Here is a 288358-nt window from a genome sequence, read left to right on the forward strand (position 1 = left end):
AAGAAACTTTGGGAGCCCCAGAGCTCTGTGAAACATAGTTTGAAAAGAACACCAGATGATCTTTCATGTCTCTTTCAGGTTTAAAGGCTATGTGGTCAAGAATTCTTCCCGAAAGTGGCTTAGTCTGTACTACCCATTTAGAAGAGAAGGTATGTCTTTTTTTTTTTTTTGGACAGAGTTTTGCTCCTGTTGCCCAGGCTGTAGTGCAATGTTGCGACCTCAGCTCACTGCAACCTCCGCATCCCAGGTTCAGACGATACTCCTGCCTCAGCCCCCAAAGTAGCTGGGATTACAGGTGCCCACCACCACATCCAGCTAATTTTTGTATTTTTAGTAGAGACACGGTTTCATCATGTTGGCCAGGCTGGTCTCGAACTCCTGACCTCAGGTGATCCACCCACCTCCGCCTCCCACAGTGCTGGGATTACAGGCGTGAGCTACTGCACCCAGCCGAAAGTGTGTCCTTTGGGTCCTTCATCAAAAAAGCCATATTTAGCAACCAGACCTCAGCCAAATAGTGTTTTCCAAGCTTCTCTGGGTCCCTAGTGAGTCCCCTCCTGACTTGTCCTGAAGCACCCCAGGCCCCCGAATGCCCCCGCTGTCCTGAGCATCCCAGCAGGCCTTCCCAGACCTCTCTCCCCGGGTACTTCTTGGGATGTTTGTGGGTCTGCTCCTCCTCTCCCAGCTTGCAGTCACACTGGGTGGGGCCAGATTAACCTTGTATTAATAATCACCAACATGCTCCTTCACATCTTGTCCCATGTCCCTCAAATGTCACCCTCCCAGTGAGGCTCTACAGTTGAGCCTATTTAAAATGTCACCCTCTGATCCCACCTCTCGAGGAAGGGAGGAGCAAGAGGCAGGCTACATAGTGGTTGCTTCCTTGACATTCAAGGAGTTGGTAATGATCCTCTGTGCTTGCACGAATGTGAAAATGCCACCCAAACCCTCTAGCTTCAACATAAATGGGTTTAGAGCCTCTGTTTCAAAACCCACTTAACAGAAAAGAAACTGTTCCTGGGTTGCTCGGGGTGACTCTGAAGCCCACACACTGAGCTGTGGCAGCTGCTCGGGCTAAAGGTCCGGACTTTCAGTTCTCCATGTGGCCAGCTGCATATTTGCATCACCTGGGGACCTTTGAAAACTACTAATGTCTGAGAATAAGGTTGAGGTGTGGGGAAGCCTGGGCATCAGGATTTTAAAATCTCCCCCAGGTAATCAAATGTGCAGCCAAGATTGACAAGCACAGACCCAGAGAGATTAAAAAGTGCTCACATGACTTTGAAATGACCTATTCTTCTGAGATGGGCCCAGACATTCAGTTTTCAAAAACACCACCAGTGCTTCTCATGTGCGGCTAGGGTTGAGAGAATCATGGCTTTGACCAGTGGTTCTCTAAGTGGAGTTTCCAGGCCAGCAGGATCACCTGGGAACTTATTGGAAATGCACATTCCTGGACTCACCCCAGACTTCCTGAGTCAGACTTTGCTCTGTGGTTAACACAGGTTCAGCAGGGGAGATATACAAATAAATACGTATTTACAAACGGCCATGTTTTCTTATCTAGGCTTTTCTATATGTAGAAAAGCAGAGGGACTAGATCTTGATTCCCCCTTCCTCCTTTATTAAAGCAGTGCCCAGAGTTATTTATTTTTTGGTTTTCTAGAACTGTAGAACTGCCACAAGTAAAGACACAATTAATCATTAGTGACAGATGAAGGGATGTTTGGCAGAACACAGATGGGTTGCCAATCTATAGGCCATTAAGTGACGACGGGAAAAAAGGAGGGTTAGGGGAAAAAGCATAAATGCAGAGGCCTGTGGATTTTGAGTGGGTTTTGTTCTTGTACCATTTCCCAACTCTGGAATGTTTCATCTGCCAGGCCTGTCTAAACACTGGATTGTATCTGGCATTTTTAAGTTTTTAGTGTCAAATGAATTTTCTTGGCGTCCAGGCCGGAATCTTTTGGTAACTAGGTAACAATTCCAAACCATGGGTAACATGAGCTTCAAGCCAATGTATAAAATCCTCTTTTTGGTCTCTCTTTTGTGTTATAACCATTTTACTCTATAGTAAAACCCGGGGAAGGAAGATGAGGGAAGGAGGAGATACAGAGAGTGACCATGGAAGAAGTTCAGGTAACACCATAAATCTTGAAAGCCAAGTTGACCTTGAGCCCAAGTCTGGCAGAGCTGCATCTAAGGAGTGGGCCAGGGAGTGGGGGAGCCTGCAGCTCTGCACCCTGCCTTCCCTGCCTCTTCCTTCCTTCCTATGATACATTTTTGAGATGACAAATCACAAGAGTATCTGGGATGTAATGGACTAAGCTGCGTTAAGATGTACCCAAAATTTCCTCTTTCACAAAATTGCAATTAAAGCAAAAATGAGGATGACAACTCTTTAGGGATGCAAACGTCTTCCTTGACAACCTGCTCAAAAGACATTCTACACAGCAAAGCTTCTTAAAAGGGATTTTGACACCAGGAGCTTGTGTTTTCACACTGGAATGTGCCTGGAAAACAGGCCCATTCTTGGGCCCCTTTGATGCCTGGTGCTACCTACCCCACAGTGAGAAGGCTGTGAAGAGGAGGGCATGAAATAGAGCCCAAGTGCTCCTCACAGCGCAGCCCCTGCAGCCCCTGACGGTGGGGAAACATCAGTCACCTGAGAAATTAATGAAAATGCCCGTTAAAATGCTCCCACCTCAGAGATTCTGATTCAGTAGCTCTGGGGAAGGATCTGCACATCCACATTTAAAGAAATTTCTGACGCTGATGGTTTGGAGACCTCCCTTTGAGAAGCACTGCCATATGTTCTGATGGAAGAGAACCAACAGCATGGTGATGGACTAGGCTCAGAGGGAGGCCTCCACTGGGAACCTGACTTGGGTAGATTTGCCTCAGGACTTCAGGAAGGTGAGACCTGGTGCCCAGCTGCATTCCTTGTTGAGTGGTATCATTCCATTCTTATCAAAGCCTTTGGCAAAGCTTTGTGAACCTGCCCTGGGAAGCAGCTGGTATGGTGTGGAGGTAGTGGACTGGCAGGAGGTGTAGAGAGGACAAGCCAGGGCAGGATTTGGTGTAAGTGGTGAGAGGCACCCGCCATGCTGTGTGAGTAGACCCATCCCTGGGACTCTGGCACTATCTGGGAGCATACAGGACATCCTGCTGTCAGGGCACAGTGACTCATGGCCAGGGTGACAAAGGCCAAGAGGTAGGACAAGAGGACAAAGAGACACACGGTTACATCTGGGAGATGTAGGCATCAGAAACTGGTTCGTTTTCTGAATCACTCTCCTCATGAGCACTGGACCAAACCTGCCTTCCCTTCTCCCGCCTTAGGCATGGATCCTTTCCCAGATGGGGCCTCACCTTTCCTTCACTTTCCAAAAAGGCCTGGTCTCCTCTGAGTCCCAGTAATGAACCAGGGTGGTTGGTAAGAAGCTAGGATGATCACTATGTGTGTTTTTTTTTTAAGTATATGCCCATTTTCTTAAAAAATGGAGGCAGAATTCACATGAAATTAACCATTTTAAAATATGTAATTTGTTATGCTAGCATTTGGTACATTTGCAGTGTTATGCAACCATTAACACTACCTAGTTCTAAAACTTTTTCCTTTTAAATTGACTACTTTTAGAGTAGTTTCAGGTTGTCAGTAAAATTGAGCAGAAAGTACAAAGAATTCCCACGTACACCCTGCCTCCATCACACATCCCATCACCATGACACATTTGTTATAATCAATGAACTGACGTTGACATGTCATTATCACCCAGAGTCCAGCGTTCACATTAGGGTTCATTGTTGGTGTTATACACTCTATGGGTTTGCACAAGTGATGATGTGTATCTATTACAGTAGCATACAGAATAGTTTCACTGCCCTAAAAATCCTCCAGACCTCTGCCTATTCATCCCTTCTTCCTCCCTAACCTCTGGCAGCCACTGATCTTTTTACTGTCTCCATGGTTTTCACTTTTCCAGAATGTCATTTAGTTGGAAGCATGCATTATTTAGCCCTTTCAGATTAGCATCTTTCTCTGAGTAATATGCATTTAAGTTGCCTTCTTTTTTTATGGCTTGATAGGACATTTCTTTCTAGCACCGAATTATATACAATTGTTTGGATGTCACATCGTTTATTTGTTGAGAGACTGAATATGCAAATGGACAATGGCCAGATCATATATAAAACTAGAACTTTAACTCACAATCTGCAGCAATCTGCCTGGGAGACCAACCCCTTTATTTATAATGAACAACCCAGGAAGCCAGCCTGATATAAGTCCAACTTGCAGGAAGTGAGATTGTTATCTCTAGTGACAATTCAGGAAGCTAAATAATAACCTCTGTAACAATCAGCCCCAAATGGCCAGAACTTGATTAATAACTGACGGCTTCCCTAATTTTTGTCCCCTCTTCCAACTTCAACTAGAGAAAGCCAAATATTCACCCCTAATCAATCACATATGATGCTCTGCTTCTAGTTAGCTTACCTGTAGCTTCCTAACTCCAACAGCCTCCCATCAGGTCACATCCGAAGCCTTCTCTTTTCTCCACTATCAAGCTTCCCCACTCTTCTTCCTGCCTTTGAGTCTCTGCCAAAATGCAAGCGGCAGTGGTGGATTCCCTTGCTATGGCAAGTTCAGAATAAATAGCTATGATGGTTGATTGTATCTGTCAACTTGACTGGGCTAAGAGACAGCCAGATTGCTGGAAAAACACTGTTTCTGGGTAACCTGAGAGGGTGCTTCTGGAAGAAATGGGCATTTGAATTGGCCACTAAGTGAAGAAGATCATCCTCCCCAGTGCAGGTGGTCATCATCCAAACCGTTGAGGGCCTAACAGAACAAAAGGTGGAGGAAGGGTGAATTTGCTCTCTCTGATCTGGAACATCCATATTCTCTTCCGCTGGGGCATCAATGCTCCTGGTTCTCAGGCCTTCATACTTGGACCAAGACTTCTACCATGACCTCTGGGGTTCCCAGGCCTTAGGACTCAGATTGGGGCTTACGCCATTGGCTCCCCTGGTTCTCAGGCCTTCGAGTTTGGACTGAAACTACACCACTGACTTTCCTAAGCCTCCAGCTTGCACGTGGCAGATTGTGGGACTTCTCGGCCTCCACAATTGCATGAGCCAATCCTTCATAATAAATCTCTTTTTATGTATCTCTCTGTATATATATCCTATTGGTTCTGTTTCTCTGGAGAATTCCGACTAATACAATAGCCTGTGCTTTTCTCATTTGGTTGGTTTCCTATTTCCACATCATTCACATACTAAAGGACATCTTGGTTGCTTCCAAGTTTTAATGGTAATAAATAAATCTGCTGTAAACATCCTTGTACAGGTTTTTGTGTGGACATAAGTTTTTAGCTCACTTGGGTAAATAGGAAGGAGCACAATTGCTAGATTACCTGGTAAGAGGATGTTTCCTTTTGTAAGAAACTGTCAAACTAACTTCCAACATAGCTGTACCATTTTGCATTCTCACCAGCAATGAATGAGAGTTCCTGTTGTTCCATGTCCTTTTGGTGCTGTCAGTATTCTGGAATTTTGGCCATCCTAATAGTATAGTGGTATCTAATTGTTGCTTTAATTTGCACTTTCCTAATGACATATCATGTTGAGTATATTTTAATGTATCTTCTTTGATGAGGTATCTGTTCAGGTCTTTTGCCCATTTTTTAATGGGGTTGTTTGTTAATATTATTAAGTTTTAAGTGTTCTTTGTATATTTTATACACAGTCCCTTATCAGATATGTGTTTTGCAGATATTTTCTCTCAGTCTGTAGCTTGCCTCCTCATTCTCTTTATGGTGTCTTTCACAGAGAAGATAGTTTTCAACTTTAATACATTCCATCTTGTCCATTTTTTTCATGGATCATGCATTTGGTGTTGTATCTAAAAAGTCATCTCCATACCCAAGGTCATCTAGATTTTCTTCTATCTAAAACATTTTCACCATCCCCAAAGGGTTATATGTTCTATGGGATTTTGCATACAATTTTCATATGTCCCCATTTGAGGAATAACATTCAGATTTCCCCCCACCTCGCCCCCAGTGGGTTAAATTTTAGTTTCAGGGAGTAATGCACTTCTATGCTTTGTTTTACATGCTTTTTACAAACATGTGAAAGATCCTGCAAATTGCTTCTCAATTTCTGCCTAGGAAAATCTCAGCATGGATTGGGGAGTTTTACCAAATTTGAGTAGAGCAACTGTGTTCCAGGCCATAACCCAAATACATACGTACATGTATATATATATATATATATATAGCCATTTAGACCCCTTTACTACAGGATCCATGATAGTCAGAGTAGAGCATTATGAAAATGCTCTTTAAGGTTGAAATGTTTAAAATCCAAAGAAAAAGTAAAGTAGGCAAGAGAATCCCATCCAGTGTCATATCACGCTGGGAGTGTTTATTGTTTCATCAGTGGTAGAGAATGTGCCTGAAGCATTTTGTTTCTTTATGCGTCTGTTTTTGTTTTACCTATTTCTATTTTAGTCTGGATCTTGCTATTTCTGTGATATGTAGCATCCCTTAGAGGGAAGCAAATTAAAATTGAGTAAGAACCTCTGCTTTATGGCAGAGGTTCCTGTAGGAGGTCAAGGTGACATGGAGGTTGAGGCAGAACCTGTCTTCTCACATCTTTATAGAGAGGAGGCAACATCCATTCTACTCCCTGGAGGAAACAGTTCTGGAATAACATTTCTAGTCTCTCTCCCAACCTCTCAATCCCTTGTCCTATGGGGACAGTGATTTATCTGATTGCTGAGATGACAGTAGTTTGACATTTACTGGTCCCTGGATGCTCACGTTCTCTGTTGGGCAAGGATAATGAGTAAAATGCCCTTGGGTGCATGCGAGTTTCTCTCTTTCTTTTTTTTTTTTATTATTATTATACTTTAAGTTTTAGGGTACATGTGCACAATGTGCAGGTTTGTTACATATGTATACATGTGCCATGTTGGTGTGCTGCACCCGTTAACTCATCATTTAGCATTAGGTATATCTCCTAATGCTATCCCTCCCCCCTTCCCCCACCCCACAACAGTCCCCAGTGTGTGATGATCCCTTTCCTGTGTCCATGTGTTCTGATTGTTCAATTCCCACCTATGAGTGAGAACATGCAGTGTTTGGTTTTTGTCCTTGCGATAGTTCACTGAGAATGATAGTTTCCAGCTTCATCCATGTCCCTACAGAGGACATGAACTCATTATTTTTTATGGCTGCATAGTATTCCATGGTGTATATGTGCCACATTTTCTTAATCCAGTCTATCACTGTTGGACATTTAGGTTGGTTCCAAGTCTTTCCTATTGTGAATAGTGCCACAATAAACATACATGTGGGTGTGTCTTTATAGCAGCATGATTTATAATCCTTTGGGTATATACCCAGTGATGGGATGGCTGGGTCAAATGGTATTTCTAGTTCTAGATCCCTGAGGAATCGCCACACTGACTTCCACAATGGTTGAACTAGTTTACAGTCTCACCAACAGTGTAAAAGTGTTCCTATTTCTCCACATCCTCTCCAGCACCTGTTGTTTCCTGACTTTTTAATGATCGCCATTCTAACTGGTGTGAGATGGTATCTCATTGTGGTTTTGATTTGCATTTCTCTGATGGCCAGTGATGATGAGCATTTTTTCATGTGTTTTTTGGCTGCATAAATGTCTTCTTTTGAGAAGTGTCTGTTCGTATCCTTCGCCCACTTTTTGATGGGGGCGAGTTGCTCTCTTTCTGCCTCTACCTGTGTCTCAATCTCTTTTACTCACAAGTTGTGGGGCCAGGCCTGATTCCCCAGCCTGCTTCCCTTGCCCAGCCCCCTAATTTTAAGTTGGGGGAATTGGGGAAGACCACTATTTTGTCTGAGGTTCCAAATTATGCTCTCCAATTCAGCTTTGCTATCAAAAAAGTGGAAATTATTTCTCAATGGATAGAGAATATGGAGGCCAGAAGGGAGAGAACTGTGATTAATTCGTATCTCAGAAATCCCATAAGTGTCTGGGCATGGTGGCTTTTGCCTGTAATCCCAGCACTTTGGGAGGCCAAGGTAGGTGGATCACCTGAGGTCAGGAATCCGAGGCCAGCCTGGCCAACATGATGAAACCCCGTCTCTACCAAAAATACAAAAATTAGCCAGGTGTGGTGGCGAGCGCCTGTAATCCCAGCTACTGGGGAGGCTGAGGCAGGAGAACAGCTTGAACTTGGGAGGTGGATGTTGCAGTGAGCTGAGATCACGCCTCTGCACTCCAGCCCGGGCAACAGAGCAAGACTCTGTTTCAAAAAAAAAAAAAAAGAAGAGGAAGAAGGAAAGAAATCCCGCAAGCATCATTCAACAGGCCTGGAGGACCCTCTAGTCAGCCATCACCACCCTGAAGCCCTCTTCATGGTCAGGGTGATGGGAGCATCACCAACAGCGTATTTATGGGTAACTTAAATTTTCAGCAGGTCTTTCCTACCCCATCTCCCTTTACTTCTGACTTCTCTTTCCCTCTGCCCATCTGTACCGTGGGCAATTATAAGACTTCAGTGTGTTTTTCATCAGGAAATGTTTGGAGATTCCTGATTTGATATACATATTTATCATTGAAGTTGAAAGAACACCTCTTGGTACCTCACTTTCCTCATATGTAAGCCCCACCTAATGATGTTGTTATGAGGATTTAAATCAGATAATTCATGAAAACTGATTAGCACAATGCCTAGCACATTGCTAATATCAGGTGCTCAGTAAATAACCTCTGCTATTAATGGTGTCCTTATTATTCTGCCTCTTATCTGTCACTTCTCCCCATATGTGATAGCACTGAAAGATAAGGACCTGATCATTGCCTTTGGAAATTTGGGCTGCTGTATTTAGATACCATTTGGGATTAATTTCAGATTCTTTCTGACACCATATATGTGGTGTCTTTTCTACATCGATTCTCCATTTCTCAAACACCAACTGGATGCCCAACAATTCAATTCAATTCTGACGCTATCTCCTGAAGTTAGTGTCCGGCCCCACAGGTTAAGAGTTCAGTCCCACAAGACTGCCCTTTCTTGAGACACAGCCACAAAGGTGGTGCCCAAGCTACCCACCTTGCTGCCTGACTGACTACAAATTCAGGGTTTCCCACGACCCACCTTAGGGTAAATAATTTGCTAGAATGACTCATGGAACTCAAGAAAGCACTTTCCTTACTATTTATTATTAAGGATACAACTCAGGAACAGACAAATGGAGGTGATGCACAGGACAAGGCATGGGCCTGGGGGAGGAAGCTTTCTTGCCCTCTCCAGGAACCCTCCTTCCAGCACCTTCATGTGTTCACCAACCAGGAATCTCTCTAAACCCAGTGGTTTAGGAGTTTTAGTGAAGACTTCATTATGTAGACATGATTGATTCAATTATTGGCCATTGGTGACTGAACTCAATCTCCAGCCCTTCTGCCTTCCCAGGGGTCAGGAGATAGGACTGAACGTTCCAACCCTCTAGTTACAGGGCTGGTTACTCTGGTGACTAGCCCCCATATCTACAGGCTCACTGAGAGTCACTTCATTGGCATAAATTCAGGTTGAAAGGGGTTCAGTATAAACAACAAAAGATATTCCTATCACTCAAAAATCCCAAGGGTTACAGGAGCTCTGTAACAGGAACCAGGGATAAAGGCCAAATATATATTAATTATGCCACAGTTAGTTAAAGTAAAGGCATTCTTAATGACCTGTTTATCTGATTCATTAAACTCGACTGGCAGAATCTGCAGCATTTGTGTTTACCAATTATTAAGAAAGAGGTCTTCCTTTAACTTTTAAAAACTGGTTAACAGAAATTGGCAAACTCCAGCAGAATGTGTCCCCCAGAATTCTATAAACCTCTAAAGAAATTGGGGGCATTTAACCTCAAAATATTGAGAATATATTCCTCATATTTCTCCCCAAAAGGATATCAGGACATTTGAGCAACATGGAAAGATTTCTCATTTCCACCATTTTCCAAGAGTTAAAATTCTTTATTCTGGGCAAGTGCATTTGGGAACTAGAACCTATTTAGGAGTAAAAATTTTCAGTTGTTACTCATGGATTGTGGACAGTCCATCTACTGATTTAGATATTTGAAGCTCTAAAGGAAATTAATCAGGTTGACATCTTTCATGGAAAAGGAAATAGAGAAATTGAAGTAGAGAAGAAATGGTTGAATATAATGTAATCCCACACATGAGGTGGCATTTCTGTTTGTCAGACCAGGGATGCTTCAGGATGTTTAATAGTAGAACCACATGTTATTCTATGTGAAGTTCCTCAATCTGGAATTCAGAAGGCTGTTGAACTCTCTGAAATTATCTGTAAAGTTTTCCTGGGTACCTGCGTGTATTTTTAAATTTTTGTTTCTTGAAGAGAAAGACTTTCTTAGGTCAAATACCCTTGAAGCAGAGCCTAAAATGAGAATTTATGTGCAGTAGAGAGTGATCTCAGGAAAGGGGGATTCAGGAGACCAGGAGCAAGCAGGGGAATGGACCAAAAGAGGATGTGGTCTCAGCGGATGTCCGGTCTCAGTGGAGACCCAGCTCCAGCCTGAACCCATGGTGTTCTGCAGTAGGGATTGACTTGAGCACTGGCTTGGCTTTTATACTCCTGCATCAGTGGGGGGCTGTTGACCAACTTCTTGTAAAGTGGCTGTAAGAGAGACACTTTTTCTTCTCTTACACAGTCCACACACTTCACCTCTGGTCACCAAAATATGGGAGGGGATCTTCTTCCCCTAACGGCAGCCTCCCATTCATACAGAGAGATCAACCAATTCTCCAGCAGACATCAACTGGGTATCCTTTTAATTCATTTCAATTCTTCCAGTGTCTACCTGGAGATAGCATCAGATCCCACAGGGTGAGGGCTCAGTCCTACAAGTCCTAGAAGATGTCCCCAGTTTCAGATGCCTATCACAAGTCCCAGGCTGCAATCTGTGCTTCTGACTGACCAGCTGTGAATCAGGGTTCCCACAACCCCTTCCTTGGGTTCAATTATTTTGCTAGAGAAGCTCATAAAACAGGGGAACACTGAACTTATGTTTGCCCATTTATTATAAAGGATATTACAAAGGGCACAGATGACCAGCTGGATGAAGAGGTGCACAGGGCAGGGTATGGGGGAGGGGCGCTGAACTTCCATGCCCTCTCCCAGTGCACCGCCCTCCAGGAACCTCCACGTGTTCAGCCACCCAGAAGCTCCCCCTAGTCCATTTGTGTTTTTATGGAGGCTTCATTACATAGGCATGATTGATGAAATCACTGTCCATTGATGAACAGCTCAATCTTCACCCCCTTTCTCTTTCCCGGAAGTTCCAACCCCGTAATTGCACAGTTGGTTCTCCAGTAACCGGCCCCATGCTGGCACTATCCAGGAGCCCATCAACAGTCATCTAGTTAGAACAAAAGATGTACCATCACCCAGAAAATTCCAAGGGATTTAGGAGCTCTTGGTTAGATTCCTCTATCACTCAGGAAATTACAAAGGTCTTAGAAGCTCTATGTCAGAAACTGGGGTCAAAGACCAAATATTAGAACAAAAGATTCTCGTAGTGCCCCTATCATATATGAGGGTTTCAGGAGCTGTGTGCCAAGAATCAGGGACAGAAACCAAATATATATTTCCTATGATATCACACTATCACAGTGGTGCTCTGGAAGGGGACAGCTGTGAGTCATGGGCAGCCCACACTCACAGCAGCTGGGGGTTGTGTGCATTTGCCTGGTAAAGGGGATCTGGGAGGGCACCAACAGCATCTGCTATAGGGGCATCACTTCCACAGATTCTCAGAATGTCTATGACCCCCATCCCCAAAATACTAATGCTGATACACATCAAAAATGCTATCTCTACAGGTGGGAGATGTTATGGGTATAAAGTTACTTATTATAGCACGCTGTGATAACAAAAGTCTAGTAACAACCTAAATGTCCATCAATAGGAGATTCATTAAATCATGGTATACACATATGGCAGAACACTGTACAACTGTGCAACGAATAAGGAAGCTCTCATGTATTCATTTTATAATGATTATCAGGATACACTGTTAAATAATAAAAATCAAAACAATATACTTGGTATACTACTGTTTGTATAAAAAAGGGGGTCAAAGTTTTTTTGTTGGATTATGTACAGGATGTCTCTAAAAAGATTCATAGGAAATTGGTAACACTGCTTGCTTCTAGGAAGAGGACCTGGGTGGCTGGGGGACAGGAGTCCAAAGGAGGATAATAGCTTTCTCTTTTGCTGTCCTTTAAGGTGTTATTTCAATGTAATGCCTCAGTCATAGATTCTACAGCAATGCTGTATCGCTTCAATCTCAGTAATATCTGTTTTGCTGAGGGTAATGAAGACAAGATTATCTGTCTAAGAATTTGAGCCTCTTTCTTCCTTGCCTCTGGGACTTGACTTACCACCAACATCACAGAAAAGCAGCACAACAATACAACTCTGCCTGTTCTTGCAGCACATTTTTTTCCCTCAAGAGTTCTGTATTTAATCTCTTCTCAGCTATTTCAGTTAATTAATTCATTCCCTAAACCCATGTGAAGTGTTTGGTGTTTAGTTCTGACCTAATGCTTATGTTTCTTGTTGCCCGTAGGCAGTGATTCAGGGAGGCAGTTCTAAGGACTTGTCAGGGATATGTGATGTGCTTAGCGTGCTAACAGCAGGAAAACATCAGCCTACAGAGAAGAACTTGCTTCATAGACACATTGGTGGTATATGGTAGAATGCTCTCAAAGACATGGCTGAAATATACACAACAATAATAGCTAACACCTTCAGCATACTCAGTATGTGACAATGTGTTAAACAGTTTCCACGTGCATCTTGTTTAATCCTCACAACAGCTTTGAGGGTGGACTATTATTACTCTCATTTTGACCCAAAGAAATAGAAATAAAAAAGGTAAATTAACATATCCAAGGTTACATAGTAAGTGGCAGAGCCAAAATTCAAACCTGGTCTGCCTGACTCCTAAACCCAAATGCTTTACCAATCTGCACTTACTGGTCATCTGGGGGACTTTTGGGTGGATGACTGCCATGATTCTTCCTCCTGGCTGGTCTCCCCACCTACAGAATTCCCTCCAACTGCCCCTGCTCCCTACTCTGTTTGCGTCGTCTAAACTCTAGATCCAACCATGTTACCTCTGCTTAAAACCCCTTGGGTGCCCCAACCAATAGCCATACATTTGCAAAATGGCAACAAAGTCAAATTCCTTGGCTTGGCTTGACCTCCCCTGGTGGGTGGTTTGCTCCCAAGCCATCTTTCAAGCTTCTTCATCAAGTGCCGTCTTTTCCAAATGCTCTCCTTCTGCCAAACTGGATTTCTTACTGTTCTGCACACAAACCTTGCCTTTTCCCACCGTCACTACTCTGAGCTTGTTTCTCTGTCTGGGATATACTTCTCCATCTCCAATCCTTGCCTGCTGAAACTTTCTTCATCCCTCCTGGCCCAATGCAAATGCCAAATCCTGCCTCAAAGCTTCCCCAATTCCAACACAACTGGTTTCTGCCCCCTTTGTTTTCTCAGCTCTTGTGCCGCTCTTATTGGATGCATTTCATTCTATCTTCATTCAGTAACTGTTAGGTACGAACCGGGCACCGCGTTTCAATGATTTGTATTTCTGTCTGTACCAGTTGGGGTCCTGGCAGGAAGAAGATGGCACACATTAGTAGGATCATTTGAGGAGTTTAATAAAGGGACTCTTTACCCAGGAGTGGGTGAGGTGTAAGGGCAAACACAGGAATTAGTAGTGAAGGAAGCTGCCTGGATGGGGCGTCCAGGGAATAGATGCCCCGACCTCATCGCGCCCCTGTCTTAAGGTTACCAGGAATTGTTTAAATCATGGTAAGACAGGCAGACATGAAACAACTCTCATGAAGGAAGGAGTTTTGACATCCACAATTCCCTAGCAACAGGAAGCATGGCATGCCACAGGGGGGCCACCTATGGGGCCACCTGGGGAAGCACCTGGTTGGTCAGGAGGCAAAATTAGCAAGGAGAAAACGTGGGCAAGAGCCTTTATTTTGGTTTCCTCGGGAAGAAACGGGCAAGACAGGGTAAGCAGACTTAGGACTGGCTCATTTATAATTTCAGAGGGCTCTGGAGTGCAGGGCTATCCCTAGGTATCTGGCTTTGGGGTGATTAGGGCAGAGAGAAGTGACCCAGAGCATAAAACATAAGACACGGGCCCTGCCTCCCAGGATGGAAAGAAGACAGCATGGGGGTGGCTTCCCCCTGCCTCTCTGGATCCACTCCCCCATCTCCCCTGATGTGCTGCTGGAAGGTGGGCTTGTAGGAGCTGCGCCCAGCGGCTCCCTTGTGCTCTGGCTTCTGGGAGGGTCCGGCCAATGAGTAGCACTGAAGGCAGTTGGGAGGATGGACTCTGGATTGGTTGGTTTGCTTAAGAAAGGAACCCCAGCGTCCCAGATGGCAAAATATCAGAATACAGAACACAAAAAGACCTCTCCCATCTCCTGCCAGTGCTGCCCATTGGCCAGACCCTCCCAGAAGCCAGAGCACAAGGGAGCCGCTGGGCACAGCTCCTACAAGCCCACCTTCCAGCGGCACATCGCGGGAGATGGGGGAGTGGATCCAGATAGGCAGGTGGAAGCTAACAGCATGCTGTCTTCTTCCCATCCTGGGAGGCAGGGCCCGTGTCTTATGTCATATGCTCAGCAAATCTTCAATCAATATCCACTTATTGATTTAACACTGAGTGCCTGCACATGCCAGCCACTGCTCTAGGCACAGGGGTGGTGTAGCAGACAAGATCCGGGTGGTCCTTCCTCTCTAAGAGATTATATAGTAGTTGAGGAAGGCAATAAACAAAGAATCTACAAACAGAATGTTTTAGACAGTAGCAAGTGTTAAAGGAAGAAAACACGGTGACGATGGTGAGGAGTGAGCACACACCCCCCTCCTCTGTTCAGACCCTGTGGTGGCTCCTCGCAGCCTCGGCGTGGAGCTGGGTCCTTAGCTGGACTTGCAGAACCCTGTCGTGTGGAATAGGCTTGTCCACAGCCTCCTCCACTCTCCATCACACCTGCACCTGCCCCTCTGGGGAGCCATTTCCCCTGGCGTCTACTCTTTGGCCTTTGCTGCTCTGTCCCAGCAGTTCCTGCTCCCCTTGCACTTCCCCCCACTTCCCCTGCCGATCCTCCTTGACTTTCCGGGCTCAGGATGTTGGAGGAAATGTCCTCGGTGCCCTGTGATGTGCTTCCTGAACAGCCACCCCCTCTTCTTCAGATCATGGCATGCTTCACCAAGCACCGCATTCCCATCCTTACTTTCCTGTCTTGCTCAAAAAACTGGAGCTCACTCAACTCTGAACACCCTGGGCCTGGCACCAACTTGGCCCGAGTCAGCTCTCACAGCTCTGTTTGTGTCTTCCTTCACCTGTTATTTGGCTGCTGTGCAGGGTAATGAGATAATGCCCACCAAGTGCCTAGCAGGGTGTGCGACAGTAATTATGAGTCCCAAACCCTCCTTACGTTATGCCTTTTAATTCAAAAGGGAACATTATTTTAAAGATTTTTTTAAAAAATTCAGGCATTATTGGAATATATACAATAAAGGTTAAGTCTTCTTCTCACTTAGATTCTCTAGTTTCTTGCCCAGAGCTTCAACAGTAAGCCAATAAGCATTTAATACCACTTTTGTGCTGGGCACAGTGGCTCACGCCTGTAATCCCAGAACTTTGGGAGGCCAAGGCATGCCGATCACAAGGTCAAGAAATGGAGACCATCCTGACCAACATGGTGAAACTCCGTCTCTACTAAAAATACAAAAATTAGCTGGGCTTGGTGGCTCGCACCTTTAGTCCCAGCTACTCGGGAGGCTGAGGCAGGAGAACCGCTTGAACATGGGAGGTGAAGATTGCAGTGAGCCGAGATTATGCCATTACACTCCAGCCTGGCAACAGAGCGAGACTACGTCTCAAAACAACAACAACAACAACAGACCACTTTTGTTCGTGTGTGTATGTGGATGGATAGATAGTGTAAAATAAAAATAAAATAAAATTCTATAGCCCCTGCAACTGACTGAACGGACCCCCTCTTGGCCAAGGGAACCCCAGGGAGAAACGTTAGTTCCTGGTCATGATGGGAAGAGAGGTCGGATGAACCTCATCATGCCCCCTTCACTTTGGGGTTTAGACACAACTGACCAGCATTCATGTTAAAAGAGAGATCATAAGATTGACAAAACAGACTCTTGGGGCAATGAGATACCAAATTATAAACAAGACCTAGTACTATTCAAGGCAAGGGTTGAGTCAGGCCTGCAGGCCATCAATCTTGCTAAACATGTCATTTTATTGTGGCTGCCTCTGACACTGTGTCCTTATCTTAACTCAAGCATTCCTTTCGTTGACTCCAAGTTTTAGACAGAGCCTTACTCCTCCAACCAATTGCAAATTAAAAATCTCTGAATCCACCTATAAGCTACAAGCCCATGCTTTAAGACATCCCACCTTTTCAGGTCAAACCAGTGTATACCTTCCACATATTGCTTTCTGTCTTTGCCTGTAACTCCTGCCTCTCTGAACTGTATAACACTAAACTGTAATCCAACCTCCTACGGACCACTCACTCAGGGCTTCCTGAGTTTGTTTTCCTGGGCCATGAACATTGATTGGCTCAGAATAAACCTCTTTAAAATATTTTTGCAGAGTTTGGTTTTTCTGTCAACAATAGACAGATAGATAGATCCCCTCTTTTTTTTTTTTTTTTCTGGAGGCTCCATTGTCCAGGCTGGAGTGCAGTGGCATGATCTTGGCTCACTGCAACCTCTGCCTCCCAAGTTCGAGCTATTCTTCTGCCTCAGCCTCCCAAGTAGTTGGGATTACAAGTGTATGCCACCATGCCCGGCTAATTTTTGCATTTTCAGTAGAGACAAGGTTTCACCATGTTGGCCAGGCTGGTCTCAAACTCCTGGCCTCAAGTGATCTGCCCACCTCAGCCTCCCGAAGTGTTGGGATTACAGGCATGAGTCACCGCACCCAGCAATCCCCCTTTTTTATACTAATAGAAGCTATAAACACTGTTCTATATCTTCTTTTTCTCACAACATATCAACATAACTTAGAGATCATTTCACATTAGCACATGCTTTTTTTTTTTTTGAGACGGGTCTTGCTCTGTCACCCAGGCTGGAGTACAGTGGGGCGATCTTGGCTCACCGCAAACTCTGCCTCCCAGGTTCAAGCGGTTCTCCTGCCTCAGCCTCCCGAGTAGCTGGGATTACAGGTGCATGCAACATGCCTGTCTAATTTTTTGTATTTTTAGTAGAGACAGGGCTTCACTATGTTGGCCAGGCTGGTCTCGAACTCCTAACCTCAAGGGATCCACCCACCTCCACCTCCCAAAGTGTTGGGATTACAGGCATGAGCCACTGTGTCCAGCCGAACACATTCTTTTAAACAGCTGCGTGATATGCCATGTTATGGGGGTTCCACAATTCATTTAAGTGACCTGTTAGCAATGGACATTTAAATTTAAATTTTCTACAGACTTTTGTTACAAAAAACCATGCTGCAACATACATCATTGCACACTGTCTGGTGAAAGCACATCAGAATGGATCCTTGTCCTTGAGTGCCCAACACGGAACCTGGTTGGAAGGCAGAGCTCTGTGCCCGCCGTGCATTTGAAAGAGCAGCTGCCTCAGACCTCAGATTTAGTCTCCTTCATAGGAGGTGTTTCTCTACCCCAAGCTCTGCCCCCATCCCAGGAAAGGCAGCCAGAAGCTGAATGCCTAGACCCTGCGCTATACAAATATCAGTAAACAAATAGGGTGACTTTTTTCTTTAAATTCAGATGTGTTGGGACACCAATTTGGATCTCTTGCCAGATTTGAGAAGCCTGTTCTTTCTGAGCCTGAGAAATACTAAGATCTCCTCTATTGAGGTCAGACTTGAAGCTAAAGGGCCTCAGGGCATTTTATTTAGTCGCAGATGGCTGGACAGAGGTTTTCCTTGCTCGCCTTTAATGGCCATTGTTAAGGGACAGAAAGAAAGGCCCTGGGATGTCTTGAAGGTACTGAGCCAGAGGCAGAACTCACGGCTCACCTCAGAGGTGAGGGTGAGAGTGTGAAATGCTGTGGTGGTGAAAGTGAAAAGTCCTCGGTGTTCTCTGAGGCCAAGTTTCACAGCCCACCTTCTTCCCTCCCCACGCCCTGGTGGAATGCGGGCGTTAGGGTGGCACAAGCTCCACTTCCTGGCCCCGGGAGGAGGAATTCCCTGCAGGAGGTAATAGGCCCTTCAGAGCTGATCTGTCCTGTGAGAATTCCCAGATGTGCGTGTGGCTTGTCCTCCCCACTAGAACAGGAGCTCCCCGTTGGAAAGGATCATTCTGTACCTAGCTCAGGCCCACTCACGAAGCAGATGCTCAATACATGCTCATGAAACGAAGCCGGCCTTGTCCTGACTGCACTTCACTCAGCCTTGGTTTAAGAGGTACATGACATGGAAGTGTTGAGAAGAGTTTGATTCTTGACATTTTAAGTCAACTCAACAAATACTTATTTATTAAGCTACACATCGGGCATCTTCCTTGAGATTCTCAGGCCTCTTCCTCTCCAGGTATTATGTTCTGAGAATAGAGACAAAGTCAGCCTCAAGAAGAAGATATGAAAAATGATGAGTGCTATAATGAGAAGGGTGAAGGCAGATACAGAAACACAGAAGAGGAGCCTGGAGGTTTCCAATTAGAGTAGATCCAAGAAAATTTTCTGGAGAAGGTGACATCTAAGTTGCGTCCTGAAGAATAATATGTGATAGTTGGTTGAGGAATGGGTTTGGGTCAGGTAGCTGTGATATTCTGGGCAGTAACAGGCTCCAAGCCACATGTGAGGCATAGAGAGCAGCAAGGAATGGTTTCAGGGGATGGAATAGAAGGCTGTAGAGAGAAGGAAGAGAAGGCTGGACTGGAGGCGGGCCACGAGGACCTGTGAACTGCCCAAGGAGCACTAACTTTATTCTGAGAACCATAAGGACTTGACAGGGTTTAAGCAGGGACTGACCCCCCCACCACCTAACGGGGTGCTAGGAACATAACATGGGCCATCTCTACCTCCATGGAACTTGTTTTCTATTAGAGTGTGGGCAAGAAGAACAGGAAGGTGACTCCCAGGTTCTCTGCTCAGGTGTAGCTAGTGGTGCCATTTGTTGTGATGAAGAATAAAGAAGAAACAGGTTTTGACATGCGTGCTGTGAGTATAGTATTTCTGTAAATGCTATACGCTCTGTTTCCATTCTCTCCACCTTCTTTGGGGTCATCCTCCTCAGGTCCCCCAGCTCCTCACTGGCTGGCAAGTGCCTTCATGCTCCCAATGCTCCTTGCCCCACCTCCCTCCCCCACAACCTGTCAAAACATATCAATCATGTGTCTTTCATTCAATTACAAGGATCTTTCTTCCTCTCAACCTCCTGGGACAAGAATGACTCTTATTTATTTATTTATTTATTTTTGAGATGCAGTTTCATTCTGTCGCCTAAGCTGGAGTGCAGTGGCGTGATCGTGGCTCACTGCAACCTCTGCCTCTTGGGTTCAAGTGATTCTCCAGCCTCAGCCTTCCAAGTAGCTGGGATTACAGGTATGTGCCACCATGCACAGCTAATTTTTGTATTTTTAGTAGAGATGCAGTTTCACCATTTTGGCCAGGCTGGTCTTGAACTCTTGACCTCAAGTGATCTCCCTGCCTCGGCCTCCCAAAGTACTGGGATTATAGGCATGAGCCACCACACTGGGCCACGAATGACTCTTTAATCTGAAAGTACATAATGCCAATACCTAATTATAGCTTCACGCATTACTTGAAATTGGGATGGGGAATCATACAGATATGGATTTGGATTTAAGTTCTGCTACTTCCCAGGTACATGAGCAAGAGGCCCTTGTGGTCTTAGTCTCATTTGTAAAATGAGGATATTAGCAGCAACTTCATGGAGTTGTTATGAGAATAAAGTAAAATAATATATAGCATTTAGCATAGTTCCTGGAAGAGAGTGAGGGTCAGATCAATCATGATTGTTCCAGTTATGTGTTTTTTAACCCAGATTCAAGCCGACCAAGTGAAATGGTCATTGATACTGTATTTAAAGGCCTCTGGGGACAGGATTTCCACAGCCTTCCTTGGAGGGCTTATTTCATTGCCATTGCAGCACAAAAATACTTCCTGGTGTCTGCCAAGCCCTCTCTCCCTGCCTCTGAAGCCTCATGGAGGACATGTGGTCAGTCCTCCTTGAGATTCTCAGGCCTCTTCCTCTCCAAACCCTTTTGAGTTTCTTCTTATTACCTCGTAAAACCCATGATCTATTTCTGGGATAATTTAATAATTTTGTTACTCTTCTTAGGCATCAGAGTGAAGTTTTGAAGGCATTCATCTACAGTCCCAGGGACACTCAGTTTTTTTTGTTTGTTTGTTTTGTTTTGTTTTGTTTTTTTCCTGAGACGGAGTTTCGCTCTTGTCACCCAGACTGGAGTGCAATGACGTGATATCAGCTCTCTGCCTCCCGGGTTAAGGCAATTCTCCTGCCTCAGTCTCCGGAGTAGCTGGAATTGCAGGCACCCACCACCACGTCTGGCTACTTTTTGTATTTTTAGTAGAGATGGGTTTCATCAAGTTGGCCAGGCTGGTCTCGAACTCCTGACCTCAGGTGATCCACCTGCCTTGGCCTCCGAAAGTGTTGGGATTACAGGCATGAGCCACCGCACCCAGCCAGGGACACCCAATTTGTATAAGAAAGCAACATACTGCTTTATCATAAACTGGGATGGGGTCTGAAACTCTAGGCCAGTGGTTCTCAAAATGTGGCCCATGGACCAGGAGCAACAGCATCACCTGGGAACTCGTTAAAAATGCGGATTCTTAGGTCCCATCCTGACCTGTGGAATCAGACACTCTGGGTAGGGTGCCGTGGTCTGTGCCTTAACAAGCCCTTCTTGTGGTTTGCATGCTCATTAAATTTGGAGGACTGCTGCTGTGTGCAAAATGACAGTGAAGAGGACTGGGGCGAGTGGCTGAGGCCTGAGGCAAACAGGGGAGTCTTCAGAAGAGAAAGGAAGCTGGCACATCTGCCCCAAATCCATTCACTGCCACACGCAGAAGATGAGAGAGCCACTAACTCCTAGTACCCTTGCCCCCTGGTGAACAGGACCCCAAATTAATGTCCTAGAATCTGAGCAGCCAGGTCAGCAGCTCCTGTGGAGTAAGGAAGGACTAGAGTGAGAGGAAAGGCTCCTTCTGGGTAAGAAGAGGAGAAAAATGCCTATCCTGCCCCCCGCAGGGATTACAGCTCTCCCTTTCAACTTACTGTGGGAAATAAACTGCCTTTGTTGTTTTTTTATTAATTTGTTTTTATTTTTTCGGTGCGGTGAACTAAAGTGCCCAGATCGTGGGGGTTTTATGATGTGTGTTGGGAATTATTAAGCAATAGATGCAAAATTTCCCCAAATCCAAAGTTTGGGCCTATCTCCAGAAGCCGAACTTTCCACAGCAAAACATCATCTGTTTTTAAATTACTCTAGAGGTCAAAGACAATCAGAGTGGAAGACAGTTTGAAGGCACCAACTAGGGACCTACATCTATTCCACAGTGCAGGGCTGACCACTTCTGGGGCACTCAAGATTTCTAGGGGCTGGGGGCCAGTTCGTATCTGGGAGCAGCCAGGCAGGCAGGCTGTAATAAAAGGCACTAGTAAGAACACTCTATTAATGGTTTTTGTTTTGCTTTTCATGACTGTATGAAGGTCAAAGTTCTACTTTTGCTCTTTTCTCTGTTCCGTCACAAAGCGGTAATATTCAAAGTTGGAGGTATTTAATTCTAAATCGATGGGATTTCAGCAAAAAAATAAAAATAAAAATAAATATATATATGTATATTATATTAAGCACTTGGGGAGAAAAGTCATATGAAAACATTAATAAATTTTATTTTATTACTGTCCTGCCTTTAAACAAGATTTGTGTGTGTGTGCAAAATTATGCCTTTTTAAAATAAGTTCACAGTAGTCACGGGCTACCAAAGCAGGTCACTGGTTTGGTTTCCATGGTGCTATTGACTGAGGAGCTGCAGGGTAATTATTTCTCTAATTTTGTCACAAGAAGTACTTATTCCAACCTGACGTAAATGTTTCAAAATAGGTTAATTATGAGAGACCTTTACGTAAATCTGCTCTCTTCTAAATAGTGTCTGATCTTCCGGCCCGATTTTATGTCTGCTCATTCATGAAGACACTGGGAAGGAGGCTGAAACATAGAGGATGTGTAGGGGTTTCAATCCCATGTCCATTTTCTGCTTTTGAAAGTGATCTCAGGTCAGGCACGGTGGCTCACACCTGTAGTTTCATCTACTGGCAGGCTGAGGCAGGAGGTTCCCTTGCCAGGAGTTTGAGGTTGCAGTGAGCTATGATCATGCCATTGCACTCCAGCAGCCTCGGTGACACAGTGAGACCCGGTCTCTAAAAAGAAAAAAAGTTACCCCAAAGCACCAAACTGGCCTGCCACTGAGGTAGAACAAGCCTTATGTTATATTAGATACTGGGCAGCCTCACAAGTTAGAGTAGCCTGGGACAAAGGCCAGAGAGCAAGAACTTGCAGCTAACAGAACACCAGGTGCCTGAACCTTATTCTTAAGCAGTTGTGTGTGCAGAATATTACATCAGGCTCTGCAGGAAATACCCAAACAATGCTGTTCCACAGTGTTAATGATGTTTATGTTGTTGTGCAACAGATCTCTAGAACTTTTTCAGCTTGCGAAACCTGAAACTCTACACTCTTAGAAATGGTATTAGTAATGGGGGTAAAGAATGGCATTACATCTCATGGGAAAGAACCCACTAGGTAATATTTGTTGAATGAACAAATCACTTCTCAGGAAAACTTTTAAAAAATGTTAATTGGGAGTTTAAAATGTTAATTGGGAATTTTTGGTATTTGTTTTTGCTAAAAACTAAAAAATTATAATATTAAAAGTTAAAATTTGCACTCCGTACTCTGTACCAGAAAAAAAGTAAAATAACTTATAATCCCCATACCTAAACATAACCACTCTTAACTATTGGTGTTGCTGAGGTTGTACAATTTGACTTTTGCATTATTTATTTAACAATATACTATGAGCATTTCCAAGATAATTAAAATGCATCATGGACATTATTTTAATGTCTACATAATTATCCTGTGATCTATATAACACACCTTTGCTGTTATACGTTAGCTTCTTTCCAAAAATTTGCTATGGTAAATAGTGCCAGCATGGAAGATATTGGGGATGAAGTGTCGTGATGCCGACAACTTACCTTCAAATATAGCAGAATGTTATCAATAGTTGAATCTAGGTGGATGGTATATGAGAGTTCATTGTACTTTTCTTTCAACTTTTTTGTATGTTTGAAATTTTTCATAATAAAACATTGGAAATGATAGTGCAGTGATGGATGCTTTTGTATGTAATTTTAAAAATGTAATCTTTTTCCTGACATAGAACCATTGGGTGAAAAAGGTATGAATATCTTGAAGCTTCCTAATACACATACCCAAATTGCTCTCTTGAAGGTTTACATCAATGTGTGAGACTGTTCATCTCATTCCATCCATACCATCATTGAATGACACCGATTTCTATCCACATTTGCTAGTTTGACAGGAAAAATAGTATGTCATTGGATTGCTTTAGTTACTAATATATTTGACCACTTTTTTCTCATTTTCATTAGCTCTTTGTATTTCTTTCTTGCGATCATAATTTTGACCCATTTTTCTATGGAAATTTTAGTGTTTTCTCATGTCCTTGAATGAATTGTTTTCATTTGATGTTTATTTTTTCTGAGTAACACATGAATATGATTTAATATTCAAAGATTTGTAATGTAAAAAAGTAGCTCTTGTTTCGCCCCCCACATCACCAGAGATGACCTCTTTAAGGAAGTGTTTTTTCTAGTGTTTTCTTTAAACAATATGCTTTCTTTTTGCCCTTTTCAAATTTATTAAAGATATCACTTACATACAATAAATGTCTCATATTTTAACTGTACAGTTTAAGACATTTTTTAATTTGGTAAAAACACATGTAAAAATTACCCTCTTAACCATTTATAAGTGTACAGTTCAGCAGTGTTAACTGTATTTACATTGTTGTGCAATAGATCTCTAGAACTTTTTCAACTTGCAGAACTGAGACTCTATACCCATTAAACAACTCTCCATTTCCCCTTCCTCAACCCCTGGCAACCACAAATCAAGTAGTATTTCTCTTTTTGTGACTGGCTAATTTCACTTAGCATATGTGAACTTGTCCTCCAGTTTCATCCATGGCAGGATTTCCTTTTTTTTTTAGATGGAGTCTTGCTCTGTAGCCCAGGCTGGAGTGCAGTGGCGCGATCTTGGCTCACTACAAGCTCCGCCTCCCGGGTTCACACCATTCTCCTGCCTCAGCCTCCCTAGTAGCTGGGACTACAGGCACCCGCCACCACGCCCAGCTAGTTTCTTTTTTTTTTTTTGTATTTTTAGTAGAGACGGGGTTTCACCGTGTTAGCCAGGATGGTCTCAATCTCCTGACCTCGTGATCCGCCTGCCTCGGCCTCCAAAGTGCTGGGATTACAGGCGTGAGTCACAGCGCCTGGCCGATTGCCTTCTTTTTTAAGACTGCATTATGTACACACACACACACCACCACACACACACTCTCTACATATATGCATATGTATATTTACATACACACACCACACCGCACCACATACACACTGTCTCTCTATATATGTATATGTATATTTACACACACACACACCACATTTTCTTTATCCATTCACTCACTGATGGACATTTTGGTTGCTTTTTTTTTGAGACAGGATCTTGCTCTGTTACCCATGCTGGAATGCAGTGGCGCGATCTCGGTTCACTGCAACCTCTGCCTCCCAGGTTCAAGATCACCTTAGATCCTCCACCTCAGCCTCCTGAGTAACTGGGATTACAGGCATACACCCTCATGCCCAGCATATTTTTATTTTTTGGTAGAGATGGGGTTTTGCCATGTTGGCTAGGCTGGTCTTGAAATCCTGACCTCAAGTGATCCGCCTGCATTTGGGCCTCCCAAAGTGCTGGGATTACAGGCGTGAGCCACTACACCTGGCCACTTCTACCTTTTTGTTATTGTAGATAATGCTGCCATGAACATGTGTGTGAAAATATCTCTTCAAAATCCTACTTCTAATTTTTTTTTGGATATGTACCCAGAAGTAGAATTGCTTAATCATATGCTCATTCAATTTTTAATTTTTTTGAGAAACTTTGGTACAGTCTAAGTAATTTTTTTTTCAGATATTTCTTGCTCTCTTTTTTCTCAATTGTATAGACATTATCTATTAGCTTCACACTCTGGAAGATAACTTTTATTATACTTCTCTGCCATCTCAATTTCTCCTATCTATTGTCTTTCAATCATATTTATATCCCAAGTTTTGGTTAAATACTATTTTGTGCTTACATTTTTATGACTATACAATCATTATTTGTTTTATCTCCTTTCCTGTATAACTTTTTGTTTTTTCCTGGAGTTAATGATTGCACTATTTTTTATTCCCTTAGTTTTTTATGTACTTACCATTAATTTATAAGAGCTTCATTTAAAAAATTATAAAGTTCCCCATAATGTAGTCAAATACTTCAGGTAACCTGTTAGTTGCACTTTTTCCTTGAAGACATCCTCTGTCCTCTTGCTCCATATCCTCTGGTTTCTTTCTTGGTCTGCTGCAGAGCTATTGTCTTAGAACTTATTTCCATTATCCTGGTTATTTGGTTCATCTCTTTCCAGTGTTGGGTTCCCTGTTTTCTGGGTTCTATGCCTTTGCTTTCCTCAAGTCTGGTGATCCTTGGCTACCTGTTTATATTTAAGAATGGAAACTGTATGTTTACAAGGGGATTGAGAGTTGTCTTAGTCCATTTTCTGCTACTCCAGCAGAATACCACAGACAGAGTAATTTATAAGGAATAGAAATGGTTTGTTTGTTTGTTTGTTTGTTTGTTTGTTTTGAGACAGATTCTCACTCTGTTGCCCAGGCCGGAGTGCAGTGGCACAATCTCAGCTCATTGCAAACTCCACCTCCCAGGTTCAAGCGATTCTCCTGCCTCATCCTTCTGAGTAGCTGGGATTACAGATGCCTGCCACCACGCCTGGCTAATTTTTGTATTTTTAGTAGAGATGGAGTTTCACCATGTTGGCCAGGCTGGTCTTGAGCTCCTGACCTTAAGTGATCTGCCTGCCTTGGCCTCCCAAAGTGCTGGGATTACAGGCATGAGCCACCGTGCCTGCCTGGAATAGAAGTTTATTTGGCTCCCAGTTCTAGAGGGTGGAAAGCCCTAGAACATGGCACCAGCATCTGGTGAGGACTTTGCTCTGTGTTATCCTATGACAGAAGAGCAAACCATCTCATGGACAGAGAGAGGAAACTCATCCTTTTGTCAGAAACCCACTCCCAAGACATGGCATTAATCCATTTATGAGGGTAGAGCCCTCATGACCAAATCACTTTTAAAAGGCCCTACCTCTTAATACTGTTACAGTGGAGATTAAGTTTCAACATGAGTTTTGGAGGGGGCATTAAAACCATAGTAAGAGCAAAAAGACTGATTGCCTGTTATATTCCCAGGTACTAGAGAGTCTGTAGGGGTTGAACGGAGAAATAAGACTCAAAAGGAAACAAATACAAACATGCAACTATAAATACAGAACTATAGATGTGACTATAGTATGTATGCAAAACAGTGGTGGCACAGAAGAAGTAATCAGCTCTTTCTGGGAAGTCTTCCCTTCTAAAATACACTAATAATGATAATGGCAGTAACAGTGACTAACATTTGGTGTCTACTACGTACATGTGCTATTCAATCCCTGTTTAAGACCAAAGATTTCCTTTGGTTTAAAAATAATGACCTTTTCTGAAATAACAGAATTGTATTATCTTGGGAAAAATGAGTCATCTATCAATAATGTTAGAAGAATCAGCACAGGTTGACAAGTGGTATTTTGAATGTCTTTGTTTCTCCTTCAGTCTTGATTCATCTTTTAAAATGAGGCAAAGATACAGCTTTATTAAGAGTCATGTCCTTGTGCAGAGCAATGTGTATATCATTTGTGTACAAAGGGATGTATGATGCACATTTTTACGTAAGTTGCATATTTGGCAAAAGCTTTTCTTGAAGGACACACAATGTAGTGTGGGGACATTCCAGAGGGGGATGGGCTATACAATTATGTATGAGTTGGAGCCGAGCTAAAAAGCTCACCTGCAACCTGTAGCCGGCAGTGTCGCCAGATCAGAGCTGGATGGGTCCAACTCTGCCTCATCACTGTCACCTTTCTCTCCTTTCTTCTGGAGCAGTGGTCATACGCTGGACTAGACCCAGGGCTAGTAATCTCCAAGTTAGCTTTGGGGCTGTCAACAGAGTCCAGGATTGAAGAGAAAAATCAGACAGACATGAATCAATCTGACAGCAAAACCGGTTCGTCAAAACCAGGAAATCAGGAGCAATTAAAATCAAGGTCTCAACTACATCTGTGAAGGCAGAAATCCAAGCAAGTGTCAAAACCAAGGAGAAGCAGCAACATGAGTATCTCAGAAGATGTTTATGGAGTATCTTCCATAATAATGATAACTAGCATATATGGAACATCAGTTAAGGGCCAGGCACTGTGCTAAGGGATTTAGAATATGTGTTCATTCATTTAATCCTCCCAACAATTTTACGAAGTTGACACTATTCTAAGCCCCATTTTATAGAGGCTTAAAGAGATCTAATGATTTGCCCAATGCCATACTGCTGGTAGGTATTGGTGATAGGATGTAAATCCTAGTATTCTGGCTCTGGAGGTAGGGACTGTGCCAAGGACTGGGATAAAATGCTCATTACATGAACTGGTTACTACTAATAAACATGTAATTATGAGCTAAGAAGTCTGAAGAGAAGGAATACAGCTTGTAACTAAGATAACTGAGTTTTCTAGAGAAAAGACTGGGGGAAGAGGAGTCAGGGAAAGAAGAGTTCCAGGTAGAGAAACTAGCATGTGTCAATTTCCTGTGGCAAAAGAGAAAATGCTGAGTTTAATAAAAGCCACTCTAGCAAGTGCTGGCTGCTTTAGAGGACAGTGTGACCCAGTAACAGAACCTCTTGGAGGTTTGTGGAGATTGATTAATGCTTGGTAATTGCCATCCTTGCCATCCATCTAGGATTTGGGGTAAAGTGCCCTAGTGGGAAAGCCTCAGGCTTCTTGTGGGGATTGAGTGTGCTCAAGGGTATCAGCATGTAGCACTATGCTGTCCCATGGACTGGTACATATAAGTTGTGTTCTTCCTATTTCAGACCTTCATTCTTTCCTTCTGCTGCATTTCTGATTCTGTGGCACAGCTAGAAGTAAACAAATATGCCCAGGTTGCACAAAGAACTAAGATGTGAGGGCCCCAGTTCCCCAGTTCCTCTGCACTCTTTGTAAGGAGGCCTCTCTCCCTTCTCCCTCCTCCCTCAGTCTAGGATGACTCTCAAAAACAAAGAGGCAGACAGCCGAAGTGCATTTGGCCAAGGCCAATAGCACATTATGTTGCAGGCTTTATTGGCTTTCCCTACCCTGGGCATTCAAAAGCAATTCAAATAAGAGATGAACCAGGTGCCAGGATCCATTGATTGGTGCCTGTTTAGAACTGAGGTGGTTGTCAGATGTGTCCCCATTTGGCATTCCCAATCCACACTTCGCCAGAAAGGCAATGGAGGGTGCCTACAGTGAGTGTGATGGAGTGGGGCTGGCTAGCTGGTTGGCCAAAGCTTTGTTTGTCTGGGTCTCTGCACAGTGGTGTGGACTCCATCCACCATAGAATTGCCAAGCACAGATTGTCCAACTCTGGAGTTGTAACTTTTTCATTTCTGTGAGTAAAAGATTATTCATTTAATAATCAGAAGACAATTGGTTATTCAAGAACATCTTGTACACATTACAGGGATTAGTCCTTGACCCTCAGAAAGAAAAGTAACAGACATTCAGAGAATATTGAAGACTTAAATCAGGAACTGCAGTGAAAAGGAGGAGGATGATGTTAGCAACATTTCTGGAAGTGCTTCCAAAACTTCCTCTAAACTAGACTGGCTTTGTAGAGCTTAGGGTTGCTACAGCAGTGCTGTTTCTTTATCTATATCAAATCCTAAACACTTACAAATCACCTGACATGGCCCAGCTCTGTGGGTCCTGGGATCCCAGAAGAAAAGAATGCCATTGGGGTTCCCAATGGAGTAGGGACAGATGTTGACCATTAGTCACCTTGGTGGGACCTCCAAACATCCTAACTGAGGCTTGTGCAAGGCATGATGGGAACAGAGCAAAAGCTAGCCACATTTGTCTGGGGGATGGGAGAAAGCCTCAAAAGGCTATCTACTCTTTATAGCCCTCTTCAACATGGCCTTGCTTAAGTCCCCCTCTTGAAAGATAATTTGTTTACAATGCTTTATTGTTTAATTTATTGTTTACCTTTCTCCGCCTCTACAGCTGTCATCACTACTATGTGTCCTCACCAGAGAGAGGCTTCTGATTGGGCTCCTGGCTTAGGAGAAATGGTTAACATTATTGAGTTCTTCCCAGGAGCCAGCCACTGCCCTAAGTAAGCGCTTTCTCATTCAATCTTAGAACAACTCCACAAGGAAACCAGTATTCCTTCCCCACTTTATAGATGTGAAATCTGAGGCTTGAAGGGATTCAGTGGATTTCCCAAAGTCCCACAGTGACAGACAGAACCAGAGTGGTAAATGGGCAGTCTGATGGTAGAGAGGTTGCTGTAAACAGGAGGCAGCCAACTATGGCCCATGGGCAAATCTGGCCCACTGCTTGTTTTTGTAAATAAAGTTTTATTGAAACATAACCATGCCCATTTTTCTACTATCATCTATGGCTGCTCTTAAGCTAAAAAAGCAGACTTAGGTAGTTGTGACAGAGACCACATGGCCCACAAATCCAAAAGTGTTTGCTATCTGATTCTGCAAAAAAAAAGTTTACCAAACCCTGCTCTCAATCACTACTCTAAAAAAATAAAAAATAAAAAATAAAAAATAAACCTCTTTCAGTTAAATCAGAGTCCCCCAGAGGACACAGACTGCCTAATTTATTCCTGCCATCCTCTCAGCCTCTAACCTAGGAGATTCCATTATTGATGGTTACACTTCAACAAACTTTAAAATGCTTACTCAATTAACTAGATTTAAACTGTATTTAAACAATCCTGAACCTTCTTCTAAAAATGTAAAAATCCAGGCAAAAATAATATTTGCTGCAACCATCATTAAGCAAGACAAATCCCAGAGGTCAAGACCAATGGCTCCAACAGTGTGACAAGGACAACTCTAAATTAAAGTGCATGCTACATCTGTAGCAACCTCTTTTTTGAAAATGTGTTGTTTCTGTGAGTAGCTCTGCAGTGAGCTGCCCGGAATTTAAAAAAAAGACAATATATCTTTCAGCACTTTGGAAACTAAAAAGTACACATAAGCAAAACCTCAAAGAGACAAGAATAAATAAGAAAAGCCTACACTAAATCCCTGGCATCATGCAGGCAGCACAGGAAAAAGAAGCAAAGGGTGAGGGATGCAGTGGACACCTCTTTTCAGCAGTGGGAAGGGGATGTGGCTGTTGGGCTCTCAGTCAGACTGGCAAATGGTTGCCATTTTTGAGTGGGGCCTCAGAGCCAGGTGAGACCACATTCCAACCCCACCCAGTGTTTTCCATGGAGTTTGCCCAGTTTGGGGTCATGAGGGCTGCAGTGGTATAGGAAGGATACTGGACTAATATAGGAGATCTGGGGTCACTTCCCAGCTGTTTGATCCCCTGGTGACTTCCTGGCTGTGTCACCTGGCTATCTGGCCTAGAACCTCACACAGCAAGTGAATGAATGAGTGTCAGTGAGTATGGGATGGACCACTAGTACTAAAGCCAGATAGACCTGTATTTAAATCCCAGCTCAGCCTTTACTAGTGCCAGTGTCTTGTACAAGTAATTTATAAGTTAAGTTAAACATTATTTAAAGGCAGGGACTGCAGCTTATTCATCATTGTATTCCCCTACCTAGGAAACAATAGGAGCTCAATGTTGAATGAATGAACCTGTTTCAACCTTGGGTGTTACTGTGATCATTAAATGAGAAAATGAGTATCAAGCCCAAGCATTTAGTAGGTGCTCAGTAAGTGTAAATGATGATGACGGTGGGACTCTAATGTTAGTGATGTAAAATCAGCTTTTTTGTGCCTCAATTTCCTTCACTATAAAATGGAATAATAATTGCTTTATAGGATCATATGTTTGTAAGAAATTAGGATAAAATGAATACAAAGCATTTTTTCCTCCCATCGAAGTTTTTACCTACCTCTATTTTAGCTCTTGTTATACTGCATGACAATTACCTTTCAATTGTTCTCCCACTCAGCACAGTTGCTGGAAAATAGCAGGTGCTCAATAAATGTATGCCACCTTAATTGCCTTTGTAATACATACAGAGTAGCATAATCATGAAAAATGACACTATACAAAGGTAACTGTCAATTTTGAAGGCAGTGAACATTCTAGTAATGCCATAAAGAATCTTTCTGAACAGAAAGCAAGTTTACAAACTGTGCATTTAATGCCAATGCATAAATGTATTAATATTCTCCTGTCCTTGCCAATTTCTGGGGGATTTCCCATCTATAGAGTCAGCATTTCAGATCAGTGTGCCTTATAGATTGCGGTTCACATCTTTCCTGAAGTGGAAAATCATTCTTGGCTTTTGTCCAAGATTCTTACTTCTTTAGTTTTATTTAAATGGTTTCTAATTTGGTTTATTTCATAAATTACAACAGTATACTGATCTTCCAGGTCATAAGTAAAGGTATTTCCCTCACAAAAGCCTACTAAGAACTTCAAAGCAGTTCAGACATTTCCATCCATCACCCATCACCTTCTCTCACTTCCAGCTGGTCATCCAGTCCCATGACATCTTTTTAGCTGAGCCAGATATGAGCAAACATTTCAAGAATCTTTATGAAACTTAAAATGGAGCTAATTTACTGCATTTGTAAATTTTGCTAAAAAATGAAATAATTAAGGCCCTCTCAGCTACAGTAAAATGTGGACATTGTGAAGGAATCAGACTTATACTCAGCCTAGTAGAAAATGACAAACATGCTCAGGTATTGATTAGCACAAAGCTAGGGAGTAGCAAGGCAATGCTTTTTGACTCATTGTTGGCAGACATGGTAATCAATCAAACCGTACCAAAGTTCTGAATCTTTTTCTATGTGATGTGAAACAAATGACTCCTATGCAGCAACATGCAAGTCCTGTTGCCTTCTCTGCAGCTCTGTTCTTCTTACCCACTCCTGAAAGCACTTCCAAATACAAGGGAGCTAGATAGCCATTCAACTGGGAGAACCTGGAGACCACCCTAATTTTTAAGTTAGTTATTGGCAATACTAGCACACACTAGTAACAAGCTGATAGTAATTAGTTATAATTACTATAGACCATCTTTCCATCTTGCAACTAATTGCAACACATTAATGTGTTATAACTGCGTAAGAATCGTCCAGAAATATTAAGATAATTGAACAGAATAGATAGGCACTACTATGGTCTGAATATTTGTGTCCCTTCCAAATTTATATGTTGGAATCCTAACACCCAAGGTGATAGTAACTAGGAGGTGGGGCCTTTTGAGAGGTAATCAGGCCACCACGGCAGAGCCCATGTGAATGGGATTGGTGCCCTTATAACAGGCCCCAGAGTGCTCTTTCACTCTCCCACCATGTGAGGACACGGTGAGAAGGTGCCAACTATGAATCGGGATGTGAGCTCCTACCAGACGCTGAGTCTACTGGAGCCTTCATCTTGGACCTCCCAGCCTTCGGAACTGTGAGAAAAAAATTTCTGTTGTTTATAAGCTACCTGTTTATGGCATTTTGTTATAGCAGCCTAAATGGACTAAGCCACCCGGAGTGCTCAGCCTGCTATCAGGCTGTTTTGTCTGGAGGGTAGATATTTATTTTCCCTGGTAAGCTTGACTGTTTTAGCCCAGAGTGCAGCTTAATGATTTAAAAAATCCATCTGCCCTGCATTTTGCTAGGCAATCCAACTCCCCTAGTCGATTTAATTTGCACGCTTTTAGTTGGGTTATTAGAATCATAACAAATGGAATGGAGTCACAAATTTAGCTTGCTCTATAACCTGACTTTACAGGAAAAAAGCATAATTTTAAAATCCTATCAGTTAGCTCCTGCTGTGTAATAGCCTACCCCAAAATTTAGTGGATTCAAGCAGTTTTATTATTTCTCAAATATTTATTACTGGTTGAGTGGTTCTTTGGGCTGGGCTGGCTGGCTGGTTTGGAACTGGAAGGTCTAAGATCACTTCCCCTAGGTCTCTGGGCACTCAGCTAGGAATTGATTTCTGGGACATCTGGGGCCTGCCAAAGACAAACAGAGCTGGACATCAGTTAAAGGCAGTAACAAGATATTTTATTTAAAATCTACTGCAGTGGGGGAAGAGCTGAGCTCCATTCAGATTTGCAGAGGGGTGACTGGGTGTTTTAAAGGGAGAATGAGGGAGTAAGGAGAAGGAGCAAGTGGGGGCTCAGCACAGTGAGGAGGTGAAAAATTTACCAAAAAAAACAACAAAAAACAAAAACAAAAACAAAAAAAACAAAAACGGGTAGAGAGTTGGTCAACATAAACGCAATCAGGCCAGCTGTGTCTGCTAATGGGCTTATCAAAGTCAGACTTCTACCCTCCCACCAAGACTGGGAGGCAGGGGTCCTGGACTTTCCGATGATTATATTTCAAAGGAAGGGCCTGCAAGTCCCTGAGAAAGACACTCTTGGGTTGTAGAGATACATATCCATCTCACAGGGACAGAGGAGGCATTCACAATTGTAAGCTTTTTTTTTTTTTAAATAAATGCTCTAAGAAGTGAGGTCTAGGGCTTGTCTCCAGGTGTTGGCTGGGACAAACTAAGTTATTTGGCAGCCTTGCCCCTTTTCAGACAGGAACTCAAGAGGGTGGTGGGGGCTATTAAAAGCAATGCTAGAGTTTAGTCGAGTCCCTTAGTGCAGGGGTTTGGGCTGAATTGCTTCTGCACTTCTCAGGCAGGCTTCTCTGCACGTGGTCATCATCCCAGATGAGAGAGAAAGCAAGGCCCAGCCACAAGTACATTGTAAGCCTCTGCTTGCTGCATGTTTACTAATATTTCCTGGGCCAGAGAAAGCCAGATGGCCAAGCCCAGATTCAAGGGATGGAGAAACAGATTCCCTCTCTGGCTGGGAGGAGCAGCATAGCTCTCTTGCAGAGGGGTGTGCAGAGGGGCGGGAGGAATCATTGCAGTCATCTTCACCAACAATCTACCAAAAATTCTAGTCCAGCGCCAACCTGGCCTTTCTCCAGAGCCCCTATTTTCCAAGTGGAAAAAAATACAAAATTTTAGTCGTATGTCTATCTCTGCTTAAAGCTTAGTGCATTCTGGTCATTTAAATAGCCTGTTTAGGTAGATTGAATCTGTGGAATAAAAATGCTCTTAGCCTCTGCTCTTCCTAATTTTCTCATGGTGTCTAGGGGGAGGGATGTGGCAGAGAAGCATTTGGTCTAGCTGCTGTTGGTCTGTTTGGGTCTTGAACATGCCACAGTGTGATTGAGATGCCAAGCCATGACCTAGCTGGAGCTGCATCAACCTGGAGAAAGGGGCACCTAACTGGCCAGCCCAGGGGGGTGCCTTTTGCCTTCCCTCTGCCCAAAAAAGTACCTTATTCTAATGTGCACAAAGACATCATCTATTATGGCAGAGGCCCAGGGCAACATTCTCTACTTCTCTAGTCTTCTGGAGGCTGTTCCTTAGTTGGCTGGGTACATCCTGCCCTCCTGGCCCTTGCAGTAGAAGCCTGTGGCTGGGGAACTCCCCTAGTCACGATCTGACCTCCCCCAGCTTGCTGGGATCCAGTGGCACTTGCTGGCTGGATTGGCCTCCCCCAGCTCTTTATTTTTTTATTAATTTTTATGGGTACATAGTAGGTGTATCTATGGGATACATGGGATATTTTGATATAGGCATGCAATGCATAGTGATCACATCATGGTAAATAAGGTATCCATCACCTCAAGCATTTATCCTTTCTTTGTGTTACAAATATTCCAGTTAGACTTTTAGCACTCTCTGCTAAGTGTTTCAAGTCTGATTTTTATTTTTATGTGCTAAAAGAAGGGGTCAATTTCCAGATACGGAAAATTGTTTCTCAAAAAAATATCCTGGCTTGTAAGACTATCTTATTGCACAATTGTACCTTATACATCAGAAGCTATTAAGTTCCCGTTTGTGGGGTTTTTTTTTCTTTTTTTACATAAATGCTAATCTCCACGATCTTTTCCTGGGAGATGCTGGCAGACAGGAGGAGTGCTACTCTGAGTGAGGTCCAGGGACCTCAGCACCAGCACCACACAGGAGCTTGTGAGAAATGCAGATCCTCAGGGTCTAGCCCGGACCTGATAAAGCAGAATCTTTAAAAACAGGGCCTAGGAATCTGGATATAAAAAATTCCTCCAGGAGATGTTGGTGCCCACTAAAGTTTGAAAAGCATTGAACTAGGGTATGGGGTTTGTACTACACTAAAAAATGCAGATGAGGGGTTTTCATTTTTATTTGGCCCTTCAAAGTTTCCCATGCTCTTTTCATGGAAGACTCTGGATCATTTGAGATGAAATCACTACAGTAGTTAGTGAACTGTCCACTCAGTATATGTGCCATTTCTCAATAATTGGTCCCAAATGGCAAATGCAATAAACAAGGGCTCTTTCTCTCCCTTCTGTGTTATGTACGGTCTCCGTCGGGACCAAAGCTGAGATAGGAAAAGGAGGGTTATTCATTTGCACTCCAGCTCTTTTATTTCACACACTCAGAAGCAGATACGGAAAAGAGGCAAGTGGTTGTGGAGTGAGCCTTAGGAGCCACCTATGCAGGAAGGCTCCCAAGACCCCGCGATGCTGCCACCAGGCTGGTGTGGTGATTTTAAACAAGCCTAGTGGGAAGCAGCTGAGCCAGTATAGGGACTGGCTCCTTGGCAGCATTTAAAGCCAGTTAACTCTGCATCCAGGTGCTGCGGTATGGTTTGTGACACTAGAGGGCAGCAGAGGGTCAGGTGTCTCTGCAGGTGGCTGGGGAGGTGGAGGACACCACCCAGGGAGGGGCTTGCAGCCTAGGGTGGCAGTGACAAAGAAGAGCCAAGGACACAGTCAAAACACAAGCCTCAGGGGCCAGTTGTGGAAATATCACTCCCCCTCAAGGGAAATGATAGAATCCGAAACAAGAGCCCCTGAGCCAAGAGAAGCCAGAATGGTGGTGGGACGCAGAGGATGAGAGCTGGAGTGAGGACCAGGCTGGAGGTACTGGGGTAACTCCCACCCTTGGGGACACACACGGTGACCTGGGGGCTGGTCTCTGCGGGAAACGTGGCTCTAAAGGCATGCCAGCATGCCCAGCCCCTTGCACCACAACAGTCTAAATTTACCTATGTCTTGGTTTTCTCTCGGACAGTACGCTCTGCTCCCACTGCTGACTCATCTATTTCATGACAAGAAGTCTAAGGACTTAGTGACACAGCTCTTAGCAGATCTGAAATGGAGAGCAGCCTCAGAATGGCTGTGCTGCCCAAGGCCGCACCTCTGTGACAGACCCTGTGGAGCCCATCAGCCTCGAGTGAAGCAATCCATCAGCACGGGGGAGATGTTGTGTGTACTCCTCCTGCCACTCACCGGCGGGCCCTGGCTCTCATCTCCCTGCTTTCCCAAGGCTGCACATTTCTGCAGAGCACCTTGGAAATGGAGCCGCGGTTTCCCCTAATCTTGACCCCAAAGAAAAGATGATCTTGGCCTACATTGGAACCCACCCCTCTGCCTGCCACTGGCCGGGGGCAGCCCATGCCGGTGCAGCCTCGGAAGGGCAGGGAGATGAGAGCCAGAAGGCCTGCCAGTGAGTGACAGGTGGAGGGCACATGCCACCTGTCCGGTGCTAATGTATTGCTGCGCTGTAGTGTGATGGGTTCCACAGTTACAGAGATGTGGCCTTGGGCAGCACAGACATTCTGAGTCTGGTGAAAGGGAAGATGATAATTATTGTGCTGGCCCTAAGGTGCCCAGAGCTCTAGCAAACACTCTTTCCTGTTTTCTCTTCCACTCCCCTCGACAGCTGCATAATATTGTGATAAGCAAGGGACCATCACCTGCATACTGAAAAATAAGAAAGAAATCCAAGAAAGACACCACCTCTAAATATTACTGCCAGGAAGCCTCCTTACAAATGACAACCATTTCAGTGACAAGATAAAGTCTGTTGGAGGAAACAGTGCCTCCATAACAGCAGGCTGGATGTGCTCCTCTACCCCCTACGTCTAATGGCATCACATGGTGGATGGGATGGTAAATACGGCCAAGGGAGAGTGAAGCAGACAGCTCTGACTCTCATCTCTTGGCAGGAAAACCTACATCAGATGTTTAGCTAATGTTTCTGTTTAGCTTTTCAGGGACATCTAGGCTCTATACACAGAACCTCAGAGGTACTGGACAGTTAAGTTAATGCAATAAGAAAATAAAAGTCGTCACTCTCAGAAGAAAAGTAACCAAAGCAATTCTGTGATATACCATTAAGGAAACAACCATTTTTACATTTTTAAGAATTCTTCCAACCGGTTGTTTAGATACCAGCTTTAGCAAGAAGTTATCAGAATATATAGCATCTACCAAATTCATCTTGTTTTACTTAAATATAAAAGTAGCTGTGTCCACACTATATTATTTTAGAGTTACAGCGATATATTTATGGACTTGGAAAAACTTTCACTTGAATATTATTAAATTAAAAAGTCAAACCACTAAATAGTTTGCATTGTATGAATCCTCTTTGGGGAGAGACAAAAGGACGTGAACTAGTGTATTAGGCAGACAAGATTATCAGTGCTTCTAGTTTTCTTTTACTTGTTGAGGTCTTATTTTTGCAAAATAAGCAATATCTTTTTGTAAAGTTAAAAAAAAAAATCAGCGTTCAATAGCCATAGACAGAGTCAGGGAAAGGGTCTCTGCAGTAGAATTTTCCAGAGTCATGACATGGTCCAGGATTGCTTTGCGAACCCAAGTCCCAACAATTAGTGGGCATTTAGATATGCAAAACTTATTTCTCAAATAGCAGGAATACTTCTTATAACCATCCGGAAGCTCCAGGATCCCTGAGCTTCATTTGAGTAGCATTTGAGAGAGAGAGATGCTGTGTTTTGAGAGAAGCATTTGAGAGAGAGAGATGCTATGTTTTGAGAGAACTTGGACGTGAAGTATTCACTCTGAGAAAAATGTCAACAAGATGGCACAGGAGGACACCTGGCAGCCACCAGCCGGCCTGTTTCCTGTCACTCTCTGGAGCCAACAGCTACTGGGCTCCTGGGACTTGCCCTGGGAGAGTGTGTTCATCTTTTGGTCTGTTTCTGCTTCACAGTGGCAGCTCCCTGTCATTGTTCTAATGAACTTTTTACAAGGCTGGCACACACAGAGATAGGAGTGCCCACAGAATGGGCGAGGAGACAACAAAAGGGCACTAAGTGGATGGAGGCCCCTCTGGGCCCTGGGTCAGGCCTGGGCGATGCTTCTCTCCTTGTATGGGCTATTGGGTTTCATCCTTCTTGGATCCGTGTGCAGCGGGTGGCTTCTGTTTCCCATTCTAGGCTCATGGAGACAGAGGTTTAAAAATTGTTTATTAACTTAAAAAGGAAACTTGTAAACTGTTGAGTGGAGAAGCCTAGTACTGTCTTAAATACGGCATGAGTACCCACCTTAGCGTGATGTTGAGAGGATTAAACATTTCATATAAAGCATTTAGCATAGTGCCTATCATGCCATGTTATAATAAATGGTAGCTGCTAATAATTTGGTTCTCATTTTTAAACATAAACCTGTTTATATTCCAAAGCTTGTTTGTTTGGAATAGTTTATAAGTTAGTTTGATGAATTCCTGTCCTATGGAGACCTGAGAGAAAGTTCTTAACTATCAAATAATGCTTAATTTGATACCCCCAGCATAAATTCCTTTGTGTTTTTAAACTAACCACCCTACTTCGTTTCATTCAGTTTCAGAAGTTTGGGTATTCCTTGCAATGCCATCTCATCCTGCCCATCTTAATATGGGTCTTTTTTTGTAGTTAGAGACCAATGAGGTTCCATCTTAATGCTTTTTTTCTTGAAATTTCCATTAGTGTCTTTATTCCTTTTTAGATTGTGTAGCTGTATCCTGATGAGTTTTAGATGGAGTCAGCCCAGGGAAGTTTGCTATAGAAAAGGACTGGTGCTGATGACAGACTGTTTTCTTCTTACTGTTTAATGCTATAAAAATGAAACTCCTAGAGACAGCCAGGGAGGCTATTAAAAAAAAAAAAAAGTGCTGAGCAATGGCCAGCAGTGGCAATTCATTCTGAAGATGACTCCAAGTGACAGCTTAGGTGAGTGACGGATATGTTTTTGTGTCTGCCAAGGTCTGGGGAAAAACAATCCGCCCCATTCTCAATCCTCGTGGTTTAGCCATGTGATCTGGGCTTGTCCAGAGCTCTGTACCACCCAGGTCACAGCCAGTGGTGCTAAAACAGGGTAAATCAGTACCTTACACTGGACTTTTTCTATTAAGAAGCACTTATTTTCTTCTTTTTCTTCTTTTCTCCTTCTTTTCTTTTCTCCTCCTTCTCTCTTCTTCCTCCTCTTCTTTCTCTTTTCTTTCCTTCCCTTCTTTCCTTTTTTCTTTTCTTTCCTTTCTTTTCTTGCTTTGTCTTTCTTTCTTTCCTCTCTCTTTCCTCTTTCTTTAAATTAGTATGTTAACTGTAAGGATTACATAAATCTAGAGCTGCTGGTCATTGCCTTTGCCTTTACAAGGAGTGGTGGGAAAAATCTTCCCAAGAATGGCACTGAGAAATGGCAAGAAAATTCTCTGAGAGTATCTTGTGAGCCTCTGGGTCTGACCCTGCCAGAAACAAGCTGTGTCCTGGTCTTCACAGTTCTGAGCTGACAAAAGTAGGTCCCAGTTGATTTCTGTCACTTGACAACTGAGATACCTGTGTATTACAAAGTTTACTGAGCAATAAGGTAGCAATATTTGCTACCTCCTTCTTTGTGTGGGGCACTGTGCTGTGCTCTACCTTGAGATATTTTCATTCTACTTTGAGGCAAATGAAACAGTCTTCAACAGTAGTGAATTGGTTCCTGAGAGCCCACGGAACCTAATCCTTGGATATGCAGCAAGTCTTAAAAAATCAAAGATGGTCTTTTCATCAGCACCATCAGATTATTTAGTTTAACTACAAAAACATATCTCATCTGAAGCATTGCTGTTTGCACTGTGAAGCTTCTACATCAGTGCACCAGGTGCTACTTTTTTTTAATTTATTGTTTTTTAAAAACATTTCACATTAAATTCTGTGATAACATGCAGAACGTGCACGTTTGTTTCGTAGGTTTACATGTGCCATGGTGGTTGGCTGCACCCATCAACCCGTCATCTAGGTTTTAAGCCCCACATGCATTAGGTATTTGTCCTTATGCTGTCCCTCCCCTCATCCCCCACCTCCCGACAGACCCTGGTGAGTGATGTTCCCCCCGCTTGTCCATGTGTTCTCACTATTCAACTCCCACTTATGAGTGAGAACATGTGGTGTTTGGTTTTCTGTTCCTGTGTTAGTTTGCTGAGAATGATGTCTTCCAGCTTCATCCATGTCTCTGCAGGACTTGAATTCATTACTTTTTATGGCTGCATAGTATTCCATGGGGTATATGTGCCACATTTTCTTTATCCAGTGTATCATTGATGGGCATTTGGGTTGGTTCCTAGTCTTTGCTATTGTAAACAGTGCTGCAGTTAACATACATGTGCATGTGTCTTTATAGCAGAAAGATTTATAATCCTTTGGGTTTATAACCAGTAATGGGATTGCTGGGTTAAATGGTATTTCTGGCTCTAGATCCTTGAGGAATCGCCACACTGTCTTCCACAATGGTTGAATTAATTTACATTCCCACCAACAGTATAAAAGCGTTCCTATTTCTCCACAGCCTCTCCAGCATCTGTTATTTCTTGATTTTTTAATGATCACCATTCTAACTGGCATGAGATGGTATCTCATTGTGGTTTTGATTTGCATTTCTGTAATGAGCAGTATGTTGAGCTTTTTTTCATGTTTGTTGGCTGCGTAAATGTCTTCTTTTGAGAAGTGTCTGTTCATATCCTTTGCCCACTTTTTGATGGGATTGTTTGTTTTTTCTTGTAAATTTAAGTTCCTTGTAGATTCTGGATAGTAGACATTTGTCAGATGGATAGATTGCAGAAATTTTCTCCCATTCTGTTGGTTGCCTGTTCAGTCTGATAACAGTTTCTTTTGCTGTGCCAAAGCTCTTTAGTTTGATTAGATCCCATTTGTCAAGTTTGGCTTTTGTTGCCATTGCTTTTGGTGTTTTAGTCATGAAGTCTTTGCCTGTGCCTAGGTCCTGAATGGTATTGCCCAGGTTTTCTTCTAGGGTTATTGTGGTTTTGGGTTTTACATTTAAGTCTTTAATCCGTATTGAGTTACTTTTTGTATAAGGTATAAGGAAGAGGTCCAGTCTCTGTTTTCTGCATATGGCTAGCCAGTTTTTCCAGCACCATTTATTAAATAGAGAATCCTTTCCCCATTGCTTATTTTTGTCAGGTTTGTTGAAGATCAGATGGTTGTAGATATGTGGCATTATTTCTGAGGTCTCTGTTCTGTTCCATTGGCCTATAGATCTGTTTTGGTAGCAGTACCATGCTGTTTTGGTTACTGTAGCCTTGTATAGTTTGTAGCATGATGCCTCTAGCTTTGTTCTTTTTGATTAGGATTGTCTTGGCTCTATGGGCTCATTTTTTATTGTCTATTTTATTCTTCTCTCTTTTCTTCTTTATTAGTCTGGCTAGTGGTCTATGTATTTTGTTAATCTTTTCAAAAAACCAGCTCCTGGATTCATTGATTTTTTTTTGAAGGGTTTTTCGTGTCTCTATCTTCTTCAGTTCTGCTCTGTTCTTGGTTATTTCTTTTTTCTGCTAGCTTTTGAATTTGTTTGCTCTTGCTTCTCTAGTTCTTTTAATTGTGATGTTAGGGTGTCAATTTTAGGTCTTTCTAACTTTCTCATGTGGGCATTTAGTGCTGTAAATTTCCCTCCCAACACTGCTTTAGCTGTGTCCCAGAGATTCTGGTATGTTGTCTCTTTATTCTCATTGGTTTCAAAGAACATCTTTATTTCTGCCTTAATTTTGTTATTTACTCAGTAGTCATTCAGAAGCAGGTTGTTCAATTTCCAGGTAGTTGTGTGGTTTTGAATGAGTTTCTTAATCCTGAGTTCTAATTTGATTGCACTGTGGTTTGAGAGACTGTTTATTATGATTTCCATTCTTTTGCATTTGCTGAGGAGTGTTTTACTTCCAATTATGTGGTCGATTTTAGAATAAGTGTGATGTGGCACTGAGAAGAATGTATATTTTGTTGATTTGGGGTGGAGAGTTCTGTAGATGTCTATTAAGTCTGCTTGGTCTGGAGCTGAGTTCAAGTCCTGAATATCCTTGTTAACTTTCTGTCTCATTGATTTAATATTGACAGTGGGGTGTTAAAGTCTCCCACTATTATTGTGTGGGAGTCTAAGTCTCTTCATAGGTCTCTAAGAACTTGTTTTATGAATCTGGGGCTCCTGTACTGGGTGCGTATATATTTAGGATAGTTAGCTCTTCTCATTGCATTGATCCCTTTACCATTATGTAATGCCTTTTTCTTTTTTGATCTTTGTTGGTTTAAAGTCTGTTTTATCAGAGACTAGGATTGCAACCCCTGCTTTTTGTTGCTTTCCATTTGCTTGGTAAGTATTCCTCCATCCCTTTATTTTGAGCCTATTTGTGTCTTTGCATGTGAGATGGGTCTCCTGAATACAGCAAACTGATAGATCTAGACTCTATCCAGTTTGCCAGTCTGTGTCTTTTAATTGGGGCATTTAGCCCCAATTAAAACTAACATTGTTATGTGTTAATTTGATCCTGTCACCATGATGCTAGCTGGTTATTTTACACATTAGTTGATGCAGTTTCTTCATAGTGTCATTGGTCTTTATATTTTAGTGTGTTTTTGCAGTGGCTGGTACTAGTTTTTTCTTTCCGTATTTAGTGCTTCCTTCAGGAGCTCTTGTAAGGCAGGCCTGGTAGTGACAAAATTTCTCAGCATTTGCTTGTCTGGAAAGGATTTTATTTCTCCTTCACTTATGAAGCTTAGTTTGGCTGGATATGAAATTCTGGATTGAAAATTCTTTTCTTTAAGAATGTTGAATATTGGCCCCACTGTCTTCTGGCTTGCAGGGTTTCTGCAGAGAGATCCACTGTTAGTCTGATGGGCTTCCCTTTGTAGGTAACCTGACCTTTCTCTCTGGCTGTCCTTAACATTTTTTCCTTTGTTTCAACCTTGGAGAAACTGACAATTATGTGTCTTGGGGTTGCTCTTCTTGAGGAGTATCTTTGTGGTGTTCTCTGTGTTTCCTGAATTTGAATGTTGGCCTGTCTTGCTAGGTTGGGGGAGTTCTCCTGGGTAATATCCTGAGTATGTTTTCCAACTTGGTTCCATTGTCCCCGTCACTTTCAGGTATACCAATCAATCATAGGTTTGGTCTTTTCACATCGTCCCATGTTTCTTGGAGGCTTTGTTTGTTCCTTTTATTTCTTTTTTCTGTAATCTTGTCTTCTTGCCTTATTTCAGTAAGTTGATCTTCAGTCTCTGATATCCTTTCTTCCACTTGATCGATTCGGCTATTGATACTTGTGTGTGCTTCACAAAGTTCTCGTGCTGTGTTTTTCAGCTCCATCAGGTCATTTATGTTCCTTTCTAAACTGGTTATTCTAGTTAGCAGTTCCTGTAACCTTTTATCAAGGTTCTTAGCATCCTTGTATTTGGTTAGAATATGCTCCTTTAGGTCAGAGAAGTTTGTTATTACCCACCTTCTGAAGCCTACTTTTGTCAATTCGTCAATCTCATTCTCTGTCCAGTTTTGTGTCTTGCTGGAGAGGAGTTGCGATCATTTGGAGGAGACCAGGCATTCTGGTTTTGGGAATTTTCAGCGTTTTTGCACTGCTTTTTTCCTTATCTTCGTGGATTTATCTACCTTTCATCTTTGAGGCTAATGACCTTTGGATGGGGTTTTTGGGTGGGGGTCCTTTATGTTGATGTTATTGCTTTCTGTTTTAGTTTTTCTTCTAACAATCAGGCCTCTCTTTTGAGGGTCTGCTGCAGTCTGCTGGAGGTCCACTCCAGACCCTGTTTGCCTGGGTATCACCAGTGGAGGCTTCATCCCAGAGGGGCACCGGCCTGATGCCACCTGGAGCTCTCCTATATGATGTGTCTGTCGACCCCTGTTGGGAGTTCTCTCCCAGTCAGTAGGCACTGGGGTCAGGGACCCACTTGAGGAGGTAGTGTCCCTTAGCAGAGCCGGTGCCCCGTGCTGGGAGAATCCCTCTTGTCAGGATCAGCTGCTGTCTTCAGAGCCAGAAAGCAGGAACGATTAAATCAGCTGAAGCTGCACCCACACTACCCCTTCCCCCAGGTGCTCTGTCCTAGGGAGATGGGGGTTTTGTCTGTAAGCCCCTGACTGGGGCTGCTACATTTCCTTCAGAGATGTCTTACCCAGTGAGGAGGAATCTAGAGAAGCAGTCTGGCCACAGCAGCTTTGCTGCGCCCAGTCCAGACCTCCCAGCCTCCTTAACCACGTGCTACTTGAAGAATTCTTAGCTAACCCTGTGCTGTTTCCTTGAATGTGTCATTCTCCATAAAGCCATCTCTTAGTTTCCTAGTGACCTAAGACACCAGAAATGTAATCTGTCTCAGTTCTGGAGGCCAGAAGTCTGAAATCAAGGTGTTGGCAGGGTCATATTCTGAAGTTTCTAGGACAGACACTTTCTTTGCCTCTTCTTAGCTTCTGGTGTCTCCCAAAAATCCCTGGAGTTCCTTGGCTCGTAGCTGCCCTGCTCCAGTCTCTGCCTCCATCTTCACATGGCCTCGTCTCCCCTGGGTCTTTGTTTCTTTACATGGGTACCTTATAAGGACACCCATCATTGGATTTAGGGCCCACCCTAATCCAGTGTGACCTCATCTTAACTTAGCTAATTATATCTGCAAATACTCTATTTCCAAATAAGTCACATTCTGAAGCTCCAGGTAGACATTAATTTTGGGGTGGATAGTACTCAACACAGTGTATCATCTAACAGAAGATCTCTGTGAAACCAAACTGTCAAATACAATGGCCCAAGGAAATTGTTTCTCTACATGTCAGGGAAATTAAAGGTAAAACTTTTAATAGAAATGCTTTGCTTTTATTTTACTTATTTTTTCTGAGACAGGGTCTCACCCTATTGCCCAGGCTGGATAGCAGTGGCAAGATCATAGCTCACTGCAGCCTCAAACTCCTGGGCTCCAGTGATCCTCTTGCCTCAGCCTCCCAAGTACTTGGAACTACAGGTGCACATCGCTATGCCCAGCTAATGTTTTAATTTTTTTGTAGAGATAGGGTCTCCTTCTGTCAACCAGATTGGTCTCAATCTCCTGGGCTCAAGCAATCCTCCCCCCTCAGCCTCCCAAAGTGCTGGGATTACAGGCGTGAGCCACTGTGCACAGTATGCTTTTCTTTTAGAGTAAACAAACAGCTCTTAAAAACTAAACCAGCAGAACATAGGAAACAGACTTTACCATACCTGCCTTTATATTTTACCATGCTGACTTCTCCGTCAACAAATAGTTCTGCTTACAGATTGTGGGAGAAAAAGGATTGTCCTGAGAGATTTTCATTTACATAAATTACTCTTAAGGGAAATACAAATAGAAACTCCTGTGAGATACCACAACAGGCTGAATGGAATGGCTAAAACCACAGAGATGGACAACGCCAAGTGCTGATGAGAATGTGGAGCAGTTAGAACTCTTGATCATAGCTGAAGGAAGTGTATAAGGGTACAACTTTCTTGGAAAAATCTACTTAGCACTATACACTAAAGTTAAATATATGTCTACCCTATGACTCAGCAATTCACCTTAGGTATATACCCAAAGAAATGAAGGTGTGTATCGTAGACTTCTGTAAGGCTGTTCATAACAGGTTTCTTGATGATGGTTAAAAGTATTAGTGACTCAAATGTTTATCAGCAAGAGAAGGGTAAACACATTGTGGTGTATTCATGTAATAGGATACTAGCAATCAGTAGGAAAAAACGTTAGAGACATAGAAAAAACGAACCTCAAAAACATTTATGTTGAGTAAAAAAGTCAAGTACAAAAGAATATACACACTGTTTCTATTTACGTGAAGTTCAAGAACAGGAAAAATTATAGTGATACAAGTCAGAATAGTGGTTACCTCTGGAATGGGGAATATTGACTGGAAAGTGACATGAAAGGACTTTCTGGAGTAGTAGAAATGGTCTCCATCTTAACCTAGGTGATGCATACATGGGTGCCTACATAGAAATTCATTGCCCTGTATACTTAAGATTACTTTTATGTGGGTAAACAATATCTCAAAAAATAATAATGTGATTCCTGTTCTCTTGGAGCTTCCTGGTGGGTAAAGAGATGAATATAACAAATAAGGACTCAACCACATCGTTAGAATTCTTCTAAATGCACTGACAGAATAGCATGCTTTGACAAAGGATAACAGGGATATAATTTGGATGGGGCGAATTATTTTCTATATATACTTTCCAGAAGTAAAGTCTTTCTGAACTTCTCCTATCCTTCTGTCTCCTGCCCGTCTTCCCCACCCCAATGCCACTCCTCTCAAAGCAAAGTAAGTCATAGAAACCAGAATTCCTCTTTCCCAAGATGGGCTATAGTTAACAATAATTTATTACATATTTCAAAATAACAAAAAGAATGGAATCAGAATGTTCCTAACAAAGAAATGATAAATGGTTGAGGTGATAGATAACCCAATTACCCCGATTTGATTATTACACATTGTATGCTTTTATCAAAATATCACGTGTACCCCATATTATGTGTCCATAATGATTAAAAATAAATTTAAAAAATAAAAAGGGTGCCCCCTTATAAAAGATGTACAAAAAAAGAAACTAAACATGCTAAAACTTGAGAAGGACTATTCCTACAAAGGGTTGGGCCAAAGGAAAAATAGACTTAAAATACCTCAGAAAGTCCCAGCATATGAGCAAAGATTTGGAAAATCCTGTAGGCGTGACAGATGAAGTCTCTCTAACAGAAGGAACCCAATCCAAAAATGCTAGTCTGGTTACTAACGTCTGGAATAGAAGCACTATCAAACCTCAGTCACAAGTCAATTATCTGAGAACTTCGGTATCTCATAATTATAGGGGAAAAATGCAATGTTTTTCTTCGCTTATCACAAGGGTCACAGCTGACATTCCTATAACAGACAGATTAACGGAGAAAAGCATAACAAATGTATTCAAAGTTTTAGGTGACACAGAAGCCTTCAGAAATAAAGACCAAAAGACCCAGGGAAACCTGTCTATTTTTGTGGTTAGTGATATGGTTTGGCTGTGTCCCCACCCAAATCTCATCTTGAATTGTATCTCCCATAATTCCCATGCATAGTGGGAGGGACCCAATGGGAGGTAATTGAATCATGGGGGAGCGTCTTTCCTGTGCTGTTCTCATGATAGTGACTAAGTCTCACAGGATCTGATGGTTTTATAAATGGGAGTTCCCCTACACAAACCCTCTTTGCCTGTAGCCATGTAGGATATCCCTTTGCTCTTCCTTCATCTTCCAACATGATTGTGGGGCCTCCTCAGCCATGTGGAACTGCGGGTGCATTAAACCTTTTTCCTTTGTAAATTACCTAGTCTCAGGTATGTCTTTATCAGCAGCGTGAAAACAGACTAATAGAGTTAGTTTCCGTGAAGTATGGACAGCGCTGCAGAAATGTGATTGGACAAAAGCATAGGTTTAATGGTGGTAGACTGAGAGGAGGGCAGGTGAAACCCAGCAAATTTGTTGAGATTCTTCTTGGCATCTCTCTGTAGCATTCCCCTCCTCCTGTAGGAGCAGGGTCCCTCTGGAATGAGGGTCTTGAAGGGAGAGAGTGACTTTTCTAGGTTTGGGGGCTTGCTTTCCGAGAGGGGAGTTCCAGTTTCTACAGCCCACCTTGGGAAAGAGGAATTCTGGTTTCTATGACTTACTTTGCTTTGAGAAGGGTGGCATTGGGGTGGGGAAGAGGGGCGGGAGACAGAAGGATAGGAGAAAGTCAGAAAGACTTTACTTCTGGAGTTTTTCTATTTTTCTTCAGTTCAAAGAACTTAGCACACCAAAACACCACACTTTAGGGTATCGTGTTCTGAGCCCCAATGTGATCAAGACCAGCTGTTCTAGGATGGCCTTCTGCCCCTTTGAATTTGGTGACTAAATTCTATGAATTTCTCAAAATAATGTAATAATGTCTTTAGTGTTAGCTTTTGAAATGGGTAATGTCTTAATTTTTGTGGAATCTTTGCATAGTTTTGAAAATATTGAAAAGATCAAGAGAACTGGATGCTTGGGAGACATATAGTATAGATGATTTATTGAGTGATAAATTGTTCATTAACTTTGCCTAAATAGGTACCCCAAGAGGAAACTAATATGTGACAAGAACTAAAATGTATTCTCAGTGCTGCATTGCCTACAATATGCTGCTTTTTCCCCTACAGGCATGAGGTTTTGCTCTTAGACTAAGAGAGAGGATTCTTGCCTTTATGCCCAGTGCTACTTGGCCAGGGTTATACCAGTTCAGAATACTGATGAGAGATGTGCTATCACCATGTTGATCAACTCTAAGGGTCAGAGTGACTTGCCCACAGAACCATTAGAAGCAATGTATCTTGATGGAATTTTTGTTTGTTGGCTGATTGCGTTAAAAGATAAACTTAGGCACATTAAAATTTTAATGAGTTATTTGAATTCAGTGATTCATGAATTGGGCAGTGCCAGATCACAAGTAGCTCAGTGCTCCACCAAAGGGGGCACAAGAGGACATTTTATTAGGTGTTTGTAAAAGCCAGATGATGAAACTATTTGATTGGCTAAAGTGGAGAGTCCCTAGTTAGAGGTTACTTGGTAGCTTCTAATTAGTAAAGCCTCTGGTTAGAGGTTAGTTGGTGGTTTCTGATTGGTTAACCTTAAGTTTTGTTTTACTGTTTACATTAAGTTGGGGTTTGGTTTGCTTATATAAGAACCCAAGGTGCTGGAGACACCTCAGCCTAATTGTCTCCCAGTTAATTATTCTAACAACTGGTATGTTTTGCTATATTTCAAAAGGAAGCAATTAATTTTTGGCCACCTCTGTCTCAGTCACTTTATTTATCTACCTAATAGGGTAACATCCATTTAATTAGAATGAAATGTCCAATTAATAAGGTTGGATTGTACCTATATTGTTTTCTATTTTATCACATGTACAATTACTCTTGTCCTAGCTGTAGATGCATATAGCAGAACCAGACAACTATAAAATGAACATCTTTCAAACTTCTTCCTAAATCTGAAGCGGTATATAAAATGACTCTGTACAATCAAAAGCTATTCAATAGGCTGGGGGCGGTGCCTCATGCCTGTAATCCTAGCACTTTGGGAGGCAGAGGCAGGCAAATCATAAGGTCAGGAGTTCGAGACCAGCCTGCCCAAAATGGTGAAACCCCATCTCTACTAGAAATACAAAAAATTAGCTGGGCATGGTGGCAGGCGCCTGTAATCCCAGCTACTCAGGAGGCTGAGGCAGGAGAATTGCTTGAACCCAGGAGGCAGAGGTTGCGGTGAGCCGAGATTGCACCACTGCACTCTAGCCCTGGCAACAGTGCAAGACTCTGTCTCAAAAAAAAAAAAAAAAAAAAAATTCAAAAGGCTTCTTGAAGATGAATTTTGAGCTGGGTCTTGAAAGAAGGATAAAACAAAATACAGGCAAAGAGAAAGTAAAGATAGGCAGAAGAATAGTACAGCAAAAGCAATGAGACCAGAGAAGACAGTGAAGGAATCTAGTATGGGTAGAGAAGAGGACCCTCAGCAGGGCACTTATTCTGTGACGCTGTTTTCTTTTACTAGGAAACTAGGAAACATGAAGGATGTGTCTTCTTAAGCATCGGCATTTTAGCCAGATGGCTTGCTTTAAAAATAAATAAATAACACATTCTATACTTTGAAATGTTCTAATGTGGAAACCAATATTCAAGAATGGGCTATGGAAAAACAGTATTTTTGCTATTTTTAGAAGCAACCACCCTCTCTTTCTGAGTAATAAGCTTAAGGCTCCAACTTCTAATTCACAGACTAAAGACAAACAAATTATATCAGATTAATATTTTCAAAATATTCCAGTTGCACTCACAATTTTTCATGGGATAACTCTGCCAAAGAGGATATTGAGGTCAATAAGCATATGGCTTCCTGTGCTGAAGAGAGTTAACTGATAAAAAGGAGCAAGGGCCCTAGGGGTGGTGATGAAGACAGAGCGAGCTGGCTGATGGGCCACATTCTCCCAGCTACAGTATAACGTCTGAGAATGTGTGTCAGGCCCACTCCTCTGCAGACACAGCAACTGTAGCAGGAGGCCGATGGGGCTGCTGTGAGGACATCCAGGACCAATGATGGTCCTAAGGAGAGTTCTGTATGGCTATGATTTGAAGGTATTTTGTTTTTGTTTTTAGTCCCCTCTGCTCTTTGTCTTGTCCCCTCAGTTCTTTCTGATACTAAGAACTGCCACATGGTTGGAATATCCTCATGATCACACATCTGGGTCTTGAGGCAGCAGGAGGCAGGATAGAATTTGATGGGAAAATGAAAAAAGAGAATACTAATAGGTGCCATTTAGCAAGCACTCACTACCTCATTTCCTTGAACTGTCACACCACCCTGATGGATCACTGGCAGAGGAAACTCTTGGTTGCCCACTCAGCATCCATTTTGCCCTTTCTTCTGTTAAAAGAAAATCTTCAGACAAATTTAAGAGCTTGAGGAAAGAATGATTCATGAATAAGGCAGCACTCAAAACCAAAGGTGATTCAGAGAGCTCTACCTAGCCATGTGAACAGGGAGCTTTTATGGACCCAATGCAGAAGCAAAGTAGAGAAGTTACCTGATAGGCTACAGCTAAGTATTTGCCTTATTTGAGCATGGTCTGATCAGGTGGCTGTCTGTTAATGGCCGAAGTTCAGCTGTTTGCTGTAAAATATGCTCCGAAATGAGGTTTCTGTTTCTTTAAATTAGGTTGCAGTTTGTTACCCAGGAACCCAGAGTATGGAGACTGCATCATGGTCATAGCCTCCTGCTTATGTAATTTAACACTTCTAATAAAATCCATTTCATTCTTCCCCAGTGTGGCCTTGGGAAAACCAAATGCACCCCTGCTCCAGCAATTGGCTTGATTCATCTCAGGTTAAACCTGTCTCCTTCCCAGTGATTGGTTCAGGGATGGGCACAGGTACCTCTCATCTGGAAAGTTAGATGAGAGAACAACATTCCTGGGGAAGATCTTAGAAGTTTCCTTAATCTTTGATGCCTGGGATGGCTGCAGCCATAGATTAGGCAGACCCAGCATGAGAATGGCAGAGCCAGGAGAGGGAGACCAGCTTACTCAGTGGCACAGTTGAGCCACTGAATCAAACAGTCCTGAAAACTGAATTATTCTAGACACCTTGTTATGTAAGATAATTGATATCCCTACTGATTAAGCCAGTTTGAGTTTGTTTTGCTACTTGCAACCTAAAGTATTCTAATTAATACTTTGTTATTATTTTCCCCACTTGGAAATTAAGAGTCAGACAGATAAATAACTCAAAGTCTCCAGCAAGTGAGTGAGAAAGCCAGGTCTCTCCAACTCTAATGTCAACTTCTAACCTGCTAACTAATCTGGAAATGGTCTGTTCATGTCAGGGAGGAGAGCCATGGAGCCAATGGCCCAGATACTCATGGGGCTGGGACATCAGAAGGGAGCAATCTAATTCCTCTCTGAGTGTTGCTCATCAGGTGGGGGTGAACAAACATCTGAGGCAGGGCCCCCTAAGCAGCCAGGATGGGTGGTACTGCATGGGAGAGGCCCCTGTAGTTCCCTTTAGAAGCACTAAAGTCTTTAAAGGGAGCTTGACCAAGTTTACAATATTGAAAACATTTTCAAAGCTTTTCCATGTACAAGATTCTTTTCTGATACATGACTTTAGTTCTGATTTTTTTTAATCCTATTGAGGCCTGAAGTAGCCTCCACTTTACAGATGAGAAAACTGAGACTCTGCAAGGCTACAGGACTTGCCCCAAATCTCCCATTTAAGTGGTGAAACTGACACTTGATCCAAAGGCTGCCTCAGTCCCATGCTTTTCCCATGTCACACTGTCAGTGTGACTCTTGTCCCTGCGGGTGACATGTTCAAGGCCACATAGTTATTTTTATCAGTACCTTGGGAAAGGTGGCTTGCATGGTCAATACTATGACTCTAAGTGATTTAGAGAGAGGTCTAGATTCTCGCCCTTCTGGAGGGAAAGAAAGGAGTTGACTGCCTTGAGTTAGTTCCCACACTATGTGTCTGCAGCACTTGAGCCAAGAATTCTTATTGTCTGGAACAGGGAGAAGTCCTTTAGGGTGGGCTGGAGAACCTCATGCAATGAGCCTCTTGGCCAAACCTCCTGCAGGATTGGAATTCCACAGCACAGAGAAACCTTTAATTGAACCGCTCTTTGCTTCCCCCCAGTTCCCTTAGGCCATGAGGGAAGAGGATTCCCAGTACCTATCTCTCTTGGTACCTGGCAAAAAGGCCATGCTGAGAAAAAGTCTTATCACAAAAAGGTGGAGAAATTCAGACTATTGGTTTCCTAAGGTTACTAGCTGAGTTCTCTCCTTGGTCATTTGTACAGATAATTGCCTCAAGCAAGTACACACCCACCTGGAACTATTCTGTTGTCCTCAACAACAGCTGTATGCACTGCCCAGAGAGACTGAAATTCTGCATGTGGCCTCTCCCTGACATTGCCATGGGATGGTCTAATTTTTTTAAACCACTTATTGAATGCCAACTGAGTACCAGGCACTAAACATACCCTTAATCTTCACAACGCTATAGTGGCAGGTATTATTATTCCCCCTGAATTGATAAAGAAACTTAGGTCCAGGCTAACTTGCTCAGACACACACAGCAAGTAAATGGCAGAGAAGGCATCAATTCTGCGAGGGTCAGCTTTCATTGCAGGTACATGTGCTACCCACTGTGACCAGCCCATAGTGACAGAGTAGCAAGAACGAGACATCATGGCAGTTCTGGTTTATGGTCTGTCAACTACGTGTACAATTATGCTAGTGCTTGGTGGAATCAGGGTTGACTAAAGCCCTGGTTTTCAATGAACTTCTAGTCTAGTGGAGACAGATGCTCTGGAAGAAACTTATATTTGAAATCTAATATATTTATTCTCCTGTTCTTCTAAAGTAATAGAATTTTTAACTGGGTGCATGATTACCAAGCCAAACACTATCTTCCAGCCTCTCTTGCAGCTAGAGGTGGTCCTATAACAACGTTCTGGATTGTGGGATGTAAGTGATCTGTATAACATATAGTTGTGCCTTAAAAAGAAATGATATCCCCATGCTTTCCCCTTCTTTTCCTTCCTGTTACTTGGAAACAGATATGATGGCAGGAGCTGGAGATGCCCTGAAGAACCATGAGGTAGAAGCCACATTTTGAGGATGGCAGAGCAGCAAGATAGAGGGAACCTGGGCTCTGATGATTATAAAGCAACCATAGCAAGCATGGACCATGTCCCTGGACTTCTGCCTGAGAGAGAAGGCAACTTTTAATATAAATGACTTTAACTTAGGTCTCTTTGTTAAAGAAGCCAACTTTATATCCCAATGAATACAGATGTGAACACAAATACCTGTAAATCAATGTCTAATGACATGGTAGCTTCCATCTGTCTAGTGGTGGGACCTAAGCAGAGAGCCCCAGTTTACTCCTGGGAGCCCCCCACGGTGCTTCACAAATGCTTCCAACCAGCTTGCTACCGTGCACATTTGCTCTGTCCTTCCTCTTCTGCTCCCTGCCATCCACACTGCCTTCAGCACGGCAAGTCTCCTCACAGTGACAGCTCATCACAAGAAGCCCACCACCCAGGCCAAGCGTGCCATCTCCCCTCATCCAAACCCTCCAGGCCTTTGAGCGGAGGGAGGTGCAGACATTCTTTGCAAAGGCCAGAAAGGACTCTCTTGGGCCTCTGGCTGCTCTGTGTCTTCTGGGCCATCAGAGCAGTGCTACTCAAAGCTCCTCTGGATACTGGTGTCAGCTTTGTGTCTTCTCTCTTCAATACAGGCCACACTCAATGCATAGGGCCATCCCTAAGAGAATAGACACAAAATCATTGCTGCTGTCTTTCTAAATCACTGCTGCTTTTCCTCTTCTTCTTCTCCATGTCCCTATCTAGGTTCTTCCTCCTCCACTGCTCACCACCCAAACACTCTCAGACCTATGAATAAAGGCAAACAACCCCAATGTACATTGAGTGTTATGTAGGGGTAACACTGGCAGCAGGCAGCCATAGTCAAGCCATATATACAGCAGGAGCTGATGTGTATACGTGCACATGCATGTGCATGCCTGTTGAGCAGGGGGGGATCCTGTATTACCTGTACACCCTGCTGTAGGGGCATAAAAGAAGGAGAGGTTTTCCAAGAGGAGCAGCCATGGAAAGCTTCCCTGAGGAAGCATTCTATCCAGGTCCAGCCCAGTGACAGGGAGCTCAGAGATGACAGTCAACTTCCCATTCCTTCTGAACTCTTGACAGGTAGCTAGAGGACAGAGCTGGCAGGAACACTGATAACTGAACCAATGAGTGCATCCTGCCTTTACCCTTTGCACAGGTTCATTTTTCAAGTGTTCACAAGACTAAAGTGCCTAGACGGGCCATGAAGGAAATGTCCATGAGTGAAACAGAAAACAGGACAGGAGTCTTACCCAAGGGGACAGCAGATGCTCAGATCCTGCCTTCTGTGGCCATGCAGGAATAGGGACCCAGATGAGATTAAATCAGATTCGTCAAAGAAAACAACCAAGAAATCTGAATTTTTCATGTAAAATACCACAGTTTTTAAATGCTGATAACTAACTCAGATATTTAAAAATCACTAGGCAGTCCTAATGAAAGTCATCTTTGGGCCACGTTCAGCTGCATCCTGACATTCTGAGACCAAGTTTATTTCTGTACTGGTACCATATTTGCTGAATCCTTGCTGTGAACTTGGCACTGTGTTAGCTCCAGGCTGTGTATGCGTGGTGGGGGAGAGGCATAAAACTAGGCTCCTGCCCTCAAGGAGGTTATAATCTATGAGGAGAGGTACAACATAGACACACGCATTTGCAGGGAGGAGGGGGTCACATCTCATTTCGGGAAATCAAGGATCGCTGCCTGGAGGAAGCACCTCTTCCAGGAGGAGGAGAAGAATTTCAGGAAGGATGAGGTAGCTCAATGGCACCAAATGCTACTCAGATCAAGGAGGATGAAACCAGGGAAAGGTTATGACTTTGACAAATACGAGGTCCTAGGTCACCCTAGAGAGGAGATTCTTAGAGGGCAATAGGACTAAGGTCTTGACAAAGCTAAAACTCCAAATGAGGGCACTATTGGAGAGAATTGACCACTGTAGGAAATAAAATGGTAGGAAGCTGGAGGGACTAGCAAGAGAAGAGACAGAGTCTGCAGGGTTGTGGGAAAAGATGACCTAGAAGATGGGAAGATGGATGATGCAGGAAAAGAATAGGAAGAGCAGAATCAAGGGGGAAGAAAGAGACAGTGGAGCTAAGACACAGGTAAACTTGGTGCTGGGGCGGGGGGTCGGGGGGGGCTCTGGGAAAGAAAGGAGTCATTCTCCAAGGACGCTACAAATCACAAGACAGTCCCAAATGATCCCATTTCTAAAAACATCACAAAGCTATGCTGGAGAGTTGTTGAAAAGAAAGCCTTTAAAACTATTTCCATGGACGTTTATTTAAAGAATAAATCTTTTTCATTGCAGGAAACATCTTTAAGAAAATGAGAACAGTGAAAGGTTTTAAACAGGGTTGGAGGCAATACAAATAAAGACACATAAAATTCAGCTTGGCTGAAGATGAAATCAAGAACAGGATTAGCATTAAGTATATCTTGGGGAATGGAAAAAATGTTCTAAGAGTCCATATTAATAGAGTGGGGTTATCTGTGGGGCAGAGAGATAGCCAATGACTCTCAAGCTATGGCAAAGAAAAACAAAAGGATTAGACCACTGTAGATTATTTTAGGGAGGGTTGGGAAAGTGTCTGTTACAGGGCTATCCCCTTTACATTAATTTATAACTCCCCCTATCCGGGTGAGAACTCAGCATTTTTTCCTCCCCTGAGCTTAACTTTAGCTCTCCATTTACACTGGGTCTGTATCTGCCTTGTGCTGGCTGTTTTTCCTCAATGGGTTCTTAAGAAACACCTAGAACTGCTTTACCCAGCATGTCACTACCCCACTAACAATTTTCAATGGAAAGCTTCAGTACTTTAATCTGTGCCACTTTCCCCACTCATAACCCTCAATAGATTTTCTGTAGCTGTTTCTAAGGTGACATCACAAGCAGAAGGTAACCGAGAGACAATAACTAGCATGTATCATGACACATACCTACTATGTGCCAGGAAGAGTTTTACCTGCATTTTCTTTTTCAATCCTGACAGCGACCCTCTATCCAATCTTTGTCACATACCAGTTGTGTAGCCTCAGGAACAGTTCTTACTCTTCTTCCAATTTCTTCAATTTAAAATGCAATAAAAATAATGATAGAGAATATGTCAGAATTGTGAAGACTAAATGAGTTTAATACATTTAAAATACTTAAAACAGTGTTCTGTATTCAGTAAGCTCTCAATAAATGTTTATTTCTAATAGGAAGAGGTCACAGTCATCATTATCTGTATTTTACATATGAGGAGGTTGCATGTTTAAACTACCTCCCTAAAGTCATCATAGCCAGCTAGTACGTGGCAGAGCTGGGTGATGCTAGGTCCTTTCTTCTTACACAAGACATCAGTTTGAATGGTGAGCTAACAGGGCTCCATGCTTCAAGAAAGAAAGGTAAGATGCCATGGTTGTGTGGATTCAATCTCATTGCCACTCCTTTTCAGCTGGAAGTGGTAAGTGACTGTATCTTGCTCCATTTATTTGCATGCCCGGCTGGTTTGCATGGTTTTGCTGGGGCATTAGCTGTCCTGTGAAATTCTGTGAGCTCCCATTTCTTTCTAACTGGATAGAGTGTGAGCCATTTATGGGCAAAAATCTTCTCGGAACCTTGACCACAAATATCTGCTGAACAGGGAGTTCTTCTGCAGAACCCTGGTGTTTTATCGTGTGAAAAGAAACATGGGTCATAGGATTTGCAAAATGAATCACAGAGGCAAATATTCCTCCATATGAAATATCGTCATGGGCGTCTGTTGGAAAAACATTGAACGTGCTTAATTTACTTTTCGTGATCCTCTTGGGAGTTGGCTATCAGTGTATGTGCCTCCAAAACATTTCAAGACTCTTCATACTCATGCTAAAACTGCTGCTTACTGATGTTTTATTATGCTACAAGGAGAATCACAGCCTAGATTTCAACATTCTGATATGTAAGGACTTCCCGTATTGCCATACTCTCTGTCTTTCCAGTGGCTGAAAGAGATTCTGAAGGCTCTGGTTTGTTCTGTCCCTCAGCATCATCTTCACTATATAGTTATTATGATTATGATTATTATCTATTGATGACAAAACTCATGTGCATTGATGCTAAGAGATGGTTTCTAAGATTTGTATAGTCTAGGGAAGAACTAAACTGATGTTTCCCTTTTTGCCTTAGCTGTGGGAATATAAATATGTCATAGTCTTCTATTAAGACTGTGTATGATTGCAAGTAAATAAAAACCCAACTTAAAAGCATTTAAAGAAATGGGAATTTTTCTCATATAACAATAAAAAAAATCAAGAGGGAGGCCATTATTTTCACTACTGATTCAGCAGCTCAGTGATGTCAGGATTGTCTCAGTTTCTCATTTGCAGGATGGTTGCTGAACATTTGTCCCCTTTTATCAAGATATGTTCCCCCACCCTTAGCAAACATCTGCTTATATTCATTTGCCAGAATGGTGGCATATGGCCACTCTTATCTGGCTGCAAAGGAGGCTCGGAAAGTAAGCAAGGAAGAAGGGAATTGGGAATGGGTGTTGGGAAAGCCCACTCACAGTGCCTTCACATCTGAATCTTAAAGGTTATGTTTATACAACTCCTAAATAACTGACTTAAAATTTTCAGTCAAGTCAGTGAACAAATATTCAGAGATTTACTTGGTGATGTAGCCATCAACTGTAATTGTATATTTTATTGTTCAGTAGGTTGTTAGGCTCTATTTGGACAGTCTAATCCCACTCAGATCTTCTATGCTTTTGGTTCACTGATACGCTTAGATAAAATCTGAACCAAACCAATGGTTTTCAGTGGCATTCTGTGAATCAGTGCTAGATTAGCTTCATAAGAGTCACCTATGTATTCTCGAGTCAGTTTTGGTAATTTGAGTCTTTCAAAGAATTTTTCCATTTTGTCTAAGTTTTCAAATTTGTTGGCATAAATTTGTCCATAATATTCTCTTATTTAATGTTTGTAGGATCTAGTGATAGCTCTTCTTTTGTTCCTGATATTGGTAATTTGTGTCCTCTCTCTCCTCTCCCACCTCCGTTAGTCTCACTTAAGGTTTATTGAGCCCTTCAAAGAGCCAGCTTTTCCATAATTTTTTGAAATTGTTTTTTCATTTTCTAATTTATTACTTACTGCACCTATTTCCTTTCTCCAACTTACTTTAGGTTTAATTTACTCCTTTTTCTGGTTTCTTAAGATGAAAGCTTAGATCATTGATTTTAGGCCCTCCTCTTTTTAAGATATAAGCATGTAGAGTTATACAATTCCCTTTAACAACTTCTTTAGCTGCATCACACACATTTTAATGTTGTGTTTAATGTGTGTTTTTAATGTTGTGTTTTTCATTTAGTTCAAAACACTTTCTAATTTTCTCATTACCTTTTTTTGAGAACATTGTATAGTTAAGTATGTGGTTTGACTTAGCGATTTCCCATATATCTTTCTGTTACTGATTTCTAGCTTAATTTCCCTACAGTCAAAGAACATACTCTGCATTATTTTGATTCTTTTAAAAATGTTGAGTCTTGTTTGACAGCTCAGCATGTGTTCTAGCTTGGTGAATGCTTCACGCACCCTTGAAAATAATGTGTATTCTACTGTTGAGTACAGCATTCTATAAGTGTCAACTAGGTCAAGTTGGTTGCTAAAGATGATCAAATCTTTTATTTCTTTACTGTTTTTTGGTCTACTTCTATAAATTACTGAGAGAGGAATGTTTATCTCCAAATATAATTAACATTTTTTCTATTTTTGTGTTCTTCTTTTACATATTTTGAAGCTTTTAGGTGTATACACACTTAAGATTGTTATTTCTATATGATAAATTGACTCTTATTATAATTAAGTGTCCCTCTTTCTCTGGTAATGTTTCTTGTTCTGAATTCTACTTTGTTTGATATTAATATATCTACTTCAGTTTTCTGAAATTTAGTGTTTGCATGATATATGGTTTTTAATTCTTTTACTTTTTACCATTTAAAAAAATTTTTTGTAGACAGCATATATTTGTGTCTTACATTTTAATCCAGCCTGATAATATTTTAATTGTGCTTTAATAAGATAACTTATTTTATCAATGTAGTTGAATTTAAATATACCATTTTACTAAATGTCTTCTATTTGTTTCATCTATACTTTATTACCCTTTTCCTCTTTTCTTGGCTTTCTGGGATTATTTTTTGCATTCTATTCTATCTCTACTATACATTCTATAGATCTCTTTGTTGCATTTAAAAGTTTAAGGTTTATAATATGTATTTTCAACTTATAGCCTGTCTTCAAATAATATACCATTTTGTGCGGAATATAAAATCCTCTAACAGTATATTTCCATTTTCTGTATATCTTCCTTTGTATTATTTTGTCACACATTTTATTGCTACATGTTATAAACTTCAAAATACATTATTTTCACTTTAAACAGTCAACTATGTTTCAAATAAAAATGTAAAAGTGTCTAATATTTACTCATATATTTACCATTTCCAGTGTCTTTATTCTTTTGTTATGTTAGGGTTCTCCAGAGAGTCAGAACAAATAAGATATACACAGACACACACACACACACACACATACACACACACACATATATATATTTACATATATATAGATTTGTAGAAAGAGATTTACTATAAGACTTTGGCTTACACAGTTATGGAGGCTGAGAAGTCCTGTGATCTGCCATCTGCAAGCTGGAGGCCCCGGAAAGCTGGTGGTGTAGTTCTAGTTCAAAAAAGTCCAGGGAACCAAGGGAGCCGATGGTGTTAGTCCCAGTCCAAGTCCAAAGGCCCAAGAACCAGGAACACTGATATCTGGGGGCAAGAGAAGATGGATTGTTTCAGCTCAAGCAGAATGAGCAAATTTGCCTTTTTTCTGCCTGTTTTATTCAGGCCCTCAGTGGGTTGGATGATGTCCCTGTACATTGGTGAGGGCAATTTACTCAGTCTGATTGAAATGCTAATTTCTTCCAGAATACTGTCAGAGACATACCCAGAAACAATGTTTTACGGAATTTCTGAACATCCCTTAGCCCAGTCAACTTAACACAAAAACATTCATTTACATACATTCAAATTTCCATCTTGTATCATTTTTTTCTTGCCCAAAGAATTCTCTTTTAACATTTCTTGTAGATCATATTTGCGGATGACAAATTTCCTTGGCTTTTGTTTGTGTGCAAGTTTTATTTTATCTGTATTTTTGAAAATATTTTCAAAATATTTTCTGTATTTTATCTGTATTTTTGCTGGATGTAGAATTCTAGATTCATAGGTTTTATTTCAGCATTCTTAAAAAGTCATGTCATTGTTTTCTAGCCAGTATGGTTGCTACTGTCAAGTCTGCAGTGGCTCTTATCTTTGTTTCTCTGTACTTGGTGTGCCTTTTTTCTCTGGCTGCTCATAAGATTTAGGTTCATTACTGGTTTTCAGGAATCTGATTATAATGTACCTTGGTGTATTTTGGGCAGAGGGAAGGGTTGGGGGAGTTTATAGTATTTATCAATTTCAGAAAATTCACAGCCATTATTCAAATATTTTTTCTCCCTCACCCCTTTTTCTAGGACTCCAATTACACAAATATTAGAGTGCTTGGTATTGTATCATGGGTCATTGAGGCTCTGTTATTTTTAAAAAGGACTTTTCAGAGCAGTTTTAAGCAGTTTTAAGTTCACAGCAAAACTGAGCAGAAAAGTACAGTTACCATGTACCTCCTGCCTGACACAAGCATAGCCTCCCCAGCTATCAACATAATGCTCCATAATGATACAATTGTTACAACTGGTGAACCTACTTTGAGTCATCTCCCTTCCCCCACTGCCAAATCCATAGTTTACATTACAGTTCACTCTGGGTATTGTACATTCTAAGAATTTTGACAAATGTATAATGACATGTATCTACCATTATAGTATCATCCAGAATAGTTTCGCTGCCTTAAAAATCCTTGGTGCTCTGCCTATTCATCCCTCCCTCCCTCCCCCTTAACCCCAGCAACCACTGATGTTTTTACTCTCTCCATAGTTTTGCCTTCTCTAAGATGCCATACAGTTGGGATCACACAGAATGTAACCTTTTCAGATTGGCATCTTTCACTTATTAATATGCATTTAAGGTTCCTCCATGTCTTCTCATGGCTTTAGAGCTCATTTCTTTTTAGCACCAAACACTATTTCATTCTCTCAATGTACTGCAGTTTGTTTATTCATTCACCTATTGAGGGACATCTTGGTTGCTTTGAAGTTTCGGCAATTATGAATAAAGATGTTATAAACATCTGTTTGCAGGGTTTTTTGTGGATATAAGTTTTCAACCCATTTGTGTAAATATCAAAGAGTGTGATTGCTCAATTGTATGGTACAAGCATGTTTAGTTCTATAAGAAATTGCCAAACCATCTTCCAAAATGGCTGTACCAGTTTTCATTCTCACCAGCAATGAATGAGAGTTCCTGTTGCTCCACATCCTCACCAGCATTTGGTGTTGTCAGTGGTTGGATTTTGGCCATTCTGATAGGTGTGTGTGTAGTGATATCTCGTTTTAATTTGCAATAACCTAATGGCATACTATGCTAAGCATCTTTTCATACGCTTATTTGCCATCTTCTTTGGTAAGGTATCTGTTCAGGTCTTTTGTCCATTTTTAAAATCAACTTGTTTTCTTATTAACAGTTCTTCATATATTTTGGATTACAGCGCTTTGTCAGCAGTGTCTTTTGCAAATATTTTCTCCCAGACTGTGGCTTGTCATCTCATTCACTTGAACTGTTGAATTTTAAAATTCTTTTTTCTCAGTGCTTCAGTCTGGATATATTCTATCACTGTCTTCAAGTTCATTAATCTTCTGTGGTGGCTAATTGTCTATTAATACTTCCAGTGAATTTTTTATTTCAGATCTTTTTTTACATTTTGTAATTCCTGTTTGAGTTCTTATTTACATCTTCTTTTGCTCTCCTTACTATATTTTTTCTCTACTTAAATATCATAATATCTGTTTTAACATCTTTGTCCACAAGTTTCTTTATATCTGTCATTTCCAGGATGGTTTCTATCAACTTCTATTTATGTGTCACATTTTTCTCTACCTTGCCATGCGTAGTGATTTTTGATTAGATGTTGGAAATTGTGAATGTTACCTTGTTGAGTGGCTGGATTTTATTGAATTCCTTTAAGGAGTGTTGCGTTTTATTTTGCAACCAATTATTTGCTTATCTGTTTTATCTTTTCGAAGCCAGTGGGTCTAGAGTATTCTTTACCCCAAGAATGGTGCAGCCATTCATCAGATAATCTTCTCTGATCATCATAGAAGGTCATTCACATCTTCTGTGATGTGACACCTCTAGGTTCTCCACTGAATGATGTGGGTGATCAGGATGGACTCATCAGTATGACTGATCAGAGCTGAAACTTCTCTCCTCCCTGTGTGAGCACTGGGAATTGTTCAATTGACAACTGTGGTCGTTCTGTTCCCAGATTTTTGGAATTTCTCATTTTATGCACATGCAGCACTGTACTCAGCAAAGACTCAAGGGAAGCCCTATCCAAATTTTTGTAGTTCTTTTTCTTGTGTTTCTTCCTCTTTCTGGAGCTCTGTCTCACGGTTTCAGCCACCTCAGTCTCCTCAATACTTCTGTCCATCTCTTCAACTCAACAAGTGATATGGTTTGGCTATGTCCCCACCCAAATCTCATCTTGAATTTCCACGTGTTATGGGAGGGACCGGGGGGAGGTAATTGAATCATGGGGGCAGGTCTTTCCCATGCTGTTCTCATAATAGTGAGTAAGTCTCCCAAGATCTGATGGTTTTGAAAAACGGGAGTCTCCCTGAACAAGGTCTCTCTTAGCCTGCTGCCCATCCATGTAAGACATGACTTCCTCCTCCTTGCCTTCTGCCATGATTGTGAGGCTTCCCCAGCCACATGGAACTGTAAGTCCAATTAAACCTCTTTCTTTTGAAAATTGCCCAGTTTCAGATATGTCTTTTATCAGCTACATGAGAACAGACTAATACAAGTCTGCCACACTCTGTTTGGGTTCCTTCTCCCTGTGTCAGTGCTCCATAAATTTCCTCTGGGCAGCAAGCTGGGGCATTCACAAGGCTCACCTTGTCTGTTTATCTTCCTTCAAGAATCAGTCATGTGGTGTGTATAGTCCAATGTCTGAAAACAATTGTTCATATTTTGTATAGTTTTCTAGTGATTTATAGTAGAAAATTAAGTCTAAACCTCCTTGCTCCATGAGAGAACGGTGAAGTTTTTCCACGTAATTTTCGATATGCAATCATGTTTGAGGACCACTGATATTAACAACATTGACATTAGTTTGATCTATATTTTATCAACAGCATGATGTTATTAATGAAATCATCTTCCCAAGTCCAATTTAAATAAACATTTCCAATTTAAATAAACAGACTGAGTCTCACTCTGTCACCCAGGCTAGAGTGCAGCAGTGTGATCTCAGCTCACTGCAGCCTCTGCCTCCTGGGTTCAAGTGATTCTCCTGCCTCAGCCTCCCGAGTAGCTGAGATTACAGGAACGCACAACCACACCCAGCTAATTTTTGTATTTTTAGTAGAGAAGGGCTTTCACCATGTTGGTCAGGCTGGTCCCAAACTCCTGACCTCAAGTGATCTGCCCGCCTCAGCCTCCCAAAGTGCTGGGATTACAGGCGTGAGCCACTGTGCCTGGCTAAATACTAACATACTAATAGTTTATAATATATGGTACAGGCAGTCTACTAAGGACTTCATTTATAGCATTTCATTTAATCTACACAAATACTATTATTAGATCCATTTTATAAAAGGAAAACCCAAGGTTTAAAGATATTAGATAGTTTGCCCTGTGTCATGCTGCTAGTAGATGGCATGCTAACACCAGATCTTGTGCTTTAACTTCAATAACACATTCTAGGGGCCTACTGAATGGCACATAGATTACACAACTGCAGTCCACCAACATTCAAAGCTGTAAAACCACATTTGTATGGAGTTAAGTTAGTAGATACTGCTCATGTTGAGTAAAAATCCCAAAAGACTAAAGATATTAGCACATGTGCCTCTAAGTACTTGACATTTTGAAATGGCCCTGTTGATAATCAGATTATCTTAATGTGCAAAAAAATTTACCCCACTGGAATTTTACATTTTAAAAATCACTCTGTAATCCTACAAAGTTAACATCTTTACTCCATTTCTAAATTTCACCCCATGACAACTTCTACCTGGAAGTTAAGGTCAGAGTGTTCTAGGCTGGGGGAGGATCAGGAATAGAGAGATCCAGAAATCTGTTGGCTATGTCACTTCGCAATTTAAAAAAAGCAGTAATTTTTCATTTTGATGAAGCATCAAAACACTGAGGTTAAAGCAGTTACATCAAAATATTCCCTAAATCAAAATAGTTACATCCAAACATTTGCGTTAAGTCAATCCTGTTGAAATGTTTTTCTTCAGATCTCTCCTTTTTTAAAAAAGAAAGTGACAAATCCCATTTTAAAAGATGGCAATTAGGGGAATATTTTGTTTTGGTGATCATTAGTCGCCTACTTTGTCTCTTCAGTCAAATTGGGTTGGAATTTTCTAAGCAGACGTTAAAGCTCTGAATGAGCAGGCCAAAGAGTAAACTGAGTCTGAGAAGACATCTGTCTTCTCAGCTTAGTCATTTAGGCAAAGATGTCTTCTGTGTTCATTCTTAAGTCCACAGAGCCGCAGCTCATTGCTATTAGGTGAGATAATGGCTACAATGTGCTTTTTAGCAATAACATAGCAATACTTCTTGAGATAAAGGAATCCATGTCTATTAATACAGATTCCTAACACAGTAAATGATTGCAGGAATGTACTTGGATACACGTGGCTGTTGGCAGGCCTCAGGTCCTCACTGGCTATTAACCAAAAACATCAGGGCTTTTTTTTTTTTTTTTTTTTTTTTTTTTTTTTTTTTTTAATGTGAGCTTCTCTTAGCGTAGCTCACAACATAGCAGCTGGCCTCCCCGAGAACAAGCAAGTGAGAGACAATCTTTGTTTCCTAATATCAAAAGCGACATCCCATTACTTCTGCCAGATTCTATTCACTAGGATTATGTCACTAAATGCAGTCCATACTCAGGGTACGAGATTGCAGAACTGCATGAATGCCAGGAGTTGGGGGCAATCTTAGAGGCTGCCTACTGAATTAATCATGTATGTAAATCGCCGCCCAGATTACCACTTTGTTGTGAAATCCACTTGATGCCCATTGGTCCTGATTTTGAGGTCTCTTACTGCATTGCACCTTGTCAACCACTTGTTCCTTCTTATAATTTTCTTCTCTGATTTTTTGTCAGCACTTCAGTCTGCAAGTTTTGGTCTTAGTTTTTTTGACCGCTGTTTTTATTCTGTTTCATGGGGCCATCATACTCTGACAAAATTTAAGAGTAGAACTTTCAAAGTACTTTATTCTTCACCTTTATTCTGCTTATTAGATGTTGTTTATTCATGTATTTAGTATGAATTAAATGAACATTTACTGAGCATCTAATATGAATTAGTTGCCCTGACATTAAGTACTCTTATTGGCAGAACTATTTAAAGATTAATTTCCTTTGAATCAGTGGTCCAAGGTTTATATACATTCACATTATTCGCTCTTGGGACAGACACGCTGAAAACTTCTTTTGACTCTACTTTGCATCTACTAAATTTGAAATCACCTGCAAAGGCAAGTGGGGAAAGAACACACCATTCAGCTTTGTTTCCCATTTTGCTTTTAGAACACAGGATGTAGTTTAAAAAGTCGGTAATGTTTGTCCTGAATTTGCTCATCTGAAAGTGATTTAAGTTGAGCAATTTAATGATGGGAACATTTTGGAGCTTTTTCCAGGACACCAAAACTCTTAGCATGGTTTAGGAATTCTGCAGCACTCTGACTGTTCCCAGCTGCTTGGGAGTCTTTGCTGAGTCCTTCTGTAACTCCACAGATCTGGCCTCACAGAGAGAGATTTTCATGCATTTTGTTTCCTTTAAATATTTTCCCATTGATATTAGGATCAGGCTCTGATTGTGGGAAAATACCAGAGACAAAAATGGCTGAAGGTAGGCAAACATTACTGTAAGCATTTCTTTACTAATCATTTGGTGGAAGAGTCCTTGAGCCTGGAGTCTAGGAACATCGAAAATTCCTTCTGAAGACCTGATAGTGTTATAGGGTTCTGGTTTTTTTTGTTTGTCTTTTGAGACAGAGTCTCACTTTGTCACCCATGGTAGAGGGCAATGGTGCAATCTCAGCTGCAACCTCCACCTCCCGGGTTTAAGCAATTCTTCTGCCTCAGCCTCCCCAGTAGTTGGGACTACAGGCACCTGCCACCACATCCAGCTAATTTTTGTATTTTTAGTAGAGACGGAAGTTTCATCATGTTGGCCAGGCTGGTCTCAAATTCCTGACCTCAAGTGATCCACCCACCTCAGCCTCCCAAAATTCTGGGAATACAGGCGTCAGCCGCCACACCTAGCCAAGACTTGATACGGTTCTGTTGAGCAAGAAAATTAATGGGTAGGAAACTACAAGAACAAAGACTGTAGTGACTGCTGCTATTACTTTCTGTCTGCCTTTTAGGAATTAAAAAAGTAATAAGTAGAAAGTTATAATAAGTGAATAGTGCCTGAATCTGAAGATGATGATGCTTAGCTAAATTCAGAGAACACTAATTCAGGGAGCAAGTATCATGCCAAGCATTGAGATGACTCTTTGGACAAGGCTCTGATTGACAGAGCAAGCTTCACATTCACTACCATGGTGAATGCTCACTTGCCCTCAATGAATGCTTTCTTCCTTTCTTTTCTCTCTCCTTTCCTTCACCCTGAGCATTTTTCCATGCTTCCTTTATATTTCAAACGTGGTTTTATAAATAAAGTTATAAGCATTACTAATGTTAAGCTGTGTGAAAGAGCTGGACATATGTCAAGGAGAAAGCCATTTAGGGCAGGATTCCAGAAAACACGTACCCAGATGACTTCATTTCTTCCTCCATCACATGATGTTGTCCTTGGCTGAAATGTGGTGATTAATATTCTCTTCAAACTCTGAAATAGCTAGAAGTTTCCTAAAAGATTTGGGTTTGCAGCAAAGGATTTTGTTTAAATTTTTAAATTGTGGTTTCACTATATAGCAAAAAGTTATTTTTAGTTTGTTCTTACTCTTATTCAGTCATGTATAATTTGGGGTAAGGAGAGACTTTCCAAATTAAGTCACAGATCAGTTAAAGCTAAAATGAGATTCCTGCTTTTTAATAGTTTCTAACACATAGGATACAGAATGTGATCTATATGGTTAACAGGCAACAACTTTCGGCTCAGATGAATTGAGACAACTTGCTCTACTAACATGAGCAGAGAAATGAACTTCTAGAAGGTCTTGGAACACTTCAGTTTAATTCAATATTTACCAAGCAGCTGTTTTATTGAAGATTCTTTGCAGACATTGGAGTTCAATATTAAGGCATGATCTCCTGCCTCAATGAGCTCAGAGTGTGTTCTTGCAGGAGGTGGGGTAGGGGGAGGAAAACTCATGAATACAGAACAAAAATAAGACTTGATACTCTGTAAACAGATGTGTCTCTAGACAAGATTTTTTAAAATGCCTATTGAACATCAATCAGGACATGTATAAAATGGTAACAAGTCTTGACCTTTGGTTACTTTCAAAATGTATGGAAATCCATGAGTTGAGAGCAATACAAGTACGTAATTCAGTGATTAAATGTTGTGTTCTATTATCTCCCTATGTGAGAAACAAAACAGGAATAGCTGATAGAACACACTGTAATTGGTGAGGTCTAGCTGTACTTCTTACAATTTGCATAAATTTATGAGGTACAAGTGTAATCTTGTTACATGGATATATTGTGTAGTGGTGAAGTTGGGGCTTTTAGGTTATCCATCACCTAAATAACACACATTGTACCCATCTCGCTCCACTTCTAAAAACCTTGAAGGGATTCTAAAATACAGCCATCTGAGAGCCTTTCTGGTTACTGGGGGTCATTCTGTCCATGATCTAAAAATGAAGACAGCATTCATCGTGATTTTTCCCCAAATAGCCTCATTCCTAGACTGAGGAGCCTTACGAGAGTTCAGTCTCAATGTCATGTTGGGTCTCCCGAGGGAGCCCACCAAAACACACTGAGGAGAAGCTGGACAAATGTTCCTGGTGGTCTCAGCCTCATGTTTCAATAAGTAGGAGGAGGGACCCAGGAGGGAAGAAAGCTGAGGTCATTCCAGACACTGAACAATGAAGGTGCTTCAAACCTGCAGCCAATAGAAAACTTTTTGTCCCCACACAGACTACTTTTTCTCCCCCAGCTGTTTTTTTTACTCTCTGGCCACCCCTAACTGTGATTTCCACCTGCCCTGTTCAACTCTTACATCTGTTTGACAGTTTCAGCACACATCAACCTCTCCATTCTTTCAGCAGTTCAGTAGTTGATTATTTTCTGCGTCAGATGTGCATCTTGACTCATTAATTCTAAGCAAAGCTGTTTGTTCATTCAAATTGAAGCACCTATGACATGGCAGGCAGCATGCTCACTGCTGGGATGTAGCAATCCCACTGTCAGGGTGCATCTTCAAAGTCCCTGCCCTGAAGATGCAAACCAATAAAACACATAACTACACATTATGAAAAGTTCTAGGGAGGAAATGAACGTGGTGCTATGATGGAAAATAACAGGCAGAACTTCTCAGAGGAGGCAACAGTTACACTGAGACCCAAAGCAAGAGAAGAAGCCAGCCATGAAAAAGGAGCTGAGGGTAGGAGAACATTCCAAGCAGAGGCACAGGTAAAGGAACAGAAGTGGAAGGAGGTTGACCTTCTCAAGGAAGCAGCAGATGGCCAGGCCAAGAGCTTGTCAGGGGAGGAGGCAGGAGATGAGGCCCAGCAGGAAGAGAGGGGGCCAGATCCATCAGGCCTGCCAGTGTTATACTTCATTCAGCACTTTGTGCCTAGTGCACAACTTCCATCAATAGCCCCCTTGGTGCCCAGCATGGACCTTCGCTCAGAGTGAATTTTCAGCAAATACTTGGCAGGTGAAATGACTCAGAGGCCCCAGTCTTGCACCAACACTTCCAGAACCTCCCTGCCCATCAGTCCTCCCCAATCTGACTTCAGCATGAGTTGGGACTCCCAAAGCTCTCTCTCAATCCTTGTGTTTGGCCATATATACCCTCTCTCAGCCTTCTCCCAGAAAACAAAGTGCTCAGTGGACAAGAATGACTTTGGAGAGCATGACTTGTCCCCAACCTCCCTTCTGAGAGGTGGCCCAGCCACATGGTTGACAACTGAGACTGGAGAGCCATGCCACTGGAGATTCTCATCCTGGCTCCATTATCCACCAGCTGTGTGCTGGGGTAAATCAGCTAATCTTCTGAGCCTCAAGCCTCTCTCCTGTAAAATGGATCTCATGTGGGGGTCTTCTCAGGGTTTCTATGAGGATTAAATGGGCTGATACACAAAAAGCCCCTTAACACAGTGCCCAGCATGTGGTTAACACTCAATAAGTTGTTAGCTACTGTTATATTATTAACATTAGCATAATCAACCAAGGCCCCTAAGATACTCAAAATGTCCCGATTCCACCCCTCCCTTCTCTCTTTGGAGGAACTGTAAGGCTCAGCTGGGTGCCACTTCCTCCTTGAGGGTTCCCAGGTAACCTCAGGCAGCAGTGATTTGCTCCTCTCTCTGCCCCTGCAGCAATTTGTACACTTCTCTTGGGAGACACTTGATGCTTACCACATAACATGGCAATGCAATAGGCCTGTCTCTCCTACTCAGCTGCCAAGTCTTTGAGAACAGGCATGGTACATTTTTGTAATAACTATCAATTCACTTTTTTTTTTTTTTTTTTTTACATTTTAGTCTCTCTGAAATTGAGGATGGTCTTACCAATAATGGCATGTTGAAGTTAATTGACAGTGTTCTTTTTTGTCCTGGTATCGCATAAAGTAACGATACATCTTACAATAGATGACACCTTAGGTTAGGTGAAATGCCATTAACTTTGGGCATGGGCTTTGGAGTCAGATTTCTGGGGTCACTTATTTGGCATGTGGCCTTGAGCAAGTTACATAACCTTTCTCTGTGGCAGCTTCTCATGTGAACAATAGACACAACAATTGTCTCATAGTTGTTGCAAGGATTTGGTGACAAAATACATTGTAAAGCATTTAGAATAGTGCCTGGTGCATTGTTAATGCTGCATATTATCTATTATTATTGATAATAGATAATATTATCAATAAAGAAATCCTTGCCCCCCTCCTCGTAGGCCCCAGGAAGGCTGCCTGAGATCCCACTGAGAGAGGCCTCAGTGGGAAACCCTCAGCTGGGGCCTTTCCCCCCATGCCCCACAGCTGACCTTTCCATGTCAAGACCCTTTCCCTAGTTTTGTGTATTCCATGATCCAAGGCCATGACTGACTTTGGTCGTGACTGAACAGAGCCCTGGGAAATTCTGCCTTTGGGATTTTTCCTTGGCCAGGAGCCAGAGAGAGGTCCAATTTGTCTTCTGCTACCAAAAATATATTCTATTTCCTTTCAGTCCTGTGTTTAATTCAAAAGAGGAACTAGAATTGCTGGATAAACACATGCTATTTTTATTCCCACCTCCCACGTGCACACCCTCCTCCTCTTCCTAATGTAGCCTTCAAATCCCAGACTTGCACATCTGCCCAAATGTTGCAATGGAAAAAATGGATGTGCTTTCCCTCAGTCAGATGAACTTTTGCTTCTGTAACCCACTCCTCCTTTCTTCAACCTTCCTGCCTCCCTGCCCAGGATGAGGAACGTGTGAAAAAAGATGCTTTGATTTCTGTCCAAAGAAACCAAGGACGATTTGGAGACCACACATGGAAGCCTCAAGCATGACTTTGCTTTTGCTGTCAATATAATTATCCCTGGATTCCAGGGCAGCCCCTTGCCCTTTAGAATTGCCTACCATCTCAGTAGCCCACCATCTCAGTAGCCCATCCTCCTTGTTTTATGGGCCCAGATGGCTTGTAAATGATTCATACATAGAAGATACAGGAAATCATTTTGAGATGTTGAATGGAGCTTGCATCATGCTGGTAAGTAAACATACAAACATGGAAAGTCAGTAAAATGGTTGACATTCAAGGCAGACCAAAAAAAAAGAAAAAAGTCAATAAAATTAGAGTTAATTGTATTATAAAAATATTGTTTTTTCATTGTCAATGTTATCTAAATCATCTTTCCAAGCACATACTCAAAAGAATCACTTGACACATGTGTATTTTTGAGAGCTACATCTGTGGTGAAAGTGAAGCATTGCTGCTCATTGCTCAGCTCTGGTCTGCAAAGGAAGGCAGCTCTCCTGCAGGCAAGAACCAGCTTCTTCATGCTTCAGAGTTGGGGTTCGCAAGGTTCTGCCATGGTGACAGAGTGACCCAGGCTTCTCTTAGTTGAAGGATCTCTATGGGCTGAGGAATCTTCCCTGAGTTCCAGGTCACAGTCCGCATGGGCATCAGAAAGGCCTGGGCAGGACTGGTTAGGGTTAAAAGTGCCCAAGAGGTTGAAGGCATTGGGAAGCCGATGTTGTTCTGAAGGAGGATCCTGATTCAGATTCTGTATCAGTCAGCTCAGGCCACCATAACAAAATACCATAGACTGGGCGGCTTAAACAAGATGTTTAATTATCTGAATTCTAAGGCTAGAAGTCCTAGATCAAGGTCCATCAGGCCTTGATCTGAAAAGGCCTTTCTGGAAGGCCTCTCTTCCTGGCTTGCAGATGGTTTCTTCACTGTGTACCTGTGTGGCTGCTGCTCTGTGCGTGTGTGGAAGGAGAGCGAGTAAGCTCTCATGTCGATCTACTTTTTTTTTGAGGCAGGGTCTAACTCTGTTGCCCAGGCTGGAGTGCAGTGGCGAGATCACAGCTCACTGCAGCCTCAACTTCCTAGGCTCAGGTGATCCTCCCACCTCAGCCTCCCAAGTAGCTGGGACCACAGGCATGCACCCCCATCCCAGCTAATTTTTGTATTTTTTTGTAGAGATGGGGTTTTGCCATGTCGCCCAGCCTGGTCTCGAACTAACCAATCTGCCTACCTTAGCCTCCCAAAATGCTAGGATTAGAGGTGTGAACCACTGCACCTGGCCTGTCTCTACTTCTAAGGACACAAGTCCTCTCAGATTAGGGCCCCACTCTGAAGACCTCATTTAACCTTACCTCCTAAAGCCCTATTTCCAAATATAGTCACGTTGGAGGTTAGGGTTTCAACATATGAATTTTGCAGGGGACATAATTCAGTCCTTAGACACTAAAAAGAATCATATTCCACACCAGCCTGGTACTAACTTGGTCCTCCAAGAACTGTCTGGAACAAGGGTTCTCAGCCATGGTTGCATAGTGCAACTACCAGGGGAGTTTTAAGAAATACTAAGGCTAAGGCCCCATGCCTGGAGATGTTGATTTGAGGGTGCAGCCCTGGAATGCATATTTTTTAAAAGCTCCTTCAGGAGATTCTAACATACATTCATCAAGAACCCCTGTACTAGACAACTGGTCACCCAACAGCTGACTGCTCCTTGGGGCTCAGCCAGAACAAGACAGACTTCTGTAAGGAGAAACCTGGGAGCACTGAGTGTGTGTGTGGTGTTTGGGGAGGACAAGTGTATTGTGTCTATATTATGTGGATATATCTTCACAGGTACAAAATGTGCATTTATGTGTATATAATATGTCTGACACATATGAATGCATAAAAAAATAAAAAATAGCATTAATCTTGAGACAGTCTCATGAGGCAACTTTTTCTAGGTTTGAATGCTACTTTCTCTTTCTCTCTTGATTACTATTTTAAAACTTGTTTTCAAATGTTGCCATTGTGGACAAATATTCCATTTATGTGAGATACTTAGAATAGTCAAATTTATAGAGACAGAAAGTTACAATAGTGTTACTGGGTGGAGTTATTGTTTAATGGGTACAGAGTTTTATTTGGAAGGATGAAGAAGTTCTGGAGCCGGATAGTGGTGATGGTTGCATAACACTGTGAATGTACTTAATGCCACTCAACTGTACACTTGAAATGGTTACAGTGGTTTTTAAAGTGATACTGTAAGCTATTGTATTTTTTCTATGTTTACCAAGCTCTCATGATGAATATGGCATTGTAGAGAATCCTGGAAGTGAATCAGTCCCTGTGTGCCTGAGATACTTGAGGTAATCTCTGCTTTCTGCTTGTGAATTAGCTATACCATGGATCAATACTTTGATATCTCCACTCTTAAATTTACTGCTCCATAGAAGCCCCCAAACTTTCTACATAACTGCTCACAAGACGCTCCAACTTTATCCCCACCTACCCCTGAGACCCTCTCGGTCTCACAGTCATTGCTTAACCATCTAGAAATTATCAAGAGCTTTGTCATTCACAGGCCTCATTCACTGCTACGGCCTCCTCTAAGGATATTTGAGTGGAGCATCAGGGTTTGCAGGTAGAGAAAAGGAGTGTGGTGAGGTGGAGGATGAAGGGGTCTTTGAGCATACTGTAGGTGAACACAAAGGATGACAGTTGTTTTCTTTAGTTCAGACTTTGTCAAATGGGTGGCACTTAAGCTGTTGTCATTTAAGTGGCCAAAGCGCATCAGCTATTTCATTTATTCCTTCTTCAAAAAATTATGAAGCACTATGAGCCAGGACTTGGGCTCACACAGTGGCATTGAGAGAGATTCTAAGAAGTCCCAGCCTATGTGGGGAAAGCAAACAGGCACTAATGGTAGACTATGAGAAGGGCCATATGCAAAGTGTAAATCTCCACCTTTTTGGTTGCAAGGGGCAAAAAAATTGTGTTTAAAAAAAAAAATAGGAATGTTTTGCTCATGAGTTGGAAACGTCTAGGGCAAGGCCGTGCTTTAGACACAGATGGATCCAGGTATTCAACAGCTTCAAGATTTTCTCCTTTCTTGATTTTCTGTAGTCCTCATTCTGGGGAAGACTCACCTCTTATGGTAACTGGAATATTTTAATCTTCTAAGAGTTCCAACTAAAATTCTCTAAGTGAATCTTGCTGAGATAAAGTTCCCAACTCTAGAGCTGAGGGGATTGAGAAAAATGGGGAGTTGGCTCTATTCAAATGATATAGACTGGATGGGAACTGGGGGAGCCATTTCCCATTGTGAGATCCAACTATTCTTACTAGAAGAGGGAATAGAGCCAGGCCAGGGAAACCACTGGCCTCACTACAATGTGGAAGTTTAGATGTGGCCTGGTGTCCTGTAAGAAGTCAGAAGGCTTCCCAGAGGGACCAGTATTTAAACTGGTCTTTAAGAATGGGTAGCAGCTGGTCATGGAAGGATGAGAGGGTTGAGGAAAAGGACCCACCCAGGAAAGAAATAGCACAAGCAATATGAATACTAATCAATGATTTGATGAAAAAGTTCTGTGTGATCAGTCTATTATTGCATGACACCAGTTGGTCCAGAGAATAATATGGTGTTGAAGCGGGAGAGTAATGGTATCTTTTAGTAATGATATGATTTCCTGAAAATAAGCAGGGCAAGCAATAATGCAATTTTAAGTGACCTGAACATCACATCATTCATCAGCTAAAAACTTACAAGTAAAATACCTACAGAGCTGCTTAAAAAGTTGTACTATTCCTCAGTGCTTGGAGTATAATTTGTGAAGTGAATTTGCTTTTGGTGCTCTTGTGTTTTTTGTTTTGTTTTGGTTTGGTTTTGTCTTTTGAGGTCAGGAGAGAACCTTACCCATTTCCAGGTGGAAAGAGGTCAAATCGTTTGAGACACAGTATAATATTGACGGCGGTGGCGGCCCTTCTGGAGCAGCCGCTGCAGGGAGGCCAGCTGCAGTTGGGGAGGCACAGCCAGGGCTGCACAGGCGGGAGTCCCTGTGCAGGGAGTTGGCTGGGTGGGAACCCTTAGCTCCTGGGCACAGCTGCTGTGGTCCCTGCACGTTCCTGGGGGCCCAAAAAGCCCTCTGCCTCCACAGGCTTGAAAGTGCCTGCTCCTGCTCCCTGACCTCTCTCCATTCCCAATGCCTGCCCCAGGGTGGAGAAAAGTTGTGGCCAAGCCTGGGCACTGTTGCAACCCAGCCGGGTGTGCATGCGCTCAGGGGAGTGCTGACATACCAGCCCCGTGCTGCCTTGGCCCCCTCCGGACTTGGGGAACCAACAAGCGCCAGAAGGAGGCTGCCGAATGGGGAGGGTGCTGAGGACGCCTTGGCACAGGCCAGCAGGCGCCTCTCAGTGCAGACAGCTTAGGCGAATGGACATGTTAAAGGCAGAGGGGTTCCTAGGCAAGGTAGGGCAGGTCCTCAGTGAAGCCCCTACCTTCAGGTAGGGGACAGCCTGAAGCCTGGGGGGGCGGGCTGTCAGTTCCAGGTGAAGTCCACCGCCTGGAGTGAGAGCTTCATTGATGACGATTCGACCAATCGGATGGTGCTTTTTCCAGGCCCGCCCATGGCTACCCATGGACCAATCAGCATGCACTTCTTCCATTCTGCGTACATGAAAATCCCCACACTCAGTCAGACTCACACCCTCACCGGGAAGACCTGCTGCAGAAGGTAGCTACGCACTTCAGGTCTCCTGAGAGCTGTTCTGTCACTCAGTGAAGCTCCTCTCTTGCCTTGCTCAGCCTCTAGTTGTCTGCATACCTCATTCTTCCTGGTTGCAGGACAAGAACTTGGGACCTACCAAATGGCAGGACTGAAAAAGCTGTAACACAAACAGGGCTGAAACACGCCCCCTGTTGGCCACTTTGTGGGTGACGACGAGGAGAGAAGAGCTGCGGCCCTTCTGGGAGGCCAGACTTCCGGGCTGAGCCAGGGCTGTGGCGCACAGTAACACCCTCTTTGGGGCTCTGCAGTTCCTGGCATCTCCAAGCTTTCAGGCAAGATCACATTCCCCTTGTCCAGACGCTGATGTCCACAGCAGAAGCCACTTGTGGTACATCTGGTCCAGCTGCAGCCTTGCATAGAGCTGATGTCTATGCCGGTGTGCCTGGCCGGGCACAGTGACCAGACCCCACGATCGCTCACTCACACACCCCTCGCCTCTCTCTGCCTGGCTCGTTCTTGGCAGGTGTGGGATCTGGGCCCATAGCACAAGCCAAGCGCAGCCTGCTGGGCCGAGTGGGTGGAACAAGCCCAAAGGTGCAAGTAAAACCCAAGCAGAGGTGCCGCCAGCCACAGAGGTTTCCGGCTGGTGAAGCGACACCCTAAGGATCCTGTGATCTTATACAAGAAAGCAATACTGAGGTCTTAAAAACAGTTTGGGTATTTTGTCTTTTTGCTTTTAAAAAATACAATAGATGATCACAAAGATTATGTATGAAAAACCCAACCCCATGGCCTGCTTCAACAGACATTCTATGAGCAACCTTCCACAGTTGAGTTCTTCCTGGTTAAAATTTGAGAGGTCATGTGATGTTGAATGCTCCCAAGGCTCAAATCAGGAGCCAGACAACAGTTCCATGCCTAGAAATGCTTTCAAATCACCAAGCTTCTTATTTAAAATTTAAAAATTCCTGATATACCTACCTGAAACAGTTCAATCCATGATCATGTGAGGGGTGAATTTATTTTTTCATAGACTCCTTCTCTTGGGCTAATTCTCCATGGGAGGCAATTTTTAAATTAATTTTTTTATTTTACTTTAAGATCTGGGATACACATGCAGAAAGTACAGGTTTGTTACATAGGCATACATGTGCCATCGTGGTTGGCTGCACCCATCAACCCGTTATCTAGGTTTTAAACCCCACATGCATTAGGTATTGGTCCTAATGCTTTCCCTCCCCTTGCCTCCCACCCCAACAGTCCCCAGTGTGTGATGTTCCCCCTGCTTGTCCATGTGTTCTCATTGTTCAGCTCCCACTTATGAGAACATGCAGTGTTTGGTTTCCTGTTCCTGTGCTAGTTTGCTGAGAATGATGTCTTCCAGCTTCATCTATGTCCCTGCAAAGGACGTGAACTCATTCTTTTTTATGGCTGCATAGTATTCCATGGTGTGTATGTGCCACATTTTCTTTATCCAGTCTATCATTGATGGGCATTTGGGTTGCTTCCAAGTATTTGCTATTGTAAATAGTGCTGCAATAAATATACGTGTGTACGTGTCTTTGTAGTAGAATGATTTATAATCCTTTGGGTATATACCCAGTAATGGGATGGCTGGGTCAAATGGTATTTCTGGTTCTAGATCCTTGAGGAATCGCCACACAGTCTTCCATAATGGTTGAACTAATTTACATTCCCACCAACAGTATAAAAGTGTTCCTATTTCTCCACATCCTCTCCAGCATCTGTTGTTTCCTGACTTTTTAATGATTGCCATTCTAACTGCTGTTAGATGGTATCTCGTTGTGGTTTTGATTTGCATTTCTCTAATGACCAGTAATGTTGAGCTTTTTTTCATATGTTTGTTGGCTGCATAAATGTCTTCTTTTGAGAAGTGTCTGTTCATATCCTTTGCCCACTTTTTGATGGAGTTGGTTTTTTCTTGTAAATGTAAGTTCCTTGTAGATTCTGGATATTAGACCTTTGTCAGATGGGTAGCTTGCAAAAATTTTCTCCCATTCTGTAGATTGCCTGCTTACTCTGACAGTTTTCGTTGTTGTTTTTGTTGGGTTTTTTTGTTTTTGTTTTTTCTGTGCAGAAGCTCTTTAGTTTAATTAGATCCCATTTGTCAATTTTGGCTTTTGTTGCAATTGCTTTTGGTGTTTTAGTCATGAGGTCTTTGCCCATGCCTATGTCCTAAATGGTATTGCGTAAGTTTTCTTCTAGAGATTTTATGGTTTTAGGTTATACATTTAAGTCTCTAATCCACCTTGAGTTAATTTTTGTATAAGGTGTAAGGAAGCGGTCCAGTTTCTGTTTTCTGCATATGGCTAGTTTTCCCAGCACCATTTATTAAATAGGGAATCCTTTCCCCATGGCTTGTTTTTGTCAGGTTTGTCAAAGATCAGATGGTTATAGATGTGTGGTGTTATTTCTGAGGGCTCTGTTCTGTTCCATTGGTCTATATATCTGTTTTGGTATCAGTACCATGCTGTTTTGGCTACTGTAGCCTTGTAGTACAGTTTGAAGTCAGATAGCATGAGGCCTCCAGCTTTGTTCTTTTTGGTTAGGATTGTCTTGGCTATACGGGCTCTTTTTTGGTTCCATATGAAATTTAAAATAGTTTTTTCTAATTCTGTGAAGAAAGTCAATGGTAGCTTGATGGGAATAGCATTGAATCTGTAAATTACCTTGGGCAGTATGGCCATTTTCACGATATTGATTCTTCCTATCCGTGAGCATGGAATATTTTTCCATTTGTTTGTGTCCTCTTATTTCCTTGAGCAGTGGTTTGTAGTTCTCCTTGAAGCGGTCCTTCATGTCCCTTGTAAGTTGTATGCCTAGGTATTTTATTCTTTGTAGCAATTGTGAATGCGACTTCACTCATGTTTTGGCTCTCTGCTTGTCTATAATTGGTGTATAGGAATGCTTGTGATTTTTGCCCACTGATGTTGTATCCTGAGACTTTGCTGAAGTTGCTTATCAGCTTAAGGAGTTTTTGGGCTGAGACGATGGGTTTTCTAAATACACGATCATATCATATGTAAACAGAGACAATTTGACTTCCTGTCTTCCTATTTGAATGCCCTTTATTTCTTTCTCTCGCCTGATTGCCCTGGCCAGAGAACTTCCAATACTATGTTGAATTGGAGTGGTGAGAGAGGGCAGCCTTGTCTTGTGCCAGTTTTCAAAGGGAATGCTTTCAGTTTTTGCCTATTCAGTATAATATTGGCTATGGGTTTATCAATAAATAGTTCTTATTATTTTGAGATGTTTCACCAATCCCTAGTTTATTGAGAGTTTTTAGCATGAAGGGATGTTGAATTTTATCGAAGGCCTTTTCTGCGTCTATTGAGATAATCATGTGGTTTTTGTCATTGGTTTTGCTTATGTGATGGATTATGTTTATTGATTTATGTATGTTGAATCAGACTTGCATTCCACGGATGAAGCCGACTTGATTGTGATGGATAAGCTCTTTGATGTGCTGCTGGATTTGGTTTGCCAGTATTTTATTGAGGATTTTCACATCAAAGTTCATCAGGGATATTGGCCTGAAATTTTCTTTTGTTGTGTCTCTGCCAGGTTTTGGTAGCAGCATGATGCTTGCCTCATAAAATGAGTTAGGGAGGATTCCGTCCTTTTCTGTTGTTTGGAATAGTTTCAGAAGGAATGGTACCAGCTCCTCTTTGTACCTCTGGTAGAATTCGGCTGTGAATCAGTCTGATCCTGGGCTTTTTTTGGTTGGTAGGCTATTAACTACCGCCTCAATTTCAGAACTTGTTATTGGTCTATTCAGGGATTCAACTTCTTCCTGGTTTAGTCATGGGAGGTGTTATGTGTCCAGGAATTTATCCATTTCTTCTAGATTTTCTAGTTTATTTGTGTAGAGGTGTTTATAGTATTCTCTGATGGTAGTTTGTATATCTGTGGGATCAGTGGTGATATCCCCTTTATCATTTTTTATTGTGTCTATTTGATTCTTCTTTTCTTCTTTATTAGTCTGCTAGCAGTCTATTTTGTTAATCCTTTCAAAAAACCAGCTCCTGGATTCATTGATTTTTTTTTTTTTTTTGAAGGGTTTTTCATGTCTCTGTCTCCTTCAGTTCTGCTCTGATCTTAGTTATTTCTTGTCTTCTCCTAGCTTTTGAATTTGTTTGCTCTTGCTTCTCTAGTTCTTTTAATCGTGATGTTAGGGTGTCAGTTTTAGATCTTTCCTGCTTTCTCATGCAGGCATTTAGTGCTATAAATTTCCCTCTACACACTGCTTTAAATGTGTCCCAGAGATTCTGGTACGTTTTGTCTTTGTTCTCATTGGTTTCAAAGAACATCTTTATTTCTGCCTTCATTTCGTTGTTTACCCAGTAGTCAGTCATTCAGGAGCAGATTGTTCAGTTTCCATGTAGTTGTGACGTTTTGAGTGAGTTTCTTAATCCTGAGTTCTAATTTGATTGCATCGTGGTCTCAGAGACAGTTTGTTGTGATTTCCATTCTTTTGCCTTTGCTGAGGAGTGTTTTACTTCCAATTTTGTGGTCAATTTTAGAATAAGTGCTATGTGGTGCTGAGAAGAATGTGTATTCTGTTGATTTGGGGTGGAGAGTTCTGTAGTTGTGGAGAGTTCTGTAGTTGTCTCTTATGTCTGCTTGTTCCAGAACTGAGTTCAAGTCTTGAATATCCTTGTTAATTTTCTGTCTCGTTGATCTGTCTAATATTGATGTGGGGTTAAGTTAAAGTTGATTTGAGGTGGAGAGTTCCGTAGATGTCTATTAGGTCCTCCTAGTCCAGAGCTGAGTTCAAGTCTTGAATATCCTTGTTAATTTTCTGTCTCATTGATCTAATATTGACAGTGAGGTGTTAAAGTCTCCCACTGTCTCTTTGTAGGTCTCTAAGAACTTGTTTTATGAATCTGGTGCTCCTGTATTGGGTGTATATATATTTAGGATAGTTAGCTCTTCTCATTGCATTAATCCCTTTACCATTAATGCCCTTCTTTGTCTTTTTTGATCTTTGTTAAAGTCTGTTTTAGCAGAGACTAGGATTGCAACCCCTGCTTTTTTTTTTCTTTCCATTTGCTTGGTAAATATTCCTCTATCCCTTTTTTTTTTTTTTTTTTTTTTTTTTGAGCCTATTCGTGTCTTTGCATGTGAGATGGGTCTCCTGAATACAGTAAACTGATAAGTCTTGACTCTATCCAATTTGCCAGCCTGTGTCTTTTAATGGAGCATTTAGCCCATTTACATTTAAGCTTAATGTTGTTATGTGTGAATTTGATCCTGTCACCATGATGCTAGCTGGTTATTTTGCACATTAGTTGATGCAGTTTCTTCATAGTGTCATTGGTCTTTATATTTTTGGTGTGTTTTTGCAGTGGCTGGTGTCAGTTTTTCCTTCCCATATTTAGTGCTTCTTTCAGGAGCTCTTGTAAGGCAAGCCTGGTGGTAACAAAATCCCTAAGCATTTGCTTGTCTGTAAAGGATTTTATTTTTCCTTCGCTTATGAAGCTTGGTTTGGCTGGATATGAAATTCTGGATTGAAAATTCTTTAAGAATGTTGACTATTGGTCCCACTTTCTTCTAGCTTGTAGGGTTTCTGCAGAGAGATCCACTGTTAGTCTGATGGGCTTCCCTTTGTAGGTAACCTGACCTTTCTCCCTGGCTGCCCTTAACATTTTTTCCTTTGTTTCAACCTTGGAGAATCTGACGATTATGTGTCTTGAGATTGCTCTTCTTGAGTAGTATCTTAGTAGTGTTACCTGTATTTCCTGAATTTGAATGTTGTCTTTCAGATAGGTCTTGCTAGGTTGGGGAAGTTCTCGTGATAATATCCTGAAGTGTGTTTTCTAACTTGGTTCAATTCTCCCTGTCACTTTCAGGTACACCAATCAATCATAGGTTTAGTCTTTTCACATTGTCCCATATGTCTTGGAGGCTTTGTTCCTTTTCATTCATTTTTCTGTAATCTTGTCTTCTCACCTTATTTTCAGTAAGTTGATCTTCAATCTCTGATACCCTTTCTTCCACTTGATTGATTCGGCTATTGATACTTGTGTATGCTTCACAAAGTTTTTGTGCTGTGTTTTTCAGCTGCATCAGGTCATTTATGTTCTTCTCTAAACTGGTTATTCTAGTTAGCAGTTTCCGTAACCTTTTATTAAGGTTCTTAGCTTCTCTGCATTGGGTTAGAACATGTTCCTTTAGGTCACAGGAGTTATTACCCACCTTCTGAAGCTGACTTCTGTCAATTTGTGAAACTCATTCTCCATCCAGTTTTGTTCCCTTGCTGAAGAGGAGTTGTGATCATTTGGAGGAGAAGAGGCATTCTGGTTTTTGGAATTTTCAGCATTTTTGTGCTGGCTTTTCCTCATCTTCATAGATTTATCTACCTTTGGTCTTTGAGGCTGATGACCTTTGGATGGTGTTTTTATGTGGGGGTCCTTTTTGTTGATGTTATTGCTTTCTATTTTTTAGTTTTTCTTCTAACAGTCAGGCCTATCTTTTGCAGGTCTGCTGGACTTTGCTGGAGGTCCACTCCAGACCCTGTTTGCCTGGGTACCACCAGCAGAGGCTGCAGAACAGCAGAGATTGCTGCAGCTCCTTTCTCTGGAAGCTTTGTCCCAGCAGGGCACTGGCCTGATGCCAGCCGGAGCTCTCCTGTATGAGGCATCTCCCAGGCTGGAGGCGCTGGGGTCAGGGACCTACTTGAGTAGGCAATCTGTCCCTTAGCAGAGCTCGAGTGCTGTGCTGGGAGAATCCTCCTTGTCAGGATTAGCTGCTCTCTTCGGAGCCAGCAAGCAGGAACATTTAAGTCTGCTGAAGCTGCGCCCACAGCCGCCCCTTCCCCCAAGTGCTCTGTCCAGGGAGACGGGAGTTTTATCTATAAGCCCCTGACTGGGGCTGCTGGGGAGGCAGTTTTTATACATGAAAAATAACTATTGTTATTCTGTCCTTCCCCTCCACAAATAAAAAGAAAACAGAGGCAGAGCGGATCAACAAACAAAACTAACCACAACCAGTGTTTATTCTTGATTTGTCACCACTCTTTTCATGTCTTGTTTTCTTCCACATGTTAAATATCTAATAACCAAAACTTTACTAACATACAAATAAAACATGCGCAGCATGTATGCATGGCAGGTAGTGAGGAAATCTGGCCAGCTGACTGGTTCCTGCACCAAGGTTTGCAGAGTAGGTTGTGTTTGAACACCTTCTGTGGGTCTGTGTCATTTCCAAGTTGAAGAATTTCAGCCAAAGAGCAACATGTCACATTGGTTAAAGATGGTTAATGACACAGAAGCATTTCTGTTAATACTAAGGGAAAAGGCTGTTCTTTTATTTATTTATTTATCCTGAGTCCTCACTTTTTTCTTCTCTGACAAATGTTTGAAATTCAGTGAAATACCAAAGGAGTCAAGGATGAAGGGGACACAGGATGGAATAAAAAAAACTAAATGGAATCCAGGCAGTTCTATGAGAGACAACTGATATATCTCCTTGATAAAGAAAAAACGCACAGAATATTTAATGAGTCTGTCTTGCCCCAAAAGGGAAAAACACAAATAGCTAAGCCATTTGCAGAGAGGAAAAATGTCATGGGAAAATGAAAAATACCTCTAATGTCTATAGCACATGAAATATCTAAGTAGGCGGGTGCAGTGGTTCATGCCTGTATTGGGAGACCAAGGCAGGCAGCTCACTCGAGGTCAGAAGTTCAAGACCAGCCTGGCCAAATGGTGAAACCCCATCTCTACTAAAAATACAAAAATTAGCTAGGCATGGTGGTGGGTGCCTGTAAGCCCAGCTACTTAGGAAGCTGAGGCAGGAGAATCACCTGAACCCAGGAGGCGGAGGTTGCAGTGAGCTGGGATTGCACCACTGTACTCCAGCCTGGGCGACAAAGCAAGACTCCATCTCAAAAAAGAAATATTTAGCAAATATTAAAGGACAAGAGGGAATATCTGTTTAAAAAATTATAATGCACATGTTAGATGAAAAGTAATAGGATGAGATGGTTGTTGCTGGAATAGCACTTGCTGTATAAATTCAAACATTCCTTTTCAAATTCAGCTTCTCAGAGGTTTGACTTCAGATGCTTGAGCACTTTCAACATTATCTTTGCCTTTATCCTTCTTTATGCGGATAAACACAACTGCTAAAATTATACCTAAAAGAAAAAACCCAGGGTCAAATAAATGGGATCTTTTAAAATGTGCTGTCACATTCAGTTATAAAGTAGTATTGTGGTAGGAAAAAAATGACTCAACTTCATTTTTGTACGTGGTTCAACAAAGTTTCACTGTCCTAGTGAATAAGGGACTCTAGTCATTGGCCTTCTTGGAGAAATGAGCTTATCATTTATCCTGTTGTATGTATGTATCAAGTCCCAAATCATAGCTGACTTGGTGGCTCTCACTGGATCTCGCCGTAAGAATATAGGACCTAATGTCCCACACTATGGAGTGTATATGTCCCACACTATGGAGTGTATAAGCACCTGACAAAGTTCCTGAACTTTATATATACTTAATATTGATTATATTCTTCCCCTTTCCTAGAGAAAACAATCCAATTAGCACAACCAGAAAGCTGTTCTCTGACCTGCTCACCTCCCTGAAGCTGATTTTCATCGTGTCCATACCAACTATCGCATTTCCTTGGGTGCCTTCCTCTTGGATCCTGCCTACGTTGTTGTGGGACCCTGGGTAGACTACTTAACCTTCTTGGTTTCTCCCACCTGATACATCAAAATTACACTGTGCAGCTCAGCACTGATTGTGTACTGTCAGAGTCCACTATGAAGAAGGGAGTTGTTTTAAGGAAATTAACCTGCTAGTAAGTTTATAGGAGGAATCATGGCAGAAAAGACTGGATGCTCAGAAACTTATAATTCCAACCCTATCTTGAAAATAAGGTCATGAAACTATAAAATCCTATTACTTATATTTCTGGATGTTCCCAAACTCAAGCAGTCTTTAACTTGTGGTAAGATTATGGAATTAAATTGATATGTTAAGAAAATTGCTATCTGATTTGTAAATTCAAAAATCCTTTCAAGGTGGGAGGGCAAATAGAATAAGAAAAGGCACAGAGGCAGAAGGGACCTATGTAAGTGAGTGGGACCTCAAAAAGACAGCTCAATTACCATGAAAAGTGTGCAGTAGATAGTGGTTCTCAGGGAGGAATGATGATCACCATGCACACTTTAGGATGGGCAGTGGCCATGACATGAAGGCCCTCCCATTCCATAGGGAGTCTGGACTGAAGGGTATAAAGAAGTGAGACCCCCCTTTAGATGCATGAATCAGAGTCCAGTGTGACACACGATCATGGGAGAAAAGATCAGATGCTGAGGGAACAATCAGTAATACTTAGAATAATCCTAGTCCTTCTTTTAAAGAAAAAGGATATGAAACCATAAACCCCTTCACTCAGGTACACATGAAATAATGAAGTATCTATTTCTAATGTTTAACTTGTGGTGGGGACAACAGTCGAAAGAAGGCAATTACTATATAGGTTGAGTATCCCTAATCTGAAAATCTCAAATCTGAAACTTTTGGGGTACCAACTTGATGCCACAAGCAGAAAATTCTACACCTGACCTCATGTGACAGGTTGCAGGCAAAAGTTTGTTTCATACACAATATTATTTAAAATATTGTATGAAATACCTTCAGACTATGTGTATAAAATGTTTATGAATCATGTGAATTTTGTGTTGAGACTTGGGTCTCATCCCCAAGATATCTTATCGTGTATTTGCAAATGTTCAAAAATCTGGAAAAAATCCAAAATCTGAAACACTTCTGCTCTCAAGCATTTTGGGTAAGGAAGCACTTGGAATAGGCACTGAGTTGTTTGCAAAAAAAGAAAAAGACAGATAGCTAGATCAGGGGACTGTACTCTCTAGCCAAGCCAGGGGCTATGGCAGAGGCTGTGGTCATGATGCAATGGCTTATTCTGGGTAATAAAGAATCAGGGTTCTATGCATAGGGAAGTTCTGCGCTATACATTTCAGGTATCTCAGCATCGCCACTGGAAGGCTAACTTCTGCCTGTAACAACAATGGCAAGTGAGACCATAAACTCTGGTCTAGGATCTGTGTTTATCGCTGTTTCCCCCACATCAAGCACAGTGCCTGACACACGGCACAGCTACTGCATTTCTTCCCTCTTTATCACAAAAGCTTTGTAACTAGGCATAATATATAACAATTGATGACCACAAAGCCCCTTATATTTCTAAACTAATAAGGCAATAGAGACAGAGGGTGGTACTACAGCTGTAACTCCAACCAAGAAAGTCTGATGTAATTTGCTGGTGATCTACCTTCTGGGCTATTGCCTGGGTTGCCATTTAAGCAGCCACCAGACCAGTCCAGGAAGACAGGCCCTGAGATGAGCTCACATTTCTGAGGCCCAGGATAAGACTCTTTGAATTAAGAAATTACACTCACCAATCACAAGAAGGGTGGTCAGCAGTATACCAACTGCCATGCCCACAGTGGGTATCCCAGTCTGGTGACCTGCTGGCCGGAAACAACTTCCTTCCACACAACTGCAGAACGTAACTGAAAAAGCAGGAAAGTATTTGGTAGGATAAATTCTCAAGTGAATAGTTGCAGAATCCCATATCAAGGACAAGAATCTCCTCAAACAGCCCATGGTGACAGATACTAGCCTGAGTTGCCTATAGCAGAATATCTACCTGGTAAAGAAACAATGCCTTCCAAGGGTGGCCGACCCCCATCATTGATGTGGATCAAGACGACATACTCCCTCTCCTCAAAGTCTGTGTGCCTGGTAGACAGTCGGGCATGAGTACCTGCCAGGACAGGAAAAAAAAAAAAATGAAAATACAACTTCAGACCCTGGATTAGCAGGAATAAAGCTCATTTTGTATCACATACTAAGGTTAACTGGAACATGGCTGGATATGAGTTAAACTGCCCAAAGTATCATCCACATCATTCCAAATGTATCTTCCCATAAGGTAAGAAAGGGCTAAAGCATCCTTTAAGTTCTTAATTCATTATTTCTCTATAGAAATTTATACTAAATACAGTCAATTATCATTTGTAGCACTTATGCTCTATAAAGTTGCCCCAAACACTGAATTAATGAATGCTGAACCATTGCTCCTAGAGGAAAGACAGGGTTAGGTTTCTGTGAGCTTCTAGTCATATTTTCCCTAACTGATCAATACATAACCTTGCTTTTTGTGTGTTGCTGTTTAAAGATATCTTATTTAACATGTATTGTTCATTCTAACATTTAACTCACATCTAACAGCACTAGAACTTCCTTAACAAAGCTTATCAAACACACATATTTAGGTTGGTGGAAAATTATTGCAGTTTTGGACATTACTTTTAATTTGTGTCCCAAACCACAATTTTTCTCTGTAAGGCACACATCACAGCCTTCTTGTGCTTATGAACTCTAGATAGCACCTCAGCACTATAGTTCAAAGCCATTTTTTTTTTTATCATGGGTCATCTTTTAGGTTTGACCCTGTGTGGTTTTTTTTTAATACTTTGTGCACATGTACCCTAGAACTTAATGTGCAGGTTTGATACACAGGTATACATGTGTCATGTTGTTTTGCTGTACTCATCAACTCATTTACATTAGGTATTTCTCCTAATGCTATCCTCCCCCAGCCCCCCACCCTCTGACAGGCTCTGGTGTGTGATGTTCCCCACCCTGCGACCAAGTGTTCTCATTGTTCAATTCCCACCTATGAGTGAGAACATGCAGTGTTTGGTTTTCTGTCCTTGTGATAGTTTGCTGAGAATGATGGTTTCCTGCTTCATCCATGTCCCTGCAAAGGACATGGACTCATCCTTTTTTATGGCTGCATAATATTCCATGGTGTATATGTGCCACATTTTCTTAATCCAGTCTATCATTGATGGACATTTTGGTTGGTTCCAAGTCTTTGCTATTGTGAATAGTGCCACAATAAACAGACGTGTGCATGTGTCTTTATAGTAACATGGTTTATAATCCTTCGGGTATATACCCAGTAATGGAATTGCTGGGTCAAATGGTCTTTCAGGTTCTGTATCCTTGAGGAATCACCACACTGTCTTCCACAATGGTTGAACTAATTTACACTCCCACCAACAGTGTAAAATTGTTCCTATTTCTCCACATCCTCTCCTGCAACTGTTGTTTCCTGACTTTTTAATGATCACCATTCTAACTGGTGTGAGATAGTATCTCATTGTGGTTTTGATTTGCATTTCTCTGATGACCATCTTGCATTTCTCTGATGACCAGTGATGATCATGTTGATGTGTCTGTTGGCTGCATAAATGTCTTTTGAGAAGTGTCTGTTCATATCTTTTGCCCACTTTTTGATGGGGTTGTTTTTTTCTTGTAAATTTGTTTGAGTTCTTTGTAGATTCTGGATATTAGCCCTTTGTCAGATGGGTAGATTTCAGAAATGTTCTTCCATTCTGTGTGTTGCCTGTCCTTTGCTGTGCAGAAGCTCTTTAGTTTAATTAGATCCCATTTGTCAAGTTTGGCTTTTGTTGCCATTGCTTTTGGTGTTTTAATCATGAAGTCCTTGTCCATGCCTATGTTCTGAATGGTATTGCCTAGGTTTTCCTCTAGGGATTTTATGGTTTTAGGTCTAACATTTAAGTCTTTAATCCATCTTGAATTAATTTTTGTATAAGGTGTAAGGAAGGGATCCAGTTTCAGCTTTCTACATATGCCTAGCCAGTTTTCCCAGCATCATTTATTGAGTAGAGAATCCTTTCCCATTGCTTGTTTTTGTCAGGTTTGTCAAAGATCAGATGATTGTAGATGTGTGGTGTTATTTCTGAGGCCTCTGTTCTGTTCCATTGGTCTATATATCTGTTTTGGTACCAGTACCATGCTGTTTTGGTTACTGTAGACTTGTATTATAGTTTGAAGTCAGGTAGTGTGACACCTCCAGCATTGTTCTTTTTGCTTAGGATTGTCTTGGCAATGCAGGCTCTTTTTTGGTTCCATATGAACTTTACAGTTTTTCTAATTCTGTGAAGAAAGTCATTGGTAACTTGAAGGGGATGGCATTGAATCTATGAATTACCTTGGGCAGTATGGCCATTTTCATGATATTGATTCTTCCTGTCCATGAGCATGGAATGTTCTTCCATTTATTTGTGTCCTCCTTTATTTTGTTGAGCAGTGGTTTGTACTTCTCCTTGAAGAGGTCCTTCACATCCCTTGTAAGTTGGATTCCTAGGTGTTTTATTCTCTTTGTAGCAATTGTGAATGGGACTTCACTCATGTTTTGGCTCTCTTTCTGTTTTGGTGTATAGGAATGCTTGTAATTTTTGCACATTGATTTTGTATCCTGAGACTTTGCTGAAGTTGCTTATCAGCTTAAGGAGATTTGGGGCTGAGACAATGGGGTTTTCTAAATATACAATCATGTCATGTACAAACAGGGACAATTTGACTTCCTCTCTTCATATTCGAATACCCTTTATTTCTTTCTCTTGCCTGATTGCCCTGGCCAGAACTTCCAATACTATGTTGAATAGGAGTGGTGAGAGAGGGCATCCTTGTCTTCTGCTGGTTTTCAAAGAGAATACTTCCAGTTTTTGCCCATTCAGTATGATATTGGCTGTGGGTTTATCATAAATAGCTCTTATTATTTTGAGATATGTTCCATCAACACCTAGTTTATTGAGAGTTTTTAGCATGAAGGGCTGAATTTTGTCAAAGGCCTTTTCTGCATCTATTGAGATAATCATGTGATTTTTGTCATTGGTTTTGTTTATGTGATGGATTACATTTATTGATTTGCGTATGTTGAACCAGCCTTGCATCCCAGGGATGAAGCCAACTTGATTGTGTTGGATAAGCTTTTTGATGTGCTGCTGGATTCAGTTTGCCAGTATTTTATTGAGGATTTTCACATCAATGTTCATCAAGGATATTGGTCTAAAATTCTCTGTTTTTGTTGTGTCTCTGCCAGACTTTGGTATCAGGATGATGCTGGCCTCATAAAATCAGGGAGGATTCCCCCTTTTTCTATTGATTGAAATAGTTTCAGAAGGAATGATACCAGCTCTTCTTGTACCTCTGGTAGAATTCAGCTGTGAATCCATCTGATCCTGGACTTTTTTTGGTTGGTAGGCTATTAATTATTGCCTCAATTTCAGAGCCTGTTCTTGGTCTATTCAGAGATTCAACTTCTTCCTGGTTCAGTCTTGGGAGGGTGTACGTGTCCAGGAATTTATCCATTTCTTCTAGATTTTCTAGTTTATCTGTGTAGAGGTGTTTATAGTATTCTCCGATGGTAGTTTGTATTTCTGTGGGATCAGTGGTGATATTCCCTTTATCATTTTTTATTGTGTCTATTTGATTCTGCTCTCTTTTCTTCTTTATTAGTCTTGCTAGTGGTCTATCAATTTTGTTGATCTTTTCAAAGAACCAGCTCCTGGATTCATTGTTTTTTTGAAGGGTTTTTTTTGTGTCTCTATCTCCTTCAGTTAGTTTTCCTTCTAACAGGTCCCTCAGCTGCAGGTCTGTTGGAGTTTGCTGGAAGTCCACTGCAGACCCTGTTTGCCTGGGTATCACCAGTGGAGGCTGCAGAACAGCAAATATTGCAGAAGAGCAAATATTGCTGCCTGATCCTTCCTCTGGGAGCTTTGTCCCAGAGTGGTACCCACCTATATGAAGTATCAGTTGACCCCTACTGGGAGGTGTCTCCCAGTTAGGCTACATGGGGGTTTGGGACCCACTTGAGGAGGCAGTCTGTCTGTTCTCAGAGCTGAAATGCCATGCTGGGAGAACCACTGCTGTCTTCAGAGCTGTCAGACAGGGATGTTTAAGTCTGCAGAAGTTATCTGCTACCTTTTGTTCAGCTATGCCCTGTCCATAGAAATGGAGTCTATAGAGGCAGTAGGCCTTGTTGAGTTGCGGTGGCCTCCACCCCATTTGAGCTTCCCAGCCACTTTACCTACTGAAGCCTCAGCAGTGGTGGACGCCCCTCTCCTAGCCAGGCTGCCACCTTGTTAATTTGATCTCAGACTGCTGCGCTAGCAGTGAACAAGGCTCTGTGGGCATGGCACCTGCCGAGCCAGGTACGGGAGAGAATCTCCTTCTCTGCCAGTTGCTAAGACCTTGGAAAAAGTGCAGTATTTGGGCGACAGTGTCCCGTTTTTCCAGGTACAGTCTGTCATGGCTTCCCTTGACTAAGAAAGGGAAATCCCCTCACCCTTGTGCTTCCTGGGTGAGGTGACACCCCACCCAGTTCAGAGACATTTTAAACAATGAAATCACCAATAGAAAGCACAGAGACGTGAAAAACAGGGCACTACATAAACTGCAAAAAGAAAAAAAAAAACCTAACTAACTTAACAGTATGAGAGCTGGGAATATGTGTGTCCAGTAACTCAAATTTTTCACCACTCTGCCAGTGTCCATGAAAGCAAAAGCGAAAGCTCCTGTGAGTACTGACTTTTGGGTTACAAATTTTATCACATAGATTATTTTATAAACAGAATCTGCAGATAATGGGGATTGACTGTATGTGTCAGAAGATTGGAGAGTACCTGGGACTGAGTATCTGTAGACCTGATTCTGGGTTTCAAATCTGCTGCTTGTTAGCTATGTAATTGGGTAAGTCATAACATTTACAGGCCTCAAAATCCCTCTGAGTCCAGAAATAAGGGTATGCATGCTATTATACCTGGTTTTCACGGTATTTACCACCTTTTTTAAAATAGAAAATTGAGAGTACAAAAACACTAAACTTCAAATTTCTAAAAAAAAAATTTGATTTTGCTACAATTCACACTTATGCCCTCCCCATTCATATCTGCCAAATATCTGCCAAGAAATTTTCCCAAATTTGGGAAGATTTAAATATGCATATTTAAAAATTATCATGGCCCACCTAGACAAGATATAGTAACAGGGACCAGATTTACCGTTCCACCAAAAACAAGTAAAAGAACAAAAAATATGTGAAACCATGGGTTTAAAGATTTATATATTAGACAATGGACAGTGATTTCTGAAAGAAGGACAGCAAATGAGATAAATTTTATAATTGCCTCACCTTACCACCCAAAGCAAATATCCAGGTATCAGTTGCAGGGAGCAGGAGCTCAGACAGAGCCCAGTGATGTCCCTGAGTTGAGGTGATGGAGCACAGGAGTAAGAGGAAGTCAAGGAAACTAGAATTTACAGAGCAGAGTCCCAGAGAGAGCTGCAAAGAGAATATGCACTAAAGAGATTTATAGAGGGGTCTCTTAAGGCTTTAGCTGAGTACTGATCAGTGTATGTATATGAAGGAACTACTCAAGGCTGGGGAAAGAACCACCTAAAAAGATTAGAGAACACAGAGCTCACAAAGAGCCAGGAATCATTCCTGGTTCCTAGAGCTAAAAATCTCATAGTTCATGTGCTACCGGGTAGAATACATAGAAGGCTTCACCTCACAAGTTTGAAAACATTAGCCCTAGAATAAATGCTGCCCTGGCCGTATCTAAGAAAACTTAAAAGCAACACATGAAAGCATCAAACTTTTTCCAAATAATCTAACTGTATTTCACAATAAAGTTCAAGAATATTTATGGGAATACAAAATATTCAGCATCTAAATGCTGGCATTTAATAAAAAATTTCCAGACATTCAATAAAAGAGAAAAATACGACCTATGAGAGAAAAGATCAATTGAAGCCTACCCAGAAATTATACATATTACATAAATAGTGGGAAAAGACATGAAAACAGTTATAATTATATTCTATATGTTCAAGAAGCTACAAGACTGAGAAGCGTAGATAGATACAGAACATTTTAAAAACCCAAGCTAATTTATAGAGGAAAACTACAAAGTTCGATATAAAAATAGACTAGGTTGGATTAATGGCTATAATATAGCCATTGAATATAGCAGAAAAAAACAGTAAACTTGAAGATATAGAAATAAAGCTATCCAAAAAGAAATAGAAAAAAAAGTAAGCTTTGAGACAACTTCAAGTGGCCTAATACATGTGTAATCGAATTCCTGAAAGCCAAGAAAGATAGTGGAGAGAAAAACATTTTTGATAAGACAATGGCTAATATTTTTTCCATGTTAGATGAAAACTCCAAATCCTCAGATCCAAGATGATCATCAAACTTCAGGGACAAGAAAAATGAATAAAACACCACCAAGGCAATATGAACATCAAATTACTTAAAAGTAATAAGAGAATATCTTAAAAGCACCCAGAGAAAAAAGAATACAAACATTCAATGGAACAAGGAAGACCCATAGTGGGCAGGGCACCCCCGGTGGCTCACGCCTATAATCCCAGCACTTTGGGAGGCCAAGGCAGGCGGATTACTTGAAGCCAGGAGTTTGAGACCAGTCTGGCCAACATGGAAAAACCCTGTCTCTACTAAAAATACAAAAAGTAGCTGGGCCATCATGGTGTGCACCTGTAATCCCAGCTACTAGGGAGACTGAGGCAAGAGAATCACTTGAACCTGGTAGGCTGAGATTGTGCCACTGCACTCCAGCCTGGGCGACAGAGTAAGACTGTCTCAAAAAAAAAAAAAAAAAAAAAAAGGTGGTGAAATGCCTTTGAAGTACTGAAAGAAAAAATGTCTAAATAAATTTAAAAATGTTCTAGTCATGTTTTCTGGTTATGATGTAATTAAATTAGAAGTTAGAAAGGTATAAGGTATAGGAAATATTCCCAGAATATTTGGAAACTAAATAACACACTTCTAAATAACACATAATCACAAAAGAAATCTAAAGGGAAAACACAATGTATCAAATTTTGTGGGCCTGGCATGGTGGTTCACACCTGTAATCCCAGCATTTTGGGAGGCTGAGGTGGGAAGTCTCACTTGAACCCAGGAGTTTAAGACAAGCCAGAGCAACATAGTGTGACCCCCATCTCTACGAAAAATTTAAAAATAAAAAATTAGCCAAGTGTGGTGGCTCATACTTGTAGTCCCAGCTACTTGGGAGGCTGAAGCAGGAGGATCGTCTGAGCCCAGGAATTCAAGGCTGTAGCGAGCCATGATAACACCACTGCACTGCAGCCTGGGTGACTGAGGCCCTGTCTATTAAAAAAAAAAAAAAAAAAATGCAGCTAATGTGACACCTAAGATAAATTTATAGCACTAAATGCCTGTTTAACAAAAAGATCTCAAATTAATGGCATCAGCTTCCACCTTAATGAAAACAGAACACGAACAAAAACAATGTAGGAAGAATAAAGGAAATAATAAAGATCTGGCCAGTGAAATATAAAACAAAAACAGAAAAAAAATCAATGAAACCAAAAGCTGGTTCTTTGAAAATATCAATAAAACTTCTAGCCAGATTATCAGGAAAAAAAGATAATTTGCCAATATCAGAATGAGGTGATATCACTACATATTCTATGGATATTAATAAAATATGAACTATACCACTACATTAATGAAATAGATGAGTTATTTGAAAGGTACAAGCTCAACCAAAAAGAAATATATAAATTGAATTTTTCTATATCTATAAAATTGAATTTGTATTTAAAACTTCTTTAAAAAAAAAAATATACCAGGCCCAGATAGCTTTACTGGCAAATTCTTTCAAACCTTAAGAAGAAATACTACCAATTTTATGCAAACTTGTCCAGATAATTGAAGATAAAGAGGTGGAATGCTTCCTCATTATACAAGGCAAAATATATAGAGAGACCAACATCCCTCATGAATATAGATGCAAAAATTAAGTTTTAGCAAATCCAACGATACATAAACATGGTAATATTTCATCACTAAGTAGGCTTTATCCCAGGAATAAGGTGATTTTTAGATTCAAAAGTTGATAATAACGCATCAATTAATAGGCCCCAAAAATCAAATCAGCCACATAGTCAATACATGGAGAAAAAGCACTTGAAAAATTTAATATCCATTTCCAATTTAGAAAAAAAAAAACCCTCACAAATAGGAATAAAAGTCAAAGTCCTAAATCTAATAAAGATCACCTACAAAAAAAAAACCTACAGCTAACATCATACTTAATGGTGAAAGGCTAAATGCTTTCTTCCTAAGATCATGAACAAGTCAAGTATTTCCACTCTTACTACCTCTATTTGACATTTCACTGAAGGTTTCAGCCAGTAATAAACAAAAGGCATACAGACTGAAAAGGAAGAAGTCATTATTCACAGACAACATGATTGTCTATGTAGAAAATCTATGAAATCTAAATAAGGTCAGCAAGCCTGTAGAATACAGATCAGCATACAGAAATCATTATATTCCTATATCTAGAAATATTTAGAAATTGAAATATTTAAAATATCAAAAATATGAAATGCTTAGGGAAAATTCTGTAAGAACTATACACTGAAAACTAAAACACATTGCTGAAAGAAATTAAAGAGCTAAATAAATGGAGACATATACCATGTTCATGAATTGGAAGACTTAATATATCAATTCTCCTCCAGATTCCCCAGTAGATTCAACACAATCTCAACAGGATTTTTTTGGTAGAAAGGAACAGGCTACATTCTAAAATTTATACAGAAATGAAAAAGACATAGAATGAAGGAATTTTGAAAAAGAACAAAGTCGGAAAAATTAATCTACCTGATTTCAAGCCTTATACAGCTACAGCAATCAAGACAATGTGTTATTGGTATAAAAATAGAAACAGATTGATGAAACAGAAAAATTCAGAAATAGATTTATGTATAGGTGGTCACTTGATTTTTGCCAAAGTTGTTAAGATAATTCAATGTAAAAAAGGATGTTTTAAACAAATGGTGTCAGAACAGTTAGATAGCTATATTAAAAACAATAAACTTTGGTCTTTACCGCACCCCCTATGCAAGCATATCTCAGCAATATGGGTTTGGTTCCAGACCACTGCAATAAAGCAAATAGCTCGGTGAAGCAAGTCACACAAATTTTTTGTTTTTCTACTGAAATAACAGCTTATACTATACTCTAGACTGTTAATAGCATTATACCTTAAAAAAAAAAAAAAAAAAAACCCTAAACGTCCATGCCTTCATTTAAAAGTACTTTGTTGCCAAAAAATGATAATGATTATCTGACCCTTCAATGAGTCATAATCTTTTTGCTGCGACTCATTTCCTGTCTCAGTGTTGGTGGTTGCTGAAGGCTGGGGTGGCTGTGGCAATTTCTGAAAATAAGACAACAATGAAGTTTGTTGCACTTATTGACTCTTCCTTTCATGAGAGAGTCCTCTGTATAGCATGTGATGCTGGTTGATGGCATTTTACCCACAAGACAACATCTCTCAAAAATTGGAGTCAATCTTCTCAAACACTGCCACTGTTTTATCAACTATGTTTATGGAATATTCTAAATCCTTGCTTGTTATTTCAACAATGTTCATGGCATCTTCACCAGAAGCAGATTCCATTGTTCAAAAACAAACAAACAAACAAAACACATTGTTCAGTTGTAAGAAACAACTCTCATTCATTCCAGTTTGATCACGAGATTGCAGCAATTCAGTTACATCATCAAGGCTCCACTTCTAATTCTAGCTCTATTGTTATTTTCACCACATTTTCAGTGATTCCTCCACTGAAGTCTTGAACCCCTCAAAGTCACCCATAAGGGTTGGAATCAATTTCTTCCAAACTCCTACTAATGTGTATATTTCAACCTCCTCCCATGAATCACAAATGTTCTTGATGACATCTAAACTGATGAATCTCTTCCAGAAGGTTTTCAATTTACTTTGCCCAGATCCATCAGAGGAATTACTATCTAATAGCAGCTATAACGTTTTGAAATGTATATCTTAAATAATTTGAAAGTCAGAATTACTCCTTGATCTGGGGCCTGCAGAATGGATGCTGTGTCAGCAGGCATGAAAACAACATTCATTTCCTTGTACATCTCCACCAGAGCTCTTGAGTAACCAGGTGCATTGTCAATGAGCAGTAATCTGTTGAGAGGAATCTTTTTTGGGGGACAGTAGGTCTCAACAGTGGGCTTAAAATATTCAGTAAACTATGCTGTAAACAGATGTGCTGTCATCTGGGCTTTGTTGTTCCACTGACAGAGCACAGACAAAGTAGATTTAGCATAATTCTTAAGGACCCTAGTATTTTAGGAATGCTAAATTAGGGTTGGCTTTAACTTAAAGTCGCCAGCTGCATTAGCCGTAAAAAGAGCCAGCCTGTCCTTTGAGGCTTTGAAGCCAGGCATTTACTTCTCTAGCTATGGATGTCTAAGATGGCATTGTCTTCCAAAAGAAGGCAGTTTCATCTACGTTGAAAAGCTCGTTTAGTGTAGCCACTTTCATTAAGGATCTCAGATCTTCTGGATTACTTGCTTCTGCGTCAATTTGCTGCATCACTTTGCGCTTTGTTATGGAAATAGCTTCTTTCCTTAAACATCATAAATCAACCTCTGCTAGCTTCAAACTTATTCTGCAGTTTCCTCACCTCTGTCAGCCTTTACAGAATTGGAGAGTTAAGGCCTTGCTCTAGGTTAGATTTTGGTTTAAAGGAATATTGTTGCTGTTTTAATATTCTATCCAGACCACTCAAACTTTCTCCCTTAATGGCAATAAGGCTATTTTGCTTTTTTATTATTTGTGTTCACTGTAGGTTCACTTTTAATTTCCCTCAATAACTTTTCTTTTGCCTTCACAACTTGGCTAAGCATTTCATGCACAAGGCCTAGTTTTTGGCCAGTCTTGGCTATCAACATAACTTCCTCACTAAGCTAAATCACGTCTAACTTTTGATTTAAAGTGAGAGATGTGTGACTCTTCCTTTCACCTGAACACTTACATGCCATTGTAAGGTTATTAATTGGCCTAATTTCAATATTGTGTCTCAGGCAATAGGGAGGCCCAAGGACAGGGAGAGACATAGGGAAACAGCCAGTCTGTGAAGCATCAGAACGTACGTCGATGTCGCATTGACAGATTAAGTTTGTCGTCTTATGTGAGTGTGGCTCCTGGTGTCCCAAAATAATTACAATAATAACATCAAAGATCACTGATCAGCATAACAGATATAATAATGAAAAACTTTAAGAATTACCTAAATGTGACAGAGATACAAAGTGAGCACATGCTGTTGGAAAAATGGCACCAAGAGACTTTGTTGCCACAAACCTTCATTTTATTAAAAAAATGGAAGATCCATTGGGCACAATAAAGCAAAGTGCAATAAGACGAGGTATGCCTATACAAAAATTACCTTAAAAAGGCATAGAGCTAAATGAAAAGCTAAAACTATAAAATTTGGGAAATGAAAAAAACAGAAAACTTTAGGGACCCTAAGTTTGGCAAAAATTTAAGCATCACAACATACAAATCATGAATAAAACATGAAAAAAATAGATACCAAAATTTTTAAATTTGCTCTTTAAAAGACTTGCAAAATGAAAAGACAAGCCATGGCCTGGGAGAAAATATTTACAAAAGATATATATCTAAAAAAACACATCATCTATGTATATTAAAAATGCTTGCAACTCAGCAATAGAATCCAAACAGCCTAATTTTTAAAAAATGAATACAATATCTAACAAGACACTTCACCAGTGAAGATGGATGGCAAATTGCATATGAAAAGATGCTCAACACCACTAGTCATTAGAGAAATATAAATAAAACCATTATGAGATACTACTCCACGCCCACTGGAATGGCTAAAATTAAAGAGGCTGAGCACAGCAAGTGCTGGGAGAATGCTGAGCAACTGGACCTCTCACAAACTGGTGGGAATGTAAAATGTTAAGAACAATTTGGAAAGCATTTCAACCTTTCCTTAACAACTTAATCATATACCTCCCATATGACCCAGCCATTCCACTCCTCAGTATTTAACCAAGAAAACTGCAAATGTATGTCCCTACAAAATATTTGTTCACAAATCCTCACAGCAGCTTTGTAATAGCAAAAGTTGGAGTTACAATCAACAGCTGAACAGGTATAGTCATTCAATGGAATACTACCCTTCAATAATCAGGAATGAAGTACTGATGCATGTAACAACACTGATACATCTCAAAATAATGAGATGAAAGAAGCCAGACCAAAAAAAGTATGCATACTATACTATTCTATTTAGATGAAATTATTGAAAATGAAAACTATAGTAATGGAAAGCACATCAATGGTTGCCTGGGGAGAGGGGATGTGTGGGAAGCAGAGATTATAATAGGGCATGAAATATCTTCTGGAGGTGGTGGAAATGTTCATTGTCTTGATTGTGCTGATGGCTTCAGTGGTATTTACATGTAATCAATTCTCATAAAATTGTATACTTTGAATATATATATCTCAAGGTTTTAAAAATTTTTATAAAATCTGCTTTCCATCTGTCATTGAAAATTTTGCAAATGATGCTTAGATCATCCAACTATTCATCTACACCAAGGGAATGGTGTGTGGTCATAATCTTTCCTCCCTTGAAAGCCTGGGGCTTTTTCCCCTCTGGAGTCCTTCCCTGTGCAAGCTTCCAAGGCATGAACTTCCCTCCTGGAGCGTGAGAGAAAGCTCTTTGCTGAGTACTGCAAACCCACCAAGTTAAATAAAACCTACTTTCATCATCCATCTGTGTTTTTTTCCATGTATTTCTGACAACTCACCATTGATTTTGGAAACTTCCCAGTCGTTTTGTAAGCTTCCATTGCCGAGGGAAAATGTAAAATGGGGACCCCGAAATAAGTGCTGATCATCATCAGTAGCCTCGAAAATGAGACTTCCCGGTGCACTGAGGGGATGGCAGAAGAACAAGCCCGTGTAGTCCTTGGCCAGCCTGGGAAGGTTGTCATTCACATCCGTAAGGATCAGGTGGAACTCTGATACAGAGCTCAAGGAAGACCCCCCTAAGGAATTGAATGATTGAAACATGGGATCAGTTCACTCATTTTCCTCTTAATAAGAAAGATTTCCCTTTCTTTAAAATTCGAGGAGTTAGGTACACTGAGATGCTAGAAAGATGAAAGGCTTTTAGAATCAAAGACCTAGTTTCATTACTGGTGAAAAAGTCTTACTGACCATCATAATAATAACTAAGATATATGTGCTAATATTTTACATATATTATTTCAAAATAATTGTGAAAACTGAGCTCAGAAGTTGTGTAACTTGCCCAAGGCAGAGAGGTTTTCAATCCAAGAGGTCTAACTCTAGCACTCACACCTTCACTTGCTCTTTAGCAGGCCTTAGGCACATTAGTAGAGTTTTCTAAGCTTATTTTCTTCAGCTGTGTGGCTTTGCGAGAATCCCACATATGAGTGAATGTTCTGGAAAATAGTAAAAGGATCCACAGACATTATTTACTATATGATAGGCATAAGAAACTTGGATCTGCAGCATAACCGGTTGGTAGCTATGTAATCTTGGGCAAGTTACTTAATTTCTCAGTGCTTTGGTTTCCTCGTTCATAGTATGTGGTCAATAATAGCACCTACCTTATAGTGTTGTATGAGGAGTAAGTTATTACACTAAGTGCTCAGTATGGGGCTGTCAGTGCAATGTAAACACTGACTGTTATCATGTCCTCCTCAACACCAGTCACAGACGTTGTTTCTACAACTTCTGACTCTGACCTTGTTTGATTCCAGTAATGTTTTCTTGCTCATTTCCAGTAACCCCTGTTTTCTTGCTTTTCTTCTCAACATCGTCTATGTCTATGGCTATACTTAACCAAAGAAGAAAAGGCCACTGTGTTCTTGAAGTTATTGTGTCTATTTATATCATGTCAGTGCCAAAAACTAAAAACAGAACAGGGTTTTGGACCCTGGTTTTGATTTCTGAAACTTCCAGAATGTGAGAAACTCTTGGGACACATCCAGAGTGAAGTTCTGATCCCCATGGTATGAGAAAGGGGTGTGCACAGCATAAAGGCTCAGCCAGAACCTGCCTGCTGCTTCACTAGGAGGTTTTAAATCAAGAGTTAAATGTATACAATGTGATAGCGGAATGTGCTTCACTCAAGCAAGAGACAGAAACAGAGGGCCTGTCCATTCACACACACCCTTCCCAAGCTGGCACACAGTTTTGCATTCTACCCTTTTTGGTTTGACTTGACTGAAGTAATTTTGTTTTTCTTAATCTTTCCACATGCAGGGGCCATTTTTATGATTCCTGTCTCTCTTCTCCATTTCAGCTCTCAACCCTGGGCCTCACATTTTGAAAGTTTTTTTTCTGGGCTGTGGTGGGGGTATCTAAAAACATATTTATTTAGTAATTTGTTTAATTCTCTTTTTTGGTAAACCTGCCAGATACATTTACTAGCTAATTAGAGACTGATCAACATTGGATCAACAGATTTCCTACTTGTATGTCTGAAAATTCCTTGAAAATGCAAAGAAACTCTTTGTTAGTTGCCAGGCTTATTATTGGGTAAATATACTATTTCTATGAGTTTATTTTTATTTAAAAAAAGTTCTCTGAAACTCCACACGTGGAGTCAGCAGGCAATATATATCACCACAACTGAAATAAGTAGGATACAAAGATTACACAGGAATGGCTCAAACATCCTGGGCTTTTCTGTCTTTCCTTTCAAAAGTTCACCTGATTTCGTCAAAACACAGATACCCTGGTTCACCCAAACCTATGGAATCAGAATCTCCAGGGGTGGACTCCTAGTGTCTATATTCAACAAGCTCCCCGGGGATTCTGACACACATCAAAGTAGAGAACATTTCATAAAACATTTTCTGCTTCAAAAAGGATGAGAGTTACAATTTAAGGCTGAAGGAGCAAGTGGTGGTCTACGTAAACAGGTAAGTGGTTTGATTCCACTCAGAGCTCCTGGGAGAAACCCACAACCACATTGGAAGAAGGGAGGTAGTTCAGCCAGGGACACAGAACTCTCTAGAAGAGGCCATAGCCCCTACAGGAAACCACAGAGTGAGCAGCAGCCCTGCTGGGGGCACAGGTGTTTTTCACCTTTAACAAAACCACAAAGGGGCTGGGCGTGGTGGCTCACGCCTGTAATCCCAGCACTTTGGGAGGCAGATCACCTGAGTTCGGAAGTTTGAGACCAGGCTGGCCAACATGGTGAAACCCTGTCTCTACTAAAAATATAAAAATTAGCCAGGCATGGTGGCAGGCGCCTATAATCCCAGCTACTCGGAAGACTGAGGCAGGAGAATTGCTTGAACCCAGGAGGTGGAGGTTGCAGTGAGTGGAGATCGCACCACTGCACTCCAGCTTGGGCAACAGAGCGAGACTCCATCTCAAAAAAAAAAAGGAAGATATGAGCACTCTCTTATATTTTGTACCCTTCTCACCCTTCCACTTTAAGGTTGTGATATTCTGGTGCTTTGGCCCTGTCAGTTTTCTTATCCTCCCTCCCATTTCAACTCATGTATCTTCTGATAATCTTTTTTTTTTTTTTTTTTTTTTTTTGCTTACCTACTTCTGTGGCCACCACTTGTACCCGATATGGACTTCCAGCTTCTCTGTCCAATGGAGCCACACTAAAGATCTCACCAGTTACGTGGTCAATTTTAAGCCAACCTCTTGTGTCTCCCCTCAGTGAATAGCTTCATCAAATGAAAAGAGCAAAAGAAAGCCTGCATTACTTTGCATGAAAATGTGAAGCTAGTTCGTTCATCAACTAAATATGTTTGTGCATCCTTTAAATATGTTGTAAATAATATACGAATGATAATGCTGAGATTATAATTATCAGCCTTATTTGTCATTATCAGCATTATTTGTATATTATTTAAAACATATTTAAAGGATCTATTATCTCCTATTATTAATGCTTTATTTGCATTTCATCTGTCTTCAGAAGGATTTGTTCATCCTTACAATGTGGTGTTTGTGCTTGTATTAGGAAGGGTATAGTTCACAACTTCTGGGGAAAGTAGTTAAACTTTTCTGGCAATCAAAGAATTCAAATTAAAGTAACCTGGAAGTATCTTTTAAAACCTCTTAGCAAACCACCCCATCTAGAAAATTTGAACACCCAGTGGTGGAAATGTTGGGCAAGATGGGTGGATACTCATAGACCCTGGTAACACAGTGAATTCCTCATCCAACAAACATCTATTGAGTGCTGAGGAAGATCAGGCAGTGGGCCAAGGGAGGAGGTCTCAAAAAGGTGCTCTTAGGCAAGTGAGATAGACAGATGAACAGTTGATTCCAGTAAAATGTGGTAAACACAACAGAGGGGGCCCTATGGAATCCAAGAGAAGTTTACAGGAATCAGCAAAGTCTTTCTGAAGTAGTAGATGTTAAAGGCAAGAAGAAGATGCTTCAAGCAGAAGGAAGAGTGTGAGATAAAGCACCAAGGTCCAAGGAACAGCATAGTGAGTGTGGGGTCAGGCATTTCAGCAGCGCTGGGGTATACATGGGAAGCAGAAGGTGGCAAAAGGTGAAGCCACAGAGATTTCAAGAGCCAGAACATAAGAAGCAATGAGCAGCCAGCCAACGATTTAAGAAAGAAGGTGACCTGGCCATATTTGTGTTTTCAACGGAGCTCATTGGTAGGTGTTTGGAAGATGAGGTTGAGACAGACAAGACTAGAACCAAAGGAAAACCAATGGTAGTCCTTTAAAAAGCAACACATCATAGTCATGAGGATGTTCATATCTTTAGACCAAATAATTCCACTCCTGGAAATGCTACCTAAAAAAACCCAATTTAACCAAAGTTTAAAAAGAATTACATGCATATATATCTATTTAAAACATTTTCTATAATAAAAAATACTGGAAGCAACCTACATATCAAAGGATAAGAGAATCATTAAAAAATTATGATGTGTTAATTTCCCACAATGATTTTTTTCGTATATTCCATATGCAAAACACTGTGTTAGGTTATATATATGGGTAACGAATATGAAACCCTTTATACTTGGGATTTCATCCTGAAAGAGACAGAATGCTTTGGAGGGTTTTGAAAGAGAAGTCAGATGATATGATTTACTTTTTTAAAAGGTCACTGACTGCAATTCAGTGAGTAGATTCACAGTGGGGTGGGGGATGGCAGGGGCAAGGACGAATCCAGAACAGACATGGTGGTGCCTTGGAGCAGGCTGGAAGCAGGGAGAAGCAGGTGGATTCTGAATATATTTCAATAAAAGAATCTATAATATTTGCTGGAGGATCGGATTCAAATCCACTGGGTGCTAATAGATTTTAAGTTTGTGGAGCTGGAGAATTAAATTACTCAGACCAACACTGGAGTCATCCTTAATTCTTAACAGACTTATTACTCATGTCTGAACTACTGATTATTCCTTACTCCTGAAACACTTTCTTCATTTGTCTTCTGGAATTGTACCTTACAGAACACCTCTTTCTCAGTCTGCCTTGCTAACCTCCTCTTCCTGACCTCAACTTAATGGTATATGTATCCTTTCCTTGTTTCATCACAGTAATTTTCTTACATGCCTTTATTTTTCCCACTGATAAACTTTTTATTCACGTCTTTGACCAATGATTTTTTATAGCATTTTCATGAAGGTAGGAACTTTTGTTAAATAAATGGTATAAAGATTAAAAACATTTTGTGTCTTCTCATAATTTTTGACTCAGTAGTATCTACACTAAACCATAGAGTATATCCCCTACTGTTCTTTCTTCTCTATAAAACTACAGAAGTAGTTAGAGTAAAACTGTAGGTGGTAACTTTGCTTCTCAATGATCAGATAAAGGTCTTAGAAGTGAATCCAAGTGCCTGAAAGACAACTCAATGGGAGGCAAGACTCCCTCCAGATATTTAGAGAAACTTAAGGAACTGTCTGTCATTCATAGCCACACACATGATTTAAGTCATGCTGAAATATTTCTTATGCCATAGACAGGAGGTGTAATGTGCAACAGCAGTGAAAGATCTGAGTTCAAGTCTTATTAACTACATGATCTTAAAGATTTTATAGATATTATACAGATATATACAAACATATTTCTTAAGCAAATTAATCATCATTGTACTTTTTAAGGCAAATCTGTGTGGGTCTTATTGAACTGAAAAAAAGGAATTGCTAAGATGGAAATATTTACACATTTTGTTTAGCCACCTCAGCCAGAGCCCCAGCTTCTCCAGGGGTGCCCTAGATCAGCTCTTTGGAGCCAAGGAACCTATGTATCTACATCCAGAAGATTCCCTCAGCCCTGTAAGTTGGCATGGTCTGTCCAATTGGGCTTTGTTCTCTGTCTAGAACTCCAATACACCTTTAAGGCTGGAACCCTTTCCTAAACCCCAGCCTAGATAACTGGCTTAGACACAGGGCCTGGTTCTTCTAGTGTCTCAGAGGTGAACCTCACCTCCTGAACCATCCAGCTCTCAGCTGGAACCTGAAGCTCATGGACTGGAATGGAACCTCACGCTGCTTCCACTTGTCTGAGCCTAGATGGTTAGTGATGAACCACCATCCCTTGGAATGCACCCAGGGTGTTGACACCTTCCTAAACCAAGGCCAAGTTCATCATTGCTGGGTATGCTGTGAGGGTCAGCCCTGGAGTCAGTGCAGGCCAGCTCCTCCTCCTCCTCCGCACTGGTTTTGGTGACCACGCAGCCAGGCCTGCCCAGCATTGTTGCCCTTTACCTTATGTCCAGACCTTCTGGATCCTTGGCAGTCACATTGCCCACTTTAGTGCCTATAGCTACATCCTCACTGACTTTCGCTTGGAATATGTGTTGGGAAAATTGAGGTGCTTCATTCACATCTGTCACAATAAGCATGAACTTGGCCGAAGAACTTGCATTGTATGTCACACCAGACACTAGAGGCTCAGGATTTTCTGCTTTGAACACAATGTTGGAAACAGCTGCTGTTTCAAAATCAAGAGGCTGTGTAGGAGAGAGAGGGAGAAAATTAATTTTGGGGTGATTAGCTCCCTTAAAAGATTCATTCCCTATGCTTCTTAAACTCTCATATATTCAATATATGATATTGGGAAAACTGGATATCCACATGTAGGAGAATGAAATTAGACTATCTCATACCATATATGAAAATCAGTTCAAAATAGATTACAGACAAAACATAAGACCTAAAACTACAACACCACTAGAAGAAAACATAGGAGAAAACTCTGATATTGGTCTTGGCAATGATCTTTTCCTATTATTTTTATTTTTGAGATGGAGCCTCATGCTCTGTCAGCCAGCCTTGAGCCTTGAGTGCAGTGGCGCGATCTTGGCTCGCTGCAAGCTCCCCCTCCCAGGTTTGTTCAAGTGATTCTCCTGCCTCAGTCTCCCAAGTGGCTGGGATTACAGGCACCCTCCACCACGCCCAGCTAATTTTTGTTCTTAATAGAGACAGGGTTTCACCATGTTGGCCAGGCTGGTCTCAAATTCCTTACCTCAAGTGATCTGCCTGCCTTGGCCTCCCAAAGGGCTGGGATTACAGGTATGAGCCACCATGCCTGGCTGGAATAGAAGTTTATCTGACTCTCAGTTCTAGAGGCTGGAAAGCCTAAGAACATGGCACCAGCATCTGTTGAGGACTTTGTGCTGTGTTATCCTATGACAGAAGGGCAAACCATCTCACGAGATAGAGAGAGGAAACTTACCCTTTTATTTTTAGTAGAATGGGGGTTTTGCCATGTTGTCCAGGCTGGTCTCAAATTCCTGACCTCAAGTGACCCGCCCACCTCAGCCTCCCAAAATGCTGAGATTATAGGCGTGAGCCACTATGCCCAGCCTAGCAATGATCTTTTAGGTGTGACCCCAAAAGCACAGACTACAAAAGTAAAAATAGACAAATGGGATTGCATCAAACTAAGAAGCTTCCACATAGCAAAGGAAACAGTGAAGCAGCAACTTACAGATCAGGAGAAAATATTTGCAAATACACATTAGAAAAAGGATTAATATAAAAAATTTGTAAGGAACTCAAACAACTCAGTAGCAAGAAAACAACCTGTTTAAAACATAGGCAAAGGACCTGAATAGTCATTTCTCAAAAGAAGACATACAAATAGCCAACAGGTATATGGAAAAAAATGCTCATTACTAATCATCAGAGAAATGCAAATTAAAACCCCAATGAGCTATCACCTCATACCTGTTAGAATGACTTATCAAAAAGACAAAAAACAAACATTGGTGAGGATGTGGAGAAAAGGGAACCCTGTACACTGTTGGTAAGAATGTAAATTACAATAGCCATTGTGGAAAACAGTAAGGAGGAAACTCGAACAATTAAAAATAGAACTACCATACAATCCAGAAATCCCACTACTGGGTATATAAAGTCAGTATGTCAAAGAGATATCTGCACTCCTATGTTCACTGCAGCATCATTCACAATAGCCAAGACATGGAATCAGCCTAAGTGTCAAACAACAAACAACTGGATAAACAAAATGTGGTATATATATATGTGTGTGTGTGTATATATATATGTATATATATGTATATATATGTATATATATGTGTATATATGTATATATGTATATATGTGTATATATGTATATATGTATATATATATGTGTATATATATATACACACACACACATATATACACACACACAATGAAATACTGTTCAGCTTTAAAAAGGAAGGAAGTTCCATCATTTGTGATAACATGGATGATCCTAGAAGATATTATGGTAAGTGAAATAAGCCAGGAATGAAAAGACAAATACCACATGTTCTCACTTGTATGTGGAATCTAAAGGTGTTGAACTTAGAGAGTAGAATGTTGGTTACCAGGAGCTGGGGCATGAGGAGATTGGGGAGGTGCTGGTAAAACATGCAAAATTTCGGTTAGGAGGAATGAGTTTAAAAGATCTATTGTACAACGTGGTATTATATTTAACAACAATATAGTGTATATTTTAAAATCACAGAGAGTAGATCTTAAGTGTTTTCATCACAAAAAATGATAAGTATGTGAGGTAATGCAGATGCTACTTAGCTCTAATTAGTCATTCTACAATGTATGCATATTTCAAAACATGTCCTCCTATACAATTTTTGTCAATTATAAACAAGACAAACTTTCATAGCAGTGGTTCTCAATCGAGTGTCAGCAAAAACCTTCTCAGAATGATTACAGAGCCATGAAAGAGTCTTTTCTGCAGGTCTTACCAGAGCTTGCACTACACTAATATGTCTTAGAAGAGGAACTGGAACATGGAACTCCTCAAATTTATTTAACTGTGGGACATTTCATTTATTCAACAGAAATGTATTGATTCTCCCAAGATATTCTCAGGTGACAGCTTTGGAAATGCTTACATAGAGATTTCCATTTTTTATGGGAAATGATTTTCCAAGGGCCTCAAAACTCAAGCCCCCAAATCAAAGATTTTAAACTCATGGAGGATGGGAGAGAGAAACAGAGATGACAGATGATCTGCTGAGGACATGCCAGATGGAACCAGGAATGAACATCAAGAAACCAATTGTGGTTTCACATGAGGCAGAATTTAACAGGGCTACTCAAGAGTACTCTCCCTCTTCAGGAATGGGCTTACTGCTGTCTTCTCCGTGTCAGCTTCCTGATCCCTACATTCCATCCTCAAACTGACAAGCTGCACATCCTCTGCAGTCTCATAGCAGCTAATAGATCTAAGTGTTGATGTATTTTAAATCTTCATTGACCCTAAGCTCCATGAGAGGAAGAACTGCATCATATTCATCTTTGCTTCTCATCTCTTCCCTGACACATAGTGCCCACAGTGGGCTGGTCAGGAACTACAAAGACCAGGAAGGCCTGGTCCTTGAGGGCCTCCATGGAAAGGAGATTCTGGAGAACATCCCCACCTTCCAGAACCCCCTTTCCCCCATGCATGCACCAACATACACCATCACGACTCACTCTCTAGTTCATAAGTGCTGTGGGACAATTTTTCACACAGAAGGGTGGGAACTGTGTGTGAAGACTCGGGGTTGAGATAGAAGAATCAACTGAAATTTGTTCAAATACATAAGAGATAAAATCATGTAAGCCAGCTACGTGTGAAAAAAAGAGGTTGTTCATAGTGATAAGCACCCACTGTCTGCAGGGCCTGGCCCTCGTCGACCTCGTGACGTGGTCCAATACACGTCACATGGTCCATGGTTCAATTAGGGCTTCTCCCCCTGAAGTAGAGGTGGGGAGAACAAGCCGGAGTTTCTGACTCACAGGACACACTCCCAGTCTCAGGGGATGACAGAACTGTCCAGTTGAGATAAAAGCATAGTAGACCAAGCAGGAAGGCAGCAGCCCCCAAAATGAGCCTGTGATGGGGACAAAGGACACAGCTCTCTGTTCCTATCCAGTCCAGCAAAGTCTGGGACCAGGCAGGCAGCACAGTTGTCCATACGCTCAGACAGAGCACGTGCATCCATCCTCACCACCAAGCAGGTCCTAAGCACCCTCCCTGGCTTTTCCTCATCCCATCACTGTGGCCCAAGAGGCAATGGTTTAAAGAAATGAGACACTGTGTGTGCAACTGAGAAGCAGCCTGTATTACCAGAAGAGAACATGCAAGGCTGACAGCGGAAAGAGAAGACTGTACGATGAGCTGAGGAGTTGGAACTTCATCCTTGACTAACAAGGTCAGACCTGTGTCTTAGAAAGATAACTCCAGGAGCAGCTGCCTGGGGGATGGATTCGAGGTGATCCACATTGGGGCAGGAAGACTAGCTAGAAGGCAGTGTCAGTGTACCCTAAACACTGGATGGAAGAACAATGAAAAGCAGCAGCCTGCCATTGAGGACTCTATCCACATAACTTCCACACCTGGAAAAACATCAAACCAAATCTTCTGGAGAAATCATTATAAATGGAAGATGCTAAATTAGCAAATGGTAATCAGCAGAGCTGAGCCAAGAACAAGCCTTGTCCAGCCATGTGCATTGTGTTTCATGACCTGGGGATATGACCGTAAGGCCAAGTCAAGAGACCCATCACTGCCTCTTGGAACGGCCTCAGTCCCATCTGGCAAGACATATTCAAGTTAACTGAAAAAACCTGCTCATACCACGATTCCTTTTGTGCACACAACTGCCTGAAAGGTCAAACCTAGTGATTTAGATTCACCCTGGAGGCAAAGAAAATGCTGAAGGAGAGGGATTGAGACTGGGATATTTACCATTTTCACTAGCGATCACTGATGATATCAAAGTGTGCACATTAGTTTTCCAGATGACATTTGGTCTGGTTAAAAATAGCTAGTGAACTGAGAATTCAAAAGGATCAGCCATAGTAGAGAAGTGACAAAATTTGCAAGTTAAAATAAGGCAGAACCCTGAATTTCAAGAAACAGGATCTCAGGAGAGTTATTGTTGAGCCAGGCAGGGCTCAAAGAAATAGCTTTCCTGCTCATGACACACGTTTGGCCCCAAAAGCATGATAACCAACCACACGAGAGGCTGGAGCTTGGGCAGCAGTAAATACAGAGCAGGGAGCATTTCTGATAGTTGTTTAATCTGAAGGATTGCTTTGGGCACTTGCCAAAATTACTCATTTCCAGGCTTTCCCCTTGAGAGGCTGAGGCCGCAGTCCTCAGTATGCACCATTTGACTCTTGAATTAGGCAAGTTTGGCCCCCTTAGGCAACAGGGGAAAGCATACCTGTCCACAGGTAGAATCCTAGCTCTAATTAATTAGAATCAAGTGATGCCACATGTTTAAGTTTGCAACCTGCTGGATGCTGTGTTAGGAACTATATACATACTTTTGCATTTAATTCTTCAACATCCTTACTAGAAAGGTGCTACCATTTTACCCATTTTTACAGATTGGAAAACTGGGGCCTGAGAGGTTACATCATTTGGTCAAGGCCACAAGCTAGTAAGAGACAACACCAGGACTCACAGAAATTATTTCCTGAGAGGAGCTGGAGGCCTGGAGTCAAGTTCTCGGCTCTGCCATCACCAGAAGGCCTGACTGTACCTTGCTGTGGGCCTGAATTTCTGCCTCCCTCAGAATCAGTGGGAGAAGCAAGAGAGTTTATGCAAACAAACTATAGTTGCCACATATGAGTCCCTCGGTGAATTTTACCTGTGATTAGCACATTTGTAATTCAGATGAACTGTTAATGATATAATTGTGATTAACAAACTTAAACTTTTAAAAATTATTAACACAGTGGTTCAAAACAGCGGTAGTCCCTTGATGGCTTAATAGGCAAGGACTTAGAAGACAAAGCCATACATAAAAAACTAAATTATATAGTCTATAAAACACTTCAATAACAAATAGTATGGCTACATACATTTGTTATATTTTTATTCTCTATCCTAGTGGGGAATTGGCTAACATTTGGTGTATCCTAATCAAGAATCCACAGCCCAGGGTTGGTTGTTGCTTAGCATCTGAAAGAACCTAATCCGAGATCTATATCCCAGAGGTAGCTATGATAGTCCTTCAGCCAACACTATCTCAATCAGAACTAGAAGGTTTGTTAATTAGCAAAGTGATCTTACAAATAAATTTTCTTGGTGATATGAGTGGTGTCCAAGATATGCACTTTGGGCCACGCACAGTGGCTCAAACACCGGTAATCCCAGCAATTTGGGAGGCTGAGTCAGGTGGATCACTTGAGCCCAGGAGTTCAAGACCAGCCTGGGCAACATAAGGAGAACCCCATCTCTACAAAAATAAAAAATTAGCTGGGTGTGGTGGCACACGCCTGTGGTCCCAGCTACTTAGGAGGCTGGGGTGGGAGGATTGCTCAAGCCCAGGAGGTTGAGGCTGCAATGAGCTATGACTGCGGCACTGCATCTGTCTCAAAAAAAAGATGTGCTGTTTGGTTACAAGTATAGTGTATCCCTTAGTCATTGTGAACAGGAGTATAGATATCTGGCCTGGCCAGCAGATTATACCCTGCAGAGTTCCAGGGCTCAGTTCTGTTCTGCCAGTTATCGCCTGCCTCTGGATGGTTGAACAAATCCACTTGCTCAAGGATAGTTATCACAGTGCCCAAGGGACAGAGAGCTGGGATGTCATAGGCCTAAAGCACAGGTTGGATGATCACTTATGTGTCTGCTTGTTCATAATTGTATATGGGACAGAATTCATTTATTCATTAAGTCAAGCAATATTTATTGAACCTCTAATATATGCCAGGAGACATAATAGACACTTGAAATAGAACCACATATAAAGTAAGGATGTGACAAAGAGTTTGGTCAGAGGCTTATTCTACTGTAGCATACCTCTCGTGTCAGGTTGTGAGGGAGGATACTTATAGCTCTCACCCACAGCTAATCATTGAGATAGGTGCCAATATCTCCCTAAAAGGGCCCATTAACCACAAATGGCCAAGTTAAACTGCTGTTCAAAAAAAGACGACATATGGGCCTTGTTCATACTGGGATGGATAGGCCTCTATCTTCCCTTAGATTTCTAGAGAGCTCTGGTCCTGCAAAAGGATAAAAGAAAGCTGCCCCCATCACCTGCAAAGGAACACACCAACCCACTGCAAGCTCTGAAAACTGCCCTTTCATTTATCCTTTCTTTCTGTGGTTTTCTCTCTCCATGTAGACTGCTGTGAGCACAAGGGGAGGTTGTCATGGTACCTTTTCCAAATGTCCGACTCACACACAAGGCTAAGGCTTTGAGCTGGTCCACAGCAACCTCTCTGCTGAAATGCAGCAGGGCCCTTGGTTCAAGCCGGAATGTTTGGTAACAATGGGATCAGAATTCCAAGGCTCTGTCCCAGGGCTTGCTTCAGCACTAGTGCTTTTTTTTCTGTGCTTCTGTCCATTTTCTGTGAAATTATTCTACTTTGTCTTCATTTTTAGCCTCTTTCAGTTTTCTTTTATTCTGGCTCAAAACTGTACTCCAGAGCTTTCTTTTGCAGCTGCCAGCACACTGCACTGCAAACCTTAAACAATTAGCCACCCTTGCAGATTCTCTCTGGCCCTTTTTAACAGGGAGGTTTCACTCTCTTTCCTAGGAAAGTATCTTAACTGTAAGTACATTGGATGGCATTGAGTGCTGCTTCCAATTGAGTCATCTGGTAAACCCATGACATGCTCTAAACACAGATGAGGCAGCCACAGAGAAAAGAGTCAAGATTCAGGTATACATGGCAGGGGACAGGAGTAGATTGAGGGAGGGTTGGGAGAATCCTGTACAAAGTGACAGGAACCAAGGTAATTAAGACTCTGACTCCAGATTATCCAGTCCTTACAGAGGGAGAGACAGAATGAGAGCCCGTGGGCTTAGCAAGACAGTAAAAGGTGAAAGTAAAGCAGCGGGGAGGGGGATTTAAAAGAAACTTGTCTATTAAACCTTGGAAGGAGACCCAGCAGTTTCATTATTCAAGAGGTATCTCTGCCTGGCACATTAGAATAAAGGCTTTACAGCCTAAAAGGCTCATGGGGTCATCCAACCCAACTCCTCACATTTGCAAAGGGGGAAGTGAAAGCGAGGCCCTGAGTGCCACTCTCGGACCCTAACAGCGTTGCTAGATTTAGCAAATAGCAAATAAAAACATAGAACACCAAGTTCGATTTGAGGTTCAGATAAATAACAAACAAGTTTTTAGTGTAAGTGAATCCCAAATATTGCATGGAACACACTTACACTAAAAAGTTGTTCATCCTGCATTTTTATATATTTTATGTGACATTACCTCCCTGCAAAAGTTACTTGGCTAGCTAGCGGCAGAGCCAGGTCTAGAATCCTGATTTTCCGTCCGTCAGGAAGACAGGAACGACTGAGAAGAATCCAGAAATCCAGGATCCCATCACCATGCCTGAGAGATGGCTGCTAATACATCACCTCTGCTTATAGATCCTCACACTGTCATTAGTAAATTAACCCACAAACAAAGACAAATTATATTAAATAAATGGGCTATTTACCTTTTTAATTATGACATATCCGGTGTTGGTGTGGGGATCTGTGTCAACCCCCAGGCGTCCCTCACTGTCTCCCTTTGTGACATGATACAGAATTTTAGAACTCCCAGTAAATGGCTCATCAGCATCAGTGGCCTGGATGGTTAAGATGGTGGACCCAACGTTTGTGTCTTCAGCAAGAGTCAGGTTTCCATACTAAGGAGAAAATGGAGAACGAAACAATGAGAAGGTCTGCTGTCATCAAAGCCAAAGGACAAACTTATCTCTCTGGTTTCAGAATAGACACAAGTCATAGTTTTCATCAATCTTCATGCAGCATGTTTTTTCCTATTGATGAATATATTGCAGTTGATTTTAACATCAGTCATACTCATGAGCTGATATCCATTGTACCAAAGAACGCAATATCTCAGAGAGCTACTGGTAGGATTCTAAAACAAATTCCCCCTCCCATATCCAATTTGTTTAATAACTTAATTATTGTAGTAGTAATGATACAAATAGCCACCATGTATTGAGTATCTATCAGATGGTAGGCACTTTATATACATTATTTAATTAATTCTTAAATCAACCAATGAATAGAGGTTGATTAAAAGCTTGAACTTTAGAGTTAAACAGACTGAATATGAATCGTAGGCTTGCTTCTTATTAGTTGAGTGGCTTGAAGCAAGTTACTTCACTTCTTTAAGTGTCAGTTTCATCATCTGTCCAATGGAGACAATAGTAATAGAACCTACTTCATGTTTGCTGTGGGCATTAAGGGAGACAATGCATGTAAAGCTCCTAAATTCTTGGCACATAGTAAGTGCTCAATAAAGCAACAAAACACCTTACGGAGTAGTTATGTTACCATCTCCACTTACGAGGAGCAAAGGCTTGGAGAAGTAAAACCCACCAAGGGTCACACAGCTAGTGGGTCAAAAGGATTGGGATTCAAAGCCATGTCTGTGCAACTCCAAAGCCTGTGCTCTTGAACACTGGCCTAGACCATCTCCCACTCCACTGAAAATCCCCCAGATTATCTCTCTTGGCATTAGGATCCTAAAGAAGGTTATAAGTAGGTCTCAGAAGAGAGGACCACAGCATTGAAAGAAGCAGGTTCACTCTCTGTAGCCAGAGAAGTATTTAAGCTCTGAGACCTCAAGTGCAGGATTCTTACCCTCAATCTAAAAAACACTGTCTCGGTAAAAGGCAAGGAGGTCACAAAGTTAGGGAAGGATCAAAAGCCCAAGAGAATGGAGGCTGAGAAGAAATAGGTTATTTGATGCCTGCCAAACCTCAGTGCCTGTTATACAAGACATATCCACTCACACCTCTTCCCACTCCTAGCCCCCTCATAAATCAATTCCCTTCTTTGTTACAGCCTTGTCCCTATTTTGATTTATGAACATCATCACAGGGCTCTGGGCTGCCTCATAACTGACTTCAAAAATAACAGTCTAGTCAAATAGGCTTCTTGCTCCTTCAAAATAAATAGAGACTTCCCTCCTTAGGGAAACAATGATAAAGTCATCACCAAGTCTGAACGCCCTATCAATGACAAGAAAATAGTAATTTGCATTTTTCTTGAGGTTCTAAATTGACTTTTTTCTTTCTGTCCAGTTCTAATTCTCTCAAATGTCTTGGGCACATTTTTCTTTGGCTTAAGTCAGAGATTTATTTTTTCTTCTCCCTTTCTCTTACCCAATTATTACAAATTAAATTGCCAATATTCCAAATATTAAATTTTTGGCTAAAAATGCTTGAGACCTAGCAGTAAATCTATTTATTGTCCTAACACAAAAAAATATGTATAATGACAAAGCCGCCATTCAACTTTTTTCAATTTGACAAAGATTGTGGTTGTTGTTTTTAAGCAGCCCTTGGAATAAATGAGCTATTGGCAGGAGTTTATAAATGAATGTTCCCAGACACCTATAATAGTAAATGTTACTGTTCCCCAAAGATTTCCACTGAAGATGGCATCTGGGTTATTGGTGCACTGACCAAGGTTACCTGTTAAGTCTGGCACTTTTCCTAGCTACTGTCTGTGTCTTTATCCCAGAAGAAAGGGTCAAGTAAAATGAACAAAGTAAAGAAAAAACAAATAATGACAACTACTCACATCTGATTTTTCAAAGATGGGGATCTGATCATTGATATCAATAACGTTGATTTGCACAAAACAAAAGGTCTTGAAATCTGAAAACCAAAGTCATATGTCATAGAAATTTTCACTGAAAACCATGCATTAATATCAGAAATCTGCAAGAAAATACTTGGAAGTGAAGTGACAGCCATAGCCACAATTTTGCAATTGACATGCAATTTGTGCAGAGAGTGGGTTCTCTACTTCCCACCTGTACCCAAGTGGTCACCAAGTGTGGGGCAAGGTGGCTAAAGACAGATCTAAGAGAGATTTTTCTAGGTTTTTCATTGCTGTCTACCTGCTGTCCTCCTAAGTAAAGTTAGGTAAGGTTTGTTCCTGAGCAGGATGGCTTCCTTTTGTGAAGCAGTGTTTTTCTGACTAGTGAAACTTATGTAATCTTCAAAGTCCAGAGCAAAACTATCCTTCCAGAAAGCCTTCTGTGAGCATCCCAGTGGCCGTCTCTCCTTCTCTGAACACATCCAAACTACATCTGCTCTGACTACTATGATGGGGAGGTTCAAGGGCCTGCTCTCTTCTCTCTAAATAAGGGAGGAACTGGCACCATTGGCCTGTTCACAAGAGTCTGGCTACCCAGCCTTCAGGAAGCAAGGTGGGGACAGAGGTAGCTCCTGGAACCCTGGAGAAATCACCCAGGCTTTCAGGGATGGGTTTCACAATTCCAAGACCTAGGCACACAGCAGCTTCAGCTAGATTCCAGATGTGTGTGGAGTGCAGGTGGGGACAGGATGCCTGGGGGAGAGAGAACAAGAAATAAAATGACAGGTTCTTTGTTGGGTTGCTGTTGTTCTAACCATGGTGCACTGCACTGTATAACGGTTAAGACTCTGGGCTTGGAATTCACTGTTTGGACTCTGGCTCTGCCACTTAGCATGTATGTGAGAGCTTGGGTGCCTCACTCAATTTATCTGTAAAATGTGAATAACAGAACAGATGTTTTCATCATAATACAATTGTTAGCGACCTCTATATACCAGCAACTGTATTGTTTACCCAAGTTACTCATTCGTCTTCATGATAACTTCATGATGTAGGTGCTACTGTCATTCCCACTTAATTAACAGATGAGGAAGCCAGGGAATAGAGAAGTTCAGGTAACCTGACCAGGGTCACACAACTAACTAGTGATGGAGCCAGGATTCAAACCAAGAGGCTCCCTTTGCTATCTGCAGCAACCATCCATTCCTCTGTCTGTGCTCTGCAGCCCAAGGGGCTGACCTTATGAACTGCATCAATGTACATCCTCACCCTGAGGGTAACAGTTGGGTTCTGCCACTGGGAGGCCTGGGAAGAGACTGGAGGGAGGACAGGAAGAGTGTAACTGGGGGTGTCACGCCCCCATTGCCAACAGCCCTCTTCTAGTGACAGGCTCAGCCTTGCTCCTTTGGGGGATGCTCCCCTCCCTGGCTCCTTCGGGTTTTAGGGCAGAAAATCCTGCTCACTGTGCTTCACACCTCCTGTTGGTTTCCCTTAACCCTGCCCACAACCTTTGCAAACAATCCCTTCTTTAAACTCTTTGAGGGGAGCCTCCACTTCCTGCTGGGATCCTGACTAATATTCCCAGGTAGTTTAACCCTAGAGCTGGTGCTCAATGCACTGGACATGATCCCAAGGACGGAATCTATTAACAATCCAATTACAACCAAGCGGATATTGATTGAAGTTAAGGCTGGTCCTCAGAACGTTTGTAGACAACAAGAATGGCTGAAGACTGGAGTGGTCCCAGACCCAGAACCCACTGGCTCACTGCTCTGCACATACCTCGTTTGGCCAGCACTGGGCCTTTCTGGGTAAAAGGCCTTCCCTGGTTTTATGTAAAACTGTGTTAATTATAGCCTAGTCTCTAGTTTTCTGTAGCGCACAGTTGAATTTTTAGTTATATCAACACACATGTGTATTTTAATATATTTTATAATCTGGTCCATATTTTCTATAGACGTACTCATGCAAATAAACAATTTGTAATCTGATTCCCACTTTAAACTCTATCTTCAAATTGCTCCAGGTCCTCATGTATTTCCACATGGATTCCCACTCTTCCATAAGCCCTACATGATTTTGTAACTTGTCATATTCATCCTTCACAGCCCAGTTCAGAAACACCTCTTCCAGAAAGCTGTACCTATTCTGTCCCTCCAGAGTCACTTATTTCCTTCATGGGCTACCTTGTGCGGTTCCTTGCAATTTACTGACTCACGTGTCCATCTCCTCTACCAGAATGAGTGCTCCCTGAGGGCAGAATCATCTATGTCTCCCCAGTACCTTGCATGGTGCCTCAAATAGGTAAATGCAGAATAACTGCTGAAAGAATGGACTGCTGATAGTGTGAAATTGTTAGCTCATCATGGATAGGGAAGACTTATTATACTTACATCTGTTCTGTCTCTTACAATAATGCTAGACAAATATTAGGGCCTTAATATTTGTCAAATTACTGGGTTTCAAACATTCCGCATTAGGGCCCTACTAAACCTGGCTTCTGCCTAGTATCTCAATATCCCTGTAAGGGACAGAAACATGAAGCACAGTGTGAAACGTTTCTTGTTTGTTCTCCATACCTGTGTCATCCGTGCCTGCCAGCAGAACAATTACTGAATTATATGGTAATCGAAGATTAGTACACATTAACTCAAAGGACCTTCTAGGAGGCTGAGTGCCCTTGAAATGAGTCTCTCTTTGAATCCAGGTATTTTGTGTGTCTGTGCACATTTGTTTAACAATATGTGCAGTTGATTGAGAATGCATAGTTTTTATCAGATTCTCAAAGTTTCCTGTGACCCAACAGAGATTAAGAACCACTTGCTCTGCAATTATATAGGGAAGAATGTCTCCTGATACTGTCAAATGGCCAACTAGAAGCTGTTAGGGTAAGACAGAACTTCCCGAAAGATGTGCTTCTCCTCCACTTTCCTACAGTAGAGTCCTTTCAGTCTGAAAGCAAGAATTGGGAAATACAATTCATTTTCCTGTTTGTGATTATGGTCTGCAGAATGTGCCTGGCAGACCTCCAACAACAGGGATGTTAATTGACGGCAGCCCCACTGCTGTGCTCTGGAATCTATTACCACATTCACACTGAGACCTCACCTCCCCTGGACTGTCCACAGCCAGTGACTGAGAAAAGCAGCAATTGCAAAGCTCATTTTCAAAGACAATGAATTCCTTTGACAGCCCCCTTTAGACTCCCCAACAGCTGTGCCAAGCTTTCCTCAGAATGTTCTAGTCTAGGACATTCCCACCAGCCTTCCTTCTCCATCTCCACTTCACTCAGCATCAGGCATCAGGCTTGTATTTCAGTCTGATGACTTTCCCAGCCTTCTTTGTGCCCTTCCATAACTTTTTCTCACAGTCTCCCCCCAATAAAATCCTTGTACATTTAATCTCCTTTTGGCATCTGCTTCTCGTAGGACCCAGACCAATACAACAATGGTGCCTGAGCTGCAGCTCAGGCCTTTACACTGTTCAACCAGCTATCTCTGTGTTAGGTGTGTTTCACAAAGGAAGCAAAGAATGTTTAAATGGCATCATTCTATAACATACCAGACATTAGAGCAGGAAAATAAGTCATAGCTAGAAGGAAAACAATGATTTGTACTCAAGACGGTGGATGGGATACTAACCTTTGTCAGACACCTCTATCGTTAAGTTGTACTGAGGAGTATCTTGCTTCTTCAAGGACTGTTTAGCTAACTGTAACATTCCAGCATAGGTTTGGATTAGGAAGAGTCCATCCATGGGAAGTTTGGGAGTTTGCTCCACAATGCTGTAGTTTAAAAAACTGTTGGCAGTATTTTCTTCATCCCTGTCATGTGCAGTAAGGGTCCCAATACTGTTACCTATGAGGAAGGAAAGAAGGAAAACCCACCATTACAGGCTCCACGTAATCTATTAAAATAGTCACTAAAATAATCACATTCCTAGAAAACACCATGAATAACTTTGGATAGCAGACAAACGTTCTTAGATTTATTTTGGTTCTTCTCATCCTATCATGTAATGGGTTGAATAGTGTATTTGTCAGCCAGGGCTGTCATTAAGTATCATGGATTAAACAACAGAGACTTAATTTTTTCACAGTTCTGGAGGTCAGAAGTCTGCGATCAAGGTGTTGCCGGGGTTGGTTTCTTCCGAGGCTTCTCCTGGGCTTGTGAGTGGCTGTCTTTTCCTTCTGGTGCCTTCACAGCACCTTCCTTCTAAACCTCCCTATGTCCACATTTCCTCTTATAAGGATACCAGTCATACTGGATTAGGGCCCACTGTAAGGACATTTTACTTTCATTACCTCTTTAAAAACCTTATCTCCAAATATAGTCACGTTCTGAGGTACTAGGGGTTAGAACTTCACCCTATGAATCTGGGGGAGGGGGAAGATGTAGCCTAGAACAGAGGGTTATGACCTCAACATATAATTTGGGGGGCACGGGGGACACATTCAGCCTGTAACACCTAGTGCTCCCTCCCAAAACTTCATGTCTACCAGAACCTGAGCATGGGACTCATTTGCAAATAGGACCTTCACAGATGTCACTAGTTAAGGCTCTGGAGATGAAATCATCCTGGATTTAGAGGCAGCCCTAAATTCAGTGACAGGTGCACCTATAAGAAGGGAAACACAGAGATGCACACAGAGGAGGAAATGATCTGGAGGAGGAAGGCAGAAGTTGGAGATAGGCTGCCACAAGTAGCCAGGGAACATCAGATGCCAACAGAAGCCGAAAGAGGCAAGGAAAGATTCTCCCCTTGAGACTCTGGAGGGAACACTGCCCTGCAAGCACCTTGATTTCAGACTTCCAGCCTCCAGGACTAGGAGAGAGCAGATTTCTGTTGTTTTAAGTCACCAAATTGGTGGTGATTTGTTGCTGTAGCCCTAGGACACTAATACACATGGCAAATGGTATCACTAAACAAAGAGAAGCCAACCCTATATTGCCTCTAAGCAACTTCATGGAACAATTGCAGAAACTGACTCTACTCCGAAGATAACACAGGGCAGGGACCAGGCAGGATCCTCTCCACCTTGCTGTACTTTGTGGTCCTAAATATGTTATTCCTGTGAGGGTTTCAGTCCAGGGAGTTCTACAAACCAGTGGCTATGACTCAGTTCTGCACCCGGCTCTGGGCAAGTTCTAACAGGTTCCAGACCATCCTACTCTGGGAGGTGGGAATTGTAGGTCTCTTTATATGTAGCAAGAATCCCACGTAGGAGCTCAAACTTGAATTCATCCCATTTGTGGAGTTACACCCCCTCCCCCATCCGCTGACACAGTTTGCATCCACTGACATATATGGAAATTTAGAGGTTTTTTGGCTTTGGGTTGGGGGAGGAAAAAGAAAGTACCTGTGTTATGTCTACAGTAGAGCTGGACACATGCAGATGTGTCTCATGGGCTGCATGCAGGGACCATCAGAAGGAATAGGGCAGAAGAGAATATGTTTCTAGTGCATATGGCATGCATATGCCCTTGCAAGAAAAGTATCTGTGTGCTGGGATGAAAGAGTGTCTTACTAAATTCTGTGGTCCTTTGGTGTCTCAGCAGCCCTCTATAGCCCTATCCCCTCAGCAAGTGAGCAAGAAACTGAGGACACTGTCCTCCTCTCACTCACAGGAAACCTCCATGCTGCCAGAGGCACCATGAGGACTGCTGGCATCAGAGGACACCCCTCGCTGGGAGCAGAGGACCTTGTGGATCAGTCAGAAGTGAAAGGAAAACCATGTCTCTGAGTGACTGAGGCCTGGAACAAGTGGAGCTCAAACTGATACAGGAGTATACGTAGCATCTCTTGGAAATATGCAGAAATACTTAGGGAGGTGGGGCTTTTATGAGAGTCTAAATTTTCTGTATGAATACATAAGACTTGGTGGCAAGTGGGATTCAAGAATAAATGTTAGTGTTGCTAAGACTTGGGGACACTAAGACTTGGGGACACGAGTCCCACAAGATACAAAACAGGAGAATGTAAATACACTGGGGAATTTTTTTTTTTTTTTTTTTTTTGAGATGAAGTCTCACTCTGTTGTCTGGGCTGGATGGAGCACAGTGTCATGATCTCGGCTCACTGCAATCTCTACCTCCCGGGTCCAAGCAATTCTGATGCCTAAGCCTCTCAAGTAGTTGGGATTACAGGCATGCACCACCACACCTGGGTAATTTTTGTAATTTTTTTTTTTTTTTTTTTTTTTTTCAGTAGAGACAGGGTTTCGCCATGTTGGCCAGGCTGGTCTCGAACTCCTGGCCTCAAGTGATCTGCTCATCTTGGCCTCCCAAAGTGCTGGGTGGGATTACAGGCATGAGCCACTGCACCTGGCCTAATTCAGTATTTTATCAAGGTTTTATTTGTGAATATTTCCACCTACTCATGTCCTATCAGCTGGGCTAGACAGTAAGTCCCCACAAGGCAGGAGCATTGTCTTGTACCCCTTTCAGTTTACATACATAGAATATGCTCAGCTGATTTATAAGAATTCTTGGTCCACTAAAGACTCTGAAATATTTTTACAAAATAAATTCTCACCTTTAGAGAGGCAAATAGCAAGCTGAGCCCCTTCAAAATTTATTCTACCAACAATGACTTCTTCGGTCTCAGAAAACCAGCACTACCCTCTTCCCAGAAGAGGTAGGCGCCTCTAAAAGGGCTCCCAGCAACCCCCATCTCCTGATATTTGCGCTTTTTCATAACCCCATCCTGTTGAGTGCAGGCTGGGCCTAGCAACTTGTTTCTCATGGCAAAAGTGATGGTATCACTTCCAAGATTAGGTCATAGAAAGACTGATGCCTGTCCTTTCCTGCTTTGCCGTATACTCTTTCCCTCTGTCTCAGAACTCTCTGAATTAGAGGTACCCAGCTGAACTTCACCCAGATTCCCGACTCACAGAAACTGTGACATAATACATGCTTGTTGTTTTAAGCTGCCAAGCTTTAGGGCAATCTGTTTTGCAGAAATAGGTAACAAATGGACTATATGTTTGGCCCAATGTAAAAGAGGCTTGAAGTGTCATGTCCAGGTCAAGAAAGTTGTCAAACATTTTCCACCTTTATTCAGTGTCACAGACCATCCCAGATTTCCCAAGAAGGTGATGGCACACGTGTTTGTTGGCTATTGTTACACAATTGTGACTGTGAGAAGATTCTTCCTTATAATGAACTGAAATCCTTCAAGCTGGCATTAACTCTTCCTGTTGTGGCAAGAGTTGAAAAAAATGAAACAGAGAGGACCTGCACAGAACACAGTGACACAGGACACACTGACAAAAGGCAGCCCACACGACACCTGATAGCAAGAAGAAAAATAATGAGCAGTGTGAGCAAGCCGCTCCAGCAGCACCCACCAAGCCTCCAGGAAGGCACCCACTCTGTCAGAGGTGTGTCTGGTGAGGAATGGAGGGACGAAAAAAAAAATGTGAGCCCATCCACAAAGCATAGGAGGATCTGTCCACAAGGGCAGCAAAGCTCTAGAAATGATAGTCATGAGGCTGCTACACTTGTAAGCCTCTGAAACGTACATAGCACAACAGAACAAAACAGTTCAAGAAATGCCAGTCTGCTCAGTCAAGGGGCTCACTGCCAAGGGGGAAATAGACAAGCATTGTCCCAAACCCAGAGAAGCCATAAAACTCCCAGAAATTATAATGTTCTTATAGTAGCTGTTCCTATACAAAAACTAAAAAGCTATCACAGGACACAGTAAAAGAAAACATAGTAAGACGAAGCAAAAATGATAAAAACAGATGGGATTTGACTTCATCTAGCAGCCTCTTGAATTATATTATCAGCTTCTTAGAGAGGGGGGCCCAAGGGTCAAAAGTCAACTTCCATTGGTATTGCTTACTTATTGCAGGGTGTCTGACTTTGGGTGTAAATGTTTAAATTCTTTGGCAAATGTGATGAGATTATCTCTTTAATGAGATTATGAGAGGTCAAATAACATATGGGGAAATCCTGCAAATGAGATATCCCTATATACATGTATATAAGATACTAGTGTAGGTGGCTGTGATACTAATGATAGTGGTAAGGGTGATAATAATAGTGATAATGATAGTAGCGGTAATGGTAGCTATAAAAGCCCCAGTTTAAGAATACTATCCAGATACTGTTTGATCCCAAATACGGTCCTTAAGTGACTCCCAAGGTACAGTCAACCTCTATACTGTGGAAGACATGGATTACTGACTCCCAGTACGGTCTCCTGCTCACCTTTTACCCAGCAGAGGAGAGAAATGGAGGGCAGTTACACAGCATTAGGCAGCTCTCATTTCTTACCCAGTCGTTCATTCTCCTGGACCTCAAATACGGTTACTGGTGATGGACATGTAGGTGGATTATCATTAATGTCTTTAACTTTTACATGAATTTCCAGCGGATATGAAAGTGGTTTTCCATACTCATCCTTTGCAACTGCATAAAAAACATACTACAACAGGAAAGTCAGAGTTAAGACAAGACTCACCCACCACCCTCTGCCAAAATCAGAGAAAACCGCTGTTTCATTTCTATGTCATTTACTCCCTTATTTTTAATTCACTTAGAATTGGAAAATTTTAAAAAAATGAGATGGGTCAGAATTATGTGAAAATTATCATGTCTTTGAAAACCAATAACATGCTGGAGTCTGAAATGTGTTTTTTCTTTAAAGTAAAATCCATTTTGCTCTCAACTGTAGATGGGCATAGGACTTTGTCTTGTTGCCTGTGAAACTCTTCTCTTTTACTCACTGCATCCTTTTCTTCTCGGTCCAAGGGCTGAGTCACGTAAATATTTCCTTCCTGGTCAATTGAAAATGGGAATCTTGGCAGCTTCTCTTTGTCAACTAAGGAATATTGTGCACCAGGATCATTCCACTGCACCTACAGGGCCCAAAGTCAGTTGTGAGGAAAGCTACATTTGGACTGAGAGAACTGGAAAGGAAATAATTTTCTAATTCTCAATTTGAAATCTCTGACAACCTTGTATGTTTTTGGTTTCTTGTAACAACTGAATTACGTTTTTCACTTTTAACCTAAAATAAGCCTGTTTCCCCCTACCAAGTTATATTGCTTGAAAAAAGCACACCAGGAAATGTTTCCTCTCTAAAGCAATTCCTCACAAACCCTCTACAGGGTTTCTGGGTTGCTTTCTTTTGGAAGTCTGACTGTGAAAGCTTTCTATTCACGAACCATCCATTTAAGAAACAAAATGTACTTTGTAGCTGGCAGTGTCTGAGGACTAAGCCACAATGTATGGTGAGCATCTAACACTCACTAATGAAGACGAACAGGGGCAATAGGAGCCACTCTGAAGTCTTCTCCATGCCATTAAGTAAGACAAATGATACAAAAATAACGACATTCCTTTCCTAAATATTTAGCCTCAGAGACTTCAGGGATGAGAATAACTGCCAACTCCTAGGGTTGTTTGTAAACAACCTGGCAAAAATAAAAAATAACACAAGTAAGACCAGTCTACTTGCTATATAGACAGAGCCTGGTCTGATATATTAATAATGTTTACTGAGTTTGCCACACGCCAGACAGAATTCTAAACATATTTATGTGTTATCTCATTTAATCTCCAAACAGTCCTCTGAAGTATAGACTACTGTTATCTCTATTTTATAATGAAGAAACTAGGGCACAAAAAATTTAAGCGATTTGCCCAAGGTCCTACTGCTAGTTGAAATTTCCACAATAAACTATTCTCAGAGCAGCCTGGGAAGGTATCACAGCAGCAACTTTGTCCCTTGCTAATTATTTAAGCATCACCCATTGTCCATGCAGACTACCTTCTTGGTTCTAAAGTGGGCTCTTCTTGTGTTCTAAAAATTCAGTCTGAGTTCGTCTTCCCGTCTTCCCATCTCCCCCTCCCCCCTCCCCCTCTCCTCCTCCTCCCTCCCCCTCTCCCCCTCTCTCTTTCTCCCTCCCTCCTTTCGGGTTTCAGAACACCCAGAGCATTTTTTCCAGGCCTGAAAATTGGGTAGGCACTCTAGAATTTTTCCTTGGCAGCCCCAAGGCAACTAAGCATGAGTTCTTTGCAGCATTTACAAATCCCTATGGGAGTAACCTCAATAATAGCTATGAAGAATTTAGTCTAGGCCCCCAATCAGAAATTCTGATGGTAATGAGTGCTGACATGCTTTCTTTCTAACTGGGAAATCAGAATTCTTCCTGCTGTTCTTCCTTTTTTTTCCCTCCTGAAGTTGAAGTTCATTAATTCAACATTCAATAAATAAATGTCCCTGGGCCCATCCCAATAAATATGATGGGATAGGCCACTCCAGGGCCCCTTAACAATAGTAGCATTAAAAAAAAATTAGGGGAACTACAGACTAGTACTTCTTCATAATATCTTTTAATATCTAATATTTTTATCTACTTTTACAGATACTGTCTCAGTTAATCTTCACAAAACACTGAAGTATTATCCCTATTTTATTGATGAGACATTGGGGCTCAGAATAGTTAAATGATTTGTTTATGATCAGTCATTCAAGTGATGGAACAGGAATATGATTTTGTTCATCTGCTTCCAAATCCAGGGATCTCCCACTAACCCACAGCTTTCATGTGGAGGAATTTCTGGGGCTTCCAGAAAATATCAAATCTGGGTGGAGTCCAGAGTGAATTTCTAGGAGCTAAGGTAGGAGGGGGCCCAGGGTAAGAGCACATGCCACGGAGGTGGGGAAGTAGGAGCATCTGAACGGAGGGGAGAGGCACACACAGGAGACAGAATGCCAGGGGTGAGGGAGTTTCCAAGTGGAAAGGTTCCCTACTATGATCCTTTTACCCCTAGCCAGTCCTATCTCTGTCCCTCAGCCTAAGATGGGGCAAGTCTATTGGGTCAAGATTTTTTCCACAATAAGAAGCAGCAGCCTTTCAAAACTATTTGCAACCCCCAAATCAAACCATGTCCATACATAGTGCACCATAAATGACCCAATGCAGGGCAGCCATATCCCACACTGCTAACACGGAACAACAAACATCACTGCTGTCTACTTTTAAGGTGAGGGTGAGTGAAGTTCTCTCTGAAAGCAAAAGTATATATCTGATGTAGTTTGGATGTTTGTCCCCTCCAAATCTCATGTTGAAATGTAATCCCCGGTATTGGAGGTGAGGCCCAGTGGGAGGTGGGATCATGGGGGCAGATCCCTCATGAATGGCTTAGCGCCATGCCCTTGGTGGTAAGTGAGTTCTCACTCTGAGTTCACATGAGACCTGGTGCTTAAACGTGTGTGGCACCTCCCACCTAACTCTTGCTCCCACTGTCGTCGTATGATGCTCCTGCTCCCCCTTTGCCTTCTGCCATGATCGTAATTTTCCCAAGGCCTTCAACAGAAGCAGATGCTGGAGCCATGCTTGAACAGCCTGCAAAACCATGCGCCAATTAAACTTTTCTTCACGAATTACCCACCTCAGGTATTTCTTTATAGCAATGCAAAAACAGCCTAACATAATATCTGCATCCAAGTTTCCTGCCCATGATGCATGGTCAAGTCCAGCGACTCGGGGCCAGAGGCTATATAATTTGCTTTATAATCATGCTATGCAAAAATGTATCTAATAAGTGTATCAGTGAAGACCGTGAGGGTGGGTCTCTACAAAGTGAAGCCATTTATCTAGTTGGCTTTCAGTGTTACTTGGGCTTGGGTACTACCTGAGTGATTTTGATGGGGTGAGGATCAGTTGAGTTTTCCACCATCTCCACAGGTTTTGGTGCTTTCCAAATATTCTCTGTCACTATAATATCCACAGATGTGGTATCACTGAAGGAATTCTCACTCCAGCCTCCCATGTCCTTCACTGAGATCACCAGATTATAGGAAGGATTCTTAGCAGGATTCAATTCCTGAGATCCTGTGAGAAGTAGGGGAGAAGGGAATAGGAAGCGTCTCTGGAAGAGACAGACCAAACTCCCTTTTTCTGACCGAGACAGTCCTACCAGGGCACCCCTGAACATACCTTCTCGGGTAAGAGAGATGGCTCCCGTTTTGTTGTTGATCTGAAAGTACATGACATTGTTGATCATGGGAAGCTGGATGACGATCTGGTAATAAAGCTGGCCATTGGGAGTGGCCGGATCATCCAGGTCTGTGGCGTTGACGTATAAGAAGGGCTTTCCTGTTTAACAAAACGTACCCAGAAAAAAAAAAATAAAAAAGATATTAATTGAAACCCAAACCAACCATAGCTACTTTTTCCATCTAAAAAGTGGAGATATAATAGGGAAAGGTATGACAATTCACACCAGTGGGGAAATAAATATTTATCCCACTCCCCCCCTTCCCTAAAATAAGGTTTCTCAAGGTCTGGTCCAAGAACCTCTAAGGGTCCCTGAAACTGTTCAAGTGGTCTGTAAAGCTAAAGGTCATGTATGTGTAAAAGACCCATTTAAAGTACAAGATAATTTAATGAATTTTAGTGTAAAAGAATGGAAAATATGGCATTAATATTGATTTCACTTTGCAACTAACCTTTAAGAAACCACAATTTATTGAGTTTGGGTATAGTACTAAAGAATGTCCAGTTATCTGAAAATACTATTAAAATATTCCTCTCTTGTCCAACTGCATATCTGTGTGAGGCTAATTTTCCTTCATATACTTCAACCAGACTAGCACATGGCAAGAAAATGAATGTAGAAACAGACATGAGAATCCAAGCGTTTTCTATTAATCCAGACATTAAAGAGATTTGCAAAGATTAACACAATGCCATTTTTCTTACTATTTTTGTCTTTAAAATCAATTATTTTTCATTAAAACATGTTGATTAGTGTTATTTTAAATGAATTAATAATTTTTAAAAATTTCTAATACAGTAAAATGTTGATAGATATAACCAGTGATGTACTAGAGACAGCTCATGAGACTCAGTTGTTGAATTTTCAGAAATTTTGGGTGTCAATTATTAATACCAATGGTCACTTGAAATAGGCCATGGTAGGAGTATTTGTAACATGAAAATTGGAAAATTCTACAAATCAGAGCTTTGTTCCCCTAGAAAAATAGCTGTTAAGCCTTTACCAGGACACCACTGGATATAACCCACGTGTCTAAAAGTACTCTGGAGTCCTCAGTAAATTTTAAGAGAATATACAAGTCCTGAAACCAAAAAGTTTGAGAGCCATTTCTCTAGCAGATTCTATTAGTGAAGAGAGAAAAGGTACGGCCTGCAGGCTACACATTTAGCAGAGTCTGTGTGAGTCTTTGGTATGCAGCTTCAGGGACAGGGGCATCACTCCGCATAATAAAGTGAAGTGAATTTTTTCCTGGAATTCTCGGAGGCAGGCACTGAAGAAAGAGAAGGAAGAAGCTTGATGGTGGGATGATGCAAATGGCCCCAAGTCTTGATTAGTATTATTTTAAATGAATATCTTTAAAATTTCTAATACAGTAAATGTTGATAGATATAACCATATTTCTGAGAATTCTGAAGTCTAATATTCATTTATGTTGTGTGCAACTTTTAGGAGGTGACGCTCCTTCCTAGGTGCCTGCTGGACACACTCATGCCTTAATGAAGGCCTTAATGAAGGGCTTTTGTGGAAGTGAAAGGTAGAAGGTCAATGCAGCATAGAGAAGGGCTGAGCCATAGATGGGATGTAAGAGAAGAAAAGAGCTGGAAACCACCAGCGACAATATCAATGGAGGTTCCTGAGAAGATACAGGGGAGTAAGCTCACCTTTCTAGAGTGTTCTAGAGCTTTGAGATATCTTCAAGATCACCCTAGAAAAGTGTTTTTCAACTGGGGGTAATTTTTGAGACAGAATCTCACTCTGTTGCCCAGACTGAGTGCAATAGTGTGATCATGACTTACTGCAGCCTCAATCTCCTGGGATCAAGTGATTGTACCACCTCAGCCTCCCAAGTAGCTAGGGCTACAGGCATGCACCACCATGCCTAGCAAACTTTATTATTTTTTGTAGAGACAGGATCTCACTTTGTTGCCCAGGCTGATCTCAAACTCCTGGCTCAAGTGATCCTCCCACCTCAGCCTCCCCAAGTGCTGGGATTTTGTGCCCTCCACCCACCAGAGGATATTTGGCAATGCCTGGAGATATTTTTATTGTCACAACTTGGCAGGGGGACACATAGTGGATAGAAGTCAGGGGGATGCTGCCAATCATCCTACAAGGCACAGAATAGCCTCTGACCAAAAAAAGAATTATCAGACCCAAGATGTCAATCTGTAGTGCTGCGTTGACAGACCATGCTCTGGAGCAATACAGATAGTGAAACAACTCCCAAATCAGTGTGAAGTGTAGGTAAGATAGTGCTTATTGAGTGACAGCTGCAGCTATTAGCCACACAAGTCTGCCCCTTCCACCTGACACCCTTCCATCTTTCCATAAATATCTCTGGCCCCTGCTTGTTACCTGGGCGAGAGTTCTGCCTTACTGAGCCTTCATACTTTGACTGGAGAAACATGGGTCGATTGTCGTTGATGTCCTTCACTTCTATGGTGATGGGGACTGGACCCTCCACTATAATTCCATTAGCATCCAGGGCTGCAACCTGATGTTGAGGAAAAGGAAACCACGTTGGTGAGACTGAACTTCATGTCACATGCCCAAAAATCACTTGAAGGAAATTAGAACTCAAAGAACCAATGGCCTGGTGACTGTAGGAGAGAAAGAACTCACAAAAGCCCAAATTGGGAAATGCTAAAATAGGGGTTATATCAGTTAAGCCTGGCTAATCATGATGGTGACTTTCTATCAGCAGGGTGTTCTGGACACTGAACATGCGTCTGTTCTGGATGGCTGGAGTCCATGAAACAAGAGCACTGTGACCCCTGAGAATGTGAAAGTGTTGTGTTCTCTTCCAGAGCCATTATGGCGGTCAGCCTGCAAGGCCTGCAGCAGAAGTACCAGACAGAAAACTTTTACCTCACTCTTTTTTCCATAGTAAGCTCTCTGCCTTTCCTAGGTATTCAGATACCAACGGTGAAAACTAAAGGAGAAAGAGAGGGAGAAGGGTCTTTTTAGTCAGCTTCTGGCTACTGGTTCCCTTTGCTTCTTCCAGCTCCCAAAGGAGCTCCATCCCAGCACTGATGCAGCCTTCTTCATGGGTCCCAAGCCAATGCAACAGCCACAGGCAGATACCATTGAAGTATCAGAGATGTGCTGACTTTTGATCCAAGTACCTAAGCATGGTCTTACTTGGATAAGTAATGCCATCAGAGGGTCCTGGCAATGTAAGTGGGGTTACTCTGGTTAAAAAGCCTAAGGAAAAGGATATGTTTGCCACACCCCTCTGTAGTTGGTAAGAAATGGACATATGAGGATTGCAAATCATGCCATTAATGTAAGGAAAGCTGTAACTGGATTCTATGCAAGGAAGGAAGGTGCCAGCCATACTTCCAGAACAAAGGGTGCTCAGAGAGGTTGGAGTTAGATCCCTTCACCTGGTATCAATTTACCTGGAGATTGTGAGTAGATCTTGTTTCCCTGTCCAAGGCTCTGGTGTGATACAGAAGTCCCTCCCGTCCTATCATAAATATGTTGTCTGTCTCCCCAGTTAGTTCAAAAGTCACAGCAGGAGGATTGGCCTTAAACTGGGGAAAAAGCAAAAAACAGATTAGGTTGTAAGGGAAAAAACAATGTTGTGGAATTTGTAGAAAGTCACCAATTTCAGGTAAAATTTTCATTCGTTCAATTACTAAATAAGAAATCCTCAACTTTTAAAGTGGTACCTTCTAAAAGTTTGTTTGCACAATAGCTGTGTAACATTTAACATACATTTTCCTCAAGAAACTGTATACTATTATTCAATACATCAACAAAAGTCATTGATGCTTTAAATTATAGCTGGGGTTACAAGAGACTTTTTGGTAATATCTGAAATCTATGATATTACTAGCTTCTAAGAAGCATTAAAAGGGTAGCTTTCTCGCTAGGATAAAATATGTCATTTAGCACTTCTAAAAATTGTGACAAAGATTAATAGACATGTTAATGTTAAGGAAAACAATTTATAAGTGGCTTTAACTTAATGCAAATGCTATATGATAATCTATTACTTTTTCAGAAGTGAAGAAAATACCGACCACCATATTCATCGATATGGCTATATCACTTTTAAGACCACAACAACAGAAAATTCACATAAAACTAAGAAAACATAAAAGTTGTTCAACCTTAAGTTTTAGTATACTTTTATATATTTTTATTAAATTAAAAGCAATATCAAAGTTAGGGTGGATATAAAGAAACATTGTTGACGGAAATATAAATTCCTATAATCCTTTTGGAAATAAATTGAGACATAAAATGTTTGTACCCTTTGATAGCAAACACTACTATACAGAATTTACCCTAAGGAAATATTTTTTCAAACAAGTACATGCTTGTAGTGAAAGTAACTTTATTTATAATACCAGTAAGGTTGAAAACTCCTAAATGGTCAAAAAAAGGGACAGTGAAATTATTATGGCACATGAACTTGACAGAATATTAATCATTAAAATGTTCATTCTACAAATTATGAAGAAACATAAGAAACAACGATGTAAAGTAACAGAAGTAAATTTGAGAGTAAATCTAGACTGTTACAGTACCAAAAGAATTCATGTCAGTAGGTAAGAAATGGAATTTAAAATATAAGAACAGTTGATGTGTTAAATGGGTAAGATTATAAGTTAAAAAGTTTTTGTGCATGTTTGCTTGTTGATATTATAGTGTTTATATAATAAATGAACATGTTGCTATTTTGTGTTTTAAGAAAAAGACCTGGACATCAGTGAGAAAGGTGGAGTAAGGGCCTGCAGAAAACTGCTCCTCCATAAAAGCAATGAGAACACTGGCAAAAATTGTAAATATCATCTTTTTCAGAATAGGGGAAATTAACCAGATGCTTGCAAAATCCAAGGAATGTTTATTAAAAAAAAAACAACATAACTAAGATTTGTGGTGTTTTAATGCACCCTAATCCCATGGTCCTTTCCCTAAGATCTGCAGTAGCCTTGAAAGCTACTTCACACCACAGTGTGTGAGGCACCAACAGCCTCACACCACAGTACCACGGAGAGGGTGAGAAGCGTTTGTAGCTTCCCAAAAGCTCCATCACCAGAGAACTATCGTTATCTATCCTGTTGGCATTTCCCTGGGAACATCTACTTACAACGCTTATCTTCATTTGACCTGACTCAGAATTCACACACTACACACAATTTTTCCCCTGGGGCATTTGTTGAAAACAACCATTAGCAATTGTTCAACATTGCAGCTGCCTGAGGCTGTGATAAGAGTTGAAGCAAAGAAGCAGCTGACCAAAACACTTAAAAGGGAAAGCTGGGAAATGAGATGTCCATAAGGGGCTTTGAAAATCTCTAATATATTCCTGGCAATCTACAAGGCCACTCTCATGAGCAGGGCTGTGTGCATGCCTGGGAAAGACCTGAGAAGGCCCTAATCCCTCACCTCTGGCTGACTTGGAGGCTCTGCATAAGCAGAAAGTGAAGGCAAAGGCAGAGTTGTAAACTGCCTGCCACATAGTTGAAGGTTGTGTCCCAACATGCACACAGAGTCCCTTGGTAAACACCAGGAGACTTACTGGCTTAAGGTATTTAAGGAAATCTCTATCTAGTCATTAGCTGACCACTAAGCTAACTGAGCAGAGACTTCAGTGGCCAGACATGACAAAGAACACAGACTTTACAGAATTCATTGCAGAAAGTCACTAAGCAAACAAACAATATCAACAACCAACTCCAGGAAAAGAAAGATATATGATTTCTAGAGTTGCCACATCACATTATTTAAAATGTTCGGTTTTCAACAAATTATGAAATGTACAAAAATATTAAAAAGTCAATAGAAACTGTCCCTGAGGAAGCCCAGATGTTGGATTTACTAAAGATTTTTAAAAATCTATTTTAGATAGATTCAAAAACTAAAGGAAATCATCTCTAAAGAATTATGTCTCATCAGATATAGAATATTGATTAAAAATAGAAATTTTTAAAATAGAAATTCTACAGTTGACAAGGACGATAACTGAAAGGAAAAATTCATAAGAAGGTGTTCAAAAGCAGATTTGAGCTAGCAGTAGAAAGAATTTGTGAACTTGAAAATAGATTAATAGAGATTACTGAAAGAAAAAAATGAACAAAAATGAATAGATTCCCAGAGACCAGTGAAACACCATCAAGCAGACAAACACATACATAATAAAAGTTCCAGAAGGAAAGGAAAAAGGGGGAAAAAAGATTATTTGAAGACAGAATGACCCAAAACTTCACAAATTTAAGAAAAACATGAATCTATATATCCAACAATCACTATGAACTCCAAATAGAATAAACTCAAAGAAATCCAAACCTAGTCACATCATAAACATTTGAAAGATAGAGAATCTTAAAAGTGCATAGACTCATCACATGTAAAGGATCCTCAATAAAATTAACAGCTGATTTTCCATGGAGATCAGAAGGCAGTGGAATGACACATTCAAAGTGCTAAAAGAGGCCGGGAGCAGTGGCTCACGCCTGTAAATCCCAGCACTTTGGGAGGCTGAGGTGGACAGTCACGAGGTCAGGAGATCGAGACCATCCTGGCTAACATGGTGAAACCCCATCTCTACTAAAAATACAAAAAATTAGCGGGGCGTGGTAGTGGGCATCTGTAGTCCCAGCTACTTGGGAGGCTGAGGCAGGAGAATAGCGTGAACCCAGGAGGCGGAGCTTGCAGTGAGCCGAGATTGTGCCACTGCACTCCAGCCTGGAGGACAGAGTGAGACTTCCAGAGTGAGACTCCGTCTCGAACAAAAGCAAGCAAACAAACAAACAAAAAAGTACTGAAAGAAAAAGAGTGGCCAAGTAAGAACTGTAAATCCAACAAAACTATCCTTCAAAACGAGGATAAAATTAACCTATACTACTAACAGACAAAACAGACTTTAAAACAAAATTTTCAGAGAAAAAAAGGGATATTCTATAATGAATAAGGGTCAATCCATCAAGAAACCATAGCAATTATAAACATATATGCACCTAACAATGGACCTCAAAACACATGAAAGAAAAGCTGACAGAATGGAAAGGAAATTAAATAATTCAACAGTAATAATTGAAGATTTCAAGACTTTACTTTAAATCATAGAATAGAAAATCAATAAGGAAACAGAAGACTTGAACAGTACCATAAACCAATTAGAAGCTAACAAACACCCAACACTCCATCCAACAAAAGCCAATCACATGGAACATTCTCCAGGAGAGGTTATATGTTAGACCATAAGCAAGTCTCAATAAATTTAAAGGGATTGAAGTTATACAAAGTATTTGACAATTGAATACAATTAAAAACAATATAAGGAAATTTGGGAAAATCACTAATATGTAAAATAACAGTATACTCTAAAAACCAAAGGTCAAAGAAGAAATCAAAAGGGAAGAGGGAGGAGCCAAGATGGCCGAATAGGAACAGCTCCGGTCTACAGCTCCCAGCGCGAGCGACGCAGAAGACGGGTGATTTCTGCATTTCCATCTGAGGTACTGTGTTCATCTCACTAGGGAGTGCCAGACAGTGGGCGCAGGTCAGTGGGTGAGTGCACCGTGCGCCAGCCGAAGCAGGGGCGAGGCATTGCCTCACTCGGGAAGCGCAAGGGGTCAGGGAGTTCCTTTTCCAGGGGTGACAGACGGCACCTGGAAAATCGGGCCACTCCCACCCGAATACTGTGCTTTTCCCATGGGCTTAGGAAACGGTGCCCCAGGAGAGTATAGCCCACACCTGGCTCAGAGGGTCCTACGCCCACGGAGTCTCACTGATTGCTAGCACAGCAGTCTGAGATCAAACAGCAAGTCGGCAGCTAGGCTGGGGGAGGGGCGCCCGCCATTGCCCAGGCTCGCTTAGGTAAACAAAGCAGCCTGGAAGCTTGAACTGGGTGGAGCCCACCACAGCTCAAGGAGGCCTGCCTGCCTCTGTAGGCTCCACCTCTGGGGGCAGGGCACAGACAAACAAAAAGACAGCAGTAACCTCTGCAGACTTAAATGTCCCTGTCTGACAGCTTTGAGGAGAGCAGTGGTTCTCCCAGCACGCAGCTGGAGATCTGAGAACGGGCTGACTGCCTCCTCAAGTGGGTCCCTGACCCCTGACCCCTGAGCAGCCTAACTGGGAGGCACCCCCCAGCAGGGGCAGACTGACACCTCACACGGCCGGCCAGGTACTCCAACAGACCTGCAGCTGAGGGTCCGGTCTGTTAGAAGGAAAACTAACAGAAAGGACATCCACACCAAAAAACCCATCTGCACATCACCATCATCAAAGACCAAAAGTAGATAAAACCACAAAGATGGGGAAAAAACAGAGCAGAAAAACTGGAAACTCTAAAAAGCAGAGTACCTCTCCTCCTCCGAAGGAATGCAGTTCCTCACCAGCAACGGAACAAAGCTGGACGGAGAATGACTTTGACGAGCTGAGAGAAGAAGGCTTCAGACGATCAAATTACTCCGAGCTACGAGAGGATATTCAAACCAAAGGCAAAGAAGTTGAAAACTTTGAAAAAAATTTAGAAGAATGTATAACTAGAATAACCAATACAGAGAACTGCTTAAAGGAGCTGATGGAGCAGAAAACCAAGGCTCGAGAACTACGTGAAGAATGCAGAAGCCTCAGGAGCCGATGCGGTCAAATGGAAGAAAGGGTATCAGCCCTGGAAGATGAAATGAATGAAATGAAGCGAGAAGGGAAGTTCAGAGAAAAAAGAATAAAAAGAAATGAGCAAAGCCTCCAAGAAATGTGGGACTATGTGAAAAGACCAAATCTACGTCTGATTGGTGTACCTGAAAGTGACGGGGAGAATGGAAACAAGTTGGAAAACACTCTGCAGGTTATTATCCAGGAGAACTTCCCCAATCTAGCAAGGCAGGCCAACATTCAGATTCAGGAAATACAGAGAACGCCACAAAGATACTCCTCGAGAAGAGCAACTCCAAGACACATAATTGTCAGATTCACCAAAGTTGAAATGAAGGAAGAAATGTTAAGGGCAGCCAGAGAGAAAGGTCGGGTTACCATCAAAGGGAAGCCCATCAGACTAACAGCGGATCTCTCGGCAGAAACCCTACAAGCCAGAAGAGAGTGGGGGCCAATATTCAACATTCTTAAAGAAAAGAATTTTCAACCCAGAATTTCATATCCTGCCAAACTAAGCTTCATAAGTGAAGGAGAAATAAAATACTTTACAGACAAGCAAATGCTGAGAGATTTTGTCACCACCAGGCCTGCCCTAAAAGAGCTCCTGAAGGAAGCGCTAAACATGGAAAGGCACAACAAGTACCAGCCACTGCAAAATCATACCGAAATGTAAAGACCATCGAGACTAGGAAGAGACTGCATCAACTAACGAGCAAAATAACCAGCTAACATCATAATGACAGGATCAGATTCACACATAATAATATTAACTTTAAATGTAAATGGACTAAATGCTCCAATTAAAAGACACAGACTGGCAAATTGGATAAAGACTCAAGACCTATCAGTGTGCTGTATTCAGGAAACCCATCTCACATGCAGAGACACACATAGGCTCAGAATAAAAGGATGGAGGAAGATCTACCAAGCGAATGGAAAACAAAAAAAGGCAGGGGTTGCAATCCTAGTCTCTGATAAAACAGACTTTAAACCAACAAAGATCAAAAGAGACAAAGAAGGCCATTACATAATGGTAAAGGGATTAATTCAACAAGAAGAGCTAACTATCCTAAATATATATGCACCCAATACAGGAGCACCCAGATTCATAAAGCAAGTCCTGAGTGACCTACAAAGAGACTTAGACTCCCACACATTAATAATGGGAGACTTTAACACCCCACTATCAACATTAGACAGATCAACGAGACAGAAAGTCAACAAGGATACCCAGGAATTGAACTCAGCTCTGCACCAAGTGGACCTAATAGACATCTACAGAACTCTCCACCCCAAATCAACAGAATATACATTTTTTTCAGCACCACACCACACCTATTCCAAAACTGACCATATACTTGGAAGTAAAGCTCTCCTCAATAAATGTAAAAGAACAGAAATTATAACAAACTATCTCTCAGATCACAGTGCAATCAAGCTAGAACTCAGGATTAAGAATCTCACTCAAAACTGCTCAACTACATGGAAACTGAACAACCTGCTCCTGAATGACTACTGGGTACATAACGAAATGAAGGCAGAAATAAAGATGTTCTTTGAAACCAACGAGAACCAAGACACAACATACCAGAATCTCTGGGATGCATTCAAAGCAGTGTGTAGAGGGAAATTTATAGCACTAAATGCCCACAAGAGAAAGCAGGAAAGATCTAAAATTGACACCCTAACATCACAATTAAAAGAACTAGAAAAGCAAGAGCAAACACATTCAAAAGCTAGCAGAAGGCAAGAAATAAGTAAAATCAGAGCAGAACTGAAGGAAATAGAGATACAAAAAAACCTTCAAAAAATAAATGAATCCAGGAGCTGGTTTTTTGAAAGGATCAACAAAATTGATAGACCACTAGCAAGATTAATAAAGAAAAAAAGAGAGAAGAATCAAATAGATGCAATAAAAAATGATAAAGGGGATATCACCACCGATCCCACAGAAATACAAACTACCATCAGAGAATATTACAAACACCTCTATGCAAATAAACTAGAAAATCTAGAAGAAATGGATAAATTCCTCAACACATACACCCTCCCAAGACTAAACCAGGAAGAAGGTGAATCTCCGAATAGACCAATAACAGGAGCTGAAATTGTGGCAATAATCAATAGCTTACCAACCAAAAAAAGTCCAGGACCAGATGGGTTCACAGCCGAATTCTACCAGAGGTACAAGGAGGAGCTGGTACCATTCCTTCTGAAACTATTCCAATCAATAGAAAAAGAGGGAATCCTCCCTAACTCATTTTATGAGGCCAGCATCATCCTGATACCAAAGCCTGGCAGAGACACAACAAAAAAAGAGAATTTTAGACCAATATCCTTGATGAACATTGATGCAAAAATCCTCAATAAAATACTGGCAAACAGAATCCAGCAGCACATCAAAAAGCTTATCCACCATGATCAAGTGGGCTTCATCCCTGGGATGCAAGGCTGGTTCAACATACGCAAATCAATAAATGTAATCCAGCATATAAACAGAACCAAAGACAAAAACCACATGATTATCTCAATAGATGCAGAAAAGGCCTTTGACAAAATTCAACAACCTTCATGCTAAAAACTCTCAATAAATTAGGTATTGATGGGACGTATCTCAAAATAATAAGAGCTATTTATGACAAACCCACAGCCAATATCATACTGAATGGGCAAAAACTGGAAGCATTCCCTTTGAAAACTGGCACAAGACAGGGATGCCCTCTCTCACCACTTCTATTCAGCATAGTGTTGGAAGTTCTGGCCAGGGCAATTAGGCAAGAGAAGGAAATCAAGGGTATTCAATTAGGAAAAGAGGAAGTCAAATTGTCCCTGTTTGCAGATGACATGATTGTATATCTAGAAAACCCCATTGTCTCAGCCCAAAATCTTAAGCTGATAAGCAACTTCAGCAAAGTCTCAGGATACAAAATCAATGTACAAAAATCACAAGCATTCTTATACATCAATAACAGACAAACAGAGAGCCAAATCATGAGTGAACTCCCATTCACAATTGCTTCAAAGAGAATAAAATACCTAGGAATCCAACTTACAAGGGATGTGAAGGACCTCTTCAAGGAGAACTACAAACCACTGCTCAAGGAAATAAAAGAGGATACAAACAAATGGAAGAACATTCCATGCTCATGGGTAGGAAGAATCAATATCATGAAAATGGCCATCCTTCCCAAGGTAATTTACAGATTCAATGCCATCCCCATCAAGTTACCAATGACTTTCTTCACAGAATTGGAAAAAACTACTTTAAAGTTCATATGGAACCAAAAAAGAGCCCGCATCGCCAAGTCAATCCTAAGCCAAAAGAACAAAGCTGGAGGCATCACACTACCTGACTTCAAACTATACTACAAGGCTACAGTAACCAAAACAGCATGGTACTGGTACCAAAACAGAGATATAGATCAATGGAACAGAACAGAGCCGTCAGAAATAATGCCACATATCTACAATTATCTGATCTTTGACAAACCTGAGAAAAACAAGAAATGGGGAAAGGATTCCCTATTTAATAAATGGTGCTGGGAAAACTGGCTAGCCATATGTAGAAAGCTGAAACTGGATCCCTTCCTTACACCTTATACAAAAATCAATTCAAGATGGATTAAAGACTTAAATGTTAGACCTAAAACCATAAAAACCCTAGAAGAAAACCTAGGCATTACCATTCAGGACATAGGCATGGGCAAGGACTTCATGTCTAAAACACCAAAAGCAATGGCAACAAAAGCCAAAATTGACAAATGGGATCTAATTAAACTAAAGAGCTTCTGCACAGCAAAGGAAACTACCATCAGAGTGAACAGGCAACCTACAAAATGGGAGAAAATTTTTGCAACCTACTCATCTGACAAAGGGCTGATATCCAGAATCTACAATGAACTACAACAAATTTACAAGAAAAAAAAAACAACCCCATCAAAAAGTGGGCAAAGGACATGAACAGACACTTCTCAAAAGAAGACATTTATGCAGCCAAAAAACACATGAAAAAATGCTCACCATCACTGGCCATCAGGGAAATGCAAATCAAAACCACAATGAGATACCATCTCACACCAGTTAGAATGGCAATCATTAAAAACTCAGGAAACAACAGGTGCTGGAGAGGATGTGGAGAAATAGGAACACTTTTACACTGTTGGTGGGACTGTAAACTAGTTCAACCCTTGTGGAAGTCAGTGTGGCAATTCCTCAGGGATCTAGAACTAGAAATTCCATTTGACCCAGCCATCCCATTACTGGGTATATACCCAAAGGACTATAAATCATGCTGCTATAAAGACACATGCACACGTATGTTTATTGCAGCATTATTCACAATAGCAAAGACTTGGAACCAACCCAAATGTCCAACAATGATAGACCGGATTAAGAAAATGTGGCACATATACACCATGGAATACTATGCAGCCATAAAAAATGATGAGTTCATCTCCTTTGTAGGGACATGGATGAAATTGGAAATCATCATTCTCAGTAAACTATCGCAAGAACAAAAAACCAAACACCACATATTCTCACTCATAGGTGGGAATTGAGCAATGAGAACACATGGACACAGGAAGGGGAACATCACACTTCGGGGACTGTTGTGGGGTAGGGGGAGGGGGGAGGGATAGCATTGGGAGATATACCTAATGTTAGATGACGAGTTGGTGGGTGCAGCGCACCAGCATGGCACATGTATACATATGTAACTTACCTGCACGTTGCGCACATGTACCATAGAGCCTAAAGTATAATAATAATAATAATAATAATAATAATAAAAAGAAACAAAAACAAACAAACAAACAAAAAATAAAAATGGAAATTAGAAAATACTTTGATGTAAATGAAAATGAAACACAGCATGCCAAATCTTATGGGATGCAGATAAAGCAGTACTTAGAGGAAAATCTGTCACTGTAAATGTTTATACTTTAAAAAGATGAAATATCCCAAATAAGCTAATCTTCTACTTAAAAAGAAAAAAAAAAAAGAAAAGAAAAACAAGAAAAAGAAGAATAGCAAAGCAAGCAGAAGAAAATAACGAAGATCAGAGTGGAAATTAATGAAATGGAGAATATAAGCGCACAGGAGAAAAGTCAACAAAACCAGATTTGATTATTTGAAAAGATCCACAAAAGTGACAAATTTTTGGCTGGACTGACCAAGAAAAATGAGATAAGATTCAAATAACTAGAATCAGGAATATAAGAGGACTAGTACCAACCTTACAGAAACGAAAAGTATTAAAGAGAATATTGTGAGCAATTGTTTTCCCACAAATTAGACAACCTAGATCAAATGGACAAATTTCTAGACAGACAAAAACTACTAAAACTGATTCAAGAACACATAGAAAATCTGAATAGAACTATAACAAGGGATTGTATTAGTAATCAAAAACTTTCCACACACAAAAAAGCCCAGAACCAGATGGCTTCACTAGTGAATTGTACCTAACATGTAAAGAAGAATTAACATCAAACCTTCAGAAATTCTTCCAAAACTAGAAGAGTAAGGAACACTTATTCAATTCATTCTATGAGGCCAATATCCTGATAGCCAAACCAGAAAGAAGTCAATGCAAGAAAACTTCAGACTAATGTCTCTTTTGAATATAGACACAAAATTTTTCAATGAAATACTAGCAAACTGAATCCAGCAACATATGAAAAATATTATATACCATTACCAAGTGGAAATTATCCCAGAATACAAAGCTGGTTCAATCTATGAAGGTCAATTAAGGTAGTACCCCATATTGATAGAATTAAGGACAAAAACCACATATTTCAATAGAGGCAGAAAATCATTTGACAAAATCCATTATCCTTTCATGATAAAAACATTCAACACACCAGGAATAGAAGGTGACTTCTCAGCCTAATAAGGACACCAAAGTAAGCCCCACAGCTAACATTGTACTTAATGGTGAAAGACTGAAAGCTTTCCCCATAAGATCAGAAACAAGACAAGGATACTCAATCTTGCCACTTCTATTTAACATTGTACTAGAGATTCTAGGAAGGGGAACTAGGCAAGAACAAGAAATAAAAGGCATAATTGGAAATAAAAAAGTAAAACTATCACTATTCACAGATGCCATGATTTTATATAGGGAAAATTCTAAGGAACCTAAAAAAACTATTACAGCTAATAAATATTATAAGGTTTCAGGATAAAAGATCAATACACAAAAATCAATCTTTCTAACCATTAGCAAATAGCAACCCAAAAATGATATTTTTAAAATTCAATTTACAACTACAACAAAAAGAATAACATATCTCAGAATAAACTTAAGCGAAGAAATGTGAAGCTTATAAAATGGAAACTGCAAAACACTGTTGAAAGAAATTACGTTCTAAATAAATGGAAAGACACCTCGTGTTTACAGATTTAAAAATCTAATGCTGTTAAGATGGCAATACTTCCCAAGTTTATCTACTGATTCAATACAATCCCTATCAAAACTACAGCTGCCTTGTTTGTAGAATTTACAGGCTGATCCTAAAATTCATATGGAAATACAGGGGACTCAGAATAGCCAACAACAAAGTAGGAAGACTAAATATTCTCTAATTTCAAAATTTACTGCAAAGGTGTAGTTCCAGATAATGCAGTACTGGCATAAACATATATAGATCAATGGAATCAAAGTGGGAGTCCAGAAACAATTCAATTGATTTCTGATGAGGATGCTAAATTCAGTGGGGGAAAGAATCGTGTTTTCAATAAATGGTGCTAGAACAACTGGACATCCACATGCAAAAGAATGAAGTTGGACCCTTACCCCATACCATACACAAAACTAACTCAAAATGGACAAAGACCTAAATAGAAAAACTAAAACTATAAAACACTGAGAAGAAAGCATAGACATAAATCTTTATGACCCTGAATGAGGAAATGGTTTCTTAGATATGACATCAAAAGTACAAATAACAATAACAATATAAATTGGACTTCATTGAAATTCAAAGCATTTGTGCTTCAAAGGACACTACCAAGAAAGTGAAAAGATAACTTATAGAATGTGAGAAAATACTTGCTGTAAATCATATCTGATAAGGGAGAGAACTTGGAATATGTAAATAATTCTTACAACAATAAAAAGACAAATAACCTGATTAAAAGTAGGTAAAGGATTTGAATAGACATTTCTCCCAAGAAGATATATGAATAGTCAATTGCCGCATGAAAAGATACTCAACATCAGTCATTAGGAAATATAAACCAAAACCACAAAGAAATACCACTTCACAACCACTAGGATAGCTATAATAAAAAAAAAAAAAAAGACAGATAATAACAAGTGCTAAGGATATGGAGAAATTGGAACTCATACATTATTGCTGGTGAAAATGTAAAATTGTTCAGCTGCTTTGGAGAACAGTTTGTGGTTTCTCAAAAGTCTAAACAGAATTAACTTTTACCCAGCAGTCCTGCTACTGAGTGTGTGTGTGTGTGTGTGTGTGTGTGTGTCCAAGAGAATCGAAAACATGTCCTCATAAAAAGTTGTACATGAATAGCCATAGCAGCATTATTCATTATAGCCATAAATGAAAAAAAAAATGTCCATCAATTGACACATGGATATCCAAAATGTGATATATCCAGATGATGGAATATCACTCAGTCATAAAAAGGAATGGAGTTCTGGTACATGTTACCAACATGGATGAATGTTTAAAACACTATGGTACATAGAAGAAGTCATACATAAAAGGCCACATGTTGTATGATTCCATTTACATGAAATGTCCAGAACAGACAAATCTATAGAGATCAAGAGTAGATTAGTGGTTGCCCAAGGCTGAGGGGAGTGGAGGCTGGAGAGTGACTATTAATAGGCATAGGATTTCTCTGGAGGCTGATGGAAATGTTAGATAGCAGTGATATTTGCATGTCTTTTTAGATACTAAAAACTACTGAATTTTAGAGGCATGAATTTTTAGGGCTACATCTCATTTAAAATGAGAAAAAAAAGACCTCTCTCAGATTTATATCACACTGTCTGATGATCTGGAAGCCCCTGGTGAGTACCGAGCTGGCACTAGTTGAAAATCCACAATGAAAGAAGTGTATGGTGGTTCAGTTCATTTTATTTTTGAGGATATATTAAAAACCCAAGAACCACCCTCATGGGGCAATGACTGTTCTTCATGCCTCCGTAGGTCCAGGTGCTGGATGAAAGGATCTGTACACCTACCTCCTCCCCACCACTGAAGCAAAGAGCTCCGAGCACATCTTACCAAGGCTGGGTTTGCTGCAATCCTTCCACATACAAAGACGGAGAGAGCAGAATGTGCTTGACTAGAAGTCAGGAGACCTGTGTTCCATTGTTGGCTCTGCCATTAACTTAAGCCTCAGTTTCCCCATTTTTAAAACAAGCGGTTGTACCAAAACTCCCCAGTGTCTTTTCTAGCATGAAGCTTCTGTGATTCTAAAAAGAAAATCCCCTTCATCTTCTTCTCACTACTCTGTCATCCCAACCCCACACCCTACCCCAACATATATACATACGTACATACATACATACATCCATACACATACACACACACACACACACACCCCTCTATAAAGAAGAAATATTCAATCATGATAACCAGGCTATCATTTCCTGCCAAGAAGGGATAACTTTGTAGCATGGCTAACAGAAAAACAAAAACAAAAACAAAAAAAACGTGGAGCAGCCCAAGGAATGACTTTTACTGGCTAGTATCCCCAGAGACTCTGGAATGATCCTACTGAACAGTTTCTAGGTCTGGATGTTTGTCAGTTGTAAAGCTTGTAAGTTGAAGATTGCATCTATGTACAATCCTGATTCTCTTCAATGGAGTGTGGACCTGTACTCACAGAACACCTGCTCTATTTTGACCTTGAGTCTTTTCATACAGAAATCTCAGAAGTAGCCACAAATTTTGTTTCACAAATATGTTTTGTTTAGCTTGTAATTAAAAAAAAAACTATGCCAATTTTTTTACATCAGGGAATTTTATATAAATATAACACTTTATGGCTTTTCTAGGAAAATTATAAAATCTAGTACAGTAGTACCCAAATTCTAACTCGTGAAAACTGTCTGGAGCTAAATTAAGCCTGTCCCCTTTTGACTTACTTTCAGTTTGCCACAGTCCCCACTACTCCCTCTTGTCCCAAATACTAAAGACAAGTATGAGAAAGCTTTTGATTTCATATCTGTGCAGTTGGGTTTTTTTCTCATATCTGTTTTTTGTTGTTGTTGTTTGGCTGTTTTTCTTTTTTCCTGACGGCTTCATATATCACTCAGCTAGCCCCCAAGGGCAGTTGAGATAACTCACCACAGACAGGTATCTATGTCACACCCAAGCACTCTATTGGCACCTATATAAGGAAGTCTCCCCAATCTGTATCTCCTGACCCATATTAACACTGTCTTAGACCTCTCCACCTGGCTGCCCCACAGATAACCTTAAAATCAATAAGCCTAAAACTCATTCACTTTTCTCTAAATCTTTTGCTATACTCCCTCTCTCTCTCTCACTCAGTGACACCACTAACTACCCAGTCAAGCAAGCCAGAGACCTAAGAGTTATCCTTCTTTCTGTTCCCTCACCCCCTGTGTTCATTCAGTAACTTATAAACAACAGAAGTTTATCGCTCATAGTTCTGAAGGCTGAGAAATCCAACCAGCAGATTCAGTGTCTGGTGAGGGCCCACTCCTCACAGATTGCACCTTCCACGTGTCCTTACATGGCAGAAGAGGCAAACAGGCACCCCCAAGCGTCTTTTATAAGGGCACTAATCCCATTCATAGAGGCAGAGCCCTCATGATCTAATCACCCACCAAAGACCCTAACTCTTGATATTATTACATTGGAGATTAGGCTTCAACATATGAACTTTGTGGGGACAGCAACATTCAGACCTCTATAGTTACTCAAACCAGGCCTCCCTCACTTCCTGTTGAACTATTGAAAATAGTTTTCTAAAATCCTTTTAACCTCTAGGCTCACTCCCTTTCAGCTCATGCTCTGCGTGATCACACAGTAAGCTTCTACAGCACAAATCTAGTTATGGTTTTCCTTGTTGAAATCCTCCAGCAGCACCCTGCAGCCTGCTATAGGACAAAGGGCCAGTCCAGCCCATGCTGACCTCTGCAGGCATGCAGACCTTTGGCTGCATCCTGTCTCCCACTCTAGACTCTGGCCCACATGCCAGCTGTCATTTTTTTGACAAGTGCACACCCCCATGCTTTTTCCCATCCTGTACTCAGTACCTGCTTCCTGACTGTGAGCACCTGCTCATTTTTGAGTACTCAGTTTAGGAGTCAATGAAACCTCTTCTGTCCACTCACTACCATCTTTATTTGAAATTGATCATTCTTCGATTTTAAGTGTTCTCACCACAAAAAAGAGGTAAGTGAGATAATGCATATGTTAATTAGCTTGATTTAGTCATTTCTCTCTATACTTCAAAACACATTGTACACAATATGTGCAATTTTGTAAATTAAAAAATAAACATAAACAAATACAAATCAGTCACTCTTTCTTAGCTTACCCTCTGCCCTCTCCACATCCCACCAGCCTCCCATGAGAACCTTCAGTGCATGTGTCTATTTCCTTGTTAGTTTTCTCTTACTAGCTGGTAAGCTCACCGGAGCAGGGATGGAGTCGGGGTCATCCCATATCCCCAGTACCCAGCAAAGCACCTGGTATATACAGTAGTCACTCCATACATGGTTGATAAAAGAAAGTCTGTGAGAGAAAGTAAGTAATTCAACTTGGTGTGAGCCCCTGCCAGAGTCTCCTAGCCAGTTCCCTGAATCCTCTCTTTCCTCCTCTAGTTTGTAGCCAGAGTGACCTTTTCTCAGTGGAGTCTTGATTCAGATCCATTGCTTTTGAGAAAAACTCAAGATCCTTAGGAGTCAGAGTCCTCCCTGTCTCTGTGGCCTCCTCTCCCACCTGTTCCTCCTGGCTCCATCCTCCCTACCTGCATGGCCTTCTGCTAGTCCTCGGTATGTCTCCTGCCCTCTCCTGGCAGAGGGCAGCCATCCCTGCCGGGCCTCTTCTAAGCTTTCTTCCCTCCCTTCCTCCCCAAGTTAATTCCCATCAACCTTCAGCTCTCAACACATTCACTGCTTCCTCAGGCCCTGACTTCCCTGACCGGAGAGGTCAAGGCCCCTTATAACACCCTACCTCACCGGGCTGCATAGACATACAAGCATGCCCCTGCCAGCTCTTACTCTGGGGCCCTTTGCCCTAAGCTGGTACCAATGAAAGAAAGGGGAAGAGAGACAGCTTTCGGCCTCTCCTCTGTGGAGGGGAACTGTCCAGCACAATACACTTGTCCCTTGGCATTGGTGGGGGCTCATTCCTGGACCCACGCAAATACCAAAATCCACAGATACTGAAAGTCCTTATATAAAGTGGTGTATTATGGTCATGGAACCTACTCACATTCTCCCATATACATTAAACCATCTCTAGATTATTTATAATACCTAATACAATGTAAATGCTATGTAAATGATCGTTATACTATATTTTTAAATTTGTATGATTTTTATTGTTTGTCCCAAATATATTTGATTCTCTGTTGGTTGAATTTGCTGATGCGTGAACCCACAGATACAGAGGGCCGTCTGTAAAGTTTTGGCAGTTAATGGAAGGCACTTGCCTTAGAAGGTAGCTCAGCAACCTCTGCCACTTCCCTGGTTCATGGGATGGGGAGGGGTCACAGGCACCCCCAAGAAGGCTCATCAGCATCCTCTAATCACTTCAGGGCCAAGTGACTTTCTCAGGGGATGTCTGGTAAATACAGTAGTGTTTTCCCCTTCTCCACTACATTTCCGGGATTATTTCTGTGTCTTTAATAGCACTTGAGATGGGACTTAGGTCCCTTCCCTTACTCCTACCTGCAGACTGCCCCTCCATCTGATACTGTTCATGGTTATCTAAATAAAACATCCACCTCCCAGTGCACCTTGACAATGGCCCAGGTGGGGGCTCAGAGAAGGTGGTAAGGAAAAGGCAGGCCTCTGGCCAGAAAGCTCATTCTAGCACTGACTCCAGAGAAGCCAAATCTTTCAGTACTTGAAGCAGCAAGCTCATTGATCAGACAGCCTCGAGGGTGGATGGTCATTCCCCTCTCCAGAGACAGGTTCCCTTTCTACTCTAGGGGAGAGGCAGAGCCTGCAGCCACCAAGTTCCCTGCAGAGGGCTGGAGAGATGATTGAGGAAGTCCAAATAGAGTGTCAGGTACAATTCTAATGATACTGAGGCCACTCATCTCTCTGTTTAACTTAGCTTCTGAAATCATTCTTGATAATTAGAATGCCATGCCTTTATTTTATTTCCTGCTGTACAATAGATAAGGGAGTAAAAGTCCACCAAGAGAGCATACAAAATCAAGAGGACAGTGATCAAGGGTAGCTTTTACCTGGAATATAATTTGACTCGATTCTTCGCCTTCATAAATAGGAAATGTCATGGGTTTCAGGGGTCCACTAAACTTCCCCTCTTGGCCATATCCAGTTGCCTGTTAAAAAAGAAAGAGAAAATTAGCATCTTGTATGAAGTGTCTATGTCACTCATTGATTTTATTAGGGCTTCCAGCACCAATATACGAAACAGGATTCTATCATGGCCGAAATCTGATCAAAACAGGAAAGAGTATAATAGCTGTTGAAGCTCTACCACGTCAAAGTATCTTGTTACAAACCTTTTCATTGCTTTTCTTAAACATCTGAGAAGAATGTGAGATGAGAAGAATGTGAGATGAGAAGAATCACTCTATGAGAAGAATGTTAACATCCCCATATTACAAATGAAGCTTAAAAAGGTTAACACAGCACACATGCTCAGGCCTAACTGAACTAAAGCCCATGGTCTTCCACAATCCCACACTGTCTTCTAAATTCTATATGTTTTTACTCCAGCTTCATAAAACACCTCCCTCCACTCTTTTTATTTTATAAAGACATTTACAGCAGATTGCTGGCACTCAAGAGTTTTGAATTTATAAAGGGGAGAAAGAAAATATAGATGTACTTAGTACAAAGTTTGCTTGGCACAGTTACACGGTAAGTTTTAGCCAAATTTGAATCTGAATTTGAACTATAACTTTAAGCAAAGCTTACTATTTTAACATTTGATTAGCTCTTTACATTCATTTAGAAAAAAACAATAAAAGCACAAAATGTTTACTTTAAGCAGTAGCCCCACAATGGTTCCAAAATCCAAAGACCCTAAACCTGAAAGCTAAGCAGGCTCTGCAGACACCCAAGTCAAGACTGGAGTAGTAGTGAATGTGGCTGGGATGGTAAGAAGAGTGGCTCACACTTGCTAAGTTAGTACATGTGGAGCTCTGTCCTAAGCACATTTAATCCTGACAACAACTCTGGGAGAAAGTTACTATTGTTACCCTTGTTCAACAGATGATGACACTAAGACCCAAAGAGGTTAAATTATTTGCCCAGGTAGTGCCTGGAAGCAAGATTTGGACCTGCAACTCTGGAACTGGCCCTCTCAGCCTCTATGCACCAGCACCCACCAGAGCAGGGGAAACAGCCAAGACAACCTGGAGGGAAAACTGGTGGGCTGCACTGAAGATATGCATGAGAGTGTGACTCCCACCATTCCCAGTCTCAGAACATGGGAGCATCACTGTAGCCCTCACCACAACAGCACCTCTGAAGGCAGATGGAGTGGGCACCCACAGGAAGGGACAGCCAGTCATGCAGCCACGTTGAGGCACCCTCTAGGACCAGGGATTTAGTGCCTCATCCCCACGTTGGCCTTCTCTCCTTCCTGGGCAGGCCTTTGGGTCTTCCATTTGTGGTGGAAATCAGGGGTGAAAGAGATTGAAATCAGCACGATGTGGCAAGACAATGGTTTTTGGAGCTAGACAATAAAAATAAAAGAGTAAAAAGTCTTCTCACTCCCTGAACTGTGTATGCAGGACAGATGTCCAGGTGCCACTAGGTTGGGGGAAAACCATTTATTTTCCAGTTATTTAGGGAGAGCAAGCACCCTCTTGCCATGGAAACTGCTCCCTGCTGGGAATACCCAAAAGCCATCAATATGCCAGTGATCAGAGAAAGGTCTTATGCTAGATCCCTCAGTTTGGGGAATCTTGACTAAGTTGGATGCTGGATATCTGGCAAAAAAGCAATAATGAATGAGAACACAGGGGCTTTGAAGTTTGGTCTTCTGTTCTCAGATTTCTGGTAGGGCCTTAGATTTGCTGCCCCTGGGCCACTGCCAAACCCTCTCCTTTGCTTCCTCCCACCACAGAGACTGGTAAACCAAGTTCCCTTTCCCAGGCTCACTTGCAGCTAGGAAGGTGGCCAAGTGGCCCAGTTCTGGTTCATGAAATGAGAGGGGAAGTCCACTGGCGGTGGTCAAGCTTCCATTTTCCTGATTTTAAAAAAAGGGTAGTTGTGGCTGCCATTGCCCTTTCCTGTGACTCTTGCTGAGACAATGTACCTTGTGTCTGCAGTTGGGGCAGTCGTGATGAACCTGAGAGGACAAACCAGCTCAAAAAATGGTGTAGCAAAGAAAAGTAGCCCAAGTCTCTGCAACATCATGGAATTGCTAAACCTGCCCTGGATTGCCTACTTCAGACTTCTTGTTATCTGAGGAAAATAAACCCCTATTTATTTAAAATGCTCTAAAGTCAAATAAGTCAAATTTCCTGTTACTTGCAAGAAAATGCTTTTTTTTTCTTTTTTTTTGAGACAGAGTTTCACTTTTGTTGCCCAGGCTGGAGTGCAGTGGCACGATCTTGGCTCCCTGCAACATCTGCCTCCCAGGTTCAAGTGATTCTTCTGCCTCAGCCTCCTGAGTAGCTGGCATTACAGGCACCCAACCACCACGCCCGGCTAATTTTTTATATTTTTAGTAGAGATGGGGTTTCACCATGTTGGCCAGGCTGGTCTCGAACTCCTGACCTCAGGTGATCCACCCTCCTCAGCCTCCCAAAGTGCTGGGATTACAGGCATGAGCTGCCACGCCCGGCCAAGAAAATGCATCCTTAACTCACAAAGTAATGTTGCCAGACTTCTAGCTCATCTCCTCCTTTCTAAGTTTATCTTCCTTTGGGAGCTCTTCATCCCTTTCACTCCTTTTCCACATCTTTTCCTGTTCCATCAACTCCTCTAGAAGGCAGGGCATAAGAACTGGGTGTGCAGGACAGATGTCCAGGTACCACCATGGTTGGTTAAGTGAGGTCAGTGCTTTCTGTGGAGCTGCTGCTTATCAGCTTTGCACTCATGTCAGCAAGCAGTCAGTCTTTCAGTTAGTCACACCAGTGAAAACTACATTAGCCACACACAAACAAGGCTGCACTTTTCCAACAAGGACAAGCTGGCTCACCCATCAGAAAATGAGAATCAAGTCTTGGTTCCAGGGTTCAAAGTTGCGTGCTCATATCGGGGCAACAAATCTCTCTTCCTGCCAATAAACATGACTACTGGGGCTATAAAGATTTCAAAGTGCATGTGCACACTGTGAATCATCAAGCCGCATTCCCCAGAAGTGGGAAAGATGGTATGGTGGAAACTTGTGAAAGGACAAGAGGGCGGATTTATGCAGGAGTTGGAGGGAATAGCATTTTCCATCTTGCACAAAGAGGCGAAAGGAAGAGAATGGAACTGCCATCTTAAAGTCATTTTTAGCGTCTTTTATGTGGCAGTAATGGGACTCGATCACCACATGACATCATTTCTTCTGACCAATGCTATCAGGAAAGTATCTCCAGAGAAGTCCCACAATAGAAGCAAAGCATTCAGAGACAGAGCTACCTCCAGACCAGACCCAGCGCCATTGGACCACCAAGCCCCAACTCTTAACCACATTGTTACTGCCTTCCAGGTCAAAGAACATGTGCAATTGCCAGGTTCACCTACCTGGTAGCTCCATCAAAAGCTCAGTGCAGTGATTATGTAGTGTTTGTACCAAACTCATCTTCCTTCTGGAAGGCCCAGGCATAACTCCAAAACAGATGGCTCTGCCTTGGTTTCCTCTGATTCCCTGTTCAGTACCATTTCCCAAACCCTGGATCACTTATTTACTCTCTTTTTGGTGCCGTTGAAGTACATCAATGCTGTATTTGTGTTTCTAACCTTCTGATAAATCTATCTCTTGGAAAAGAACAGAAGATCTACTCGCAGTCTGGAGTAAATTAGTGCCTCTGTTGAATAAAGCCCTATGCAGAAGGCAAGATTCTTCAAGCAAACTTCCAGTCTTCATAGAAGAGGCCTTGGGAGGAGGTAGGAGAGAGAAGTGGCTCCCTCCCAACACCCCTGAAATCCCACTCCCTGACTTCACCCAGAGACAGCTGTGCTTGTGGCTTTCACCTGGGCAAGGCACTGCTGCCAGCAGTGGTTGGGCAGTATTTTCACTCTAGATAGAAATCCCACTGGGGTGAGAGTAAAGAGAAGGAAACCTTATTTTCACCTTTCATCCAGGAATAAAAATGCATGTTCCCTTCTCAGACAAGAAGCAAATAAGGCCTAATAATTTGATATTATTATTAAACAATTTAGCAGTGTGCTCGGTGCTGAATCTGCAAAGATGATAAAAACACAGTCCATTTTTCATGGAGGTCAGGGTCCATGTGGACGTAGACACTGAACACTTAAAATTCTGTAGTAATTATAGTAGCTAATATTTATTGTGTGTTTAACCGCCAGTCACTGATCCAAGAGCTTTGTAAATGCAGTATCTCATTGAATTGCCACAAAATCCCATAAGACAAGTACTATTATTAGATCCATTTCACAGGGCAGAAAACTGAGGTTCAAAGCTTAGGTAACTCACCAAATTCTTATCACTGGTAGTGGAGGCACCGAGTTTGAATCCATGTCTGACTTTGTCACTACCCTGGGATAACATAGGTGACAAAGCGCATTTGACGGGGTAGCATGAGGAGACAGGTCAAGTGGGGATGTTTGATCCAGCCCTTCCACAATCCTGGGGACAGGCTTTGAGCCTGCAGGCTGTGAGGACTCAGGCCTCTCATAAAGTTTGAACGGCAGATTTCCCCCGGGGGGAAGGCTCTGATAGTTTTCAAGTTTCATTCAGTTTCACACTGTCATTATGTGAGCTCTAGCGTATTTTTGGGGACTTGAAATTTGATGTATTATTTATGGATCCCAGAAGAAAGGAAGTAAGATTTGAGGTATGAGGATCTAGAAGCTTCCTTCTTTAAAAAAAAAGAAAAAAAAAAAAGAGCAAATGCTTCCTCTAAATCTTATAATTTCATTTCATAATACAGCAATTTTGGGGGCAACCTTTATGAACCTCAGGAGTCACGTAGATTTAAAAAAAAAAAAGCCACCTATTGTTTACCCCAAAGTCAAGGGTGAGGACTCCCCAGTTTCTATCCAGCTCCAAGCTCTAGAAGCCTGTCAGTCAATAGGGTTAACCCAACAAATGGTTAAAGACAACCAGAAAATTCCAAACCATTGATGAGAAGAAAAGTATAGAACAGGGCAGAGCTGAAAATAGAGAAAATGCTTTTCTTGATGTTTTGGTGGTAAGTTTTCATGCGCAAAGTTTAAAAAAGAAAGTCAAGATTAAGGGACACAGACTAATTCATGTATCAGTGCCATGTCATTTCAGATTCCCTGAGCTATACATAGATTTGTTTTCAACATTACCCATAACTGGTGTTGGCTTTTAAGAGCTGGAAAGAAAATACATTCCCTAGTTCAGGGCAGACATGTGATCTGTAGCCATTTCATCGAAAATATCACAGTGGAACAAGCTATGTTTCCATTCTATACAACAACTTAATTTTGATAGGTCATCTTTTTTTAAGTAATAATAGCCATTCTTTCCCTGGTGTGGGGTAGAAAGATACCAGAAAATATTCTAGTAAACAAATAGAGAAGAACACCCTCTTCTCTTACCAAAAAAAGCATAAGAAGACACAGGGAGTGAAGATGGGCCTGAAGTATCATAGTTTTCTTTATTCAAATTCCTGTGAAGGAACCAGAGAAAAAAATGGTTAGTTACCAGTCTGTTAAAATCACGTCTTTCCAATCAGTAAGAATCAATGGATGATATCCAGCTATAAATCTAGTAAAATGGTATCCCGAAAGGCCAGCCTCTCCTCTATATGGAGCAGCCCAGTCTTCCAGAAGTTTCATGCACATCATCCATAGCAATATGCAAACCAACATCTCAAAACATGCTCACAGTAATTTCATTTATCTAACTGCTTTGCTTTGTTATGATCTTCTTCATTTCAGCATCTTAAATGATAAGCAATGAGTGTTTGTTTTGGGGTTTTTTGAAACGCAGTCTCACTTTGTCATCCAGGCTGTAGTGCAGTGGTGCAATCTCATCTCACTGCAACCTCCACCTCCTGGGTTCAAGCAGTTCTCCCACCTTAGCTTCCCAAGTAGCTGGGATTACAAATGCCCATCACCATGCCTGGCTAATTTTTTGTATTTTTAGTAGAGACAGGATTTCACCATGGTGACCAGGCTAGTTTCGAACTCCTGACTTCAGGTGATCTGCCTGCGTCGGCCTCCCAAAGTGCTGGGATTACAGGTGTGAGCTGGGATTACAGGTGCCCAGCCAGCAATGAGTATTCCTTTCACTCCTGTTATACAGATGGAGATGTATTTTGGCAAATTCCAGGATAACTAAACATTTTGATTCAAAGCCACAAACATATGAGATTCCGCAAGTGGAAAGAACTAAAGAATGCTCACAATTCTTCATTCAAAGATGTCACCAGCTGCCTCTTTGGTCTTCTAGATATTGTCATTACCTACACAATAAACCTAAGAAAAAATTTACTTCTTACTATTCCAAAAGAGATCAAACAAAAATCTGAACTCTGTCCTTATTTTCTCCTGTCCAATATTATTTTTCCCTTCCTCCTTAAGCCTTCCCATTTCACAGAGATTATGACTTTCACTATGAGACATGTCATGACTAACTGATTTTAAGATGTGAGATAAATTTTCCACATGGCCTGGAAAACAGTGTTGTTACCTGTCATAAATTTGGACTGCCCCCTCCCCAAAAGAAAGTCAAGGAAATTTTTTTTTTTTTTTTTTTTTTTTTGGAGACAGAGTCCCTCTCTGTCGCCCAGGCTGGAGTGCAATGGCACGATCTCAGCTTATTGCAAGCTCCGCCTCCTGGGTTCAAGCCATTCTCCTGCCTCAGCCTCCCAAGTAGCTGGGACTACAGGCACCCGCCACCACGCCCGGCTAATTTTTTGTATTTTTAGTTGAGACGGGGTTTCGCTGTGTTAGCCACGATGGTCTCAATCTCCTGACCTTGTGATCTGCCCGCCTTGGCCTCCCAAAGTGCTGGGATTACAGGCGTGAGCCACCACACCTGGCTGAGCCAAGAAAATTTTTTCAATGTATTTATTTCACTAAAATTCCAATCACTTTATTATCTCTAGAGATTAGGAATAATCTTGGTTTACTTCATCATCTTATTCTTTAAAGTTTTTCTACATTGAACACATATCACTAATATCACCAGCATGGAAAAAATTTCACTAACATTTTAACCACTCTAAAAATTTAGATCCTGAAAATTTTACATGCCCTACATTTGCATAACTTATATTTGAACTTTAAAGGGTAAAAATGCTATTTCATTTTAGCCTCACCAATGTTCTGGGAGATAAAGAAACAATCCTTTATTAAGCATCACCCAGGATGCAGATTTGCAGAGAGGTCTTTAAAAACAGTAACAGGCTGTTCACATCCTGAAGCCCAGCACTTTAAAAACAGTAACAGTGGTTCACATCCAGAAGCCCAGCACTTTGGGAGGCTGAGGCAGGTGGGTCGCTTGAGCTCAGGAGTTTGAGACCAACCTGGCCAACATGGTGAGACCCCCATCTCTACCAAAAACACAAAAATTAGCCAGGTGGGTGACTCATTGCCTGTAATCCCAGCTACTTGTGATACAGGAGCTGGAAAGAAATTATTTAGGCAGATAGTAAGGGTAAGAGAGTCCTCAGTAAGGTTTCCTTTTAACAAAAAGCAGCCCCAAAATCATTTCTAACAAAGAGCAGCCTGTAGAATCCAGCTGCAGACATAGATAAGCAAGCTGGAAGTTTGCACAGGTGAATGCCAGCAGCTCGGCCAATAGGAAAAGGCTATCTGGGGGCCAGGCATGTTAACACGGCGGCCCCATCTTCCCTTTTCTTTGTAACCACGTGTACAGTAAGGAACAGACTATATGGTGCTAGCCAGGTAGAGAACCCGTCTGCATAATAAAAGATTAGGCCAGCTTCTTCAAGCACTATGCAAACATCACACCTGGTCCAACCAATCTCTCTGGCCCTGTGTAAATCAGATACCGCCTCCTCAAGTTCACATATAAAACCCCATGCCATTTCACCACAAAACCGGAAGACCCACTCGGGCACCCCCCTCTCTCTGCAGGAGACAGAGCTAATCTCCTTTCTCTTTCTTTTGCCTATTAAACCTCTGCTCTTAAACTCACTTCTTGTTTGCCCAGGTTTTCTATTTCTCTGCCCTGAGTTGATGACCTTGGGTGTTTACCCCAGACAATGATGCCACTTCACTTGGGAGGCTGAGGTGGGAGGATCACTTGAGCCCAGGAGGCAGAGGTTGCAGCCAGCCATGATTGCGCCACTGCACTGCAGCCTGGGTGACAGAGCGAGACCCTGTCTCAAAAAATAAAAATAAATAATAAATAAAAATTAAAAATAAAAACAGTAACAGAGTGGTGTAGCAGGTAGGCTTGGAGTCAGAAAGCTGGCCTAGCAACACAGCACTGCTCTCTATAGCTATGTGGCTATGGATATACTACTTCATCTTTCGGTGCCTTAGTCTCCTCACATGGAAAACACAGAACCATTGCTCAATAATAAGTTTGTCCTCTTGGCCAGGCATGGTGGCTCAGGCCTGTAATCCCAGCACTTTGGGAGGCCGAGGCGGGCAGATCACGAGGTCAGCAGTTCGAGACAAGCCTGGCCAACATAATGAAACCCCGTCTCTACTAAAAATACAAAAATTAGCCAGACATGGTGATGCACGCCTGTAGTCCCAGCTACTTGGGAGGCTGAGGCAGGAGAATTGCTTGAACCTGGAAGGCAGAGGTTGCAGTGAGCTGAGAGTGGGCCATTGTACTCCAGCCTGGGTGACGGAACGAGACTCTGTCTTAAAAAAAAAAAAAAAAAAGTTTGTGCTCCTATGATTTTCTCAGATATAATGAGCTGGGAATTGTTCTTCTCATTTTGTAGGTGAGAAAATTGAGGTTAAAAGTCAAGCAATTTGCCTAAAGACATACAGCTAGGAAGTGACATTACCTTGCCTCCAACCAGATTATCAATTCCAGAGTTTAAACTCTGGAATTTCAGCTCTTGCTACTGTGCTTTATATAGTTTGATAGCTACCTAGATGTAGATGTATGACATAGAGCATGGACAGAGATAGAGCTGTAGAGATATACAAATATCATATATGTATATATATTTATACATGCTATATAAATTAAGCAACTTGCCCTGAAATTCCACAACTATTTTAAGGAAAAGCTAGGATTAAAACCCTTCAGGACTCTGAGATTCATAAATTCTTTGAATGTTTAAAAATTAGCTTTTGCAACATAATTAATTTGGTTGACATATCTAAACATCATTTTAAAATTAACTCATAGTTAAACAAGACATTACTGCTTTAGACTACTTATTTGGTTTGGAAACACGTAGAAACAAGTAACAACCTCAGGTTCTAGCATATTGCAAGATGATATTATCAATTATAAATGAATAAATTAAGTCTAACAAACTAGTTTTCTGTAATATTAGCAAAATGCACATGGTCAGCTATCAACCTGTATTTGCTTAATACAAGTAAAAATATAGGCAATAATGACACATTGGGAGATCTTTCTCCTTAAACTCCTCAGCATTCAAGATCTTTCAAATGCTGCTCCCAACTCTTCCAGCCTTATCTGCCACTCCCTTCCCACACCCAGTCATGCCTCCACGCAGATGGACTTTGTACCCTGAGCTCTCTGGCAGCCAAGCTCTCACCCCTGCTCCTCTCCCCGCCTGGCACAAGGCCTGGCCCAGAGAAAATGGACAATGGATATTTGCTTAATGAGGTTGGATGGAGATGTTTCCTCATTTCTGCTTCTCATATCTTACCATCTAAGTTCAACTTAATTATTTAAATAGCAATGAACTACACCACTTCTAGTATGTCCCAGATACCGTGCTAAGAACTGGGGTACCAAAAAAAGGGGTACAGGGTCTATCTTCATGGAGCTAGGACCTAAACCCTACTTCCTTCATGAAATCTTCCTTGATTTCCAGGCAGTCTCTTCCTCTCAGAGCCAGTTCTGAGAGATATATATATATTCTTTTTTTTAAATCATTTATCTGTTAGCATTACTGCCACTATTAAATAAAATTCTTAAGGGCAGAGGCCTTATTTTTAACTTCTCAGGGCTCTTCATACTATCCCTTGCATATATCAAGCCCTCATCAGATGTTGGGTAAATTCTAAAACATTTATGATTACCTAACATGGATATCTTATTAATTTGTTCTCACCTGTAAGAGCTTTCAATAAACATGATATATTAAAGGAAACTCATTCAACATTCAAATATTTATTGTGTAATACATTTTTATTGTTGATGAAAAGAGTTGTTTCTCCTTTGAATACACTAACAGATTTCTGCTCAGTAAATAACCCAGAACTGGTCGAACCAGATCATCTCTTCTTGAACTGATTTTTTCTTTTTTTTTTTTTTTTAACACTTTCAGTCTTCCAGAAAAACACAAGTTGAATGATAGAAAAGCAAATAAAAATAAAAGGAATGCCTTATTTTGGTCAGATGCTCAGAGAGATCACTGTCTGGGATGTTTCAATGGAACCTAGGAAGTACAAGGAGAAATGTACTTGTCGTTTATTTTGTCATTTACATTTAGGCCTGCCCCTCACCGAGGGTTTCCAGTGGGAAGTAGAAGTCACTGCTTTCCATTGCCACGCCATGATTTATTTGAAGACAAATCTACCACACCATGCGGTTGTTAGGAGCGTAGACCCAGGAGTTAGACTGGCTGGCTTGGGTCTTAACTCCTCCACCGGCTGACTCGTGGCCCTGTCTACTCATCTACAAAGCAGGGATAATAATAATAATACCTACCTTCGAGAGTTAAGAGATTCAGCGAGTTAATATTTGGAATACTGTTGGTCAAAAATTCATTTTGCCGCCCATGTTTGCTTAGTCAAAACTGTAAACATTGTCCAACAGGACATTTCTCTTCACAATTCCCAACTTTTGGTGGCCCACTAATGAAAATATTCTAAAAACAGCCTACACAGGAACATCCTCACGGCCAAATGAGGCAGCAAGGCAAAGCCTTTACCCGAATGATTCAAGGCAAACTACACTAATGCTAGGATTATGTCAAAAGAGGACTTTGGTTTCTCAAACAGGTCCCACCTACACTTATTCCTTCCATGGACAAAATACCATTCATGAATGGGGTATCCTGGGTCACAATGGTGCTGATGGGAAGCCATCCTTCATCACTGAAATTGCCCGAAACCACCAAGCCAGACACATAGGTTTCCTCACCAACACTACTTGGAAAAGAATTGAAATAGATTTCCAGAGGATTCTGTGGCATTTTATCTGTACTACCTGTAATAGTTGGTCCAACCGTCTGCGTGGAATTTTTGCCGTTTGTCAGGATTTCCCTCACATACAAGGACTAAATTCAGACAGTTTCTATGGCAATTATTTGAGAGACCAAGCACACCCTTTGCAACATAGATCAGAGGGTTATTATTATTATCCTTTTTTTTTTTTTTTTTTTTTTAACAATAAAAGGAGTTTTGAAAAGACGGCCTTGGTTCCCAAACTGCGGCTGCCCCTCACCCAGTGGGCAACACCATCACCACCACTTGCTCAACAGTAGACCAGGGCATCTGCTTGCAGGCAGGAACCAGGGCTGCTGGGCTTGCTCTGCAGGAACAGTGCCTCCTTTAATCCACCACACAATAGAAGACATGGGAATCCCGCCACAGCCTGAATCTGCATCCAGCCCAGATAAAGAAAAAGGCAGCAAACATTGACTGAAAACAGTTTGCTGCATGCACTGATAAGACTTGGTGGTGAATAATTATCTTGCTGATTTCTCAGAACAACTCTATGGAGCAGATGCTATTATAATCTACCCCTTAAAGATGAAAAACCAAATGGTGAAGACCACAGAAATTAAGAGACTTGCCCAAGGTCACAATGCCAGGCTAATTTTCACTCCCTCTGAAACACAAATATCCTGATGATGAGACACCAAGTAACATTTAATCCATTACAGATCTTTCCAAAATGTTGAAAAGGTTTTTTCCCCCTACTTTGTAGCTGCTCTTTTTTTCAGATGCTGACATGACCTGCCCCGACCTGCCTGGAGGAAAAGGCTGCCTTGGTCTGGGAAGTTTTGTTTCTACTGCAAATATATCTTTGTGTCTCACTATTTCTCCTCATTTCTGTGCTTCACCTTAGGAATCTTCCCTTTTTTAAATCAGTCCAAATGCTATGGGTAGAATTGTGTCTCCCTCCCCCTCAAAAAGCATATGTTGGAGTCCTAACTTCCAAGCACCTCAGAATGTGACTTTATTTGGAGTCTTTACAGAGGTAATGAAGTTAAAACGAGGTTGTTAGAGTGGGCTCTAATCCACAATGGCTGATGTCCTTCTAAGAAGAGATTTGGAGACAGGCTCATCCACAAAGAAAGAACACTGTGTGAATCTACAGACAGCCATCTACAAGCCAAGGAGAGAGGTGCGGAGAAGATCCTTCCTTCACAGCTCTCAGGAGGAACCAACCCTACTGCCATCTTGATTTTGGACTTCTGGTCACCAGAACTGAGACCATAAATATCTGCTGTTTAAGCCTCCCGTTCTGTGGTATTTTGTTAAGGCAGCCCTAGCAAATGAAGACCCATGCAACTTTCGTTTAGCCTGTGCTGCCATCCCAGGACAGAGGTGGCCTCACAGGGGGCTCTGCTCAGTCATTAGACACCCAGAGCCCCCTGCATCCCAGCAGCCCACCCAAGGCTTCATTGATTCTCCCACTGGGCTCCAAGTTCCCAAGAGGATTAATGGCATTCATTTATTTTTTTTTCAGTTACATAATTAGGTTCTTCTTAAGAAATTTAGAACACCAACTTGTGAGGATAAATTCCATTCATCAGGGCACACACAGATTTCAGGTAGCCCTGGAGCTGAGGAATAGCTTTGAGTTTTCGTAAAATTTGCCAGTCCATGGCTTTCTGATCAGCCTTGCGCTGCTTTGTAGTCTTACATTTCTCTTTTTCTGTGTCGAAGATCTCACCCTCCTACTGATTAGGCTTCCACAACTGCTTCTTAAAGTAGGCATCGGTAAGATGTTTTGGGTTTCTCACACTGCTGATATCAATTTTTTTTTTTTTTTTTTTTTGAGACAGTCTTGCTCTGACGCCCAGGCTGGAATGCAATGATGCCATCTCAGCTCACTGCAACCTCCACCTCCCAGGTTCAAGCGATTCTCATGCCTCAGCCTCTCAAGTAGCTGGGACTACAGGTGTGTGCCACCATACCCGGCTAATTTTTGTATTTTTAATGGAGACGGGGGTTTCACCATGTTGGCCAGGCTGGTCTCGAACTCCTGGCCTCAAGTGATCCACCCACCTTGGCCTCCCAAAGTGCTGGGATTATAGGTGTGAGCCACTGCACCCAGTCCTGATATCAATTTTTATGGAGGTGGTGATGACAAATTTCTGGTGTGTCCTTCACAGAGGAACTCCATGGAAGACCAGAGGTCCAGCCACAAGTAACCAGCTACTGCCCAGCTGCTCCAGGAAAACCACCCTCCTGCCTTGGTGGCACCCAGGGAGGATGAGCAGAATGGTCTCGAGGGCCGTGCTGGCTCGAAGTTTTCTCACATGCTGACTACAGAGTTTCTTGCCATGGCTGGACAGCTTTTGAGGCACATCTCTAGTAGGATAATATCAAGGCATTTTGTGAAGTTTAAACAGCCAGGCATCACCATTCTTGTCACCTCAACTGGGTTTATAACAGTTGCAAGTTTCTTCTTTTCAGTCTTGGGTTTAGCAGCTAGTACCTCCTCTCGTACATGGCCTTTCTGGAATACATAGCAGATCAGGAATATCTGCCAATTCCTCCGATGAGGACAGGATTTGGGCTGCAGCAAGGCTTCCCCTTCTTGGGCTTTTTAGCTCTGAGGTTCTCCCTTTTCACCTTGCCACCGGCAAAGCCTTGTTAGCTTCAGGTTTCTTCTCCTTAGTATCCAGCTTCTCAACTTTTTCACCCACCATCTTGCAAGATGGGAAAGTGATGTTTAGACACTCTTGTCATTTACCCATTTATTCGAGTAAGGACAGGGAGTTTCTACGTCCCAGATCTCCAAAGTTACAAGTCAACACATAAGCATTGATTTTTGTCCCCCGTGAAAAAAAGCTAAGTGATAGACAAATCTTAGAGTCAGTCATCTCTTATTTATTTTTTAAAAAGCATGAAGGGCTTTGAATTAAAATAATTCACCTAGCACTAAGGCTGAGCCATGAAGCTTCAAAGAACAAGAAGTTGCAGAAGGAGAGAGCTACAGAATTTGTTTTCAAATATCCTAAGGTAGTGTGGGCAAGAAGGGATGTGACTGGAATTCATAACACCACCAGGACCAAACAGTGCCAAATATACTGTGAGCCATTTATTTTTCCTCCTCACTGTATATTGCTAAGAGCGGCATAAATTATAAGGCAAGTCCAGATAGATATAAAGATCAGATGAAAATCTGGCTCAAACCATTATTCATCGATTAGTGTTCAGATCTGTCATGCCCATCTTTTTGGTCTGGCTCACAGATCTCTGGCACCAATTACATCACTCAAGGTTTAGAGAACCGCAGAAGCATCTGATCAATTTGCACTTTTGACAAATTAAGGACCCAATTAAAGTGGCCATTAATAAGCTCGAAACAAGCAGACAGGTATAAATCTGGGCTTCTGCCTCACACTTCAAACAGATTACTCCACATGGGGAGGGAATGGGCAGCTGGATGATTTATTTTTACAGCAGAGAGGAAGACAGGGAAGAAGGAAGGAAAGGAATGAGGGAGGGATGAACATACATACATAAACATAAGCCCAGCTTTCTGTCACTAAACTCTGTAATATAGATATGCCAATCTTTCAGTATATGACAATCTGGATTTACACACATGCAAAATTGGAGGAGATGATTTGTTCTACCAATAGGTTCCTGATAGGGAAGATGGGCTCACGAGAGGCTAAATGGTCCCCTGGAGAACTTAAAATGGTTTAGATTGACATAATCAATTATAATACACATTACTAGCATAATTATTCTTTTTTAAAAAAATGTTTGTCTCACTTTTTCTTTTTTTAAAAATTTTAAGTTCTGGGATACATGCGCAGAACATGCAGGTTTGTTCCATAGGTATACACATGCCATGGCAGTTTGCTGCACCCATCAACCTGTCATTTAGGTTTTAGCCCCACATGCATTAGGGATTTGTCCTAATACTCTCCCTCCCCTTGCCTCCCACCCCAGGACAGGCCCCGATGTGTGATGTTCCCCTGTGTCATGTGTTCTCATTGTTAACTCCCCCTTATGAGTGAGAACATGCAGTGTTTGGTTTTCTGTTCCTGTGTTAGTTTTCTGTTCCTGTGTTAGTTTGCTGAGAATGACAGTTCCCAGCTTCATCCATGTCCCTGAAAAGGACATGAAATCATTCTTTTTTATGGCTGCATAGTATTCCATGGTGATACGTGCCACATTTTCTTAATCCGGTCTATCATTGATGGGCATTTGGGTTGTCTCCAAGTCTTTGCTATTGTAAATAGTGCTGCAATAAACATATGTGTACATGTGTCTTTATAGTAGAATGATTTATAATCCTTTGGGTATATACCCAGTAATGGGATTACTAGCATAATTATTCTTATTAAAGAAAAGAATAACAAGTTCCAAGAAATATTTGAGAGAGGTGTCATGCTTGTTTTTTTCCCAGATTGGCTTTTGTTCCCCCAGTGCTCCCCAAGACAGAGCAAGGGAAGGGTCAGCTGGGGAGAAGAGGCCTCTCCTCCAAGTCTCCCAAAACGTCCCGGCATTGAATGGAAGGGGGGCCAGAGCAGTCACAGGAAAGGGAGCCACTGACCTAGGGACAACAGTGACTGTTCCACCAGGGCGCTTGCCTGATGTCGCAACCCATTTATGCCTGAGGTTGCAATTTTTTGAATTTTTGCAATCAGACCTTGACGATGACCTTGTGCAGTAGGATATAAATAACTCCCACATGCTTAGTGTTCCAGTAAGGAACACTAGGCATAAATGGGCTTTAAGCAGGTAGCCAGGAAGAATTTCAGCATTGACTTCCCTCACGTGTGCAGCTATATACCCGCAAAAACCCTAGAAGGTGGCAGGGGGAGACCCTTTCTCCCCCAGATCTAGCAGAACAATATCACAAGCATCTTCCCTGGACTAAAGAGGAGGACTGGAATCACTATTTCTCATAAAAGGTGGCTTGACTTTTTTTTTTGACAAAGTGTTTCTTTATGTATAACACAACATTTCTTTATGTAATATAAAGTTTATGGACGAGCATTTTGTCAAGATAATAAAGCAACACATCCTGGCCTTAGAAATTCAGTAGGAAGTAAATCTAAATTAGGTTCCATCCCATAGGATTTAGACACTGAAGGATCGAAAGAAAGAAAGAAAAGAAAAGAGAAGAGAAGAGAAAAGAAAGAAAAATACTCTAATACCAGTTCATTTGCAAAGTGACCCAAGGCAGGAATTTTAATGCCAAGAATGTGCAGTCATGCTTAAGTATGGCAGGTTCACTTTCTGATTTCTGTAATTAAATCATAACTGACAACTTGGATGGGTAGGAGAGGAAGGGAAAATAAATTTAATTCTGCTTAGTAAAAGGTGCCAGACCACGATGAAATCTCATTCATGAATTTTTTTTTTTTTTAAATCGTTGGAACTGTTTTAAAAAATAGCAAATGCTCAACAAATGCAAGCTAAGTTAAACACTTTGGACAACTTACTTGAACAACACAGTCATATAATGTGGGTCCTGTTGTTATCCCACAGAGCAGGAAACTGAGCTTAGAGCGCTTGAGGAAGTGGTGTGAATGCAGGGGCCGAGCACCAAGCCACTCTGCTAGATGGCCTCTTGGTGAGGAAGAGAGCTCATCTTTAGCTTAGATGTTAAGGGAACAAATCTACCATTTCCATTCTCTTTGTCCCTCACTTAAGAACAAGTCCTAATATTTTTAAGTAATAAGTATATGGTCAAAAATGAATAACTCAGAAATATCATGAATGAGAGAATTCCATGTCAGTCTTACAGGATATTTGAAGAGAAATTTTCTTTGTACCACATGCACAACAATCAAGTATAGCTTAGCTTATGTATTGCTTAAGTGAAAAAAAAAAAAAAATCAACTTTAGTGTAGTTAATACCTCAGCCACTAGGGGAATATCTGCTTTTATTAAGTTAATATTTCTTGTACCTAGAAGTAAACATTCCTTCTTCTTCCTGTCTGTTCTCACAAGTAACAAATAAGTAGATAGATATTCCCTTAAAATTCAGTGTGTCTTTCTTTGGATAATCAACGAGCAGTTACAGAACAACTAGCCCCATTCTAAATCTGACACCAGGGATTTCTGAATCAATGCAATTTTATGTCAAATCTATACATCTCTACCCATGTGAACCAGCTTCTGTTCAAGCACTGTTTGTCGGCCTCCAGAGCAAGAAGCATGACAATGCCCAGCTTTCCTCCTCAGAGTTGTTGCTGTTAATGTGAAAGAAAAATGAGGGACACATCCTTCTAGACATTTTTTTTTTGACAGTGGAACAAGAAGTAGAGTTTCTGCCAGGATATATTTTGCACGTCATCCAGCTTTTTTTTTTTTTTTTTTTTTTTTTTTGAGACAGGTTCTCACTCTGTCACCCAGGCTGGAGTGAAGTGGCGCAATCATGGCTCACTGCAGTCTCAAACTCCTGGGCTTAACGAATCCTCTCACCTCAGCCTCCCAAGTCGCTAGGACTACAGGTAAGTGCCATCATGCCTGGCTAATTTTTAATTTTCTTGTACAGGCAGGGTCTCCCTATGTTCAGACCTCCCAGGCTGGTCTTGAACTCCAGCACAAGCAGTTCTCCCTCCTCAGCTTCTCAAAGTACTGGAATTACAGGAATGACCCACCACACCCAGCCATATTTTGCCTTTTGTATGAGAAAGGAGGAGGTACCGGAAATGTAACCTTCACCTTGAACAGTGATGACTTTTTTCAGGGGTCATCTGGGTGAGTTTCAAAGGATGCCACACCTGCACCTCACCCAAAGACTTACATGGGAACCATGAGAGGGGCTTTAAAATGCTATATATATAGCAAAACCAATAGTTTTATTATTCTCATATTTTTGAATCCCACTTCCTAAACATAGAATTAGCTCCTCTCTTGCATAATGGTAGACGTTATTTTTATGGCATTACTGATTTTTTTATTTTTCTAAAGAACGAAACAAAAATTTCTCAATTCATCCTGAGTCACCTACTTGAACTTTCTCATAGAACAGAGAGCTAACATTCACTGGATGTGTACCAAGCACAAAGCAACATAGTAAGCTCTTTACCTACTATTCTAATTTACTTCTGACAACTACCTGGTTAGGCAAGTCTCTAGTGGCAGATCTCTGTTCTGTGCTCACGGGCTGGAAAATGATGAAACTGGCCTAACCCATCTGGCCAACCCTGAAGACTCATATGGCCCCGTAACTCACTAGAAACCCTCTCTCAGTAAAGGACTTGCTTTGTTTCCTGGTGAGAGCTGAATAGCATCCATCTTCCTTTCATCTAAACATGTTTTTCTTCTTCTTTCAAATAATGCCTCATTTGCTATTTAAGCTTTTGAAGAAAAATTAGGACAAGAAAATATTAGAGAAGGCACTGTCCTTCCAATCTGCTCCTCGGCATCCCCTACCACAGAGGGCATCTGTCCCCATAAAGTCACCTGTCATAAAGAAAAGACCAAGACAGAGGCAAATATCGGACCATTGAAGATACCAATAAGCTGTGCATGGCTTAACATAAAAATAACCACACATTAGCAGGTGGTACCTCCACCACCAAGGCCAAAAGCAGCCTAGGAAGCTGATTAACACGCACATCAGCCTCTTCTCTCACTTGTGAAGGCAGGTCTGTCTGTCTGTCTTCAATTCTTATTCTAGTACTTTTACAAAAAGGCTTTTCTTCTTCTCTGCATGTTCCCTCCCTTGCTGTGTCCTGGACAATTCTAAGAATCCCAAATTGAATCTCATTCTCTGAGAAGTAGATAGAATGACATGCTTTTTGAGAATGTGATTCCACCCCAATTTCTAGAATACAAGAGCCTAGAGCATCTTAAGACCAGGGACTTTTATATGCTCATCACAGAGTGGGTGTGATACATGTTTAAACATCAGAGAACTCAATTTCCCCTTTAATTCCACTGCCAAGCTTGATTTCACTGCAGCCACTTCATCAAATGAATTTATAAAATATGGACCAATGAAAAGAAACTACAAAAAAAAAAAAATTGTGCTCCACAAGCAAAACTTGTCACGCCAGCAACAAATTTCCCTTCTCAGCATCTACATGGCCCACCTCAAGGAACAAATTTGTCAAGCAACTTTTTAAGTGCCCTCCCCCTCCATCTACTTTGTCCTTCTGGAATAAATATGTTACTGACACAGTTAAGACATGTCAGCCCTTACCTTTCTGTAAGTCACAAAATGGTGGTTAAAAGTCCTTTTCTTCCATTCAGTGGTTGAGACTTTTGCTACGACTGGAGTATCTCCCCCGAGAACACTCCCTCTTCCCTGCTTTGCCTCCCAGCCTCTCCCTTCAGCTTCAGTCAAACATTAACCATTAACATTTTTTATTGCTCTTCGAGAGCCACTGGGTATCATAAAAAGTGTCATTACATTTACTCCAGGAAAGAAATGACTTTGTACCAAAAGAAGTTTAATTTACATCTAATCCATCTCAAAACAGGTTGCTACATTTTTCAATGTAGATGAGTCAATGAAAAGACAAGAAGTTAGAGTGGTAAAGTTTTTGTGTGTCCAACTATCTCTAGAGTGTGAGGTTCATGACATCAAAGACTTTTGTTCATATTTTGTACCCCCAACACTTAGCACAGGAGACTTGATCAGCAAATATTTATGTAGATTCCATCTCAAACACAAAAGATGGAGCAGGGGCGCCATGTCTGAGCAATGACACAGTTCATTGATAACCAGCCACATGAGACATTGTAAATGACTCAGAAGACATGAGGAAAGACACAATATGGCTGTGCCTGCTTTTGAAATCCAAGGTCCCTTCCAAAGTCTGCAAGAAACAACCGATAGCAAATTTTCCCCCAAACACAAACCAAGTCCTTTCCGCCCCCCCCCCCCCCCCCCGCCGCCACAATTCAGGGAATGGATTTACCTAGGAACAACTTATTTTTCTCCAATCAAAATGAGGTTTTTGATTAACCAATAAAAGCCAATGCCCCCAGATTTCTCAAGTCAAGGCTTCTTTTAGAACAATTCCTGATTGCCACACTTTGGTCACTCTGGGAATCCACACTGAAGGTGAGCATCAATGTCATGTCTGTGTCCGGTGTGTTACACTTGGCCCTGTTTCTGTGGACCTTCTCATGTTCATTTCTTGGCTTCTCCTGAGCTGAGGTTGTGTTTTCCATTCCTCTCCAGGTGTGCATCTGACAGAGGGAAAGCACGAGAGCCCAGCCCACTCTCTAGAAGGGCTCCCCTCCTTTCCAGATTTCATGAGAAGGTTTCATGAGTGCTCTAAGCCACTGCGGGAATAGACCTCATTTATCCCCAGGACCCTGCAAGTGAAACCATCTAGTTGCATGCCAGCTGTTAACATCCTTGGTGGACTGGTGGGTTCAGCAAGGGCCCTTCTTGCTTTGTCCCACAGCCAGCATCACTCATTTAGAAGAAAGAGGTTATTGAGGCTAAGCACTTCCCACATTCTTCACACCTCTGCCCTCCCATTAGCTGAATAAAGTGGGCTTGTTCTGCAAAATCAGATCGCTTCCACTTGCCACGTGTTTCAGTTCCTGGGATCAAGGGCAAGCATCTCATCACACAGCATTGTTCAGAAAGAAGTTTGAGTCTTCTTTGAAAATTTTAAAATAATAAAGTGCTTTTAAATTTATAAGTTTTTTTTCAAAAGTAAAATACATATGTATCATTTATAGTCATTGTTTTTCAGCAACAATAACAATGTTCATGACATGTTGGTATACCAGTTAAAATTTTGTTTTCTCATTTAGCATGTCTACAAAGTAGATTCCAGTTTATAGACAGAAAATGGGGACACAGAGAGGTTTTATTTCTTGTCTGAGTCACACAGCTTTTGACTACAGAATTGGGACTCCAACCCTGGTCTGTCTGATTCAAATCCCATCCTATTCACTACAGCTATAGACTCTGCCAGATTTTTTTCCTTCCAGCTTTATGCGAGTAATTAAAAAAAAAAAAAAAAGAAAAGAAAATTCCAAGGGCAGAAGTCCCTGTATAAGCCCATTCCTGTTGGAAGATGGCCAAGTTCCAACATGGGGTTCCCCTGTACATCACATGCTATCTCTAGCCTCCAGCTTCCAGCTCAAAGAATTAGGTTGATTAAACACTGAAAACGCCTAAACCACCCATCAGAGAGATTAACAGGTGATTGCATTTCTGAATTACAGAGGCTATTTCTGTACTCTGGGATACCAGGTTAACAAGATTCTGAGAGCTGTTCATATATTCCTTACATGGTTTATACATCCTTCCAGATTAAATCCAAATGTTAAGAACGTGCATGTTTCAGGGTTGCCACCACTGCATTTTAGGAACTCATTTTCTTGAAAAGTGAGACATTGCTGGTTCAATAGACTTGCTAATAATAGGAATAAGGAAAATGTAATTGATAAATATTACTGATTCAATTTTCCAAAGCAAAGGAGGTATGATTTATAGGATGAAAACAACTAAAGGCCAGGCGCAGTGGCTCACACCTGTAATCCCAGCACTTTGGGAGGCTGAGGCAGGCAGATTACCTGAGGTCAGGAGTTTGAGACCAGCCTGTCCAACATAGTGAAACCTCATCTCTACTAAAAATGCAAAAATTAGCCAGGTGTGGTGGCAGGTGCCTGTAATCCCAGCTACTCAGGAGGCTGACTCAGGAGAATCATTTGAACCTGGGAGGTGGAGGTTGCAGTGAGCCAAAATTGCGCGACTGCACTCCAGCCTAGGCGACAGAGCAAGACTGCATCTCAAAAAAAAAAAAAAGAAAGAAAACAAAACTGAACAAGTGAAAGGACTTGGGCTAATGCTTTCAACTCACAGCTTCATGATGGTGAAAATATTTCAACACTTTTGTCTATAATGTTTTAAGCATTCCTCCAATATTATCCCTAGAAAATACATAAGTAATTAATTTACAGACATTTGTTAGTAAGAAAGTCTAGATAGCCTCCCAGACAAAAAAGTTATGAAAACTTGGAATTATTCCTAAAAGTCAAAGCATGTTACATTTCTAATATTTATATTCTTTTTTATTTTTATTTATTTTTATTTTTTTGAGATGGAGTCTTGATGTCCCCAAGGCTGGAGTGCAATGGCACAATCTCGGCTCACTGCAACCTCTGCCTCCCAGTTTCAAGTGATTCTCCTGCCTCAGCCTCCGAAGTAGCTGGGATTACAGGTGCCCACCACCACACCCAGCTAATTTTTTGTATTTTTAGTAGAGACGGGTTTTCACCATGTTGGCCAGTCTGGTCTTGAACTCCTCACCTCAGGTGATCCGCCTGCCTTGGCCTCCCAAAGTGCTGGGATTACAGGCATGAGCCACTGCGCCCGGCCTATTTTTATTCTTTAAAACTCAAAATGAAATCTATGAGTGCTAAATTTCTCAATTTTTCAGGTACTTGCATTTTATGTTCTTTATGTGTTACATACTACACATTCAGAATATTTTATCATGAGTCCATCCACACAAAACCCTCACCTAATAGAAGTGTAAAATAATATTTTAATTACTTAATATCTGCCTTGCTCTGTTAACTTGATGATGGCAGAAACTTTGTCTTCAATTATTACTCAATAAGTACTTCTTAGGACTCAACTCCATTCAGTTATTTAATTCAATAATTCTAAATAGTCATGATTACCTGCAGGCTCAACCAAGGCCAATAGGAACCCAGAAAAGCAAATAATTTTGAACCCCCTGAAACCTAGAGTTCACAGTTTTTGTTCCACATTTATTTAGTGGAATGAAGTGAAACTAATTTTCTGCTAGTCATTATTTTAGGCTGAAGCTGAATCTTTCTTAACTACTTTTGCGGGCCAGGACAGAGTCCATTTTCTGCTAAATTTAAGCAAAACAGGTCTTACTTTCATGTAGCTCTTACTTTTTTGGAGACAGGGTCTCGCTCTGTCACAGGCTGACAGGCTGGTGTGCAGTGGTGCGATCTCGGCTCACCGCACCCTTGGCCCCTCAGGCTCAAGCCATCCTCCCACCTAAGCCTCCCAAGTAGCTGGGACTACAGGCACACACCACCATATCCTATTTTTTTTGTAGAGATGGGGTTTCATCCATCCAGGCTGGACTCCAATTCCTGGGGTCTAAGATCTGCCCACCTCAGCCTCTTAAAGTGCTGGGAATAAAGCGTAAGGCACCACGCCCAGCCTACATTCTGAGTTTGTGTTTGGGGTTTTTGTTTGGAGGCTTCTCTGTTGAGTTTTGTTTTTGGCAGTTTTACAAACCAGAACACTTGAGAGAATTATTACAAGATTTAAAACTTAGATAACAAAATGAATCACTAGTTCGAAGTAAGAAACACTGAATCATACATAATGCTGTTTAAAAATCTTAGCTGACAGCCACCTTGTGATAGTCTGAAAAATATTTAAGGAAGATAGTTTGAGGCTAGTAAAGATTTTCTTCCCCACTATCTACTCTGACAGAAGTGGACCCACTTTGTACTTTGTTTATTCCAGGAAGATTTTTAACTCCATCTATAGATGCTGGCTCCAAGCAACTGCCCAGTAGGCAGGGCCCTTAATCTCGCTCCAGCTACCCATGCCATGAAATTACTGGAGAATCTCATGAATGGGATGGCTAATAAGTATTCACATCATCAGTTGTACATTGGACAAATGCCTTCCAGGTCTTCCAAACTACAGTTCACTAAAACTGGGGCTTACACTATGAAATCCTGGTTCAGGGTATGTCCCTGGGTCCCTTGCTCTGTTGCCCAAGCTAGACCGCAGCATGCAATCATGGCTCACTGCAGCCTCGACTTCCTGGGCATAAGTAATCCTCCTGCCTCAGCCTCCAAAGTAGCTAGGACTACAGGCAAGTGCCACCACACCAGCTAATTTTAAAATTTTTTGTAGAGATAGGTTCTATGTTGCTCAGGCTGGTCTTGAACTCCTGAGCTCAAGTGATTCTCCTGCCTCGGTCTCCCAAAGTGCTGGTATTACAGATGTGAGCCACCATGCCTGGCTGGCACTCTGGATTTCTGATGCAGGTGATTACATAGGCCCTTCTGAGAAACACTAGCTTAAGGAGTCATTGCTTTATCCTCCAGTAAATATTCTTTAGCAAAGCCTATTCTGAATTGAGATTAATTACCCCACCATGTAGAACCCATTTCTGCAGGAATGTCTGAGATAATGATGCAGTCGGTCTGATGTTGAACACGCAAGCTGGATCTGGTAGACATGAGCATGCTCATCTTCCCTCAGACATTTTTTTCTCAGACAGCTAAGCCTTTTATTTGATCTTGGATTTTCTTTAAATTCCAAGAAATGACCATCATCTTATTGGTTTTCTGAGACCTAGCTCTGTCTCTTATCAGATTTCACCTAACAAGCTTTTGCTCCCATCCAGCTCATGCTCAGATCACAGCGTCTGGCTTCCATCTTCACTGCTCCACTGAAACCACCCTCACCGAGGTTGCCAACAACCTCCTCATGATAATCAGATGGACGCTCTTCAGTCTGCACCTCACCTGACCCCTCACAGCTTTCAACACCATGGTGAGCTCTCTTCAAATTTCCCTTTACCCCAGCTTCCTTGCCAATACTCTGATTTTCCTTCCACCTCTTGAGCCAGTCCCTTGCAGTCCTACTTGTGACTCATCCAACTCCTTGGGCCCAATCCCAGGTTATCTTGTCCTGTCACTTACTCTGTGGAGGTCAACTCTGCTCCCATCTACTTGCCAACATCTTGAGTCTCTCTCTAGACCAGATCTCTCCTCTGGTCAAAGCTCTGGTTTTCTATATCCAACTGACTATTCCACAACTTCCCCAAGGTGTCCCATGTGCACAACAAACTCCACACAGCCATAGTGAACTGTACTGTTTTAATTCTCCAAAACACACGCCTCCTAGAACACTACCCCTTCATGTTAGCCCTGGTGGTCATCACCACTTAGCCAGACAGTGTGCAGTGACTGCCTAGGAAGTCCTGTCATGGGGTCAAGTAGGAGACCAGCATGCATATGGGCTTTGCTTGGAAGGACTCAGACTTGGACACTAAGGCTTATTAAATGGTCCCCCTTCTATGCCTGTGGGTCTCTCATTAGACACCAAAACAGGATTGCCTCTGGAAATTCTACCCTTAAGAGAAGTATTTCCTGGGAAAGAATACTCTTTTTAGTAAATTGTGAAATTATCTTCACATGCAAAATAATGAAACTGGACCCTGACCTCACACCATTAAGAAAAATTAAAATATATCAAAGACATAAATTATAAGGGCTGAAACTATAAAATTCTAAGAAGAAAGCAGGGGTAAATCTTTATGGCCTTGGATTTGGAAATGATGTCTTAGCTACGACACCAAAAGCACAAATAACGATAGAAAAAAAACAAATTGGACTGGACTTAATCAAAATTAAGAACTTTTGCGATTCAAAAAACACTGTTAAGAAAGTGAAAGACAATTCATAGAAGGAAAGAAAATATTTGTAAATCACGTATCTGACAAATGAACTGTATCTAGAAGATATAAACAACTCTTACAATTCAACAACCCAATCAAAAAATAGACAAAGGATCTGAATAGAAATTTTTAAAAAGATATCCAAATAGCTAAAAAGCACATGAAAAGATGCTCATCCTTAGGCATAAGCAAAATGCAAATCAAAACCACAATAAGATGGCATTTCATACCCACCAGGGTGTTTCATACCCACCAGGACAGCTATAATAAAAAAGAGATAATACCAAGTGTTGAAGATGATGTGGAGGAATTAGAATCCTCATATGCTTCTGGTGGGAATGTAAAATAACACAACCACTTTGGCAAACAGTCTGGGAGTTTTAACAAAAACTTAAATATAGAGTTACCATTTGACTCAGCAATTTCACTCCTAGGTATATAGCCAAGAGAAATAAAAACATCACACAAAAACTTGTACACAAATATTCATAGTAGCATTATTCATAATAGCCAAGAGATAGAAACAACCCAAATATTCATCAACTGATGGATAAAATGTGGTATCCATATGATAGAATATTTGTCTATCCATATGATAGAATATTCATATAAAAAGATATGAAATACTGATACTACAAGACTAAACCTTGAAAACATTATGCTTAGTGAAAAAAGTCAGACAAAAAAAGCCTAATATTATATGATTCCACTCACATGAAATGTCTGGAATAGGCAAGTCCATAGACACAGAAAGAAGATTTCAGAGTTGCCTGCAGTTGCGGGGCAGAGGGGGAATTTGGAGCTGAGAGCTAAAAGATATGGGGCTGATTTTGAGAGTGATGAACATTTTCTAAGATTTATTGTGGGGGTGGTTGCACAACTCTGAGAATACACTAAAAACTACTGAATTGTGCACTTTAAGTTGGTAAGCTGTATGGTATTCAATTATATCTCAATAAAGCTGTTCTTAAAAAAAGATGTATTCCCTGCAACTAATGCATATTCACTGCAAAATAATGAAATTGAACTGACATAAATATACAAAACATAGGCTAAACATTTTCAGTTACCTCGGTCTAGGCCCCTCAGATCATTTTGTTCTATTATCGGAAATGTCTTACGGTTTTCAAAATCATTTATTTTCCTTTAAGTATATGAGGTTTTTTTTTTTAACTAATTTTACCTATTATTTGACCTCTTTTGTTGTGTTTTTAAAATGTGAATAAGAACATTTCAGTACACAAAGATTATCTTTGCCCTGGATAAAGTAGAAAATGACAATGTGGGCATGACGGCCCCTCAGCCCCTCTGATAGTGTCTCAGGTCAGGCAGTTCAGCCCTAGATAAACTTGACTCGACTGCCTGCCTGAACGAAGACTATTTTCTTTCTACGTGACTAAACCTAGTAACTCAGGAGACAAGGAGGCCAAATTCTCCTCTCTTTGGTTTTCCCACTCAGGATTACATTGGGCCTGGTCTCAGGAACAATCCAGGAGTTTCTGGAAAAGCCATGTTATCTTCTAACTAGAATTTTCCAATAGCTACAGGAGGAAACACAGGAAATGAAAGCTCACATCTGCAATCTGTGTAATTCCCTTGCCTCGGGTGGTCCACAGGAGCAGCCCACAGTGCAGGGGAGGAGGAGGGGAGAACAGAAGCCCTGCTTGGGAGAGACCATCTGGCTCTATCAATGAGCCTCAGCCAGCGTCAGATCCCTTCTAAGGACGCCTGGGAGGAGGCCGGCGGAGGACCCTCACTTCCTTGCTGGAGTCCCGCTTAGCCCACGTGCTCCTGCTTTAAACCTGATTAGATAGACCAGCTTCTCAAAAAGGGAGGGCTCCAGAGGGTTTTTTTTTTTTTAAAATTCTCAGATCTTCCCAAGTCTGCTCTCCTAAGTATGAGAAACAAAGGGAATTGCCTAGAACCAGGACTATATCTAAAGGGATTTACAAGACAGAGGTAGCTGTACTTTTTCTAAGTTACTACTTTATACAAAAGAAAATCAATGGTAGTTAACTACACAATACTTGACTAGAAGTTATCCAAACTCCACTCCTCTTCTTTATCTCTAGAGAGGTTTTTCTCAGTACAAATAAGTTTTTAGTACAGGGGTTCTCAACCCTGGCCGCATGGAGCCATGGGGATTGTGATTTGATTGGTCTTTGGTGAAGCCTGGCAGCAGTCATTCTTAAAGTTTCCCTTGGTTCCAACGTGCAGCCGAGGTTGAGAACGGCTGGCTTGGTATCTACCGTCTACCAAGCAATTTTGCTCTGCATCTCAATCTTCACAGCAACACTGGAAGGTATTTTTACTACTTTACAAATAAATAAATAAAGGAGCAAAGAAGATACAAATCGATTCTCTCAGATCTGAATCCGGATCTGATTCAAAAAATAATAAAGCCTGAGCTGCTACCCTCGGCGAAGCTCCCGTAGCAGCCGCTGAGTGAGCCTCCTGCCCAGCTCTACTTACCTCCCAGGAGCCCCAGTCAGACAAGTGGGGGTGGGGGGACTCAAGTCCACTAAGCAGATTGATCAACTCAGATCCACAGCCAAAATATCATACTTCCACCGTGATTACATGCTCATCAGTCGCCCCTCCCACTCGATCTTTCTGAGCTTTATATGGTTGGGAATCCTGCCTTAGCTGAAAAGCCTGCTTAGGTAGCATTTTCATGAACCAGTAATACCCACCACTTTATCCCCTAGAGCGTTTCCCTCCACAGCTCCGCTCCAACTGATGTCCCTTTATATTTCCTCCCCATCTCCCTTGTTACAGAGCAATAGCACCACCTGAACCCCTCGAATGCAGCTGCTCTCTTTCAGCTGTCCAGGAGGCAGGCATCCTCTCCCATAGCTAATGAGGAAGTGGTTAACTTCAGTGAAGCTCGGCTCAACTCAGACAAGCCAGGCATAGCCAACCGGTACTATTCAGAGTTGTGCATAATGCCAGGAGCACCTTGCCCCCAGCAATAACTGAATTATCTTGATTCAGTGGACTTTCTAAAATGTGCCCTCCCTCAATATTGAAAATCCTCTTCAGGACCAGGGTAGAAAGTGGCTCCCAATACAGCAATGCTGACCTGCTGATCTTTGTTCTGGAATTTAACATGGTCTGTAAGGACCTTGGACTTTTTGAAATCATTTTTTTTATATCGCTGGAATACAGGTTCCTTTTCTTTTTTGGTCACAAGGCAAAGAAGTATAGAAAGAATTACCAAAAGTAAAAGTAAAAAAATAAAAAATACAAAAAACAAAGAATTACCAGGGACTCAGTCCCATGGGACTCAGTGTCAATGGCATATTTCCTGAGCTTGACCTGGGCAATGAGAACTTATTTCTCCCAATCTTGATTCAGCTCCCTAATAATTAGACTGGTATTCTTTAAGGCATATTGGTTTTATGGTAGACACACCTGACAGCAATAACGTAAGCATAATCTCAGCATGCTCCTGTAGGGCAGATGCACCTGAATGTGTGTTCTCAGCTCAGGAATCCAGGAGTGGTCAACGCAGAGATTGGTTCCTTGTCTATGAGGAACATCTGAGCATCTCCCACTGCACCTTCCACCCTCCGCCCCCATCCCATGGAATATGGGCCATATTGGGGATGGAGGCCCTTTGTTTTGGGGTTAATGAAGGTTGCCAGATGGAGGTTGTTAGGGGGAGGGTGTTAAGTGAAAATGCTGTATAAACTGATTCTTTTTGCAAGTAGTTGCACTTCTCCTGTACAGCCCACTGCTGCTGGACCCTGTCCCCCTGCATGTGAGCCCCCAGTAAAATCCCATGTCTCATTTGCTGGCTCTGGGGCTCTTCTTCAGCCTCTTGAATCTTGTGCCAGAGGTTTTCAAACCCTGAATCCCTATAAGAGTTAATAGGGGTTGGGCATAACACTATTTAAGACCAAAAATTTAAGAGACTGACAAATTGGGACTGAATCCCAATTCCAAGGCTATTATTTGGCCTTGATATTCTTCACCAATATGGGTTTGGGAATTCTAATGTGGACCCTCGATATCACACCCCTCCTCTGTCTGTTTGGGCTCATAAATATAATGGCCCAACCAAGGAAGTAAAAACTAAGGTGGATTACAGGTCTGTGTTAGGGAGATCTGAACCCTGTTTGTCTAAAAATGGTACAAAGTTATTTCAGTACATGTTGAAGGTGTAAAGAGGAGATCCCAACATTTTCTATAAATTACTTTTCTAAAGAGCCTTTCAGCTCTACTTACCCTGACTTAAAAGTATTTTTCATTCATCTTCCAGCCACACTCAGACCAGAAACTGATAGCAGCTAGCCTTATCTGTCACAAGCCTAAGCAACCGGTGGCCGATCACCCTATCTCGTGCTATTACCTAGACCGTTAGGAAGCTAAAATTAAAACCTGGTGTCATTAACATACCAGACCAAATACAGAGAAAGCCACAGAAAGTGTCAAGTTCAGATCCTCTTACAAGTTTCTATTTTAAAAAATAAAATACAGCAAGCTTCAGTGAGAGACCTTAAGATGGGTCACTAGACATCACAGTGAACACGATTTTGTCGTACTATTAATATTTCTCAGCAAATGGCTTTGGGAAGCATGGTGGGAACCCTGATTCCTGTAGGTAGCCACTAAATCATTGCCCTGACTTTATAATCCTGCAGCAATGTCTTCATATTTTGTGAAGTCTAGAACCCTTCGCAGCGGGAAACTTGCACACTTATAGCCAAATTGCATAGAGTCTATCTAAAGTTAGTTTAAAGACTCACAGGTTATTTTGCCACCAGAAATGTTCATGTATTGGATTTAGGGGTAGGCTCAATTTTCACTTAACTATTTAATTAAACAGTTACTTTGCTGACCTCTAGTTAGCTAACGTCTGTTCTGTGCCAGGCACTGGGCAAAGTGCTTGGCTTTTGTTATCTCTAATGTGCACAAATCTGAAAGGCAAGTCAAATCGCCAATCCCCATTTACAGTTGAGGAATCTAAGGCTCAGGGAAGTCAAATATCTTGCTCAAGTTCACATAGCTGGCAGGTGACAAAGCCAGGATTTGAATCAGGCATGCTGACTCACAACCGTTGCCACTGTGAAGGCTGTTCCTAATCTAGCGATGTCCTAGTCACCACCTCTACCCCGACACCGTGGCCATGCCCTTCTCTCATCACTTGCCCTTGTGGTGGCTTTACTGCTACCAACCAGAAGAGGCCTTCGTAGGTAACTGACTCTGTTTTACAACAGTCTAAAAAAGAATTGGAAGAATTTATGCCAAAACTAAAATCGTTGCTTTGGGCAAACTCTAATGTTCAAGTAGGTAATGTTAAACCAGCCCTATTAACTCTAATGCTCTTATCCCTCTGCGATATATTTACATAAATTTCCCCAGACGGCACTGTCTAAATACATTGGTCTCCATTTCAGACGCTGCCTGGAGTCACTAAGTTTCTCCTAAGATTGGGGAAGGCAACTGGTGATCACTTTCCTTAGCTTTTCCAGGCTTCAATCATGTTTGCCATGGGCTGTGGATCATGAGGAAAAGTTTCTCTTCTAGAAATCCTCCAGCTAATAAACAAAGAGAGGGCAATAGAATACTATCATTTCACAAACCTCTATGGAAGTAAGTCTAGGCAAGGGTCATCCATGGCTGCTACCTCACAGAAAGAGAGACAGCTGGTCATTGTGTGCCTCCTCCTAGATATGAAATGCTACTTAGGAAGGATTCTTGCCGAAAGCATTGTACCTGGATCAAATCAAACCAATTCCAGATTCACCTAACAATTGTGAAATTGCCAGAATCAAAATGGAGTTGGCAATGTTAAAAATCAAAACAAACCCTGACAAACAGACCTGTGGAAGACCATGAAGACAGGTTCTCATGCTTGTATGCCTAATAACAAAACTATCACAAAAGCCTCAAAAACCACAATCTTGCACAACGGCCACTGCAACCTTACACAAAAAATACTTCTACAAGGACATCTGCCCAGCAACTCCTGTTCAACTGCATTGAGATCACCCTTGTTATTAATCTTTATGGCCAAGTATAATCATTTCAAAATAATTATGTAATCCTCCTTATGTTTTCCTTTAAAAACCTTTGTCTTTCTTTACCTCCCTGAGTCCATGCATAGTTTACTATGGCAGGCGTATTCCCATTGCAATGATCTATACCCAAATAAATATTTTCTTTTAGAAAGCCTTTCTCTGTCATTCAGATTGACAACATAAGAGGAAATCTCTTTGCAGTGATTGTGTAGAAGATATGGAGACATTCTCTGTATTGGCATTTTTCTATGTCCGCCCTTGATGAAAGCAAAGGATGGAACATTAAAGGGCAACTGAGTAAAGACTTTCCATAGCAGTGTTAGTTAATGAGGTCCATCCAGGATATAGCTTTCTGGTAATCAGTTTGATTCCAGAATAGCATAAGAGACCTAGAAGAGTACACAGTCAGATACCAAAATTTACCTTGAAAAATCTTAGACTGTTGTCCAAGCGTGGTGGCTCATGCCTGTAATTCCAGCAATTTGGGAGGCTGAGGCGGGCAGATGATGAAGTCAAGAGAGTGAGACCATCCTGGCCAACATGGTGAAACCTCGTCTCTACTAATAATATAAAAAATTAGCTGGGCGTGGTGGTGCGCACCTATAGTCCCAGCTACTTGGGAGGCTGAGGCAGAAGGATTGCTGGAACCCGGGAGGCAGAGGTTGCAGTGAGCCGAGATTGTGCCACTGCACTCCAGCCTGACCACAGAGCAAGACTTTGTCTCAAAAAACAAAAACAAAAACAAAAAGAAATCGTACACTGTTTTCAGAAATCATACTTTTAGCAATGATATCAATATTAATTATTCTAAAATATATATAGTAAGGCAAGTAAGTAATTATGTTAATATTGTCTGCAACCAAGATTTTAGGTAGAAGAGAGGAGATATATAAATATAAAATCAAGGGAGCTAAATTTTAAAAAACGCTGTGATACTAAATTCAAGTTCAAAATATTAGTATGAACTCATGATGCATTTTCTTTAAAGTAGTGTTTTCAACTCTGTCCACTGAAAAAAGCTGGGAACAATGACCAACTCTTAAGCAATGGGCAGCCCTAAAGCCAGCTTGTAATTTTTTTTTTTTTTTTGAGACAGAGTTTCACTCTTGTTGCCCAGGCTGGGGTGCAGTGGCACAATCTCAGCTCACCACAACCTCCGCCTCCCAGGTTCAAGTGATTCTCCTGCCTCAGCCTCCCAAGTAGCTGGGATTACAGGCATGTGCCACCACACCCAGCTAATTTTTGTATTTTTAGTAAAGACAGGGTTTCACCATGTTGGTCAGGCTAGTCTGAAACTCCTGACCTCGTGATCCGCCTGCCTCAGCCTCCCAAAATGCTGGGCCTGGCCCTATAATTTTGAAAAATCATTGGAAAATGATATTTAAAGGAATCAAGCCTCCTTGGAGAAATTGCTGACCATAGTTCTGGGGCAGGAAAAGTACATGTGCCTAGCACATTTGTCATACCAGACACCAAGGAATTTACTAAAAACTGTGATTGTTTCGAAGCATTTAGAAGCCAAAATGAAGTGGCTATCACTAGGAAAGTATGGAAAAATCTGAGAACAAGTAAGAACAATGACTTTGATGAATTTAAACAAATCAAATGTGTTAAAATCCATGAGATCATAATTACACTTGACAGCAAATACTCACTGACCACCTTTAGTGGATGCCAGGGAACCACATTATAAACATGAAAATACAGGGCAGGAATCAAGGGTTTTGCCTGTCCTTGCTGTATAAACAGTATATCAGGGTAATTTTTCAAGGTAAAGTTTCTCTTTATGTAAGTCTTTCAAATAATAAATGAAGGAATGATAGAATTAAAATATTACCATTTTGCAACCCCTACTGAAATAATGGATGTAAACAAAGATCATCAGCAGCTGCTGCATCACAGAGACAACTGGTCCGTATGCGTCTCCTAAGAGAAGTATGCGATACTTCTAATGGAGGATTCTTGGCGGATAAGTTGGACTTGAATCAGATTAAACTTCCAATTCTAGAGTCTAGCATTTATAAGAAACACTGGTCAGAAAAAAACGGTTGCAGATGAAATGCACTTCAGGGTTGCAATCAGCAAAATACAAAATGTGAGAAACTGCAGGACAATGCCTCTGCTTCTTCCATATATAAGCTGAAAAACAAAGGAGAGAAGAAACCTGTACATTTAAAAAAAATTCAAAAGAATGTTGAAAAAAACCAACTCTCAAAAAATAAAAAAGGAAAAAATAATACAATTAGAGAAATTTGAATGTCATCTATTTTTAAGTATGATAATGTTTACGTGGTTTTAGTTTTTAAAAAGAGTTCTTATCATTTACCAATACATATGGACATCGTTATGGACAAAACGGTTTGCTGCCTTGGATCTGCCTCAAAAGAATCCATTTGGGTTGAACGGGGTGGCTAGTGTGGTGCGGGGAAGCAGAGACAAAACAAGACTGGGCATGAACTGATTCTTCCCTACGCTGGGTGATGGCATACGGGGTTCATTAACTCATTACATTATTCTCTCTACTTTTTCTTATGTTTTAAATTTTCTATTAAAAAATATCAAAGTGTGAAAAATCACACACACACACAAACACACATCCTGCTCTTGTTTTTGAACAGAGGGTCTGGGTCAATAATTGGGTGAACGGTGATTTTTATAAAATAACAAAGTAATTTACCTCCTTAAGGATAATAATGAACATGTTCTCACTGGAAAGCTGCCCAAGAAGAGACTACTCAACCATAGTGCCATGTGCTGAATTTTCTTTATTTCACATTCTTGATCTGGCCTTACAGAAAATTTGAGTGAACATTTCTGAATTAGAAGGAAAAATTTGGAAGTCGAAGTACTAAAATGAGTATTGAAGCATGAGAACTGTTCTACCTTGTCAGCATCTGAATAGTGTAAAATCGCTCCCCTGAGCTGGGATTCACGTCCAGGTGGGTGCAAAGTGAAACAGAAATAGCACATGCAGGCACAAAGCAAGTGGCCTGGGAGTGAGGGGGGATGGAGGGAAAATGGGAAGATTTTCCACTTGAGACTAAGCCTCCAGAATTTGCAGGAATTATGGGGATCATTGCAGCATAATTGAAAGTTCTAGAGAGTTTTGTCTGAATCTCCAGTGGTCAGGGAAATCTGAGCTGATGACAAGGTTACAAACAATTATACTATGTGCCATTCGTAAATTATCATTCCAGACGATGTACTAAGCAGTTTACATTAATTGCCTCGTTGAACTTTTATAACTCTCTTGCCTCAACCACCATGACACAGATACTATCATCACATTTTGACAGAAAAGAAGAAGGTCCAGGGAAATTGAATAACTTATTCAAGGTCACACAGCTGGTGAGTGATGTAGCTTGTCCTCTAACGCAGGGCAGCCTGCCTGCAAAACTCTTTCCCCACTGTCTGCGTTTCACTTGCCATGGAGAAGCACTTTATGGACACCAGTGGTTGGTGTCGCTGCAGGGGTCATACACAGAGGTATGTGTATGCAGGGGTCATACACATTTGCTGCAGGGGTCATACACAGAGCATTTCCTGGGTAAAAATTCTAATCCTTGCAAGAAAGACAATAGCATATTCAGGAAAGCCAGTGAGTTCTGAAGACAGATCATGCCACGGTCATTTATCTAGGCAGCAAATGTAAGTGTTCAGAGAACCTGGCAGGTGCTGGTGAAAAACAAAAAATAAGAATGTGTATTTCCCAGCTGCTTTTTCCCATTATCTTATATCACTTTTAAATAGCTCATGAAGGATATTTTAGACAAATGCAGCCCCTTTTCCCCTGTGGCAAGTAATGCAATGAAAGCTAATTTATTTAGCATCCTATTGATTAGAGAGCAGTGATACAATACAATGAGAACTGATGACCACAAACATGACTCAAACACGGCCAGATATCCTAAAGAAGTTTATGACTCATCATCAAAACACAATTATATTCCAAAGAGGCCAAGCATTAAACGTATTTTATTGAATTAAGTTTATCTGACACTGTTCAGCCACAAATGGTCATGTGAAATCCATAGAACCAGAATACCTGATTAGCCAGAATAACACATTCTCAGGCCACGCTGGCTTTTCTACCATTGGATCTGGACAAACATGACCCTCTGCAGCACACATATTTACTGCAGCACTTGAAGATGGTGGAGAGGATAGACTTAGAGCTGAACTGGAAAGTATATGACAGAAAAATGTCTGCAGACAGTTATTTCATAATATATCATTTCTAAGAAGAAATTAAGCACTATAATTTGCGAGCCTGCAGTGATGCCTCAATGCATTGAGTGAGGTCTCTGCCATCAATTATGTTTAAGCAATAACATATGTAAAGGGCCTGTGTATGCCCAACAACTGGCAAGGGCTCCTAAGTGGCATCTATTGTTATTATTATCATATTATAATTACTAAATCATGATGCTTGTCTTACAGGTACTTATAATAGAACTAGGTTGGTAGAAACTGGCTTGTGTTGTCTTTTATCTTCAAAAGAGGAATAGGTGTGTGTCTTTGGTCTTACTTTGAGTTAAGATTCACTTAAACATAGTGCAATCTAATAATCACCAAACGATTCCTTCATTTTCTGCTTTTAATTTATCTCAAACGAGCAAATAAATGAAAAGCAGGCATGAGACAAAAAGGCTATTTTCCACAAAATCTCTGTGGAAAAAGGGCTGTGAGCCCAGTTGTTGAGTGAAGTTCCTCAGTCCAGAGAAGGCAGCAGAGAATGCCAATGTTGGCGGGGTGCAGTGGCTCATGCCTGTCTTTCCAGCATGGGAGGCCAAGGCGGGAAAATCGCTTTGAGCTCAGGAGTTCGAGACCAGTTTGGGCAACATGGCAAAACTGCATCTCTACAAAAAAATACAAAAATGAGCAGAGTGTGGCCACCATGTGCCTGTAGTCCTAGCTACTCGGGAGGCTGAGATTGGAGAATCGTTTGAGCCTGGGAAGAGGAGTCAAGATTGTGCCACTGCATGTCAGCCTGGGTGACAGAGTGAGACCCTGTCTCAGGGAAAAAAAGAGAGAGAGAGAGAATGGCAATGTTCTCATTGTCTCTCGTCTCTCTCTGAGTCAGTGCTCTCCAGAGAAACAGAGCCAGTAGGATATGTATCTCTATACAGAAAGATTTCTTTTAAGAATTGGCCCATGCAATTACAGGCTGGCAAATCTAAAATCCCAGGACCCAGGAAAAGCCAGCGTTTTGGCTGGAGTCCGAAGGCCAGCTGTCTGCTGCACAATTCCATCTTGTTGGGGGAGGTCAGTCTTTTGTTCTTTTCAGTCCTTTGACAGATCAGATGAGGCCCACCGGTACTAGGGACGGCAACCTACTTTACTCACGGTGCACAGATTAAAATGGTAATTTCATCCAAAACACCCTCACAGAAATATCCAGAATTGTGTTTGACTGCATACCTGGACACCATGGCCCAGCCAAGTTGATACAGAAAATTAACCATCATAATCTCTAATCTCTCCCTCTTTCCCTCTGTCTCTGTCTCCATCTCTCTCTCTCTCTCTCTCTCTCTCACACACACACACACACACACACACACACACGAGCAAAGTTTATCACAAAGTAAGGAAGAAACGCAGGGTGCAGTGGCTCACGCCTGTAATCCCAGCACTGTAGGAGGCCAAGGTGGGCGGATCACCTAAGGTCAGGAGTTCGAGACCAACCTGGCCAACATGGCAAAACCCTGTCTCTACTAAAAATACAAAAATTAGCCAGGCATGGTGGCACACACCTGTAATCTCAGCTACTCGGGAGCTGAGGCAGGAGAATCGCTTGAACCCGGGAGGCAGAGTTTGCAGTGAGCCGAGATTGCGCCATTGCACTCCAGCCTGGGCAACAGTGTGAGACTCCATCTCAAAAAACAAACAAACAAAGTGAGGAAGGAAGCATCAAGGTGTGATGCCAACACCAAGGCTATCTTGAGACCCTCGGAGAAGTCCATACCTGAGGAGAGGACCACTGAGCATTATAGCGTCAATTCCAAGTAGGACTTCATCTCTTCTTTCATGAAAAAAATAATTCATCGATTCTGAAAAACAGCATTCATTATCTACCTATGATGCCATTTTTAAAATGTCTCAGGTAAATATTGTTCTATCCCCATCTCACAGATAAAGAAACTCTTTTCGATTAAGTGACTCGCCCCAGCATCCATTGCTAAAAGATGGAAGAATCTAAATTTCAACACAGGTCCGCAAATGTCTCTTGTGATTTCTCTCCATGCTTCCCCACAGGTAAGGAAAACAAGAATGTCAGCAAATGTCTCTAACAGAAGAAACCTGCGATGTTGAGTGTGGAGTAGTACACTTTGTTCCAGGATTCCATCTCTGGTTAGGGGATGTGTGGGAAGCAGCACTCACAGATAGATATGCATCCAAGCCTATAGCCTGCAAACCAGAATCTCTCCTGCTAAAGAGATTTGTAGATGCTTATCGGAGCAAGAATTGCCCAACCTACCACACTCTCTAGGCTAACATCATCTGTTGGAGATTCCGACTGAGGCCCTGGAAGGGCTCCCACATGGGCCATCTGCCAGGCCTCTGATGTCAGCCAACTGCCAAGCTTAGGCTAACGGTTGCTTGTAGTTGGTGGCAGAGCTGTTCCAAAGAACTACTGAGATGCAGGCAACTGATGACAAGGCTGCTCTTTTGTCTCTCTAGCTGGCCCTGCACAGCACCCTAAGCGACCCACTCCAGGGCTCCCCTTGGGAAACCACGTCCTTGGATCATGCTTAGCACTGCCCTTGTTCTAGCCGTGAGTGGTGGCGCGCGACCGTAATTCCAGCTACTAGGAGGCTGAGGCAGGAGAATTGCTTGAATCCGGGAGGCGGAGGTTGCAGTGAGCCGAGATCGCACCACTGCACTCCAGCCTGGGCGACAGAGCAAGACTCCATCTCAAAAAAAAGGAAAAAAAAGAACTGCCCTTTTTCATGGCTGGATGTTCAGAGGGTGGAAACATGCAGAAGGTGGTTGTTATAGAAGCACTTGTGCTGTGTGCTTTTAAAGTTTGGGTTGGGATTAGTTCTGGGAACGTGGTCTACCTTCTTTCTTCCTCCTGTGCCCTCTTTCGACCCACCCCACAAGTTGGTACATCAAATGGCAAAAAGAATCCTTTTCCTGCCCTAGTTCATCATCTGACCTTCAGTAGGACCAGAGGCCTGGGAAATGGGGGAGACGCCGAGTGTGTGGTAGAACCACAGGCATTCTAGATGCAGACATGACTGAGAATCACATCCCAGTCCATGGCATGTCACCCACCTGGGACTTCAGAGGAAGCTAGTTCTGCCACAGCCACCTCCTAGTGAAAGTGACACAGGAGGGCCTGCCTTCCCCTCTGCAGGGCCTCTCGCTGCAAACACTTGACCAGGGCACATTTGCCAAAGTTCTGAATGTCAGAGCCAAACTGAAAACCAATGCAAGATCAGTCCATCTAAGTCAAGGCAGCTATGTGCATGTCCTAAATTATAGTTGCAGAGGGGTAATCCCAGGCTGTTTAGTACAAAGATAAAGATCAGAAACCAGGAAAATGGTTGCTTTAATTCAAAACCCACGTTGCTAGCAATAAGGTGATAACCATGACAAGATTCCTGTACAGAGGGTCCTGCACCAGGAAAAAGATAACATTAACTCATTCCGATCTGAAAGCATTAGCTATGATGTACTTACTATTATTATCACTATTTTCTACTGAGGAAACTCTGACCCAGGGAGCTTAAGTAAACTTCCACAAAGTAACTCAGCTAGTGAATTGGTACCACCAGGATCTGAAGCCAGGAAGTCTGATTCCCAAGTCTAAAAATGTAACCACTCTATTATACTGCATTCTGATTGTATAACGTTTTTGTGTTTATGAGGCATTGTCAGGCCTGTTGTCTGTTGAGATTTATCATTTTTTTAATTCCTCCATCTTATTTTGCATAATAGTATCACATCCATTGGTTTATAATAAAGACTATAATAAAATTGTATGTCTTCTGGCCAGGTATAGTGGCTCACGCCTGTAATCTCAGCGCTTTGGGAGGCTGAGGTAGGAGAATCGCCTGAAGCAAGGAGTTCAAGTCCAGCCTGGGCAACAAGGCGAGACCCATCTCTGCTAAAAATTAAAAAAAAAAAAAAATAGCTGGGCACAGTGGTGTGCACCTGTAGTACAGCCTGGGCAACAAAGCAAGACCCCATCTCTACTAAAATTTTTTTTAAAAAGCTGGGCACAGTGGTGCATGCCTATAGTCCCAGCTACTTGGGAGGCTGAGGTGGGAAGTTTGCTGGAGCCCCGGAGTTTGAGGCTGCAGTGAGCTAGGATTGTGCCACTGTACTCCAGCCTGGGCAACAGAGAAAGATCCCATTTATTTTTTTAAAAAATTAATGTTTTCCAAATATTTTTATAATTTAAATATTTTCCCACTAAATAAGATCTTATCTGTGCCATTTCTCCATAATTTTTCACATACATGGCTTTTACTGGACCAAGGAGGCTGCTGAAAATATGAGAACACATACTCACAAGGGATGTGGGTACTCCTTCCCTTACACCGTGTTGCTTCTTTTAGACACATCAAGGTTTAGTTTCTTTCAAGACTGTTACTATTTTATCAGAAATTAAGACCTTAAATTAAGTACTAATTCATTTTCACAACTCAGTGAATGAGATGAAAGGAAACTGAAGTGAGATTTGGATTTTCTGGTTTTCACTTTTGGGGAGAGATTTTTTTTTAACACGGGGTCTTCCTGAAGTCCTACCATGGAGGTAATCTCATTCAGGGTCTGTAGGTAGGTGAGCAATCTGTTTCAAGATGAAAAGAAATTGTATAGGGTTTTAAAAGATGACATTCCAATGCCTTAAACAGTCCTCATAGTGTTATAGGCAATACTTTGACCTGACTCTTCACATGGTTGCTGTAACATCATAACTTTTTTTTTTTTTTTGAGATGGAGTCTCGCTCTTGTCCCCCAGGCTGGAGTGCAACGGCACAATCTTGGCCCACTGAAACCTCTGCCTCCTGGGTTCAAGCGTTTCTCCTGCCTCAGCCTCCCGAGTAGCTGGGATTACAGGCACCCGCCACCACACCCGAATAATTTTTGTATTTTTAGTAGAGACAGGATTTCACCATGTTGGCCAGGCTGGTCTCGAACTCCTGACCTCAGGTGAACCACCTGCCTCAGCCTCCCAAAGTGCTTGGATCACAGGCATGAGCCACTGCGCCCGGCCTGTCATAACATCTTTAAGCCTCAGTTTTCTCAACTACAAAATTGAGCCAGTAATATCTACTTCTTGGGTTTAGTAAGATGTTACTAAAATACTAAAGACGGCCAGGCACGGTGGCTCATGCCTGTAATACCAGCATGCTGGGAGGCCAAGTCAGGTAGATCACTTGAGTCCAGGAGTTCAAGACCAGCCTGGGCAACATGGTCAAACTCCATCTCTATAAAAAATACAAAAAAAATGTAAGACAGGTGTGGTGGCATGCACCTGCGGTCCTGGCTACTTGGGAGGCTGAGGTGGGAGGATCACCTGAGCCCAGGAGGTTGAGGCTGCAGTGAGCCATGATCACGCCATTGCACTCCAGCCTGGGTGCCAGAGTGAGACCTTATCACAAACAAAAAAGACCTAACACAACGCCTGACACAAGGATGCAAAGAATAACAGCTGCAATTTCCACGATTTCCCTAGTCAGAGCTCTACCAGTCACCAGCTCCCTGGCTTTGAATGTGCTTAACTCTTCTAGATTCAGTTTCCTTGTATGTGTATTTAAATGTCAAAGGGTCCTGCTGACTCAGACCCCCTGTAATTCCACGATGTCCTCTGTCCCCCTGCCCCTACCCAGTGTGCTGCTGACTGCCCCACCCCGGGCTGGCACTCAGACCTGGCCCAGGCTCCTGTTAGCAGATTTTCACATCTTTGCCCACATCTACTATCTCCAAGACATCTGCACTGAGCTAAGTATGCCCGTTACACACTACTCAAGCACTTGCACAAGTGTGAGGCACACAAAACGAATGTTGGGCTGAAGAAAACTCAACCTGGAAAAGAAAGGGGAGACACAAGTTTGCCAAAGAATTTTCTTAATGTTCTTAATAATCTACAGTTGGCAGAGCTAAGTGTTCCCCCAAGCAGTGGAAGTGTCTCTTTTGCATTCTTCCAACACTAGCATGCCCCAGCCCAGAATAATGGCAGCACCACCTCTCTACCCATTGTCATCACATTTGCTTGGAAACTGGACCAAAGAGTAAAGCAAACTGAGGATAAGCTTAGTAAACCATGGGATGCTGAATGAATAAAACAGTAATTACACACTAGCCACTGCTTACCGAACACTTACTGTGCATCTAAGTATAACCATGTAGACATTTAATCCTCACAACAATCCTATGATGTAGGTAGCTATTTATGAAGTAGGAATTTTAATTATCCTCATTTTCAGATGAGGGAACTGAGGCAGAGAGAGGTGAGGTGACCCATCTTCAGAATCCTTCTTCACCACCACATTATACTGCCTATGATAGCAAGAGTAACAATGTTGATAGCTTATATGTAGTGAGCACCTGCAATGCACTGGATGCTTTATCAATGGAATAGGAAAAAGGAAACTGTTCATGTAAAGAAAAACAAAAAATAAAAACAGCGAGTAGATGTCCATATTTTAGGTGAAAAATTCATCTCAGAGGTACACGGTGTTTTAATGTATTCCAGTAGTTTTCAACACTAGCTACACTTTAGAACAACCAGGGGACCTTCTAAGCAATAGCAATATCTAAAACCTACCCCAGACCTGGATGTGGAACCCAGATATCAGTAAATTTTTTAAACATTGCAGATCACTCTTGTGCCCAGCATGTTGAGAACCACTGGTTTACTTCATTCAAACACACTTAGGATATTTTTCAGTTGTGAACATGATTGGAAAGAAAAAAAATTGTCAACAAAGAAAAATAAATATTATACAATAATTTGGAGACTTCTTCAAAAAGAAAGAAGAGTCAGAGTTCCTAGAATAGGGAGAAGATAATATTGGGAAAGAGCTCTAGTCCAGGTGGAGACACTGAAGATCCAACAACAGTCCAATAGGTGAGACCCTGAGGGGGAAGACGGCATGGAAGGTTGTAAAAAGTAGATATAATACTTCACTCCTTCTGTGTCTGTGCTCTTTGCAATACGGCTTTGGAGCTTCTCCCATTAAAACGTCATGTGTATTTCCCCTCCCCTTGAATATGGGCTGACCCTGTGACTTGCTTTGACCAGCAGAATGCAGTGGAGTCTCAGTTCAAGCCCAGGTCTCGGAAACCTTGCATCACACTCACTCACCATGTCCACAAACAAGCCTAAGGCTCACCTGCTTCAAGTTGACAGACCACATGAACCACAGCCCAAGTGTCCCAGCCAAGCCTCCAGACATGTGAGAGGGTCCCAGCAAGATTAGCATATGGACCCACAGTTCATCGAAGACCCATATGAAAATCCAGCAGAAGCTGGAAGAGCCGCCCAGCTGATCCTAAATTGCTAATACACAAGATTGTGATCACTGAGTTTGGGGATGATTTGAGGACGGTTATGTCAAATTAGCTAAATGGCCAGTGAGAAGGTGGAGAGACATGAGAGGGTAATGTCTAGCACTCAGTTTTAAGTTGTTATCTGATCTGGGCTGTAAATCCCCTTAAACCACCCCAAATAGGCCCAAATCTTCCATAAACACACAACCCTGGTGAATGATGCCTTTCCTAGTGCATAGTGGGAGGGGAGGAGGAGGGAATATAGGAGGGAAGTCGTGGCAGGAAAGATGCAGAGGTGGCTTCACAGCTCCACAGAGGCAGGAAACCAGGGTGGGAGGTCATCAGGAAGGAAAGCAAATCCCCCACAGAATTCCCAGAGCAGTGAGGGAGGGGAGATTGGACAAGCCAGAGCATGTGGAATGGGCCTTGGGTGAGTCTGTTGGGATATTAAAGAAAAGGGTGACACTGTCAGGCTGGAGGGCTAGAAACACACCTGCAGCAGACCCTTGCATCCAATCCTCATGCCCACCCTGACAGGGAGAGATTTATCACCCTCATTTTATAAGTAAGAAATCCAAGGATTGGCGAGGTTAAGTAACCTCCCCAGGATGACTCACCCGGGAAGTGGTGGAACCAGGTGTGCCTGACTGAAGCTCTCTGAGTAGATCTAATGAGCTGGTCAGAGTTCTGAACGTTTTTTCCCGAAACTCCGAACTCCCAGGCCCTCACTGCACTAGTGAATAGCACGGAGGGGCGGGGGAGGGAATAATAGGAAAAATAAAGGGAGAAATTGTCAACAAAGAAAAATAAATGTTGTACATGAATGTGGAGCCTTCCAAATTCTTATGTGAGGTGTGAATAAAGTGATCCCAAATCCTCAGATCCAGATTCTCCCATCCCAATCAGCTGCCTGAGACTTTTCACTCCAATGAGCACTCCTATTGGCTTCCTTAATTTCCCCTCCACTGTTTTCAACAGAAGCCAGTGTGTCCGCTCCTGTGCTCACAACGTCCTTCCCCCACCTGGCAGGACTGGTCCTCCGTCAGGAGCTGAGAAGCAGCCTGGGGCCACATGACTTACTGCAGTCACCCAATTCCTCCTCCCCAGAGTTTGTGCTCTGCTCCAAAGCGCAGAGCAAGCCCCCCCCACACACACTCACACACACGTACACACACACTAACATACACACACCACATACATACACTCACCACACACTTCCACACACACCACACACTCACATACATACCACACACTCATACACACACACCACACACTCGCACACACACATGCATACAAACATACACACACACACAGTCATACACACACACACACACACAAGTGTTTGCTGCCCCTCACGTGGTACAGTAGGGAAAACCAAGACACGCTCGGGGTCACAGGGAGCATCTGAACCAGAAGAGCCCACCCCACAGCTCCTGTTTCCACCCCTGTCTCTCTCTGCGGACACAGAGTCAAAGTCATTTGTGTACCCTGGGAATTTCCCCCCTAAAAAAACTGTGACCGGGCGAGGTGGCTCACACCTGTAATCCCAACACTTTGGGAGGCTGAGGCGGGTGGATCACCTGAGGTCAAGAGTTCAAGACCAGCCTGACCAACATGGTAAAACCCTATCTCTACTAAAATAAATGAATAAATAAATAAAAATTAAAAATTAAAAAAAATTGGCCAGGCGTGATGGCACATGTCTGTCATCCCAGCTATATGGGAGGCTGAGGCAGGAGAATTGCTTGAACCCGGGAGGCGAAGCGTATAGTGAGCCGAGATCGCGCCATTGCGCTCCAGCCTGGGCGACAGAGCAAGACTCTGTGTCAAAAAAAAATTGTATTCCTTGAGGAGAAAAGACAAAAACAAAAACAACTGCCGCTTGATTTCTCTTTCAAATTCCAAGATAATAGGCTTCATTATACCTCCCCAGGTCGCCGGCAGGTGGGAAAGCGGACAGTTAAGCCCATTTCTTCCCCATCTGCTCGGGTTTTGTCTTGAGTATTTCGCACAGCTCCCCCATCCGCCCTCTGGCGCTTCACAGTCTGGAGGAATCCCGAGCTGCCCCTCCCTCTCCCTGCATCCCTGGCAGAGAATTTCCCCTCCCAGCACGGGGGAGCCCATCCCTGAGGACTCGGGCAGGTCAGATGAGACTTAGTGGAAAGTGAAGCGCCTTTTCCTCGCGCTGAGGGCAAAGCCAGTGTGCAGCCTCCCGTGGGTGAGGAGCTTTTATGACAATGAATCCTGTGTTTTATGGGAGGGCGGTGTGGAGACAGCGAGGGCCGAGTCCCTGGGTTCCGGGGCATGACTGTGGGCGTCTCCCGCGGTGACTCAGAGATGCTGCCTCACACCATCTCGCACCATCTCTGTGGAGGCCGTGACCTTCATTCACTGCTGTCTGTCACTGGGGGGTGACCTCGCAGTTGTCAGAGCCACCTCTCCTGGGGCTTAGGACTGGGGTCACCCCCGCAACCCGGCGCTTCCAGCTTCATCTCGGGGCGCTCTGTTTACTCCTCCCAGGCCTGTGCCTGAGCTGCCGGCTACCTTAAAAGGTCCCCTCGGAGCTTCTGCGCTTCCCACACACTTCCTGTTGCTAACAGCTGAGGCTGAGCTTAGCACCGCTGCTTGCAGGATAAAGACCAGGGCCTGTGGGGCCAGCTTTCAGCAGACAATGAGGACCCCACTTACAGCCACCCACCTACCTTAAGGGACCGCCTGGGTTCCCTCATATCCAGTGAACTGCCAGCCCTACTTCCAGCCCTCCAAGTCTGGAAAATCACAGGAGGGGAGGGAGAGGGGTCCAGGGGGTGTAGTTGGGAATCCCTGGGTTGGAATCCAGAAGGGCTGGAGTTAGAATCCTGTCCTTTCACTGAGTGTCCTGGGCTAAGTTATTGAACCTCTCCCAGCCTCTTGGTAGAAGGGAGACTCTACTGCTTGCCTCACGGGGTTGTGATGAGATAAAGGGGCCACAGAGAGTAGGTGTGAGCTCCATCCACCCATTTGGCAGGTCAACTCCACCCATGTCTCTAGAAACTGAGGTCAGGGCTTCAGCCCAACCCTTTCTGTTGGTGGAGAGTGAGGTGAGCTATTTCTATTCCCTTTAAGCCTCCACTCCCCATCTGTGGGTTGGGGGTGCACCCCGTGATTTTTCAGCCTTCCCACAATGGCAGGAGGTCACGCGGCAGCCCTGAGGTGAGGACACTGCGTGGCCCAGGTGAATATGGTACTCGCTGTACCCCTCCAAGCGCTAGATAGAGGGGATCAAAGCAGGCTTCAGGAAGAAGAAAGGCCTTTTGGGCCTGAGGGTAGCAGGAGCCCAGATGGCAGGCACTGGGGTAGGGGAAGGCCTCAACCCTTAGCAGTCCCTTTCCCACCAGTTTCCAAATCCCTTTTGGAAAGTGATCAGGTGCTCCCGCCTCTCCGCTGGCTCTTATTAGGGGCTTCTGAGTCTGCGAGACCTGGGATGGCTTTGGGGCCTTGAATGTCTGTGATGTTTCCCCATCAAGGCCCCAGGCTGGGGCCTTCAAGCGGGAATCCACCAAGGTCTCTTCACAGCAGCTCCCTGGCTCCTCTGGGTTGCCCACTTCCTCCAGGAGGGAATCTGCCAAAGGGACAGGCTCCTGCTCTCTGGGCAGGAACAGAACCCATTGTCCTCCCCATCCCCTCTGGTGATTCCAGAGGCAGGCAGACCCAGGATCAAAGGCTGCTGACAAGCTGTGGGATTCTGGGCAAAGTACTCAACCTCTCTGAGCCTGTTTCCTCTGCTATAAAATGACAATCATAGGCGCCGTGAGATTTCCATGAGATGATACCTGTGTCAGGACCCAAAGTAAGTGATTGGCAAATGATAGCTGTTATTTCATTGCGTGGGGACATCTGGAAGGAGCAAGAAGAGTTACAGCCAGCTACAGAGCAGAGAACACTGGACTGAGAAGCAGATCTGAATTCAAGCCCAGTTCTGCTACTTAATAGCCGTGTGTCATTAGACAAGTCCCTTGACCCCCAACCAATGGGAAGAACAACGCTTCTCTCAGCACAGTTGTGACACAGCCTGTGAAAGCACACAGAGTCCGAGGGCTGCCATAGTCAGGCATTGTTTCACAGACTCAGAATGTGAGAGTGGCAGGAGGCCTTGCACACATCTTCACAAGAGCATGTAGCATGCCTGATTTAATGTCACGTTCCTGAATCCCTTGAACCCCGGAGGCAGAGGTTGTCGTAAGCCGAGATCATGTCACTGCACTCCAGCCTGGGCCAACAGAGCAAGACCCTGTCTCAAAAAATAATAATAATGATAATAATAATAATGTCACGTCCCTCTAGCACACAGCCCCGTGCGTAATCAAATCTTGGCAAATGTTCGTTTTTGAATTAGTTGATTTAGCCCAACTCTTTTCACTTTATAGAGGAAAAATAAATTCTGAAGGATAGAGGAGACCAAAATATTTATGGAAGAGCTGAGGCTGCACCCCAGATCCCAGTTTCCGGCTTCCTGGTTCACATTCTAGAAAATACTTCCCTCGGTACCAGGAGTCCTCCCACTTCCCATCTCATCAGTCCCAGCTTTTTTTTGCATTGAGTTTTCAGATTATTAATCCCCGAACCTGGCCTTGTGCGAAGCAAAGTTAGGCTTTGAGATCAGAGGATTAGGAAGCCGCCTTCAAACCTTGAAAGGCCCAGCCCTCATATCTTTCCATCCCCAGTCACTCCAAGCCAGTAGCTGTCAGATACTCAAGAGTTAGCAAAGCAGGCACCTGGCCAAAGTCATGCCAATACCTGCCTGGCCACATAGCCAGAGCCTCTCCTGGGTGTCTACAGGGACTTCCAAAGCACAGCTCTAAGGGGGTAGTCATGGCGAATTTAGTGTATCAGGATGAGGAAACTGAACCGTGTTGGTTGTATATATGCTCCTTCAGAAGAAGTTCATTATTCATTTTTGGAAGACCAGCTATTGCATTTTGTTTTCTTTTGTTTGTTTGTTTGTTTAATTCTTTTTATTTTTAGTAGAGATAGGTCTCACTATGTTGCCCAGACTGGTCTTGAACTCCTGGGCTCAAGCGATCCTCCTGCATCAGCCTCCCCAGATGTTGGGATTATAGGCGTGAGCCACGGTATGTGGCTTGCATTTTGAAAAACAGAGTTCTTTCCACCTCCAGGAGCCTTATCAGCCTTTGTCCCAAGGTTTAGGACAGTGCTCATTAAAGACCTGCTCTGTCAAAATCTCCCATGAAGTCTGTACTAGAACATTGTTCTTTTTATTAGCATAGAGGAGGATTTCCCAAAACATGTTCTGTGGAACATGAATCCTGTGAGATGCAGCTGAGGGCTTTATGGACAAATAGGTATGAGAAATGCTGCACACTATTCCTCCCGGCCTGAAATTCACAAAGCAATATCAATAGCTCTAAGAACGTTTTCAGTGAAGAAAAGTAGTGGGTGTCTATTGCTTGGCCTGCCCAGCACTCCTTTCTCCCTCCTTTGGTAACAGCATTCAGGTTTTCCTTTAGGGAACAACTCCCTCCCTCCCACCCACTATGACCCTGCATTTCATGTGGTCCGATTTGTTGAGACCATTCAGCGACAATGCTGCCTCATCCTCAACACATACACATACACACACACACACACGCACACACACACACACACTCCCACCTGCAGGCCCCTAGGCAAATGTGGTAACCAGTGCAGAATTACATGCTCAAAAAGATTACTGGAACTGAATCTCTCAGATCATAGCACTCTTAGAAGCTGTCCATAAGTTCCTGTTACTAAGACTCCTAAATCTTTCCCAGATCCTGTACATCAAGTGATTCGATCGTTCACCTTTTCCTTTAATTCCTATGAACTATCTAAAATTATTCCAATCATTTTCTTTTTTTCCTTAAGTTTGTCTCTCTCAGTTGCTGTTGCTTGCAACAATGAACTCTAGTTGATGAAAGAAACCAATTTTTCACAAGCAAAAGATAATGAAATTGGACCCTTTCTTATTCTATATGCAAGAATTAACTCAAAATGGATCAAAGACCTAAACATAAGAGCTAAAACCATAAAATCTTAAAAGAAAACACAGAGAAAGTCTTTGGCAGTGGTTTCTTGAATATGACACCAAAGTCACAAGCAACAAAAGAAAAAATAGATCAGTTGGACTTCATTGAAATTAAACTTTTGTGGCTCAAAGGACACTATCAACAAATTGAAAAGGAAATCCACTGAATGGGGGAAAATATTTGCAAATCATGTCTAACAAATAATTAATATTCAGAACATATAATGAACTCCTACAACTCAACAATAGCAACAAAAAACAAATGACCCAGTTTAAAAACAGGCGAACGATTTGAATAGACATTTCTCCAAAGGAGAGATGCAAATGGCCAGTGTGCACATGAAGAGGTGTTCAACATCGCTAATCATTAGGGAAATACAAATCAAAACTACAATGAGATACAACTTCACATCCAATGAGAGTGATTATTATGTATTTTTAAACAAAAACACAGAAAATAGAAAGTGTTGGTAACGATGTGTAGGAATTGGAATGTGCGTCCATTGCTGGTAGGAACAGAAAATGCTGCAGCCTCTGCAGAAAACAGTATGACAGTTCCTAAAAATAAAAATAAAAATGGAATTACCATAGAATCCAGTAATTCCACTTCTGGGTCCAAAAGAATTGAAAGCAGGAACTCAAACAGATATTTGTACAATGTTCATAGCAGCATTACTCACAGTAGCCAAAAGACGGAAGCAATCCAATTATCTGTCACCAATGGGATAAGCAAAATGTGGCATATACAATGGAATAAGTTTTTTTTAAGATTGAGAAGGAGTCTCACTATGTTATCCAGGCTGGTCTCTAACTCCAGAGCTCAAGAAATCCTCCCACCTCAGCCTCCCCAGTAGCTGAAACTGCAGGCTTGTGCCACTGCTCCCAGCTGGAATAATATTTAGCTTTTAAAATAAGGGACATTCTGACACATGCTCCAACTTGTGTTGGATACATTATGCTAAGTGAAAGAAGCCGGTCACAAAAAGACAAATATTGTATAGGTACGTGGAGTAGTCAGATTCATACAAACAGAAAGCAGAATGATGGTTGCCAGGGGCTGGGGAGAGGGCAAAATTGGGTGTTATTTTATAATGGGTATAGAGTTTCAGTTTGAGATAAAAAATTTCTGCGTATGGAAGGTGGTGATGATTACACAACAATGTGAATATAACGCACAAAACTGTACACTTAAAAATTGTTAAGATGGGCTGGGCACAGTGGCTCATGCTGGTAATCCCCATGCTTTGGGAGGCCAAGGCAGAGGATCATTTAAGGTCAGGAGTTGGAGACCAGCCTGTGCAACAGAGTGAGACCCCGTCTCTACAAAAAAATTTTAAAATTAGCCAGGCATGGCAGTGTGTACCTGAAGTCCCAGCTGCAGAGGAGGCTAAGGTGGGACCCCACGAGTTCAAAGCTGCAGTGAGCTATGATTGTGCCACTGCAATCCAGCCTGGGTGACAGAGTGAAAACCTGTCTCTCAAAAAAAATTTTTAAATGATTACAATGGTAAATTTTATGTCGTGTATTTTACCACAATGAAAATAAGAAAACCATTTTGCTTTCTTTAACCTAACTTTCCCTGAATTATTTGACCACGGAAATCCCTCTTTTCACCAGAATGCACATTAATATAATACAACAGTGAGCAAGGGTCCCAGAGAACACACTTGGGAAAGGCTGGCCTGTGGCATTGTGATGGGACCTTCGAGGATAGAAACCTCATGGTGGCACAGAGTGAGGCACTCACTGCAGATGGAGGAGAAACACATTAGACCGGTCATTAGGGAAAGAAGATAGCTGTGTCTCACTCAGTAAATTAGCATTCAGGGGGAGAGCCTAGAATTGCAGAGGGCAGGGAAGACATCTTCTTCTCTACGTTTTGACATTATGATATCTATGAGGTAGCTTCTGAGTGGGAGTTCTTAAGGGGAATCCCCTATTGGAGGCAGAATTGGAAGCTTGCAAACAAATCCAGGCAGGAGGCCTGAGATAACATGCCTCTCAACATATGCCCCAAGAGGTAGGGGGCTAAGTACCTCTGATACTGTAGACTGTATTGTTTACATGCCGAATACAGGTTGCTTAGCAACCTCAGAACTGAATAAAGGCCCTTTTTGAAAATTTTAGCCTGTTCTCAGCTGCTAAGGGGAACTCCTTTGGCCAGGGAGTTTGGTTCATCCTTTGGCCAGGTCATTATGGCTGAATTACCCATGAGAACATTACTAAGACTGCCCAATGGGAGGACGAAAATTTAGGATAATAGAGTAGGAGAGTCTCTGGTTAGATAGCTGGTCCCTACTTCCAGAATTCCTCCCAGGACAAATCTCTGAAGGCTCTTGGTTTTCATCTGAATAAAGAAAATAATAAAATATAGCTAAAAGTTTTTGAGTTTTCATTATGTGCCGGGGAAAGCACCAAGCACTTAGTACGCATTTTCCATTTATTCCCCTGAAAAAAACCTAAGAAGTGGATTACTTTTTAATTCATTCATTCAAATTCTCCATTCAGATGAAAAAGCTGAGCTTTAGAAAGATAAAGTTACTTGCCCAAGTTACCCAGATGGGAGCCAGTGGAGCTAGGATTCAAATCCTGGCAACTGGATTCCAGAACCCACCCTGTTCATTGCCACTTTATCCCATCTTTTCAGCCACCCTCCCACACACCACTACAGTCTGCTTCTTCCTTCTTAGTAGCAAAGCAGGTGGAGTCTTCCTGTCCACTTCTGTCTTTTTTCCTATACTCAGAATTTTCACTTGGAGCACCTGTGAAACCCTAGAGGCCCATTTATCTGTTGGCGATGTTCTCCTTTTAAGCCGGGGAATGGACCGTGTCACCTTCGACCAGAGTTTTTTATGAGTCAAACATCTTCCTCTTCAGCGTGTAAAATAACATTTCTTATTGCCCAGTCTGCAGAGAGTCTCAAAGACATAGTAAAGGAAATCAAATAGTTTCCTTCTCTTGCTGCCAGAAGAGATACAGTTAGCATTTTCCCAACTGCTAATGTTTCTAAACTGGCTTTATATGTTCCCAGGGACAACAATCAAGCCCAGTCCAATAGGTCGGCAAACTAGGTGAGTGTCTACCTGCATGCTGGAAACAGGGCCTAACATGGGGGTGGGTACAGAGAGACCCACTGCTCCCGAAGATCTCTTTCCTGTGCCAGCCAAATACATGCCTGTCATTCTCCCTCAAACACTGGTAAATGAATTGAAGTGCAAACAAATCCTTATGCCACCTCATATGTGCATAGCACTTTAATAACCCTGCAGAGATTCGAATGCCCTTTAGAGATTACGAATCATTTTTACTTATCTCAGTCTTAAAAACCCTCCAAGGCAGGTATCATTATTCTTACTTTATATAGGAGGATGTTAAACCTCACTCATAGTTAGCAAAGACAAGACTAGCATCTAAGGCTTTCACCCAAGCTCAGTGTTCTCTGAATGTACAATTTAGCACTCATTGACATCTCTTACACAATTCTTTCACCTGGCAGAAGTCTGAAGCTGGGACAAGTAAATTTTGGTTGGTGTCCTAAGAAGAGCCACATCTGGAGTGTGGCATAAGGACAAGAAGGAAGGGCCAAGCAAGAGGACCAAAGAGCCTGTCTCTGCAGAGCTGGGAAGGGGGCAGCTGCCTGATCCTCATGTGGAGCCAAGAGACCGCCCTACACGCTTGTGGGAAAGACCTTGAGCTGGAATCTGGAGCCCCAGGTTTCAGGCCAGCCGGGCTACTGAGTCGCCTAGAGCACATCACACTTGTCAGGGCATCATTTTCTCTCTGTGTGGAAAGGATTTAGGGGATCTGACATCTAAGGTCCTCTCAGGCTCTAATAAGCTTGAGTCATCTTTGCGGGTCAGTAGGTCTGCATGTGCTTCCATGTGACAATGAGAGCTAAATAAACGTCAGCTCCTTCCAGCCTCATCAACATCATCATCTTGGCTGTGACTCAGATCATCCACACATGATGAGTAAACTGTGTCCTTTGCACTGTGCTGCATGAAGCTGAGCGTGGGTGGGGAGGTCACAGTCGAGGCTGCCTGCCTCCCTGGGTTGCAGATTTATGGCATGGCAGTCTAAGTCGAAAAGACATCTGGAGGGCCTGGCTCTACCTATTTTTCTCCTACCCAGCTCAGAGGTACTTTTGCCCAGTCACTCCTCAAATAGTCCAAGCTCCTCACACTGCTGTTTCCAAGTTTTGAAACACATTATTGCAGGCCACCAGTTCCATTTTATTAGCAAATAGATGAGTCACAGAGCCATTTCCTTTGGATTTTTAAGTAAGATTTCCACTTCTACCTCATTGTCTTGTCTGGCCTGATGTTTACAAAGAGAGAGGTCGCTACTTTCAAATATATGTGCTTTTTAGTCAAATAAATCCTAACTGCTTGAGCTGCACACCTCCAACACTGTTCCTTGCCCATTTCCTGATGTCACGCATTTGCCCTTCCTCTGTGTCTGTGGGTATGCCTGAGAAGTACGAGTTCCGCCATTAGATACTTATTTTAGAATGTCTGCCATCTGGATGGGATGAAGAAAATGTGGCATATTGCACAATGGAATACTATTCAGCCATGAAAAAGAACAAAATCATGTATTTAGAAGCAAGATGGGTAGAACTAGTAGCCATTGTTTGAAGTGAAATAACTCAGAAACAGAGAGACAAATATTGCACGGTCTCACTTATAAATGGGAGCTAAATAATATGTACACATGGACGTAGAGAGTGGAATTATAGACCATGGAGACCTGGAAGGATGGGGAAGTGGGAGGGGGGTGAGGGATGAGAAATTACTTAGTGGATACAATGTACTTTATTTGGGTGAGGGATATCCTAAAAACCCTGACTTCATAGCACCCTGCAATATATTCATGTCACAAAATTACACTTGTACTTCATAAACTTATACAAATAAAAATTAATCAATCAATAAAATAGCTGCCGTCTGCACTGCAATTATTCCCTACCTTTAATCAAGACTGGTTTAAATATGTATGTTGGCTGGGTACAGTGGCTCACGCCTGTAATCCCAGCACTTTGGGAGGCCGAGGCAGGCAGATCACAAGGTCAGGACATCAGGACCATCCTGGCTAACACAGTGAAACCCCATCTCTACTAAAAATACAAAAAAAAAAAAAAAATTAGCGGGGCGTGGTGGCAGGCGCCTGTAGTCCCAGCTACTCGGGAGGCTGAGGCAGGAGAATGGCATGAACCAGGAGGAGCAGCTTGCAGTGAGTCAAGATTGCGCCACTGCACTCCAGCCTGGGTGACAGAGAGAGACTCTGTCTCAAAAAAAAAATTGTGTATGTAATGTGTGTGTATATATCTGAGCGCATACACACACGTATATGCATAATAGGTATGTATGTATATGCAAATAAAATTGCAAATACCTTTCAAGAAAGTATTCTCCAAAGCTATCTCAAATTATCCACGAGGTAATTTCTCCAAGTCAAGCAACTGCCTTGGGGCCTCTGAGTGATACTAGCAAGAGTACTTCTCAGTCCTCCTGCATTTTGACTTTTCCAGAAGCCTGACAGTAAGGGGGTAGCTTCTCTACTTCCAATGAAGTGGTTTAAAACATTAATACAACAGAAGATACAAGAACATTTTTGTTTTATTTGAGTATGATCCCAGCAAAACTGAAATAACAATTACTTGTCCTGAGTTCCAGAAAGGGCATGCTCTAGGATACTCACCTTCCTTGGTAGATGCTGGAATAAATAAGTAAGACTGACAGCATCCCCATTTTTGGAAATATGTATTGAAAAGTGGAGCAAGACAAGAGTCTTGTCGATATTTGTTTTACTAAATGTAGTACTCTACTTTTCCTTTAGCTGTGAGTCCCCTCTCCCACCTCTACCCTATTCCCCAACACACGCACATGCATGTACACACATACACACACACACACGCATACGTGCATGCATACACAGGATCACCTGTATGTTCCTTTGCTAAAAACCTCATGTCCTTGGTTTGCATATATTATTTTTTCCCTAGCGGCATGACAAGAAAAACAGGTGGATAATATTTACTTCCTCATTTCCCCAGGGTTGGACTGGATGAATTACTGATGGTTTAGGTAGAGTCTCTTGTCGTTTTGTGGCTGTCTCCTATCCAGTCACACGACTGGACTCCATATCTTACTCCAGCGCAATCTTGTCACCAGGGCCTTGGCCAGGGCTTGTGTCTGGCCAGAACGGCTCCCTTTCTCTCCTGCTGTCATTTTGTGTTGCTCTCTGGCTATTGTGAGCATCAGGCTTCACCACTTTATGTGTACTTCTCACAGAAAACCTTGAATGCTGCTGGACACGTGTGCTGTCTAAGTCCAATAAGCATAGCAAATGCACATGCTGGGCTGAGGCTGCGCCTGACGAAGGACTTCCTTCCTTCTGCCTGAAATGCCTTACTACTCCTTTGCTTGGCTATTGCAGTAATGAATGTCTTCTTTTTTCTTTTTCTTTTTCTTTTCTTTTTTTTTTTTTTTTTTGAGACAGAATCGTGCTCTCTGTTGCCCAGGCTGGAGTGTAGTGGCACGATCTCAGCTCACTGCAACCTCCACCTCCTGGGTTCAAGCAATTCTCCTGCCTGGGACGAGAGTCCCAGCGTTGCGGTGGCTTCCTCATTGGTCTCCCTGGGTGAGTCTCATGACTCAGTTCCTGCCAGGCTCAGCCCTTCTGGGCAATGTCCTGAAGCAGCACCACTCTAATCTGTCACACCCCTGTTTAGAAATATTCAAGCAGCTGCATTACCTTCCAAGCCAAGTCCAAATTTCTCAGTTTGGAGCTCAATGTATTCTACAATTGCTTCCCAACTTACCCTTCCAGTTCACACGCTCTCCACCTCTTGGGCAAACAATAAATTGATAAGTTAAGTGCTTTACATTTCATCCTAATGATATTCCTATAAGATGTGTGTTATTATCCTTGTTTTTCAGATGAAGAAATTGAGGCATATTAAGATTAACTTGCCCTAAGTAATTATTTAGTTTCTTGTATTTAGTTTCTTGGGGCTGCTGATATTACCATAAACTCGATGACTTAAAATGACAGAAATATATCCTCTTCCAGTTCTGGAGTATAGAAATCCAAAAATCTTGATGCTGGCAGGGCCATGCATCCTCTGAAGGAGTTAGAGGAAGACCCTTCCTTGTCTCTTCAGCTCTGGTGCTTGTAAACATTGCTTGGCATTGCAACCCCAATCTCTGCACGGCCTTCTTCCCTCTGTGTCCCCTCTGTGTCAAAATCTCCCTTCTTTCTCTTATAAAGGCACCACATATTGGAATTAAGGTTCACCCTTAATCCAGGATGATTTCGTTCTGAGATCCTTAACTAGTACATCTTCACAGACCCTATTTCCCAATAAAGTCACATTCTGAGGTTCAAGTGGACACAAATTTTGGGGGAAGACTGTTTAACCCACTACACCCAACAAGTAAGAATTTGAAACTAAATCTCTCAGGCTATCTATCAAGCGTCATACATTAGGCCGGGCGCGGTGGCTCACGCCTGTAATCCCAGCACTTTGGGAGGCCGAGGTGGGCGGATCACGAGGTCAGGAGATTGAAACCATCCTGGCTAACACGGTGAAACCCCGTCTCTACTAAAAATACAAAAACTAGCTGGGCGTGGTGGCGGGCGCCTGTAGTCCCAGCTACTCGAGAGGCTGAGGCAGGAGAATGGCGTGAACCCCGTGGGGCGGAGCCTGCAGTGAGCCGAGATCGCGCCACTGCACTCCAGCCTGGGCGACAGCGAGACTCTGTCTCAAAAAAAAAAAAAAAAAAAAAAAGCGTCATACATTAAGACCTTCACTTAACACCTCCCAGAAAGCTCCCGGCCAAATTGGACTTCTCTCATTTTTCTATATAGATTTTTCCCTTTCCTGCCTCTCTGTCATTGCTCATGCTATTTTCTTTACTAGGCCAATTTTTCCCTTTTTCTTCCTTTCAACCAATCCTACCTGTGGAAATCTTGTGTAGTCTTCAAGATGAAGCTCAACGTCACTTCCTCTAAGAAGACATCCATAGGCCAGTGCAGTGGCTCACGCCTGTAATTCCTGCACTTTGGGAGGCCAAGGCAGGCAGATCACTTGAGGCCAGGAGTTCGAGACCAGCCTGGCCAACACAGTGAAACCCCGTCTCTACCAAAAAATACAAAAATTAGCTGGGCGTGGTGGCACCCACCTGTAATCCCAACCACTCGGAGGCTGAGGCAGGAGAATTGCTTGAACCCAGGAGGTGGAGGTTGCAGTGAGCTGAGATGGTGCCACTGCACTCCAGCCTGAGCAACAGAGCACGATTCTGTCTCAAAAAAAAAAAAAAAAAGAAAAAGAAAAAAGAAGACATTCATTACTGCAACAGCCAAGCAAAGGATTTTTCTTCCACCCAAGTTAAACTACCTTACTGCACATGTCTCCGATGGCCCATATTATCTTCAACCTCATGTTCTAGGTTTCTGTGCAGTTGTCTCCATTCCCTACTACATCTGCTTCCTGCCACTGTTAACTATATTACAAGCACCTTAAAGGCAAAACTGCTTCCTCCCACCATGTGTTCTCCACGGTACTTTTCATAAGCCGGAGCTCCACAAATTTGCCCAAGTGAATTTAGAATCATCTGCATCTTTCTCTGCATTGAATAGTTCATGTACTTGTAAGCAAAAGTGTAGAATGCTTTAAAACTCACCTTTTCCCAATGCTCCCACTTTCCCAACTGGAATTTTTAAAATGGCCCAATTTTCTTTTCCACATCTAACTCAATCATCTTAACAAATGTTTTCATCATTTGAATTTTATCTAATGGATAAAAATTGAGTCCCTTCCTGGTATAATCCTCTCACAATTTCTTTATTTTCTTCCTATCGCCAGTGCTACCTCCTTTGACTTTTCAGGACAAATTTATTACTCTTGAGATCTCTGAGGATGAGGATAATATCTTAGCCATCGTTATATTCCCAGCAGCTGTTAGCACCTGGGTGTCCAGTAATATTTGAAGAATGCATGAGTGTGTGAAGGTGTGGATGCTGCACTAGAGCAGGCAGAGTCAGTGCTGTCCCTGAGATGATGACTTAACTTTTGCAGGTCTCACATAATCCTTACCACAACCCTATGAGGTGGGCATTCTTCCCATGTTACAGGTGGGAAAACTGAGGCTATGAGATAGTAAAGAACTTGACTCTTGGCCACACATCCAGTAAGTGATGAAACCAGATTGAAACCCAGGTTTGTCTAACCCTGGAGCTAAAGCTCTTAACCAAAAATCCTCTTGGATTGGATTGCAGCCGGTATTATCCTGCCCTGCTTCAAGCCAAGGGAATGTGATCATGACAACCTTGAACACACCCTTAAACTTGGGAGCCTTGGGATCTGTTGGCCATTTGGTTGGGAAGGTCTAAAAGAAGTGATGAGGAAGCTTGAGATTGTGAGAAGAGAAAAGTAGTGTAAAGAATATATATGCATTTTGTGTGTGTGTGTGTATCTGTGTGTGTATTCTGTGTATAGGATGATACATGGGGATGAAACAGGCTGTGTTTATAGGAAAGTTTTGGAGATAAGAATATACAAATGACCAGGAGTCACAGGTGGACCTCAGTCCTAGCTCAGACACTTAGCATCTGAACAAACTTGGACAAGTCATTTATCCACCTGAACTGGTTTGCTGTGAGATGGCCTATTGACCTCACAAAAGTGTTGGGAAGATCTATGAAGCTTAAGAAGAAAGTTCGTAAAATCCCAGTATATGCAGTGTGCTGCACTGATGAGTAGAAGGGTAAGGAGGAACACAGTGGTGGTCCCTGATTCAAAGGAGTTTCCATTCAAATTAGGGGAAGCAGACATGTAAAACTAACTCTAAATGATACAGAATGGAAAATGTGCAACCATGAAAAGGAACATCTCTTGAGCTCTTTACTGTATGGCAGGTTAAAAGATGTTAATCTCACAAAGATGTTAATCTTACAAAGTGGGTATTATTAGCAATCCCATTTTGCAGATGAGAAAACTGATAGCTGGAAACCTTTAACCTTTACTCCAAAGCCATGTTGCTAAATTCCACAGCCAAAATTCACCCCAGATCTATGGAACCTGAATCTTTACTTGTGTCATCTCCCCATGCTATTGCCTTGAGCAATTCTAAGATGCAAAGTGCATAGAGATGGGAACCTTTGTGCTCAACTTGGAAAAAGGAGGAGAAAGGGCAATGAAAACAGAGCAGACACCCTTTAAAACTGCGTGGCTTTAAGGCTTGTGGCTGTAATCCCAGCACTTTGGGAGGCCGAGGCAGGCGGATCACCTGAGGTCAAGAGTTCGAGACCAGTCCGGTCAATATGGTAAAACCCTGTCTCTACTAAAAATACAAAAATTAGCCTGATGTGGTGGTGCACGCCGTAGTCCCAGCTACCTGGGAGGCTGTGGCAGAAGAATCGCTTGAACCCAGAAGGCGGAGGTTGCAGTGAGCCGAGATCACGTCACTGCACTCCAGCCTGGGTGACAGAGTGACTCCGTCTCAAGAAAACAACAATTGTGTAGCTTTAGGGAATGTCTGAAGTCCCATGATTCTCACCATCAGTGTGTGTCTCACTACAAACTCAAAAAGCTAGGGAGAAGAGAGTGAAATAGGGTGCATATAGGGCCAGAGAAGATGTGAAGGGAGAACACCAGGAAGTTCCATTCCAGCAAAAGGGCTGCATAAGGCCACTGGATAGATGCCAAGTGATTAATGTCAAGCCATATTAGTGTCAGAGAAGAGAATTTGGTGAAAGCTTTGCCTGGCTAGATCTCAGGCTGGAAATCACTAGTTTCCTTTATTTTATTTCCCCCTAATCCTTTATAACTTCCTCTAATGCCTTAGTCAAGCTTAAGACCATGAGCCTCCAGGGAGCAAAGTGAAGCCCATCTGTTCAGTCAGGCATTTGCCAGACCAAAGTAAAAGGTCAATCTGGCTTTTCCTATAACAGCATTGAGATGACCCCAAATACTTCCCAACGGTATCAGCCAAAAATAACTTTGCATTACCATGAATCGTGATTTCAAAGCAGAGATGTCAGGGATACCCTTTAAAACGGATAATGACTGGGCTATTGCTAGTGAGAAAAAGAAAGAAAACAATAGGCATATGTCTCTTTGGAATGTGCTTGCTCTAAAGGCTGTATAAAAATAATCCTAATCATCTTGTTTGGGGAGGAAAATCAATCAAGAATGCCTTTTTTCAAATATTTTATTTCTTTTATTATAAGACATATAGGTAAAAACTTGCATATTTTGAAAAAGATAGAAAATGGTAATAAAATGGATATTTTTCTTATTAAGAAATATGTTCATAAATATGCCTTATCAAATGTTAAAATGGTTATTTTGCAAAATAATAATAAATAGAGCAGAGCTGTGACGTACAAGGGTCAACCAAAGTACTGGAAGTTTTTATGCTATATGTTTTATAAAAATTCAGACTTCTGATTATACATTAAAAATTGACATTTTGCACTACAGGGTATCAATAATTCTGATTTCAAAAATATTTTTATGATGGCTCCATGAATTCAAAAATAATAAACATAAAAGGTGATTTGACTAAATAGAATCTGATTCAAATAATTTCCCCCTAAATAAGAAATTGTAAGATATAATTTTTGAGCCTATAAGGGATACATGTATCAGTTCCCAATTCTACATGTCTCGGTGGGCATTGAACAAAAATTGTTCGCTAAGCCTTCGTTTCCAGCAAGGTCCACATCATTTCTTTTCACAGTTTGATGGAGCAATAATAGTCACAATTCTGATGAGCCTAGTTCTACAATTCTAGCTCCATGGATCTTAGATTCGTAGAAAGTTTTCCCTCCTTTGAAGAAACTCATTGACAGCTTTCTTATATTTGTTTATGACCCATTGGCCTCAAAGTCACATATCAGAACACTGGGCAAAATTTTTAATGATGAAAAGTTCTTGTTCTAGGCATTCTTTGTAAGCTTTACTTCTCTACCATCCAAAAGAGAAGAAACACCTGTGAACACCAAACACTTCCTCGAAAGAGTCTTGGGTGTTCAAATAGCAAGGTCAGACTTTTCCTGGAAATAAATACTGACTTTTTACAAAAATCTTTCATTTCCCATGCATCATGTTGCCCACAAGGCTAATACGCTAGCTCCCTGCTACAATGGGGGAAACCACATCTAACTTAAGTATTCAATCTAATATAGATTATTGGTCCCAATGGCCTTCAACAACGGCCATCAAAGGGACATCTGGGTGACCCTGGGTTCCTAGAGTACAGAGAGGTCATGGCAGGATTTGGACTTGAGCTTGAAGGCCATATTCTTGTTGTTTTTGGCCACAATCTTGCCCCAGAAGCGCCTGGCTTTCCTGGGCATGCTCTCCTTCCTTTTCTGGTAGGCCAGCCGCCGTTCGTTCTTCTCCTTGCTGTCCCGCCGAAGGCGCACCTGTCGCACGATGCCCTCAAACAGCTCCTTCACGTTGTGCTGGACAGCCGCAGAGGTCTCGATGAACTTGCAGTCAAACACCACTGCACAGGCTCTCCCTTCTGGGAAGGAAAGAAAGAGGTCAGAGGGACTGTGGAGCACAGTCTCACATAGCACACAGTCAAGCTGGACGGTTCTTCGAGGTAACACTAAGTCAGCTGTATATGCAGTGGATAGAGGATGCTGCTGCGGCACGGGCCCTCCCAGGGCATGAATAGAAAATTCTCACTGGAGGATCCCTGCAAGTAAGGGAGATGGGCTTTAGATCTGATCCCCCATAAATCCACTGTCTGAAGGTCCCATTTCATCAAATATAGTGATATTACTTATAACAGTAAAAGCCATACCCTTAATTTACTGAAGACTTACAATGTGCCAAGAATAAGGCTAAGTTCTTTATAAACACTGTTTTCAATGTCCACAACAATCTTGGAAAATACATTATTATCCCTGTCAAATACATGAAGAAACCGAGGGGAGTCTCCTCTGCAGGTGAAGTTCACACAGCCTGTAAGTGGCAGTGAAGCTAGGTCCACTCAGTTCTCAAGCCCATACTCAACTCTTTCTCCTGACCCAGTTTCCAGAATTGGAAATAAGAATTCTACTGCTTAGCTTTCCTCTCTTTTAAAATAAAAATAAAAATAAAGCAATAATGAGATATCTTGGGAAAAAATTGAGAATTTTACAAATGTGTAATACAGTTAAATTATACAAGCTTTTCTGGGGCAGTCTCAATTTCAAGTATTTCATTGTGTTCAATGACCATGCATCAAGTTTTGGTTTGGAAAAAAAATGATTACTGTAGACAGTCATGTCCTAGTAGGAAGACATTCCCAAACTAGTGTGTACATTGTCTTTATCAGGTGTCTTTCCTCCTGAGCAGGGCCTGGCAATGTAGTATTTTAGTTTTATAATTGTACCAGGGATCAAATCTGAATTAGCCCAGTAAAATCTCAAGGGCTGTAAAAGCACTTGAGTATCTGCCTACTCAGCAGATAGAGATTTTCTCTGAGCTAAGTATGAAGAAGGATATGTGACCCCATCAGACTGATGCCTCAAATGAAATTTCAGAAGCCAGGGATGGGGAGTAGGAGAGTAGGACAGTGTTTCTAGGGCTCACAGGAACCAGAGTCAGCCAGAGTAGAATTCTTTTTCCTCAATGAAACTCTTTCTCACAGTTCCCCTAAATCAGAGTTCCCTTATCCTCCTTGCATGAAGATGCTACTTTCATTTCCCTGTACTCTTGGGAATTCTAGGAAACTCCTTAAAAGCGGGAAGATTAGCATCCTGCAGGTAGATCAGATGGACAAGGGAGAACAACTAGTGTGGAGGAGACCCACTGGGACTGTAGGAGTCTGAGAAACACACCTAAAATTTCATATAGCATCTTAATGAGTTCCTAGATCCAGCCTCGTGGAAGGAGGGAAGAACCCATCTCTGAAGGAAAACACATGTGATCCAGTGATTGTTTCTACAGTATTGGCTCTGCTCCTCTTACCTGATACAGACACTTCCCGGCACCGCACTAAGTCACTTTTGTTGCCAACCAAAATTATGGGAATGTCCTCTGTCTGCCGGGCCCTGCGGAGCTGGATTCGCAGCTCAGATGCCTTCTCGAAGCTCGCTCGGTCTGTGATTGAGTAGACAATCAGGTATGCGTCCCCGACCTGCATGCAGTGGTCATGGAGCCATTCATTTTCCCCCTAATGAAACAATAAGATCTTCTGTGAGTTCAGTTAGGCCTGGGGAATAAAGCATCAGTTTGCAAAGAAACAATATGTGTATCCTAAAGTACACTTGCTGATAGGAGAAATGAAGAAAATCGCTTCCAACTCCCTAAAAGCATTGGTCTTCCATGCCTATAAGATATCTGGCGGCTGTAAAGATTGCTAGCCTGTCCAGTATTTATGCCAAAAAGTTTTCACTTTTCAGTATCTTCTACAGTTTGATTTGATAAATTACACAACTACTCTGCCAAACAGCATTTCCAATTTCTATTTAATCTACCAAAAATGAGCCTTTTCTGACTTCCCAAAAACTCCCTTTTGCCTTTTCCAAGTGATGAGATTAAGAACACTTTTGTGGGACTAGGATGGTTTTCAATAAACAGAAGTCTAGCACATAGGTTCTGAAGCTTTTTAAAATCTTTACAAAGCCAATGTTGAAGACTAGTATTGAGAATCTCAACTTCATATGAGATGGATGTATGTTATTTAAAATAACTGTCCATGCCTGTTTGTATTTTCCCTAAAACAAATAAACTTTTTGGGTGTGTTTTTTAATAGAACTAAAGGCAAGTCACTACAACTTGCTTGTTATTCAGAACTCATTTGTGAACAACCTGTTCCTTAGAACAGTCTCATTCTTCAGAAGTATGATTTTAATCAAGAAAATGAGCCCACCTCATCTGGAACACCCACTATATAGGACAAGGTCACCCTTGCACCAAACAGCGTGTTGAAAGGAAAGCTCTGAAGGAATTTAGAGAGCTACAGGCTATGCATACCTTATTTTCCCACATATCCAGGAGTATAATCGTTGCACTTTCCCCATCAACCATCAGGGTTCGTTCATATGTATCTTCTAGAAAAGAAAGAACAAAGATATTGGAGTCAGGCGAATATGCAACACTTCTCCATAAGAGCGTGAGGTAGGAAATTGTGCTAGAACATAAATTTACTGAATATGCAATTAATTATGTAAGTATACAGATATTTTCAAAGGCAAATTACTATTTTTTGTCACCTTCAACAACATTCTACATGTAATTCCTCCAGTCCTTATCCAGCAGAAAGTCTCTCTCGAACATGTATCACTAAACCACATGGAGTAAAAGGCATTTGTTTGCATCATTCCTGGACCTTTTGTATGGGAAAATCATTTATGAGGATAAACTTACTTAAGAGCTTTTGACTCAGATTCAATGGGTAATGCTATGAGGAAACATTAACCACCCAGTGAAACTGTAAGCCACATTTTCATAAGTCCTTTATACCTTTCAGTGGGTAGTTACTGAACACTCACTAGCAATTTCAGGAGCTTTGGGCTCAGAGACATTGCTCCTCTTTGGACAAGGGCAAGAATGAATCTTGAGACTCTCCCAGTTTTGGCTGTAGTTTTCTTCTTTTTTTAAAAAAAAAACGCTGTTCCCTAGGAATAAATGGGCTTGTTTTTCCATCTTGAGTATAACAGAAATGCAGCCTCCAGCTCTACTTGGTAGTGGAAACTTTCCTCCCTGCACTCGAGCCCAGATCGTGTGTAGGTGAAGGGTGAACACAGTACAGTACAATGGGCCAAAGCAGTTCCAGCCTGGAAAATCCATGGGGGGCAGGTGTAGAAAAGGGGTACAGTAGGATTTGCAAGTGTGATTTCTCTCATCCCAATACCATTGAGCCCATCCCCACTCTATTTTCACAATGAGGTTTCCTGTTTTGAATTTCATCTTTTGAAAATTATGACTTTCATAATGATTTATCATTTTTCTTCTGGTTCTTTTTGTCTAGAATCTTTTCCCTCAAATACCCACAACGCCTGTTCCCTTACCTCTCTCTTGGGGAGGTGCTTCCTGGCTATCCATTTAAAATTGCAACACTTCTATCCCACAATATTCCTTCTCTGCTTTATGTTTCTCCATCTCACTTATTGCCACCTAACATACAACACATTTAACTTACTTATTCTATTATTTTCTGTCCCTCCTGCCCCTCTCGTAATGTTAGGGCAGACATTTGCATCTATGCTGTTCACTGTGTCCCCCAGCACATACATTGCACGATAAAGTTTGTGCAGTGAACAAATGATAAATATAGCATTGTGGCTGCGAAAACAAGCAAACCTGAATTCAAATCCAGGTGCCATCCCTTATGAACTCTGGGGGTCTACGCAACTTAGGCTCTCTGAGCCTCAGTTTTCTTCATCTGTGCAATGGGATTGATAATAGTACTCACACTTTAGGGCTATATGACAATTACCTATATTAAGCCTGGGCACAAAGTAGAAACTCAGTCAGTGTTAGCCATTATCACTTCTTCAGGTGAAGGAAGCTGGTTCTTGCCATACTCAGCACTTCCTCCCTACAGATAAATCCTAGCTTAAGAGAGCTACGTTGGAACCAGGGCACTTCCTGTTTTACAATGGCGAGTGGTTTATGAAAAATACTGCTCCTGGTTTAATGCTTCATCATCTTAAGAACTGGAATCAGGAGAGGTTTCCCTTCCTTAAAGAAGGAAAAGTTGGACAAATAAGAAGAGAGTTAACCAGGGATGGCCCTGTCTTTCTGTGAGTTTCCCCACCTCCCACAGCATCATTCTTCTAATCAGTAAGTGTTTGCCCTTGGGGAATTAAAACTCTGTCTCGCCCATTGTGTGCCTGCTCACAATATGCAGAAGGAATGAGATCACAGTGGGACTGTTTGGATTACCCGGGGTAGAACCTCACAACCTCAACATGCAAATTAGACAATGCAAGGGAGACTGTCAGAGCCTGGGCAGCACAGAGCGGGGATGGCCTGACTGCTGCTTCCCACCACAGGGTTCTTAGCTCTTCTCTAAAACCCCTCCCTGTACTCAGACAACTCCTTCAATGACGGAGGAACTTTCTCAGCCCACCACTCAGGTACAGGGGACTCGCTTGAGTGCCCAGTCATTCAAATAGAAACATACTGTGTTCCAATCGCTGATGGAAAAGGAAAACCCAACTTTCCCTGGCTTAAGAGATATCAGAACAAGTCTAGAGAAAAAGTGGACTAAGGATCACAGCCATGAAAGTAAAAACACGATGCTTTCCCGTTCTAGAAGCTTCCTGACAGGATCATTCTGTCTGATCTTACCTTTGCCTGAAAATTACTGTGTTGGAGGCCTGGGAGGCTAAAACAATCCATCTCCTCCCTGCTCAGCACGTGTGCTCCCTCCTTTACCCCTCCCACTCCAGTACATGAGTTTAGATATGGCCTCTGGCTGTGTGCACCAGGACCCTTCCAGCACACATGGCATCCCCACTGAAGGCTCTCCCCTAATCAGGTGCAAGCCTGGGAGTAACCAGAGCTCCAGATTTCTCTTCATCTAAGTTGCTCAGCTCATCTTTTATCCTTTTCAAGTGCTAATCAGGTGAGAAGAAGGAAGGAAAAGAATACCAGACTCTAGGAGAGCTCTTTGAAATTTGCTTCCAGTAAAGGTGTGGAGAAAGGTTTGGATACTGATTAGCCTCTGTGAGGCTTTTCCGTAATCTGGGTCTGGAGACACCCCTACTTCTCCAGTGCACTGGAAGAAAGCTGGGGTGTCTGTGCACACTCTATGTAGCAAGAGAACTCATGCTGATGGGGACAGACAGAGGTTCTATAAGGGGTGATGGTGGTCAGTAGCCACTTTCTCTAGACCAGTTTGTCTTTCCTCATTTGATCCCCCTGACAGACTCTCTCCTTGACCAAACTTTAGTCAGGCTCCTCTGAATCCTCTTCTCTCCCTGGCCTCTCCCTGGGCTTCCGTTTCCATCTTGGCAGAATTCAGCTTTAGCAAGAATCCTGCTGTCAGTTTAGTGAGAATCCCCCACCTTCAATATCTGATCAAATTCCTCACCCACCACCTCTGATAGTCTAAGTCCTTGGCCTGACTTCAGCAAGAATCCCCCTAACCTTGACATCTCCTCTTAGTAATTTTCCATCCTCTGACCCCCTCCCACCTGCTCCTTGGCCAAGTGCCCACTTGTTCTTCTTGTATTTGGAGTTGAGCCCCATCTCTCCCCACTATTGGGATGCCTACTGCAATGGCCCTGAATAAGGTCTTCCTTACCATGTTAATAATTTTTTCATTAACACTCCTTGTGCTTAGAAGCGAGGCCCCTTCTGCCCAAGACTGGCTCAAGTGCTGTGTGTGTGTGAAACCCACCCAAGTGTTCTCTCACTGCCAGAACCGACTCCTGCAGCACCTCTAAAGTTCTGAGACTCCAGCATCCCTCTCCCTGAAAACTTTCAACTGCTTCCAGCTTTCATAGCTCAGGGGATCCCAAGGAACCTTGGAAGAAATGCCTGCTCTACAAATACTGTCCTCTACTCTACTGGCCCCGGTCCCCTCTGCACAGCTCCACGGACCCCAGCCAACGGTGGCCAAAGTGGACAGGGGCCACAAGCAAGGAAACCATCACTTTTGAAAGATAAGCACATCAAAAGGAAATGGTAGATTCAGAATCAGCTCTAACTAATGCTCATTTCGTACTTACTATGTGCCAGGCACCATACTCCATGCTCAACATGTTATCTCCTTTAATCCTCGTAACACCTATGAAGGAGGTATTACCCCAATTACACTAATGAGGCAGCTTGAGGGGGCTAAGTGGCTTGTCCAAGAGCACCCGGCAAGTCAGTGTCAGAGCTGTGTCTAAACCTATTCATCAAACCCCAAGCCCAATGAGACTTCTGTACTTTGCTGTATATGTGTGGTGTGCCTTCCCACCTAGCTCAGGGCTTCCAAATCCTAGTTGTCCCTAGGGTCTAGTTCAGAGACCATCTCTTCCATGAAGCTTTTATTTATTTTATTTTATTTTATTTTATTTTATTTTATTTTATTTTATTTTATTTTTGAGATGGAGTTTCACTTTTGTTGCCCAGGCTGGAGTGCAATGGCGAGATCTTGACTCACTGCAACCTCCACCTCCCGGGTTCAAGCGACTCGCCTGCCTCAACCTCCAGAGTAGCTGGGATTACAGGCACGTGCCACCACGCCTGGCTAATTTTTTGTATTTTTAGTAGAGATGGGGTTTTACCACGTTGGCCAGGCTGGTCTTGAACTCCTGACCTCAGGTGATCCACCTGCCTCGGCCTCCCAAAGTGTTGGGATTACAGGCGTGAGCCACCATGCCCGGCCAACCATGAAGCTCTTAAATCCACAGTCAGAGGTAATCTTTTCGCCTCTGAATTCCCACAGCACTCTCCTTACACCACTTTCAAGACATTTACCCACATCCTATCTCAATTTCTACTTGGTGTATACATTATGCTCCATTGCATACTGAGCATCTCCGCAGAAGAAGCCCCATGACTCTTTGCCGTGTCTCCAGAGTGCCTCACCAAGCTCTGTGCTATACATTCAGTAACTTCTTAGGAATGAATGAATGAATGAATGAATGAATGGCATTCAGTGTATACAGAGAGTCATAAGATCACTGCAGTGTAACTGTAACAATATCCATCTTTATTAGGAGAAATCACTATGAGAATATTATGTCAATTTTTTTTCTTATAGTGAATGTTGATTTTTAAAAAAAATGTAGGGGTGTGCCTTAGAAAACCTTCCTCTTGGGAAACAAAGCCAACTAGTGATTCCAGCAGGTCCTACAGATTCTCTGTGTAAGAAGCTAGGGAAAGGATTCCCTTTCTCTCTTGTGATTGAACCCAAATCCTGCGTCTTTTCATGGTCCCCTGCGGCCCCAGGATCAGCCATATGCCTGATGCCCAATGTGCTGTCATATTGGGCATCTCTCTCTCTCTCTCAACAAAGAAGTTCCCAAAATATCTGGGAAGGCTACCTTTCCAAATTCCAGGTATGAGTCAGTCTTCTTAACATTTTACGCCTACGGGAATATTACCCTCTGGATACATACAACTCCATTCTAATGGATAAACATTTTTGAAAGTCTACTATCCACTAACTTTTTTCAATTCTTCCCTCTTAAAAACAAAAAACAACTCCCAGTCCATCTCTTCCTTATTTCAACGCCCAAAGCACTGTATTGTTACTGCTTAAAGTATTAGTTAATGTGACCCTGCTCTGCAACATAGCAACTGACACTTAGCTCATTACGAGGGGGCATGGTATACCTCATCCATCACCTTGTATCCCAGAGCTTAGGACAGAGCCAGGTGTGTGGCTAATGCCCAATGCGCTGTCATACTTAGTATTTGGAAGCTAAATCCTGGGGCTGCAGGGGGCCATGAAAAGACACAGGATTTGGGTTCAATCACAACTAGATTTGAATCCTGGTCATACCATGTACTAGTTTTTTCACCCCGGGAAAGTCACTTGACTTTGTGAGCCTCCATTTCTTCACCTGTAAAATAGGTATATTAATGCCAGATTGATTCAAGTATTATCAAAAACATGTGTGGGAAGTACTTAACACAGTGCCTGGCACATAGCAAGTTCCCCAGAAATGGTAAAATGAACTGAACTAAGATTATAAAACCCCAAATTCTAAATCCACCTTCCTTATTGGGTGATTCTGGATAAGGCTTTTGATCTCCCTGAGACTTAGTTTACTTATCAGTACAAGAACTTTGTGAAGACCAAAATAAACAGCAGCAAATATAAGGCACCTAACAAAGTGCCTCTCCCATTGCAAACATTCACTCTAAATGTTAGCCCCTTCCTCCCGTTTCTCTTTCCTAGCAAGTCACCTGGCAGCCTTTACAAAGAAAGAGGGAATCAATTGTACAACACTGGCCCTATTTCTCCCTTTACTCTTGTGAGATTCCAGGAGCGAAGAGAGAAATCGATGTTACATCAATGAGTCATCATTTATAGCCCAGTTCCTGAGCTGCCTCATGAAGCAGTGAACTCCTTGACACTGAGACAGTCAGGAAGAATAAAACCTCCAGATGAGATGGGCTGTGGGTAGTGAGGAATAACATTAATATGCATCAATGCAGGGGAGAACTGAGTCATCGCTAAGACACCTCCCTACTCTGTGATTCAGTTGTGAGTCGCGACAGAACACAGACCATGTGACTTGGGGAAACACTGAGCAGTGCTTCCTTTATTTCTGTAGCTGCAAATAGGGACATATAACTACCCTGGTCGCATACACTCAGACTGAAGCCGTGGCTGAAAGACACTTTATGGATGGCATTGGCTATCAGGATCCTCATATTACTTAGCAGAACATAGGGCTGTGCTTTACCCCTAGCTGAAGAATACATGCATTTTGAGATAATGTCACCTCAAAACAGTTTTGGAAATAGGCCAGGCCCCAATCAATAAATAGATGAAATTGTACAGGGAAAATTGTCTTGAAAAGCTGTCAGACTATACAAAGTTTCATTGTTAAACTTCACATTTTAAAAAATTATTATACTATTTCAAATACAGATTTTGAACTATTTTACACCCACAAAAGTTTCTAATATTGGTGGAAGCAAACTGATTGAGCCATCCCAACAGCTTTTCCAACTGGCTTGTTTTAGGTATGACCATGGAAAAAGGCTGTGTCTATACTGAGTTCCAGGAAGAATGTTCAAGTCAGAGTCAGCAGAAGTCAGGTGGGGCGCTGACCCTCTGGCTCTGCCCTCTCTAATCAGCCTTCCCCAACCCATTTAGAATTGGAATCTGAAGAATTCCCTTTCTGGCTCAGGTTCAACAGATTTTGGTCCTGTCTACAAGCATTTTCATTTTCTTGCCCCGAGAGCCTGTGCTTGGGCTTTTCTGGAGACTCAGCTCCCCCATCAATTGTCCAAAATGCCTAACTTCAGCTCCCAACTCTGCAGGTATATAAGTCATCCACCCTTGCTCTTTCTTCCTGGGCCACCCCTGATGGAAAGAAGCCCACTGGGGCTGGGACACCTACCTCCCAGCACCTCGCAGTCGCTGTCCATGCTGTCATGCACACCTGCAAAGATGTTGGCCAGAGTGGACTTGCCCACCCCCTGCTCCCCTATGAGCACCACTCGGTAGTAGGTGTTCCCTGACTCAGAGGAGATGACTGAGTCTGTGGAGTCAGAGGACCAGCTTCGGCGGCAGTGGTCCTCAGGGGTAGCAGAATGGCGGTTGCGGTGGCTGTACTGGTGGGGCTCTTTCTGGACCATCAGATGCCTGCCATCGGCTGGGATGCTCCAGCGCTGCTGCTGTGGCTGCATGCCCACAGTGCCCTGGCGCATGGTGACATTATTCAGAGTCATCGTTGGGTCCTGGGGAGCAAAGCAGCCAAGATGGCAGCATTAGTAAGCACAAGTGAGAGCTCCGCTCAAATACATGGTCAGTCATCAGTAATATTTTATTAGATGAGATGAGAAGCAAGTATCCCTAACATAACACCAATTAAACAGTCCCCAAACCCCAACAAGACAGGCTTTCAACTGGACACACACACATACACACACGCTGCCCACACTGTCAGTAACCAGCTCCTCAGGCAGACTGTCATTTGCATGGGAAAAAAAATACTGTTAACATCACCCACTGCCCATGGGCTTCCCCCTTCCTCAAAGCAGACTTGGATGAAAGAAGAGCTGCACTCAGAGCTGGCACAAAGGCAGCTGGAAAGAACCAGCAGCCTCCAAAGATGGCTTGAAAAGCAACAAGTTAATGTTGCTGGGGACCAGCTGGTCAGGTTAGCTGGTCTTGTCTAAACTTGGCTCTTAATTGCACCAGTGTCCAGCAGGTTTTGTGCCTCAGTGGGAAACACGTGGCAATGACATCACCCTCCCCTCCCCTGCCCACCGCAACCCTGGCTGGACTGGACAGGCACTTATTGGAACTTCCATGTTTAGTAAAGTTGCCTTGATGCTCTCCAGCTGCCTGGAGAGCATCCACCTGCCATTATTGGGGGTAGGGGGAAAATTTTCTGTTTAAAGTTTATGCCTCAGCTGTGCCCTCTTACCCACAGATACCACTTTTAAAACATCCCAGCTCCAAACCTAGACACCCTGGCAGAGAAATGAACTGCTCATGTTCAGACCTATGAAATTTGCAGAGAAAGTGCCTCATTCTTAACAAACCACGTCCATTCTCAGGAGTTCTTTAATTCAACTCAGATTCCTTTTTTGAGACAGGGTCTTGCTCTGTCACCCAGGCTGGAGTGCAGTGGCACGATCATAGCTCACTGTAGCTAGCCTCCAATTCCCAGGCTCAAGTGATCTTCCACTTCAGCCTCCCAAGTAGCTGGGACTACAGACCTGCACTACCACGTCCACTAGTTTTTTTTATTTTTATTTTTATTTTTTGGTAGAGACGGTGGTCTCACTATGTTGCCCAGGCTGGTCTCAAACTCCTGGGGTCAAGTGATCCTCCTGCCTCGGCTTCCCAAAGTGCTGAGATCACAGGCCTGAGCCACCATTCTCAGACCCCTTTCTTGAAGCAAATCAGAAGGCTGAAGACTCCCCTAAATGATATTCAACAACTTCTCTACAACTTTCCCTTTGCAGACTGCCTCCCCTAGCCGGGAGGTCTGTTTTTCCGGCTACTGGCATCAAAGTGTAAGTACTCACATTGCAATCAGCAAGATGCACAAACACTCCTCTCCCACCCTCACCCCCACACTCCGTACCCCAACATCTTGCCACTAACCAGGACGACCAGCCGGTTTTTTAGTCTCAAAAGCAGCACCTCAGTTGGCAGACTTAACATTCAAACAACAAATACATAAAGCATCATTAAGAGCTGCCCTCTCTGACCACTAGATCTGTAGGAGGAGGTGACCCTTCTACCGAATTGAACTAAGGAACCTGCTGACGAGAAGCGACATCCTTTGCACTTGAAGCTCTGACCCCTACCAGAAAATCCCAGTGATGAGCGCACGTTCCAGGGGTTCTTTTCTCAACTTCGAAAGTTCTGCGGGCTGGGAAACTCCCACTCTCTCCCTTCTCCGTCCCGGGCCGCCCCCCTTACTTGGCTCGGCCGGATCGGCGTCGGGGCGTCAGCGTATCGCGTGGGTCCGCGCTGGGATACCCGGGCCAACGAGCGGGGAGTGCTGCGCTGTGCCTGCCGTCCGTGCCCGCCGCCTGCAGCCGCCGCGGCCGGGGGTTTATAACCAGCCCAGCCGACCCGCCGCGGGGCTTTTCCGTGACGTCAGCGCCCCCGCCGGGAGGGGGCGGCTCTGCAGCAAACTCGGAGTTGCAGCCACTTAGCTAAATCAGTTACTCGCAGTCATGTGACCCCTTCTCTCTCCATTTAAAAAATAATGACAGTTCAATCCTGGGCCTCCTTTATTTTGTTTTATTTTCTTTTTACCAGATGAACGCAGGAAAATGGAAAAATACACTAAGTGACACTTAATCGTCCTTCCCAGCAAAGCACTTGCGAGCTGTTGGGATAAAGGATGGAGGGAGAGGCAGGTTTGAGTTGAGAGCTCAGTTTTGCCAAGAAAACAGGAATCAACCTGGAATGCGCAGAGACTTTAGCCTCCAGGATGAGACTGCAGCCACCTTGAATGGCCAAGGCTTGTTTTAACCACATCTTCTGCAAGGAAGACAGCCTTGTCACCTTCTTCTGGATAGGGGGAAGCAGATGGAGCCCCACAAGGCTTTGTTTCCTTTCTCTGGCAAGGACCCAGAGAGAAGGGGCCAGAAAGACGTGAGGAAAGAGGACAAGACCTTGAAAAGGGCAGTTTGGGAAAACAATTTAATTGAGGATCCAAGCAGATTGTGCTGAATATTGCTGGCCCTCCTGCTCTGGGCCAGAATGCTGAGGCTCCTCAATCAGGGAATTTAATCAGCATCCCAATCAGCAGCATCTCTGTACCAGGCTCCCTGGCAAGGCTACGCCTTGGGCATGAGCCAATACAGCTTGGCCATGGGGAGGAGCACTGAGCCCAAGTCCCCTGTAAGAGACTCCTGTGAACAAAGGGTACAGGATAATAACTACTACTACCATGTACTAAGTACCTCTGAGGACCTCTGCTTAGTAGGTACTGTTAGGCCTCCTGGGACCTTAATCCTTACCACATAGAGCAAGGTGGCTCTATTGCTACCCTCATTGTATGGAGGAGGAAGATAACGTAGGGCCAGAGAACTTGCCCAAGGTCACACCACTGGTATAAGTGGCAGGGTCAGGACTCAAAGCCTGGTTTTCCTGAGTCTCTGCACTGCACCACCAAGTGAAGGATTTCAATGACCTCTTTCTGGGGACATGGGTATTTCCCAGACGCTGTGTTTAGAGATGATGCTGGCCTCTCCAACATATCCGCTTTTTCAGCCAGCTTCATCTCTGGGTTGGCTGGTGGCTCCGGGAAGCAGCCAAAGGCACCAGCATCTATTGAAGCAGCTGGAATCTGCTGTGATTAGAGTCGATTCACAGTTATCCTGCAGGCATTTATCTGCTTTGAGAATTAGCTACATGACCAGCTGCTGAGACCTGCCAGGTCCCAAGCTGGCAAAGGTGGAATCCACAGAGTAATGAAAACTTAGAATTCCTTTAGTCTCAGGTGTTGTGGCCCCAATCTCCTACTTATCTTATGCATAAGAAACCTGAGACCCAGAGAGGAGATGACCGCTTAGGACATGACAGAACTGGAACTATAACCTGGGGATCATAATTCTCTGGATGCCCTTTGCTTCTGTCAAGTTTTTCTTCCGGGTTTAGCTGACAGGAAGTGGCTACAGATGCGGGGAAAGGAAAAGGGGAGGAGATGGGGGGAAGGGGAGATCATCTCCAAGAGTATATCACTGACTCCATTCTAAAACACATGTAATTGATGAATAATCCGTGTTTCAAAATGATCCATGCTTTTTCCATACTGACACTCCTACTCTGTCAACTGGTCTCAACAGAAACATCATAGGAGTAAAAACTAAGAAGAAATCAGTTTATAGGCATATGATATACTTCCTCAGTTCTACTTTTGCCCATTGATAAGAATCTAATACTTCACATTTATAAGAACCTAATTCTGGCCAGGCGTGGTGGCTCATGCCTGTAATCCTAGCACTTTGGGAGGCTGAGGCAGGTGGATCACGAGGTCAGGAGTTCGAGACCAGCCTGGCCAACGTAGTGAAACCCTGTCTCTACTAAAAATACCAAAAAATAGCCGGGCGTGGTGGCAGACGCCTGTAATCCCAGCTACTCAGGAGGCTGAGGCAGGAGAATTGCTTGAACCTGGGAGGCAGAGGTTGCAGTGAGCTGAGATCGTGCCATTGCACTCCAGCCTGGGCGACACAGCAAGACTCCATCTCAAAAAGGAAACCAACAGACAAACAAACAAAAAAACTAATTCTATACCTAGGCAATATCTACTACGAACTATTTGTCTTTGGCATATGTGAAACATACAAAAGAAAATGAACTCCAGGGACTGGGGAAGGGGAAGGGGGGCACACAGCAATGTTGTGTTTGGATAATAGAACAATTTTTAAATTTTTAAAATTGTCTGTCTCACAAGAAGCCACAGGAACACAAACAAGAACACTACTTAAGAAGAATCTTGACTAAATGACAGTTAAGTTCAAGTAATTATTTAGAGAAAAATCATAGTTATACTTCACAAAAAGCACATCTGAGCACCAAATCTCATCTAGCCAAGTCCCAGATCCCTCGACCAAGATTCCAGCTCACTGGGATCATCCTGAGGGTGTGGAGCTGGAGAGAAAAGGTAGAATCAGGGCATTTGGGTAAGTGGCAAGTTTTGAAGAGGAAAAATTGGCAGAATGTTGTTTCTTGTTCTATGAATTATTCTCTCCATATTCTTTCTGCCAGCATTTGTAGGCTTCCTCAGTTTCTAGCTACAATGAGTAGCTCAAGAGTACAGCAAAGAGGCAGAATTCAAAGCAACAAAAATAACTCACATTTACTGACCAAAATACATGCCTATCTCAGCTAATCCACATCACCCCTGCAGTTACCCATATTCTATGGGGAAAGGTGCTGAGGAATGAGGTTAAATAACCACCCCAGGGTCACAGAGTGGTTAGGTGGAAGATCTGCACTCTCTGGGGCCACAGTCTTAACTGCTGTTCTATTTAGAGTAGGGGATATACGTCAGTCCTCGTTCCCATACTAGCCCCACCTTGGCCTACCACCTTCCTAAAACCCTCAAATGAGAAGTTTTTGTCTCATCAGCCAAAGCCCATGACCTTCACTGGGCCACCTGTGCCTAGTGGGCTGAGTTATTCTACTTAAAGCCATGAGCCATCCTCTCTTCTCTCTTTTCTCCACATCCCTGCCCTAGGGCAGAAGGTGAACTTGGGGTCTGTTCGGGGACTCTGCCTACTACTCTGCCACTGTCACTGTCACTTAGCATATAGACTTGAGCAACCAGGTCCCATGATTTCAAATGGAATGAGAAAGGAAGCAAAGACATAGGGAAAGAATAGAACCTTTGACCAGGGTTGTAAGTAAGAGCATCTGGGACTTGCACAGACATTAAGATAATATTACTTTGAATACCATGTCTTGAAAACTCTAAGAGAGGAGAGATGATGGGTAGGCTCAGGATCTGTACATGCCTGGGTCCATTATACTATTGTAAAAGCTGTAATTCTATTCTAAAAGCAACAGAATCTAAAAGCAACAGAATCATCTATACTATAGACTTACTACAACCAAGGTCATGCTTGCCCAAGCCATCAAGTAAATGCTACTCAGTGGTAAAGGGGACGCCAAGCAAACGTTCTCCCTTTGCCAACAAGGAGGTAGATTATAGACTGAACACTAAGTAAGTGATAAATTAGATGGGTTTTTTCCTATTATTTTTTAAATGTTTCTTTTTTTCTTTCTTTCTTTCTTTTTTTTTTTTTTTTGTATGTTTTTTGAAAGACAGAATCTTGCTGTGTTGCCCAGGCTGGCCTCACCACTCCCAGGCGCAAGTGATCCTCCAGCTTCAGCCTCCTAAGTTACTGGGACTATAGCTGCTGGGCTCTGTTTTGCATTTTAATGCCTTTAGGCAAAGCATGCCGGCCAGTTTCCCACAATCCTTACTAATCCTTAATATATTCTACTCCAAGCCGTTTCTCTCATTTATACTATCTACCTGGCCCCTAAAGGCATTTGTCTTTGGGATCTTTGCCTGGGCTGAAAGAAATGGTAGGCGACTTAACATCAGAAAAGGAGGTTCAAATCCAGGCCTTTCCTCTTATGCATGTGATGCTGGGGATGTCACCAAGCCCCAGAGGCCTTGGCTTCTGCTGTTCTGAGGACTAAAGAGCTACAGAATGTGGAAGTGCTTGTTAACCATGGAGCACTATGTGAATGAGAGTGATTATGATTATGACGTAGGAGCCAAGGATTGAAGCTCAGCCACCTGCCCTCGGTTTTGCTGCCTCTTAAGGCTCCAGCTAAACTAATCCAGCAGAATTCAAGACACATGGGGTGGAGGGAGGATGGACGAGAAATATGCTTATATTAGATGTTACTAGGAAAATATCATTAGCAAGGAGGTTGTTGTAAACAAGAAGATGGAGGCCAAATACCCAGCACACATCATAGGTCTCCACCAGCCACAAAAACATTCAGGGGAGGAGCTGGGTGGGAAGCAATTTGCAAAATGTCTGAGCACAAAAAGAACCACCCACCCACTTTGGGAAGTCTAAAGAAGGAAAGAATTACTATATGGAAAATCATTGCTTTAGAGAAGAGGGATAAAAAAGGCTTCAATTGCAAATTCAAGAGAGCCCTGATTACAAGAAAATAAAGACAGAAGAAAAGATGGCTAAGAATAACCTGTCAGCATCCAGAGGCCTGCGAGATCCAGATGGACAGCCCCTCCAGCTGCATCCTCCTCAGACCAGCCCCCAGCTTCTCATCAGACTCCTGCTGAGCAGATTGAATTTTCCATTGAAAAAATTCTTAGCTATCACCCCTCCTTCCCTCCATTGGCCCACGCTGCTGCAGGCCTGGAGAGCGCCAGTGGCAGAGACAGCTAGAGCCCTTCCTTCTAAAAGCTTGCAGAGTAAGTGCAGAATGTATCTCAGTAGGCTGGGAGGAGCCTCCTAAAGAAAGCAAATGTTTTCTTCCCAGGCTCCCTCCATCCATCCACATTCATTCATTAAACAACAGATAACTACTGAGAATCTACTTCATGTAAAGACCTGTTCTAAGGGTTAAGAATATGATCCTTACATTCACAGAACTTCTACTCTGGTAGGAGAAATAATAAAGAAAGAAATAAAGTATCACCATGTTCAGTCATTCATGCATTCATTCTTTCTCTGAGCATGCTACCCCTTAGCCTCCATTTTGTCATCTGCAAATAGGGAATGATAATACTGAAAGGAAGTATAAAGTAAGGATTAAGGGCATACCCATTCAGAGCTCTGACAACACCCAGGTCAGTGAAAATATAAAGAATGGAAGCTCTCATGCCCAGCAGGTGGGAGTGTAAGTTCGTAAGGCCACTTTGGAAATCAACCATCAACACCTAAGATGTGCATATCTTTTGAGATCCAGCAGTTCCACTTCTAAATGTACATCTTATATGTTACATAAAAAACAAATACAAGGATGCTCATGAAAGCACTGTTTGCAATAGCAGCAATCAGACACCAACTAATGGCCATCAATGAATAAATGCATTGTGGTATACTTACATAATGAAATAGTATACAGCACTGAAAATGGATGAAGTAGATCTGCTTGTATCAACAGAAGTAAATGTTGAGACCATATGGTAACTTGAAGAAGCAAATTGCAGGATATCAACAGGGTAATACATTATATAATTTTTAAATACCACACCAGTATTTTATGGTTAAATACACAGTTAGTAAAAGGATAGAAACGAGGATGAGAAAAATAGACATCAACTTCAGAATAGATTTATCTCAAGTGAAGGAGGGGAATGACAATTAGATGGACAGAAGACTTCTCAAAAACAACTGAGAAGCCAGGAAATACTTGCATAATAAGATGAAAGTGCTCAGTGAAAATAATTGTTAATGTGGAATTTTATGCCCAACTAAACTGTAGTTCAACAATGTGAGCTAAACAGGTCAGTTGCAGTGGCTCACACCTATAATCCCAGAACTTTGGGAGGCCGAGGCAGGCAGATCACTTGAGGTCAGGAGTTCAAAACCAGCCTGGTCAACATGGTGAAACTCTACCTCTACAAAAAAATACAAAAATTAGCCAGACATGGTGGCAGGCACCTGTAATCCCAGCTACTCGGGAGGCTGGGGCAGGAGAATTGCTTTGCAGAGGTTGCAGTGAGCTGAGATTGTGCCACTGCACTCCAGCCTGGGTGACAGAGAGAGACTCTGTCTCAAATAAATAAATAAATAAATAAAAATAAAACTCCAATGTGAGCCTAACAAATATTTATCGAGTACTTGTTATTACTAAGCAATATCCTAAGCTGCAGAGACACAGAATTATACAAGTCTAGGTTTCTGTCCTCCAGGAGCTTAAAGTCTGATGTTCCTTTCCCCAGAAAGTACCAAATCCATGAGATCATCTAAGAGCTACATAAAAGCTTTAGCCCAATGCATATTTGGTTTCCCAACCAACACAACCTTTTTCCTAGAGTTCCCTCCCCCAGCAACAGAATGATTAATGAGACTATTTTGGCCCAAGGAGTCAAAAACAAGACTAATGCAAAGTCCTTGATTTAGCCAATTATAATGACATGGGGATTCTTCAATGATAAATTTAGAAAGGCCAAAGGAAGAAACAGCTGGGTTGAAGACATGGGCAGTTAACAGCTTTCATACATGGTTATAAGTATTCCCATTTGCCTACTTTGCTTAATCTCACCATCTTCCTGATTTCCAGGTCTTTATTGAAACAGGTGGATGGTTTCTCCAACACTTAAAAGGCAGCAAGACTCTTTAGCTTTGGTAGGATGCAAGTAACTCACCCCTGCAATGAACATCATCCAGAATGTTTTAAAAAATAAAAATGAATTAAGCCCTTAATTGATGAAAAGTTATATGTCTAAGTTTCTGTTATTTTGTAAAGATTCCTTCATTCCCCATTTAAAATCTTTGAGTAACAAACTGTTATCCTGTGTTCTCTACATAAGCAAGGTATCATTTTTAACCCAGAATAGTGCATTTACTGGAGTTGGTGAAGTTAATAGATGAAATAATGATTATAGTGGCTAGCATGTGTGCCAGGCACTGATGTGCATTATCTAACTTAATCCTCGCAACAACTCTATGAAGCAAGTACTATTATTATTCTCCTCTTATAGATACAGAGACTGAGATCAGGTAACATAGCTAGGAACTGGCAGACTTCATCTAACTCTTTTTCGTTTGTTTGTTTTTTTGAGACAGGTTCTCACTCTGTCACCCATGCTGGAGTGCAGTGGTGCAGTCATGGCTCACTGCAGCCTCAATCTCCCCAGCCTCAAGTGATCCTCCCATCTTAGCTTCCTAAGTAGCTGGGACTACAGGCATGCAGCACCACACCCAGCTAATTTTTTTGTATTTTGCAATACATGGTTTCACCATGTTGCTCAGGCTGGTCTCAAACTCCTGGACTCAAGAAATCTGCCCACCTTGGCCTCCCAAAATGCTGGGATTACAGGCATGAGCCACCATGCCTGGCTACCATCTAACCCTTATCTACCACTCTGGTCCATGCAGTGAGACTCTCCTCAGCTCTGAAGTGCAGACACCAGCACTGGGTAGTGTAAGTAAGTGAAAAAAATTGGACAATGTCATATTAGTACAGAGGTGGCTGTATGCATGTATAGGTCAGCCTCCTTCACATGACTGGGAGCTGCTGGAAGGCAGGACTATTCCCGTCCATCTCTGTATCTCAGCTCCTAGGAGCAAACCTGGCACACAGAGGGAACTCAGTATGTGTCCACTGAAAAGCTGAATAAATGAACAACATGCACCATCACCTTATCTGGTCAGTTATTTAAAAGCCCCTAATTTCATCATTGCATGGTAACTCTTCAGAAGGACAGGCCTTCATCCCAGGCAGTGGAGCTGAGTGATTCAACAATCATGTGCTCGGCTCTCATGATGTGCCAAGGTACAACAAGGCCCCACATTGGAGAGGATCAGAGCCCAGAAGGAAAGAAAGATGTGCACACATAGGGTGTGATTGGATGCAGAATGTGGTGAGATGCAATGCTAGCTGTAACACAACGAATGAGATGAGGGCACAGACCACAGGGTCTCCTCCCTTGCAAGAGAGCCTCCCCGCCCCTCAGCATGCCTGCCTGGGCCCATGCAGCACACTCTTGTAATTGCAATCTCCTCTCCCTTGGGAAGAGCAACATTGGGTACCATCTCCTCTGATCCCCTCCTCAGGTCCTTCTCCTTCCATGGAGAAGGATTGACCTTCCTGATTGGCAAGATCAGGGAAGAGACTGAGCATGTGCAATCAGGTCTCCTTACTTGTTCACTGGAGCAAGGCTGCCTACAGGATGGGGCATTACTTTCCTTTTCCTCTTCCTTCAAGTGGCACAAGGCTTGCAGTTGCTCTCTGCATGAATAATATGGCAATCCTAGTGGACAGCCCTCCAACAGCTTTCCCTCTCAGAGGATGGATCATAATTGGTCTAAATCGGTCAAGGTAAGCTCATCTCCTATGTCAGGGATTGATCTAAATATGGGTATTTGATCTCGTTGTGGTCAATAAGATGCAAAAGAATGAAAGCTCCTGGGAAAGAATTTCCTCATAAATAAAAAGAAATCCCTCCTCTGTCAACCCACCTCTTCCTGTCTCCCAAATCTATGGTCTGAGAACTTTTGAGGTTTATCACTCCTTTAAACCTCAACTTATATGGAGGTGGGGATCATATCTGATATATTTACCACTGCACACTCAGTATCTAGCATAGTGCCTGGCTTATAGGTGGCATTTAAAAATTATATTGATTGGTTAAATACAGAATGTGATTACTTCCAGCTAGAGTGATTGAGAAGGCTTGATATAGTGATATTAAGATGAGCCTTTAATGTAATAATACTCATAACATTAATGAGAATAATAAGAAACTGAAATGTAGAAACTTTGATTAACTTGCCCAAGGTCCCACAGCTAGAAAATAGTAAAGCTCTCCTTGAAGAGGTCCTTCACATCCCTTGTAAGTTGGATTCCTAGGTATTTTATTCTCTTTGAAGCAATTGTGAATGGGAGTTCACTCATGATTTGGCTCTTTGTTTATCTGTTATTGGTGTATAAGAATGCTTGTGATTTTTGCACATTGATTTTGTATCCTGAGACTTTGCTGAAGTTGCTTATCAGCTTAAGGAGATTTTGGGCTGAGATGATGGGATTTTCTAAGTACACAATCATGTCATCTGCAAACAGGGACAATTTGACTTCCTCTTTTCCTAATTGAATACCCTTGATTTCCTTCTCCTGCCTGATTGCCCTGGCCAGAACTTCCAACACTATGTTGAATAGGAGTGGTGAGAGAGGGCATCCTTGTCTTGTGCCCATTTTCAAAGGGAATGCTTCCAGTTTTTGCCCATTCAGTATGATATTGGCTGTGGGTTTGTCATAGATAGCTCTTATTATTTTGAGATACATCCCATCAATACCTAATTTATTGAGAGTTTTTAGCATGAAGGGTTGTTGAATTTTGTCAAAGGCCTTTTCTGCATCTATTGAGATAATCATGTGGTTTTTGTCTTTGGTTCTGTTTATATGCTGGATTACATTTATTGATTTGCGTATGTTGAACCAGCCTTGCATCCCAGGGATGAAGCCCACTTGATCATGGTGGATAAGCTTTTTGATGTGCTGCTGGATTCGGTTTGCCAGTATTTTATTGAGGATTTTTGCATCGATGTTCATTAAGGATGCTGGTCTAAAATTCTCTTTTTTGGTTGTGTCTCTGGCTGGCTTTGGTATCAGGATGATGCTGGCTTCATAAAATGAGTTATGGAGGATTCCCTCTTTTGCTACTGATTGGAATAGTTTCAGAAGGAATGGTACCAGCTCCTCTTTGTACCTCTGGTAGAATTCGGCTGTGAATCCATCTGGTCTTGGACTTTTTTTGGTTGGTAAGCTATTGATTATTGCCTCAATTTCAGAGCCTGTTATTGGTCTATTCAGAGATTCAACTTCTTCCTGGTTTACTCTTGGGAGGATGTATGTGTCGAGGAATTTATCCATTTCTTCTAGATTTTCTAGTTTATTTGCGTAGAGGTGTTTATAGTATTCTCTGACGGTAGTTTGTATTTCTGTGGGTTAGGTGGTGATATCCCCTTTATCATTTTTTATTGCATCTACAAACCACTGCTCAATGAAATAAAAGAGGATACAAACAAATGGAAGAACATTCCATGCTTATGGGTAGGAAGAATCAATATCGTGAAAATGGCCATACTGCCCAAGTTAATTTACAGATTCAATGCCATCCCCATCAAGCTACCAATGACTTTCTTCACAGAATTGGAAAAAACTACTTTAAAGTTCATTTGGAACCAAAAAAGAGCCCACATCACCAAGTCAATCCTAAGCCAAAAGAACAAAGCTGGAGGCATCACGCTACCTGACTTCAAACTATACTACAAGGCTACAGTAACCAAAATAGCATGGTACTGGTACCAAAACAGAGATATAGACCAATGGAAGAGAACAGAGCCCTCAGAAATAATGCCGCATATCTACAACTATCTGATCTTTGACAAACCTGACAAAAACAAGCAATGGGGAAAGGATTCCCTATTTAATAAATGGTGCTGGGAAAACTGGCTAGCCATATGTAGAAAGCTGAAACTGGATCCCTTCCTTACACCTTATACAAAAATTAATTCAAGATGGATTAAAGACTTAAATGTTAGACCTAAAACCATAAAAATCCTAGAAGAAAACCTAGGCAATACCATTCAGGACGTAGGCATGAGCAAGGACTTCATGTCTAAAACACCAAAAGCAATGGCCACAAAAGCCAAAAATGACAAATGGGATCTAATTAAACTAAAGAGCTTCTGCACAGCAAAAGAAAATACCATCAGAGTGAACAGGCAACCTACAGAATGGGAGAAAATTTTTGCAACCTACTCATCTGACAAAGGGCTAATATCCAAAATCTACAATGAACTCCAACAAATTTACAAGAAAAAAACAACCCCATCAAAAGGTGGGCAAAGGATATGAACAGACACTTCTCAAAAGAAGACATGTATGCAGCCAAAAAACACATGAAAAAGTGCTCATCATCGCTGGCCATCAGAGAAATGCAAATCAAAACCACAATGAGATACCATCTCACACCAGTTAGAATAGCTATCATTAAGAAGTCAGGAAACAACAGGTGCTGGAGAGAATGTGGAGAAATAGGAACACTTTTACACTGTTGGTGGGACTGTAAACTAGTTCAACCCTTGTGGAAGTCAGTGTGGCGATTCCTCAGGGATTTAGAACTAGAAATACCATTTGACCCAGCCATCCCATTACTGGGTATATACCCAAAGGATTATAAATCATGCTGCTATAAAGACACATGCACACGTATGTTTATAGCGGCATTATTCACAATAGCAAAGACTTGGAACCAACCTAAATGTCCAACAACAATAGACTGGATTAAGAAAATGTGGCACATATACACCATGGAATACTACGCAGCCATAAAAAATGATGAGTTCATGTCCTTTGTAGGAACATGGACGAAACTGGAAACCATCATTCTCAGCAAACTATTGCAAGGACAAAAAACCAAACACCGCATGTTCTCAATTCCACTCATAGGTAGGAATTGAACAATGAGAACACATGGACACAGGAAGGGGAACATCACACATTGGGGACTGTTGTGGGGTGGGCAGAAGGGGGAGGGATAGCATTAGAAGATATACCTAGTGCTAAATGACGAGTTAATGGGTGCAGCACACCAACATGGCACATGTATACATATGTAACAAACCTGCACATTGTGTACATGTACCCTAAAACTTAAAGTATAATAATAAAATAAAATAAAATTAAAAACATAAACACATGGAGAGCACACCAAAAAAAAAAAAAAGAAAAAAAGAAAATGGTAAAGCTGAAGATTTGAACCCCAACTTCTGATTCCAGAGAACATGGACTTAATCCAGTAGGCCACTGGGAACCATAAATTCAACAATTCAACTCAACAAACATGTAAAATACCTATTATATGGCAGGCTGTAGGAATACAAATAAATGACAGTCCCTGTACAAGATGGTCAGGAAGAAAACCAAGTAATTAACAATATTAATAGCTGCCCATTATTGAGCCAGGTATTTTGTCAACCGATTTACATGTATCATGTCATTTAATATTTTCAACAATCCTATGTGGTCATTATTAACCCTATCCTCATTTTGCAAATTAGGGAACTGAGGCAGAGATATTAAGTAACTTATCCAGGATCACACAGCCCAGTGACAGAACTGTGACTTGTATCCAAGCAATTGTACTTCAGAGTAGCAGCCATTATATACCCAAAACCATCACTGTAAAGTGACATGACAGACCCTATCACAGAAGTGTGTAATGGTGGAGGCAGCAAAGGAGTTGGGGTGATAAACTGTGCTTGAGTGGACCAGAGAAAACTTTACAAAATAATTTTCAGCCATCCACATGTTTTGAAGTATGGAGAGAAATTGGCAGGGGAGTTTCTTCATGTGTTCATGTTTTGTTGGGGGAGGGCGTGTGTATTTGTGTGTGCACATGTCGGGGAGGGCGTGTGTATTTGTGTGTGCACATGTTGGGGGAGGGCGTGTGTATTTGTGTGTGCACATGTGGGGGGAGGGCATGTGTATTTGTGTGTGCACATGTGGAGGGAGGGCGTGTGTATTTGTGTGTGCACATGTGTGGGGAGGGTGTATTTGTGTGTGCACATGTCGGGGGAGGGCGTGTGTATTAGTGTGTTCCATGCATGTGCACACACCAACATGTGGACAGGATATACATATGCAAAAATAGCATCTGGAAAGCCTATCTGAGATGGCTGGAGAACAATGTAGCTGTGGGGAAAATGCAAGATAAGATAGAGCCAGAAAGGTAGTCATGGGTCCTCAAAAAAATTCTGAGCGGTGAAAGAAAAGGCCAATGCTCTGTTTACTCCTCTGCCAGGAACTCAAAGTTCCAGCAGGAGCTCAGATGACAAGAGGTAAGGAGAAACTTATCAAGGTCCAGAAGCAAACAAGGAGAAGCCAGCTCCTCAGCCTTGACGTCTGAATGGGTGCAGAAGCCATGACATGCGGGTACACATCCAAGGGCCAGGAGGTATCCACAGTTTCTATAAGGGAGCAGCTCCATAAAATGGAGCTAAGAGGCTCACACGAGGCCCGCTGGCTGCGCCCCCCAAACCCCATCCCCCACCAGGGGGAACCTGAGATCTGCCAGGACCAGCCAGAGCACCTGAGAAAGATGTGCCCGTGCACAGCGCCACCAGCTGGCTCAGGGAGGCGTTTCCTGCCCAAACACCCACTTTCTATTCCCCTCTTCCACTTTCTCCTCCCACACCCCTTCTCTCCTCTCTACTTCTTTGTCCTGGATCTATGTTATTTTTCTGAGCACCCAATACACAGCAAATATGGTTTGTGCTCAGCCAAGGGATTGCCATCTATACTCAATGTGAAACATCACGGTTGGATGGGGAACAGATGTTCCTGCCCATTAAAATTTATATGAAAACTATAAACGTTCCTCTGACAAATGAAATAAGTAGAAACCTCTGAGAAATTGTAAAGTTATCACCCTTGGGAAATTCAGCAGGAGTGATGCATGACCCAGTGGCAACAGTGCTTGCCATTTTTCTTTCTAAATTAAAACACAATCTGGGTAGAGAAAAGCAAGCCCCTTGCAAATGACACATAGAACCAATATCCTTGGCTATGTTTCTCACACTAGGGAATTCTCTCCTTGGGTTAAGAAATTGCATAGCAAAAATACCATAATCATAATTATTACCCTAAAGAATTTTATTAGGCATCCATCCATTTGTATGCTTAGATTATATAATTTAATATGTGGTTTGGTGTCAGGTTTTACGTTGTTTTTTGTACCTTCAAATTGCCAATGAGAAAAACTATGTATTCAGTCCTTCACTGCATGAATTTTGAAGAGCCCATTAGGTATTGGGCCAGATGCTAGGCTGTCTCTGGGATGCACAACTTAAAACAACACAATCCTTGCCCTTAATAAAATCATAATCACTGAACCCACATTCAGTACTAAAATGTCTGTTCACCTCAAAGACCAAGCCCTGTCATCACACATGGACAAGATCATAGTGAGACTTCAACTAGGGAAAGAGGAACCACTGAGCCTGAGTAAAAGGGCATGCAGTTCTCCCAATCCTAATGTACCAAACGTGCTCCTGCCCTCCAAGGACACAAAGATGTGTATAAAGCAAAGGGTAACCAGAAGAGAAAACAGCAGAAGTATTCTCAAATAGCAATTGGTATTTGGTGATTAAAAATCTAACTCCATTAGTTCCTTTACCCATTATTATGGGATGATTTCGTTAGTATGTCAGATTCTCCAAGTACATTTGTTTGTTAGTCCTTTCTAGATTGCGAGAAACTGAGACATTCTCAGCTATAGACTTATTGTAAGAGAAGCAAGAAACTATGTTGACCGCTGCCCTGCTGAGTTTCATGGAAAACTCAAATTTCATACAGATTACCACACAATTTCTACTTTCTCACTGAGAATCTTCATTGCAAAAATTGGAAACTGTTTCAAGTCACTTTTTTTTTTTTTTTTTTTTTTTTTTGAGACAGGGTCTTATTCTGTTGCCTAGGCTGGAGTGTAATGGCGCCATCACAGTTCAGTTCACTGCAGCCTCGACCTCCAGAGCTCAGGTGATCCTCCCATTTCATTCTCCTGAGTAGCTGGGACCACAGGCACACCACCACACCCAGCTAATTTTTGGATTTTTTTGTAGAGATGAGGTTTCGCCACGTTGCCCAGGCTGGTCTCAAACCCCTGGGCTCAAGCACTCCTCCCACCTCGGCTGCCTGAAGTGCTGGGATTACAGGCGTGAGCCACCATGCCTGGCCAATTTTTTAAAATACTGGTGGATATTATTAAAATGCAGATATCTTGAGGCCCTAAGGGACTTCTTCGAGGGGTCAGAGACAGGAAATAGAAATCTATCAGAAGCCAAGACTCACACACTGTCTCACGCCCTCTTTCCACATGGCCTCTCGATGTCTGCTTCTTGCCACATATGTTTCTCTTCTCTCCACACACGTTTCTCTTCTCTCCACACACTAGCTTTGCTTCTTCTCACCCCATAGCTCTAGTCCCTTTGTTCCAGCCACAGGCAGGGACAGACAGTCTCGCAGACCCAATTCCAAAGTCCCAGGAAAGAGCATCTGATTGGCTAAGCTTGGATGAAACAGTCAACCTTGGTCCAATCAACTGAAGCCTGGAAGGCAGAGCCTGGAACTGTAGCACAAATATGGCTGCCACACAGAATCCTTGAGTGTGAAAGGAGGAGGCTCTCTAAAGAAAGGGATTGCTGTGAACTGAGCAAAGGCCACAAAAGGTGTCTGCTAATCTTTGGCAATTCTGTCATCTCCCCTCAGAGGGCTTCCCTTGCTCCCTGTCCCGGGGCTCTGCTTTATGGTGACCCAGATACTGGTAGTCTCTACTTGCTAAGTTTCTCCCCTCTCTTATTCCCTGTCTCATGACTTCTTCTTACCTATAGTTGCTATTATTTCACGCCTTCTACTTACTGCCTGTCTCCATGTCTCTTGACTTCTGTGCCACTTGACTGACAGCATCTCTCTGAGTTAACAGAATTATTTCTCCCAAAAAGTAGATTGGGTTGGACGGGCCTGTCAACCTCAACTGACCTGTAGCTCTCTTTGGGTCAGTCATCAATCGATCTGTGGTCCCATCAGCTATGGCCAGGGTAGTGGGGTTACCAGGGTATAGAATAGAGATGGAGGGTAAAAAAATAAACAAACCATCTGCTTCTGCTTTTCCCAGAAAAGAGCCATGGGTCTGGCAGTTTTCCTGTGAGCTTCTAATACATTACAAAAGACCTGTCATGTCTCCAAATACTCTCTCGACATATTAATAAAATAAGTTCCTTAGGAATCTCTATGCTTTTTAAATTCTCAAACAATAACTAGTTTAGCATTTCATATACATTTAATACAATTAATACATTTAATAAAATAAAATTACTACTGTACTACTCAGTGTACTATTGTAACCTCAGCTGGTATTTTACTAAACCTTAATAAACCTTGTCCTTCTCAAATACCTACTTCCAAGAGTCTTAAAGTAAAATAGGGCAAGCAATTAATAGATTAAAGGAAAAAACTCCTACACATGACAAAATCGTTGACTGCTACATAACTCCTTGGTGACTAAGGCCTTACAATCCTGGTGGTAATATTGTGGTTCTTTTTGTAAAATCCTCTGTAAATTACTTATTTAAGCAACTATAACAAGCAGTATACAAGTATCTGCTCTCTGTCCTGCTCTTCACTGAGAAATATGAGCTAATTAATATGAAATGTTACAATGCCTCAATTCTCACTATAAATTAAGGAGAAATGTAACACACAAAGTAAGAGGAAAGAATATATCACTGAGAACCAATGGGAGTTTTAGAAAAAGACAGATACATTATGTTACACATAAGATCCTAAATATTTTAATCTCCTAGATACAAGCCCAGCTTCCAATTCATTTATGAACTAAAACATCCAGTAACTAGTGAGCACATCTCTATACTGAAGATGCAGATCCTCTGCTGCATAAAGTTCTTTCACCCAAGAATAGTCACATACCCATCCTTGCTGCCAGCCTAGATGGGGCTTCTCAGCTAGGGAAAACTTCATTAGGGGTATGATGAGTTTTATCTAATTGATAGCCACAGATGGGCAATCTTTCTGTCATGCCACTCAATAAAGATGTCCTTTTAGGCTCATTTACAAAACTGAAATGTAAAATATTATTTTAAATGGTAGGGGAGCACAAAGGCATTGTCTAGCTTTGTACAACTCTTTCCATAAGGAGGGACGTGGGTGAGAATTACCCTCATGGTCAGGATACCCAGGTTCAGAAGACAGGAGGAGAAGTAACCTGTCTAAGAAGAGCTATATCCCTGCTTCTTGAAATGAATTCAAATCTGGTGTAGATGGCCTGTCCCTGCCACAGGTCCCTCTTTCACATCTTGTGGTATAAAACAGCTCTTGCCAAGTAGAAGTCCAACATAAAACCAACAGTGATTTCTCTTAAGACACCAGATCTAAAATGGAATAAACTCTTATTACAAAGTTCAAAAGTAGCACATGATATCCAGAATATCTGGGCTACAAGGATAAAAAACCAAAATAGAATATGCAAATGTGAGAAACACAATAAGTTTAATTACTGCAAATGTAAATATAGAATTCCTAGGTAAATCTTTTAGAATGAAAAAGCCATGAAAATATGTTGATTAGACATGAGCCCCTCGATAGCAGTTGTATATTGCGGTGATACTAAACCATACCAAAACTTCGTAGCTTAAAAACAACAATAATTTATTAGTTCATGATACTATGTGTCATCAGCATGGGCTAGAGGCAGATGGGTGCTTCTCATCTGGGCTTATTTATGTGGCAACTATCAGATAGCAGCCTAGCAGGGACTAGAAGATGCAAAATAGCCTTGCTCATCTGACTGGCTGTTAGTTGGGCCTCTCTCTCCATGTGGTCTCTCATCTCCAACAAGATCAGCCTTGGTTCTTCCCATGGCAGCTACTGCTGGTCTCTCATCTCCAACCAGATTAGCCTTGGTTCTTCCCATGGCAGCAGTAGCATTCCAAGAGAACAAGACTGGAAGCTGCAAGGCCTGAACTCCCACAGCTAAAACTCCTATAATGTGTAACTTCCTTCATTCTATTGGACAAAGCAAGTCACAAGGTCAGCTCACATTCAAAATGCGAAATAGACTTCACCTATTGATGGGAAGAGAGGCAAAGTCATATTGCTCATAGCATCCAATACAAGGAAAGGAGGAATCTATGGCCATTTATTGCAATCTATAGAAGCAAAGAAACACATCCTAATGAGCTCTATTCTCCCTAGCACCTAATATAAGGTTTGGTACACATGGACAATATTTTAAGTCTGTTGTTAAATGAATACATAAGTCTTTAGAAATATAGTTAATCCATTGCTGATAAGAGAAATTTCCAAATTAAAACTGCCAGTGCTTTTTTAAAATTAGGGTATTAATCTTTATCAACTCTAGTCTTATGCCACTATCCTTACCCTTTCTCTTACATTGGCATGAAAATTTGTTTTCTCCAAATAACTAAGCTAAGATGAGGCTAATTTTGACATCTCCTTGAAAATTTGTGCTAGTTCTCTAATCTAGCTTCTATTATCATCAAAATAACATGGGCCATACCAGATATAATTGTATAATCTGCTTATAAATATAACCCCAATGTTCTGTCCCACAACATCCAAAAGCATACACAACCACAATCCATCATGGCAGGAATGCAGGCTTATTCATAGCTCATCACAAACAAACTGGGGGCCCATTTCAAAGTCTACCTAGGAAGGGCACCCAGAAATGTCCACCTTTTAAGTTCTCCTTTTTTTCTTTTCCATCCGCAGGCCCTTCTCTTTTCATGAATGGTAGCATGTTTGCTGCTGAGTAGTTTTGTCGGCCTGTTTCCTACCTGTAGAATTTGGGGAGGTGGAGGAGGTCTGATAGCCTTCCTTCATTACATACTCTGTCCCTTTCAGGCTCAGTTGGCAGTCTTTCTTGTGGTATAAAATTATTAAAAACCTTGTGAGTCCTCTGTGTATGTCACAGGAATTCATTCCATTAGGCAAGAGTCTTGTCCACAGATATTTGCTAGATAATTTATTTCTATTTTTGCTTTTGCTGAGATGGCTGAGGGACAATGCCCTTAAGCTTCTTAGATGCTCTCTGGTTTGATTAAGATATCTGTGTGCCACACCCTTCAAGGAGGCTTTTGTGTGACTGAATGCTCTCATCTTTTGATCTTTCTGAGATAATATCAAAAGGTAGTGATGGAGGATTTTTCTTGGCTCCTCTGCTCCACTCGCAGCAGGAGTGTCCTGTCTACTCGGCCCGCCATGCTGAACCCCTTGTGGGAGGGAGCACATGAGTGAGTGAGTGCGAGATCCGGTCAGCTGCTCCAGGCGCCGGCAGAAGCAAGCTCCATGGAGGGCTCATGGTGGTACCCAGGTGGGGGTGCCTGTGACCCTGAAGCCCCAGGGTGGGTGTTACAGTGCTCTTTTAGTTCCGCCGTCCACAGGCAGCAGTGTGTTAGCAGCTCAGTTGACCCCTTGTAGTGGCACTTGGGTGAGGGTGCCCATGACCCCAAGACCCCAGAGTGTGTTACAGTGTTCTTTTAGTTCTGCTGTCTGCGGACAGTGGTGTGTTAGCAGTTCAGTTGTCCCTTTTCCTTGTTGCTTAGGGCAGCTGCCCTCCGCCAGAGAGGGCAAAGGGCCAGTGTAACGCCCTTTCTGGGTACCCACACTCAGTGGGTCCCAAGCTCTTGTCCAGCATCCAGGAATAACGAGGTTGCTCAGACAATTGAAGGGCAGATAATTTTATTACGCATTAAAAACGGCTCTCAGCAGAGAGGGGAGCTGGAGACGAGGCAAGATGGGCAGGCTGTCTTACCCCAAAGTCCGGTTGTCTCTTCCATAGTCTGGCCACCTCTTCCCTGAAGTCCAGCCATCTCCCACACTACTGACTGAGTCTGGGGTCTTTATAGGCACAGGATGGGGGAAGGGCAGGCCTTAGGTAGTTTTGGAAAAGACAACATTTGACTGGTAAAAAGACATTATTCAGAAAGAACCAATCAGGAGAGAGCAGGCAAACAGGAATAGAAGTTCTCACTTTGGGCCATGGGTTTCAGGCTACTTTGGCTTGAAGGTGGGGTTTTGCTAGGGACCCGCCCGTGTCTGCCTAGAATTTCTCTGCCTCCTACCTGTATCGATTGTACAGCCACAGCCTCAGCTTTTTTTTTTTTTAAGAGGATGCTTTCATAACAAGAGATCTTTCCATTTTAGCATCTTTTGCAATCTGAATAAGCTAAGCATTTTCCAAAACACGAAGTCTTGGATCTTTTTTTTTTTTTAAGATGTTACCTTGCTCCTCTTGCATTTGACTGTGAGCAGCAAGAAGATCCAGGCCATACCTTTAACACTTTGCCTGGAAACCTCCTCACCTTGATATCCAAGCTCATCATTTATAAATTTTGCTTTCCACATAAGTGCAAGTCATAATTCTGCTAAGTGTATGAGGATCCACTTTCCTCCAGTTTCCAATAACATGTTTCTCATTTCCTTCTGAATTCTCACCAGAATTGTCCTTAAAATTTAGATTTCTATTAATAGTCCATTCACAACCATTTAGATATTCTCTAAGATGATTCTTCTGAGCCCTCCCCAGCAAAGACTTTTCTAGAGCCCATAGGCACTTTTCTTAGAGCCCATAGGCAATTGTAAGGGTTGCTTCAATAGTGCTGACCCCTCTGAACAATAGCTTTCATTTATATATAGTTTGCAAAGTGCTTTTTAAAATATTATCTTTATGACATCCAGGTGAGGAAAACGAGGCAGTCTTCCTAGCCCCATTTATCACATGATGAAACCAAGGCTCAGAGACCTTTCAAAGGTAAGTGACAAGGAAAGGCCTAAAACCTTAGGTCTTCTGGGTTTTACTTTTAAAGCACTGTTCCAAGCTCCCTCCCTTCCCTAAAGATAAAATCTTATTCTGCTGGTAGATTAGCAGAATAGAGAGAACTTAAGCATTTGAAAATTGAACAGATCTTCATTTTAGTTTCTTTTGAGGGAAGGGAGTTTTCCATAAAATTTAGCATCCAGACAAGCACAAAAGTCAAGGGAGAAGATGAATGAGGCGAGGTCTGTCAGCAGTGAGCTCAGTCCAGTTGGCAGAGGATATCTGAGATACTTTGGCACCTTGTGCCTGGATCTATAAAGCGCCCACTGATAAAACCTAAGCTTAGTTTTAAATAAACAGTAAGTCTTCCTTCCATCTTGAGCAAGAAAAAGCTAGATATGCCAGGGGCTTCCCATCTAACTTTCCACAAATCTGGACTATTTTCCCAGAACAAAGAAGCCCTTAAAATCAACCATCCATGGAAACATTCAAAGAAACCAAGAGATTAATCTATCTACAGAGGCCTCTGGTCCGAGACGGCAGAGTCAACAGGCCTTGACCTCCACTCCTTCCTAAAATCACATTGACATGCCAGTAAAGAAAAGAATAAATCACATAAAAGAAGCCTTCAGCAAGTCAGAAATTTGGCAGATTTCTGGGAATAAAGAGAGAAGATGAGATTGCACTGGCAGATAAAACAGAGAGGAAGCAGCAACAGCTCAGAATGTACACCACAGAAAGCTGTAGCTAAGGCTGGAGCCATTTTGAGGGCTCTGAGTTCAAAGTCAGCAGGAATAGAGCAGGAGTGGGAAGAGAAGCAGAAATCAGGAGGATGAATGGAAGGCCTGCTGCTGGAACAGAGAGGCGAGTCAGGCTGCATCTCCACCTTTATATCTGGAGAACTGTCATCAGGAGGATGACACCTGGGAAGAAACAAAAACTATGCTTGCTAGACAGAGTAAAAACTCTTCTTGGGGAGGACCACATTTGTTGGTTCATGTGCTGGCCCCTGCAATGGGCACCCATCGTTTGGCCTGCCTTGCATCTCCCTTTCTTTTAGAACTCCACGTTTGCTTTGGGGAACCACTTATCTTGCACTGCCTACAGTTTGGTCAATTAAGAAACTGTGAGCCAAGGTGCCTTCCTCTCTTGGCTAAGGGGAAGCTCCCTGACCCAAGAGAGGCCAATCAGATCATCTCTCAAACAGACTGACACAAACACTGAAAGCAGCTCAAGTTTTTTCACCTTCCAATAGAGATGTTTCACCTTCATGGAGATGTTGCCTAGAAGTAAATCCCCAGTGATGTTCTGATTTCTGTGGACCCTGGCTCCTAACCTGCCCTGAATCTGGTTCTTCTACTTTACCCCTGACTTTGTATACTACCCCATATCTTCCCCGTAAGTTTCCCTTGCATCCAAAGAACCATAACTGATACGTAAACCCAGAGTAGAGCCCTTATTGTATAGCATTTCCTTCCTTGCCATCTACCCTATAGCAAAGGCTGCCAGTCCACACCCACTAGTTCTGGGCTAACTATGAGAGCTTCCATTCAAAGATGCCACAGACCCATGCAATAGTGGAAACCAATGGCACAAAATAGAGAGGCCTAGATAATCAAACTAAATATCTGTCGTCAAAGGAAACAGCTAATTAAGTGATGAGAAGACAACTTAAAAATAATTCTAATTGGTATACTTAAAGAGATTTGAGACAATTATGCCTAAAAAACCTACGGTAGGTAAAAAAAGGAACAATAAAAAATATGATAACCAAATATTTTTAAATTATTAGAAAGCTACCAAAAAAAGTCAAGGAGATCTCCTAGAATATATAGCAAAACCCAAAGAAATGAAAAATAAAAGCAAAATGTTAAGAGTCATATAGAGGACTTATCCAGTAGTAGCCCCCATATGAATTTCAGAAAGAGAAAATAGAGAAAATACAAGGGAGAAAAATAAGAAATAAATAACAGAAGAAAATTTCCCAGAGCTAAAGAAAGATATGTGCTTTATAGATTACAAGGGCTTAGCAAGTACAGAGCAGAGAAACAAAAAAGACCCATTCAAGGATACATCATTGAAACTTCTGAATACCACGGACAAAGGGAAGATCTATTTGTCCTTAGATTTTAAAAAATGAAGATTAACTATAAAAGAATAAAAATTAGATTGGTGTCACATGAATAAGCAACAATGTATGTTGAAAAATACTCTCAAAGTTCTAAGAAAAAATTTATTTTGAACCTAATATTCTGTAAATAGCCAAAATCTCAATGACGTATGAGGTGAAAATGATGAAATTGTCTCACAAGAGCTCAAAAAAATGACCTCCCACACAATCTTTTTGGAAAATAAATGCCTTTAAAAGTATCCAGCAAGTCAAAAGAAAATGTGGAATCCAAGAAAAAAGAAAAGCATGGACTCTAATACACAGGGGACCCAATCAAGTAGCTCAATGTAAAAAAAAAATAAAATAAAATAAAATTTTTTTAAAAGCCTGGGATAACAGTTGTACAGCGCTTAGGAAGTAATCAATCTAAATTAAAACAATAAATCAGAGAACTCAGAGAATAAGTCTTTAAGAAGTGAAATGACATTAATAAATTAAGCAGCTGGATGCTTTTGGTGATAATATGAAGTTATGTGCTTCTTTTGTACACAGTAAAAATTAAAAAAAGACAAATAGAAACCCTATTTGGTGAGAAGCATACAAAGATAAGGAAACTACAACCAAATTCAGAATGAAGCCAAAGTGCAGTATGACTTTGAGCCACTGAGAATGAAAAGAAAAGGTAATTCATTTGACCCTGATGCTTGGAACATTTTACTTTGTGTAGTTCAGTTCTGTGGTATATGACTACATTTCTTTCCAACTGCATGTTCTACACAAAATAATATTTACATGATTCATGTTATTGTAAATTTTTTATTGCTGTTCCATTTTTATTGTAAAGTAAAATAAAGATACAAGAGAGGCACAAACCAAACATATAATTTAATGAATTACTATTAGGAGAGCATCCATTTAACTACTGCTCAGCTCCAGGAAGAGAACTTTGCTACCCACCCAGAATCCCCTCCATTTTCACTATCCCAGTCTCAACCCTCCTGGGTTTTACACTAATCATTTCCTTGGATATTTTATCACCCAAGTATGCATCCTTAGCTATTAGAGTTTAATCTCAATCATTTTAAAAATTTGATATTCTTAAGGCTTTTTTAATGTATAGGTTTCCCCTCTATCCCTCTTTTTTTCTTACATTTTATGTATTGAAAAATACGTAGTCTGGACACTGCTGAGTGCATACTTAACAGTGCAGTTCAGCATGTTCATCTTCTCTGTATTCCTAAAAATGGGCATCTAGATTCAGAGCTGGGATTGGACTTAGGTTCTATTCTTCTCACAGGATAATAGGTGGTAATATGTTCCTTTTTTTTCTTTTTGTTGTTAAGTTTTGCTGTTGTTTCAGTTTTATTGACATAAAATTTATATCCTATACAATTCAACCACTTAATGTGTGCAATTCAGTGGCTTATAGTATATTCATAGGTGATAAAAATGTAGTAAAATTAGCTGTAGTATTGAGTCAATTTTACAATATTTTAATCAACTCGAAAAGAAACCCCATGCCGTCTAGCCATCATCCTTTTAAATCCATAGTCCTCCCCATCAGCTTTAGGCAACCACTAATCTACTTTCTGCCTCTACTTAATTGCCTATTCTGGACATTTCATATAAATGGAATTATATAATATTTGGTTTCTGTGACTGGCTTCTTTCTTCAACAATGTTTTCAAGGTGGTTATATATTGTTTCATTAGGAGGCACAAAATGTCCAATCTTCACTCTTTTTTCATATTAAAGGATGTTGAAGCTCAATGTGTAGAGCTAACCAGGGATTGCAAAATGGTGATATTCTAATTTTATCATTTATTTCACATTTATCAGCCTAAATATTTACCTAAAGAGTATTTCCACTCTTTTACAATATTGTTTTCCAGTAGTAAAGTTCAAATGGAAAAGGCAGGATAAATGCTTGATTCTTTCCCATTCTTCACAAGTTTTCAAGATAATCTCATCCTCTAGAGGTGATCAATTACATTTAAATATATACATCTATATAAATTTAAGAGTCATGGATTTAAACATATTTGATAGATTTTTATTGATTCCAACTATCATTCTTTTTCAAGCTCAATTTATACTATCTTTGGCCAGTGGGACTCCAAGGAAACCAAGGAAGGACACCAAGTCACACAGAAAGACGCAGTAACTTGCCCTAGTTCACAGAGCTAAAGATTAGATTTAAATAAGGAGGTCTGTCACCAAAGCCCTATGCTTAGCTACTATGTCATTATACCACTGCTCCAATTCAAAAATATAGTAAAAGGACACATCTCATTGATCAAAGCATGAAAAAGACAAAATATTTAAGAATTATACAAGAAATGTTCAGTCCTACATGAAGAAAACTTTGAATCTCTGTGTAGAAATATAAGACTCAAATAAATGGAATTATATACTTAAACAGGGCAAATGAATAATATAAAAATATCAAGTCAATTATCTCCAAATTTTTACTTAAATTACCTCTGATTTATTCAATTATCTCTGAATTTAATCTGATCTCAATTTTCAAAAAAACAGGATTATTAGGAGGACTAGACACATTGCTTCTAAAGGAAAAATGTATGGGTGGTATCTGGGATATAAACACGCAAGATAAGCCATGAAAAAATATTTAAAAGAATGGCCACAGTAGGGTGGGGAGCATTACACTGTCACATATTTTAAAATAATATAAAACTACAGTTATTGAAACACTTTGGGATGTGCACAGGAAGAGAAAGACATATCAATGCAAATACGATTCAGATACACATAGGAATTTTATATATGATAGAGATAGCATTTTAAAACAATGGGAGAAGGTAGATGATTCAACAAGGAAAGTTGGGACCATTGGTCATCTGGAAGAAACAAAGCTCGACCCTCTTCTTTCCTTACAATAAAATAAATTCTAGGTAAATCAAAGATTTTAAAATGGGTTCAGCAATGACAGAAAGCAGCTCAGTGGTTGCCTGGGGCCAGGGGTGGGAGGCCGAGGAGCACGACCTCTTAGAGGTCATGGAAATACCTTGTATCTTGATTGGGTGGCTGTTACATTTGTCAAACTCATCAGATTGGACACTTAAAATCTGTGTATTTTATTATATATAAATTGTATCTCAATAAAGTTTGTTTTAAAATGGGTTCATAAAAGTTCTAGAGGAAAATCTAAGAAATTCTTAGAGTAAAAAAGGGAATATATACATATGTGTGTTTCTAATTATAAATAAATTTTATAGATGAATTTTTAATAAATGATTACAGTATCTGCCTTTAAGGAGGATACCAGGCTAAGCAGGAGAATTTCTTTTCATTTTGCTCCCTTTCATACTATTTATATGTTTTACTCTGTGCACTTATTACTTTTTCAATGACAAAAAAGTATTAACAAAAGGAAGCTCATAAATCAAATATTAAGTTCATTTTTTAAGTTATAATAGTACTCAACAGAAAATCTAATAAGTTTTCTGTAATAACATAGAGGTGGAGAAGCAAAGGAGATGAAGGAGAATATAAATAATTAACATCTTATCTTTTATAATGAGGTGTCAGTTGGGAGTTAAAGTGGATATATAGAGAAATAGAAGAATATATACAGAAAAACAGGAAAAATTAAAAGGAATTGTTCTACTAAGGAAGCCAGAAGTAGGAAGGAGTAGTGTTGTATCATTTAAAAAATTACCTTAATGTAATTTTGGTAGCTTCCAAGAACTACCAGGCAAGCTATACCAGAGGTCATGGAACAGACTCACAGAGCAAACTAAAACAGCTTAAAACTCACAGCCAGAAGCAAGGAGCAGGGAATGGAGTAGGTTAACACCTTGGCTCTGCAGAGAGAAAGACAGGCATATAACCTTCCATGTGTGACCAGAGATCAGGTACTGCCTCCCTCTCTGCAGTATGGTTCATTTTCACTGATGGGGTAGCTATGAGGACCAGAACTGAGGTTGGAGGAAGGGGGCCCAACAGACAGAATTGTCTGGAGCTGACACACACTCTTGTTCAAATGGAGCAATGCAGGCACATGGATGGCTGGCCATGGCTGGATCTCACCACCCAGCCTGCTGACCAGAATTTTCTTGGCATTTCTACATCTAGCGCATCTGGGGCCAGAAAGGCAGCGTACTGGATGTTTCCAGTGGGTGTCACTTCTGTTTGTTCCATTCTTTTTACCATAAACTATGTCTTATGGGTTACGAACTTACAATCAATTGAACACATCTTACGAATTTTGCCTACATCTCACAATCTACTTGCTTACTTGGTATCTACATCTAACCCTTCTAAGTTTTATCTATTCTATTTGTTTTCTTTTTTATAGCAGAATTGAAAATTCTCAAATAATAGAGCAAATATACAAATATAAGTGGAAGACTTTCATTTTTCATCTTTTTTTCATTTTTAAAAAATTTTTCTGGGTACACAGTAGCTGTATGTATTTATGGGCTACATGAGATGTATTGTCGTTTTTTATCTTATTACCCTTTAAAAATAAAGTTATAATATGCTAGAGGGCGCACCACCGGCCCGTCTCGCCCGCGGCGCCGGGGAGATGGAGCACGAGCGCACGTGTTAGGACCCGAAAGATGGTGAACTATGCCTGGGCAGGGCGAAGCCAGAGGAAACTCTGGTGGAGGTCCGTAGCGGTCCTGACGTGCAAATCGGTCGTCCGACCTGGGTATAGGGGCGAAAGACTAATCGAACCATCTAGTAGCTGGTTCCCTCCGAAGTTTCCCTCAGGATAGCTGGCGCTCTCACAGACCCGACCGACCGCAGTTTTATCCGGTAAAGCGAATGATTAGAGGTCTTGGGGCCGAAACGGGATTAAGAAAATGTGGCACATATACACCATGGAATACTATGCAGCCATAAAAAATGATGAGTTCACGTCCTTTGTAGGGACATGGATGAAATTGGAAATCATCATTCTCAGTAAACTATCGCAAGAACAAAAAACCAAACACCGCATATTCTCACTCATAGGTGGGAATTGAACAATGAGAACACATGGACACAGGAAGGGGAACATCACACTCTGGGGACTGTTGTGGGGTGGGGGGACGGGGGAGGGATAGCATTGGGAGATATACCTAATGCTAGATGACGAGTTGGTGGGTGCAGGGCACCAGCATGGCACATGTATACATATGTAACTTACCTGCACATTGCGCACATGTACCATAGAGCCTAAAGTATAATAATAATAATAAAAGAAAAAAAAAAAAAGAAATACTCTTAAAATACTAATAAGTTAAAAGTGAAAATGAAAAACTGTCTACACCTATATCCATGCATGATTGTAAAAGTGTATCCTTTATTAATAGTTTTATATGTAAGTATTAATGTATTCTTTTGTGCTCTAAACATTTCGTAGCTGAGAGTTTTCATTGTATAAATCACCAAGTAGACCATGAGCAGGGAATACAGGGCAGCAGCTAAGACTTCAGTCCTTGAGACCAGATACATATGGGCTTGAATCTTGGCTGTGTAACCCAGGCAAGTTACTAAAAGTCTGTACCCAGTTTTCCCATCTGTAAGGTGGAAAAAATAAGTACTACTTCCTAGGGTGACTGTGAGAAGGAAATTAAATAAAACATATAAAATGCTTAGCACACCACCTGGAACACTATATAAGTTATCTCCTATTATCATCATTACACTGAGGGTGAGACCACAACTTATATTTCATGTCCCTACAAAGCGTTTAGTATTTAGTAGACTCAGTAAAATCTTAGTGAATTGAATCTGCTGTAGCTACTATAGAGAAAAAAAGGAGGCAGGGGCAGACCTAAGTAAAAACAGTCAAAATGTTTAAGGGAAAACAATTAAGGAAAATAATCCCAGCTAATATGAACCAGCTACTAAGACTTGCAAAATACCTAAGAATTTCCCAACAACTGGTCCCTTATGAAAAGTTTTTTGTTCCTTAGGAAGATGTATTTAATTACTTTGATTTTGGTCCCAGGTCTTAGCAACATTCTTCTGGCATTCCATGAGGCTCTAGGGCAGACAAGTTAAAACATAGCCCTCTAGAATTTTTGTTCTTCCCCCAAAGGAAATACAGCAGTGGCCGCTCACTATTATTCAGAGTTTTTTAAAGAAGAGATTGTTTAAGGAATAATTCTTGGCTTTGTAAACAACCCCCAAACAGTGGAAGCAGAGTCTGGCTTGTGTCTGGAGCCAGTTAAGTAAGGAATCAGCACTAAGACTGGGAGAATCCCTGGGGCGACTGGTCAACCTTTGCCTTCCAGAATGACCAACCTTTAACTCCTGGGAGAGACGGTTGTCTCTGTAAACCCAGACATTGACCAATCCAGACAAAAACATATGGGGCTTGAATTCAGGGGATGTAAATTCTAATCCTAGTTCAAGCACCCAAAGTGTCTGAGCATTTTCAATGAATCATTGTTCATTCATTCATTCATTCAATAATTGTTGTTCACCAAACATGCTAAGTACTGGAAATACAAAGATGAATAAAAATAGTTATCTGTAGATCATATGAACATGAGTGTACAGATAGATATAGATGGAGAGGAAGGCAGTATCTGATCCTGGGCCACACAGGGAAGGTTATATGCCTGTCTTTCTTTCTACAGACCCAAGGTGTTAATCTACTCCATTCCCTGCCTCTTGCTTCTGGCTGTAAGTTTTAACATATAATATAAGATGACAGCTTTTTCTAACATGCAAGAATTAAGTGGTACAAAAGATATTGTTATAGTCCATTCAGGCTGTTATAGCAAAATACCATAGATCAGGTGGTGAACAACATCAGGTGGTGAATGACAAATATTTCTCACAGTTCTGGAGGCTGGGAATTCCAAGATCAAGGCACTGGCAGGTTCAGTGTCTAGTAAGGGCTCACTTCCTGATTCATAGATGGCAACTTCTTGCTGTGTCCTCACATGGCGGAAGGTGGAAGGGGTCTCCCTGGGGCCTCTTTTATAAGGGCAGCATTTCATTCATGAGGATTCCGCCTTCATAATCTCATCAATTCCCAAAGCTCCAGCTCCTAATACCATCACATTGGAGATTATATTTCAATGTATGAAGAGGGAGAGGGGGTACAAAAACATTGAGACTACAGCAGATGTTTTAGGCTTTGCAATTCAAATGATTAAATGAAAATCAGAGAGAGAAAAAGAAGTTCTCTTTTCAGATCCCTTTCAAACCTGGCCAGGCACAGTGGCTCACTCCTGTAATCTCAGCACTTTGGAAGGCCATGGCAGGTGGATCACCTGAGGTCAGGAGTTCGAGATCAGCCTGGCAAACATGGCAAAACCCCATCTCTATTAAAAATACAAAAATTAGCTGGGCATGGTGGCACACGCCTGTGATCCCAGATGCTCGGGAGGCTGAGGCAAGAGAATCGCTAGAACTCAGGAGGCAGAGGCTGCAGTGAGCCAATATCATGCCACTGCACTCCAGCCTGGGTGACAGAGCAAGACTCCATCTCAAAAAAAAAAAAAAGGAAAGAAAGAAAGTGACAGTCAATTTTGCAATAATGAAGACACCATACTGCCTATAAAATGGGTGAAGATTGACCAATGTGTATGGGTATAGGGTAATAGGAACCTCAAGGGCTGCTTATAAAAGTATAATTTGGGTCAATATTTCTGTAGGGCCATTTGAAAATAAATCTCCAAAGCTTCAAAAAATGTTTATATCCTCTGGCCCAATATACATGCTTATAGGCATTTATCCCAAGGAAACAGAAACATACAAAAATATTTTTTAATGTATAAGAATGTTCATTAGAATGCTATTTCTAATGCTATAAAATTGGAAATAACCTAAATGCCCAACAATAGGGAATGATTAAATAAATTATAGTTTATTAATACAATGAAACAGGATGCAGCCATTTCTTCACGTACTTTTCTGCCTCTTCCAACCCCATTAAGGTACTCCAATTATAGTTATATTATAGATATATTATAGATCATGTGATATATTATAGATCATGTAATTCACTGATACGCAGTTTTTGTTTTTGTTTTTTTTCACTCTTTCTCTGTGTTTCCTAAAGGTGTTAATGCCCTTGCACTTCTAGCCTGCCTGGAACACAGGAAAAGTGAGCCTTGGCAGCCAAAGCGATTCCTTGGGCAAGCAGATGCAGTGCTTGCAGCTGGGAGTAAGGCAGGCATGAATGGAGATGGTGAGGGCCAGGGGGACACAGGCAGAGCACCACCAGCCACTCTTGTCTCCACTCCGCCCTTCCCTAGCTCCAGGTCCCACCTCAGCTTCTGCATCAACTTCACAGACAGTTGAGATTCCAAGTGCATCTCTACATCAAGGTAAGGAATCATGACCAGAAGGAGTTTGGGGCAGAGCCTCACAATGGTGAGTGCCTATTGTCTCAGCTTGTCAGGAGGCTGAAGCAAGAGGATCACGTGAGCCCAGGAGTTGGAGGCTGCACTGAGCTACGCTCATGCCACTGCACTCTAGCCTGGGTGACAAAACGAGATCCTGTCTCTTAAAAAACAAATAAAGAAAAAATAAAGAGTTTGGGGCAGGAAGGAATACATCTACAAACCCAGAAGAAGGAGAAGAAGGAGACATTCCTAAGGGTAAGCTACATTGTATAAACAAGCCTCACTGTCTTCCACTCCTGTTGAATGATCAGCCACCCGAGGGCTTTTTCATCTTTGTCACTGTCCATCCTATATTGGTCAGTGAAGCTCATCAGATTACATCCCAAACTGGACAGACAAAGACAACATCTAGGAACTGTTTGGACCTACAATCTAGAGTGGAGAAAGCTAAGAGCTGGACAAGGTACAGGCAGGCCACCATCCTGAGCCACACTTCAGGCAAACCAGTAGCCCAGACAAAGTAAAGTATTACAAACACCAGCTCTGTGCTAGGCCCTGGAGAGCTGAGGCTGCTTAAGTGCTTTCTACCGAAGCCCAGATATTTGTCTGGGAACAGAGAAACAGGCTGGTATAAAGTGGGAAAATCAGGACCATAGCTGGTCCACAAAACATGAGGCAGCTGGGCATGGCAGGGCTGAGGTGTGGGCTGCTGGTGCCCTTGTAGCCAAGTGCTCACGGTATGTCATCAGTACCTGCTGCTGAACTACATTAAAATTCATTCCTATATGATACCAAAGAAACCCTCCAGGCACCAATCTTGTCTCTCAGAGATTTTCATCATAATGCTCTTGTTTTAAATTTGAAGAAGTTCATGAGCTGGCCGTAATTTACTCCTTCTGCCTTCTCTCTCACTTCTCCTCACACAAGCTCTCCATGCTGGGCAAATCCATGTACACACTGATCTTCCACAAGGGCTTCCATTCCTGCCTCCCAATCATAACCTGCAAAGTTTCACCCCTCACCCAGTCTCTTTCCTTACTCTGACACCATCTGGCTCCCATATGCAAAAGTACACACACATCCATGCACACACCCCATTGTCAAGAACTATGAAAGGTCTGAGCTTTTGCCCTACTTACAAACTAACAACTTAGATTTTGCCCTACTTACAAACGAACATCCATTTCATGGATGCTGGCCAAAGACACAAGACTCCTTGGTCAGAAACAAAGGATTTTATTGTTCATGCCAGGCACAGCAAGCAGCATAAGTGTCACCATATTTGGCACTGGCTCCCCAAGCTCCAGTTCCCACCAGGCAATGTGAAGAGGGTCAGGTGACCCTTGCTCATGTGGTGGGGTTTCATTACAGGAGAGGACCTCAATGCTTAGGGAGCCTGAATCTTATACAGTGAGCAGTGAGCATGCCTGTCCCTTGTTCTGGAAGGAAATGCTATTGCTATCCTCCAAGACTGTTCAGTACACAAACATCTTTGAAAAGATAGTACTTAAGAAATAACAGCCAGTGCCCACTTATAAGACATGCAGAAATGCAGAGGCCCTTGGAGAGACATCTCCCAACCACCTCCAGAAGATAAAAGTAAAGACTGGAGTTGGACTCACTTCTGTTCAAATTCCAGATCCTCTCTCTCTAGCTGTGTGATTTTGGACATGTTTCTTAATTTCTCTGAACCCATTTTCTCATCTGTAATATAGGTATAATAGCATCCACCATAAAGTTGATGTAGATTGAAATATTCATACAATGCCTAGCAGAGTGCCTATGCCTTGCAAATGCTCACCACATGGCTGCCATCGTTATCAGTAGTAGCATCCAGCTGTCCAAATTCCACAAGTCTTTAAAGCCCTGCATGGTTTACCCACTTTGTGGAAACTGTTGCTTCCCTCCCCATGCCACCTACCAACCACAGAAAGCTCAGCCTCCTTGCTAAAGTCTCCTGCCTTTCCTCTGACAGTTCAGTGAGTTCCAACTGAGGATGGCTCTTGCTCTGTTGTTCTGTCTTGTCATTTCACCATAAATGTCTGTCATGTCTTCCTACCTGGAGTATTCCCTTCTGGAGGGCAGGATTCTGTCTTCTACCTCTCAGTATCACCATAGCATGCAGCATAAGACCTAGTACACACCCCACTAAACACTGACAGGGAGATTGCCCAGCCCAAGACAAGCAAGAAATAGTCATTCCTAGGCAACCAGGCCCCTCTCTGCTACACAAAAGAAGTGCATCTATAAAGAGCAGGACGGAGGCCATTCTCGGTAGCATGGAGGGTGAAACCTGCCTGCAGCCTGAGAGCTGCCAGCCCAGCTCCCTCGCCCCCACACCCTAACTCCCCACCCTGCAGCCTGACCCTCCACATGACTCATCACCAGCACTTACATGAGGGGCCTGCCAGAACCCCAGGAAAAGTTGTTCCCTTGGCAAAGGAAGATAAATCCTGCCCATGAGGAGGAACTTATTTGAAAAGAACCCGTTGATTCAAAGTCAAAAAAATTTATCCTCTGGAAAGACAACTTCCAGCCAACTTCTGGAATGAAAAGAAAACCCCCTCTGATTAAATGCCATGCCCCAGGGTGGCAAAACACATGCACCTCCAACTCTGCCGAAAACTGGCAAGCCAAAGGCATCTTCTGTGGGTATTTTAGTATTTGGTAACCAACTGACAGCTGATTAAATCCAGGTGTGCATTGCAGCCTTCTCTGGTCAGCAAAGAACAAACAGGCCTTCCCAGCCATGCCGAGCACATCCCCACTTCCAGGGCTGGCCTTGGAGCCACCACATACAGGCTACCACAGATTCTGGGGCTGTGCGTCACAAGGTGCTCATTCTGTCGCTTTAAAGCAATCACCCTACAGACATGGGCATTTCTGAGAAGAGCTGGCTCAACGCACAATCCTGACAAATCTGCACCTGACGCTTGCCTGGAAAACTCTTTCTTTTTTTTTTTTTAAGCCATATTGCTGAAAACCAGTGGTAGCAAATGTATTGATGGGGGCTGCTGGGGCCTAAGGTTTTGCACACGAGGTGCTGCAGAGTTGGAGCCCTCACTCTCCTCCGTTCTGTAAGGTTTGGCAAAAAGGAAAGCCAAGTACACTCACAGACAGCAGGAGTGCTGCGGGAGAGCAGGGCGTGCACACCTCTCCCCCATGCCCCCAAGTGGGAAAGGCCTTGTACAGGGTCTCTTGATTATTTGGTGAAACCAGGGTGCTCCCACAGGTTGTCCCGTGTGTGTGCGTTTGTAACCAAATCAGGAGAAACCACGCAGTGGCCATTTCAACTCGGAGGCTGCAGCACCACTGTGAGGAAGCTGAGGAAGAGTGAGGATGTTGTTGGAGTTGGGGCACAGGGCCCGCATCATCCATCTGCCTCATGGATGAGAGGACCCTGGAGTCCAGTTCTAGCTCTGCCTCTAATAAGCTGAGTGACTGGGTCAGGTTGCCTACCTCAGTTAGCTTTGGATATTCTCCTCACATAAAATCGGGGAATTGAATCTTGTTAATATCATCTCACAGGGCCGTTGTGGGGATCAAGTGTATGATGAGTGCTCAGTACAGGACTTTGGGTGTAGCATGCCCTCAGTAAAAGAGTGATTTTTAGTCTCCCTCAGATGACTTCATCACAACATGGCTACCAAGTAGCCTTCAAGGCATGAGTCCTCTTCCCCAGAGGCTGCAGGAGAGGAATCATCTCTGCTCCTCACCTAGGGCAGACAGCAGGGAGCAGGGAACAGGGAGCAGGGGCAAGGGACGGTTGTTTTCTGGTCACCACACCCCAGACAAGGACATTCAATGCCCATCACTCTCTCCATCTGATAAAGACCAAGGCCCCATGACCACAGCTCCCACCACCACCTCCACCCAGGAGGCTGGCACCTAAAATCTGGGGGTTCACAGCTTTATGCTGGAGTGTCTCCACTTTCAAAAAGCTTTTCAGTGAATGCTGTGATGTATTTTAACCAACACTTATTGAGCACCTGCTCTGAGTTTCTATGCCACTGTCATGGGTGCTGCAGGCTACATGAAGTGTGTATTCCCCAAGCATCTGTTTCACTGGGCTGTATTAATTTAATATTTAGGTTGGTGCAAAAGTCATTGCGGTTTTTGCCATTAAAAGCAATTGTGGTTTTCCCAGCACAAGACAAGGATGCCCTTTCTCACCACTCCTATTCAACATAGTATTGGAAGTTCTGGCCAGAGAAATAAGGCAAGAGAAAGAAATAAATGGTATTCAAATAGGAAGAAAAGAAGTCAAATTGTCTCTGTTTGCAGGTGACATATATTTAGAAAACTCCATCATCTCAGTCCAAAAACTCTTTAAGCTGATAAGCAACTTCAGCAAAGTCTCAGGATACAAAATCAATAGGCAAAAATCACAAGCATTCCTATACACCAACAATAGACAAGCAGAGAGCCAAATCATGAGTGAACTCCCATTCACAATTGCTACAAAGAGAATAAAATACCTAGGAATATAGCTTACAAGGGACATGAAGGACCACTTCAAAGAGAACTACAAACCACTGCTCAAGGAAATAAGAGAGGAGACAAACAAATGGAAAAACATTACATGCTCAGGGATAGGAAGAATCAATATAATGAAAATGGCCATACTGCCCAAAGTAATTTATAGATTCAATGCTATTCCCATCAAGCTGCCATTGACTTTCTTCACAGAATTGGAAAAATACTACTTTAAATTTCATATGGAACCAAAAAAGAGCCTGTTTGGCCAAGAAAATCCTAAGCAAAAAGGACAAAGCTGGAGGCATCATGCTACCTGTCTTCCAACTATGCTACAAGGCTACAGTAACCAAAACATTATGGTCCTGCTACCAAACCAATGGAACAGAACAGAGACCTCAGACATAACACTATACATCTACAACCATCTGATCTTCAACAAACCTGACAAAAACTAGCAATGGGGAAAGGATTCCCTGTTTAATAAATGGTGCTGGGAAAACTAGCTAACCATATGCAGAAAACAGAAACTGGACCCCTTCCTTACACCTTATACAAAAATTAACTCGAGATGGATTAAAGACTTAAATGTTAAACCCAAAACCATAGAAACCTTAGAAGAAAACCTAGGCAATACCATTCAGGACATAGGCGTGGGCAAAGACTTCATGACTAAAACACCAAAAGCAATTGCAATGAAAGCCAAAATAGCAAATGGGATCTAATCAACCTAAAGAGCTTTGGCACAGCAAAAGAAACTATCATTAGAGTGAACAGGCAACATACAGAATGGGAGAAAATTTTTGTAAGCTGCCCATCTGACAAAGGTCTAATATCCAGAATCTACAAGGATTAAATGAATTTACAAGAAAAAAAACTCCATAAAAAAGCGAGTGAAGGATATGAACAGACAATTCTTGAAACAAGACATTTATGCAGCCAATAAACACATGAAAAAAAGCTCATCGTCACTGGTCATCACAGAAATGCAAATCAAAACCACGGTGAGATAGCATCTCACATCAGTTAGAATGGCAATTATTAGAAAGTCAGGAAACAACAGATCCTGGCGAGGCTGTGGAGAAATAGGAACGCTTTTACACTGTTGGTGGGAGTGTAAATTAATTCAACTATTGTGGAAGACAGTGTGGTGATTCCTCAAGGATATAGAACCTGAAAGACCACTTGACCCAGCAATCCCATTACTGGGTATATACCCAAAGGATTATAAATCATTCTGCTATAAAGACACATGCACATGTATGTTTATTGCAGCATTATTTACAATAGCAAAGACTTGGAACCAACCCAAATGTCCATCAATGATAGACTGGATAAAGGAAATGTGGCACATATATACCATGGAATACTATGCAGCCATAAAAAAGAATGAGTTCACGTCCCTTGTAGGGACATGGATAAGCTAGAAGCCATCATTCTCAGCAAACTAACACAAGAACAGAAAACCAAATACCGCATGTTCTCACTCATAAGTGGGAGTTGAACAGTGAGAACACATGGACACAGGGCGGGGAACATCACACACCAGGGCCTGTCAGGGGGTGGGGGGGCAAGGGAAAGGAGAGCATTAGGACAAATACCTAATGCATGCGGGACTTAAAACCTAGATGATCGGTTGATGGGTGCAGCAAACCACCATCGCACATGTATACCTATGTGACAAACCTGCATCCCAGAACTTAAAAAAAAAAAAAAAGTAATTGTGGTTTTTGCCATTACTTTTAATGGCTAAAACTGCAATTACTTTTGCATCAACCTACATTTTACACTAAAAAGAAACATGGGCTTGCAGTGGAAGAGACATGGAGGGATGGAGTTGGAATGCTGATGTGAGAGAAGTCTGGACCAAGGCCACCCAAATGACAGCGATGCAGAAAGGCTCATTGCTTGCACCAGTGATGCTGCTACCCCAGAGCAGCAGCTGAAGTTACCAGACACCATCACAGCCTCCTGGAGAGAAAGCACTGGCCTGGAACCTAATGCTGGCCAGAGGGCTCCAAGGGCAAATACAAAAATTAGCCAGCTGTGGCAGCGCGCACCTGTAGTCCCAGCTACTCGGGAGACTGAGGCAGGAGAATCACTTGAACCCGGCGGGCGGAGGTTGCAGTGAGCCGAGATTGTGCCACTGTACTCCAGCCTGGCCAGGGGACAGAGTGAGACTCCATCTCAAAAAAAAATTAAAATTAAAAAAAAGACCATAATAAGCTCATAGTTACCCCTAACATAATACAACTATTCTTCATACAACTGGAAAGGCACCAATCCCCAACCCAAATACTATTACATAAAGTTAACAATACTTAAATGCTGATATGAAGTCAATAAATCCTACATCACATGATAAAGGAAAAAGGAAATAAAATGAAGGTGTTTTCTTAATACAAGTTTATACATGCACAAATGTGTTTTTAACAAAAGGAGGAAATACTCATGACAATTACAGTCCTCCTTTCTGCAGCTGGTCACGTGGTCATAGCTGGTATTGATGACTACCTTCTTCTACTACCCATTCTGTATTTCCTTTGCCTTCAGCAAGGACCTAAGCAGGTCATGGTTTTTTCCTGGTGGAGTGACCCAAACTTTCATTTCTGAAGGGTCCGGGCCCTTTGTAGTCCTGCCTGGATTGGGCTGTTGCAGTTTCTCATTGACCTTAATCACAGGGCATGGTAATACTAAGAGACGCCCTCATGGATCTCCTGTATTCCATGCATACTCTTCCTTACCTCCATTGTAGAGTAGTAGACTGCTTTATCTTGATAGTCTGGGTCAGTCACCCCAGTCAGCACTATAACTCCCTTCTTAACCTGTTGACTTAAAGGTAGGAGGAGCCCAAAGTGTCCAGGTGGTAATCTTAACTTCCAGTTTAATGGAATAGCTCTTGTGTCTCCTAGTGGCAGCATTCCTCCCTCTGGAACTAAGACCGTTAGGCCAGCAGAACATAATGTCATGGGAATAGGAAGCAAAATTTTTGCTAGTGGATCACTAGTGAGAGGTGCCACTTCTACTTCCACCCCTTGATTCCTGGACCTGTGAATCCTGGCTATGGGAGAAGCAGTACCATATACTGGACACATACCTCTTCCCCAAATTTCTTTGTCACCAATTTTTCAATCATGCTTCTTCCAAGTCCCTGACCATCCAGCCAAATCACTGGCTATAGCCCATGAATTAGTATATAATCACACATCTGGCCATTTCTCCTTCCATGCAAAGTGTACAACCAGGTGCTCTGCTCAACGTTCTACACCCTGGGAAGAATTCCCTTCACAACTGTCCTTCAGGGATGTCCTGGAAAGGGGCTGTAGTGCTACAGCTGTCCACTTTTGGGTGGTGCCTGCATATCGTACAGAACCATCTGTGAATCAGGCCCTAGTCTTCTCTTCCTCTGTCAGCTCATCACAGGGAACTCCCCATGAGGCCATTGGTGTGGGCTGGGGGAAAGAAGGCAGTGTGGCAGGGGTAGAGACCATGGGCATTTGAGCCACTTCCTCATGTAACTTACTTGTGCCTTCAGGATCTGCTCGAGCCTGATCACATAAATACCACTTCCATTTGATGATGGAATGCTGCTGTGCACGACCCACTTTATGGTTAGATGGGTCAGAAAGCACCCAGTTCATGATAGGCAGTTCAGGTCACATGGTGACTTGATGACCCATAGTCAAACATTCAGTTTTCACCAAAGTCTAGTAACAGGCCAAGAGCTGCCTCTCAAAAGGAGAGTAGTTATCTGCAGAAGACAGCAGGGCCTTGCTCCAAAATCCTAGATGCCTCCACTATGATTCATCTATTAGGGCCTGCCAAAGGCTCCAAACAGCATCCCTATCTATCACTGACACCTCAAGCACCATTGGATCTGCTGGGTCATATGGCCCAAGTGGCAGAGCAGCCTGGACCTGTTGCAGAGCCTTCTCCTATTCTGGACCCCACTCAAAACTGGCAGCCTTTCGGGTCACTCAATAAATGGGCCGGAGTAACACACCCAGATGAGGAATGTGTTGCCTTCAAAATCCAAATAGGCCCATTAGGCCTATTTCTTGGTTGTAGGAGGGGCCAAGTACAGCAACTTATCCTTCACCTTAGGACTATCTCAACAGCCCCCACACCACTGGACCCCTAGAAATTTTACTGAGGTAGAAGTTCCCTGAATTTTAGTTGGATTTGTTTCCCCTCCTCTGACACACAAATGTCTCACCAGTAAGTCCAGTGTGTTTGCTATTTCTTGCTCACTGGATCCAATCAGCCTAATGTCATCAATGTAAATGATCAGTGTGATATCTTGTGGAAGCGAAAAGTTATCAAGGTCTCTCTGAATAAGATTATGACACAAGGCTGGAGAGTTGATACACCCCTGAGGTAGGACAGTAAATGTATATTGCTGATCTTGCCAACTGAAGGCAAATTGCTTCTAGTGGGCCTTATGGACAGGAATGGAGAAAAGGGCATTTGCCAAGTCAATGGCTTCATACCAGCTACCAGGAAATGTGTTAATTTGCTCAAGCAATGAAACCACATCTGGTATAGCAGCTGCAATTGGAGTCACCACTTGGTTAAGCTTACAATAATCTACTGTCATTCTCCAAGATCCATCTGTCTTCTGCAGATGCCAAATGGAAGAGTTGAACGGGGATGTGATGGGAATCACCACTCTGCGTCTTTCAAGTCCTTGATGGTGGCACTAATCTCTGCAGTCCCTCCAGGGATGACATATTGTTTTTGATTTACTACTTTTCTAGGTAAAGCCTGCCCTAATGGCTTCCATTTGGCCTTCCCACCGTAGTAGCCCTCACCCTACCAGTTAGGAAGCCAATGTGGGGGTTCTGCCAGCTGCTAAGTATGTCTGTGCCAATTATGCATTCTGGCACTGGGGAAATGACCACAGGATGAGTCCAGGGACCCACTGGACCCACTGTAAGTTGGACCTGAGCTAAAACTCCATTAATTACCTGACCTCCATAGGCTTCTACTTTAACTGGAAGACCACAGTGACATTTTGAGTCCCCTGGAATCAACATCAGCGCAGAGCCATTGTCAAATAGTCCCTGAAATGTCTGATCATTTCCCTTTCCCCAGTGCACAGTTACCTTGGTAAAAGGCCGGAGGTCTCCTTGGGGATGGATGGGAGAAAGATTAACAGCATAAATTGTCGGTAGTCTAGTGGGGTCCTTCCTCAAGGGGACCCAGCCTCCCCTTCATTCAAGGTGTTGTGGGTCTGTAAACTGGCTCAAGTCTGGACATTTATTGAGGGGCTGTGATTTTCTGTTTTTATAATTCAAATTAGTTTTTTGCCCATTCAACCTAGAAGTTTTCTGCTTATATAAATTAAGTAGGAATGTAGTAGGCTTCCTATCAATTTCACTTCTAGGAACATTGTGATTAATTAGCCAATGCCAGAACTCTACATAAGTCAGACTATTCTGATTGCATCTTTGCCTCTGCTGTCCATTGCAGTAGCTTCACCCACCTTGCCTTTGACACTTGAGTGCTGCCACTTGGCTCCTGCCACCTCAGGATCCAATTATTCCCATTGTATTTAAATTTTGTAGTTGTGTGAGTGCAGTTCCCACTGTTAAATCTGACATACAGAGAACAGCAATTATAGGGCTCTTCAAAGATGCAGGTGCTGCCCTCACAAATCTGTTTTGTAGGCATTGGTCAAGGGTATATCTTCTGGACCCTCCCAGCTGGGATGAGTAGGTCTAAAGTGAATGATCCACTCCACCATCCCAATCTCCCCAAGCTTTTGGATCCCTTCATCTACATTAAACCAAGGGAGATCAGGTATTTCCTGCTCGCTCACAGTGGGCCATCTTTTAATCCATATTTCAGCTAACCAAGCACATAAACTATTAGAACCTTTTATAACTCCCGGAGTTGCAACATTGAATGCAGAGTCCCTACTTGGTAGGCCCAAATCGATAAATTCAGCCTGATCGAACTCTCTGTTCCTTCCACCATTATCCCACACCCTTAATATCCATTCCCATGCCTGTTCTCCGGATTTCTGCTTATATAAATTAGAAAGCTCAAGCAGTTCTTTTCAAGTACACTCTTTTTGAGGACACTCAAAAAGTGCACCTCCTCATGGGTCATATCTCAACCTCACCTCTACAGGCCCAATGGGACTTTAGTCTATTTATAGGTCTAGAAGCAAACAGGGGTGTTGGGGGTGGCTCCTGAGGAGAATCAACATTATCTTTCCTGGCAACTGACTCAGGGGAGGCCATCACTGCTGCCTCAGTCAGTGCAGGGTTTATCTCCTCAGACAAAGGGGGAAAGGCTGGTGGCAGCATGGGTCAGGGAGGCGACGGGGAAGCTGTTTCTTCTGGCAAAAAAAGTTTCATCAGAGTTTACAAGCTCAGTGTCCCCAGCTTCATCAGGGTCCTCCCACACATCCCCATTCCGAGTTGCAGGGTCCCATTCTTTTCCGATCAACACCCTCACTTTAGCAGCAGACACCTGGCGAGGCTGTGCATGCACCTTTCATTGCAGGTCAGCCCCTTACATGATAAGAGCTTGTGCCTTTTTTCCCACAATTTCAGCTCTTTTTCTATAGGAGATAAGACTCTCACTCAGGGAAATCTTAGCAGATTTGAGGCTCAGTTTCTGCTTCTGAAGCCAGGAGTTAGAATCCCTGACTCTAACAAAGTGATGACAAAGTTCATCACTTTGTCCACTGAACTTAGGAGCAACCAACCAGCTTCATTATGTTCTTTGGTTCTCCACATATGGTCAAAGGTATTATGTATAGAGTCACTAGACTCCTTGCCTCTCATGAGCAGTGAATCAGGAGTGTCAAATGCATTTATTTTGCATAACTCTCTAAACAGTTCATGCCAAGGACTATCAGTGTTCTCCATACTATTAGAAGTAGGGTCCTTAGCATTTTTGGGTCTAATCATATTAAGCAGCCAACTCCAGAAACCCAAAACCAATGAAAGAACTCCATCCTTCATATTCTGTTCCTCTAAAACCACTCCTGGTATGAAAATCTGTATTAGTCAGGTTTCTCTAGAGGGATAGAACTAATTGGATAATTATATATATAAAAGGGAGTTTATTAAGTATTAACTCACTTGATCACAAGGTCCCACAATAGGCCATCTGTGAGCTCAGGAGCAAGGAGAGCCAGTCCGAGTCCCAAAACCGAAGGACTTGGAGTCCAATGTTCAAGGGCAGGAAGCATCCAGCACAGAAGAAAGAGGTAGGCTAGGAGCTAGGCCAGTCTAGTCTTTTCATGTTTTTCTGCCTGCTTTATTCTAGCCATGCTGGCAGCTGATTAGATGGTGCCCCCCACCCCCAGATTAATGGTGGGTCTGCCTTTCCCAGCCCACTAACTCAAATGTTAATCTCCTTTGGCAACACCCTCACAGACACACCCAGGATCAATACTTTTCATCCTTCAATCCAATCAAGTTGACACTCAGCATTAACTATCACAACCTGGGACCTCAACATAAACTCTGTCTGGCCCACAATTCCATGTAGGACTCACCAGTTCTGCCAATCCAGGGACAACCTCCCCATGGACCAGCAGGTGTTTTCCAACTGAGAACTTTGCTGCCATTGCCTGCACCCTTCTCCTTCACCAAACACTGGCTGAGCCATTAATTTTCTTTCAGCATGCAGAGAGCATGCCAAGAACTTCCTGTAGCTCGTGAGTCACGGTCTCTGAGCACAGAACATCTCCCGAGGGAAACGAGGGCTGCAAGGAGCCCCAAACCTCAAGGGAAGCTCTGCCAGAGGATGCACTGACTAGGAGGCAGCACTCAGGAAAGGCCCTGCCCGAGATGCTGGGATGTTGTTCAGGGTCCCATGGAAACCTCACAGGGTGGCCAGGCCCGAAAGAACTCAGAGCAGGCAGAAAACAGGCACTGACCTGGGATCAGGCAGCCTGACGTTCGTTCTCAGGAGCCCAGGCTTGACAGAGTCGCTGAGGGAACTGAATAAGAAAATGTATGTGAGATTGTTCTGCAAGCTAGAAAGCATTGTTACTACTGAACAAAAATTAGACATCAGACCCATGAGGTGTAACATTCCCTGCCTCTCCTTTCTACTCCCTTTGAGCTCCATTTTCTAGGAAAGATTAAGGAGGAGGGAGCACTCAGAATGTCTTGACTGTGAAATTGTACTCAGCTGAATCTGCTGCAGGTAGACAGTCTCTTCACTAATGGGAAGCTTTAAAGACCCTTACAAGGAGACCTGCAAACCAGTACCCAAGAGACCTGCAAGCCAAATGCAGGAACCGCAACCTGTTAATTTTGTACACACTATGGAGCATGTCTACTTTTGTCATCTTATCTGAATCAACCAACAAATATTTATTCAGCACCTGCAGTGTACCAGGACCATGTTAGACATGTCATTTCCAGAAGCTATTCAGAATCTTTTTGTCTCTTAAAACCATAATATGTCACCCATCTACCTCTAGCACTATACTTAATATTAAAATGTTACTGTTTTCCAGCTTTTGCTATATCACACTTTGCTCTTGGATTTCTATAGAATCTGTTCTCTTTACTTTTTCCCTTCTTTTTCTCCTATAACCTCACACACAAGCGCAGCTAAAATGCTGACAATAATTGCAAGACACTTCACCCCTGGGGACCCTGGTTTCTTCACCTGAAAAATGAAGAATGTTGAAGAGAAGCTCCGAGGACCCTTCCACCTCTGTCCTTCTGAGATCCTGAGGTTCTAAGTAGCTAGATCTTCGTTTTTAAATAAGGAAAGGAAGTTCAAGGCAGGGAGAAGCGCCCAGGACATGGACAAAGTGGAGATCAGAGAGACTCAAACTGTTGATGTGCCACAATGCTCTGCTCCACACCCAGCATGGAATAGCCTGAATTAATAATTAATAAAGAATCATTAATAATAGTTGTTTTATTATATAATGTTTGATTGTTTAATTATAAATTTGTAATTATATACTTGGATATCTTTATAATTAATAAATTAATAATTAATAACAAGAGATGCTATGAACAGACACTTATCTGTGTCCAGAACAAGAGGAAAACTATTAGATTGGGATGAGGTGAAAACTATGTCATTTTAAACAGACCAAGTTTCCTTAAGCAATTATTTTGTTACTAGGTGTTTACCAAAAAGGTTAAATCTAGCCTGATATTGAGAATAGGAGCCCTGGGATGGCAGCGAGCCAAGGAAGACCAGGCAAGAAGAAGGATGGATTTTATCCTTCCTTAGACTGGACTTCAGGCAGTCAGCATTCATGGCTGGCCCCTGGAAGCCCCTTCAAAAGGTGGCTATGGTAGCCCAAAACACAACCTATCTCCAACGCTTGTGAACAGGACAGAAAAAGTTAAAAATTAGTCATGGGCTTCTCTACCCTTACAAATTCTTGGAGTGCTACTCTGAGAAGTGGACAAAGATACAAATGGAGAAGGGAGAGAATGCTGAGAAAGACTAAGGTGATTTTCATTAAGAGGGCCAGGTACTCCCAGAACAAAGAAAATCACAGCTCCCTGAAGGAGGTAGCAGAAGACAAGCCAGCCAGCAGAAGCTAGAGTTTGAGGAAAAAGGGCTAAGGGAGAGCGAAGATAGAAAGTATGGCCTAGAGAAGGAGACAGCTGCTAGACTTGGTGCAATTTGGGGAAGAGGTGGCATGTAAGGTGGGTTGTTAGTTTGCTCTATATGATGCAATGTAATGCCCCTATTCTGTGCCTTGTCCATGGACTTCCATAAAGACCGAAACCCTTTTACAAGGTTTTATTGAAGTTGGAAGTGTACTTCTTTTGAATGCTACCCTTTGTTAAGACTGATGCAAAGTCTTACCCTGGTTGCATTCTGGTGAGCTCTGGAAGAGCACTGTGTGCCTGAGATGACCTCAGACCTACTATCTGCTGCATTTATAAAGAGTATGTATCAGGGAAAAGGCTTTGGGTTTGAAGTCAAAAGATACTGGCTTCAATCATAATTGCTTGAAGGAGTTGTTTAGCCTCTGTGCTTCCTAATTTTGAAAAGAAGATGATAATTTCTAAACTGATATGGTATGTACATATATATATATACACATATATACATATATATACACTTTTATATATATACACACACACATATATATATATGGTGGTCCTCAACCAGGAGGCCACTGAATCACCATGAAAGCCTTTTAAAAGCCCATGTGCCTGTAACAAGGAATAAAGTACTGCATACATGCTACAGCGTGGATGAATCTCAAAAACCCCATGCTAAGTGAAAGAAGTCAAGCACAAAAGTCCACATATTAAATGATTCCATTTATATGAAAGGTCCAGAAAAGGTAAATCTACAGAGACAGATCTTAGATTAATAGTTTTCTAGAGCTAGGGGTGGAAATGGGGAATGATGGCAAACAGCAAGTTTTCTTTTTGGGATGATGGAAATTATTTAAAATGAGATTGTGGTGATGATGGTTGTACGACTAATACAAATAATCATTTAATTGTTCACTTAAAGTGGGTGAATTTTATGGTAGTAAATTATGCCTCAATAAAGCTTTAAATAAATATACGTGCCCTCATTTCCCCCAATTTGACAGTCCTGGTGGGAAAAGAGGGGGATGTGTATTCTGAAAGAATTTCCTTCAGTTCTTATACATGCCTTCTCTGCCCCCACTTAAGAATCACTGATACAAGCCCTTGTTCCTCAAAGAGTGGTCCATGGGCCAGGAGCATTAGCTATCCCCTGGGAACTTACTGGAAATCCAGACTCTGAGGCCCCAGTGCAGAACTGTGATTTGTGGCTTGAAGTTGGTGAGCACGTTCAAGTTTTGGAAGCACTGCTCTAGAACCTTCTGCAAACAGTGACAGACCAGCTTTCCCAAGGTCTTTGCTCTTGTCATGCCCTTATCCTTTAAGAATCCAACATTTGACAGGAGGAGTCCTTTCTCTGAGAACATGCTTGCCTTCCTGCAACCAGATAATAGAGGGGGAAAAAAAGCTTCTTTTCAAATTAAGGTCATTAGTTATTTGTTATAAACAACACTAATCAGTGTTGACTGTGTGCCTCAAAGCCTTGCCCAAATGTTTATGTGTGGCTGAAACCAAGAGCGAAATACAAGACATCTAAGGAGTGCAGCCCTCACCCCACTTTCTGGACACTGAAGAATCCAAATCCAAAATACCATTTACTGTAGCTGAAAGGCCTCCCTGCAATCTGTCCTGTTGGTAAGCTGCCCTCACTACTATTTCTTTCAGTAATCACACAGCACAAATATCAGATGGTTGGCATTGTGCACTGGAAAATAACCTAGACATGAGCAACACTGCCATATTCTGATGCTTCAAAGTGAATAATACAGCAGATGTCTTATTTCTAATTGGTCAAACTCTGGCCTGGTGGACAAGCAGAAATTATGTTTTAGAAGCTGCTCTGGGAACTGTTAATTGCCAAAGCTAATGACTGTCCCATCCCCAAAAGATACTGGCACTGAACAGTAACCTCAAATACCTACATAACAGAGACTTCTCTTTGCAATTTTTACTCTAAAACTGTAAACAGTGACTAAGCTGTTTGTATTGGAAGTGTTATTCACTGTACCATTGAAATTACCCTGTCCAGAAGGAAAACGTCAGAGCCTTGTGGATCCCTCTAATTGGCCCAGAGATAGAGTTCATGTTACCACTGTCAGGACCAGGTACCCTGGAGCAGTCCCCTCAATCAGACATGAAGGTGCGGGGCAGGGCACATTGGCACCAACTGGCAATTAATGGCAGCATTTGGCAGGTCATGAGAGTCTCATCTGAGAAACGCAGAAAAGAAATGAAGTGTTTAACATTTTTTATTTTGAGGAGAGATCATAAATTAAATGTCAATATGATGGAGGAAGAGAAGGAGCCTTCCTGGGGCAAGTAGGTGCTGATTATAATTGGAGACCTGGAGAGAAAACAAATTGCATTTGGCAGCATGAAAATAAATGATTGTATGTGTCAGGGTTAAAGAAAAGTCTCTTCTGTTTGAAGTGGGGAGTTGCTTTGGAACCTAAAGGGGGGTTATTGCCTAGATAGGAGAGAGGGGAGAGGAACGTTATGAACTTACGGAGAATGAATGTAGTATGCTTGATCCTAGTTGAAGTATACTTTATGTTAGAAATAATGAGAGAAGCCAGGTGCGGTGGCTCATGCCTGTAATCCCAGCATTTTGGGAGGCCGAGGCAGGTGGATTGCCTGAGCTCAGAAGTTCGAGACCAGCCTGACCAAAATGGCAAAACCCCTTCTCTACCAAAAATACAAAAATTAGGCAGATGTGGTTGCGGGCACCTGTAGGCCCAGCTACTGAGGAGGCTGAGGCAAGAGAATTGCTTGAATCCAGGAGGCAGAGGTTTCAGTGAGCCAAGATTGCGCCACTGCCCTCCAGCCTGGGCAACAGAGTGAGATCCTATCTCAAACAAAAAGAAAAGAAATAATGAGAGTCTCTGAGCAAAGTGGGACCAGACTGAGCAATTTGGTTTTTTTAATCTTCTGAGTGTAATGATGTGAAAAGTTTTATCTTGCAGTTCAACTTCACTCAGCTGCCTTGAGTTGGCTGCCTGGAACACTGTCAAAGATTCTAAGGCCGCGTTTGTGCTTTTCAGAAAAGATTAGCAATATCTGCCCTGGGAGTTGGATGGCGTCTGCATGCTTCACGTCTTCTGACTTAGGGTTATCATAGAGAAGAGCCACTAGAAGTTCAAAAGCAAACTAACTCTACTAAACAGAGAAATAGTGTTGAAACCTATGTGCCTACTACAAGAGATACAATTTCCTCCTAAATTTTTAAATTTCCAAACTCGTGCTAAAAAACAGATGCAATAAGAATTGCATCTTGAATTTAACTTGTTTATTGATTCATTCAAGTATTTTTGTGTGCCTACCAGAAGGGTAGCACCAGGGATAAATGATAGGCACGACAAATTGCTTCTGAGCTCCAAGAATTCACAGTCTAGTACAGGAGACAGGCAAGTAAACGGACCACAAGAGCTGCAGAGCTCTTGAACATACAGTTGAGGATACTGGGGTAGGTGAAAAATGGCCCCCCAAGATATCCACATCCCAATCCTTAGAATCTGTGAATGTTCCCCTATATGGCAAAAAAGGGTCTTTGTGGGTATGATTAAGTTAAGGATCTTGAGATGGGAGATTATCCTGGATTATCAGGGTAGGCCCTCAATACAATCACTTATGTTCTCATAAAAGGGAGGCAACGGTTTGATACAGACAGAAGATGATAAGGCAATGTGACCACTGGGGCAGAGAACGGAATGATGCAACCACAAACCATAAACTATGGAATTCTGGCAACCACCAGAAACTGGAAGCTGGAAGAGGCAAGGAACAAATTCCCCCTTAGAGTCTCTGGAGGAAGCACGGTCTTGCCAATACGTGATTTCAGTCCAGTGATACTGAGTTCAGATTTGCAGCCTCTAGCAGTGTTACAGAATACATTTGTGTTACTTGAATCCATAGAATTTGTGATAATTTGTTACAACAACCATCAGAAACTAATACAGATGCTCTTGAGAGCTCATGGGAAAATGGCTCATAATCAGGGTTCCTGGGTCAAGTTTGGGAAATGATTCGGGCTGATTTAGACAAAAAGACTCTCTGGAAGGCTATGGGGAGAGGGACTTCAATATGTGGTTCATAGGATCTAGAAGGGCTGGAAGAGCAAGCTCAAAAGGTGAGAGTGTTACCAGAGGAAGGTTTCCAAGACACACAGCACCAAAATATGTTAATGGCAGTAGTTATCCGTACAGGTCCGCAACAACCTCAATTCTTGCCTCCTCAGAAGAGAGAACTTGAGGGGCATAAAGCAGAAGGAGAGACCAAGGCAAGTTTTAGAGCAGGAGTTAGTTTATTAAAACTAAGTTAGCTTATTAGAGCAGTAATGAAAGGAAGGAAAGCACACTTGGAAGACGGCCAAGTGGGTAATTGGAGAGACTAAGTGCACGGCTTTACCGCTTGACTTGGGGTTTTATATGTTGACATACTTCCGGGGTCTTCCATGACTTCTCCCCACTCCTGAGATCTTATTGGGAAGCCGCTGATCACCAGTTTCAGGTGTGTTTTACCTATTAGGAGAATGCCCTTCCCTGGTGCCGGCTGTGACCAATTATTACTTTAGAGGGACAGCTAACAACCACCTGACTATCACTGATGGTTGCCCAACACTCCTTGTGTGTGTTGGGGGAGCCCTCTCCTGCCCTGCTCATACCTGACTAGCTACCTACCATAACAGGAGGACCCCAGAAGGCTGCAGACACCAAGTGGAAAGAACAATTCTTCCATGCCTCTGGAAACAGGAAATGAATTCTGGCCATCTCTTTTATCTTTGTGTCACTCACTTGTGATCCAAAATTCCAAAAAGTAGGGTCAGATTGGGTGAGACCTAGATTGTTAGGGGTTGGGGGAGAAAGAATGTCCCCCTCTACAGCTTCCTCAGTGGTACAAGGAGTAAAGGATCCCACAAATACTACTATAAGACAATTCCTCCCCAAACTTGGTAGAGTTTTAGATGTTAACAACAAGAAACAACAATAATATAAACAGAAATAACAAATATCCATACCAGAAAACACCCAATCCTTTTGGGGTGGCTTTTGGAAAAAATTGATATGTAAGCTAGAACCTTAAAAAAAAAAAAACAGTGGAAGTCAGCTGTGGGTGTTTTAGGGTTGAATTATTTCACATGCCTGCACACAAATAAAGCCCTAATGTGTTAATATCTCAGCTGACTGACCTGCTCATCAGCCCTGGCTCCCATTTTCATGTCTTATTGTTTTACTCCTGACCACAAAGTGTGAAATCATCCAAAAAGATTTGACAAGGAAAAATAAGATGATGGGGTTGAACCAAAAGACACCACATATGGGCCCTTCTGGACTTCACTGTTCCTATGTCCTCAGGGCTTCAACTTGGAATCCCCCATAATCAAGGGCACCGAGAGCAAAAGTGCCATTGTTGTAATTAATGAAATGTGTATTACATTGCTTAGCAACCCTGCTCTGTTTTGTGACTAACTCCTTGCCTGAACACATATAACTTTGGCTCTCTGGAGAATATAACTGAGTCACAATTCTACTTTTATGAGATCAGGGAAGAATAAAAACTTTATTTACCTACGTGGTTGCCTGCGGTTCCTAAAATGAAGCAGAGCTCTAAGACTTTCAGGTGAGATGACTCAGATGACTAAAGGAGGATAATGAGGATTAATGGGAACAGCAAGTTTCAAGAACAGGCTGAAAATAAATTCTATTATTATTCTTCCAACAAAGTGGAGAGATCCAGTCTGAGGGGTCTTTGTCAGCCTGGGCACCAGTATAAAGTTTGAGATGGTCAGTAAAGTCAGTAGGATTCATGTTAAACACAGTCAATCCCTTGCCATTGTTCTTAAATTGAGCCTTTATGTCTAGGAGTTTCCTGGGAAGAATGTAATGCTTATGCTCTGTGGATGAGATTAAAAGCAAATTTACTAAACATTTAGCTAAAGCATACCCAACTATTTACAGATAGCATATGTTATTATGGATATAAATGAGTCTATAAGCAAACGATTCCCATTTAGGCCACTGGAATCCACCATCGCTTCATAACTTCCCCTGACAGGCTGCTCCTCAGAGTCATGGTCTGTCTCTTCCTTGCCCCAACATTTCCTTGTCCCACCTCCAGGGGAAGCACAATCAAGGAAAGGGGTCAAACAACCTGTCACTTGGCAGTTGTGTGCCATTAGCAACTCTCAGAGTCCCAGATTCCTGATTTGTAATTTGCACAAAATAATGGTACCTCAGAGGGTTGTTCTTGAAATTTATTAGATACTATGAGATACTATCACTGCCTGGCATGTAAGAAACACTCAGTCAATAGTAACTACTTTGCATTGGGTTGGAATCCTAGCTAGACCACTTATCAGCTGTTGACTTTGTACAAACTACTTTACGTATCTAAGCTTCCATTTCCTTCTATGTACAACAGTGATAACGATGTCCATCTTATGAGAAATTCTTGAGGGTATTAAATGAGATAATATATAGAAATTAATATGACACAGAATGGGTATTCAATTAGTAGTCATTAACTAGTGGGAACAACTTTACTGTTTCTACCCATTGTCTCTCTTAGGTGGGTTAAGCTAATGCTTGGATAATTAGGGATATCTGGTTCTTTCCTCCTAAAAAGACAAATTTCTCTAAGTTACTATGATTTTTAAAAATAACTTAAGGAGAGAGATAATCTCTTCTATAGTTTGGTGTACCTTGTGCCTATGAAACAACAGATGCAAAATAAAATTGAATTTTTAAAAATGTCTCCCCTGTCCCTGATTTCTTGCCCTGCACCAGCAACCAACAGCTTTCTACTCCACCTCATACTGTTTCTTGAGAATCCTTTTTTTTAATTTTAAATTTTAGTTTTTGTGGGTACATAGTAGGTATATATATATAGATGGGGTACCTGAGATATTTTCATACAGGCGTGCAATGCGTAATAATCACGTGGTGGTAAATGGGGTATCCATCCCTTCAAGCGTTTATCCTTTGTATTGCAAACAATCTAGTTATATTCTTTTATTTTTAAATGTACAATTAAGTCATTATTTACTATAATTACCCTGTTGTGCTATCAAATACTAGGTCTTATTCATTTTTTGTACCCCTTAACCATGCTCACTTCCCCCTGATGCCCCACTACTCTTCCCTGCCTCTAGTAACCATCCTTCTACCTTCTATCTCCATGAGTCCAGTTGTTTTAATTTTCAGCTCTCACACAAAGTGAGAACATACAAACTTTGTCTTTCTGTGTCTGGCTACTTTCACTTAATGACCTACAATTCCACCCATGTTGTTGCAAATGATGGGACTTCATTTTTTTATGGCTAAATAGTACTCCATTGTGTATAAGTACCACATTTTCTTTGACCATTCATCTGTTGATGGACACTTAGATCACTTCCAAATCTTGGCTATTGTGAATAGTGCTGCATTAAACATGAAAGTGCAGATAGCTCTTTGATATCCTGATTTCCTTTCTTTTGGGTATATACCTAGCAGTGGGACTGCTGGATTGTACAATGTGTCATATAGCTTTTTGAGGAATCTCTATAGTAGTTGTACTGTAATTCTCCATAGTAGTTGTACTAATTTCCATTCCCACCAACAGTATACAAGGGCTCCATTTTCTCCACATCCTCGCCAGCATTTGTTATTGCCCATCTTTTGGATAAAAGCCATTTTAACTGGGTTGAAATGATATCTTATTGTAGTTTTGATTTGCATTTCTCTGATGATCAATGATGTTGGGCACCTTTTCATACACCTGTTTGCCATTTGTATGTCTTCTTTTGAAAAATGTCTAATCATATCTTTTGCCCATTTTTAAATTAGATTATTAGACTTTTTTTCCTATACAGCTGTTTGAGCTCCTTATTTTGCTGGGTTTTAATCCCTTATTAGATAGTTTGCAAATATTTTCTCCCATTCTGTGGCTTGTCTCTTCACTTTGTTGATTGTTTCCTTTGCTGTGCAGAAGTTCTTTAACTTGATGTGATCCCATTTGTCCATTTTTGCTTTGGTTGTGTGTGCTTATGGGGTATTACTCAAGAAATCTTTGCCCACTTCAACATCCTAGAGAGTTTCCCCAATGTTTTCTTTGAGGAGTTTCATAGTTTGAAGTCTTAGATGTTAGTCTTTAATCTATTTACATTTGATTTTTTATATGGCAAGAGAAAGGGGTCTAGTTTCATTCTTTTGCATAAGGATATCCAGTTTTTCCAGCACCATTTATTGAAGAGACTGTCCTTTCCCGCACTGCATGTTCTTGGCACTTTTGCAAAAAATGAGTTCACTGTAGATGTTTGGATTTGATTCCGGGTTCTCTCTTCTGTTCTATTGGCTATGTGTCTGTTTTTATGCCAGTACTATGCTCTTTTGGTTACTATAGCTCTGTAGTATAAGTGGAATTCAGGTAATGTGACTCCTCCAGTTTTTTTCTTTTTGCTCAGGATAGTTTTGGCCATTTTGCCCAGGATAGCTTTGGCTATTTGGGTCTTTTATAGTTCCATATAAATTTTAGTATTTTTTTCTATTTCTGTGAAGAATGTCATTTTTATTTTGATAAGGATTGCATTGAATCTGTACATTGCTTTGGATAGTATGGACATTTTAACAATATTGACTCAATCCAGAACATGAAATATCTTTACATATATCAGTCTGCTTCAGTTTCTTTCATGAGTGTGTTATAGTTTTCATTGCACAGGTCTTTCACCTCTTCAGTTAATTCCTAGTATTTTATTTGTAGCTATTGTAAACAAGATTACTTTCTTGATTTCTTTTACAGATTGTTCTCTGTTTGCATATAGAAATGCTACTGATTTTTGCATGTTGAGTTTGTAACCTCCAACTTTACTGAATTTTTATCATTCCTAATCATTTTTTGGAGGAGGCTTAGGTTTTTAAAAATATAAGATCATATCATGTGCAAACAAGGATAATTTGACTTCTTCCTTTCCAATTCGAATGCCTTTGTTTCTTTCTCTTGTCTGATTGCTCTAGCTAGGACTTCCAGTACTATGTTGAATACCAGTGATGAAAGTAGGCATCCTTGCTGGGTTCCAGGTCTTAGAGGAAAGGCTTTCAGCTTTTTGCCATTCTGTATGATACTAATCATAGGTCTGTTATATATGGATTTTATTGTGTTGAAGTATGTTCCTTCTATACCCGGTTTTTTTTAGGGTTTTTTAAATCATGAAGGGATACTGAATTTTATCAAATGCTTTTTCAGCATCAATTGAATGATCATATGGTTTTTGTCCTACAATTCTGTTGACATGATGTGTCACATTGATTAATTTGTGTATGTTTGAGCCATCCTTGCACCCCTGGATAAATTCCACTTGGTCATGATGAATATTCTTTTTAATGTGTTGTTAAATTTGGTTTGCTAGTATTTTATTGAAGATTTTTGCACCAATGTTCATCAGAGTTATTGGCCTGAAGTCATCATCATCTTCTTCTTCTCCTTCTCCTTCTTCTTCCTCTTCTCTTCCTTCTCCTCCTTCTCCTTCTTTTTAATGAGTCTTTGTCTGGTTTAGGTATCAAGGTAAACACGGTCCTCAAATGATGAGTTTGGAAGCATTCCCTTCTCTATTTTTGGAATAGTTTGAGTAGGATTGTTATTAGTTCTTGTTTAAATGTTTGGTAAAATTCAGCAGTGAAGCCATTGAATCCTGGACTTTTCATTGCTGGGAGGCTTTTATTATGGCTTCAATCTAATTACTTGTTATTGGTCTGTCCAGGTTTTGGATTTCTCCATGGTTTAATCTTGGTAGGCTGTACGTGTCTAGGAATTTATTTCTTCTAGGTTTACCAGTTTATTGGCATATAGTTGCTCATAATAGCCTATAATGATCCTTTGACTTTCTGTAATATTGGTTGTAATGTCTCCTTTTTCATCTCTAATTTATTATTTGTATCTTTTCTTTTTTCCTAGTCTTGCCAAAGGTTTGTCATTTTGTTTATCTTTTCAAAAGCCCAACTTTTAGTTTCATTTATCTTTTGAATTGTTTTCTTCATTTCATTTATTTCTGCTCTGATCTTTATTATTTCTTTTCTTCTACTAATTTTGGGTTTGGTTTGCTCTGGCTTTTCTAGTTCTCAAAATGCATCACTAGGTTATTTATTTGAAGTTTTTGTACTTTTTTGATATAGGTGCTTATAGCTATAAACTTTCCTCTTTTGCTGTATCCCATAGGTTTTGGTATGTTGTGTTTCCGTTATCATTTGTTTCAAGAAATTTGGTAATTTATTTCTTTATTTCTTCATTGACCACTGGTCATTCAGGAACATATTGTTTAACTTACGGGTGTTTGTATAGTTTCCAGAATTCCTCTTGTTATTGATTCCTAATTTTATTCCATTGTGATCTGAGAAGATATCTGAATTTAAGATAATTCCAACTTTTTTTGAATTTTTTGAAGACTTTTTTGTGGGCTAATGTATGGTCAGTCCTTGAGAGTAATCCACATGCTGAGAAGAAGAATGTGTATTCTGCAGCTGTCGGATGAAGTGTAAATATCTGTTAGTTCCATTTAGCCTATAGTGCAGGTTAAGTCTGATTTTTTTTTCCTGTTGATTTTCTCTTTGAATGATCTGTCCAATGCTGAAAGTAGAGTATTGAAGTCTCCAGCTATTTTTACATTGGGGTCTATCTCTCTTTTTAGCTCTAATATTTGTTTTATATATTCTTGGAGTTCCAGTGTTGGGTGCATATATATTTATAATTGTTGTATCCTCTTGCCACACTGACCCCTTTATCATTATATAATGAACTGTATCTTTTTATAGTTTCTGTCTTGAAGTCTATTTTGTCTGACAGAAGTATAGCCACTCCTCCTCCTTTTTTTTTTTTTTTTTTTTTTTTTTTGGTATTCATTGGCATGGAATATCTTTTTCCATCCTTTTACTTTCAGGCTATGTGTTCTTTATAGACGAAGTGTGTTTCTGTAGGCAACAGATCAGTGGGTCTTACTTTTTTATCCATTCAGCCACTCTACATCTTTTGACTGGAAAGTTTAGTATATTTACATTAAATGCTATTAGTAAGGACTTACTCCTGCCATTTTGTTGTTTGTTTTCTGATTGTTTTGTGGTCTGCTCTTCCTTCTTTCCTTCATTTCTGTCTTCCTTTTAGTGAAAGTGATTTTCTCTGGTAGTATGTTTTAATTTCTTGCTTTTTATTTTTTGTGTATCTGTGTATATCTTTTTGGTTGAGGTTATCAAGAACCTTGCAAATAATATCTTATAACCCATGATTTTAAACTGATGACAACTTGCCACTGGTTGCATAAACTAACAAACAAGCAAAGAGAAAACTAAGAAAAACTGTACACTTTAACTTTGTCCCCTGCTTATTAACTTTTTGTTTTTTCTATTTATCTTATTGTACTGTGTCTTGAAAAGTTGTTGTAGTTATTATTTTTGATCTGTTCATTATTTAGTCTTTCTACTCAAGATATGAGTAGTTTACGCACCACAATTATAGTCTTATAATATTCTGTAGTTTTCTGTATTCTTACAACTACCAGTGAGTTTTGCACCTCCAGATGATTTCTCACTGCTCATTAACATCCTTACTTTCAGATTGAAGAACAATTCATCTGACAGCTGCAGAATACACATTCTTCCCCTCAGCACGTGGATTACTCTCAAGGACTGACTATATGTTAGGCTGCAAAACAAGTCTTAAAAAACTCAAAAAAAATTGAAATTATCTTAAAGTCAGGTACCTTCTCAGATCACAATGGAATAAAATTAGAAATCAATAATAAGAGGAATTTTGGAAACTACACAACACATGTAAGTTAGACAATATGCTCCTGAATGACCAGTGGTCAATGAAGAAATGCATTCTTGTAGGATACATGTGGTGTTGATGAAATCCCTCAGCTTTTGTTCATCTGGGAAAGTATTTCTCCTTCATGATTCAAGGATATTTTCACTAAATATACTAATCTAGAATAAAAGTTGTTTTTTTTTTCTTTTGACACTTTAGATATGTCATGCCACTCTCTCCTGGCCTTAAGGTTTCCACTGAGAAGTCTGCTGCTGCCAGACTTACTGGAGCTCCATTGTATGTTATCTGTTTCTTTTCCCTTTCTGCTTTCAGAATCCTTTCTTATTCTTGACCTTTGGGAGTTTGATTATGAAATGTCTTGAAGTAGTCTTATTTAGGTTAAATCTGCTTGGTGTTTTGTAACCTTCTTGCACTTAAATATTGATCTTTTTCTCTAGGTTTGGGAAGCTCTATGTTATTATCTCTTTCAATAAACTTTTTACTCTAATCTCTCTCTCTACTGCCTCTTTAAGGACAGTAACTCTTAGATTTGCCCTTTTGAGGCTATTTTCTAAATCCAGCAGGCATGCTTCTTTCTTTTTAATTTTTTCTTTGGTCTCCTCTTACTGTGTATGTTCAGCCTGTCTTCAAGCTTACCAATGCTTTCTTCTGTTTGATCAACTTTGCTGTTAAGAGACTCTGATGCATTTTTCAGTATGTCAATTGCATTTTTCAACTCCAGATTTTCTGCTTATTTTTAATTATTTCAATCTCTTTGTTAAATTTGTCTAATAGAATTCTGAATTCCTTCTCTGTGTTATCTTGAGTTTCTTTGAGTTTCCTCAAAACAGCTATTTTGAATTTTCTGTCTGAAAGGTAACATATCTCTGTCTCTCCAGGATTGGTCCCTGGTGCCTTATTTAGTTGATTTGGTGAGGTCATGTTTTCCTGGATGATCTTGATGCTTATGGATGTCCATTGGTGTCTGAGTATTTAAGAGTTAGGTATTTATTGCAGTATTTGCCATCTGGGCTTGTTTGTACCCATCCTTCTTGGGAAGGTTTTCTAGGTACTTAAAACGACTTGAATGATGTGATCTAAGTTTTTGGTCACTCCAACCATATCTGCATTATGGGGCACCAATCCCAGTAATGCTGTGGCTCTTTGCAGACTCATAGAGGTACTTCCTTGGTGTTCTTGGATAAGATCTGGAAGAATTATCTGGATTACCAGGCAGAGACTCTTATTCTTTTCTCTTACTTTTTCCCAATCAAACAGAGTCTCAGTCTCTCTCTCTCTCTCTCTGCTGAGCTACCTGGAGGTGGGAGAGGAGTGACACAAGCGCCCTCATGCTACCACAACTAGGAATGCACTGGGTTAGAGCTGAAGGCAGTACAGCACTGGGTCTTGCCCAAGGCCCACAGTAACCATTGCCTGGCTACTGCCTATGTTTGCTCAAGGCCCTAGGGCTCTACAATCAGCAGATGGCAAAGCCAGCTAGGCTCTTTTCCTTCCCTCCCGGGCAGGTCCAGAGATGCTATCCAGGAGCCAGGGCCTGGAATCAGGCACTCCAGGAGCCTACTTGGTGCTCTACGCCACGGTGCCCAAGCTGGTACCTAAGCAGCAAAAGTCCCCTTCACTCTTCCCTCTCCTTTTCTCAAACAGAAGGAGTCTCTTCCCATAGCTATCACAGCTGGGAATGTACTGGGTCATAACTGAAACAAAGCATGTCTCTGAATCTCACCAAGGTCCATGGTGAGTACTGCCTGGCTACCACTGCTGATTATTCAGGGCCCAAGGGCTCTTTGGTCTGCAGGTGATGAATCTTTTCAGGACTGTGTCCTTCCCTTCAAGGCAGTGGGTTCCCTTTTGGCCCAGGGTGTATCTAGAAATGCCATCTTGGCATTAGGGCCTGGAGTGGGGGTCTCAGGACTCTACCTGCTGTCCTATCCTATTGTGGCTAAGCTGGTATCCAAGTTGTAATACAAAGTCCTCTTTACTCTTCCCTTTCCTCTCCTTGAGCTGCACTGTCTGGGGTTGGTGGGGGTGAGGGGAGACACAAGCACTCCCTTGGTGATCCCAGCTGGTATCTTACTCAGTCATGTGCCCCCTATATTTACTGACTTCAAGCCCAGCACAGCACCAGGACTTTCCCAGGAACTGCAGTCTTACAAGTTTATTTAGACTGCCTTACAAGTTTATTTAGAACCCCAGAGCACTTTAGCCCACAGTGGTGAGGCTTGCCAGAACTAAGATTCCAACCACTGGGATGGGTGATTCCCCTCTGCTTAGGGCTGGTCTAAATGCTCCTTCCATGGGTGCTGGCTGAGTTCTGCCCAGTGTTGTTTTCTGCTGTGAGAGGGCAGTACTGAGTTCCAATGAAAAGTCCTGCAATCACTGTGCTCTCCTTCCCTTGAGCACACACATTCCCTCTCCATGCCACAGAGGCACTGCTGGGGAATGAGGAATGGGTGGCATCTGCAACTCAAGACTGTCTTTCTTACCATCTTTAGTGCTTCTTTCAGTGGTATGAAGTTAAAACCAGGAACTGTAATTGCTTTCCTGATTTTTGGTTCTTATGAAAGTGCCTTTTTGTGTGGGTAGTTGTTTGATTTGGTGTTCCTGTGGAGAGGATCATCGATGAAGGCTTCTATTTGGCCATCTTGCCCTGCTTCCTCCTTGTGAATCTTATGTATTGGTTTGATGAGATAGAAGGTAAATCCAGAAAGCACAATATTGATAATAAATATTAAATTTTGAAAATTATATATTGTTTCCTTTCCCGTGATTAGGATTATGAGAATATGAAAAACCCCTTTCTTTAAAATAATAAAGCCTAGACACAATGGCTCATACTTGTAATCCCAGCACTTTGGGAGGCCAAGGTAGGAGGATCACTGGAACCCAGGAGTTTGAGACCAGCCTGGGTAACGTAACAAGGTACTATCTCTCCAAAAAAAAAAAAAAAATTAGCCAGGTATGTGGCATATGCCTGTAGTCCCAATGACTTAGGAGGCTGAGGGGGGGAACTGGTTAAGCCCAGGAGTTTGAGACTGCAGTGAGGTATGATCATGTCACTGCACTCCAGCCTCTGTGACAGAGCAAGACCCTGTCTCTAAAAAACATAAAACAATCAAACAAAATAAAATAATAGCTATTTAAGTTGCTATGTGAAGTTGTTGGGATTTAGAATGGGAAGTGGGAGGTCAGACATTCCTAAAATTACACAAGTTAATCTATTGAGGTATGGGAAGAATATAGTAAAACTTCAATTTATAAATTATATACATTTACTACTGTACTAATTGAATTACTTCTGTACTAGCTGAATTTACTACTGTACTAATAGAATTTTTAGGCATGTGCCCCCAATAGGAGCTATATCTTATGTAATCAAAAATATTTAAAGTTCATTGACTTAAATCATATATTTAATGTCACAAATTGTCATTATTCTTATGTTAAATCAAATTAAATTTGGCCTAAAGAAGGCTCTGTACTCTCATAGTTGACTCCTTAGATAATAAACTGCAATCTAATTTAGTATGTAAATTGAAAACATAACTTAGGAATATGCTTCTGTAACAAATAGCTGAGTCTCAGCCAATCACAGCAGCTGTGCTTAGTCAATCACAGGTGGCCAGCTCTTCAAACTGTATTCAAATAAGGCAAATTGTGAGCTGTACAAATACAGCTGTTTTTGTACCTCACTTCTGTTTTCTGTATGTGATATGGTTTGGCTCTGTGTCCCTACCCAAATCTCATCTCAAATTGTAATCCCCACATGTCGAGGGAGGGACCTGGTGGGAGGTGATTGGATCACAGGGGCATTTTCTCCCATGCTATTCTTGTGATAGTGAGTGAGTTCTCAGGAGAGCTGACGGTTTTAAAGTGTGGCACTTCCTTGCACTTGTTCTCTCACTCCTGCTGCCTTGTGAAGAAGGTGTCTGCTTCCCCTTCGCCTTCCACCATGATTCTAAGTTTCCTGAGGCCTCCCCAGCCATGCAGAACTGTGAGTCAATTAAACTTCTTTCCTTTATTAACTACTCAGTCTCAGGCAGTATCTTTATAGCAATGTAAAAATGGACCAATACAGTATGTCACTTTCTTTTTTAAGTCCATAAACGTTACCCAATCATGTGCAGCCCTGGAGTTTCTCTGAACTGGTTCTTGTTCATGGGTCTGTCTGATTTGTGACTTACTCTTTGCTCAGTTAAACTCTGTTCTTCTTTTAGCAGATTTGGTGTCAGAAGTGAGGATCCCAAGTAAGAGATCTGTGACCCCCCTGCCAGGAATACCAGGCAACCAGGTGAGGTACCCATCAAGCCCATTGTGCTCACTATACTCTTGTTTGAAACTGGAGGTTATGTGTGAGTTTTCTCTCAGATTTTGAGCTTTACTCATTTGTGTTCTGAGCTTTCTGAGTTTGAGATATAATTAGACTGGATTGGGTGCAGGACCTAATTGGATTTAATAATTAACTGGATTAGATTCAGTTAGAGGCCTAGAGTAGGTACCTTTTTGTTAATGGGTTTGTTTCAATCTGGGGCTCCACCTTCTGGGATTCCAGCTAATTTTATGTATAAGAATTATGGGCCTAGAATGGGTGCATTTTCAGAAAAATGGGTTAACCTTATTAGAGACAGCGTAGAATTAAGATGGTCACAATGGGGAAGATTTAATTTAGATAGAATTGTTTACTTGCAGGCACATTATAAAGGAAGGGCTCAAGGACTCCACAAAAGCAATGGAATGAATTTTTCAATTGTTATGCAGAGGCCTTTAAAATATTAAATAAATTAAAAACTGTCTCCATAAAGGATTCCTTACAAAAGGCAAATGAAAAGCATATGCAACAAACTGATGACATGACAAAAAAGGACTGTATTGTGGCTGAATTAACTCTGACTATTCATTCTCTTTATCTGTTTCTACCTAAATACTCTTTATTTTATTTTACTTCATTTCATTTTAGTTTTTGAGACAGTCTCACTCTGTTACCCAGGCTGGAGTGAAGTGGTGTGATCTCAGCTCACTGCAACCTCCACCTCCTGGGTTCAAGCAATTCTCCTGCCCCACTGAGCCTCCCACATAGCTGGGATTACAGGGATGTGCCACCATGCCCCACTAATTTTTGTATTTTTTGTAGAAATGGGGTTTCATCATGTTGGCCAGGCTAGTATCAAACTTCTAACCTCAGGTGCTTTGCTCACCTCAGCCTCCCAAAGTGCTGGGATTACAGGCATGAGCCACTGCAACCAGCCTCTACCTACTCTGAGTCTTCTAATCTTTTTGCTAAATTTCCCTTTCACTCTGAAGATTAATTTTTTTAAAAGAGAAGTTAGATTCCTTACAAAGTGAGTCCCTCTGATCAGCCAGGCTTGCCTGCTGTAACCACCTTTACACCATAGTCTAAAACTGAGTTTAGAGACATTGTAAAGGAATCCCATAACACAAGTGAAAATTCTCAAAAATTTATGGAGGAATTTAGAATCCTCATAGGAGCTTACAATGCAGGAATCCCTGACCTTTACCAATTTATTCACATGATATTGGGGCTTGATGAAGCTCACAAATGGATGGCAGAAGCAGAATGGGACAAACCTTGGAAGGATATTAAAGACCCCTCTAAAACCTCCTCGTGAGATGAACCAGAAGGAGCTACAAACATTGCTGAAAACATTTTCGATTAAATTCCTAAGATTTTTCCACAAAAATTGGTCAATTATACAATCTTACAGACAAAAAAAAGGGATGAAGCAGCTTCAGATTACAAAGCCCTTTCAGAAATACTATTTGTAAAATATTCTAGGCTTGAATTACAATAAGGAGTATTTCCTGCAGGGACTGAAAATGCATTAACTGTTTTATAAAAGGACTTCATCTCAAACTTAGTAGGCTCATTTAAAAAACATAAATCAGGATGGGAATTTACAGATATGATTGAATTGCTGGCCTTAACTGAACATTAGAGAGGACTCTACAGCAAGAAAAAATCCCAGAAAGCTAACAAGCATACGTTTTTCCAGTTACAACAATTACAAGAACATAGACCAAAGGGACCTTCTTGTTTTTATTTTACATCACAACCAAGAGGTCCTAAAACAAGAAACCGTTTACCCCAGGTGCTTGCCTTCATTGAAAACAACCAGGACACTGGAAAAGAGATTGTCTGCTTTTATATCAGTCCACCATAAATCTCCTCCCTTTAGGCGAGATTGGTTTCTCACTAGAATGAGTCCAAAAGATTTTAGCTCTTGTGATATTAGTCAACATTAAGGAGACTCCAATAGATTCTACAGCAAATGACTCCTCCTAATACCCTTAAATAAACCTGAAGAAACAAGAGTTGAAAAAAATGGGGAACCTTGTACAATCCTGGCAGATACCAGAGCCACTTTATCTATCTACCATAAGCCCCACTAGTAAGCCAACAAATCCCTCAGAGTAAAAAAGGTCATTTCTTGCAAATCAAAACCACAATGAGATACCAACATATGCCAGTCAGAATGGCAATTATTAAAAAGTCAGGAAACAAAATATACTGGTGAGGCTGTGGAGAAATAGGAACACTTTTACACTGTTGGTAGGAATGTAAATTAGTTCAACCATTATGGAAGACAGTATGGCAATTCCTCAAGGATATAGAACTAGAAATACCGTATGACCCAGCAATCCCATTACTGGGTATATATCCAAAGGAATATAAATCATTCTACTATAAAAACACATGCACACATATGTTTATTGCAGCGCTATTTACACTAACAAAGACGTGGAACCAACCCAAACGCCCATCAATGATAGACTAGATAAAGAAAATGTGACACATATACACCATGGAATACTATGCAGCCATAAGAAGGGGTGAGATCATGTCCTTTGCAGGCACATGGACAAAGCTGGAAGCCATCATCCTCAGCAAACTAACACAGGAACAGAAAACCAAACACCGCATGTCCTCACTCATAAGTGGGAGTTGAATAATGAGAACGAACGGACACAGAGAGGGGAACAACACACACCAGGGCCTGTTGGGGAGTGGGGGTGAGGTGAGGGAACTTAGAGGACAGATCAATAGGTGCAGCAAACCACCATGGTGCATGTATACCTATGTAACAAACCTGCACATTCTGCACATGTATCACTTTTTTTTTTTAGAAGAAATAAAGAAAAAAAGGTCATTTCTGTGGTGGGAGTTTCAAATCAAGTTCAATAGGTCCCCATATCTGAACCTATCCAATTGATGTTGAAGCCATTTTCAGAAAAACATATCTTTCAAATATGTGGTAGTGCTCCAGTAAACTTGCTAGGGTGATACTTACTTTCAAAGCTAAAAGGGCATATAATTCTCTCCAGAGGGAGAAATAATCTTAGAGTTTCCTGATTCCTGAACCAGAACTGTTATGCTGTCTACAGGCCAAAATTGATAAGACTGCAACTCAGGCCTATAATAACTCTGACCTTTCTAAAATACCTGAATGTTTATGAGCTTCTTCTTCAAGTGATGCAGGAAGGATTAAAAGTGTGGAAGCTATAAGAGTCCAAATTGATCATTCTAAACCTTTTCCTAAATTACTCCAATATCCACTAAAACCCCAAGCAATTCAAGAGCTCTTACTAATTGTGGATTTAAATAAGGATTTATAATACCATGTATCAGTACTTGCAACACTGCAATCCTACCAGTTAAAAAACCAAATGAATAATGTTGGAGATTTGTTCAAGATTTATGGGCAATTAAAATTGTAATACCAAGGTTTCCTATAGTCTCAAACCTTAATACTTTATTATCTAACATGCCCACTGATTCAGAATGATTCTCAGTAATAAATCTCTGCTCAGTCTTCTTTAGCATTCCAGTTCACAAAGAGAGTCAATACATTTTTTGCTTTTACTTGGAAAAATCAGCAGTACACCTGAACTGAAATGTTATAAGGGCTTATTGAAGCCCCTTCCTATTTTTCCCAGGCATTACATAAAGACTTAATAACCCTATAGCTTCCTCAGAATTATACTCTTATTCAATATGTAGATGATCTGCTGTCATGCTCTCCACTAAAAAATGCTTTGAAATTGTCTCAATTTACCTTTTACAGCAACTCGTACAAAAAGGTCACAGGCTTCAGTGGAAAAACTTCTGTTTCAAGAGAAAGAGTTTACTATTTGGGACATGACTTGAGTGCTTAAGGGATTTCCCTCTTGCCTGGGAGAATAAAAATTATTCCATTTTCCTTGGCCTGCAACCAAAAGACAATTAAGAGGTTTTCTTGGACTTGCAGGATACTGAAGATCATGAGTCCTGAATGTTTTCTTAATGGCCTCACATTTGTATGAGCTCACTAGAAATGCAGGACCAGAACTTTTACCTTGGGAAGAAAGTCATGAGCAAGCTTTTAACCAAATAAAATTGGCCTTACAACAGCCTCCAGCTTTAGAACTTCCAAATTACATTAAGCCTTTTACCTTGTTCATTCATGAATGTAACAATCAGGCATTAGGAGTTCTTACCCAAGAACTTGGAAGGAATTATAAGCCCTTTGCATATTATAGCTTGCACTGAGACTCAGTAGCTAAGGCATATTCTAATTTTTTAAAAGTAGTAACAGCAGCAACCAAGTTGGCAGAAGTTTCCTCTGAGCTAGTTTTAGGAAATGCACTTAACTTCTAAGTCTCACATGCTGTGGAAAATCTATTAAATTCCAACAAAACTCAGCATTTTTCAGCAAGTAAATTAACATCTTACTGAATTCTTCTCCTGTTTCCTAATCTTCATATAAAATGCTGCAACCTATTTAACCCTGCTACTCTACCACCTCTGCCTGATGATGGTGAATACCACAATTGTTAAGTGTAATATCAGAGATAGTGGCCCCTCATGTTGATTTACAAAATACTCCATTGGCTAATGCTGAGTTAAACTTTTTGTTGATGGGTTCTATGCCAAAAACTCAGAAGG

The 288358-nt window shown here is 41.8% G+C and overlaps 2 protein-coding genes, 1 long non-coding RNA gene and 1 pseudogene across 7 annotated transcripts; 1 reads left to right on the forward strand and 3 right to left on the reverse strand.

The window, feature by feature from the left end:
• Nucleotides 1-83370: 83370 nt before the first annotated feature.
• On the reverse strand, nt 83371-195396 carry CDH17 (cadherin 17). Of its 4 annotated transcripts, none has more exons than XM_054498674.2 (18): nt 168685-168757; nt 154788-154858; nt 149312-149410; nt 131662-131796; nt 130616-130754; nt 128200-128358; nt 127895-128094; nt 124978-125109; nt 124526-124676; nt 119885-120100; nt 116223-116299; nt 114119-114310; nt 105913-106157; nt 102762-102892; nt 99980-100219; nt 87089-87205; nt 86838-86951; nt 83371-84545 (listed from the first exon to the last, which is right to left on the reverse strand). In XM_054498674.2, exons 2-18 carry the CDS (start codon nt 154836-154838, stop codon nt 84445-84447), a joined length of 2499 nt encoding a protein of 832 aa, XP_054354649.2. In that variant the 5' UTR covers nt 154839-154858; nt 168685-168757; the 3' UTR covers nt 83371-84444. The 4 variants fall into 4 exon arrangements, with proteins under 4 accessions (XP_054354649.2, XP_063525055.1, XP_054354648.2 ...); XM_054498673.2 differs by lacking the exon at nt 168685-168757 and adding an exon at nt 195153-195396 and having other exon boundaries at nt 83392-84545; XM_063668985.1 differs by lacking the exon at nt 124978-125109.
• Nucleotides 162053-163213, reverse strand: LOC129042520 (large ribosomal subunit protein eL6-like; annotated as a pseudogene).
• A 14302-nt stretch (nt 195397-209698) lies between the features above and the next one.
• GEM (GTP binding protein overexpressed in skeletal muscle) lies at nt 209699-222771 on the reverse strand. Of its 2 annotated transcripts, none has more exons than XM_054498677.2 (5): nt 222562-222771; nt 220523-220862; nt 213477-213553; nt 212469-212673; nt 209699-211032 (listed from the first exon to the last, which is right to left on the reverse strand). In XM_054498677.2, exons 2-5 carry the CDS (start codon nt 220851-220853, stop codon nt 210755-210757), a joined length of 891 nt encoding a protein of 296 aa, XP_054354652.1. In that variant the 5' UTR covers nt 220854-220862; nt 222562-222771; the 3' UTR covers nt 209699-210754. The 2 variants fall into 2 exon arrangements, with proteins under 2 accessions (XP_054354652.1, XP_054354651.1); XM_054498676.2 differs by having other exon boundaries at nt 222447-222752.
• Nucleotides 217396-220863, forward strand: LOC134740024 (uncharacterized). The gene is made up of 2 exons (XR_010127262.1): nt 217396-218344; nt 218931-220863. It is a non-coding gene; the product is annotated as an uncharacterized LOC134740024 (long non-coding RNA).
• Nucleotides 222772-288358: the final 65587 nt, after the last annotated feature.

The sequence above is a fragment of the Pongo pygmaeus genome, chromosome 7, assembly GCF_028885625.2.
Source record: "Pongo pygmaeus isolate AG05252 chromosome 7, NHGRI_mPonPyg2-v2.0_pri, whole genome shotgun sequence".
Taxonomy (NCBI): Eukaryota; Metazoa; Chordata; class Mammalia; order Primates; family Hominidae; genus Pongo; species Pongo pygmaeus.

Bases quoted from the DNA above. Each gene is read 5' to 3' on its own strand.
- CDH17 (XM_054498674.2), bottom strand. From the start codon at position 154,838: ATGATACTTCAGGCCCATCTTCACTCCCTGTGTCTTCTTATGCTTTTT. The intron at 120,101-124,525 runs GTAAGAAATGAG...CCTTCCTCATAG, and splicing joins CCAGGAGAATGAACGACTGG to GTAACAGTATTGGGACCCTT. The intron at 106,158-114,118 runs GTAAATAGCCCA...TCTCCTACACAG, and splicing joins GATATGTCATAATTAAAAAG to CCTCTTGATTTTGAAACAGC.
- GEM (XM_054498677.2), bottom strand. From the start codon at position 220,853: ATGACTCTGAATAATGTCACCATGCGCCAGGGCACTGTGGGCATGCAG. The intron at 212,674-213,476 runs GTATGCATAGCC...TTGTTTCATTAG, and splicing joins TGGATATGTGGGAAAATAAG to GGGGAAAATGAATGGCTCCA. The intron at 211,033-212,468 runs GTAAGAGGAGCA...TTTCCTTCCCAG, and splicing joins CCGGGAAGTGTCTGTATCAG to AAGGGAGAGCCTGTGCAGTG.